The 229,216-nt window shown below is 42.2% G+C and overlaps 1 protein-coding gene across 9 annotated transcripts; it reads left to right on the top strand.

Moving 5' to 3' along the window:
• The first annotated feature begins 1,426 nt into the window (after positions 1–1,426).
• Positions 1,427–174,014, top strand: HIVEP2 (HIVEP zinc finger 2). Of its 9 annotated transcripts, none has more exons than XM_048489480.1 (12): positions 1,427–2,011; positions 69,869–70,089; positions 112,421–112,517; positions 139,319–139,380; positions 142,990–143,034; positions 144,489–144,620; positions 145,102–150,666; positions 152,563–152,717; positions 156,355–156,530; positions 158,502–158,603; positions 159,316–160,217; positions 171,466–174,014. In XM_048489480.1, the coding sequence occupies exons 7-12, from the start codon at positions 145,498–145,500 to the stop codon at positions 172,276–172,278; spliced, it is 7,317 nt and encodes a 2,438-aa protein (XP_048345437.1). In that variant the 5' UTR covers positions 1,427–2,011; positions 69,869–70,089; positions 112,421–112,517; positions 139,319–139,380; positions 142,990–143,034; positions 144,489–144,620; positions 145,102–145,497; the 3' UTR covers positions 172,279–174,014. The 9 variants fall into 9 exon arrangements, with proteins under 9 accessions (XP_048345437.1, XP_048345480.1, XP_048345497.1 ...); XM_048489471.1 differs by lacking the exon at positions 1,427–2,011 and adding an exon at positions 2,709–2,938; XM_048489507.1 differs by lacking the exon at positions 1,427–2,011 and adding an exon at positions 2,709–2,938 and having other exon boundaries at positions 69,869–70,050.
• The last annotated feature ends 55,202 nt before the right edge of the window (positions 174,015–229,216 follow it).

Consider the following 229,216-nt stretch of genomic DNA (forward strand, 5'->3'; position numbering starts at 1 on the left):
TTTGAGCTGCTATAATGGCAGTTACCTAAAAGATGGGTGTCAGATGTTGAGGGGAGGGGGAGGGAAGCACAATTCCAGTGCTTGTTCTAGCACCATTTTCTGTAGCTACACCCCTGAGAATTCCTTCTCAAAACCACGCAGCCTTTCATTCATGGTTTTACATCCCAGGGGCACCACAAAGCAATGGGTTCTGGACTTTTATGGTGCAGCATGTAAACATGGGTGGGATGTTGCGTTTGGTGAGCCATGTGAAAACCATGATAATGTATACCTTGGATACATGTTTCATGCCTTGACTATGCCCTGAACTGGTACGGTTGGATCTGTCAGTTTGACAAGGCAGCTTGAAGGCAAGGATGTGGAGCTATAATGATACTTCTCTGTGGTCTGCATATTAAGGCAGGCGAATTCAAGAGGATTCGCTTTTTTCAGAGTCCGCTAGATTGGATTTTTCTGTCTTGCGTCTCTAGCTGTTTCTGCTTGGGAACAGAGTAAACGTAGAGGTAAAACGCTGCAGATTCTGATTGGTTGAGAGGACTCCCGTGGTAGCTGATAACAAATTCATCAGGTCGGATCGGATAACTACCCTTTTACTGACTGGCGGAACAGCCCTTGAAAAAAGCTGCTGGTAGTGAGTTGCGGCAGCATGAAATCTTATACGTCATTCGAACGTCATTTGATTACATTTCTAGCAAAAAGCCAATCGGCTGATTCCTCTAGATTTTGTCCCGTCCCCCCTCCCCCCCCCCGTGTTGATTACTGAGACGTGAGTGAAAAAGTTAATAAGGAGGCAGAACATCCCCCAAGTCTCTTGAGATGTCCATAGGGTTTGGACCCAGAACTGCTCCAAGGAACGATATGAAAACGATTCAAAATCAGGTTGCAACGTTAAAAAACAAAACAAAAACGGCAAAAAAATTGCGAACACCAGATGAACTTCCCCATGGGGCGTGGGAGAGAAAACAGAGTCTGTTGCGTTTAGGAACGTTATATCCGCTTGGAGCGAGGTGGGAAATCGCAACAGACGAGATTGTAAAATGCCGCAGGAATGCAGTCACCTAGAGGGACGCGGTTCCTATTTTATTCTTCCCGACAGATAATGTGACCTTGGCCGTGCGAGGGAGGTGGAGAACACAGAAGGAAAGGAAAGAAGAAAAAAAATTGAAGGAGGAGGGAGAACAGGGCGGGTGGGTGTTTGTTGGGTGGGCGGGAAGGCGGTCAAGAGGATCCCACCCACATCCTTAGAGGAAATTCTCAAGCTGGGAAGACGCACAACTTTTGCATGGCAAGTTGAGACCGGCTCTCCTGGGAGTTCCCTTTGCAGGGGGAGGGAAAAGGAAGCGAGATCTCCTCGGGACGACGAGAGAGGCTCGGAGCCCCGCCCCCTTCCTTCCCCCTCCCCCCGGTGGACTTCGCAGACACGCTCCCTCTGTCAAACACGCACATGAGCCCGAGAGCCCGTCGCTCCCCCGAACTGGATCTTCTGGTTTCACCTCCGTCCCTCCCTCCCCGGGACGCGCTGGGGGATCCGATGACATCACTGGCTGAGCTCTCCCCTCGCGCTCGCTCCCCTTGTAACTTCTGTTCTGGGAAGTGGTGCCAGGAATAACCCGGGCTGTCTGCAGATCAGAGGCTCTTATCAGCCAGAAAGGGCAGGAGGGGGAAAAAAAAGACACCCAACTGCGGCTTCTCGGGCCTGTCCTTCCTATTAGATATCCTGTGTATAGATTTTTTTTTAATCGAGGCGAGAGAAGGAGAGCGAGGAGGGAGGAAAAAGGATCAGAGCCGAGCAAGAGGAAAGATCGATCTGCGAAGAAACCCACGGCTCGGACGTCCTTTGGCTGCTGGAATCCCTCTATCTGTCTCTATATAAAGCAGTGCCGCAAGACACCTCACTACAAAGCCAGGCTTAGACGGGGAGCCGCAGGGACACGCACACGGTCCCGGTCACAGCAACAGCAGCAGCAGCCAGGGCGCCAGGTAGAGGGCTTTCCTTCGCGGTGACTCCCAGGTGAGCTCCTGCTGCAGAGACGCCTCCCCCCCTTGTCGTCTGTTTTCCCTTCCCTGCTGTGGGGAAGCGGTTGACAGCCCTCCGAGGTGGCCTGGATCCTTGTTGCGGGCACTGCTGTGCTTGTTGCCGGGTGGCAGGAAGAGGCTGGTTGAGTAGCAGAGTGCTGTTTCAGTGGGGGCTGCGCGTTCATGTGCACCAACATGGTGCATTGGGCGGGGGGGGGGCGACCCTTGGGATTTGGCGGCGGGCTGAAAAGGGAGTGGTTAGAGGTGAGTGACTGATGGATGGGCTCCGAAGAATTAGCCCCTGTCCCACTAAACCGCTCAACCCCTCCTCCCCCGGAGGGACGGTGGTTGCTGACTGGGAGGTTGTGGGGTGACAGACATACGCGCTGGACTCTTCAGCTTGCTTTTTCTCGAACGGTGCTGAAAACAGGCTTTGCCGCAAGGCCACCCTTTGCAGGAACTCTCCCAAACCCTCTGATTCAGCATACGTGAGCCACGGCTGTCCATTGCAGAGCACCCCCCGCCCCCCCGAACCTGCTGTGGAAGAGCCGCCACCTCAACGCCAGGGTCGCGTCGGCTTTGTGTATATCTGCAAGTTCAGATCTGGCAACCGTCTGTTAGGAACCGCCTCCTTCTCCCTCCCCCCGCGGCAGAAAAGCTTCCCCCTTTTTTGAGCAAAGGGGAAGGTCTTTGTTAGTGGCCCAGTGCTGGGGAATGCGGGGAATACCCAGCATGTAAGTGTATGCAGATGAGGAGCGGGCTGCCTTGCGTAATCTCCTCCTGTGGGGAAGAAGTATGTGCATGGTTACTAATGAGCAGATGAGGAGGCGGAGGAAGAGGAGAGCGCTCGGAGGAGGGGACGCGGCCGGGCTGCTGCTGCTGCTCCTCGTCAGCTCAGCGCACAGCTCTGCCTATTTCCAAGGTAGCCAGCGGGGAGGTGACGGGGAGGACACGCAAGCGGAGGCGCTCCCGCTTCGGCGGAGGGGCTGTGTCGGAGGTGGGGGGTTGGGGTCGGAAGGCACTCCAGTCAGCGGCTCCGAGGGCTCAGGGTGACTTGGCAGCCGCCGGAACTGGCCGTGTGCCTGCTTTGCGGCTGTGGGGCGGAGGTGGCATGTGGGAGCCCCTGGCGGGGCTGGGAAGGAAGCTCGTGGTGGCGGCGGCGGCAGCAGCTGTGGGGAGGGGGCGGGAAGCCGGGCGGGCTCCGAAGGAGGAGAAGACGAGTTTGTGTGTTGCGCCTTTATGTCTGTTCCCTGAAGTGGGTGGAACGTTGGCCCGTTCCGGGAATGTTCCATGACGTGTAAAAGCCACAGGAAGGGGGTTAACAAGGGGCTCTGCCGCTGCGAGAGCAGATGTGCTCTTCTCTTTCCCTCCCCTGCCCTTTTGCGGGATTTAGGACCGAGTCCTTTTCCCCCTTTCCTTCACCAGCTGCCGTTTCATGGCAGAGAAAATACGTTTATTATATAATAGGTGTGCATATGGATGTTTGCATATGATTATGTAACGCGCACATCAATGCTTGCTCGGAGTGAGATCCTTGCTCTTCAAACTATCTACAGTGAAATGGAAAGTGGTGGGTGGGAAAGAAGGAGCCGTAAAGTGTAGCCTGTCGTTTAGGAGACTGAAGGAAGGAAGGAATACAGTCGGGGCTTGTAGTTTTCCCTTAGAATGCATTACCCTCTGTAATGATAGGAAATTAACATCTGAAAGGGAAATCCCTGGTTTAGTCTCCACCACTGTGCTCCACTTTTATTCTTATTCTCAGATTCCTAAAGAGGCTCTGTTTTTCTTTTCTTTTTTTTGCTGCTTATAATGTTTTTGAGCCATAATAAATATTATTGGGCCTTGCCTGGGTAAACTAATGTGGACTATAGAGAGTGCTGGGGAAGGGGGTGACATCTTCTGTTTACTGTAGTTCTTAAGAGAAAAAAATTACACAATGTTTGATACAGATCCAGTAACAGGCCTACTTTAAGAACATGCAGTTGCCGGATATCACTTAAAAAACTTTCCCACATGTCATTGGGAAGTCTTGTTTTTTCTTCTAAATTGTGTATATTCTCTTGAATAAAAACACAGGCTTGTATGTCATAATTTATTTAAAAATTGTAAGCATTTAAACAGTGTTCCTTTTTAGTGTAATTGAATAAACAGCTAGATGTTTTCCCCAGTGTCTTTATTACAACTTCATTATCAGAGCCAGCATGGTCTAATGGTTAAGAGTGTTAGATTAGTATCTGAGACAGCCAGGCTCAAACCTCCATTCCTGCTGTGGAAGCTGGCTGACTGACTCTGAGCTAGTCATACTATCTCAGCCTAACCTACCTTAAAGATTGTTGGGAGGGTATATGGAGGAGAGGAGAATGATGTAAACTGCTTTGGGTCTCCATTGGGGAGAAAGTCATGGTATAAATGAAGTGAACAAATAAATGCAGAAATTAAATTCACACCTCCTTTTGAAGAAAGATATCTTCTTAACATGCTGTTAGAGCTTCCAGTAGACGCATTTGAGGTAGTTGATAGTAGTAAAAGAAGATGACAAGAGTTTGGATTTTACCCCACTGTTCTCTCTTGTAAGGATTGTCAAAGCAGCTTACAAACTTCTTTCCCTTCTTCTACCCACAACAGACACCTTGTGAGGTAGGCGAGGCTGAGAGAATTCAGAGAGAACTGTGACTAGCCCAAGGTCACTCAGCAGGCTTCATGTGGCTGAAGGGGGAAACAAATCCAGTTCACTAGATAAGAGTTGACTGCTCATATGGAAGAGTGGAGAATCCAACCTGCTTCTCCAGATTAAGGTCTACCACTCTTAACCATCACACTGTCTCTCTAGTATGTTTATAGCAAGTTATGGTGTTCACACAATTCAGTAATCCTATGTTCTGGCTTACAATGGGTTTCTATAGAACTGGGGCCTCAAAATGCTGGAACTATATAGCTTGCAAAGGAAAACCCAATTGATAGTGCTGGCTGTGTTTCTGCTTTCAGTTAAGCAAATTAATGTCTATGCAAAGATTTGCATGATCTGATACCTTTACCTGGAAAGGTCTTTGTCCAAAGATCATCTAAAGGGGGAGGGGAATGTACTTTTAAAGCTCTTGGGAATTTTGTCTTCGATGTTGCTAGCATTTTCACTCTATAATTTTGATGATGGCAGTTAAGAGATATTTTTTAAAAAAATTGTGGAGCATTCAGAAATTTGCTTGGGCTGACTCAGATTCATTTGTCTAAAAACAATGTTGATATGACCCAAAACAAGACAGCAGTTGATCTTGACGTAACTCATAATCTAAAAAAAGGGGAGTTATGGATCACATTTGTACTTCAGCCAAATGTGTGTGACAGATTTTGCTGCGGTGTAAATGTTTATACTTTGCTATAACAGCCTTCCCAAAGTTGCCTTCATGTACAGAGGCACCCATAATTATTAACAGTCTCCCTGGAGCAGGTCCTTCCTAGGTTTTCCCTCATGCCCATTTGTGCAACTTGTATCGCAGTTCTGTGAGCCTCTGGCATTGAGGCAGAATCTCAGTGGATTTGACATCTAACCTAGCATTGACATAAGGCCTGGATCCTGAACCAGCCAATTTGCTTGTGGACCAGCTGCTCCCTTTTTGTGCAAGACTCTTGTGTGGCACCCTATAGGCCTTTTGGAAATATAGCAACTGCTGTGGCAAATGCAGTTATATTCCAGCTATAACTTATGAGCAGGAGGGGTGTTTCTAAAAAGGGGAAGCCAGTCATCTTATTTTGCTTTCTGAAAAATAATAAAGTGTTTTTATTTTATATTTGCACTCCACTCCACATTTCAGTAGTTCAGTAGTATGGTAGTGTTTGGCTTTCTTGCTGAAATGATACCTGGCTTAAAAAACTCCCTTGTCTCCACAATCCCTTTGATGGCTGTGGTGATTTCATAGAGTGTTTACTAACATTCTAACTTGTGTAGAGGAAGGCACAATTGTTGACTGGTACAAAACAAGGCAGCTCCAGTGAGGGAAACAAACAGCCAATTCAGTTAACAAAAACCTCACAGTGGTCTTGGATCAGGAGGGACTGTGTGTGCTGTTGATACCATATGGAAACGAGCTGTGTTGTGGGCAGGAAGGCAGGGTGAAAGTTGCAGAGCTGAAGCATGCATTGAAGATGTGATACTGAAGGATAAGATGTGTGTGTGGGGGTAGGGCAGGGCATCTGAAGAGAGAGAGACATAATTGATTGTGGCCTAAGCAATAGGGAACTGAGAATGCAGAAAGTAAGGTTACCAAGTCAGATTGAGAATAAACCTCTTGAGCCGCTAAAATGCTCCTGATCGACTATGGGACTAATTTTTAATAAAGCATTGATTATAAACTGCAGGAGGCAGGCACCATCTTGGAGAAAGTATTTTCCCTAATGGGACACATACATTTATTATTTAAAAAACAAAATACACTTTTAAAGTTCAAAACTACAAGACTATATTTATCTATGCAGATAAATCAATCAATTGATTGGTTAAAATTCAAAAAGTTTAACTGTAATGTGGATGACTGCTGTTGATGAATTGAGGAAGGCAATGAGGACCTGTGAGAAAGGACTTCTGATTGTGAAGTGGAGGGCAGTGTTTGATCATGGGGAACCAGAATTGAGTGGAATGAGTATTGATTGGCAGTGATAATTTGCTACTGGTCTGACTTACGAAAGTGACTAAAGTGCCACAAACATTTTCTTTTCCACTATTCGTGTAAATGGTAAAGTAGCCTACTATTTTTGTAATTAATCCCAACTGTAAAACAGTGCCAAAAAAGTCTCCTTAAAGATTACCGTATTTTTTCATATGTGTGTGATCTGTTTACCACCCTTGTTGCTATGAATGCAAAATAGAAACATATGTATTCATGTGGGCCTTGCTGAGTAATGAAGCATGTGCCTAAATGTTTGACACTGGATCACTTAGTAGACGATATGCTGGTATACTAATGAAGCCTTCTTTACTTAACAGTGTGTGGTAGGGGCAGGATTTTGGTAGCTTTAAATCATTATTAAGGTTGTCCATAGATCAGGATAAACTCTGACCTCAAACCTTGAATGTTATAATGTAAGAACTGTTATTGCTCCGTGTAGGACCATGTGTATCTATTTAATTTTTAGTGAGAGAGAATGCAAATTGAAGTGGAATCTCTACAAGAGTGAATGGGCAGGCACTTTACTGCCGTTTTTCCAGTCATTAACAGCAATTGTCTAGAAAATAAATTCAGTGATGCAAACATTAGAGAAAAATCAACCAGGTATTACCTTTTCTGTTTTTTCCAAGTGAAGTCTTTTAGTAAAATCTTATAATATCGTGTAGAATAAATCCCCCCCAACTGCTTCTTTAGAAAAGACAAAATAGACTTTAAAATTGATTTCTACATCTTTAAACTATATTTATTTTAATGAATTATGTTTTCTCCATTAATATATCTTGGTGTAGAATTATAATAATTTAAGTGCTGCCAAGTTGCAGCCAACCTATGGCAAACACCTCATGGGGTTTTCAAGGCAAGAGATTAGCCCTGCTTGGCCATTGCTCTCCTCTGCATACCAGCCCTGGGTTGCCTTGGTGGTCTCCCATCCAAGTATTAACTATAGTTGATGCTGCTTAGCCTCTGAGCTCTGAGGAGATCAGGCTAGTCTGGACTATTCTGGTTACTTGGTTTCAAGTAGATGAATTTAACATAAAGTCTACACCTATGTCCCACCCTGTGTCTAACATAGACCTTCTTTAAAGGAATGAACCTGGGGCAGAATAATGATGTGGTCAAGCATTATGCATATGATACTACAAGTCACATGCTGTTGTGCATATAGAAATGTCGATATGGTTATTCAGCTTTCTAGCTTATGAACATGTGGTAGAATACTTGCTTTGCATGTAGAGAGTCCTACGTTCAACCCTAGCATCTCCAGTTGAACACATCAGGCAGTAACTGATGTGAAAGGCCACCATCTGAGATGCTGGAGAATCACTCCCAGTCAGAGTAGGCCGTATTGACCTTAATAGAGCAAACAGTTGGGTTCTGTATAAGGCAGCTTCATATGTACTTAAGGCCATGCCACACAAGACAAGGGTAATTGATCCCTGATCAGAATCTCTTTCAGGTAAAAGGAGTAGCTTGGTAGTCCAACTTGGATCAGGGTTGCAGTAGGATTTGGGAAGGGGTGTTAATACTCTTTCCCCACTTGTTTTTTCCTGATGCAAATTACCTTCTTCCTGAGCTGCTGTTTGCCCTTGGGAAAGAAACAGAGATGCTCAGATGGTAACTGGCAGATTGCAGCTCTGGGAGGTAAGTTTCTTGGGGAAAGAAACACTGTGTGTGTGGGTGAGGGGGTTTAATATCCATTCTCCTGCTGTCTTCCAAATTACCCCCCATTGGTCCCCTTTAAAAAGGAAGAAACCCTTGGAGATCCTTGTCCATAGTTTGAGCCTTTCTCTGAAAGTAAGTGATCTTGCTAAACTTTGTTGCACATTAATAGGGAAAACCAAGAGAAATCTTTAACTTCACAACTGCTCCCTTAGACAGGTATATGTTCTGCATTGCAGTACAAAAGGTATGAGGGCTGCATGCCCAAAGGTTTGGGATTTTGCTCCTGGGTAGTATAAAGACTCAATTGAGTAGCAAACAGATATGTTTTATTCATTATACCAACCTATTCGTATGCATGCTTTCTCAGCAATTATATGAATTTAAAAAAACCCTTGATTTTAAATCTGGTGATTAAAATCTGTATTTTAAAATTAATTTGCCATACTGTAAGAGCCCTGTTGATAAAACCAGTTATACTACATTGAAATGACTAAGAATTAGGTGCCCATTATATTGAAACTTACAAAACTATTAGTGTTGTATTCCAGAGGGACTGAACAATATTGACATAATATGCACTACTGCTGGCTTTCAGTTTTGGAGAACAAAAAGTAGCTCCTTGATTAGTATTTTCTATTGAATTTTATCGATCTTAAGTACTATCTGGCTTTGGCCATTACTTAATTCCACAGTTTTTAAGGGAATTTTTACAAGTGTATGCCTGGTTACATGTTGTAGAATCCACTTTAAATTGCTCAACATGGTGGCTCCACATAGGTAGGGTGTTTTTCTCTGTGCCACTAAAATGCAAAATTTGAGAGTGCTATATCAATGCCTACATCTACCACAGCCATCAATGGCTGGCTAGCATATCATATGTGTGTGTTGGCAAGTGGTCAACAAAGCTAAATGTAGATATTAAGAAGGCTGGATACCATGCTGAAGTAACTGTGTGGACCTATGCATGGCAGCCCCATCCTTCTTCTTTTGACTCACGCAAACCCCTTATTTTAACAACACAGTAATAAGTGATTCTGCAGAATGAGAATCCTTACGATGTTGCACCCACTCCCATGGGTTCAGAAATAACAGGCTGTTGTTCCTCCTGGTTAGAGAGATGAAGTGATTTTATCTGGAAAATGTGCATGAAACATTGGAATTTCTGACATTTTCAGCACTGCCTTCACCATGCTGATGAGGATGCAGGAAGTATGGGCATATCTTGTTCCTCATTTTCTAATCCCCTCTCACACATATCCCTCCACCAGAGAATCCATGGCTTAGCATTGGTTAGTACCTCTAGGAATTTATATATACTCCAGAGGATCAGGGGTTGGCAGCACACCTGAGACGCAGAACTGGAAGCCATCTGTCACAATAAGGGCATGTGTAAAAGTATTTAATGGTGCAATGCTAAACGGAATTACACCATTCCAAGTGCGTAGAAGAAGTCAGTGGGCTTTAAAAGGTTTGGTTCTGCTTAGGAAGGCCATAGTGGTGAGCTGCTGCAGATGTAGCTCACCATAGAATGACAGCTGCTACATGGAGTGATTTAAAGTAGCTTCCCTCTGCTAATTGTATGATTAAAAATAACTGTTCCTTTACCTAGAATGTGTGTGTTATGTTATGCTTGTCAGTGAATCTTTTTGAACTGATCAGTGCAGCTAGTGTAGTTGTCTTGAATTTTCAGTTTCTTGAGGAAATGAAGACAGTTTGCAGTCCAGCTTCAGGGAAGGGAATCCCCCCCCCCCCCGTTTGAATGGATTAAATGGTCATACAGGTGCAGGAAATGAGGACTTGGGCAAGTGAATGGGGACCTTAAGCTGAGGGACAGAGAACGTAGAGGAAAGGAGACTAAAAATAGGATATAGAGTAGGAAGGAGAAACCAGTCTGAAGACAGCTGGAATATGCATCTTGGGGAAGGACAAAGAGAAACCAGGATATGATACAAGAAGTGGCTAATTGGAGAGAAGACTTGAGGAAACCTTTCAGAACTTAAGGAGAATTTGAAGGTTGGGTGCTATAGAGGAAGGATAGGGGTGCTGAGGCACTGGTCAATAGAGAGGATTTGGGAGAGTGACTGTGAAAAGCCAGAGCATGGTGAGACAATGCATGATGAAGTCAGAGATGAAAAGCAAAGGAGCCAATGGGAAAGTTGGGCTGTGGCAAAACTACTGGAAGAGACTAGAGTTGGGAAGAGATGTGGTCAGGAGGAAATCAGGCAGGCAGATACAGTTGGTCAGCCTGGGAGGTGGGAAGAGCATAAGGTAACAAGCATAAAGTTTGGGGGCTAGCACCTCACAGGGGAATGTGTTCTTTAAAAAATTGTGTATCCAATGCCTTATTTATTATGCTTAACAGGCACACTTCCTTTGGCTTATGTTCTACCAGTGGTGATGTGTGTGAAATTATGTTCATGACAGTGGTGGGATTCAAATATTTTAACAACCAGTTCTGCCTTGCCCCCCAGTTTTCTGCCCCCTGAGTTTTTTGCCCCCCTGGGCGGCTGCCCTCCCCACTTCTCATGTTGCCCCCCCTCACCTCCACCTCAGGGAGGACAGCCGGCAGTGCTGGGAAGGAAAGAGCAGAGGGCTCCAACTCGGCTCTCCTCTCCGCCTGGGACCCAGGGGGAGAGAGGAGAGCTGAGCCAGGCAACACTGGGGTGGGGGTGGAGCAAATGGCTCTAGCTCGGGAGGACAGCCAAGCCTTCTCGGCTCGGCAAGTCTCTTCCCTGTCCCAAGAGCCCAGGGCTGGGAGAAGAGCTGAGTCTAGCCGGAGCCCTCTGCTCCACCCCCCCACCCCCCACACAAACAGACACAGCGCTGCCCGCCTTGGCTCCCTTCCCTGGGCTCTGAGCCCCATTGCTCCCTCTCTCAGGGGAGGGGAAGCAAGGGGACTTTTAAACAACTGGTTCACCTGAACTGGGTCCAACCGGCTGAATCCTGCCACTGCTCATGCACCTTCTGGTGTAGAAGGCTGCTGATGCAGAAGTTGTCTGAATACATGAAATCATGTGATGGATTAGAAACTGGCTGTGGAGGAGAAAATGCCCAGTTCAAATTGAACCTCTATCATGAAGTCGTTAGGAAAATGACTTTTCTTGCAGTGTCAAGACTAAACCACTCTACAGGTTTGTTGTTCCTGGACCCAATCCTGGGATCCTGAGAAACTTTCCCAAAACCTAGCAAAACAGCCGAACTACTTCTCTGTGTCTTCTAAGGCAATTCCTGCTCATACAATATCCAAATCAGATTGAATATAAACATGTTTTATTTCTAAAGTTTTTTAAAAACCAATTAAAATTCCAGTACATTTTCTATTAGGTCCAACAAAGACAAAAATAATACATTTATTTCACTACATTACACATATGAGATCTGTAGTAAAGATGATAAATCTTCTGTAAATTATCTGGCACAATTATGGTCCATCACAGCATTCCAGTTTAAACATCCAGTACAGATGTCAGATGGATAGGCAAAGGGAAAACAGAAGAAAGAGATAGCCCTCCCTCAACTTCTATGCTTAATTACAGGGTTTGGGCTGCATCTTCAGATGATACATTTCAACCAATGTAATCCTTCCCTTTTAGAAATTTTCCAGAAAGCACTCTCACCTGCTCCCCCACCCCTTCCATCCCTTTATCACAGTCAGACCTGGTTTTCAAATATGACTCCTAATTGACATGTCCCCTTGCCCTGCCTTGGGAGAGATGACCTTGAATCCCCCAGACTTGACTGGGCCTTCTAATATTCATTAACCTCTAGTCTAGAAGAAATGAAGATGCAATTGTGTCGTACCCTGTACCCTCTGTGCCACAGGGATTTTTAAAAGGTTGTTGGATTGTCAAAATAAAGCATGCATATATGCTCAGTTCAATTTGTGCAGATTGTGTCCAATCAGTGTCTGGGATTAGTCAGCAAGAACTTCTTCTGTCAGTGTTGAAACAGCTGCTGATTCTGAGTTCAATATAAAATGTTGGTTCTTGTCTTTAAAGCTCCAAGTTTCCTGACTCTTGTTTCTGAGGAAATCCCTCTCCCAATCTGTATGAACCCAATTACCCATTAAGTTCCTCTAAGCCAGGGGTCCCCAAACTTTTTAAACAGGGGGCCAGTTCACTGTCCCTCAGACTGTTGGAGGGCCGGACGAAAAAAAAGTATGAACAAATTCCTATGCACAAATGATTGTAAAATGTTTGATTTCACCTTTCAGTCTTTCTGTCATGGTCTATTTTTAGAACAGTGACCAAAGTATGTCAAGTACAGGGTGGGCTCCAAATATTGTTGGGGAGGCTGTGGAATACCTTCCCCTGTAAAAAAAAGCAGAACTTTCCCAATGAAGCATTCCATCTAACCCAGGATTAGGTATCTTCCTGGGTTCTTTCCTGCCTAGCAGCCAGCGAGCGATTCACCAGCCTGGCTGATGCCAATGGGAGTGAGGCGGAACAGAAAGCCTGAGAGCAACACATGGAGTAGCCAAGAGGGAAGGGCGGAGCAGGCATTGCCATGTATAAGGTTTCCAACTCTGGGTCAGAAAATTCATGGAGATTTGGGGGTGCAATCTGAGAAAGGCAGGGTTTGGGGTGGGGAGCCCACCGTCCAAAGTAGTCATTTTCTCTAGGAATTGATCTCTGTCACCTGGAGGTCCGCTGTAATTCTGGGACATCTCCAGGCCTCCCCTAGAGGTTGGCTACATACAGGTAATATCCACAAATATCAGCAATGTTTAGAAAGCAGCAACTCCAGTCACAGAAAAAGAGCAGACCTGTGGGCATTGCCTTGTTGCATAGGCTGGTTGGAAAGAAAGGAGCCCAGGAGCCCAAGGGAGCTGATCTGGCAGACCCTGAAGGCCGCGGGTATCTCCAGGGCTCTGTTTTCTCTCCAGCAGACCCAACAGTCAAAGCCACGGAGACCCGTTCACCACCTACCAGCCGTTCCCACAGGGTGGAGGGTGGGGATCACCCTGCTTGCTTTCCGCTGGCCTTGTTGGCAGGGGCACTGAGGAGAGGTGTGTGGCCCCATTCTCGGGTTGTGGGGGGCCTGAAGGCAGACGAGCGACTGCAAGCACAACAACCCAGTGGGAAACTCTCTCATGCGAGCCCTGCAGAAGACCCTGCCAGTTCTCGGGAAGTGCCGTGGGGCTGGGGAATCCAGGTGTATTCAGTGCCCTGTTCGCTCAAGCAGTCGTGGGTGACTGTGTGTTTTGGGGAGCGCGACATCTGTTGCCCCAGCCTCGAGATAGAAAGCCTGCCCCGACTGGGGCTCAACAATCACCTGTCGTCTCAAAAGCACGTTTGTTCTCATTCCCCCACCCCGAGCCTCAGGGCCGTCCTGGGCATCCAGGGACAGGAAATCCACACCCACTTTGCTTCCCTCCCCGCCGACTGAAGAGGAGTCGCCCTCTTCGCTCCCCCAATCCTTCGTGCTGGTGGTGGGGTGGGCGAGCCCCTTGTGCCAGAGGGGCCGATTCCTCCTCTCCCTTGAGCCCCCACTGCACGTGAATGGAGCCATCGCCGCCATGCCTGGCGGGCCGGATAAATGCCTTCAGGGGGCCACATTTGGCCCCCGGGCCGTAGTTTGGGGACCCCTTCTCTAAGCAGTTGTTGATTTCATCTCTCCTTCCCCCCCTTCCCTGCCTTTTCTGTTCTCCTGTCTCTGCTCAGGTCCGTGGTATTGGAATGGATCTGTTGGAGGAGGGTGTGCCCATTTCCTTTATTACTGACTTTTAAAGAGGCTGGTTTGTTTGTTTGGGTTGTTGTGATGGTTTGAAGTATGTGACCACTGCGTAGGATCTTTTAGTTTTTATATAAATATTGGGATTTTTGTTATTTATATGTGGTTGTTAATTCTTGTCATTGTATATTGTTTTGTGATCTGCCTTTGGGAGAAAGGTGAGCGCTGTGTATTTTTAAAAATTTGCCTTAGCAAAACAGGAATTTTAAAAATTGTCAATGAATTAACCCTTTGGGTATGGGCTACTATTAATAGGTTAAGGGAAGAAGAATGTCTGGTTGTATATGTGTAGGTGTGACTACGAGCTTCAGCGTTGCTAGACATGTACACTCAAAATCTTAAACCACAGAATCTGTGTACATTATATAGTCTTGTTTTTCATTGTTTGTATCGTTCTGCAGCAGAGTTTTTGTTGCGCTAATTTTTCCCTGTACCCCCAAACTTGCTGTGCCAGCAACAAATCAGGGTGGGGATCTTTTTACAACTGATATGGCTGTCACCTGGAAGACTTGTACATCTGTACGGTAGTGGCTCCATCCTAAAGTTTTGAGAGAGTTGCATTATATATTTGACTTCTATGAATTCTTGCAGAGCCAGCATAGTATAGGACTTAAGAGTGGTGGACTCTAATCTGGAGAACCGGATTTGATTTTCCACTCCTCCACATGAGCGGCCAATTCTCATCTAGTGAACTAGGTTTGTTTCCCTGCTCCTGCACACAAAGCTTGCTGTTAAAGTTTTAAAGCTCCTCATGACCTGACTCTCATATCTGGGCTAGTCATAGTTCTTCAGAACTCTCTCAGCCCAACCTACCTCACAAGGTGTCTTTTGTGGAAAGAAGAAGGGAAGGAATTTGTAGACCACTTTGAGCAGTGGTGGGATTCTAATAATTTAACAACTGGTTTGCTCCCCCCTCCCCCGCTGTGTGCCTCCCCCTGCTCCCCATTTACCTGCTGCAGAGGAACTTCTTGTGGGGTGGAGGGAGGGCAATGGGGCCTTGCTGCCGCCACTCCCTGGGAGAGGGAACGACGAGGCTTTTAGCACCTCAGAGCAGCCTGGTGGAGAGGTGCCCAGTTGCTCCAGGGCTCTGAAAGTCGCTTTTAACAACCGGTTCGCCAAACTCAACAAAAAATTAGTTACCAGTTCTATTGCACCAGTGTGAACCGGCTGAATCCCACCACTGACTTTGAAACTCCTTAAGAAGAGAAAGGCGGGGTACAAATCTAAACTCATCTTCCTCTGGATTCTAGACCAGCACTAAACCAGTGATACCAAGAGCCATTGGTCTAAAAAATTGCTGCACAATTGAACTGTTCCACTCAGTGAGTAAATCTTGTATTTTGTGGCCCTTTGAGAAACATTTGTCACATAGAAGAGTTACCAGTGGCTTCTGTATGGCAACTGTAGCTTAAGAAAATGGTCCCTGAGTCTTAAGAGCTCCATCTTCATCACTATGAACACAGTGATCACAATGGGCGTAGACACCTTTGTAGGGAACTAAGAGAATGTTTTGCTAGGAACTCTACTAAATAGCACAGGAAATTACCAAGTTTGCTGACCTGTAGTTCTCCCCTGGCGACAAACCCTGTATCCTGCATAAAGGCCCCTTCTGCACATACAGAATAATGTACTTTCAATCCACTTTCAATGCACTTTGCAGCTGTGCGGAATGGCAAAATCCACTTGCAAACAATTGTGAAAGTGGATTGAAAGTGCATTATTCTGCATGTACGGAAGGGGCCAAAGGCTGCATCCACCATAGATAATATTCTAAAGACACTTAGAAGCTAATAAGCTATTATTGTCCGGCTTGAATTGTTTGATGCTTGTTTTTGTTGCGCTAATTTTTAAAATATGTAGTTTAAATGTTATTTTGCTACTTGTATAGACAGTTTTATACTGGTTGAATAGAAACCTACCATTTTTACTGAAGAACATCAAGCCATAACTCCATAGGTCATACTGACTGTTTCAAAGAAGAATTTCTGTTTACATTTGCTTCAGCACTGTTTTGCTTTAATGCATCTGCAGTATGTCACTTGATACTGGTCAACAGTTCGAGTCTTTAAGATGGGCTATAATAGCAGAGGACAATTTGGATCACGTGACACTTTGTCAACTGAGCAGATTGTGGTTGGCAATCCAAAGGAGCAATAAATAGACACTGATTATTTACAGGCATGTGTGCTGAAGTACAGAAGGTCCCCATATGTTTCAGGTTGCCGATATGAAAAAACCATTTAATGTCATGATCTGAGAGGATGGATTGTAAACAGTCATCTCCCTCCCATGAGAATGTGCTTTAGAGGATTAAACATTGTCATGTACTAGAACTGTTTAGTTTGGAAATACTATATAGTCAAACCACCTCTTCTGGACCGCTAATTGCTTTCAGCTTTCTATGCCCATATCCACTGCCCACAAAATACTTCATAAAATGTTGTGGGACACGTTTGTCGGCAAGCAACTTGCATATTGCCCATTGTTCCAGGTTTCAGGGCAAGGATGATAAGTGTGTGACAGTAGGCTGAGAACTATCTCTCATGCATATAGCAATATTTTGTATGTTGCTTTTCCCCAGTACTTCTTGTCTATCACTTCAGGTATCCTTAAGACAATCTTGTAAGAAAGGCTCCTGTTATAGCTATACTGTACATGGTGGGTGGGCGGGTTGAAAGAACAACTTGCCTAAGGCTACATAGTTGGTCTTGGACTGAGGCTTCTAGCTAGGGCTACTAGGAATCCTGCTGCCCTGTTTGCATACTATAAAGACTTGGGGAAAAAGAGTTGTAATATATATATACATTATCTAAAAAAATTAAAAAGGCTTTTTTCTTCAGAGTGACTTGGTTTATTCATATTCATGTTTATACAGTTTCAAATAGCTGAAAACTCATTTGATCAATGGCCTTAGTGCAGGCCTGTGATTTGGGGGGGGGGGGGGGAAAACTGAAAACACATTTTGTATACTTGGTTACAGGACTATCTACCTGATCAGGGCCTCTTCAGTTTATGATACATTTATAAAGAGCTATCTACAACGATGCATACAGTTGGGGAATGTTAGGGAAGGAGGAAAGCAGTATTCAATAACTAGAAGGTGTATAACCAGTTAATGAAGAAATAGTAAAGATTATTTTTAAGACGTCACTAAGCCAAATTGCAGTGTTAGCTTTAGTGGTCTGCATGAAGAAATTTCCCAGGGAGCAGCAAAATGTAAAAGAAATTTCTCTTTGAGAGAAAACATTTCACTTAATACTTATAAATAGCATAAACTGTTTTGTGCTTTTGTGTGAAATGTGTACATGCTCATGAACATGCATGTGTTATAGATGCTGCTGTTCACACTTCATCAGAATGGTGATAATTTTAACTACAGTTCTGCTACTTGGGCGGAATCAAGTTGAACAGAATTTAAAAGGTGTTAAGCTATGCCTCTTTGGATGACAACGAGGGCATCTAATCTAGTTCACTGAAAAAGAAAGGCAGTTTTTTTCTGGGCAAATGATATAGTAGGCACAGATATCTTTGGAATAGAATCTAAAGGTTTCTTCACCATACTTTTGTTTTTGCTGCTGTGTTCTGTGTGTTAATGTAAAAAATCTCTCAAAATCTTTCTTTTGGCATTCTGCTGTGTGTTAGCATCTACATCTTATTAGGACAAAGAGTTAAAGAATATTCTGTCAACAAATTATTGGAATTATTAGCTATGCTGGGTATTTGTATTTTGTGTCAGTGCAGCCCTTTAGATACCACGGGTAGAGATTTTCCTGTGTTAAGTGGTATGTGATAAATAGCACAAAACAGCTGTGCTGTCTAGTAAAATGTAAGAGTCATTATGGCATAACACTCATGGCTGTAGTTTTTGCGGTTTTGTAAAGAGTTCTTTAAATTTATGATTATTGTAAGCACAGCACTTATTATGGTTGTAGCTAACAATGTCAAACTGCACTAGAACTGTGCACTAGAACTAGTTAAAAAGTTCAAATATTTGGTGCAGTACAGAGCTTAGAGCACTCTGTGAGATGGAAAGCCTCCAATTATTTAAATCTTACTTCAGCTGCAAACTCACTGGCAAACCTGGAATAAGCTACTGTTTCCTCTGCTGCTCAGTCTCTAACAGGGAGATGAAGGGATAATATTTATTTTATTTTATTTGGAAGGGATTTTTTATGCTGCCTCTCCAGGAACCTCCATGAGGTAGCTTCACAAAGTAAATAGAATAAAAACAAAACTTTAACAGATATTAATTAAAATCTAGCATTTTAACAAGCCCCAGTCTAGTATAAAAACATACATGAGAAAAACAGACAACTTAAAATAACAAATTTCAGACTAAAATAGTGATATAAATCAGTCCCTTAATTAAACACCTGGATGAACAGAATTTTTTTGGCCTGGGGCCTAAAAGAAAGTAATGTAGGTCCCAGATCAGCGCGCGGGGGGGGGGGGGGGGCCTTCCACAAGGGGGCTGCACTGCTGAAAAAAGTGTGTCTCCCTTGCCTTACCTCTGAAGGTGAATATTAGTCTCTTGTGCTGTGTTGCAACTGTTTCTGAGGTAACTGTGAAACTGAGCATATGAAATGTGCCACAGTATTTAAATATTTTTGAAGAAATAGTTCTGCTTTTACTTTGATTTGGATTGTTGTCTATTATTATACAGTAGAAAACAGGGAGTTTCAAATGGCATTTTGTAGCTCTAATTATGACAGTGCATTAAGATGGTTTAATGAATAGATAAGGAAGTTATGCATATTATTTTTTATATCTGCTGTCGTTTTTTCATGAAATTTAAGGTGGTATGCATCGGTTCTCCATGAGTTTTCCTATTTAGTCAGGCATGGGACCCATTTTTGCTTAGTTTCAGCAGTGCAGCTGAATCCAGTGCCTTCCAATCCATACTGTTGTACTCTTTGATGGATGACTGTTAATTAATGTTTTCAAAAATAATGACTGTTTGAAATCTACACTGGCTAAATGATCTACCAAAAAGCCATAATGCTGTTAATAGGCATTTATAAAGGAAAGCAATTTGTGTAGCAGAAAGTGTATGGTTCTGACCTAATGTTGAATTGTAATGGATCCTTATGTACCCAATTAAACATAATAAATAATCAAAGCATAATGGAGAAAATGCAGTAATAACTGGGCTTAAAAATTGGGCTGTATTTCCACATTTTTGAGTGAATGGCTTGGGCATGGTGGGAAGATGGAATAGATCAGACATCTGTTGTAATTAAACAATGGAAAGAAATCTTGGAATAAAATATTATAACCCTGGGCAAAAAAGGTCAAAAGTACAAGTTATGGAGTTATCTGATTATCTGATCAAGATCCTAACGTGTAGAACTTGTTACTAGGAGCGGGATGTACTCTCTGGATATACAGAAATATGATATATCTTTGGTAACTGTACACTGTGGAGTGCACATGTTTCACCCCCAGACTGAACCCCATCGAGTCAGCCATTGGGACTACGCTCTGTTTATGGACTGGAACCTGCAAATTCATAGTGGCAGAAAGGAGGAGACTGGGGAGGGGGATGAGCCATCCTTCCTCCTTCACCAGCATGCAGCAGTCATTTTGCGTGGGATCTCCAGCAGCCTTCAGCAAGTGACCACCAAAGCCTCCATGTAAGGCTGCCTGTGTATTAGCACTTTTCCATTTTAGGAAAATAAATTCTTAGGAGACAGCCTGGATGATATCCTTGTAGAAACCAAAGAATAATAAGAAGGCCATACTTGGAGAGTATAGGAAAGATAGTAGAAGACAGAACCCTAAATATTCCTTTTGAAGCCAGCATACTCTACTGCACTTTGAGGGTGCCCAAAGACGCCCCAACTGGAACACAAACAGACATTAGAACAGACAAGGATATTTCTGGTCAGAACACAATCAACCCCAATCCCTTAATTCCAATAAAGGAAAAACGCCCCAACAAAAGAGAACATGATGCCAGATCCCCACAGGTTCAAGGGTGTTTCACCCACTTCCTGTCCCAGTGAAGTTGATCCAACATGGTTCAATTGGTAGTGGACTTAAAAAAATAGGATACACAATAAAATTGAAATGTTTTTCACCACCAGATTTCCGAGCCACATACAAGCACACATGGACATTCTTTCCAACCCTCAATGCCTAGCTTACTGTGCATTATTTAAACAGTAACAGTCTGATTCCATCCCAGTGGATATAACACCTGGGAGGTCACAATGAACACTCCTGTAAACAGGCTGTACCTGCCAGAGGGAAAGATCCAGAAAATCTCAGGAATGGTAAGGCAACTGATAAATCCTAGGCTATTATCACTGGTAAGACTTCAAGACCTAATGATTGCTTGTCTGCATTTGGTTCTTTGGGCATGGTTTCACTCCCATCCTCTGCAATGGTTCCTGAGACCTTTCTGACTTTAGATCCTTCAGAAGGCAGGCATTCCCTCAATTCCTACCTACCTTTGTCAACAGGGCCTCATGTGGTACACCCAATGATCACGTCTGGCCAAGGGCAATCAATGCATTAAACCCAACATAATCCAAGGTTGGATGGGCGAGGGGGGCAATCTGTTAGCGAAGACATGCACAACGAGCCTGGAACTGGGCAGAGAGGAAGATGAGCATCAACCTTCCAGAGATCTGGGTGATCAGACTGAATCTAGTCTGATTCCAGGATGTGATTAGGAGTAATCATATCATAATGAGAACAGCCAGTATTTGGGTGAAAGCTTACATTAACAAACAGGGGAAATCCAAGCCTTTGACCCTGTGCACAGAGAAGGCACAGATAATTTGTTAGTCAGAACTGAACTTCAAATCAGATCAGTGGAGCATATCAAGTGCCAGCAAAGGTGTTAGCAAATTGACTAAGAAGACAGAATCTGGAAAACAACGAGCCCTGTTACAGGTCCCCCATAATGTTACCAATGCATGGATAAGGTTAGAAATGGAGATATTAAAGGCAGAATCCCCAATTTGCCTTCTTCCCATCAATAAGTGGCTGAATTGCCACTTCAATCCACAAGGACTCCTCCTGCTAATTTTTCAGGACAATTTTCAGTCTAGCTGGCACAGGGCAGTTTTGGATTTCCTGCAATGAATGGGATTCTCTACTCAAATCCTCCTAACAGTAAGGCTTGAAAGAGCAAAAGAACTATTCAAACAGAGAATTTTCGATCTAGGGAAACAAGCTGATCTCACAAGGTCTCCTGAATTCTTGGCACCAGACTATGCTAGATACCAGGTAAATGTACCACCTTACCTTTACTTTCTAGTCATAAGTAAACTAAGAAGAACGTTCACTTTAGCTGCAATTCCCAACCCTCTTCTGTAACACAGGGCAGATTCAAGAAAATCCCATTTGAAAAGAAGTTATGGCTCCTGCTTTTTGGAAGAAATTGATACTTTACAGCACATGTTTTTTAGATTCCCTTTTTACAAAAAGCCCCGAGAGGAACTTCTTGAATCAGTGTTGGCTGATTTAGCTGATATGAATGAAAAAGGCAAACTGGAATACATTCTAATGGGTAGGGATCGCAGAGTTACAAGCATGATAGCGCAGTTCTTTTAATAATTTGCAAACGTAGAAGGAAACAGTAAGTAGACGGATATTAACAGGTGGTGTGTCATCCAAACATATTATAATTTTACACAGTGGTTTTAATCTTTGTACATATTGTATTTTTGCTGTTACAGATAAATGACTGTAACATAGATTATTGTTTATTCGAACTGGTAGTTGACTGTAATAAATTGATTGATTTGAAAACAGCAAATGGTCTCTCAAGATGAAGATCTTCCTCAGATTCTGAAATCCATTGGAAACTCAGTGGTGGGCCTGTTTGTCTCAGACCTTAATCTTTGTGTTCCCAGATTCTTTTCCAGTTTCCAGACAGCAGGAGCAAAGCAAACAGATGCCTTAATGTCTCCCTGACCACTGGGCCTATTTTATGCCTTTCCACTTGTTCTGTTAATGCCAAAGATGTGGAGGAAACTGAAACAAGAAAAAAGCAATCCTGGTCTGCACAGACCCCAACTGATCATGCAGACCCTGGTTTTTAGCATTAGTGCAGTTACTGATAGAAGATCTTTGGCAGATTCCAGTCTGTTTGGACGTGCTTCAACCAGGGCATCTGTGGCACCAGATCCAGCATGACTACACCTTACTACTGCATGGAAATTGAAATAGCTTAAGGCTGTACTATTCTACAAGGGTCACAAGCACCATGCTAGCGTCTATAAGTTTTTATCATTCTTCATAGAAGCCATATACCTATTCATCCCCATGTTGCATCAAATGTTGGAGTTCTGCCATGCAGACAAGTGGTTGTTCTGGCCACAGTGGTTCCACATGTCGCTAGATACTCGATATCCATAGATCCTCATATAGTCAGGTTTTTCAAAGGAGTAGCCCATGTCAGCCCTCCAGCTGTCCCTAGATTTCCTTTTTGGGAAATGGTTGAAAATTAAAATGGTTGAAAATTAAGATCCTCTTTCTGTTAGCTGTGACCTCCATGATGGACAGATGGGAATCACCCATGTCAGTATGCCCTCCTTTCCTCAGAGCAGAAGGAACTATCTAGTGCCAATGTCTTCTTTTCTTGAATAAACATTCTTATATTTAGAATGTTCTAAGCTTGATCTGTGTAAAAAAAACCACACCTGTTTGCTGTTGCTATCTAAAGAACAGTAAAGGGGAGTGGCAGTGGTTGAGGTCACCATCCGTTGGATGCAATTGATTGTCCCCATGCTAGCTTGAAGGAATGAAGTGGGAGCTGCAGCAGCTAGGGAGATCCTATAAATGGCAACACAGGTACAGAGTGCTGGATGTGAAAATCTGTCCACCAGAAAATATTCCCAGATTGACTGGATGAAGTGGTTATTTCCCAGTTAGATTTTGATACCCTCTTGGGAGTAAGGGTTCGTATTCATTGTTGAGCAGAGGCCTGGACTGGCTGTAGGGTTTCTAACTTTCCAGGATCAATGGAATAGGGCTTTCAAGTCTCTTCCTTACGTTTATATGGCACAGTCTGAAGGTGGTAAGTTTGCTAGTGGAAGACTCTGTTATGCAATGCAGCAGATTCATCTGGCTGAGAAAAATATCTTTAAATGTTTTTAAAGCCTATGTGGCAGCAGTAGCTATATGAGACACTAGTTTCAGCAACCCTAATATGGCCTTTCTTGTGTAAAGCAACCGGGATTTTACAACTAAAGTCAAACTTGATTAACAAAAATCTAGAAATGGCATCAGTGGGAAGGGTGTATGGGAGAGGTTAGGCTGAGTTCACTTTAGTTTTTTTTCCAAAAAAACTTGAGATCCCACAATAAGAAGCAAAGACACTTTGAGTGAACTTTGCACAAAGTCTACAAGCAAAGTATAGCCAGGGACAAACAAATAATAATCACAAGATATTGAGCTCCAGAAAACAATATTGTGGCTTGCATTCTGGCGGTTCTTTCCTAATGTGTCAGATCATTTGGAAGGATATGCTTATAATGAATCAGGTCAGTGGATTTTGTTTCATTGTGCCAAAAAAGTTGTAAATTCTTGACAGTGCGTATGGTCAACTGGGTTTTGTGCTACAGTTACACATGTATAATAGTGCTAGCTTTCAGGATGACTGCTTAATTCTGATTTATTTATTTTTTAAATCTTTCATAGCTGTTTCATCAGTAGTGCATTTGTTTGTGGAACAAATGAATGAGCCTGCTTGAAGTGATTTATTTGGGTTCTTGGATTTGTTTTGGGAAAAAATGGGAAATTTTTTTTCCCACTTTGGGAAAAAATGGACAGCGCTGCACGTAAATGCAAACGATTAAATAGTTTTCTCAGTGGTTTCAGTTGCAGGTTATTTCCACTCCCCTGCCCCAAGAAAAAGTAAATCAGATAGAATGGGATACACAGAAGGTTTTGGATAGTTATCTATAGCAACAGAACAAGTATATTCATGCTGAAAATCACATGGACACATGAAGCTGCTTTATGCTGAATCAGACCATTGATCCATCAAAGAAGAAGGAGTGTTTGGATTTATACTCTGCTTTTCTCAATAGTGAGGAGTCCCACAGCATCTTACAAACTCCTTCCCTTCCTCTCCCACATCAGACACTTTGTGAGTTAGGTAGGGCTGAGATAGTTCTGAGAGAACTGTGACTAACCCAGGGTCACCCAGCAGGCTCACAGCCCACTGATCTTAACCACTACATCACACTGGCTCTATTCAGTCCTGTCTACTCGGATTGGCAGTGGCTCTCCAGAGTTTCTGATAGACATTACTCCTACCTTCATCCCTTAAACTGGAGATGCCTGAATTTGAACTTGAGATCTTCTGCCGGCCAAGCAGTGGTCTACCACTGATCCCAGCCCCTGCCCATCAATCAAGTCCTGTGGATCTACTGTGGTGTCCTTAATGAAAATCTAAATATTTTTTTTCTCAACAAATCAGTGAGTTTTGCAGACTTTCAACATAATGTGCAGTAGCAACTAACACCTGAATATAACCAGTATGGTAAACATAAATATCGTACTACTCTGGTCTTTTATTATTCTGTTCCTCTAAATTTTCTTAATCTGCAGTTATCTAATTAAAAAACCCCAACATGTACATTACGAGTCATTAGTTGAGTCTCTTATAACCATTCTGTGACTTTTAATTGATATCATCTGGTCATTTTGAATGAAAATTTTGCTCCCTTGTAAAATATTTTATTGTAAAAATGTATTGTTGTCTAGGGTATAGTTGAATTTATGAGACAGCAGTTGAGAACTTCTTTCTTTATTTTTCGAGAGCATTTTCTCATTATTTCCATGAATGAAATGTTCAATAAATGTTGTAGTACCCTGACAACTGCTGGGCCTAGCTACTAAAGTTAAATTTGTGTTGGTATACTTAACTATGTAATGTAGAAATCTTTTACTTGGACAATGGAGGTGGGCTAGTGGCTAGTCTGCAGTGCTTTGCTTTACCTTTTATCCTTTTATTCCTTTTTTCTTGCTTTAAATCGTTTTTGTGGCTTATGTCCACAAAATTGTGGACTTCACAATGTCCACAAAATTGTGGACTTCACAATGTCCACAAAATTGTGTCTTCATTTGAATAATCTTTTTAAGAACATAAGAAAGAGCCTGCTTGATCAGACCAGAGTCCATCTAGTCCAGCACTCTGCTTCTCGCAGTGGCCCACCAGGTGCCTTTGGGAGCTCACATGCAGGATGTGAAAGCAATGGCCTGCTGCTGCTCCCGAGCACCTGGTCTGCTAAGGCATTTGCAATCTGAGATCAAGGAGGATCAAGATTGGTAGCCATAGATCGACTTCTCCTTCATAAATCTGTCCAAGCCCTTTTTAAAGCTATCCAGGTTAGTGGCCATCACCACCTCCTGTGGCAGCATATTCCAAACACCAATCACACGTTGCGTGAAAAAATGTTTCCTTTTATTAGTCCTAATTCTTCCACCCCAGCTTTTTCAATGTATGTCCCTTGGTTTTAGTATTGGGAGAAAGAGAGAAAAATTTCTCTGTCAACATTTTCTACCCCATGCATAATTTTGTAGACTTCAATCATATTACCCTTCAGACGTCTCCTCTTCAAACTAAAGAGTCCCAAACACTGCAGCCTCTTCTCATAAGGAAGGTGGTCCAATCCCACAATCATCCTCGTTGCCCTACTCTGCACTTTTTCTATCTCTTTGATATCCTTTTTGAGATGTGACGACCAGAACTGAACGCAGTACTCCTAGTGCGGTCACACCACTTCTTCATATAAGGGCATGACAATGTTTGCAGTTTTATTATCAGTTCCTTTCCTAATTATCCCCAGCATAGAGTTTGCCTTTTTCACAGTGGCCATGTATTGAGTTGACATTTCCAAGGAACAATCAACTAAGACTCCCAAATCCCTTTCCTGGTCTGTGACTGATAGCACTGGCCCCTGTAGCGTTTATGTGACATTTGGATTTTTTGCCCCTATGTGCATCACTTTACATTTTGCTACACTGAAGTGCATTTGCCATTTCTTAGCCCACTCACCTAATTTATCAAGGTCTGCTTGGAGCTCTTCGCAATCCTTTGCGGTTCTCACCATCCTACATAATTTGGTATCATCCGCAAACTTGGTCATCACGCTACCCACCCCTGCTTCCAGCTCATTTATGAATAGGTTAAAGAGCACTGGTCCCAAAACGGATCCTTGGGGGACACCACTCCCGACATCTCTCCATTGGGAGAACTTCCCATTTACACCCACTCTTTGTTTCCTGTTTCTCAACCAGTTTTGAATCCATAGAAGGACTTCCCCTCTTATTCCTTGATTGCTGAGTTTTCTCAATAGTTTCTGGTGAGGAACTTTGTCAAAAGCCTTTTGGAAATCCAAGTAGACAATGTCCACTGGTTCTCCCCTATCCACATGCCTGTTTACACCCTCAAAGAACTTTAGTAAGTTTGTAAGACAGGACTTGCCTCTGCAAAAGCCATGCTGACTCTTCCTCAGCAGGTCTTGCTTTTCTACATGTTTTATAATTTTATCATGAATAATTCTACTAATGAATGATTTGACTAATTTACTAGGAACATGTGTCAAACTGACTGGCCTGTAATTTCCTGGATCCCCCCTAGATCTTTTCTTAAAAATTGGTGTGACATTGGCCATCTTCCAGTCTTCAGGGATGGAGGCTGATTTCAGGGATAAATTGCACATTGAAGTGAGAAGATCAGCAATTTCATGCTTCAGCTCTTTCAGAACTCTTGGGTAATGCAATCTGGGCCAGGGGAATTGGTAGCATTTAGTTTATCAATGGCTGCTAGAACTTCTTCCTCGTCTACCACTATCATCGCTAGTTCCTCAGATTCGCCTCCTAAGAATCTTGGTTCAGGTGCAGGAATTTTCCTCACCTCCTTTTGGGTGAAGATAGATGCAAAGAATTCATTCAGCTTCTCTGCAATCTCCCTGTCATCCTTTAGCACACCTTTTGTTCCTTCGTCATCTAACAGATCTACCTCTTCTTTAGCTGGCTTCCTACTTTTGAAGAACTGTTTGTTGCTGGTCTTGATGTTCACATCCATGTGTTCCTCATAATCCTTGTTTGCCCCCCATACAGCTAACTTGCTTCTCTTTTGCCACCATTTGTGTTCCTTCTCGTATTCTTCATCAGTCGAGCTGGACTTCCATTTTCTAAAAGACATCTTTTTTCTGATAATTTCCTCAACCTCCCTTGTCAACCATGGTGGCTTTCTTTTGGACTGGGTGCTGCCTTTCCTAACCTGCGGAACATATTCCAGCTGAGCTTTTATTACTGTGTTTTTAAATAACCTCCAAGCATCTTGAACAGTTTTGACTCTCTTGATTTTCCCTTTCAGCTTCCTGCTTCCAGCTTTCTTCCTCATCTTTGAGAAATTTTCCCATCTGAATGCGAATGTAACTACGTTAGTATTTGTCACTTGCTTGCACGCAGAGATACTGAATCTGACAGTGTTGTGGTCGCTGTTCCCTATCGACTCCCCATACCAGGTCCTGGGTCCCACATAGAATTAGATCTAGGATCCCCTGGTTGGTTCCACAACCATCTGCTCTAAGCCACAGTCATTTAGCATATCCAAGAATGTTCTCTCCTTACTATGACCCGAACATGCATTTTTCCAGTTTATGTGGTGATAGTTGAAATCACTCATTACCATTACGTTTTTGTTTTGTTGGTCTCTCTAACTTCTTAGAATCCTCCTGTGCGCTTTGGTCAGGGGGACGATAATATATTCCTAATGTTAGACTATCCTTCACACCTGGTATTGATATCCACAGTGCTTCTGTAGGGGAATCAGCTCCCCTTGCATTGTCTATTTTATGTGACACTATGCTCTCTTTGACATAGAGGACAACACTACCACTGATACGCCCTGTCCTATCCTTCCTGTGGAACCTATAACCTGGGATAACAGCATCCCACTGGTTCTCCTCATTCCACCATGTCTCTGTGATGCCCACTATATCAATGGCCTCCTTCAAAACTCTGTACTTCAGCTCCCCCATTTTAGATCGAAGGCTTCTACTATTAGCATAGAGATACCTGCATACCCTATCTCTGTCCATAACCTGGGATTTATGTTCTTTGCCCTCTAGCCTTTTGTAGACGCTATCACTTATCACATGCACATTGCTATGTTCCATGCTTGTATCTGGTTGATTTAGAAAAACCTCCCTCCTTGTCTGCATCTTCATAGATACTGTATTCTGAACTGAAGTCACCTCAGCTCCTGTCTTCTGTCCCCCAGGGATCAGCTTAAAAGCTGTTCTGCCACCTTTTTAATGTTGAGCGCCCGCAGCCTGGTTCCTTTTTGGTTAAGATGAACCAAGCTTTCCTTTTTGGTTAAGATGAACCAAACTTTTGACTTTCTGTGTTTAAATGCTGCAAAGTTTTATTTTGTGGTAATCGCTTCTTTGAGCAAAAGTTGGGCTTTGTTCATTCTCAAAGAGGCAGAGTAATGGGAGGAGCCACCACAGCCTGCCTGCTTGCTTGCCTGCCTGCTGGCAGAAGACATCCTTGCCCAGGGCAGCTGGGTGTGGTGGGAGAAGGAGTTTGTGGTGAACCACATTTTGCTAGTCCCTGAAGGCCCCGTTCAAAAGCTATTGAAGTTTACAGAAGAGATTTGCTTTAACTTCTATGGAGTTTGATTGTATCTTCTAAAAGCAACAGCATGCACTCCCTTCACCTGAAGCATTTTTGTAACTAATGCACTTAGAAGCTAATGTTCTAAACCCCACAGCAAGTGAAGTGTTTAGCCCAGTTTTCACTTCTTTTCTCTTATGTGATAAATTGAACTGTGGGGTGGTATATATTTGTGATTAAAATACTTCCCAGATTTTGTTTTGGTTCTGCTTTTGTCTTGCATATACGTTTCATATTCTGCCTCCCCTGTTGCAACCAGCCACTCTTTCTCGAGTCATTCATAACTTCTGTATGTATTCCATTTGATTATGATCAGACAGGTCCTAATCTTTAATGAGGTAGAGTATGTATAATGTAGATTACCTGTTCTCTCTGTCAGCCTCTTGTTCCTAGTTCAAAATGATCAACTTGAAAAAACTGAACCCAGAGTAGTTATGTACTGTTCCTGTATGGGAAACAAGCTACTCACTAGGCTTGTTGTGTATCATTTTCTAAGAAGTGAGAGTTTTGGTGAACATATTAAGGTTGCTAAACGGATGCCAGGCAACAATGGTTAATCTATTTGTGATAATTAATTGGCATACCCAAAATATTGTGAATGTGTTCTTGACTGTTAAGATCCATTTCACAATGGACTATAAAAAATTGTGGCATCTCCTTCCAGCTCTAAAAGGGAATGGCAGAAGAGAGTTCATAAGAAAGTTTTTGGAATAGAATCTATCTCTTCAGGCAAGCAGGTTAGATTAGAGGAACATGGTTCCCTTCCAACCCTAGAGCTCTGGGGTAACCTTGGATAAAGCAAGGTAATTATTTTCTTACAGATGGATTTGTATGAGCTGGAATGCTAGTGGATCATAAACAATAATAGTATTAGCTCCAGGTTGTTTGAATAATTTTTTTAATAAGCTACAAGACTTGTATTTTACTACAAAGAGCAGATAGTGTATTCCTGTGCCAGATCTTTTGGAGAGATGGATAATGCAGTTCTAGTGACATAGATCAACAAGAGATAATTACCAAAAGATTAACTTCAGCACATGGATACTTGTATTACGGACACTTAGCAAGTTTTGTTGTTAACAAGCAGCATTTTGCAGTAATAGGTTTTCAGATCATACTTCCTTCGTTATTCTGTTTGTACTAAGCTCTACTGTGAATATGTTATTCTTTGCTGCTCTTTCCCCTTTGGAACAGAATTTCACAGTGATTTCTGAGTCTTTTTGCCCTGGTATAAAATATATGTGGTGCTGGGCTTCTGAATGTTCCTCTGTTGGTTGGTTTTAACCCTAAGTGAACTGCTGTACTTTCTACTATATAAGTGAATGACTGCCACATACTCCTGTGACAGCAAGCAAAACACTTCATTGAGTATTTCATTTAGTTGGTAGCATTATAACAGGTTCTTTTACAGTACCTTTTGATCAAGGTTCCATTTTGATCAAGGTTCCATTCACCAATTTTTCATGAAGGTGAATTTACAGATAGCAAGCAGCTGTCTGTGCACTTCTTCAGGGCCAGAACACTTGGCAATGCTTCATTAAACACATTTTACATTTAAATATGGTGTTATGATCTTTAGCCTCTTTTTGCTGTTACATTCGACCATGTGAATGGGGAGTGTGCATGGGGAGAACATGCTGGCTGGATGCTGTCCTCCAGCAATATTTGATTGCCATTATGTTTGCCATTTCCTGCAGACACTTTTGAGTGTCTCTGCATGCAAGCATACACACACACACAGAGCATATAGAAATGAAGCTGGGGGGTGGGGCGGGGCGGATTGTCTTTCAGTGCATTGGAAATGACTGAACTTTGGCCCTTAATTTGCTGACAACCTAAGGGAATGTAAAGGCAATGACGTCTTCACTTGTTTAATCTGCACAACAGGAAACACTCATGGCCTCCCTTTTTTCCTGCTGTGAGAAAGTAATGTTAGTATGGTTCTGCCCCCACCCCACAGTAGAAATATCTTAGACCTACTTTCAGGTTTGTGCTGTGCAACATGTGAGCTGGTGCTAATGTACTGTTTTGATTGATGTTTCCATCTGATATAGCTAGCCAATCAGCTCAAGGCTATTATGCTTTAGCAGTACTGTGGTGGCAAGTACAATTTTCTTCTTTGCTTCCCTGCTTTCTTCTGCAGTTTTCTGCTCTGAGAAGAATCAGTTTACATTGCATGTTCAATAGATGTACAGGATCTGAAAAGACTGATACATTTGGGAACGATTTGCTGTCTAAGATGCTGTATTCCTTGCGCATTACAGAGGGTACACTGTTTATGCCTCTTAGTTTGGTGCAAACTATTCAAGGGACTCAAATAATGCTGAATAAGTACCTCAGCAGTTTTATTTTATGAGAAGGAGGGTGGATGAATGTGAAACTCTTCATTTGCAAATCACCTGTTGGAATTCTTATGATTAACCCTTTGTTGGTGATGCTTTTGACAAATGGTGGTCAAAAATGCTAACTGCAAACAGTCCATTTTTAAAGGCTTCTTTCTCAGCTGTTCAGCACAGACCTTTAATAACACTAAAGTAAAGCAGAATGTTCTTATATGAGACTCAGTTCAATCTCCTTTCCCCCAGGCTGTTTTAAAGACCATGAGCTTTAAAACAGACTGGATCCTTCTCACCCCATGTCTTCTGCACCCCCTCTTCATCTCTGCAAAGTTGCTCCTGAAAGTTAAAATACTATCAAGAATAGTGGGGGGCTGCAACAGCCCAGAGTGTTGTAGCTCAAGGTAGAAAATCCATGGAAACTAACTTCTGTTCAGGGAGGCACATGGTTGGATCCAATTACACATTGTTTGACAAAGTTTAAACATTAATATTCCATACAGCTGATACTTGGTATTTTCACAATGTTTGAAGGTGGCTAGCTTTTAGTAGTTAAAAATGGAAACTTGTTACATTTTGCTGAGTTGTCTTTAGTACTGTCATGTGCACACATGTTGTTGCACGTGTACCACACTATTACTTAGTACTGCAAGCAGTGTGGAGTCCTTAGCAGTATGTCTGCTCTTGGGGAAGCTCCTTGAAGCTCAGTCACACTTCCATACTATACAAGCTGGGTTTGAGGCTACTGTGGGTAAGTTCCAGTTTGGGGCAGGTATTCTTCAACATGGGGCTGTAGTTGTCCCCATATATATTTTTCTTAGAAACTTTCATGATCTGAGATTTTTTGAAAGCTGTGGTGGTCTGCATTGAGGTTCTGTAAGTCCTTGTGTGTAATTCTAACAAGTCTGTTAATAGCAGTTAGGTACTGATGGTTCCTGGGACAAATTTAGTTTCTCTGGAAATCCATAATCCAGAATGTTGACTCAGAAATAATATTTTAATAGCATTTTTGTATAGCAAGTTGCTTATCATTAAATGTTTATTTCAGCAGAGCTGTAGCATTTCACAGGGGATAATGCTACATTCCCCACAGCAATTACATATTTTTATACAGTTAAAGTTTATTACACTGTTTATCAGGAGGGCTAAAGGAAAATGGCCTGAGTGTTGTTTCATAGAAAGATGTTGCTGAGAATTATGTATGATTAATATTTTGCATACCATCTCTTGTATGTAAGATTAAGAGTAGGAATGTTGTAAAGTGATAGGAATTCAATCCATAATGTTGCAATTTTAGACATGAATTCATGTTGTTCCTCTTTCTTTCCTGGCAAACACATTGCATGGTACTGTATCTGAAGACTAAAGATGGGGAAGAAAATGAAGTCATTTGTTGCTTTTAACATTTGGTCTATCTTTTTTTAAAAAATCCCTATAGAGTTATTTGGCACGAGCGTATTATGACAGACGTATCCTTTGGGAGATTTTATGGCTGGTTTTATATAAGCGGGGAGGGGAAGGTTATGCAAGTACATTCCAAATAAGAACAATTGATTTTAAATTAAGCTTTTCTTCAATATGCTGTTTTTGCTTTCCTCTGGGACAAAATTATGCTGCTATTTTTTTTAGATAGTGGCAGAGTAAACAATTTTTTGTTGTTATACAGAAAATGATTTACAGGTGTTAACATAAAATGAAGACTGCCAAGTTCATACTAAAGGTTAACTTTTGCCTATACAGCATATTGGTAGCCATGGTGAATAGTGACTATGGCACATGACGTTGGTGCATCCCTCTTATACTTGGGGCTCTGTCCTTCTGCGTCCTGGCTGGCTGCCTTGTTGCCCTCGGGGGTATACCAGCAGCTCTTCATCACTCTGCTCTCATTACCAGGCTTGCACGAGTCCCCTCTTATGCTAAGGAGCAGACGTGAGAGTGGGAATGTGGAAACATGACACTGGCCTGAGTGGGTGTGCAAATGTCTTGCAAGGGTATCCAGAGTGGGGTGGATTCTTCCAGAGCTCAGGCTGCATCCTGAATGCAAGTCTCTCACTTTTGCATAGGTTCTTAGTTTGCTTCTTGAGTATGGCCTTCTCTGAGGAAATGCTCCTCTAGCATGTCCTTAAAAGCATGTTTCCCCAGACTGTGGTGGGCAGGCTGGTAGGATGGAATGGCACCCCTTCAAGTGGCACCCAGGGCACATTCCATGCCTGCCATACCTTAGATATGCCACTGATGGGTAGATCAGAGTTCAGGTACATATTTATAGTCTATGTTGTCCAGTGGAATTGGGATAGAAGTATTTTTAATTTGACCAATTTGATATTTATTTGGGCCTTGGCATTGTATACTGTGGCTGGCAGTAGCTCTCTGGGGTCTCATGTGGATGACCTTGTCCTTTTAGCTGTAGATGCTGGGAATTGAACCTAGTATCTTATGCATGCAGGCATGAGCTGTGGTCCCACCATCTCTTTCCTGGGTTGTTTTCTAGCCAGTGACGACTGGTAATAAAGAGTGGGGATACTCATGCAATTTATGATCCGCCTGAGCATTATGGAGGGAGAGCTCAACATGGAGCTGCAATTTGTGTAGCAGCTCTATATAAAGCATCATATATGCTAAAATGTTCTGCTTAGGACAACTCTAATAATGGTAGTTACCTAGTTGCATAAGAGCTAATGGGGAAATAGTGTTTATGGGGCAATGAGATTAGTGTCATATTCTAGTGAAAATCCAGATATGGCATCAGTGGACTTTCTGGAAACTCTATGATCTTACCATAAAGTTTCCAGAGCATCTGTTAAAATGCTGGCATCACATGTGCCACTTGCCCCTACCCCAAAAGCTCCTGGGGGTATCAGGTAGTAACATTGCATACAAATGCACTCTTATTATGATGTGGAAGCAAGCCACTGCATTCAAACAGGTGTGCTCTGTGGAAGCAATTGTTGAATGTTCCTTTCCAGCAAGAGCTGCAGATGATTTCAACATGTAGTGGAATAAGCATTACAGTGAAACTAACCTCTGATGACCTTAGCTGTATTCACATTAATGAGGCAGTTATTGTTGCACATTTCCCCCCAAATTCTTGGCTTTTCTGGTGTGTTGCATCAGAGTTTAAGTGGAACTATCATAGGTCGATTCCCCACGGTCAATTTATCGCATGATACTCACGCAAAAAAACATGGTTTAAGCAAGAACTCCCCACCACTTAAGTGCCGAATATGGATTCATCCCGGTTCTGGTGTGCACTCCCTCCCTTATCCTGTGTTTTTTTCAGAACCTGCATTGAAGTGCACCTTTTTTCCCCCCAATCACCCTCCAAAGCCGGATCGGTGGGGAGAAACAGGGGACAGACGCAGCTTATTCTTCCCACCCTTTGAACCTTCCAGCCAATCAGAGAGCAGTGGGCTGTGCGCAGAGTGCACACAGCCTTTTTTTGGTGCCACTCTCGGCGTGGCTACAAAGGAACGTAAATAGGAAGCTACGGTGTAATGATTTTGATAACTTGTTTATGCTTGGCTCCATTCAAATGTAAAAATAAGGAGAAGAATAACATGAATTTTCAATCAGGGGTGGAGTAGTGTTTCCGCTCCAGCACAATAGCCAATCAGAAGGCAGGAAAATTCTGCCTACGCATCTATGTAATGACGTAGCTGCATGAAAAAAAAGTTTAAAAAAAGTTCCCAACACAACACAACAGCCAATCAGGACAAGGAAGAACAGATCCGCTGTCAGATTGTGTGTTTTGTGGGGAGTGTTGCATTGCTTAAATCCGCAATAGACATCAAGGTCTTCACTAGGCACACCCTGCAGTGGGGAGGGAGAAACCATGATGAAAAGGTGCTGTTGCTTTTGAAACCTGGTTGTATCTGGCTTTAATTTCTCAGTGGGGAAATGGCTATAGTGTGTAGCATTCCATCTAATGTAGCCACTCCAGCCAGTGTAGTTGTTTCCTCTTACCATGTCCTGTACAAATACTGTAAGAACTGTATGCTAGAGTAATTGTTGGTGGAAACCTCTTTTTAAAAGTTTACTACAGTGAGAAGTTCAAAAGACTTTTCTATTCCACAAGGTGGCAACTGTGTGGTTTGACTGCTCTGATCTTCTATACCAGCATTTCAAACATTCTTTCCCCTCTGCTCCTGGTATCTTATAAAATAGGGTTCACCAACTTTTTTTTAGTGATATGTATTTCTGTGTAATGAAACATATCTCCCTCTCTGGAATGTTACCGAGTTTTATACTGCCCTAGAAAGAGTTTCCTTTATTTCTTTATTGTGTTCCTAGTCCATATTATATCATCTAAGCTGCACACATAAAAATCCTATGAAATAACAGCAGGCTGTCTAGTGATCTTTACAGGGGTCTGTGCATAGATGCATCTTTGCTGAAGCTAGTGAATCACTTGTTGGAGTCCTTGGGAAACTCTTCACATGTTGGAAGCCACAGGGGACAAACTCTAATGTTATGCTCTCCACTAAGTCACTGCCATGTGAAAGAGACAATCACAAAATAATAAACTGCTCCTTGAATTTATGAAACCTTTAGTGTTGAGGCAACAATACAAATATACACGGATTGAAATACTGATTTTCACACTTAACCTTCAGCCCCTGTTGGACTTGAAGATAATCTTTATGGCATCATAGGGTGTTCTGCAGTCTCCCAAGGACTGTTGCTGTTTAACACTGGCACCCAAATGGAAATGAATGGAAGCAGCACAACAGTAGCTCTTTGTGGATGGCACATTAGGTGCAAAGTCCCTTATGCTGTTGCTTTGTTCAGTTCAGATCTTTGGTTGGGCTGTTTGTGTGTTTGACATTTCCTTTTCACAATTTACATGAATAGTTAAAAATAGATGGGCAGACTTCCTCTCACACTTTATATAATTTACTAAGACTTTCTGAATGGTGGATATAACTTTGCTTTTTGTAGTTTTAGTTTGTCAGCTTGCGCAGTAGATAAAATGTTCGTTTAAACTTCTGTTTAGCAATGAAGCTTGTGGTGTGATAGTACTATATCCAAGAAAGTTTTCTTTTTATGTGTTCTAACTGGATAACTGTGATACCAGTTCTATAACTATAAAATCAATTATCCTATTTGTAGCATTAATAACCATTATGTACATGTTTGGTCCTTTTTTTTACATTGGATCAGCAAGAATCTCTTGATATAACTTCAGTTGGATCACATAAGTAATTTACATGGATCAGGGGTCTGCAACCTGTGGCTCTCCAGATGTTCATGGACTAGTGGGATCCAATAGCTATATTCCTTCTCTGTTATCAGATCACTTTATTTCAGAATGGTATACTTTGATCTTTAGAAAGGTTGAAGCCATTGGTTTCCCCTTGGAATCACTCCTTATGCTCACAAAGGTGGAAGCCTTCAGACTAGTTAAGAATAGGCTCTTGGATCTTGATTTTCATAATTTGACTCGTGCTGCCAAGACAACCTGTTCTCCGACTACATTATTAATCCCATGCGAGCGTGGAATTATGGCAGCATATCTTCGTCTGCTGATAAATCCCACCCAGAGGAGAGCCTTGGCTACTGCAAGATGTAATGTGCTGCCATCAGCTCTGCTGGAGGGAAGATTTAAGAATATGGAACGTTCTAAAAGAGTTTGTTCATGTGATAGGACTACGGTTGAAACACTTGACCATTCTTTGTTTCTATGCCCTAAATACAATAAGATACGCATGAAATACATGAATTCCATTTTCTTGAAATGTTCTCAGTGGCATGAGTGTTATAAGATACCCAATCTCCTGAACAGCTCTGATGTGCTCTTTTGTGAAACTGTTGCAAATTTTATGCTGGAAATTAGTAATTTTAGCAATTTTAACTGTATTTCTTAACCTTGTTTTGTTTTAAAACTTTGTCCCGTTTTATATGCCAATAAAGGGGGGCTGATGGGAATTGTAGTTCATGAACATCTGGAGAGCCACAGGTTGCAGACCCCTGACATAGATCATCCATGCAAGTCTTGGTGAATACTTCCCTGTGTGCTAAATAACATCAGCATCACACATTAGCACCTTTCAGTCATTATGTTCATACGTAGTGAAGCTTGGGAAGTGTACATATAGAAAGAGTGTGGTAAAACATAACTACCGTGTAGTAAAACCTAACTACTGCAAAGGATTGTTGGATTTGTATTTGAAAAAAGCACCCCCACCCCCTTTTGCAGCAGGGAAGCAGAAGTCCTTTGTCTTGCTGTCCTTTCGGAGAATATTATTGTGCTTGGTGGGAGCCTTGACCAAGGGGCTGTGGGAAGGAAACAGTGTAGTGGTGGAACCCCCTTAATCTGGTTCCAGTGCCCGAAAGATCATGAGGGCAGCTCTGTCTTAGTGTTGAAACAAAAATGATGGCACATTTATAGCAGGGCTAAAAATATGTTTCTTCATGCTGAATGCTGCTTTAGCTGTCACAGCGCAGGCTTGGGTAGCAACGGTTGAATAAGATCAAGCTGGGCTATCTGGCTGACACAGGGCTACAGACTGAAAACGAATTCCCCCCCGCCCCCCCAATCTAAATGCTTGGAAATTTCCAAAATGGAAGTTAAAATAATTCCTCTCAATTAAATGTTACCATTTGCTAACTTAACAACTGTAAAAAATATAATTTTCACTAACTACTTAGTTGCACAGGATGCACTGCAAGGAAATTAGCAGGTGCAAATGGAATTCAGTTGAAAAGGGAAGGCAGGAGGAGAAGAGAGTAATATTTTGCATGGCAGAATCATAGGTTCATTGCTAAGTTTTCTCGGTGGCTAAGGCAGGTGTTCACTTTTCTGTACAAAATTAAAGCAGTTTTACAAGGGGCAAAAGCTAAATGGTTTGGGTTGTACAGATGTCCAGAACAAGATTTCATTTTATATGTATTGTGATATTGCAAGTGAGGAATGACAGTGAATTTGCACTTTGGGGATTGAGGGTGAGGAGGCTAAGCCAAGAAGGGGAGATACTGTTTTTTTACTCTTCCTTTCCCTGCCGTGAGTAGTTCTACATAGCAGAAGTAACTTGTAAGGGCTAACCTAGAATTCCCTAATCCAGAGGTGCATGGAATCTGGTGGCTATAGTGGAGGAAACAGATCTATATCAGGGAAGTTCTAAGGATGTGGTGCCTTCTGTGAATCTCTTGCTTGATTTCTGTGGGCCCATAGGAGGGTGCTCTTGCTCATTCCTCTTTGTAGCAATGTCATTGAAGCAGTTTGTTTGAGCTAAGGGATGAAGGCAACTTGAGTAAAAAGCATTGCAAACTTGTGTCTGAAGTACAGGAGATGGGATAAGCTTGTTTTGATACCAAACCTGCCATGGGCACTTCAGAGGCCTTCAAGATATTTGAACATTGTATGCTGTTTCGTACTTCCAGGGCTTTTCCTCCAGGCAATGGGTGATCATAGCATTCTTTCTTTCTTTTTTTCTTTTGACAAGGATCAAGGGTCTATAGTGTCAAGGAGCAGCAGTGGTGTAGTGGTTAAGAGCAGGTGCATTCTAATCTGGAGGAACCGGGTTTGATTCCCTGCTCTGCCGCTTGAGCTGTGGAGGCTTATCTGGGGAATTCAGATTTGCCTGTACACTCCCACACATGCCAGCTGAATGACCTTGGGCTAGTCACAGCTTTTCGGAGTTTTCTCAGTCCCCCCCTCACCTCACAGGGTGTTTGTTGTGGGGGGGGGGGAGGGAAAGGAGATTGTAAGCCCCTTAAAGTCTCCTACAGGAGAGAAAAGGGGATATAAATCCAAACTCCTCCTCCTCCTCCTCTTCTACTTCTTCTTCTATTGTAATTATAGACCATGGTAGACCTTCCCACTATCCCTACTTCCTTCCACACCTTCAGTTTCTTTGCCTCCAGCATCTATGTGTTAGAAAGGAAAGTGATCAAGAGGCCATTAAAATTTTCCCTAAGTATGTAATATGAACAAAACAGGTATGGTTGCTTTATAATAGAAATAAAGTATGATTCTGTTACCATCATGAGGCTGATGACAAAACAGCGGAAGGTGGCAATAAAAAGCCTTTTTGCATGGTAAATTAAAATAATGCCCCAAAGCATCCTTGAGAGAGGTAGATGGAAGGACTGGTTAATAAATAGCTGTACATCCCAAGATATTTTTTCAATTAATTTGCTCAGATGGCTGTTTTGCTAAGGCCTGTGTTTTCTCCTTCTCTGGGTCAAGAGAGCAAGACAAAACTGTCCAGACTGACCCCATAAACTCTGGAGCTTTGGGCTGTAGGAACATGCTCCTTTGGAGCATTCTATACATGTTCTTTGCAAAGGAACTTTCTATTGGCAAATGAGGGTTTGAGCAATTGAGTTATATGACACTTGTAGCTGGGAAAAATGGAAAGGTAGCCAATTCACAGATATATGGAGCAATAAGAATCTCTGGATATAATTGTAATTGGATTATATAAACAGTATCCACAGATCCATGCGTATGCTGAGTTTTGTCAAGTAATACACAATAGACTTCATCATGTCAGCCCCACACACTGTTTTAATAAATGATGCCAAAATGGGCCTCATTTTGGTCAAATCCCCACTATCTTCTTACCCAGGTTTCAGAACGCAATCTAACCAGGTTTCTTGGACGACCTCCCCATTGCTTCTATGTCAGATTCTGTTTCTGGCGCTCGTTCTCCCTGTTAACACGTGTCCCGCCAGAGCCTGGTTGCAAGTGGAGTAGACAGCATTGGCACAGTTCTGAACTGATCCGAGGGGAGGGACAAGGGTTGAAACCCTTTGACTTTTTTCCTGCCACAAAGCATGACGCAGCATTCGGGGGACCAATCATCGCTCCCTGCGCTGATGCAATGCGCACGCAGGATGTTTCCGGGTTTACCGTTTGGTTGTGTTTTTCTGCATGCGCAACCGCAAGGGACCGTCCACCCATCTACCGATCAAATGTTTAAACGATAAAACGTGAAAAATCACTGGTAACACATTGAGCGGCATAAGCATTCCTAAAGATAAATGTGTGACGTTTACACGGTTGTTTTTTGTTCACACCAAAACTGGCAAATTTTTTTTTGGGGGGGGGGGGAGGAAGATCCCGCCCCATCAAGGGATGCCAGCCAATCAGGGTAGACCGGAGAAGCGAGATCCCCTGGTGCTGGGGATTGCTAAGAATTCTGAAACCGGATGTGTCTGCTGTGGGCTCACTGCGGTGGGGAGGGAGAAACTCCAATGAAGAGGACCCGGTTTCACAACAAACAGGTTTGGATCTGCGTGCAATTTTCAAGTGGGGATTCGACCATTGAGAAAATATGCAGTAGGGAAGGACAGTCATTTGTACTGCTGCACTTGTGAGAGAGTACTTCCTGTGGTTTGTAGGGGCTCTGTGCAAGGGGCAGTGAAGGAAAAGTAGAGGGGTATAAAGCCATCAAATATATTCTGATTGGCAAATACTTTTAATTGTGTCCATAACTCATTTCATTATGACTTGAAATCAGGGAAAAGGTGTTCCTGAACCTCATCCTCTCAGTGTGGTGACCTGATATAAACTGGGGTGTTGCCAGGTAAGAAGAACTTACTTGTGTACATGCTCCCCACACCTCATTCAAACTGTGCTGTTATGTGTGTAGTACTAACACACATGCAGATTCAATATGCTGATGCAATGCCAGCTCAGACTATAGATCTCTGGCTTCCTGATGCCAGGCAACAAAGCAGGTAACAGCCTACTTTAAACTTCATGCTCTCTTGAGAAAGATCACATGGGAAATATCTTCCTATCTGCCAGCATCATGTTCAAATCAGGCCTGAGGCTGAGGCAAAAACCTTTAGCCGCTCACTCCAGCATGAGGACGAGACACCGGTGAACATAAATAACTACCTGAGGATGAAAACAGCTATACATTCCAAAGGACAGTGGAAGCAGCTTGAACATTCACCTCCCTGAGAAATGAGTGCTTTGGAAGTCAGCAATTGGCTGTTCAAATCACATCTGCGGTGCTTACGGAAAATGTATGGTCACCCTGAGATTCCTATGAAGAGAACTCTGTGGAATTTCTGTTGCCCTTTATACTGAGTCAGGAATAGGACTTAAAGGAGGCCTTTAGCTTGGAATCCGAGTGTTTGCAGAGAGCATCTAACATGTGCAGTATTGGTGGTGATGGGGTGGGCAGTGCGGGGTGAAAGCCCAATAGAAACTATTGAGGGTCATATTAGTCACCTGAGCTGTTAGTTTCAGATACTAAGCCACAAAACCTGGGTAGTTTGTTTCTTAGTTAGTTAGTTAGTTAGTTAATTATTGGGTTTTATATACCGCCCTACCCCCGGAGGGCTCTGACTTCCAAAGCACTCATCTCTCAGGGAGGGGAATGTTCAAGCTGCTTCCACTGTCCTTGGAATGATGTATAGCTGTTTTTATCTTCAGGTAGTTCTGGGTAGTCCATGCCTCTTGCCTTGGAGAAAATACCACTCATGAAGCATCATGGATTTGCTCTGTTCCATATGTAAGGAAAAAACTCCAGACAGTTTGAAGCAAGAGGGATGCTTCTCAATGTGAAGCTGCCCCTAGCCTGGGAAAACAGACTTACTAATGTTCCCAAGAGTTTGTAGCCTCTTGGTGAGGAGATCTGAACTGGTGGGAATTTCCTGCTTGGTTTTTCATTGGTGACTCCTTGATCTCTTGCCCCCCCTCCCCAACAGATACTCAATTATGAAATTTATTATCACAGAGGGGGGAAAGATGCTCATTTGATGGTAAAGGTCAGGGTTTCTTTGTATCAATACCTTGGCTATTGGGAAAAAATTGTTTGTAAATTAAAGACCACCTCCTCCCAAAAACTAATGTGAACTGAGCATGGTCTGCTTCCATACCCCTCAGAATTTATGCAAAGGAGAAACTTCAGTTGGTGGAAAATTACCCAATAGTTATTTGTCATGAGCTTCTAGCTAATTTCCTTAGTTGATTTACACTAGAAGTTTTATTTTCATATTGGGGTGACAAATCAGTGTGAAATAAATTCTTGTCTTGCAGCTGGTATTTATTTCAGTGGCGCTTTATGTGGCTTTCTGAGGCACGGAGTATGGACACAGATTAAATTATCTGGCTAAGCTTAGAGAAAATGTCATTAGGCATTTGCTTAGTTCTTATGAACTAAGAGGAAATAGTGCAGCTGGAAACAGTGAAGATGGTTAAAAATAAGGAGTAAAGATATATGATGCTAGCAGCCAAGAAAAAAAGTTTAAAGAAGGGCAAAAAAAGTTGCTGAAGGGCAAAATTTATCACATGTCATGGAAGTCTTTATAATATGTATAGAAACCTTCCTGTCATCTGCTCTATCAGCTGTTTTTTGGTATATTCCTAAAATTTTAAATTTCACTTGATTTTAGAGTTTAATTCCAACCCCACTTTTGTTGGCAATAGTTATGCTAAACCAAGAATAAAATGCTAGTGATGTCATTGGGAATTAACTTTTAAACAGTGGTGCACCAGGGCTAAATTGCACCCGGGGGCATGACCGCCTCCCCGTGCCCCCTGGCTCTCCATGCTTCCCACCCATTCCCCACTTACAGGAGGGAGCCAGCAGGGGGAGGGTGGGGTTCAGGGGCAGGGCTTGGGGGCTGCTGCCTGGGCTGCCCCTGAGCCCTGTCCTACCTGCAGGCTGGCTTCTGTCCCCCAAGGCCTTGGGGAGGGCTGGAGCTGGCTTGCAGGGAAGCCAGGGGAGGGCGAGGCTAGGGGGCAGGGCTTGGATGGTCACCGTGGTGGCAGGACAGCTCCTGGGCTCACTTGCTGCTGCCACCCTTGAGCCCCAGCCTCCTGGCCTCCCTGTAGGCCGGTTCCTGCCCTCCCTAGGGCCTGGTGAGGGCAAAAGCCAGCCTGCAGGGAGGCCAGGAGTGTTGGTGGCTCAGACAGGCACTGCGGCAGTAGGCTGGCTCCTGCCCTCTCCAGCCTCCCTGGGGAGGGCAGGAGCTGGCCTGTGGCTGTGGTAAACAGCAAAGCTGGTGAGTGGCACCTTGGCATGGGGGGAACTGCTGGGTTCTGGTTGGGTTGCCGCACCATGGGAGAGGATGAGCGCGGGGACCCATCTGGCGCCCAGCACCCTCCCATGTGACAGAACAGTGTGCACCCAGGGACATGGGACACTTCATGTCCCCATTAGCAGTATGCCACTGCTTCTAAACTAATGTATTTTATAGCTAATATTTCTTCGTCAATATGTTAATGGTTACAACTTTTACTAATATGCATAAGATTGAGTACCTCTTAATGAGAGTGATTCCTGCGTGGTCTGCTTCTACATAAACAGGCACAGAACTGGATTTCTTGAGTTCTGTGTTTGTATTCTGTGCAATAATAACCCCAGCAAAGTTTTTAAAATATATATTTGAAAATTAAACACCTCCCCCCCCATTCCTGGCCCCTTCTGCACATGCAGAATTGAAAGTGGATTGAAAGTGCATTATTCTGCATGTGCGGAAGGGGGTCGTGAAGACTTTGGGTGGCTTAAGTAAAAAAATCAACAATGGTCATTTCCACACTGCAAAATTATAGCTGTGCACCACTGGTTTTTTAAAAACCTGGGTCTATTTTATCCCAGGATGTCCATCTGCATGGCTGCCCACTTTTTGAAGGAATCCATTGAAAACCGGGAGGAAATACTCCAATTTCTTTTCACACGAGCCCAGGACTTTTGTATTTACTTCAGAAGCATATCTGAGCATACCCAGTGTCCTGTGTTCCGATTGGCTGTTGTTTTTTGAGTGGCAGCTGCAAGCATCTCTGAGTGTGCCCGGTGTCCCGCATTCTGATTGGCTGCTGTTTTTGAATGGCAGCTTGAATGAAAGTCAGGGGGGAGATCAAGTGCCTGGGCAGAAAAAATAAAGTGTACCTGATCCCAATTGGTTTTCACATGGTAACAGGCACAAGCAGGGTCACACCGGGATTTTTTAAAACAATCTCCAAACTGGCAATTTTTGAAAATCCCAGGGTAAGGAAAATATTGTGAGGCAACACCAGGGCAGGCCTGCTTTAGCACCGGAAACTGTGCAGAATTCTCTACTTGCTCAACCCAGGATATTTTGACCGTGTGGAAACGACCAATGGCAATTTTTTTTGCCTCAGATGATAGATTGGAAACCTCAACATTTCCATCCTGTGGTGAAATTGCTTAGTTGAACTTTGCTACTAGATTTTTAAGTACTTCTGGGATAGTATGTATGCACTGTGGTTTAGTAAGAGCTATGTTAATGCTGCCCCTTTTTAAAGTGCTAAGTTTGTGAAGAACAGCAGGATACAAGCACAGCAGGGCAATCGTGACAGTCAACAGTTCAGTGTTCTGAATCTGTGAAAAATTCCATGTGATCTTGCAGTTCAAATTCTGCACCCATTTGACAGCAAAATGGTGAATTGAGATGAGATGAAAAAGCTTTTTGAAGTGTCATCCTGTGGCAGAGTTAAGTCCTTCTTAGCCCACTGACTTCAGTGGCCTTAGAAGGTCATAACTCTTGTTAGGGTTGTGCTGTTCCAGTCTGTTTTGCAACTGATATTTTTAATAATTTGGGAAGAGAAATGCAATTCATACTTCTGTCAATTTTAGGATAAAGTCCAAATATGTGGGTAAAAGGGCCAGTGGTAGAAAGAACTACTGAGGTATTGTATTTGAAGCCATTGGAGCACACATATGCTATATAAATGCTGATTTATTGTAATTAATTTTGAAAAAATTCTGGTAAGGCTTCACAGTATACCAGAAAAACTAGTCCAGTAGTACCTTAAATTCAGTATGGCTGTGAGTCAGAGCTCACTTTTTCAGATGCGATTATGATGAAATTGTTTTCCACATTTTAGTAAGAAAAATTCCAAAACAGGAGGGAGGAAAGAAAAGTTGGTGTGAATCGCCTCATTAATCTTTTAGGTGTGATTCTCTGTGCAAGGGGGTAGATTTGGTTGTTACACATAATGCATGATGAGAGAAAGCTCAGAGGTTCCGGCTTCTTTCTCTTGCAGATAAACAAAAGGATCATTGTAAAATGTAGATTTTCTATTCAAAGCATCTGAACAAATAAGCTCTGACCAAGGCTACATTGTGCACTATCCTACTGCATTGTGTACCACTGCAGAGTAAGGGTCAAAACCTGAGACTGTGGATATTCTAAAAGGTAAATTGCTCAGATGTGCAGGCAGAATTCAGGTCAAGGCTAAAAATGACATACCTTTTTTCTGTCTTTAAAACATCAACAATAATTTGAGCACATAGTTTCGTTGGCAGAACTGATCAGGGTATAAAGGTTTTTTTTTTCAGGTGGATGGGAATCTACTGATTATTATTCTGCCCTTTTCCCAAGGGACTTGTGTGGATAGCATACATGATTCTCTCCTTCCCATTTTTATGTCCTGTGAGGTTTTGCAGAAAGTCACTGGGCCCAGATAATCAAGTGAACTTCATAACATGTTAATGTATGAACCCAAGTCTCCCAACCTTAGTTGGCTACTCTAACTATTATGCCACACTGCACCCTAACTAATTAATTAATAACGTAAATTACTCAGAAATATCTAAGCCTCATTCAGTTCAAGCCATAATTTTATCCATTTTAGTTTTTGACAGGATTATAAAAAATTGCACAGTGAAATATTATGTGTCTATATGCACATACAAAGTGGAATGCTATAATAGTGCTTTAACTCATCAATGTTAAACAATTCCCTCCCACACACAGTATAGTGTATTTAACATTATTAACAAGCTTTTAGTGAGAGAGGATTTTTTTAAAAAAACTAAAGGCACATGATTCAAAAAGCAAAATGCAAGGGTATGGAGTGAAATTTAGGATTTTAGAACCTAGATTTCTATGGATGTGTTGTTGTCAGGTGGAATATAACTTTAATTATCTTTTATTACTCATCTGGCTTCTGGTTCGCTCACTATCACTGGGCAGAAAGAGAGGAACTTTGCAAGTGCTTAACAACATGTTGTGGAGGACTTCTTAATAAGAATGTGTCCTGATTCGAGCAGTTGCCTCACCCCACGGTAGCTTCTTCACTTATTCCACTGAATGGATGCAAGGAAATAAACTTGGGATCACTGTGTTATAGGTTTAAGGCTGCTGTGACCAGAATTCATTTATGGAAGCCTGTTATTCCTTCCTTCTCCTTTCCCCAGAAGCTTCCAGTGTACCATGAAAAGACACTTCTGAAAATCAGGCATTTTGGGGGGTGGGGGGGGGAGAGAGAATGGCACCTGGGGCATAATGGTGCCTGGGCCCCACCATTTTTCTTCAACAATAGCTGGAACAGCTGACTCCATCCCCAGCCAAGCATGCACAAATTGGCCCAACCATCCTACTGACTGGCTCCACTCTTCTGCTCCTTCACAGTCCCATTCCCCTCTGCTCACTACCTAGGCATCTAGACCATTGCCCCTGGGTCCTTCTTATCTCTACCTTGCTTCCTTTCCTGCCCCTCCTAGGTGCCCTTGCCACTATCTCTCTGTGATACAAATTGAAGTCTTGTGTTACCAGGGAAGACTGTTCATCAAGCTGTGGAATGCTAGTCAAAATCTTTCCATTTCAACATAGAAATTTACCCTCCGTGTGTCTGTAGAGGCATATGGTGGGTAAAAATAGCATGAATGGATCCTGCATTGCATCAGCTAATTGTATTTGTTTTTGAATAACAGTCCTAACCTAATTTGATTTTTGCCTTTGTAGGCCCTGTTGTATCCATGTATACATTTGGCTTATATTAATGAGCCCATCACTTCTTTATGCTTCAGACTGTTTCCTTTTTTTCTTCCCTCTCTGTCTCACACCCACTCTTGTGATCTTATGAGCTATTTTTCCTGCAATCTCATAGCCTCAGTGTATGTAGTTAACATTTGACAATATGCTGTTCTTAAAGCTGTATGGCTTCTTGTTGCTGATAAATTCTGAACTGGGAACTAGGGGTGTACAACCTTTCCCCCCCAGTATATTTTGAGTTCAGCTTTAAAAGACCTGGATTTTTTTTAAAAAAGAAAGAAAAGCCAAACTTCTATGTTTTTTTAAGCTTCTTTGAATTTTTAATTTTTTAAAAAAATCCAAACCTGAAAAGTTCTCATCTGGGAGAGCTGTTTACAGGAATCGGGTCACCCAACCCCTGCAAACAGTTGCCACCTCTGAAACTTGTCCTTTCATCAGAGTTAGAGGGTAGAGCTGTTTGCAGGGATTGGTTGCCCAGTCCTTGCAGACAGCTCTTCCAGCTGACTCTCAGCTTCTGAAGCCGGCTCTGACTTCAGAGTCTGCAGGGAAAAGCTGTTTGCAGGGATAGGGTTGCCTGATCACTGCAAACAGCTCTCCTAGCCAGCTCCCCACCTCTGAGGATTGGTCTGACTGAAGAGGCAGTGGGGGAAGAGTTATTCGTAGGGATTGGACTGCCTGTTCCCACAAACAGCTCGCCTGGTTGGCTTCCCACCTTTGAAGCTGGCTCCAACTAAAGAGGCTGTGGGAAAGAGCTGGGTGCAGGGTTTGGCTGAACCAACCCCTGCACAGTCTTCTGCCAGCTTTTCTCCCCAGAGCTGGAGAACAACTTGTGGTTGTTTTCCACCAATTAATTGGGGAGGCAGGAAATATTTGTTCTTTTCTTCCTGTTGGAGTGGGAACGCCTCTTTCTCTAGGCTTATTCCTGCCTTGAGAGGAATAGCACATGACTAAGTTGCCTATGCTAGTTTTTTCTTAACTTTCTTTCTGACAGCTTTTACTTTATTTTTCTTTGCCTTCCTTGTCCTCTTTTGCCCTCTTTCCTCTGTCTCTCCTTTCTCTTTTGAGGGAAGCCTTTGCTGGCCTCTTCAGTCTCCTCTAGTCAAGGTATGCAAGGGGACTTAGAATCAGTGTTTCTCTCTGAAAAGGACATGGATTGCCCATTAGAGACTGGGTCACAACAGATCTTCTCAGGCACACCATCCGCAGTTGTCCTACAGGTGCTGTCTGGTGCGGTGGCTTTTTCGACACCTGAAGCCAAAAGGCACACGAAAGCAAAATTGTGGGAGAAGATGGCCACCACTATCTCTAGCCACTTCCAAGGCTTACGAGGGCTCTTGAAGGTGAGAAGTGAATTCCAATATGTCTGCGGAGACTTGAAGCTCTCAATGTTATGACTCTCAGGATGACCTTCCAGCCAGTATTGCGCCTGCTCTGGGATACATCCTCCCCATGGATTTCTATTCCTTCGTCTGGGAAACCCTAAAGGAACAGATCACTTCCTTAACTATGCAGGACTTCCCCAGCTTGGACTACAGATGTGCTGGCAGGGCAGGGCAGGTGAGAAGACTTCTGAGGCAGAGAGTCATGCCGACACAGAGTCAGTTAGTTCACTGTCAGTTCTAAGCACAACACAGCAAGCCAGTGGAAGACTTCAGAAAACAGAGTCAAACAGTCTAGAGAGTCAAGTGACACAAAGCAGGAGGGAGTAGCCAAGAAGCACAGTCATGGGAAGCCGGTCCAAGGTCAAAGCAAGATCCAAACACTCAGAATAGTGGCATGCAGGAGTTGCTGAGAAACTCACACGCTGCATCCACAACTGTAGCTCTTACTGCAGGTCATTATATGCTTCTGGGCTGCTTGCTTGGAAAGGCTTCTGCCAAGACTCCAAACCACACCGGGCTTGCAAGCAAGCAGAATGACGCCTCTCCTTCAAGGCCACCCTCACCTTCTGCCGGCAAGGCTTTGGTACATCTTAGGAATCATTACAGCTATCATTCTGCTTGGTATTCCTGAAAAGCCCTGAACTGGGAAGCTGGCTTTCCGTGGAGGTTGCCCATCTAAAAACCTGACAGGACTGACCCCACTTAGCTCGTGAGATATGATGACCTCAAGGTAGAAAACAAATTCGTAGTAAACAGAAGAAAGTATATGATTTGTACAGGAACTCTCTCATAGAGTCACAATAGGTAAAACTACTGGGATGTTTGGATGTTAAGCTGAACTTTATAACATTGTAAACCAAACTCTAATAATGTGTTACCATTAAACACAGTAGACCATATTTATTTTCCCCAAAATTTGCATTTTAAGTGCAAACCTGAGTAAGGGCCAAAATCCCTCATAAGGTGGTGTGACCCTGGCACCCTCATAAATGCCACTTGCTCCAGCATTAGGAACATTTGCACTGCTGCAGAGGCACTTTTGTCAGGACTAGGAAGCCAGTACTCCCTTCAGTGTTAGAGCCTGCACCGACTGTGAAGGGTGTGTTCCTTGGGGCACAGCCAGCTTCAACTGGCATCCTGAGCCCGATGCACCCATTTGCTGGTGTAGACTTACACTGGCAAAAAGGTAAGGGCAACCCATGCAGCTGCATAAACCAGTTCCACCGGAGTCCCTGTTGGCTTGCCAGCTGTAATGCAGCAAGCATCTTTGAAGGCAGTGTGGTGGCTGCACCATTCCTGGTCATGGTGCAACTACCCTTCCCCCCCCCGCCCCCACTTAGTATTGTAATACCAACAAAATCTTGAAAATACTGTGTATGTTTATGGTATAAGAGGTTTTATCCTCAGTGCTCTCCAAAATTTCCCTATTTTTCCATTGGCAAAACTGAGAAAGACACCAGCCTTTTTCATGTTGTACATTTGGAATCAGTGGAATTCTTTGTAAGACAAGATTTTTTTTCTTTTAACAACAGAAATCATTTTTTAGTAGAGTTTTTTTTCAGATCATCTCCAAATTTCCAAGTTTTGCAAATTTAATAAGTCCGCCAACTTTTTCATTCTATGCATCCTATACATTTTGAGTTTGAAAAACCTTGTCTTTCTAAAAGAGAAAATATTTTTATTGGAGGATTTTTTAAAGTGTTCCTCCAATTTTTCCAGCTTTTTTTTTGAAAAAAAATGGGGGAAAGGAATGGGGTGCACATCAAAGTTTTCTCCAAAAAAAGCCAGCTTGAGCAGAAATAAGGCTCCCTGAGGACTTCCTGAGGTCTCCCCAGGACACCTTTTTAGCATTCCCAGGACATCTTATTTGTGCTTTGTGGAATGAACCAAAACTTCTTGACAAGAGAATTCAGGCTTACTATGTCTGTTGGCTAGTTTTCAGGAACAAGTTCTGTATTTCCCTAGTGTAGTTATGGTTTCGAAGAATACATTCCCAAATATATATTCCCAAATAATTTAGAGAGGCATCCATGGTATTTTCAAGGAAATGTTTGTTATTAAAAACTCTTCTTTCTGTTGTGTTTAACACTGTGCTATTAAACAAAAGATGCAAATATTATGGACCTGAACTGGCAACTTTTATGGCCATTGCATTTTAGTTTCACAGGAAAAAATTGTTAGAAGGCTAATTAGCATGTTATGTATGTGTAATATGATAGGATTATGTAATGCAAAGTGTACGCTGTCACCAAATGTGTAATAGGTTCATTAGCATTTGTGGTAATTAAGTTACATGTCTTCCTTCCTCTGTTTGAATATCATTAAGGGCCTAACGGATTTACTAAGTCTCTTGCCAAACAGAAAAAAGAAATAGTTAAGGTTGACACTCCATTTCCATTACGGAGCATAATTAATTTATTGAAAGGTATTCCTTTATACTTGCAGACCAATTGGTCATAAGCAGAGAGGAAAAAACAAGGTAAATATGTATGAAATTATGGAGTTACATATTGATACCTAATTGTTGTTACTGAATGCCACAGAGAGGAATTTTGCCACTGCAAGAGTCACATGAGGTTCAATCAGAGGCGTAGCTAGGGAAAATAGAGCCCGGTGCAAAATCTGAGTTTTGCCCCCCCCCATGTTCGTTTGTGTTTTTTGAATTTTTAGTGGTTTTTCAGTTTTAGGTCTGCAGGGGGCGCAGTTTTTAAGCTAGCAGCATCACAATTTCAGGGTGTCTTTATGAGACATCCTGATGATACCAGCCAGGTTTGGTGAAGTTTGGTTCAGGGGGTCCAAAGTTATGGACTCTCAAAGGTGTAGCCCCGATCTCCTATTAGCTCCCATTGGAAACAATGGGGGATGGGGCACCCCCTTCGGGAGTCCATATCTTTGGACCCCTGAACCATATCTCGCCTAACTTGGGTGGTATCATCAGGAGAGTCCCCTGAAAGCTCCCTGAAGTTTTGGTACTGCTAGCCTAAAAACTGTGCCCCCTGCAGCCCAAAAACTGAACACACTAAAAATACAAAAAACAAACCTGAAATTTTTGCTGCCCCCAAGGTGCGCCCCTGGTGCAATGCGCACCCCCTTGTAGCTTCGCCTCTGGGTTCAATGTCAGCTAACAATTTAGCTACAATCTCCATCTCTGGAGATGGGGTCTATTTGTGAATGGACATTGTGATTTACATCTTGAGCAGCAGCATATTTGTTACAGTCAATAAAGAAAGGTCAAATTGTGTCTTATTTTTCAGATTTACAATAACAAAATCTCTCAGAGAAAGGGGCCCCTGCAAACCTGCCTAATATTTTCTGTAGTAGCAAATTTAATCTTTCTTTAGGAAAAAAGTTTTGGTATTTAGCCTGTTAGGCATTTACAATATGCTAGTAAGGTTTTTGGGATTGAAAGGCACAAATAATACAAGGAGGAAACCCTCCAGGCTAGCAGCTTGTGCTTCATTTATCAAAACGCAGCTCACTAGATTTAATCAGTTTACACACAGAGGTATATTGTATTTGCTTAAAAAATGCTAGAGGAAAACCCCGTTCCTGTTACTTACTATCACCCAGTTTTGCCATGTGCTTTGAAAACAATCATTAACAAGATGATAGAAATGGTGCCCTTCAGGAGAATAGAAAATGTTTACTCTTAAGAAGGAATGCTGTTACCCACACTTTAGCCTTCAAGGATGGTTCAGCAAATTCTAGTAGTGTGGCATGGCATTGGCAGCTTTGATATTAAGTGCAAGAAAGAAACTAAGGGGGTATGCCATATAGTCATGATTGAACAACCTTTGCCTGACTGGCAGCTGGTAAATTGCCTCCTGAAGTCCAAAATATCGTTAAAGGGCTAAGGAGTGTGCTGAGGCTAATTTCTTAGTACTGTCAATGTGATTTGTCCATAAGAGGTTGTTAAAAAAAAGAGAGAAAAGCCTAGATAATGAAATCTATTCACCTATTCAATCAGGTGACCATTTGTAGACCAGTTTAAATGTCATGAGGGAGGACCTTTAAAAACACTAAAACTGTGATCTTTTAATAGTTTATGTCTAGAGATTCCCAGGTACAATAACGTACAAAGGACTTTAATAAATGACTTAAAACCAAAGTGAGTTTGAGATATCAACACAGCATCATGAATATAAAACAAGTTTGAGACAGGTGAGGAGGGTGGGACAGTTCATCAGAGAGATGGATGTCATCATTATATACAATTTGATTGAAAAGGAAGGGATCCAAGAAACAACCTTGTCAAACCTTGTCTCTGTTCATCCAGATCACTTGGTCAATTGTCCGTTATTTGCACATCTCATTTGTGCAGTATTATTTTGATGGAGTTTTCAAAGGAGCTGCTGATGCATCTACGTTGCTAATTTCCCCCACAATCTGGCATGGGGAATCAGCAGCCCTTCTTTGGTTGATTTTACTTTTAGGTGGTTTAGGATATTTTTTTGACCAAACAGGTTTCTTGGAAGAAAACCTACCTTTTTGTATGGGTTGTGTAGAGCATACTGCAGTGCACTAAGTAAATTCCAACTTTCTATTCAGCAAAAAGATAGGAATAGTGTGTGTAGGAGGGAACTTTATTTCTGATACATTGCAAACGAATCCCTTTCTCAAAGAAACATTTTAAAATAAAACACATGGATCTGCTCCGCGTCTCAATATTGATGTTTCAATGTTTTCTCTAATTGATGTCTATGAAACTGAGGCTGTAGGTTTATTCAGCCTTCAAAAATGTTGACTAGCAAAAATATACTGTTTGAGTCTAAGAAGAAGAAGAAGAGTTTGGATTTATATCCCCCCTTTCTCTCCTGTAGGAAACTCAAAGGAGCTTACAATCTCCTTGCCCTTCCCCCCTCACAACTAACACCGTGTGAGGTAGGTGGGGCTGAGAGAGCTCCGGAAAGCTGTGACTAGCTCAAGGTCACCCAGCTGGCATGTGTGGGAGTGCACAGGCTAATCTGAATTCCCCAGATAAGCCTCCACAGCTCAGGCTGCAGAGCGGGGAATCAAACCTGGTTCCTCCAGATTAGAATGCACCTGCTTTTAACCACTACGCCACTGCTGCTCTTAAGGAGAAACTTTGAGCCGATGAGTAGATTCAGCTGCTTTCCTTAGGTTTGTTTACACCAAAATGCATTGAGAGTGCATCTTGCTAATTCGGCCAATATATCTGTGTTGGTATTCTGGCATCCACACACATACTTAAAATGCTAAATTATATCCTTGTATAGTATCTTAATTACTGGTAATATTTTGCTACATTTTTATATAATCTAGAGTTGTACATTTAATTTTTGTAATGTCACTATATTTAGTTCCAAGCTAGGCAAAATTTCTTACCTATATTTTCCAAAACACCCATCATCATTATAGCACTGATATGGCATGAGTTGTAACTAACATATAAAGTACAAACAGAATAATGGAACTTTTGATAAGTATTCCTCTTTGAGTAACAGTTGCTAGAAAATATATCTTCATCATTTGCCAGTAAACAAATTTTATGTATCTGAATGAGTTTCTCACTACCCTAACTGGCTGCTATTAGGTAATTCAAGTTAATTAAAAAATTATGGGGCATAGCACATGATAAAAGTGTAACTAGCTGTTTCCTTGTAAAACTCAGTAATGCTATTGCATGGATTCCTTGTATACATTCCTTTAGGAGACACTTGGGAGGATCCAAACCTTGTTCTACTACTATACTGACCTAAGTTTGAAGTCTTTCTCCAATTTATGGAGTCTTTATTCAACTTGTTGCGTTTTGTGTGATGGAAGATTCACTTAAATTGGAGGAAACAATATAATATGGCAATAAGACAGCAGGTTGAAGAAAGGGAATAATAGTAATTTTTTTAAACCTATATTAAAATTTCCCCAGTATTCTAATAGATAGGTAAAAAGTTTGGGGCTTTGTGAACTATGATAGTCATTTTTAAAAAATGTTGCCTGTAAATATAGAAATTTAACATTAAGGCAGTTCTATCAGTGGAACTCGAAATTCACCGTTATGAGAAATTGTGCATTTTTAATATATATGTTTTTTCACTCTATATCTACAAGTTGTGCTTTCTACACATCCTCATCTGTGACTCATTGTTCTAGAGCAGATTAGCGGAAATAGAAAAAATATATGTTAGTTAATTTGTAAAGTATACTTCTAATTAATTTGAGAGAAGTTCTGGGCAATACTACCATATGTCATAGCTCCATATGTTTCCTGTGACAAACTTAATGGTTTTGATATTTTAACAAATTAAAGGTAAAATGTTTTTGGATATGGACGACAGCACTGTTTAAGACTAGAACACCCACTATTTTTAAGGCACATCACCAATCATGGTGAGTTTTGAACCACAGTTTTGGAGTTAATAGAAACTGGAACTTGCATATGTGAATTGCATTTCATCTATGGGACTATCTTTTATTGTCAGTTTGCCACTACTGATGCTACCTTAACTCGTTTCAGGTGAGTAGCTATATTGGTCTGTAGTAGAAGAGCAAGATTTGAGTCTAGTAATCAACAAGTACTACTACCCTAGTAATCAACAAGTTTTCAGGGTAGAAATTTTTGAGAATCAAACCTCCCTTCATTGAATACCAAAACTGGGAGTCAGATCAGTTGTCTTGTTTGTTCTCTGTGGGAAGTGTTCCAATTTTACCCTGATTGTGTTAAAACTCAACAAATTTGGCATTGTCACAGGTAATGGCTCAATTAAAGATCATCCTAAAATGAAATCATAGTATTTGCACAGTAACCTTGAGGAAACCAATAGTATTTTTTCCTCACAATACATAAACATGAATTTGTAATTCTAGTGGTGCAGAATTTTAAATTGGCATTATCAAAATCTCAAAGAGGCAGAAATTAGGAACCAGCAAAAGAACAACTTGGGAGTTGCATCTGATTGTGGGGACCAAAGAATCAAAATAAAACTTAAAGTCAACAAATAATAACTTGGTGGAAAGTGCTGTCAAGTTGCAGCTGACTTGGGATGACCTGGTCAGGTTTTCAAGGCAAGTAACTAACAAGAGTTGTTTTGTCATTGCCTTCCTTGGCCTTGTAACCCTAATATTCCTTGGTGGTCTCCCATCCAAATACTAACTAATCCAATTTAGCTTTCAGTAGTTGATGAGATTCGGCTAGTCTGGGCATCCATGTCAGATTAAATAATAATTTATGGGAAGGCAATACTAGAATATTTTCCCCAGGCTAAAAATATCTACTGTTAATGTAACCTCAGCTTGTGGGTTCTGTGGGGCAGAACTTGGAAGGAGTTTGCAACAACTAAATTTTAAACAAAATGATTTACTTTCATTAACATATGACAATTATCAAACTAACATTTAACCTAACACTCCAAGGTCCTGTTCAAGTTTAATTCCAAGTCCTTCTAATTACAGTCTGATAATGCCAAGTCCATTCTTCCTGCTGGTGGTTGGCTCACGAAGACTGCAGAGGCTTGGTGAACTGGATTCAAGATTATGAAGGTCCCCAAAAGAACTATTTACATACACAAAAACCCTGAAACAATAAATTCTAGCATTTACAATATAGCAAAAATAAACAACTCCCTTCCCACTAGTTCTCAACAACATTGCAATTACCTTAAACAAGGTGTACAGTTAAGGGCTTATAAAAATCAATCAAGGTCCCAGCCTGGTAGCCTTGCTTCCTCCAACTTCACCAGTTTTTGCAGCTTTCTGCTGCTTTCAGTCTCCACCCCTTTCTGGGTCATCCCATTCTGAACATAGGGGTTACATTAACATGTCATATCACAATTCTAGCTTTGAAGATTTCAAATATAACAGTGTTGTGAATTTTGAGAGATTTTTCTGCAGAGGGATAAACTTAAAGCTGCATTTATGCAGAGCTTCTAATTTAAACTGGACTGTTATCTGTGAAAAGCAGCATAATTAGTATACCAGAAGTCCACAGATCAAGCAGGTACTGCAGATGTTCTAATTTGCTTTGCATGGATAGCAGCTTCCAACCCTCTACATGCAGTTTTCTCTATGTTGAATAGATTTGTGAACTGGAAGTTGTTTTGTTTCTTTTGTTTTTGTTACTGTTTCCCAAAGGGATTGTTTTGTAATTGGGTTGTTTCATATGGTTTTATGTAGTTATTGTTTCATTTTCATAATTCTGTTTTGTTATTTCCCATTGGTTTCTGTGGAAGACATCTCCCACACTGCTTTTCTCATGTGTGTGTTTCCTGATTTTGCATCCAAATTGGGCAACCCAGGGAAACTGTAGTACTCTGCTAGGATACCCACATTGCCAAATTTCAGACAAAGTATATGGGAGAATTGATAGGAAAGATTCCAGACAGGAGCACAGAAAGCACTGTAGCCATTTGGTGTGCATAAGGAAGAGTAGAAGAACAGTAGCATAAGGAAGAGGCAGACTGACAAGGCATGAAAGAGAACCATGTTTGGGGTTCTGCTATTGTTGTTTGTTACTGGCTGTTTAGATGGGGAATTTGTTTTGTTTTTGTATTAGTTATGAGAATTACACAGCATCCTATTTTCATTGTAATTAATAATTACAGAAACTCACAAGCCTATTGTTGGATTAATGTGTATAAAAGGGGAGTGAAGACAAGGGCACTCCCTCCCCCGGCTAGTGCAGTCGCCAGTCTGTGGTCATACGCTTTCCAACACATGTAGACACCATGCTCAGCATCCAGTGATCAAAGGGGCGGAGCCACTTCGCTTGTGGCTGCTCCTCTTCTACATGTGGTTATTCAGTGCATATATGAATCTTGTGTCAAAGGCTTACAAAGTTGCAAGGGTAGGTTATTTTACCTTGCCAGCTTCATGTTTAAATCTAATCTTACAAATTCAATCCATTCACGGCTAATTTCAGTAAATGGGTAACCGGATGGATGGGGGAAAGAGAATTAGTTAAGAGGGTTTTTTTTCTTTACCTTTACATGTGGGGTATGGCAAAATATATAGTGGAATCAATACTATTTTATATTTATTTGAAAAGATGTGGTGTTCTTGCCTTCCATTGTTTGAGTATGGTGGTCAGTTGCAGAGTCTCTCTAGTCAACCATGACCCATAGTATCTTCTCTGATGGGCTATGTTTTGATTATCCTGATATCCTGGGTTCTCATGCATCAAGGGAAAAAAAATTGGATGTCATGGTGCGCCAGCTGCAGAAAGGATAATTCTGTGCTATTTGCCTTCAACCATCTGTTTTGTTAAGCAGATGGTATTTGGAATATCATACCTGCTGCAGTTTTCTTTATACTTGGGGTTCATTTCAGGTCTTAGTGATAAGTTATATAAAAAACAAAAGCGTTGTATTCTCACATTTGGCACACTCCATGAAGTTCACACTCCTGAATTTTTCTGTGCCTGCTAAAGCTTGCAGAAAGGCAAGGACAGCATTTTTTTTGGCAGTCTGTCTATATTGCATTGCACAAAATTACAGGAAGCCAATCTGCACAAGTGCAGTGTAAAAAGAGTCATGCCCAGAGATGAACTTGTCTTCTCCTGTTACCAAAAAGTATCTGGAATAGTTTCTCTTTGAAAGATTGTAATCCTCTTTAGTAAATTATAGATTATATCCTGCATGAAAGATCATTTCTTCCCTTGTTACCCCTTCACAAAGCCAGAAAAGCAGAAATTGGAGATCATATTAGGCCTCTGAAAAAGTGGTTAACAGACATTTTTGCAGCCTGACTTCGAAAAGACAAAGCTAAATTCTGATATACGTTTTGATTGTTGTGCTAAATTCCAAAACTGGTCTTTGTCAAGTAGAGCTATTACTCTTGGTTGCTGCTAGATAAATGTATTTATTACTAAAAGTAATGCAACAAATACAAAATGAATTGGAATAATTATAAAACAGAAATATGGAATATAAATGATGGATTGAAAGTGGTAACCCAAGACTTGAGCCGTATTCTCCTCTTTATAATTTGCCATTTATTTGAATAAAAATTAAGGTTTTGTCCTAGAAGCAGCAAGCAAAACATGCTACCCTAAGAATAACTGTAAAGTTTTCTCCATCTGAAGCAGAAGTAAGATCCGCACATGCAAATAATGCATTTCAATCCACTTTCACAATTGTTTGCAAGTGGATTCTGCTTTTCCGCATGGTAAAATCCAGCTGCAAAGTGCGTTGAAAGTAGATTGAAAGTGCATTATTCTGCATGTGTGGAAAAGGCCTAAATTTAAATCTTGAAGGACTGCTATACAGGTCTAAAACAAATCCTTTGATAAGTGCGAATGTACTTGCAAATTGGGCCCTCAAAGAGATAGAAGAGAAATGCCCTTAAATACAACCCTTTGACAAATACAAAGTCTTCTGCTCAAGGAATTTTCTTGTGTTTTCCTTAAATTATCTCTTTCTGCACAGTTTCAATATTGATTTCCTCTGAAAATTAGGTATATCTGTAGGGTAGACCCCACTGCTGTTTCCTGTTGATGTAGGTACCGTTCTCCATGTTAGACTTCATTTCTGGCTGTTGGAACACTTTCACTAAGTCAGACCATTGGTCTTTCAAGATCACTAAGTCAGACCATTGCTCTTTCAGTGCTGTCTTCCCTGACTGGCAGTAACTCTCAACATGGTTTAGGTAGTAGCCTTTCACATCACCTACAAGTGACTGAATCTGCTGTGTTCTTCTGCATGGAAAGTAGGTGTTTTGACTGAGCCACAGCCCCTAAGCTCAGGTTACTCAAGCAGCTGAAACTGATTTTGTCTTGTTTTGTTTTCTGGGTCTAATTTATGTTTGTGGAGAAGACAGACAATAGGGGACAGCACAGCAGACCTCAAGCAAGTGTGTGTTACTCATATTCATGTTTATCTTTTAAAGTATATAAATAATCCCAAACCATCTTCATTGGAAAAATAATTATGGGCCTTGAGTAGGCTGTTGTCCAATTAAGACGTTTTAGTTGATTAATTGCATACATTTGCATATGAATAGAAATGTGTCCCTGAGGAACAAAAGCACACCTTCTTTTAGATGACTACAGACAGTACCACTTTAGTGAGAGATGTTCCCTTGTATGTGATAGGGGAGAAGGAATGCCATTTCTAAGATACTGCCTTTCACCCACAATTTTTTTTGTTAATTCTTACATTAAAATTATCTATAAATTCTTCTTTAAGGGCACATTTTTGTAGCTCAAAAGGGTTTGGTTGATCACTGCAGCCCTAGTTCTGAACATTTCAATGCATTGTTACTGTTTCTTGCACTGACACCAGTAACATTCCCAGGTTGAGTTCAGTTCTGTTCCATTGGAAACCATCTGATTTGCTTCAATTTCTCCATTTAAAATATATCTCACCTTTCTTATGTATATTCTAATTAGAACATGCTTTCACAACGAATAAGAAGTACCTCCAAAGTGGTAATATCATTCTCTCTAATGTTGATGTGGTATATATTTTACAGATTAGTAGTCTGGATTTTAATACATTTATTTTGAAGTCTATTGCGGGAGTAGATTCCTTTTTCAATAAGTTGGCACTGATAGGACTGAAGTGTAGAAAGTTTAGTATGCTTGGCAGTCATAAACTGTCATGAGCTTTTAGAATGCTAACATGTCTCAGCCTTTCTGAGAAACAAGGCAGCTGATGTTGAAGATACAGAGACGGATCCTATCTCTGCTAAATGAGGAATCTTCTTACAGCAGAATATACCTCAGCTAGCAGAAGGGGTGGATATTCTACTCCATATAGCAAAAGCGTTGAATGCCAGTGTGGTATAGTGATTATTTTAATTTTATTTCATTAATTTTTAAAATTTATACCCCACTTATATACCAGATCTCTAGGCTGCACATTAAAACATCCCCATTAAAACACTGCAACATACAAAAGTTAAAATCCCAACCCTCCCCCTCTCCCAACCAGTGACATCATAGAGGGGGCATACAGGGAGACTAATCAAATACCTGAATGAAGAGAAAAGTCTTCACTAGGCACCTAAACCTATAAAGGCAGGGCCCAAGCCATTTAGGGCTTTACATGTTAACGTCAACACCTTGAATTGGGCTCGGAAGCAAATTGAGAGTCAATGCAGTTCCTTGAGGACCGGCATGATGTGTATTTGACCAGATGTACCATCTGGTAGCCTAACTGCAGCATGCTGCACCAACTCTAGCTTCCGGATTGTCTTCAAGGGCAACCCCATGTAAAGCACATTACAGTAATCCAATTGGGAGATTACCAGGGCATGTAACACTGTGGCCAAATCCCCATTGCGCAAAACCAGGCAGAGCTGGCATACCAGCCAGAGGTGCTGGAAGACCCTCCTGGCCACTGCCACCACCTAATCTTTCTGGGGCAATACAACCCCATTCAAGACTGTGTACCCCTGGATCTCATGGGCTCAGAAACCTGGAACATAGAAAATCACCATAGCACAGTACCCTCAAGCCCGTTAGAACAGGGTAGTGATGCAATAGTCAATTGGTGATTGAAAACAGACAAACAAACTCAAAGCACCCTGGTGACACAGGGAGGTAAGAAGACTGGGATGGGGAATATGAGAAGACACTTGCCCAGTTGCCACTGCACTGAATTGGCAGCCAAAGCAACAAGAAACCACATAAGCCCATCATGTGGAAAACACCTTAATTGTAGCAGTGCCATTAAGAAGCATATTAAGAAGCACATTATCATGAAGTGTTCTTTTTTAAATTGTGTGATCCTATTGTACCATGATTGGTGCCACAAAAGCTGCATGCGGACAAGCTCAATTTGCTGTGCTGAACATACAGCTTAATTTCTAGAGATATACTGGCTAAGCGTGATACCTGCTGTTTATTGAGGTGTAATGGAAAGAAAGGAAGCAGGTGTAAAGACGCATGTGACACTAAGCAGTTAATGTGATGTAGTGATTTTACATCTGAGATAGGAAGTGTAGGAACAGTGTGCTCTCTGGAATACTTTGCCATCTGAGCTTTAAAGGTTTCAGTTCCATGGCAACACAGAAGGACCAATTGTATTCAAGGTGGAGGTATTAATACATTCAGAAAGAGCGGTTAGGAATGAATGTGTGTGTGTGGAGGAAGTACAGCACTATACATCTTGCTGACTTTCCTTTTCATCGTGATTGAAACTGATGGGTTGTGGAAGATCTCAACTGACCTGTACATTCTCCTTTGCTTTTCTGAATGCTCTCTACATATTTTCACCAGACTTAGAATGATATGAAAGTATTCGCATGATAAAAGGATGTATATTTAAACTGTGGTGGCCATTCAGCTGTGGCACTAAAATATCACATCAAGATGATAAAAATGCTCCCTGGGACTATGGGGTGTTGCTTAAGATGTAGGTTTAGAAAAAGATACACAGAAGGAGAGGAATTTATTTTCCACGATGACATAATGCTTTCCTGCTGATCGTATCCTCCTGCTGGTTTGTCTCTGCCTCCTCCTGCTGGCTTCCACTTACTACCCCTAACTGAGAAGCGGAGATCTTCTCAGTGGTCTGTTCCCTTTCTTTCTTTTTTAAATAGAAACTATAGAAACTGAAGGGCAAGTAAATTGTGCCCTGATGGTCCATTTCTATTCTGTTCCTGACAGTGGCCTATTGTATGCAGTGACTGCAGAATCCCACGATTCATGGAGAATGTCAGAGTTTCAAAGCTGGCAGATGGAGAATCCCTGCTTCTGCAGTAGCAGCATCTGGAGTGCCAGTACTTGTAGGTTAACTAAGCAGCCATAAATCTGGCTTTGGTGAATGAATGAAGAAATATTTGCTGCTGGATGTGCAGCTGTTTCACACCGGAATCTAAAATAAGAGAATATAATATTTTTTTTCCAGTAGGGTTGCACAAATGTAATCTAGAGGAGAATATGAATCCTGGTGCCTCTATCCTGCTTTTAAAGTCTACTTATTTAAGTGTCACAAAAAGAAAAATTAGTCACTCCTTTAGTTTTGCTGGTTATTCCATTGAAAGAATACCATTGGAAGTTACAGTGTACTGATTCTGACAAGTTTTGTGCTCAGACTTGGTTTTTTTAATGAAAGCCCCTACAGTAAAAAAATTACATAGAATGGGAAAACGTCAGATAGAAACCTGAGATTTGACCTTCCAATCCCATCCATGAAGTGTTTTGATTCCTTCATAACATCTCAGTGTGGAGGCTTGAAAACAAGCCACTTTCCTGGTCACCTCGGGCGAGAGTTGCCTCCAGGCAAACCAGTCATAGAACAAATGACTAACATAAACATGTGTTAGCAAGCGGGTAAGAGTGTGTGTGTGTGTGTGTGTGTAGTTCTGGTTCCTTCTATTACGTTGTTGCAAGTCTGCCATGACTGTGCAACGACGAATTTGTGAAGTTGGACTGGACCCAATGACTCTTGAGTAATTAGGGGTGGAAAAATCGATCCTTATGTGTAGAAGACCAACACAGAGGCTGTGTGCCAAAATATAATTGTGTTGTGGAGTAACCGTACGAAAGGCTGCAATCCCAGATGCACTTAGTTGGATTAAATGCCATTGAAGCAGCTTGATTTTAAGTAGCCTATGTTGGCTTGAGGCCAGCACATGCAAATTCCAGGGGAAATATAGTGTGATCAAATCTATTAAAAAAAATAGATGGGTACACCATGTTGTCTAGTATCTTCTATCTTGTAAATGTACATTAATATGAAAGACTTCCAAGGCCATGTATTGCTGGAACTTTTAAAATCTTCTTCCTTTGAAAAAACTTGTTTTGTAATCTGATGGCAAAACGTGTGTGTGTGTGCGTTTGTGTGTATGAATCAGCTAATTTAAGTGTCATGCTTGCCTACTCTTTATGGAAAGATGAAAATGAAATGAAAGCAAAGGAAGAGGAAAGAACTGGACAAGATAAGAGAAGGTGTAAAACTTCAAGCAAAACTGATTACTGGGAACTAGTTGTGTGTGGCTGCTGTCAGACACTGTGATAGGCATGAAAACAGTTCATTGCTCAGCTTGTATGCTCACCTTGCTACTCCCCCCTCTTTCTCATTGCACAGGGAGCAGTCAGAGACTTCTTAGATTGGGAAGCATTGAGTCAGGCATAAGTTTTATATGATGTCTCAATTATAGCACCTGGACAAATTGGTGTATATTTCCCCTACCCAAGCAGGATGAAACCAAACTTCCCCACTCTATGGGGAAGGAACAAACTTGCAATCTGCCCAGCTGCCCGAATTAGGACATCACTGCATACTGGGCTGTGATTCAAGTCTTGTCAAAATTGGACACCTTTCATTAAACCTTATATGCCAGGTAAGGTTTTAAAGGGAAACAGTGAATATAAGTGTTTGTGCCTGTCACTGTCAGAAACGAATCTCGGTAGTCAGGGTGGATGGGGGGAAAGGTTGTGACACAGAATTATCAGTATTCTCATCAAACTGCTACTCCCAGAATTCTTTTAGGAAGCCATGGTTTCTAAACAGGTATAAAAACATGTATTAATTTATTTGTAATTCATGATGTATTTGTAATGTATGATCTTTTATTCCTGGTTGTAGTGTAGATATCTGTAGATAAGGCAATTGTGATAAAATATCAAGAAACAGAGAATGCAAATGGGAGGTGGATGCTGCTGACGGTTGTGAGCTACATCACTGCTGTCTACCTACCTACAAGGAACCTGGAGAAAGACAATTTTTAAAAGGGTATGAAGAAAGGGTGGTACAAGTAAGAACAAATATGTATCAAGCAGAATGTAGAAATATATCATTTCTAAATCTAAGCATTATGGCTGTAGGAATGCAGGACCTACAAATACAAGTTGAGTTTATGTACGAACAAGAAGGTAATGAGCTTATGTTATTGGGGTTGGGCATTTCCAAGAAGAATCTGAATTTCCTTGACATGAATAATTGGAGTTCAGAGAGCAGGTGTATCCAGAGTTGAAAGCAGCAGTGTTTTATGTTAGCTGAATTCCAGGAGGAAATCCCCATACACAGTTTTATTCTGTTACGTTATCAGATGGCGAGTTTATTCTTTCTGTCCTAGGAAAATAACAGCAAATCCATGTACCTCAATGAGCAGAAATAAAAGTAGGGTTGTTACATTGGATCAGCTCAAGGAGCAAAAGAAGTTTGTAGTTTTAGTTGAGTGTTCAAGTGATGTTTATAATATTGTGTGCTTGAAGAACCTCTTCATCAAACATAATAATTATCCACACAACTGATTAGACTATAAGTGGATTAGGATGTCATGTGTTCTGTGTTTTGAAATTTTTATTGTTGATAGATAGAGCAGTAACTTACACTGAACAGAGCAATTTTCATGTTTGTTTTTAAAGTGCTCACTGGCTCTGTTTTGGTAATGTGATTTATAGGCTTATTATAAGTGCTTCAGTTAGTTGCATTCTATTTGTTCTTAGTCTGTATGTAGATGGTGTATTTTGCGCTCTCACCATCTGAAATATACAAAGGTGGGCACATGTGCAGAATTTCTCCCATACCATAGTTATATCAAAGTACATACTAAGTTGCAAATGAGAAGGTGTGATCATCGTTACTTCACAAAAAATCATTATTTTATGTTTTCCTTTACCTCTGAGTCAAAGTAGACAAAAACACCAATGCATGTAACTCTTCTGATGGACAGTTCTTCCCAAGAAATGAGGCTTCATGAGAGGGTTATGTGAAGTGGAGAAGTAAGAGGGCGGAAAGAAGGTGCTTAACTTTTCCTGAAAACTTCTCCCCCCCACCCCAAATTAACTCGATCCCTCATGGATATTTATTATTTTGGATATGCATTTGGAGCCCTGTTAGTGACAGTGTCTTGACATCTGGAGTGGGGAAACAGCATGCTGGAAAAACATTTAGTATTCCACTGTCTCTCTGCAAGATATAAATCACCTCTCCCAATGATATAAATATTTATTTATTCCAAATGAGGAACTAGGACCCCGAAACTGCTGTTCTGAAGGAAAGGGGAAGGGGAGCATTCGGGGATTGTTTATGCACATTTGCATTGAAAGTCTAATTCAGTTTTGAATACTTTACATATTTAGTCTTCATAGCATACCTTGGGATTTTGACCAGTAAACCAGGCTTGCACAATTTGTGACTCACCAAGGGCTTGATGAGCAGTGTGTATTCATCCTGTCTATGAAAGTCTCTGGGAAGAGAGCAGGTGAGTTAACAGTTGTCTTGGTATATCATAAGTTGGACAGGCCTCCTTCGTATGTTCTGTGTCTAAGAAGTGTCACAGGTCTGAGAACGATGCTTCCACGTCACACCTATTGAACACTTCTTTCTTTTAGGTTAAAAGTGTAGGTGGCTGTTTTATTATTCTCTAAAATTATGGATCAGATTGCTGTATAGTGCCCCTTCCCTACCCCAGCACACAGTAATTTATATTAGTCATGCACTTCCCCAAGTTTCAATTTACTTATGATCAGCGTTTCAAGAGGTTCCTGTAATGTGGTGGTGAAGTCAGTTCTCACTCCAAGTGCTCTCTGCGTGTGTCATTACATCAAGTGTTTTCACTTTAGGGCATTTGGGTTTTTAAGAAAAATGTCAAGCATCTCCTGGTATCGGAAACATGAAATGTGTGATTGGCTGGGGTGCAGCAGATGGCCAAGTCCCAACCTGTGGGGACTGAGTGATGTCTGATGAGTATTGCTCAGCATGAGCCTTCGTGGTAGCTGGAAGATGATGGGATAAAGTTGCTGCCAGGGCTACTCCGCATGTCTTTTTCCTTGCACCTTACAGAGTTTGATGGCCCAGGCTTCTTTGTTGTATTGTGGAGAGACAATATGGTATCAAAAGCTGGTAACGCTTTTCTGCTTCTGGTGTTCTGCTTGGAAGCATTCTTTTGAAGAGCACTTTTGCTTCTACTGCTGCGGTATCAAATCTATGACTTGTAGTTCCTGATTGTACTTAGAAAATGTAGAACTCATAGTTTGAGTAGAAGAGAACTTTCTAGGTTCATTCTCTGGCTCTTCGAGTATGTAGGGGAAAACTAAAGAACTTTCCACTGTGCAATGCAAGTCAGTATACATACCCTCCCATTTTATGCTTCTGACAACTCTGTGAGGTAGGTTAGGCTGAGAAATAATGATTGACGTAGGCTCCCCAAGCTGTGGGGAGGAAGGTTTAAAGTTGGGTTTCTTGGCCAAACTCCAGCACTCTTCCCATCACAGTACAGTGCCTAAAATTCAGAGAGATGTAGCTACTCTGGCTGTACTAAGTCCTCAAGCATGCTTTCAGTCCTCAGGGTATTTCATTTACATTTTCTCATTCTTTCAATAATCCTGTAAATTAAGTAAGTGTTATTATTTCTACATGACAGGTGGAATATTCAAGGAGAGAGATAGTGACTTGTTTTAAGGGCCATCCAGCGAGTTCTTGACTAAGCTGTCATGTTTTTATTGGGGATGTTGCAGCTTATGTTTTGCTCATACTGACTTACCTGAAACTGTTCCGCCATATGGCTCAAATCTATTGTACCATTCTGTGGAAACTGTATCCTTGTGCACTATAGATGGGCTTGCTATTAAGTGTGGATATTTCAAAGAGTTGCAATACAGTTGTTAATAATGTTCAAAGAGAATGAGGCCTTGCTCTTTGTATGTGACCTGCCCCTTTCATCATCTGGGGCATCATTTCAGTGGCTATTATTGTTATGTGGGAGTGCTCATATAAAATCTCTCCTATTCCAATATGATATTGCCAGCACCGTTTGAGGAAAAACCTCATGAAGATTTGCCTCTTTAGAGAACCTATGTGGAAAGGCAAAGTTGAAATATGGGGAAGAAAGGGAGGAAATTTGGCTCTAGAGCTCCAGGATATCTTAGTTTATTTTAAATTTAATTTTATTTCATTACTGGTTGTAAAGCCATTTTATGTACAAATAAAAAGGGGTTCTACACAGGGGGGAGGATAGGCTCCATCTCCTGCCTGTTCTACCTCAGCCCCGCCCCCTCTGTGATCTCCCCTTGGCCTCTCCCAAATGCTGTGGTTTGGTACACCAGCCCTCCGGCTAGTTTATCTCCCATTAAGATGCCATGACCTCTGCAAAGGTTCCATAGGAATTCAATTTACTGTAGGCTGGTTGGCTTGTAGCTCAAGTGGTTGTTGTGGAAATCAAGGTCAAACCAGTGACATGTGAGGGGGTTCTGCTGGGGTTCAAAATTACTTGCTGATGTGTAATTCATGCTATTTTTTGAAAATGAACTGCAGGAGTTTGCTTTCTTTCCAGAACAAATTTCAAGTTAAGACCAGCAGAGAGTGTTAGAATTCTCCCACTGCCGACCTCAGACACTCGTTGTATGCTGCTATTCCTAGGGATGAGTCTTCCCAATGTACTATGGCTTAATCAATTATGCAGGTCTTTGTAAATAGTCCATTTAACTTCCTGATAACAACTCCTCTCTTGATTAATCAGGAAACAGATTTTTTTTAAAAAAACAACTTGTTAGAAATGTAGGTAATTAATTAGAATTGTAGGTGATTAATCAGGAAACAATTTTTTTAAAAAAAATAACTTGTTAGAAATGTAGGTAATTATTACTAGGTAAGTGTTTCCAAAACCTGAGATGATGGGTGACATTTTAGAATGGCAATTCCTTTCCCTCTTGCACAGAGGAGAATGCCTTTTCTGAGATGGTTGTAAGATGATCTTTAGGTACCACTGGACAGTGTGACATAGTGGTTAAGAGCAGTGGACTCTTAATCATTTCCCACTCCTCACTCTAATCAGATGAACTGGATTTGTTTCTCCACTCCTACACATAAAGCCTGCTGGGTGACCATGAGCTAGTCATGGTTCTCTCTGAACTGTCTCAGCCCCACTTACGTCACATGGTGTTTGTTGTGAGGAGAGGATGGAAAGAAGTTTGTAAGCTGCTTTGATACTTCTTGCGGTAGAGAAAGGCGGGATATAAATCTCACCTTCTTCAAAGCAGCACATTCATTACAATAGTTTACAAAAATTCAAGTCAATGTAGCTGGTGAGATTTCCTGATATCAAGTGAGAGGTGGTTTTCATGGCTCTAAAGATGTACCAAGTTCCATTGACTTAAAATGATAGTTCTTGGTTTGGTGTAATTCTGTTTAGGATGACATTGTTAATCAGTTATGGCATATCTGATTAATTGATGAGATTTCCTTGAATTGATCGTGACCTGGTTCTAAGCCTGGTTGTTGGAAAGCTGCAGCCACACCTTTCCGGAGGGATTTGAATTGATCTTAGGGGCAGGTCACTGAAATGATAGCCTGTGTCAGATTTATACTGATCAAACTAGGTGATTCTCTGGGAATCCCCTGCTGGCATCTAAGCCAGCTTCCCATCTATTTTGTGCTTGTTGCTTAGTGAAAAAAAGGACAAACATAGGCCAGTATTGTGAGTTCTAAAATCTCTGCCCTGCAGGTGTTTGCATTTTACAAAACAGTCAAGAACAGGACAAGCAAGGTGTTCTTTAAAGGAAGCCCTGCTCCACTTTGTGCTCTTTGAACTGAAATGCCTGTTCTACTAGCAGGGATGCATGGGAATTTTAGGTAGAGAAGGCAACTGCTATTTCCATGCCTTCCTTTGGTGAATTAGAAATCTTTAGATAAAAAAACCAGAACAAGTATAGGTGTTTGAGCTAGGTGACCCAAACTGACACTGGTTGGGAAGAAAAAAGTGCATGGCAAGTGGTGGTGGATTTGCCCCTTAACTGTTAGGTAGCAGGATGTCTAAAAAGGCTTGAGTAAAAAAAAAGCTGGTTGGCAAATGCAGCTTGGGGCCACAGGTTATCTTCATTTGACAGACTTAAAGTCAGTTGGGATGAAAAAGTATTTCAGGTTCCTAAATGCTAACATCCCAGGTTTAAGTAATTTGGAAATTTCCCAGCCTTGGAAAGCTTCATCAGGCAATCTACAGGTTGAGGCATAAGCTATAGAATGAAACTAGGAAAGAGATAAAATTGATGGATGAGTGTTAGAAGCCAAGAAACCAATTCATATCTCTTTAGTATTATAAATTCATTTCAGAATTCAGGTGGCCTATCACATCTCTCCCTCCTTTTAAAGATTCAATTAGCGTTCAGTATGTCTTGTGATACTTTTCCTCATAGGTGGGATTGGGATGAGAATGCTGCTACATCTCTTTATTGATGAGAGACCATTTTTGAGTCTATGGGGATCTAGGGGGTCCACAATCGCTTGGTCCTTCTTGTCTGACTCCATGGTTCTCTCCCTGTCCTCAGGTGCAGAGAGAGTAGGGTGTTAACCACATTTTGTTCAGTGTCCTCAGTGCTGTCCTCCACAGCCTGGAGAGGACCCAGAGTGTCCTCCTTGGCTTTCCATTTGTTTCTTTAAATGGATAGGGCTTAATTGTGCATATGCCCAACAACCTTCCTCCCTATTCCCTGATTCCTGGATGGTCTGGTCCAGTTGCTGCTGGTAACTTCTTAAAGGAGCTACTCAGTGTATTATAAGAGCGATGCATTGCCTGGCTTGGCAATACTAGCCCTCTTGCCATTAGGTTGACCATAAGAGCAGCTGGTTGAGGACTGGGGTCATGGCCATCTGCTATGTCTCAGGTTAGTCCGGAAGAAGGTCTGGCTTTGAACAGTGCCTTAATACGGCATGGCTGACTTTTCTTTTTATTAAAGTAAAATTGTTCAGCATCCTAGTGATGTAGTAGCTTCTACATTTAGGTCCCTTATAATTTTGTTATGTCTTGAATTTTGTTTTGATGGATGCTTTCCCCTCCCAGTTGTATAAGCTAATTGTTTTTTTTAAAATTTTCTTTCATTCTGTAGAAATGAACTGTGGCTTTCCTAGTCCCTGCTGAAAATCAGAGTGGACAACAGGGAGAGAGGGGCAAGATGGTGATAGGAGACGGAAGGAGAGAATAAGCACCAGACTTATCCCAGAGACTTGTTTGGGATAAATCCACTTGAAGCTACCACTGAATATTTCTACAGAGATATGTTAAACTAGGGTAAGCAGAACAGCGAGCATATACGCACAGGAGAGAAATGTAAGTGCTTAGCAAAATTGTTATGCCAAAAATAATTTGAACTTTTATTCATAACATTGCTATAATTGTTGATCAAGGATTCATCAAGTAATTACAGCTGCTGGTCTGGGGAGTAGGTGGGGTTATTTTTATGTGATTTTTATTGCTTTTAAATTGTTATATTTTATTCATGCTGCTTTTATTGTGGTTTTTATTATTGTTTTGTAACCTTTGTAAGCCGCCTAGAGATGCTGGTATAAATATCATAAATAAATAAATTTGAACTTTATTAAGTTTAGGGGACAGTAATAATGTTAACGAGCAGCTAATGAGCAATTTTCCATGACACCAAAGATCTCCATATTCAACTAACAATGTAACAAAACTTCAACACTTCATATGAAATGATGGAGTTCTTATCTTTGGGTAAAATCTTAACGAGTAAGTCACTAGGCTGACAGGAATAACTAAATTATTCCAAAGACCTAGTCAACAAGGGCAAGATCAAATGGTTTCTGGTAAAAGTCACAATATAGTAGAATATGGGTAATAGTCTCAATCACGTTTGCATTACAAGTACATACATGATCTTCATGGGTCATTGCTGGAATCTCCCACAAAACAGGGACAATAGAAAAGTATTAAAATGAGCTCTTGAGAAAGTCCATTGAAATTTAGTAACAGTAATAGCTGTTAAATATGGTGCAGCAGCAATTCTGGGCCATGACTTTAATGGAACCTATATGGAATTGGGAGGGTAGCTGTCTTATTCTTCAGCTTGATTTCAATAAGATGTTGACAAACAAGGATCTTTGCCCTCCTGAGATCTGACCCCAATAATTGGTCTGCACCTAGGCTTAGCGTAAGTAACTTTTTCAGTTATTCTCATGTTCCAGACAGGTTGTGAGTCAGTTGAAGGAAGAAGGACTGTTAGAAAGTTAGAGTTATGCAGTCCGGACAAAAGGAGAGGAAATAATTTCTACCATTGCCGGAAAGGGCTTTGTACTACTGGGACTTTCATTTTACTAAAAGCAGTAACTGTGCTAAAAGGCTGTTCATAGTTTTTGTGGGTCAGTTAATAATATTCCAACTGGTTTTCACTACACAGAAGAGTTAAGACAGAGGAAATTGACTGTATTTCTGTGATTTTGTGTGGAGTAAGCCCTCAAATTACTTGAAGGTTTGAAAACTGTCATTGTTTCAAATCCAGGGGCAACATAAAGAAGTCAGTCATTTTAACACCATAGCTTGCGAAATGGTTCAGTGTTGCAAAATGTACATTTTAACATCTTACTTTCAGGGAAGTAATTAATTTAGCTTTTGCAAACAAAATTCCATGAATTATGGGGTGTTCTACTTACGGTATGAAAAAATGGACTCATGGATAGATCTTGCCTGATTCTGCCACTCCCGCTTTGAAAGATTATATCTTGGATCAGAATGGTCACTATCCACAAAACTTTAATGTATATATTTGTTTGTTTAGATATTTAAAGTCCACTATTCTCATCAATGAGAATAACCCTAACCCAACATCAGAGGTGGGATCCAACCAGTTGTCACCACTTCTCTAGAAGTGGTTACTAATTTTTTCTGAGTGCCGAGAAGGGGTTACTAAAGCAACCTCCCTGCCCAATAGGGACTGGAGGTGCGTGTGTGCAGCTGTTTGAATCCCACCACCATTGGAACCATCAGAACCTGTGTGTGCGGCTGTTTGAATCCCACCACCATCGGAACCTGTTATTAAAATTTTTGGATCCCACCACTGCCCAACATCATTCTTCTTTGCTTCCTTTTATTGGTGTAGCAGTTGGACTAGGTACAGGGGTAGGGAACCTGCGGCTCTCCAGATGTTCAGGAACTACAATTCCCATCAGCCTCTGTCAGCATGGCCAATTGGCCATGCTGGTAGGGGCTGATGGGAATTGTAGTTCCTGAACATCTGGAGAGCCGCAGGTTCCCTACCCCGGGACTAGGATCTGGGAGACCCAGGTTTTCTCAGTGGCTCAAGCAGTTCATGCTCCAGAACTTTGCAAGGTGCTACATTCATCATTTGAATTGGCTACCACAGAAATAGAAACAGAGTTGAACCTGCAACTCATATGTGATCATTGCATCAGACACAGGGTGGGGATCCCGGTATAACCTGTGTGGTGTTTTTTTTCCTTGTGAGTTTTTTTCTTGTGGTTTTTTTCCCTTGCAAGTCGTCCTAAAAATTATTTTCTTCTGTGTAAGTGAACGAGTCGTTGTGTACCACTTCTATTGTAGAATATATGGTGCCCAAACATGCCTGTTCTTCCTTGATCCTGAAGGAGTGCATTTGTGTGCATGCAGAAGTCCTGTGTAATCCCTTTACTCTATGTAAAATACATCTGTCCACTCTCCACACACATTATAGCTGATGGAATGCCAGCAGTCCTGGTAGTTCCAGATCTTTTAAGATGAGAAAAGAAAATATACCGTAGCACGAAACGTGTGGTTTTTTTCCTTGTGAGTTGTCCTAAAAATATGTTAATGAGGAAAGAAAGAAAAAATGTTTTTATGATGCTGTTTGATACAAGTGCAAACTAGTGCCAGGTTTAGAGGTGGAGAACAGAAAGATAATTTAAAAGGTACAGTAAATTGTTAATCTGATTAAGATTTACATGGAGAATAAAATAAAGAATGAAATAACTGATAACTAAAGTTCTAAATGTAAACCTTGAATGTACCATTTTACAGGTGGCATCTCTTTCCACTTAATCTTTGTGATACAGTGTCAAAAATATACAGACAGCTTGTAATTGCACTAGCTTATTAAAACAATCTATTTATGGTTTTATCTATTGAGGAAGCTTAAACTCCTGCATTTCCCAGCTACCTGAGAGCAGCAAATTGACTTGGTTCTCTTGTAAAAAATATCTAAATGTGGGCTGTTGAATAATCCCTTTGGGGGCCCTGTAACTATTTTTATGTCTGGATATGCGTCATCAGTGGGTATTTTCTCTGGTGACTAGCTTACATCAGTAGGTCTCCTACCATACATTCTATAACTGAGTGACTTATGATTGATGGGAGTCACGGCTGCTGTTTAGCTTTTATCTGTGACCTCGAAGAATGGATAACCGGAGTTTCCAGGCTGTCAGATTCTTTGGAATGACTGGAGAGCTGGGATTGCTTCACTGAAAAAATGCAAGTAGTACCGGAGAGGGCATTTATTGGGAAATGGGAAAGGGGGATTAGGAGGGTGTTCCCTGTGTGAAGGACAGTAATTCTAGCTTGGTCGTTCAGTTTTTGTTGGGTATGTTTCCCTGAGCCAAAATGGGTAGCTGCAATTGGAATTCAGGACATGCAGCTCCGGCTGTGTTGTTTTCTGGCGATATATGTGCAAGAGCAATCTGAATGGCTGAATTAGCTGGTCTTTTATCTTAGGAATGCTTGCTGTTTTGCAGCTCTGTTGAGAGGGATGCTGTGGAATGTAATGCAGAGCAGAGTGTTTGAATATTCCTACATTAGTATAAAAACAATGAAAGGAGATTTTCATGTACGGTGCCTAATCCAGATGTTATTGAGGTGAATCAGGATCACTAGATAAGGTAGCTTTTCAACTGATGGGATACCCCTGGTTACGTGATCCACTGAGTTTTTGTTTTGCTATCAGTGACTTTTCAGTACTTTTCATATTACAAAGGCATATTTCTGGACTGCCCTCTCCATTTCTTTTCCTCAGGTCCTTTCCACCCTTCCTCTGCACTTGTCTCTGTGGCATGTGTAAATGAGGCTGCGGCTTGTGAGATTTTTTAAAATCAAGCACACGCTCTGGGAGGACAGAGCTTGAGCCAGCTTCAGGCACTTTCTCTTCCTTTCTGCTTCATGTTGACTCCTTTTGACACAAACGTGATGGCAGCGGATGCCGCCACGTTCAACTCTGTGTGACCTCTGACTTCAGGACTGTCAAGTTCTTTTGGTGGCAGCAGGCTGTCAAGGGAATGACAATAAGGTGTGTAAATACTGGCAGGATGCGGTGCTGCGTGTGAAGCTGAAAAGAAGTGTGCTACTGCTGGAGAAGAATATTATTCTTTCCTTATGAAACTATAGAATCAAAGAGGCACAGTTAACTGGCAGTTTTCAAATTCCTTGGAGGGAGCAATTCCCCCTGTTGTGCGTTCATTCTGAAGGGATGGTTGCAAACATGAAAAGGATAGCAAAATCCCAGATTTTTTTGTTTTTGTTTTGATACATTCTTGTTTTGTTTTTATTATTATTCCGGTGATATTGTTACTTGAAATACTGTTTGATACTGCTGTTATATGCTATGTTACTGATATATACTTTGTTGTGAACTGCCCTGAGCCCTTCAGGGGAGGGCGGTATATAAATTAAAGTTCTATTCTATTCTATTCTATTCTATTCTATTCTATTCTATTCTATTAATGTCTCAGTTGTGAGATAGTAAGCCTAGATCTCAGTGGGACAGTATATGTAGGACCAACCAGGCTATAGTATGAAAACTTTTAAATGTATGGAGATATATACTCACATAAATGAGTGTGTCTATACCTGTTAAAGTACTATAGGCTAAACCTCTGCTATGAGCTAGTCGCATGTTCTCCTTGCCCCCCCTTCCCCCCATTGTACAAAGGCAGCATTCTAAAACCAGGTATGCTGTTGGCATTTCAGTTGTTTCACTCTGAGAATAACAGGGAAAAAATCCAGACCATATTTGAGAACTCCAGATGGTATCCCAAAAACATAGTGGTGCTAGTATCGTTTTGAATTCACCCTCACCTAATTGATCATAGTGAATTTGGTACAGCAATTAAGACAGTTTTGGACAATGTCTTACATAGACAACTCTTAACATATCACAGTTTTGTATGGTGCGCAGATTTACATATGGCTCTTTAAAAAAAATTTCCCAAGCATCTTTGATGATTCATGCCCAAGTGGTTATATAATTCACAGTCTGTAAAAGGTTAAACTGTAAATCTTGAGTCATTTGCTTTGGAAATCCTTCCCTGAACTCCTCTGGGTTTATGTATTTAGAAGATGGTATGTTTGCGTTTGATTTTGTATATTCTTGGAAGGTGGGTATTGGCAAAGGCTCATCTAAAAACAGAGTTGGTCATTGCTATTGTTGGCTTGATCCAGACCAGGGGTCCCCAAACTTTTTAAACAGGGGGCCAGTTCACTGTCCCTCAGACTGTTGGAGGGCCGGACTAAAAAAAACTATGAACAAATTCCTATGCACAAATGATTGTAAAATGTTTGATTTCACCTTTCAGCCTTTCTGTCATGGTCTATTTTTAGAACAGTGACCAAAGTATGTCAAGTATAGGGTGGGCTCCAAATATTGTTGGGGAGGCTGTGGAATACCTTCCCCTGTAAAAAAAAGCAGAACTTTCCCAATGAAACATTCCATCTAATCCAGGATCAGGTATCTTCCTGGGTTCTTTCCTGCCTAGCAGCCAGCAAGCGATTCGCCAGCCTGGCTGATGCCAATGGGAGTGAGGCGGAACACAAAGCCTGAGAGCAACACATGGAGTAGCCGAGAGGGAAGGGCGGAGCAGGCATTGCCACATGTAAGGTTTCCAACTCTGGGTCAGAAAATTCATGGAGATTTGGGGGTGCCATCATGTAACTGCAATCAACAGCCGTTGGGGCCTGTTCCTCCTCTCCCTCGAGCCCCCACTGCACATGAATGGAGCCATCGCCGCCATGCCTGGCGGGCCGGATAAATGCCTTCAGGGGGCCACATTTGGCCCCCGGGCCGTAGTTTGGGGACCCCTGATCCAGACTAATGTTACCCTGAGTACAATGGTTTCTGCCAGTGTGAACCTCCCTGCATTGTGGCTTACAATGCCAACTGACATCTTGTTTCTTGAGGTTCTAAGTTCCCCCGGAATAGGATTTGGGGGGGCTTTTTGGGTTGACAGAGGAGGAAAAGCTGGGAACATTGCACCTCATAGACAGAAACAGGGGATTGCTACACTGGATCTAAGCCATTGTCTCCCTCATAAAGTTTACTTGCAAAGATCGTATGGATGTGTTTAGTTTACATTGTAGCCCACATTTAGAACACCATAGACCACATTTCTCAGGCCCAAGTTAACTAACAGTCCTGGGCTAGTTTTGTCTTCACTTGTACTATGTGGTTTGGTTCAATTCTTTAAGTCATCTGGAATGCTTGTCTGTCCATCATTCCAGATGTATGTGCGGGGTATGCTGTGAAACACTTTGAAGACTGGACCTGTACAACTTGTGAGCTATCAAAGCAAGTACAGTTAAGAGAATTTATCAGATACTTAATAACCAGCACAGTATGTGTAGATCTATTCAGGCAGTAAAAGCAGGAAGTTTTTCCAGCCTCTGGGGGGGCTCACTTAGGTAGCAGGTAGGCTGAGTTTGACTTGGGAGGGTCATAAACTGTGCTGACCTATTACAGACTGATCTGTTAAGGATGTCATTCTGATACATTGAATTAGCTGTCTTTTAGTTCCTACCAAGTTCATTATATTATTTGATTCCATGTTCCATAAATCCCTAGACTAGTTTCTTAATTAATACACCTGGGGTAAAGCAGGTATTAGGGAATGCTTTTAAATCCTGATACTTTTTTTCCATTTCTGACTATCTGCTTTGGATTGAAATGGAACGTCTTCATAAGCATAAGCATAAGCATTTTATTGTCATTGTGCACGCACAACGAAATTTTCAGAAGCTTTTATAAGCCCTAACTTATGTAGATGGACCCATAATGGTTAAATACCTAAGTGCCATTAGGTCTTGAAATAGCAGTGGTAAACTTTGTTGGAAATGCAGTAGAAATCTGTGTGGTGTGACAATAACATCATTTGTATTTGGATCTAAATTCAAGACCCTTGCCTTCCATATACATGGTGCTTATGTTATATAGTTCATGATCACTGGGAACTGTGAGTAGCTTGTCCCTCCTCATGGAAGTGAGAGTCCACCTGGGTTGAGTGCCTCAAATAAATAGAAGCCCCATGCCTCTTCTACTTTTGCTTAAAGTCAGGGGTGTAGCTAGGGAAAATGGAGCCCAGGGCAAACTCTTAAGTTTTCCACCCCGCCCATGCCCCCCGCACCCCACTTACCTTAGCTGGCTGTGGGGCCTAGCAGGGCCAGGGTGGGCTGGGGTGTGTGCTGCCCAGCAGTGGCTTCTGCCAGCTGGGCGGGCCCTCTGCCGGGCCTGGCAGGGGCACGAGCAGCCTGGCAGCAGTCTCTGCTGGACCTGGCAGGGCAGGGCGAGGGAGGAAGGAGGAGTGGTGTGGGGGCAATTTTCTGCCACTCACATGACCCCCAACTGCGCCCTCCCGGGGCGCCTGTCCCCACCCCACCCTATGGTAGGTATGCCACTTCTTAAAGTTGCTACTTCTCTGTATAGTGTTTGACTGATCAGAAGGACCTCAGTCCCAATCCTAGTCACATTTCAATCAGAAAAGCAATCACCATTTGCTTTAATAATTGAGCCTTTAATAACTGCCAACATCTCAGGAAGAAAAAGAATGCTTCCTTGGGAAGGGCATACTGCTGAGAGAACTATCATATTCCCTGCTTTGGCTAAGCTAGTCTGCTGGTGTCTTCCTATTAGTACTGTGGAAGAATGGCCAGGTGCATATTTGATTCAAGGCTTATGGTTTAAAGCTCAAAAGGTTTAAGGGATGCTGACTGATTTCTTTTGGTTCTCTTAAGAAAATAGAAAGAGCCCTGCTGGATAGACCAGAGGTCCATCTAGTCCAAGATTCTGTCTCACACAGTGGCCAACAGGACATGCAGGCCAAGACCATCCCTGATCTTGCTTCCCTTGCACTTGGATTCAGGAGTTTAATGTATTTAAATAGGGAGGTTGTATTAGAGTGCAATCTGTGGTGGTGGGGGGGTGAAACTGCATTGGAATTGGCGAGAGTTCTATGCCAATTTCCGTGCCCATTGAGCTACACAAAATGGAGTGGATGCTGGCACTTACCTTGGTGTTGGGCTACCACGTGGATGCACGAGGTTAAACCTGAAAACTGGTCACAATTGCTTATTCCAGCATTGTGGGGGGCATTGTGGGGGCATTCCCAGAAGCGGAGCTGACATTAGTCAGATCCTAGTGTAAACACCCCATCCCAGCATGCAGACTTACGCTACCAAAAAGCGTGGCGTAAGTCACTTTGAGCAACGGGCTTTTCTGGGTGGCTGGTGCTGCCAGTTGTCTTGTTGGAGGCAGTAGGATGCCGCCATCCCTAGCCACCCCTGTTCTGCTATCCCTTTGGATTGGGCTGCCTGTCATCCTGGCTAGTAGCTGCTGGTGGACCTATCCTGGATATTCCCCTTTTAAAGCCATCTATGCCTAACTTCGTCATCTGGCAGTGAATTTCACATTTTAATCACTTGTTGAATAAATAAATATTTCATTTTGTCCCCTCTTAATTTACTGATCACTAAGTTATTTGGATGTCCTCAAATTCAAGTATTTGGATGTCCTCAAATTCAAACCATACTCTGTACCTCATGAATACTTTTATAATAAGCCTTCTTTCATGTCCCTGCTTTAGTCAACTCTTTTCTAAACTGAAAATTTCCAGATTCTTCAGACTTTCCTATTAGGAATGGTGCTCCAACTTCTTTATTATCTTGGTTAGAGGCTGAGCCATGACCCATAAGGCTTCTAGGTAGAGGGAGACCACTAGGCCTCCCTCAAAAGGCTTGAGGGAGAAGGACAAGAAGGAAGGACAAGCTCAGACTTCCAACTCAGCTGGGTGTAAAACCGCAGGCGAGGAGGTGGATTAGGATGGTACTCAACCCCTGTCTCTTATCTTTCTGAGACCAAGGAAAAGCATTTTACCCACATTAAGCCCTGCTTCATGACAGCCAGGTCTGGGATTCCTACACATTTGAAGCTCCCCTAAATTTATAAAATTCAGTGAAACATAAATGTTTAAACTGCAGTAATCCACAATGTAGGTGTGATATTCCTGTTTTAGGCTGAATCTTAAGCATACCTATTTGAATTCAGTTCGGCTTCTGAGTGTGCTTACATAATGCATTTAATCTTAATATTAAATTGTTTCAGAGCAAAATGTAGCCAGCTTCTCAATGTAGAAGTTATCGTTGACTTATCAGTGCTTTGCAGTATTAACAGAACAGCTTTCATTGTTTTACCTGACTATTTTATCATATACATGAACCAAACTGCAATTTTACCCACTATGTCATAATATGATAATAGTTGAGTGGCATGGTAATGCATTCTTGATTTAAGCATAACCCCCTGTTGTGAAGTGTGAAATTTGGCATGCTTTCACACTCTTGAATTCTATGTACCACCAGTTGGAAACATGCCATTCATTGTAAAACTAGCAGAATCTGGCCAAAATCAGAGGATCAAAAAAGCACATTTGCCACTCCCAGTGTGAATGCAAATCAGTCAATATCAAATTGAGAACAGAAATATTTAAAGAGTGCAAGGAAATATTAAGTGTAAGTGAAGAAGTATTCAAAATAGTATTTGCTAATAGTTCCTACTTTTTGTTAAAACAGTTTTCAATACATTTAGAGTTTAGTGGATAATATATGAAAATTATAGGCATAATCTTGTCAAAATTAGCTACATTAAATCTCATTGATTTCAGAGGAAAAGTTTTAAGTATACGATTAGTATATTTGCTGATCAAAAAAATAATTGCTTGAAATAACTGGAATCACTAACTGCATCCAGTTGTTACTATAAATCTCTCTGATGAGCTCCCTTCCTCCTTCCCTCATGTATAGAATGCAGCTGAAGTCTTCCTGTTTCCATAAGCCTTGAATAAATTTTCAGGTTCCTGTGGTGAGCAAATGCAGGTACTTGAACAAATTGTTTTGTTGTGGCCCCACAAAACAAGGGTCTAAACTTGGAGCAAACCACATTTTGGAATCCTGGATTGCGCAAAGTAAGCTCTAAAATGTTGGGTACTTAAACAAGGCTTCACTTCTGGAAGAAGGTAGACCATTTTGCCAGGGGAGGAGCGGGGGGGGGGGGACTGCGCTTGGAGCACGTGCGTAGACTGCTGTGGCACCTCCAGCCCCTGCTCCAGAATGCCCCCACCATGCCCCTGCTGCGTTCTCCCCCTGCCGCATTGGCGCTATGCCACTTCATTTTGCCCAGTTCTTTTTCCTTATTTCAGCCCTCATGTATGGTGCCTTTTTGTTCACAATAGTTTTCTGATCTATTACATGTTTCTTGGGCAAGAGAACTGTTGTTGGAAGGACAAGGTGGGAAGATACCCACTTTGTGTTTCTGGTTTATTGGACAGTAGTTATTAAATGGATGTTTGCAGTATGTGCTACACAGTATTTCTTAGGAAGGAAAGGAAAAGTCTACATTTTTGATGATGGCTTTTGTGTTTTGTTTTTTTTTCTTCTTTTTTGCAGGAGAGAGCTGCAGGGTTAATGTGGGAGTGTCTGTTTTGAGCACCAGTTTGCTACAGTTTTGATGCCCCTTTCTTTTTGATACTTAGCCCATATTCTGTTTAGTATGTCATGATGCCTGTTGGATTTGTCTATGTGATGTATTGTATTGGGAAGAAACCGCATTTCATTGTAACTGGAAAGAAAAACAGCTAATTTTCAAACATTTAAAATGTGATACCAAAATTGCAGTGATTTAGGCTACAAAAATGTGGCACAAAGGGTGGGAGGAGGTTTAAGCAACCATGTTTTTACTCATTGAATCCAATTGTTGTCCCTGGAAAGTTAGCATACAGACAGACAGACAGACAGACAGACAGACAGACAGACAGACAGACACACACACACACACACACACACACACACACACACACACACACCCATTTGAATCAAGGCTATGTGGGACCATTCTGGAAATATGTTGAAATACAAAGATAGAAGTTGAAATACTGAGATAGGATCTAGGTCACCTGAGTTCCAATCCCCACTCTCTGTAAAATACTCATTGGGTGATCCTGATCTTGGTGTCTTTTCAAGGTTGTTTTGAAAATATAATGGAAAAGGAAGAACCGGAATGCTATCCTAATATCTGCGAAGAGGGTGGGATAAAAGATGGATGGATGGATCTGCCTAGTTTATGCCATGGGACACTTGCCACATACCCATTTCTACCAAACTGTTCTCCTGCTTGTCCATCTTACTCTGTGATGGTCACACTTCATATTATTTCTTCTTTCACAGTTCAAATTGGCTATACGTGCCAGGTCAAGGCCAAAACTAAGTGGTGCCCACAGCTGTCACTCGAGTAATCTCTTCCTCTTTTATATTAAGCACAATAATCTTGTCAAAACCTACTGTTTGTCACAAACTTTGGACTATGAAAACTTGGCTTAGTTAGACAATTAAGCACATGTTGTTTGAAAGCAGTGTCACGTGGATGCTTGATTTTTGTATCCCAGGATAGAATGTCTCATGAAGGTGTTATGATACCGTAATAAGTGAGTGGAACACTTTGATTACCCTATCAACCACTCACAGACCTTTACATTTAGGGTTGGGTTTTTTTTTTTGAGAACCTTTTCCTTGGACACTAGGAACCTTCTTCCTTGCCAACTTAGAGATGTCACTCGTGCACTTCATGAATTCCTTGCTGAAGTATGATCATAGAAGTAAGTGTTCAGCAAGCAGATGCACCAGTAACAAGAAGAATATGTGTAGGCCTACCTTTTACTTGGAATGTGCTGCCTTACAGATACAGTTTTTCATTAATTCCTTAAGGTCTGCACCACTTAACACACAGCCCCCCCCCCCCCACACACACATTGGTGCATTTTGCAGAAAAATACTTTTTTTAGAGAAATGTTTTAGTTTTGAGTGTAATAGCTAGAACAAAACTGCCCATGAACAATTCAGTGTAATGTAGCTTCAAAAGTATAATTTGCAGCAGATGATTGGGCATGGAGAGATCTTAGGAAGACAATGTGTTTAATGAAATTTTTATTTATTCAAAAGACTACATGTTTAAAAGACTAATTTTTTTGAAGAAATATATAATTTTGAAATCTGGAGATATGTTGGGAAGTGGAGATAAATAAGCAATCCGCCTCCCCTCTCCCCACCTTGACCAAATTTCCCTCTCCATGGTAATATAAGTTTTTAGGAGCTTGAGCACACTAATTTTCCCATTCTCCTTTTTTTTAAAGTTCATTTTTTATGGCATACTAGGGCATGCTCAATCTACTAAAGTTGCTTTCTGTGAGTTTATTTTTATTTCTGAGAAAAATTACAACGTAATATCCATCCACAAATCTGGAGAATCACTGAATATACAGAAGTTTCTTTATTTTATGTGGGTGGGCCCATTTGGCTTTTTCTGCTGATAAGCATTTATAGCATATGCTGCAGTGGTGGCGAACCCAATTGGCCATTCTGGCAGGGGCTGATGGGAATTGTAGTCCATGAACATCTGGAGTGCCATAGGTTCGCCACCATGGTGCTAGAGGGATATGAAGGTATCTGAAAAGAGTGGAGGGGAACAATTCTGGAGTATATCTTGGGAACAGTTTTGTTCCTCTGGCTAAGAGGTTAGTATGAAAGAGACTGGATGAAAGCCAGAGTGGTGTAATGGGAGTGGTGAATTAAGTCTGGGGAAGTCTAAATTAAAATCTCCATATCAGTCGTTGATATCCCACCAGTGGGTTCAAGTTGCAAGGTCTTCTAGTGATGTATGATCTGACAGAAGAAGAAACAGGTCTACTGTGATATTGTGGAAGGCATCTTCTGGTTCCAGAGCCTCAGAATATGGAAGCACATCTGTCCAAACTAGCACTGCAATTCAAATTGTGAATCTTCACGCAGCAGCCGAGGCTGCTGTTCATTTCTGGTACCAATACATTAGTTTCTGCTTTCCATTTGTGAATGGGCTGATCCCATAGGTCTACAGCACTCTTGTTCCAGCAACAAATTGCCTAATCATCTAGACCAGGGGTCTGCAACTTGTGGCTCTCCAGAAGTTCATGGACTACAATTCCCATCAGCCCCTGCCAATTGGCCATGGCCGGCGGGGGCTGGTGGGAAGTGTAATCCTGGAGAGCCACGATTACGAACCCCCCCTGGTCTAGGCTGTAGTATACATATTGGAGATGCTATGATGGTTAGAAGGAGGCTCTGTTCTCATAGTCTAGGAAAAATGGGGAAAAAGAAATGTGGGCAGTCCTTTAACTAGAGCAGGGGTAGGGAACCTGCGGCTCTCCAGATGTTCAGGAACTACAATTCCCATCAGCCCCTACCAGCATGGCCAATTGGGGCTGATGGGAATTGTAGTTCCTGAACATCTGGAGAGCCGCAGGTTCCCTACCCCTGAACTAGAGGAATAAGTACTAATTTTAACGCAAGTCTTTGGTGTGAGCAAACAACAGTGGAGTCTATCAGTAAATATTAACTCTTCCAATTCCAGTGCCTGAGGAAAGCTTACCGGTACTTCTCCCCCCACCCCCAACCCCTCTTCAGTTGTCTGTGCTATCCTGGGATCTGGCAGCAGAGTTGGTGAAGGATTCCCAGTAACGTAGACCAGACTGTGCTCAGCAGGTCATCTGAGAATGACTGAGTAAAGGTGCTAAGGTCCAGACTGAATCTATTGATAGCTTTAGAATGTACTGTCAGGCCACTGGGATAGATAGATATTAGATGCAAAATATAAGTCATATGGTTTGCATACCACACATGAGCATTGGTGTGATATTTACAACATTTGAATGGACTGTAGGAAGGTTAGACATTCATTTTATTTAAAGTACAAAAATTACTTTAGTTATTGCCATATGTACACATTATTATGCAAAATTCCTGATTATTTATTGTGTTGTGTAAATGAAATAGTTCAGCATTCACAGGTGACTTTATCAGAAAATTGTTTTTACATAATAAGTAGTTGGTTTAAACTTGGGGTTTTACTTGGTTTTCCAGTGCCGGTGTCAGTTCAGTGGGAAACATACATATCCTTCAAGGTCTAGGAGCAAAGTGCTGAGCTACCTGTTTTGCTGTCTGTAGATCATATGTGGTTTGTTAATCCTCATGTGCTCTGAACTGCAAGTCATGAATTGCAGCTGTGGATTTAGCCAATTTAGAGGAAGGAATTTGTCTGCTGTACAGTAAAAGGAAGTATTTGCAGTGTTATTGTAGTACATGGCTCTTTGCCATTTTTGATAAAGCAGTTAAGCGTCTGTGCACCCAAAGTCTACTGCCCTCTTGACCCATCATCAATCATCAGCTGTGCAGTGAGGTTACATGAAACAGTAGCCCAGTAGGAGAGCCATTATTTAAGCATTGCACAACTTTTTTGGAAGCGGAAACTACAGACAAAGCACCCTGAATCACTCAGCTGTATACTGTAGTATCCTGGAATTGATCTAGTCTGTTGCAGGCTGGCACACACAGTAGCAGTCTGGGGGCAGCACTTTTATTCTATTAGCTGAATAATGTGTGAAACAAAATATATTTCCTTGAATGTTTAAAATCATAACAATTAAAATAAGATTCTGCCAAATAGTATTCCCATACCAGTTTGATGCAAAAATATGGTAAATTAGTTTGCCCACCAGCTTGTCTCCATGCTTAAAAGGATGATTTTTAAGAGGTTTATTTTAAGAAAAGGTTTGGGATAGGTTTAAAAACTTACGATACATATTGCCGCTATTCTCCCACCCCACCCATGACTAAAAAGCAGACTCTAGTTATCTAGATAAAGTGAAGTGTTATCACAGCTCTGTGGCCCACTTTATCATACATGCCAAAGAATTTCCATCTAAAATGTGGGAGCGATGCTCAGTTTTTGTAGTGCATCCACCACAAGGGCCCAAGGTTGGTCACATTTTCCAACGACATGGGCATGTGGGCATAGCATTCTCACAGAGGATATTGTGAACAAAAGGATATACTGACTTGAATCTGCTTTTTCTGAATATGTAAAGGACCTCTGACTAATAGAACCAAAGAAGCACAGAGAGTACATGTTTCTTCACACTGAATATTATACTGGAAGTGCAATCCTAGGCAAATATACACTTTCCTAAGATCATTGAAGTCAGTGCCTTAGAAGGATTCAGCTCTTCTTAGGATTGCACTGTAGATTGCTTGACATCTGTAAACACTTAAGAACAACGGTGCATTTACTCAATGGCAATTCCACTCAAACTCTGGAGAGGTAGTAAAGCAATAAATTTTTTACCCAGTATTTCAGTTCTCCCTAAGTTTTAAAATTAAAATAAGCTGTAATGCGAGGTACCATATATTTTGCAAAAGGTCATCACTGCCTTGAGAAATTCTTGTAAGTGATCTTTTGCTGTTCCCCCCATATGTTAATCTCTTCTGTGGTTATTTAACAGGAGGCAAATATGGGTTAGATCTTCATAGATTTGTATGTGTTTTATCATGTAGTGTTAAAACAATTGATATTGGGGGGCTCTAAAGGTCAACAGTGTAGCATATGAGAATACAGTGCAAAGTGGACAGAAGGTCTGGAAGAGAAGACACACTGGGATCCCAGTGGTATCTCCTTCAAATACCAGCATCCTACAAACTAGGGTTGCAACAGGTCTTGCAAAAAGTACCCAGTCACTTTAATAAAGGCTTAATGTGTGGAAATTTTATTAAACCTCTATTAAAGAAACAGGTCGTTTTCCCCAGGCCTATAAAAACTCTATAAAGGACCCACCAACCCTGCCAAGGCACTCCTACCAGCTTGGCAGATCAGGAGGCAAGATCTAGGAATGCTCAGAAGGTGGAAACCTGAGGAAATGTTATTTGTCTAGGTCAATTAGTTGTTATCTACAGGTCTCCTTCACCTTAGTAATTTACAAATATATCCCAGAGACTACCACAGTTGATTAAAATGGGAGATACTCGCTCTTGTAGCATATATTTCTTAAGACTAAATCAAAATAGGGGTCACTGTCTTAAAAATGTTAAGCTGGTAGAACATATCCTTACTTTAAATAAACAAATTCATCTCTTATAGAAAATGGGGGACACAGACCTCAGTCTTGGAGAAGGTCCCATACAAAGAGTGCAAACCAGACTCCTGGGTTCAAACACAATATATGTAAGAAAATCTCTTTTTAACTTGGATGTGAAGACAAACCAGGAGATGGTTTGTCAGCTCAGCAGCATTTGGCTTGTCACATGAGGAACAGGGGTGTCAGTGAGAAAGAGATCTAAGACCTCAAACTGAATGTAAAACAGACGTAACCCCAAAATGTCAAACCACTCATCTGACCTTACTTTTGCTGTTGAAAATCAACACCCATGTCATAGAAAGGTAGCTATTTAGTTTCTCATCTCAAATCTGGCACAAATCAATTCTCTTTCAACAAATTCATTACCTACTCAGAGCTCTCTCCCCAAATCAATTTATTTTCATTTAATGTTCAATTAACTGTCAGTCCTAAAGGAGAGAGAAAAATCCTCATGATTTGTTGTGTGGTTTCCAGGCTATATGGCCGTGTTCTAGTAGCATTTTCTCCTGAAGTTTCGCTCAACACATGCAAATCAAGCTTGTTAATTGCACCCTTTGCACTTGTTAACAGGCAAATGGTTCTTTCTCCTACCCTGGACATTCCACAAGTATACATACTCCACTTGCTTTACTATCATCAGATCCTCTGAAGATGCCAGCCATATATGCAGGCAAAATGTCAGGAGAAAATGCTGCTAGAACACGGCCATACAGCCCGGAAACCACACAGCACCCCAGTGATTCCGGCTGTGAAAGCCTTTGACAATACAAAAATCCTCTTGTTTGTCTTAATTTTCCTTGCCCTGCCAGTGAACCTACTATCTTCTTCCTGTGCCTTGTTTAAAGGGAAGAGATTCCAAGAAGTGCTGGGAAAGGGAAGCTGCTTTTCCATCAGAGTCCTGACTGCCAGTTGGCCACACACACTCCCTTCAGGTACAGAGCATATGCCTGTTTGGTAACCTGCACTAATTTATAAGGGCAAGCAGGGGAGAAATCTGCAGATCCCTTGCCATTTCATACAATTAAGTGGTTTCCAAGAAGGAGAGTGGCACCCATCTGGTATCTTTTCTAGACTGCCACTATCCACCTGTATTGCTGTCCTCTCCTTACTATGGAATAAGAGAACGACAGTCCTGATTTTCCCCGCCCCCCTTTAATTATGGGAGATGTGTTCTCAAACAATGTAAAGCCTGAACTTCACAGTACCAGGGAAGAGCAAACAGAAAAAATTAAGAGCTGCCAGTTTCAAGGAAGAGGGACATCAGGTTTAGGTTTTCTGCATCTGTTAACAAAGGATCTGAAAAACTGCACTGCATATTGCCTTCTAACTGTGCCACAAATTTTTGCATATGTTGCTGTTGTGTTTTTTAGCACCATTACGTGCTTCCACCAAAAACTGAAATTGGAAAAAGAGGGTGAGAATTGTTTGTGGAGCTGTAAGCCCTCATGCTATTATACTTTTTAAAGCAAAATCTGAATGAAGGTATTCCTGTGTAAGTGTTTTTTGAAAGACACAAGCTAGAGCTTTGCTTGTATGGCTCCACAGGTGTTCCCTACGAAACATGCATTAAGGATTATATTCATAAACGTAGGCCTTTTCCGCACGGGCGGTAAAAAGTGCCCCAGCTAAAAACAGCGTCCCTGGGGAGGAGTTCACACGGCTGGTGCTGCTACATCACAGTAGCGCCGGCCTCGCAACTCCCAAGTGGTGCGAAGACGCTGCTTCCGAACCTTGCTCCCTGAGCGAGGTTTTTTGAAAGCAGCATCTTCCAACCGCTGCCGTGTGAACGGCAGTGGCTGGAAGGTGCCATTTCCCCCGCACCGTCCCTGAATGCCCACCTCGTCTCCTGGCTTTTTACCCCCCCCCCTTTTTGCTTTGATTGGTAAAAATGGGCCCCAAAGAAGTATACAGTGTTATCTTCATTTTAAATGTCAAAAAGTATTTGCGGCTCCAAGTGTTTTCTTTTCCATGGAAAACGGGTCCAAATGGCTCTTTGGTTGTTAAAGGTTGCTGACCCCTGGTCTAGTTACTACCTTCCTCATCTCTGAATGTTGGATCACAGATAACAGGGCTTAGGAAGCAGCTCTTAACTGGTAACCTGGGCACTATGGGTAGAAGTGGCCCTTCAAGTACCCTGGCCTCAAGTTGTTAAGGATTTTAAAGGTAAGAACCTGAATTTGGAACTGTATCTGGAGACTAATGGAGAACCAGTACAGATCTTTCACACAAGGCTGATACAATTCTTGTTTTGTTTCAGCCGGGTATTGATCTGCACTGTAGATATTACAGAAGAATGCAACTGATAATACAGCCTATGTCTACTAATATAAAATCAAAATTTCCCTGCAATTAATCTTGAAAATAAGATTTCTTTTTTTGGCAAGATAGAATTCCAACCCCATCTCCTGGTAAACATGTGTATAGAACAACTATCAAACCCACAGCACATTAAATAGTCATCTACTTATCTGAATTGTTTTCATTTGAGCCTGAACTAGCTTAAAGTAGGCAAAAACAATGAGATTGTAAAGCACTTTGCACTTAGTATCATAAAACTGCTACCACTGCTAGAAAAAGAACGGGTTTCGTGAAAGCTATTCAAACCTTTGTTACAATTTTGTAGCTTTGATGTGGTAGCAACGCCATATGCTAAACTGTGGGACTAGGTTATACACTAGGACACAAGTGTCAAACTCGTGGCCCTCCAGAGGTTATGGACTACAGTTCCCATCATCCCTTGCCAGCATCATGCTGGCAAGAGATGATGGGAACTGTAGTCCATATCCTCTGGAGGGCCACGAGTTTTACACCAATGCACTAGGAGTTCCTCTTAAAATAAGCAAGGACAGTACGTATTAATTACATGAAATCTTTCTGTTGAAATGCGTGTGGGGCTGACTTCTATTTTCAGTGGAGTTGTGTGTAGCATATATCTTATCGCAAGCTGTTGATCCCCATTATTTTTGGTCTTTCTCCCTAACATATTTTTGCTCATATAAAATCATTTTCTTTGGAGGCATACCTTCCATGATGTGTAAGGAACATAACTTTCCAGTTGACATGACATAGGAAAGGATGGGGAGAAAAGATGAGTAAAGGCCAGGTAAAGTTATTTTATGTCGCTATTCTAGGTTGAGTTACATAATTTATTTTATGATTATGTCAGTCACTTGAGCTGACATTGGCAGCTTAATGCTTGTCTGTTTTTTGTATCAGACTCTGCATTTCTTTTCTTTACAAATAAATTGCTCATGTCATGACATTGTTAAGCATTTTGTTTTTTAGTTTCTTGAAGTAGTACAGCAGAAACACAGCAGCTCTCTGCTCAGGATAATTCAACATACACCTCTAAGTGAATGGGAAGTGGGGAGTGGAATTCCCAGTTCTGTACATTGATTCTGAATACAGCTGGTAGTAATAGATATTTATTTGTGAAAACCATCAGCTTAGGTTTGCTCTCTATTTTATCTTCTAAACCAAAACTGCCATTATTTACCTCTTTTATTTTGTTCTCCATTTGATTATTTCAATTTTATACAAAGAAGTCTTGTCAAATTGCTCCCAGAAAACAAGAAAGAGAAAAGCCATCATTTAATCTAAGTTATTGAATGATCTTCTGGTAGTTATGGAGCACAGCATTTTTATTTAACAGTGGCTACAGAAAGGTCAAAGAGAAGCCATCTATCCTGGTCTCCTCCTCTTGAGCAAGACGTGTGTAAAGTGGGGCCATGACTGTCTTCAAAGAGAACCTTTAAAAAGGAGGAACAGGGTGATAACTAAACATTTTATAATTGGTGTGATTAAGAGTTGGGATTAAACAGATAAACACATCATATTTAAACCAGCAAAGGGTCAACAAAGCTGAGATCTCTGCTCAGTCCTGTATTCCCTTTGTTTCAGAATTATTTAGTAGTAATAAAACCTGCTGAGTGATCAAATACAGCAGGCTCTAGAAAACAGTTGTGTGTAAAGCTGGACTCGGTTTTACAAAGGGGGAGACAGGGTTGCATTGAAGATGGGAAGAGTTCTCCCCATCTCCACAGGCCAACTACCCCATTTCCAAAGCTGGATCCTGGCTTTGCAAAAGGGTGGGAGCCAGCACATGCCTGTCACGTTTGTGCAGCCATAGCATCCCTCCCCTTTGGAAAGCATATGTGCAAAGGAAGCACATCCTTACTGTAGCAGCCTTTGCAAGGGCTACTGGGAAGTGTAGTCCTTGCCTCTTCTGGGAGTAGCTGGAATCTTGGTCTCCTGGATGGCAGAGGACTACACTTCCCAGCAGCACTGCCTTTTTCTTGCTTATCATCAGGAACACGCTGCTTAATTATATAGTAATATTTAATTATTTACAAAAGTCATATGCTGCCTTTCTGCCCGTTACAAGAATCACTAACACAACTAATGATTTAAAACATACATGATAATATCACATTTTTAAACAATTAAAACCAACTCCCAACACGCATTATTGAAACAATAAAGTTAAAAATACAAGCCTTAAAAACATCAATGAAAACATTGATTATTTTTAAATTGGTTAATTTAAAGCTTTTTCTACAAGTTTCTTCATGAAATTAAGCCTAGGTTCCTCATCTACAAGTGACAAAACACTTCCCTACAAGAGACAAAAGATGAGTCCAGACAGTCTTATCTGCTTTGAGGTCTTTGTAGAGTTTCTTTGTGACTCCCAAGTCAAAGTTGAAGGAACTGATCAAAATAAATGTGAAGTATTCAAAATACATAGTTATTGGGTGAGGTGATGTATTTTCCTTAACACTTGGTTCATGGCAAGAAAGACATTTTCACTATAAAAACACAAATCTTCAGTCATAATGATGTAGGTTATGTTTGTTTTTTCAGTTGCATGTGTTTGCTTCATGGGTTTGGTTCTACATGAATGCTCTTTGGATTTACTTGCCCCCTCCTTTTCCTTTTTATACTCAGTGCCCCCTATACTCCTTAGTTTACCTGCGAACCAGAATGAAAAAATACTATCAAATGACTGATTCCTATGGTTTGCCAGAAACTGTAGTTTGAGTAAACCATTGTTGCTAAATCCAAATTACTAGGCGTGGGGGATGACAAATATGGTGTGCCAGGAAGGAATCAGAGAGTGTAGGGCAGGGGTCTGCAACCTGCGGCTCTCCAGATGTTCATGGACTACAATTCCTATCGGCCCCTGCCACCATAGCAATTGCAAAAGGGTGGGAGAGAAGGGAGAGAAAGGTAGAGAAAGGAGTACTTGATACCTATTGGCTTGGAAGTCCATCTGAGCTAAGTCTCAAAAGAAAACCTAGCTTGCTGCCCAAGGAGATTACAATTTACAGTTGAATGCATACTGAGACAGTTGGGGGTGGGGGGGTGGGGTGCAGTTTGAGAATGAAAAGTTTACTTGAAAAGATTATGTGCTAGTGCACAATCTATACTTAACTCCTGTAGGGAATACCGACACCAAAGATTTGAGATCTTGAATGAATCAAAACTGAAAAATGATTCTGTACTTGATGAACTATAAGTGAGAAAACACAAGTTAATAGGGTCAAGCACGTGGGATGTGCCGGAAGTCCATTTGTAAAAGATTGCATCGTTGATCACTTCACTTTCCAAGATGTAAGCAGAAGATGGGATCTCTTCTTTGAGATCATCCCTAGGTGACAAATTATTTTTGTAGGTTTCACAGCCTGAAGCATTCTTAATGATGATTGCATGAGACATGCCAGCTGTTTATTTCCAAGTTTTCAGCTTTCTTCTGAGCCTCCTGCTGTTTAATTCAAAGTTTCTGGGTTTTCTTCCCATGCAAACCCGATAACAGCCCAGGATTTTTTTTCCTAAAACACCTGTACATATAAATAAATTGTGTTGGAAGTGAGGAGGCAACAATTGTTGTGCCCGGTAGACCTATGTAAACTCTGTGAATCAGCCTCCCCATAAGATTAAGTTATAATATCAAAACAAACTGGGCTTCCACAGTCAAGTCAATACTAGAGATAATTCTTGCTTTCCTTTTAAAATATTCCAGAGATTATGATACATTTATTAAAAACCAAACAATTTAGGGATCAAAGAATGAATCACATGTAGTGCAAAGGAAAGATACGACGGTGACTGTACGACAGAACCCATTGTTTTGCCTGAAAAGATAGATAGTTAAATAACAGTAGAATTTACCTTTTATGGGTTCCCTTGCCTTTCCCCTTTGACAGAAGTATGAATATAATTCCATTTTGGGCATAAAACATGTCAACTTTTCTAAAAGACCTTCAAGACTTTCGGAGAAATTCTTGATTTCTTTTTTAAAAATATGTACTTATTTATTTTATAGCCCTCCTTTCTCATTGAGGCTCATTGTGGATTTCACAATGTAAAGCAACACAGTCAAAGAACCTGAATAATTCATTAAACAATGGAATTGGACTAGATGAGCAAGGTTAAAAACAATATATCAAACATGATGTATCAATTTTTTTTTCCAGAAAATAGCATTAAAAGTAGAAGGCAATACAGTAAGAGAAAAAGTGAAATAGTTTACATATCTCTTTCCTTTACGAATGCATCTTCTGGAATCATTCCATTATACCTCAGATCTGCTATTTCTGCAAAAAAATGTCTTCCTGAACAATTCTGTTCTATTCAGTTTGTGGAATGACACAAGTGTGAGATCCTTCCTGATCTCCACAGGCAGGCCATTCCTGGAGGTGGGAGACACAGGAGAGGGGAGTTGTGGACCAGCTAACATCATCTTCAGAAAAGTTTGCTCAGATAGGCAGTTCTATCATGGCAGTACATAGCAGGAAAGGCAGTCCTATAAATATGTGGATCCAAGGCCATGAAGATCTTTATATGGGATCAACAGTGCCTTGAACTGATCATGGTAGCTGATAGGTATCCAATGAAGTGACTGAAGAACTGGTGAAACATGCATGCTCCTCCTGACTGGGCTGCAGCAATCTGTGCCAACTGGAGTTTCCAAGTTGACTTCAAGTGTAAACCCATGTAGAATGTATTATAGTAGTCTAGTCCTGAGGTAACTGTGGCATGGATCCATGTGGCCAGATTGGATTAGTTGAAGTTGGGAGAAATCTCATGAAGAAATGAGAAGGGAATAGTAGATATATGGAAAGGCTATGTATAGGGGCTGCAGTCTAGGGCAAATTCTGCATGGGCCAAAAAAAAAAAGTGTTGTAAAAACAGTGAACACCATTTTCACACCGTTGTTTTTGGCCCATGAGGAATCCACCTTAAGTTTACCTAAGGTGAAATAATTGATTCATTAAAGCAGATAATCTGATATTGGCACCATCACATTCTTGCTTCCTTTATGATAGGAGGCGGATCTGGCCAGGTTTGCTTCACATATGAATATTTATTTGTTAATCTGTTAGTCATCTCTCCAGAGTTCCATGTTAATTAAATGCTGATAGGAATCTAATACACCAATCCTAAATTCTGCTCATAACTTTGTACTGTTTAATTATCTGTATCAAGAAGCATGTCAAGTAGATTGCCAGTAAAAAAACTATTAGAACAATGAATAAACGATTGGCTGCCAATTCAATTTTTTTGCGGTATAAAAATGTAGTTTATATTAATGCAATTATATTCCATATGTAGTTTTTCCCAGTTACAAGATTTGTCGTTTGAATAGTTTTCTCATAGAATTTAATGTGTAATCTTTATGGATTATTCATGAACTGATCTGGTTGCAGAAAAATGCTGTAGATTCCTTCTGCTATGGTGTAAATTCAGTCACTATTGTATTCTAAAGCTTTGCTATATTATACTTCATGCATTGGATTGTATCAATGGAGGTCATATGTGGGTAGAATCAATATGGGATAATGATTTTTAAAATCTAACATATACATTCATTTATTACTTGCAGGCTACTTTAAACAGCCTTCCCTCACTGCTGTCTTACCAAGTAGTGCTGCATTCTGTGTAATTCTTCCAGCTTTAGCAGAGAACCTCTCTGAAGCTCCTGAAGGCAATAGCTGCTTATGTGACAACCTGGCAGGCAGAAGATATGTGTGGAAGAAAGAACCATTATGATATGCAATACGTAGAACTAAGTCAAGTATGGGTTATACAAAGGCAAGTCCCTTGATGGATGGGAAATCGGTTCATAATTGGGGTTCTCACCCATGATTTATCACCCTGATGCAGTTTATATTTCCACTGTTGAAATCCTTCTACACATTGGTTTAGAATCCAATTGTGAATGCACATAGCACTTTATAAAGCACTGAAATCTTATCAATAAACATTTAGATTTGAGTCCAGTAGCACCTCTGAGACCAACACAAGTTTCAGGGTATAAACTTTCGAGAGTTAAAACTCCCTTCATCGGGCAGGACATTGATAAAATTTCAATGCTTGATAAAGTGCTGTGGGCACTGCTTGATTCCCAACCAATGTGTACAGCAATCAAAGCAATCCATGCTCGATTTATTTTCTATCATGACCCTGCTGCCCCATTCAAGCTTGTTGCTGCCACACAGGCAATTATAATGCTATACTCCCCTACTTCATTAATTTTTCCTGTGCAGTAATTTATAAGATAGATCTGTATTACAACTCAGCCTTCTTTGCCTCAACACAGAAAAAGTTGGGCACACCTGGATGTGTAAGGAAAGTCAGTTGCTTACTCAAAGGCTTCCCAAGAGGGATGACTTTATACCATTAAGCACTCAGAGGAAACATGTAAAGGGTCATGATGTCAGTTGCTGATCTAATGTTCCTTCTGTGATACTCTTCAATTTAATTCATTTGGCTCTATCATTAAATTTATGATTCTGTGGAAGATTTTCTTCCCATTAGATGATTTTGTGGCTGCCACTACTTGTGAGCAGATTGGCACATCACTTTGATCATGGTAGTTCCAGCTGAAACCCACCTAATTATCATTCATAAATTCTTGGATGTATAAGATCTGAATGCTAAGAATCCAGGCATGTATTTCAGTTGACATCCTAGTAGCCAAAAACTATTTTGATTGTTTTCCAGTTCTCCAAATGTTAGTACCTTTCTGAGATAGCCATGTTTCTCTAAAAAGCTATTTATGTACTAAAGACTAAAAGCAGAATATTAAAAGGAAAACAGAAAATATCCATCTGTGCTCTACATGGTTGGTGATAAAAACTTGTGAAATTATTGCTTTTTAAAACTGTTACAGACATTAGGGTTTTCCCCCAAAGGGAAAATACTATGTAAAATTAACCTTAGTCTAAATCCCATTAACTAAATGCAAGTATAGGCTTTGTAATGATGCCACCTTTCCCTCCTCCTTCCAGATGGCGGTGGTAGATTAATGTAACCAGTTGCTTGAGAGATACTAGTTCCATTTGAACTTGACTGGAGGGGGGGGGGTGAGAGTGGTGAGAGAGTGAGGGGGGAATGAGCAAGCAGATTTTGAAATATTGACCATGCATTTCACAGTATAGCTTACCAGATATATCTAGGCAGCGCACAGGGCCAGATATGCTTAGCTTTTGAAGCAGACTATCTCACATGTCAGCAATTCATTCTCCTGACCCACTTCAGTTTCCCGGTGAAAGAAATAGAGAAAGGAAGAGACCGTCCAAGTCTACCAAAACAACTTGCTTGGTTCTGGGGTTTTGGACTGCAAATGTAATTTAGAAAAGCCAGTTCAGCTCTTCCTAAAGCTATCTATTTGCCATACCTTGGGTGCTGATGATGACAAAAGTCCCAAGGGCCATCATGTATTATGGGCAAAGATTTTGTTTCAGGGAAAATGATCTTATGTTTCTAAAAGAGGATGTAAATTGACTTCTGCTGTGCTACCTTTTCAGATCTGTATGTTAGAACCTTATCTCGATATCTTAAACTAAAGAGTGCCCTTCCCAGTGGTGAAACTCCCACAGGGACATCCGGGGACAGATGCGCCGAGCGGTCCCCTTGGGAGTCATGTGGGGGGGCACAAAATCACCCGATCACACCCTGCCCCCAATCACGCCCCCTTGTGGTCTTTGTCCTCCTCATCCTTGCCTGCTCATCGTCCTCCCTCGTCATCGACCTCCTTCTCCTTGCCTGCTCTCTTTCTCTCTCTGTTTCTCTCTCTATATAAAAAAAACCTCACTCAGCTTGGTATTTATGTCTCCACTATCAGCAAACCTTTCAAGTTATGGTGAGTCCCAATTTCATTTTACATACAAGTTAACATTAATATTAATTTTATAAGCTGCATTTTAATGGATAGGGTTTATTTTTATTAGAGCCACCTTAATTCATATTTATTGTATTTTATTTATTTATTTATTTATTTATTGTTTGGACTTTTAATTTGATTGTGCTCCATCTATATACTGTACACCGCCCTGAGCCCTTCGGGGGAGGGCGGTCTATAAACCCAATAATAATAATAATAATAATATAATATAATAATAATAATAATAATAATAATAATAATAATAATAATAATAATAATAATAATAATAATAATAATAATAGTTTCCCAGCATCCTCAGGGCATCTGCAAATCACTATTTTGTAATTTGCCCTCATCCCTTTCTCCACCTCCAAAAAGTTATTTTCCCCAAACTGTTCCCCAGCACCCTTAGAGCCTGCATGCAAATGAGCCTTCTTCTCATTTGCTGTCATTCACTTTCAGTTTTGATTTTGCCTCACGAGGGAAGGAGGGAGACAAAAGGCTAGGATAGAGCTGGGAGAGTGGAGAAGAGATCAAACATGCTCTTTTGAAAATTGCGTTCATAAGTTTTAAAAGAAAAGATGATCTTTCAGAGAGGCTTCTGCAAAAGGGGGCTAATTAGAGCAAAATACATTTTACCTGTTATCTTCCAGCATAAGCACAGTATAATATCTGTGAATTGTATTTGCATGAGACCTTTAATGCATTGAATATGAAAATAATCCCTTTATAGGTAATGGTTTAGCAGTATAAAACTGCATTATGCAAACAGCACACAGGCAGGATAAACTTTGGAGATTCCGAATCTGAAAAGTTTGTAAATTAATCTCATAAATGCTAGAATGCATCCGGCCATGAAACTTTAACAACTGAACCTGCAAAGTTTTAATTAGTAGTTTTTTTATATTATGCATAAGCCATATAGTTAAAAAAATTATACATATGCAAGTATGTGATGTAAGTGTTGCATATTTAATTCCACTTGAAAAAGATCTATCTTTAAACCTTTCAGTCTTCCTCCTTGCTATTTTAGTTGCCTGTGGCTATTTGGTTTTTGGCATAGCTTTTGGCATATAATTTTATAATACCATATCTCTCAAAGTAAGTGCATAATGTGGTTTTCCCTATAGATAGTAGAATGAATTTCAGATACATAATAGTTAGCTAAGGAGTGCAAGTCATATTGTTCCAACCTCCAGCTGGTGGCTGGAGAGCTCCTGGAATTACAAATGATTTCCAGGTACAGAGATCAGTTCACCAGGAGAAAATGGCAACTTTGTATGGTAGATTCTGCATTGCACTTCACTGAAGTCTGTCTTCTCTCTGAGGCCCCCCCCCCCCCTCCTCAGGTTTCACATTGAAAATCTCCAGGTATTTCCCAGTCTGGAGCAGGCAACCCTAGTTCTGGACAATGGAAGATGTTTGAATAATAGCTATATGTTCAACGTTTGTGATATCTAAATTGTAAACAAGGGAGCCTAGAAGAAAGAGCAGGGGACACAAACACATAGCTGTTCATAATTTCTCTGGTGGTAAATACCATGTTTTAATCAACAAGTTCCAGATTCCCCCACCTTTGCAATTAATTTCATTTTCTTAGCCACCATAAAGAATTAACTAGTTTTTAACAACGCTAAGTCCATACATGTTTTATCAAGCCTGCAAATTGATCTCCTGTGAAATATAATGTGCTGGGTGCATTTCCAAATTGTTAAGAAAGTCCAGGCTAGTAAAACAGGATTACCATAAACATTGATAGGTTGAGCCTGAAGTCCATTTTGGTTGTCCCCTATGTTTCTTCAGGCTCTACATAGAAGGTGATATTTGAAAAATATACCCAAATTGTTCTGAGATGCTCTGAAGAAGCTGTATCATTCTGTTAGATAGCAATAGAACATAAAGGATGGGCAATGATTGCAGTGATAGCCTCCATGTTGTTTTCAGAGAATATATTCTCTGTGTAGCAATATGTATGTCTATCTGCATATGTAGGGGGTGGGGGAGGGAGTCTGGTTCTGAAGGAGTTACTGATTTTCCATAATGGCAGATTTCTTTTGTTGCAGGGCATCTCTCTCTTCCTGGCTGACTGTTAGCTTTTCAGAGCAGGCTATCATTTGTTTCTAACTTGAATGCCCAGTACACCTGACGGTTGCTGTGAGGTAGGCTGAGGCTCATATGGAAAGCCTTCAAGGATGGCCTTTCCTGTAAGAAACTTTAATTTTTTGTCTTTCTGTGTGATTGCTGAAGATTTATAAGCTACCTCCAGTTTTTTGCTGCTGATAGTGGCAAAAGGCTACAAGGCTGCCATTTTTTCCTCCATAGAAAGAACTTTTTTTCTGTACTGTTAGCCAGAAGAAAACCGGAGTTTTTTTAAAAAAAGATAACAGCTCCCAACTCAAGGTTCTGGTGTTGACTTTTAAAGGAATTAAATAATTGTGTGTATTATTATTTAACTATCTGTATACTTTAGAACATAGTCTTTTTTGTCTCAAATGATCACTACCCCACCCTTATCAGCAGACTTTAAAAAACACCTCTTCGTAAGATATTAAGGTTTTTAGTGGTTGCCTCTCCCACCTCTCTGAAGTTGTGCTTCTCATATTTTTTTATTCTCTGATACTGTTCCTCCTTCCTTTTCTATATGTGGGCATAGCATCTGCTACCCTGTTGTCTGTGCGCACCAAGCCTGGTTAGCTACGGCATGAATGCCAGCTGGTGGTGTCTAAATTGCTATTTGCGCTCAAGTTTGTGGTTTGGAGGATGTGCACTTTGTAATTTCACCCCTGGCTGGAATAAAAGAACTGGTTTTATTTGCAGCATGATGATAGTGTTCCTCTGGACATACAGAAAAGGGTTTATTTATAGTGTGTTTTGTAGGAGATTTGCATTCGACACACTTCAAACCATCTGATCAAAAGTTTTGCTTTCAGTTAAATATTTTATTTCACTGTGATGCAGCAATGAAGATAATGGATGAATTTGTACACAAATCAGTGTGAATGGAATTTTTTATTTTGAGTTGGACTCTATGAAAGGCTCACAGCCAGATCCCAGGAACTGTGTTACACAAGCAAAACAGCAAACAGGATTAAGTAGTAGGTTCTGAACACTGACCCACGAGCTTACTTGGTACCACATCTTCCACTGGCACTGTTTTGTCAGTGCATTTTCCTTATGTTTCCTGTTGTACTCTTTGGCAACTGTTTCCACTTCTGAAGCTACTGTGGATTGGTATGATTCAGGTGCCCAGGTGTAGTCTATAGCTCATTAATGTCAATAAATCCTTGTTGTTCTCATAATAATGTGATAATTGTTCATTAAACCTACTTCTCTTGAGAGATACAGAAGGTGATGAGATGATGTGGTCTGTATGATTCACTCATGTCGAGGAAAGAATAGGCAGTCATGAGTTGTACCAGATGTTGTGAAATGGAATGCAGAGAAAGATTGCCAACTCTTAGTCTACAGCCAGGTGAATTACAAATGGAATTCTAAATTCTTTGTTGGTTGAAGTTGGCAGTGTCCTTGTAGTAAAGCTAGACTACTGGAATGACCCAGTGAATATTTTTACTGAGAAGATTAAGGCTTTTCCTTAAACCCACTTTTTCCCTTCTGAATCTGCCCTCCTGGGCTGCAGGATTGTTGAGTTCAAGCCAGTGGAGGATGCAGAATGCAAAAAGAGGTATCTCCAGGAGGAATTATGATGGAAAATAGCAATCTTATGTGGAGTTCTCCCTCTGAATTAGCTTTTAATATGTTAACGGGGGGGGGGGGGTATTACTGCAAAAGCACTGCATTTCTCTTCTCCCATCCACATCATTGTTTGCCACTCAAGAGAATAGGGAAATCTGCATGCTATGACACTGCTCAATTTTTATTAGAAGTGCTCAAGTCAAAGACTTAATGGAAACTTGATCACCTCTTCCTCACCAACCTTACGTGCTTTGTCCAGCTTTGTGTCTTGTTTTAATACCCGCTCTGTCCTGTATTTTGTTTTATTTTTACTGATATGCCTAATAAAGGTCTGTTGAAGTTGACACAGGTTTATCCAAGGGGGGAATCTGTCTGGGGACATGGAGTAATCCATGTCCCTGGATGCAACTAATCTGGTCACGTGGAGGGCCCAAAATTGGCCCCACACGTGACCAGATGCCTTCCCCTTCATCTGACTTGGGCCTCTCTTGGCCCTGCCCACATCACGACTTCGTGGGCGAGGCCGAGGGAGGTCCAAGTCAGACTAGGCAGGAGGATGTCCTGCTGCCTTGTCTGACTTGGACCTTCCTCATCCCCGCCCATGTTTTCGTGGAGTGGGCGGGGCTGAGGGAGGCCCAAGTCAGATGAGGCTTCCTGCAGGCAAGCTTCTGCCCCATAGGCGTTCAAGGCAAGAGACGTTTAGAGATGGTTTGCCATTGCCTGTTTCCACATCACGACCTTGGTATTCCTTTGAGATCTCCCATCCAAATACTTGCCAGGGTCAAGGCTGAGAGTGTGAGTCTGATCCAAGGTCAGCCAGCAAGTGCCATTTTCTTATGTCTTAGTCATCTCTTTCAGTTATACTCTGTTGTATATTGAATGCAAAAGGGTGACATGGCTGGCACATATTACACTAGGAAGAGCGTTCTACTCAGCCAGGAGAATGAGAAATGATACATCAGTGGGCACTAAGGCCTATGAAGTTTGAAACCTCTGTAGAAAGCAGCAGGGACCAGAAGAGAAACATTCCTGAGAAAAACAACATTTGCTCAGGACAACAAGAGAGAAGGATAGCTTTAGCAAAGGTGCTTTACAGACTGCTGCAACTTCCTTTTAAATAATGAAAGCCCGGACAAAGTTAACATGGGAAAGCACATGTCTTGGAAGCTGCTGAAGATTTTCCAAACTGGTGTGACTCTGTACTTGAGTAGCTATAGTCATCCTGTTGTGTTACTATCCTTGTTCTACTGAGTGTTCTAAGAGGACAAGCTCAATATTTTACTTTAAAATCCATCTCACTACTTGATAAAAATTCTGGTTGCTTTTGTTTTGCCACAAAACCAAAGTTTTCACACCTTTTTAAATATCTCAAGTAATAAACTTTGGTTTGGGGAATTAGCTGGAGACAGAGAAAGCAAGAGAAGGTAACTAGGATCGATAGCCTATATATGCTAGGATAGTCCTGGGTGAAAACTGAGTCATTAGTTGTACCTTTAAAATGGGTGTTATTAAAGAATTAAAATAGTAAGGAAATTATTTTTCAAGCAATAAGCATCTGCACACAAAACGTACAAGAGCTGACTAAGAGGAAAGGGGGGAAAGTCTGAAAGGGGTGTCCAGGGAATGCAGCACTGAAGAGGAAAGTGACCAGTCTTTTCAGGAGCAAAGAAAAGACCGTACACTCAAGGGGTGTGTGTGTGTGTGCACGCATACATGTATCCAGAACACAGACATGCTATGAGTGGCTAAAGGACCAAAATTTATTACCCAAAATGGGTCCTGACATGGTATTAGGTAAGCTGGCAGGAATGCCAGAGACAAAGAACTGATTGCTTTTCTGAGGTTCCAACAAAAAGATAGGAGAGGCTCGATGAGTCATAAGGACCCAAGAGAATGCCTGGACTATTCTCTTGAATACTCATTGATTGTTGGGATGGGTACAGATAAGGTAAGCAATGATCTGCTCAGAGTGCTGATTAAGTCACCTTAGGTACCTAACTAAGCTCCATTGTCCAGCTAGGCTCATCTTAGGGCCAGGGGAAAAGTTCAGTGGTCAACTGCCTTCCTGCTCAGGCTTAACACACAAGATGGATCTCAAACTCTCTGAGAGGCATCCATTTTGTGAGGAGCAGTATTGTCCAGGGATGGGCAGGAGGCCCCTTCCCAGAGTCCCTAGCGGCCCTGAGCCACCCCCTTGTGCCTCACCAGAGATACCTCTGGGGGGGGTGTGCACACCAGCTGCAACCAGGACAGTGGAGACCCGGCTGGCTCCCAGGCCCCAGGGAGTCCCATGGAAGCAAACGACAACAGCGGAGCCCAGGGACGAAGCAACACAGCCGCCAGGATGGCAGAGGATGCGACGGCCAAGCCTTTGACTTTGGGAGGCACAGCCGCCACACCGAGATCCTAGGGGATGTCCCAAGAAGGGCCCAGCCAATTGGGGCAGTCCCGATCAGTGACTCAGGCCCCGGCGGCATCGAGGAACCAGTGGAGCCTGGCACTGAGCCCCCGCCCTGGAGGAGGGGTCAAAGGCCAGAGAGCCAATGGAGAAGCCGGCAGGACCCAACCGGGATGGAGGGCATCGTATGCAGACTGGCTGGAGGGGGTGAGATTGATGGAGAGGAGGAAGGGATAAAAGGCGGCAGGAAGGGAAACACGGGGAGGTTAAGGAGAAAGTTCCTCACCAGAGACTGTTGAGAAAACTCAGCAATGAAGGAATAAGAGGGGAAGTCCTCCTATGGATTAAAAACTGGTTGAGAAACAGGAAACAAAGAGTGGGTGTAAATGGGAAGTTCTCACAATGGAGAGATGTCGGGAGTGGTGTCCCCCAAGGATCCGTTTTGGGACCAGTGCTCTTTAACCTATTCATAAATGACCTGGAAGTAGGGGTGGGTAGCGTGGTGGCCAAGTTTGCAGATGATACCAAATTATGTAGGGTGGTGAGAACCACAAAAGGATTTACAAGAGCTTAGCGGACCTTGATAAATTAGGTGAGTGGGCTCCAGGAAATGGCAAATGCAGTTCAATGTAGCAAAATGTAAAAGTGATGCACATAGGGGCAAAAAAATCCAAACTTCACATACACGCTACAGGGGTCAGTGCTATCAGTCACAGACCCAGGGAAAGGGATTTAAAAGCGTCTTAAGTTGATAGTTCCATGGGAATGTCAACTCAATACGCATGGCAGCTGTGAAAAAGGCAAACTCTATGCTGGGGATCATTAGAAAAGGAATGGATAATAAAACTGCAAAGATTGTCATGCCCTTTTATAAAAGCAGTGAAGATGCGACCACTTTTCCAAGGAGGTACTGTGTCCAGTTCTGGTCGCCGCATCTCAAAAAGGATATTGAGGAGATAGAAAAAAAGAAGTGCAGAGAGAAGGAGACAACAAGGATGATTGAGGGACTGGAGCACCTTCCCTATGAGAAGAGGCTGCAGCGTTTGCGACTCTTTAGTTTGGAGAGGAGGCGGCTGAGGGGGGATATGATTGAAGTCTACAAAATTATGCATGGGGTAGAAAATGTTGACAGAGAGAAATTTTTCTCTCTTTCTCACAATACTAGAACCAGGGGGCATTCATTGAAAATGCTGGGGGGAAGAATTAAAACTAATAAAAGGAAACACTTCTTCACGCAACGTGAGATTGGTGTTTGGAATATTCTGCCATTGGAGGTGGTGATGGCCATTAACCTGGATAGCTTTAAAAGGGGCTTGGACAGATTTATGGAGGAGAAGTCGATTTATGGCTACCAATCTTGATCCTCCTTGATCTGAGATTGCAAATGCCTTAACAGACCAGGTGATCGGGAGCAACAGCCGCAGAAGGCCATTGCATTCACATCCTACATGTGAGCTCCCAAAGGCACCTGGTGGGCCACTGCGAGTAGCAGAGAGCTGGACTAGATGGACTTTGGTCTGATCCAGCTGGCTTGTTCTTATGTTCTTATGTTCTTAAAGGGAGAGTGTGTTGGAGGATGGATGGTGAACTGCAAATGGAGGAAGAAAGAGGAGTGGAGGAGGACAGTGTTTGGAGGGTGGAAGGAGTGGGGAACAAATTGGGATTAGAACCATGAGGAGGGAAAAAGCAAGCTGAGAAGAGGTGAAGGGAGTGGGGCTTGGTGTGGAAGAGCTGGTGAGGAGGAAATAAGGCAGAGGTTAGCTCAGGGGTAGGGAACCTGCGGCTCTCCAGATGTTCAGGATCTACAATTCCCATCAGCCCCTGTCAGCATGGCCAATTGGCCATGCTGGCAGGGGCTGATGGGAATTGTAGTTCCTGAACATCTGGAGAGCCGCAGGTTCCCTACTCCAGGGTTAGCTGTTGTACTCAGCAACCCTGTGGGTCCAAAGACTTCACGAAAAATCACAGCCCGTAGAGCCAGGGACACTGTCCGGGTCTAACACCACCTGGGAAGGGATAGGAGGAACGGTCCAGACCCTGGCGGGTGGGGTTGGATCACAAGTATCATATTCTGATACCAACCTTTGATCCCTGTGCTCCCCTTAGTGGGAGGAAGGGTACAAGTTCTCACATTGTTGCTTACTTTGCCATGGTTGGTGGTTAATTTGACACTGAAATATTGTTTGGTGGCAAATGCTCTTTGTGGCTGTAGTCTGGCTTTAGAGACTGTGTACTGTGCATAATGTGTAAACACTGGTAAAGTCTCTACCAATTGCAGCTAGTCATAGTTTCTTTTAAGGATGTAGCATGCAGATCTGAGCAAAAATATTACATGAACATTGCCAGCATTTAAAATAACAGAAAATTGTAGAACATGTTCAAACACTTGGTACATAGTTACCTGTGTATTAAACAGAGAGAAACATTCTTAACATGTTGTGTGTGCAGTTCAGGTGATTCCTAATGCTGAAGTCATGGAACTGGTCAAAGAGGACGGAATTTTACTTTAGGCTTATTGTGTGAAACATTAGGAATTCTCTGGCTTTGGCTACCCTCCCAGGCCAAGAGAATAGGCCTCAACTGGATGGAAGAAATTATTTTACGATCGCAAAGTCTCTCTCTTTCTCTGCCCCCCCCTCCCAGTTTCATTAAAGTTGGACCTGCAGGAGATTCCATCTTGGCCTGCTTTCATCAGCGCTTATTTTCGGCTTTCTTCTCACACCCCAAATAGCTCTTATTGTCATGTGTGGCCTGATGCTCTTCTTTGTCAACACTATGGTGATGGCTTCGTTAGTCTCTTTGGAAACACCTGGCTTGTCCTCAGTCACATCATCAGGGTGGACCCCCCCCCCTCCAGCCCCCATCCTGGGAATACAGTACAATATAGAAAATGTTAGGTGTGTTTAAGTGGAGCTATTAGTACACTGTTGTGCCCTTGTTCTATTACAATATGTTTCAAGTATGCCACATTTCTCTAGATTGGACCCATGGCCTTAGGAATCAATAGACGTTGCTTCCAGAAAAAAATAAGTGTATAATGAACTTGAGACTTTTGATCTTAAAAAAATAACATATTGAAACTATGTCAATGCATGAGGCATATGTAAGTTTCCATGTTCTATCCCTATCATATGCAGTTAAAAGTTCTCTGCTTGACTAGCTGCAACTTTCCTATTTAGGAACCGCGTTCACAGTCAACAGGATGTTCTTTGTGGGCCATCTTTGTTTCCTGTGAAATGTTCAAGGTCTCAGGCCCAATATCTAACAGTGACAACTTGTTTTGAACATCTTTGATCGTGGAATTGCTTCCTTTTTGTTTGGTTTCTTCATTCTTGGGCAGTCATCTAAGCCTATGGGCTCTTTGCCTTTCTTGATGTGATTAAGCTGATATGTATTGATGTCACAGTAGGGCTTAGCAGGTCAAGATGTTGTGACTTGACCGATGCCTCTTTGATGTCACATGTGAAATCTGCAGCAGGAGACTAAGCAGTTGAGGCATTTTTAGAAGATCTTGGAACTTCAGTTGCCAGGTTCATATGCAACCATAGGTTTTCAAATGTTACATTACTAATATGGATCAGAGCTTTCCAGTTATACCCAAATATCTCCAACACTTGTTGGTTTGGTTGTGGTGGGTCTTCCAGGCTGTGTGGCTGTGGTCTGGTAGATCTTGTTCCTAACGTTTCGGCTGCATCTGTGGCTGGCATCTTCAGAGGTGTATCACAGAGAAAAGTCTGTTTCACACTGTGTCTAGTGAAAAGCCTTCAACAATACTTGTTGGTTTACTTTGTTTATACCTCCAGCTTTCTCTTCAGTTGAGATTCAAAGTGACTTACATTGTTCTCTTCTCTTCCTTAGTATTCTCACAACACTCTATGATGTAGATTAGGCTCAGCATGTGCAGTGGGCCCAATGCCATCCACAATGCATCCATGGCAGAGTGGAGATTTGAACCTGAGTCTCCCAGATCCTAGATTGAATCTCTGACCACCATATTAAATGATTTAATAGATCCACCAAGGGTAATTCAACATTTAGAAAATTAATTGAAAAAATGAATCCAGACTAGTATTGGTGAATGTATTTTTTCTAGGATAGCTTAGTGGCTAAACAGAACAAGGTACTCCATGGTTTGAGTCTTTAGTGTTTGTTTAACCTATTCATCTGTTAATAATTGCAGTTATGAGAAGCATGCTATGACGATGACTTCCTCTGTTTTCCCTTGGCAAGGTGCTCTTGGGGAACTTTTCCGCCAAAACTTTTAGCCATCACTGTGAGGGCTTGCTGAGCAGTTTCCCATTGTTATTAACACTGTGGTAGCATAGTTTGATTTTCCCATCTTCGTTTAAAATAAAAATCAATAGTGTTAACTAAAAGAATAAGAAACTGCTCTATGATGACAGAGGAAAGTGTTCTGTATATCAAAGACACATATCCCTTTTCTTTTCCTGTCACTTCTAAAATTAAGGCACAAGAATACTTAAAAAAACATAAACAAGCAAAAGTTTTATTTGCAGGAACTAAGCAAGTGGATGGCAAGGTTATATATATAAGTTATCTTAATCAGGTAAATTCAGATTATATTTTCAGCTTCTGTACAGGCTGCTGCTTAAGGCTGTGGAAGATACAAATTAGTTTCTTTGCTGCAGTTTACCAATGTTTCAAAATAGTATAAGCACTTGTGCTTCTTTTTCTTAGAAGCCTTTTATTAGACTTTCCAATTTGCTTTTCTTCCACATTCTCATAAGGACAATCTTGCCCTGACCTCAGGTTGACTCTATTGCAATGAATTTGCTTCCAAGTTCTGTCTGCTGTTGTCTTCTATTTGGATCGCCACTGTCATAAGAATTTTTAACTTATGTCTCCAGAGTGGGTCTTTCCCTGAGAACCTCAACCTCTCAACCCTGTGTCAGCTTTTAAGTGTGTTGATGTTAAACCAGGGACAGAGTACAGAAGGCTTTATCGGCCTCTTCCAGTCCCTCCTTCCCAGAGCTTCATGGACTTAGCCAGAGAATGGAGTAGTTCATTTTTACAACTGTTCAACCTGTTTGGCTCTCAATATTCTAACTTGCCTGAATGTGGTTAAAGGTCTGTATTCATCGCACATACTGCCTAAAATACATTTATTTATTAAATACAAGGGGTTGAGTAAATCCTATACCTTTTGTTTGTGTTTTTTTAATTTGTACCACCACATCCTGACATAGTACAATCCTGCTCTACATAACCTCTGAGCTTCAGTTATATGCTGTACTTGTTTTCTACATCTGTACAAAATGGAGTTCTAGAAAAATTACTTAATGAAGTGATAAAATGCAAGGGTCTGTTGTAGCCAGAACATATGGCTTCCTGCCTACCCAATGCCTGTATAGATCTCTGTTTATATTTTTTGTTAATAATATATTTGTCTGCTTGCTTTTCTTGTGGAGAGCAAACTTTAAGGGGAGGGAGAAGAGAGAAAAGGTTGCATGAGCCTTTAGTTACAACTGGAATATAGGTCTGTTCTGTTCTTTAGATTTTGACACTGTATTCCTATAAAAACACATCTGCATTCTTCAGGATTCTGGAAATCCTCTGTTTAATCAGTTTCACTATGTCTGCATAATTCTCAGAACTTATTGCTGTAGATGAAATAATAGGAAAATGACCACCTAAACCCCCTTTATAATAGTCCCCTATGAAATTCTTGATAACTTCTTCTGTTGATTTCAAGAGGCCAGGAAAAAGAGTAAAAGGGGTGTGTCTTGTAGGAAATTGAAATATTAATATCTAAATAATTGAATTACAAGAGAGAGAGAGAGTAGAATACATGTGTGAAGCAAATAAAACCAGTGATATTCTAGGTCACTCTCCTGCAGTTGATGTGTCTCAATCTTTGTACCCCAAATTCTTTTATGGTAGTCTAAACTCGTTATTTGTGGTTAAAATACATCTTATAAAGGCCAAGTATATACAACTACTTTCTAAAAAGTACATAATCTAAACTTGCTCACAGTGACCTGTGGGGAAGCTATGTAGATGTTATGTAGAAAAGAGGAGCTGGTGTTTATAATCTGCTTTTCTCTACTATAAGAAGCCTCAAAGTGGCTTACAATTGCCTTCCCTTACCCTCCCCACAACAGACATTTTGTGAGGTAGGTGGAGCCTAGAGAGTTCTGAGAGAACTGTGAGTAGTCCGTCATCCAATAGACTTCCTGAGGATGACTAGGAAATCAAACCTGGTTGTTCACCATTTTTAATCACTGCAAGCTGGTTATCTGTTTGTAACAACAAACACATTTTTTCATTACAGGAATGAGGTTGTGAGATTCGCAGGCTCATACAATCATTTCCATCTTTCCCGCCATGCTAGCTCAGAATGTAATCTTGATGTTGTGCCTGAATGGTTTTGTCTGTTTGCTGTAAATGAGGATTCCAAACCACAGCTTAATCCCGGTCTGGAAGGAAAAGGGTGGGGGGAATAAACATAGTTTGTGGTTCAGACACAACAGTAAGCAGTGGTTCACCCAAAAATTGGAAATGATTTCTTTTTAAGCAGTGCAAGGCATAAAGTAGAATTCTAAAGGATCTTCCAGGTTTGTTCCTGTAATGCCATTTGTGGTTTCTCATATGTAAATCATGCTACCCTGTGCCAGTCTCTGCACCTGAATGCCATCTGATTTACACTGGATGGTTATTCAGAACCAAGAGGTATAGGATAACCTGAATAGACAAGCAACCTTTACAAAGGCTAAAAGCGTGATATATTTAATTACATATCATAAATTTCATATGGGTGTGTAAATCATCAAACGTAGTTCTCTTAGTACATATAGGCAAAGCTTATTTCTAGACCTTTTTTTCCTGTCTCCCTTCATTCATTCATTCATTCATTCATTCATTCATTCATTCATTCATTCATTTGTTAGATTTATAGGCCGCCTCACCCCCGAAGGGCTCGTGGCGGCTCACAATATAGCTGTTCTCAGTGACAGCAAATAAGTACAAAATATAACTTAACCCCATTAAAACCTGATAGCAGCAATTACTTTAAATGTATACAAGTTAAAAACAACAAAAGTTAATGGTTATCATTTGGACAGTATGCCTAAAAGTCATTGACAGTGTACATTTAGTAGAATTGACTTAATTTTTCCAGGTGAAATCGATGCAAATGAACAGTGTGTTGTCCTCTTCTCCATACTTCTCTCCTAAAACAGGTTGCAGTAAGATTATGTTCTTGAAAATTAAGAAGTAATCTTATCATTCTGCAGGGCCCAACATGAACTAAAATTCTTCAGCCAAGACATTTGAGGTTACAGTTCTGTGCAAATTTAACATTAAACAAAGTAGAACTTTCTTCTGTGTAGATATGCATGGGATTACACTGTAATTCTCTTGGCCATTTCTTTCTACAGAGAGAAACCATTCTGTAAGAAATGAAGGACATGCTAATTGGGTCTACAGTGTGCAAGTTATTTTATTTATTTATTAATTATTCGGTTTTGTATACCGCCCTACTCCCAAAGGGCTCTGGGCGGTGAACAACATAAATCACATATTCTGGGCAGAAACTATTCAAATGCACATAGAAGTCCACTGTGTGTATATATTACTGGTGATGATTAACAAGCAGTAATCTGCACATCAATGTACTTAAAGATGTGCATTATGAATGTGCATTATGAATAACAGTTGAAAACATTATCCCTCCCCCACCCAATCACTAAAATCATCTAGAGTAGGCCACACATGGCTTCTGGTTGACATGAACAGAGATTGATTTATTTTATTTATATTTGTATTTATACCCTGCCCTCCCCCAAGGGGCTCAGGGTGATGAGAGGTATCTGACTGCACTGGATGAATACAAATCTCCCAAGCCAGATGATGTGCACCCAAAAGTGCTCAAAGAATTTTCTAGAGATCTTGTGGAGCCTTTGTCCATCATCTTCAAGATCTCTTGGAGAAAGTGAGATGTACCGCAAGATTGGAGAAGGACAAATATTATCCCAGTGTTCAGAAAAGGAAGAGGGATGTCTCAAGAAACTATAGGCCAGTAGTCTGACCACTGTCCTATTGAAGATACTGAAACAGATTTTATAGGGGTCCATCTTTGAGTATCTGAAGGACAAGTTGGTGATCTGGGAAAGTCAGCATGGATTTGTCCCCAAGAGATCCAGCCAGATCAAACTTGTTTCCTTCTTTACTCAACTGATGAGCTTACTGGACCATTGATGTTGTTTGCCAGAATTTCAGTAAAGCTTTTGACATTGTTCCCTATGGTGTTCTGATGGGTAAACGAAAGGTCTGCAGACTACTCTAGGATCATTGGGTAGATAGGTAACTGGTTGAAGAACCACACTCAAAGAGCAGCTGTCAGTGGCATTTCATGTTAACTGAGGGAGGTGTTCAGTGAGTGCCAAAGGGCTTAGTTCTGGGCCTGGTACTTTTCAGTATTTTTGGATGAGGGCGTGGAGGGACTACTCATGAAATCTGCATGAAACTGGGAGAAGTAGCAAAGTTGCTGGAAAATCGATAGAATTTTATAAGACATGAGCACACTGAAAAGCAAAAGCCAACAATACAAAAAACTGGAAAAGTGGGCAATGTGAACAAAATGCAATTCAGCAAGGACAAAGCAGAATTCTATATTTGGAGAGCAAGCCCTATAAGGACAGGCTAAGGGACTTCAGTCTGGAGAAGAGGAGATTGAGGGGGGACATGATTGTTCTCTTTAAGTATTTGAAAGACTGTCCAAGGAGGGCAGGAAGCTGTTCTAGTGGCAGCAGAATATAAGACCTGCAATAAGGGGTTTAAATTATGGCTATAAAGTTGCAGTTGGATATTAGGGATTTTTTTTTAAAGTAAGAGTAGTTCAGTCTTAAAATTGGCTGACTAGAGAGATGGTGAACTCCCCCTTACTGATAGTCTTCAAGCAGTGGCTGGACAAACATTTGTCAGGGATGATCCTGCATTCAGCAGGAATTGAATTAGATGGCCTGTATGGCCCCTTCCAACTCAATGATTCTATCATCTCAATACACCATGGAGTATGAAAGTTGTAATAGCTATTCTGAAAACAAATTAATGTGATGCAAAAATGTAAATTTTCCTCCAAAAAACCTATTCAAGAACAAACAATATCAAAATAAGCATACAAAATGAGGAACTCAAATTTTCTTCAGAATATATGTCTCTTGACAATGGCTAAATAGTGTTATTTTCCCCAATTGTTAATAAAACCAACTTCTTATCATTGCAGAACTGTGCAGTCTGTGGCTTATATTGTTCTTTGAAATATGTGCTTATATGTGCTTATACATTGTCTAACAGCTTAGACTGTCCTTCCCTTGTGGATGAAATTCTTTTCCCCTGGAAGACACAAACTCCTAGCAGGTGCTTATGAATGAGTATAAATTGTTGCTTGTCTTGCTGTTTCTTATCAGGGTCCCAGTGTAGACTCTGTGTTTTACTTTCCCTCCATGTGCTTGGGAATGTGAATTCGTTTGTGACTTCCAATTTAACACAAACAGAAATATCGGGGTTGCATGTAACCTAGATAACTATAGTATGCACTTGCCCTCCAAACCGGGATTACAAAGCAGACTGACTATAATTTTGTTTAGGTATGGTATGGTGTAATTTTATACTGTTCTCCACCCAAAGACCTTTAAGATCTGTAGTCTTGGAATGGAACCATAGTTTTCCACTTTGGGTGATAGGCTAAACTATTATTTCTGCTCATTTTGAAGCATACCTTATTCTTTTTTAAATTGGGTTTTTAAAATGTATTTGTTTGTAGTTTTTGCTGTGTACAAAAGCTGAAATTCAAAATGTATACTGTAAGTACAAAATGCAGTGCATATGTTTTGAATGTGTATGTAGAAACTGATATTTTTCTTAATAAAATATTCATAAACAAGGAAATGTATTAATCTTATTTTAAAAGAAATAGGAAGTGTGTCTAATTGTCTGCATCTTTCACAATGGACCTGCTCTGTGTGTACAGTATGTCTGCCTAAGTATAATCAAAGAAGTGGAATCTGCAGAAGAATTTTTTGTTGTTGCTGTTGAATATTGCCTCATGAATTATTTTGCTATCCAAAGAATGGGAAGTTGTTGCTTTACCTGCTGAAATATTTTCTTCTTCTTTGTTTCCTAATATAGGAGCAGAAGATTCTGAAGAGCCATTTTAACTGGATTAATGAACCAAATAGTCTTGCTTAGGACCATTTCACTTGCATCTCTGACCATCAGTACAAAGGTAAAAGCTTAAAAGACAGACTATATTTTATTTATTTATTTCCTGTGTATTTCCTGCCCATCACCAAACACCATGGTTTCAAGTATTTGCAAAATATTTGAGCAGGACTCTTTAGAAGTGGCCTAAATGATTCTTAAATACTATTTTAAAACAGATATGGTGAGAGGTTTCAATTTTACATATGATGTCTTTAATAGATGGTAGGTTGACGTTTCCATCAGAGCTGTGTTCATTACTGCTGCTGAATGTATTCAGAAAATAATCTGGGTCAGCCCACTGTAAGACTTTAGAGAAAGAACTGGCAAAGCAACCCTTTCCCTACCTTCCCTTTCCTCAAGCAGCCTGCTGTTAGTTCCAAAACTCCTCTCTGGGGATTGGGAAAACCTCACAAGCAAAATGTGATGTATGATTGTGGGTGAGGGCAGGGAACCAAGGAAAGTTGCCTGGCTCTCTTGTTGCTCATGACTTGCATCAGTAGATGAGACCCAGAGGTTTTACTTTATTCCTCCTCTTTGCTAAAGTCCCCCCTCATGTGGTGCATCAGATAAGAGTTTGGGACAAATGAAGGGCTGTTTGAGGTTTAGCCTGTGATCACTTTAGATTAGTCAATCCTATACAACAACGGGAAGGGTAATGTGCCTTAACAAGTTTGTTTCTGTTTCAACACTGACTACTGATTATATACAAGGGAGTGTGGTTCTGTGGTTAGGAGTGGTTGACTTTAGTCTGGCCTACCAGGTTCAATTATCTTCCTCCACATGAAGCCTGCTGGGTGACCTTAGGCCAGTCACAGTTCTGTCAGAACTATCTCAGCCCACACAGAGGCAGGCAATGCAAAGCCATGTGTGTACATTTTTTGCCTTGAAAACCCTACCAGGTCACCATGAATCAGCTCTTACTTGATGGCATGCATGTGCACACACTAATTTTAATAGATTCTTATTCTGATAATCAAGCATTCTAGTGATGATTTTGAGAATGCTGAAGCATTTTGTGCTTTTCAACAACCAAGGAATATGGTGCTATGTTGTGCAATTAGAGCCTGTTAATGCCAACTACAGGGGCCAACAACCAGAGACATATCTAGGCAAACTGGACCCTGGGGACAAAACCTCAGTTTGGTGTTCCCCTCACTCCCGGTAAAAGTGGCCACCCTCCTCCACCACGACCAAACAATGATTTTTTGCACCAGCTCACAAAACACCTCTCACTCCCAGCAAAACATACATGGCTCTCTCCCCCACCAACTCTCTTTCCTAATTTTGTCCTCACACCAACCCTATGAGGTAGGTTGTTAGCCTGAGAAACAGCTCCAAGCCAGTGCAAGTGGGTATTAAGCATGTAAATCTCTCACAAATCAACCCCCGCAAAACATTTACCAAACAAATGTCAGTATCATCTCTCACAAAACACTTCCAGTGGAATCCATCCACAAACAGCATCACTTTCAGTGGAGTTTAAACTAGGGAGGCTAGATTCTTCTTTTAAATCCACCTTAAAGGGAGAATCTAGGGTCCCCAGTAAAACAACATTGAAGTGATGCTGTTTTGAGGTGGATTCTTCCCCACCCTGAAACAGCATCACTTTCAATGTTTAAACTGGGGACCTCACATTCTCCCTTTAAGTCCATGCTGAAGGGGGAGAATCTGGGGAAATTTGGAGGGTGCCTGCTGTCAGGGGTGCAATTGTTAAGCTAGCAGCACCAAACTTTCAGGGTATCTTTAGGAGACTCTCCTGATGATACCACCCAGGTTTGGTGAAGTATGGTTCAGGGGTCCAAAGTTATGGACCCTCAAAGGTATAGCCCCATCTCCTATTAGCTCCCATTGGAAACAATAGGGATGGGGGCACCCCATCTTTGGACCCCCTGAACCAAACCTTACCTAACTTTGGCGGTATCATCAGGAGGGGCTCCTTAAAAATCCTTGAAATTTTGGTCCTGCTAGCCTGAAAACTGCACCCCCTTGCAGGCCGAAAACTGAAAAAACACTAAAAAGTACAAAACACACACAAACGAACCTGAAAATCTTGCGCCCTCCACCCCAGGTCCCTAGGCAAATACGCCACTGCCAACAACATTAGGGCTGCTGGCCAGTTTCTGAAAAAGGATGATTGCACCTTTTATCATAGCAGTTCTTAGGTAAAGTCCCATCATGGAGACAAAATCTTGGTATGCCTTTTGCATTTAATCAATCAATTAAGTGCTTTCTCTCTCTCTCTCTCTCTCTCTGTGTGTGTGTGTGTGAACACATATGAATACACACACACACACACACACACATATCTCACACATATACACTGGTTTTTATTAAATTGTAAGCTGTCTCATACTTGTTTCAGTAAACAAAATTTGCTACTCCATGATGGGACTTTAACATCTTTAACATTTGCAAAGTCTACCCTCAAGAGCAACATTGGGGGGCATTTTGAATCACAGCAGGAGGATGGAGGGGATGAAGTATAGTCTGGTGACTGAGATGAACTATTTTTCCTTCCTAGTAATGGTGTAAACAGCCCCTAAGGCAATAAACAGTCCCTAAGGCGTAAGACAAGGAAAAGTCTACAATGTACCTATCCTGACACTGGTAGTAAGATCTGATTTACTTTGTTCTGTCTGAGAAAAAAATTGGAAGATTCACTAATGAGGCACTGAAAATGGAAGAGACTGTTCAGATCATCTAATTTATTTATTAATGTGCACCCCACTTTCCCTCTTGGTTCAATGTGGTTACAGTCAATATGAAAAAAAATATGAATTCTGTTATGAGAAATTATTTGAAATGTAATAAGTAATACTAAGCATGTGGAGATTTTTTGTATGTTGTTTTGTGCCTCCAGATTTCCCAAGACACATTCAGTACCTGATTTTAACACCCTGTTGTGGTTTAGGAAACATAAAATTGTATCTCTCTCACTGTACTTCAGAAAAGTGTCAAAGGAACTAATTTCCCTCAGTGAAAGTAACTTACATAAATGTCAAAATATTGGTTCCAGAGTTCAAGCTCTTACCTTACAAGACCCCAGAGAATAAACATTTTGTAGACTGTAGACTGAATCAAAATAGTTTTCTTTCCTAAACAAGAACATCTGGTGAAATTCTCTGTAAAGCTCCAAAGCTTGCTCTCACCACTCAATTATGGTCTAATATAATATAGTGCAGTGTCATTCCCCTTATTAACTAGTTCCAGAGCCTAGCCAAACAATTTTTATTCAGGAGGAAAGAGGAAGCAACTGAGCATGCTGAGGGGAAAGAATGGAGAGCCTGGAGGGGAAGTAAAATAACATCCTATCCAGGGATAACATCCTGCCATTGCTTTTGCAGTGATTGAAAAAGATAACAGCAGCAATATCTCTTTTGTACTATTAACATTTCTGAAAGTGCCCAGTGTTCAAAAGAATGCACATACATGTTCACACAGTACCACCGAACATAAAAAATGTAAACAAAACAGATGAGGTACTTTTTTCCAGTTTAACTTGAATAATTTAAACTAATCCTAGTCATGCTGTAGGTCTTTTCTGTGTGATTCCTTCCTTCCTGCCCACTCCCACCCCCATCAATTCTGGTCCCATACTGCTTTGGTTTATCTCCTGATTTCCACATACATTTTTGTGCCTTCATTTTCACTTCCCCCATCTCCCATCCAGCTCTTTTGAAACCACTTTTTTTCCATTGTTATTCTGGAAGCCAAGTTTGAGTCTGCTTCTTCCTAGTATGTAATGTTTCTATAGGTTTTCTTTGTCCCACTCACCTCCAGCCAACTTTTTAATTATTGTACTGTCATCATCAAGCCACTCCCTCTTCTCCCCATATAGTAATATCCATTTTTTGTTTAGAAAATATCAATATAATGCTGTTGTACTATAATTGTAATATAAGCAGATTCTCTGAATTCCGCAGGGGAGGGCTGAAGGGGCTGCTGGTTGCTGGCTCCCTGGAAGCCAGGAGCAAGGGGTGAATCAGGGGGGCACCATTGACCCTGCCCATGTCGATGAGGACATGGGCGGGGTTGAGGGCTCCAGAAGACGACGAGGCAGCAGGACTTCCTGCTGCCTTGCTGTCTTCTTCCTGGTCACATGGGAGGGGCGATTTTGTGTCCCCATGTGACCAGGTAAGTGGCACCTGGGGCCAGAGGGTACCCCTTGTTCCCAGGTAAATACGCCACTGGTGAGGGAAGAAGCTAATGACTTACATTTTAAAATAAAAGCTGATAATTCAAAGAATTTGATTGGTACAGTACAGTATTATATCAATATTTTAGAGCTTTTAAAAAAACTGATAACTCCATCGTTGACAACATCACCCCCCCTTGAAAATCCTCATTATTTAAGCCATTTGCAGAAGAAAATTAACAGATTCTACAACTGTAAAAAAAACCTCAAGGAGGGCAGTTGTGTGAAAGAACCCCATCTGGACTGATTCCAAAGCTTGTGGATTGACTCCCTAGAAAATCAGGAATAACACAAGTGTTCAAAAAAGATACTAGTTTGTTAAAATAGCTACAGGGAGAGGGGTCCCGTCAAGGACTCAAATGAGTTAATGTTAATTCACAGGTAAGGGTGTTACCAAACTTGTGACAGCTCTGGTCCGATTTGGAAATTCAAGAAATTTTTAAATGGTGTCCCCATTCTCATTACTGATCTTTCCCCTTTTTCCTGATCATATTAACAAAATTAAATAGAAATATTTCTGTTAAATTTGCTACATGCTTTATGCCATGGAAAAATAGCCAAGAAAAGGTGTAGAAAATCCAAATTAAAGCAGGAAATTTTCTGAAGTAAATATGATACAAAAATGGTCTTTCTGACCAGGGATGAAAATCCTTCCTTCTGGGTAGGAAGGAAAGGCTTATGCCTTGCTGTGATAAAATACATTATAGAGTTTTGTCTCTTTTTTTAAAAAAGGGTCCTAAAATAGGTCTTTCAATTTTCATTAGCACCTGAGTTTATGATCCTTCTGCAAATTGAGGCTCACGTTGGCAAAGCTTTGGTTTCTCTTATAGTTATCAGTAATGAGTGAGTTGGTCATGGTATATATTTATTTAAGAAATGGGGGAGGCTATACAGTCAAATTTTTATGATGCAAAGTGTTGACTGTCCTAATTTAGGTTATATGGTTGATGCTGCCACCTATGAAAACAAATGCTTAATATCTGCTGGACAATTGATACATCATACAACCATGAAACCAATTCTTAGTGAGTGTGTGTGTGTTGAGTGAGAGAATTTGTCTGTTTGAAAGGGTTGGGATAGGGTATGATTTCAGCGCTGCATGAGAAACCAGATTTCCTTTAGGCAAGTGGGAAAAGTCAAACCACCTGCTGCCCTAAGCCTGTAAACAGTAGATGTCCTTCAAATTAGTTATTTGAAACACTAATATGTTGATTTGTTTTTCCATTCAAGCTGATGGAGTCATCACAACTTTCTGAGACTCTAGCAGTGCAATTGTAAGGAAAGTTACACTGTTCTGAGCCAACTGACTTCAATAGACTTAGGAGACTATTTGTTTAGGATGACAATGTGAGGTTATGTCCACACATAACTGGACATTGTACTCTTGTTCCACTATAGCATTAATTCACAACTGGATTTTGCTATGTGGACAAGACCTTCCAGTTGTAGTTGGCTGCTACATTGTAATATTCCGTGATGTGTGAGTGAAGCCTAAAAGGCACCTTATCCATTTAGCAGATGTAAGTAGTGTTAAGTTTCTAAGGCCGTTTCCGCACGGCCCATTAATGCCCTGGGGACGGGATACACGCCATCCCCAGGGAGCCATTCGCACAGGCGGTGCTGCTGCAACACAGCAGCGCCGACCTGACTCCGCTCCCTCTCCCCCAGGGCGGCGTCAAGCCGCCCTGAAAAACAACCCTTTAAAGGGTTGTTTTTCCTTCCACAGCGATGTTTGTTCCCGGTCGCGAAGTCGCGAACAGCACCGCCGGGGTATACGCTGTTTCCTCCGTTCCACTCACCGTGTCCCGTCATCCGGCCTGCTGGCCGTCGCCAGCCCCGCCCACGCTGTCCTCTCGACGGCCCTGGAGGTCCGGAGGGCGAAATGAACAATCGACAACTCAACTGAAGCGATGGGCTGGTGCAGAACTGAGCGTGATAGTCAACGAAGCGGCTCCATCGCGGAGCAGCCTGCGAATCTACCCGGCACCTCTCCTGGAGGCCACCCGCATGCTTGCATGCGAATGCCCTCCGTCTCCACGCCGGCGGAATTCTTGCCGGCGTGGAGGCGCCCTTACGGCCGTGCAGAAACGGCCTAAGATTTTAAATTCTGGTGAATTCTTTTTCATTGGCATGTTAGGTCTGTATGTGCAGTATTATATTTCTCTAAGATATGAATGGTCAGACAAGCATGTGATATACAACTGTTGATCATTTAGTCCGCCTATGCAATTAATCACAACCAATCCCACATTGTCAAGAAAGCCATAGAATATCAGGTTGTAATAGACCCTGATTCTCCTTTCCCACCATAGTGCATAACTTGCAAAGTCAGGTCAGCCTATTTTGGCAGTGACGTAACTTTCCTTACAATAAACTTCAAATTTTGGAACAGCTCAATAGTCCTTCCTTATCTTTTTAACATATCTAAATTCATTTGGCCTGCAATTTGTCCCCATTTTACTGGTTATAGAATCTTCTTGCTTCATTTTTTTAAAAAGAGACCAAGGATAGTTCACTTGGTAGGTTTATGGCATTCCTTAACCCACTTTGCTACTTCACCTTTGGGCAAGTGGTAGATCAGTGCATCTTCTGTTTGATGCACTTCACTTTTCCGCCTCTGTCTTGAAGCTAGAGGAGTTATCCTTCCTTGCCTTCTCTCCCCTAGCCCTCTATTTAAAAATGGTGTTCTTTTGGTTGTCCTGGCAACCCTTCTGGTTACATTAATGCTTATAAAATCAGAATGATGGCTGAACTCTTGTGAGAAGGCATCTACAAGAATTTGGGAATCTCTGTGGGATGTACATACCTTTCCTTAAAAACAACTGAAGAAGAAAAGTCAAAGAGGATTAGATGCTAGTTTTTTTGTGCAGGGACATTGGTGGAAGAAGGCTGCAATGGAATGGCAGGATACTGCCTCACAGTCTTATGTAACAGCCTTATTCTTTTAATAGCAGAGCCGTCCTAGTGCCTGGCAAATGCCATCCTTTTATTAAGATCCTTAATGTCTAGGGAGAGGCCTGCTGTCACAACCTGTGGTGTGTTTGGTTTATGCCTTTATTCAGCTAGAGCTTTCATTGTGATACCTTTCACAATTCACCCAAGCTCATTGCATAGGAGGTAATAAAACAATTTATTTTGCACAGTTATAACCTATTTGTAAGAATTCCCAAACATCTGGTAGCTTGCATTATTCGCCTTATGACAAACACAGGCAATTGCATATTCATTTTCTTGTACATCACTCCCCCCTATCCCTGGCTGTGACTTAGAATGGGACAGTGATAAAAATGTCTGAACAAATTTACTGAAACTGAATGAGTTTACATATGGCTTTTCTATTGCATATATTTTAGCTTTCAGTGAGAAAAAGTAATGTGAGTGCTGGCAGTGCATCAACATTCTGCGTATCCATTTGGAGACAGTACTTGAAATTTTTTTGGCACTGTGATCTCTGGTTTTCAAGTTAAAATGCAGTCAGACAAGGATGGTCTGAAAGGAGAAATTATATTACGACATTGAGCTCTTCAGAGTACCGCATTTGTCAGGGTTTTTGCCTTTCTATAATAGAAAATCCATCAAAATCCAAAATGTACTGGCAGTCCCATTTACTTGAAAATATGTCTTGTTGATGTCATTTGATTTAAGTCCATGTTAGCATGCTTAGTATCCTTTACTTGTCATATAAAGAGTGATACAGACCTCTAAACACACGTTCTTACAAGTAAATCCACCTGATCCTAGGGGCACTAGATGTATTTGAAAAAAGTCTAACACTGCATGTTTATACAGATAACAGATAACTGTTAATGGCATAGTACAAAAATTTAAAATAAAATACAAAAAAATTAACATACAAAATACAAAAAAAATTATGACCGTGCATAAAAACCTGCCCATTTTATCTAAAGCATCACTGGATTCGTTGTTTAACAGATAAACTGTCTTCTGCTGGTCTGTCCAGAACTCTAAGCCCATCAATAAGGTTGAGAGGAACTTTGTTCTGGCCCAGTTGTGAAGGGGGCAATAATACAAAATGTGGTGTAAAGTTTCTGCAGTTTTCAGCATGCAGATGCAAAAACGCACACTATGGGGTGTTTTGGAGCCTCTTGCATCCCTCAAAGCAGAAGGAAGTATATTGCATCTGGCCAAAGAGATGGCACGTCGGTGCTCTGGATCGGAAAGAGCGAACAAATATCTGGCCATGCTTAGGCGGCTGTATGGAATGCCAAGGGAGAGGGGACAGCAGAATATTTTTTGCATGAGCCATCAATTCCTGATGTTCTAATTCAAAAAGTCTAGATTTTATAATGGAGAACATCTCATTGGGAGGGAACATAGCTATAACATTGGGAGGCAGGCCCAAGGCATAGAACTTTGCTTCTGTGTGGGTCCACAATTCAGTAGCATGCCGAAAAGTTAAAGCCTGGGCTCATATCCTCATGCCTGAAGCAAAGATGAATCCAGTGCTTGAATCTTATACGCCAAGTCCTGGTCTTATTATTTAGAGCCATTCTCATTTGAGACCAGTGTCCACAGGAGAATGTATTGAAGACATAGTATGGTATATATGTGTGTTTGATTGTTTGTCCAGAAGCATTTGTGATGAAAAAGACATTTCTATTATACTGAGACATAACTGAATGGGAAGGATTGATTGCAGCATAGAAGAACAGCTGTGCATGCAAGGCAATGTGAACTCTAAAAATAAGGAGATACAGTTGTGTCTACACAGTAACTGCTAACATTTAGTTATTATGAAATTTCTCTCCTGCAAGAAACAATATCTTGGGATGTATCAACAGAGATGTAACATCCAAATCACAAGATGTCATAGTCTCACTGTATACCATATTGATTAAGCTGCATCTTTAGTTCTGGAGTTTCTTTAGTTCTGGAGGCCTCATTTTTAACAGGATGTGGACAAAATGAAGTGGGTGCAGAAGAGAGCAACAAGGATGATCAGGATCCTTGCAAGGAGAGGGTGAGGGACTTGGGAATGTTCAGTCTGGAGAAAAGGAGGTTGAGGGGGAACATGATTGCACTCTTTGAGTATTTGAAAGGCTGTCACTTAGAGGAGAGCAGGTAGTTCTTTGACTGTTCCTGCAAGCAGCAGAGGATTGGGCTCACAGTAATGGCTTTAATTATGAGTGAAAAGGAACCTACTGGATATTAGCAAAAAGAATAGTTCAGCAGTGGAATGAGCTGCCTAAGGTGATGGTGAGCTCTCCCTCACTGGCAGTGTTCAAGCAGGAGTTGTGAGTCCCATATCCCCATAAGATGATCAAATGTCATCCCCTTCTAGCCTTGGCAAAAAGAGGACCAATTGACTGCTCAAAGGGAAAACCCCCTCCTTGTGAAGATTGGAGAAGATGTGGAGGATTGTACTGGTCTCAGAAGGACTAAGAACTGCTGTGCCCTGCTAGGAAACAATGTAAAGGAGGCATGCAAGAGTTTGCTTAAATTACTTTCATACATTTACAATACAGCGGACTGTGGAAAATGTCATTCAGTAGTACTCCTGCCATTGGTCCGCTGGTATTTTGCCAACTGATTCAGAAGCTGAATATGTTTTCTTCTGGCAAAGCATCTCAGCTCCATGTGAGCAGCTTTCACCAGATGGTTGTATGCTGTTTTGAACTGCCTGTCAGTGGAACAAACATACATAGGCTGATGTGGTATAGTATTACATTTGTTTTTGCCAGAAAGCATACAGTGCATTGTTTTGCTGTCTGAGCTACTCAGCATAGGTGAACGAAAGCGAGGATATTCTTGGAGGGAGGGACTGATAAAGTAAGCAGTAGAATACCTTTCCCCCCACCCCCACCCGTGTGCATTCAGTTTTAGTTCTTTGACTGGTAAATGTAACTTGACTGAAAGTTCATGAACTTCATTTAATTTGATCCAAGAAAGACAAAACTGAGCAATCGACAGGAAGCAATCTTTTCCTAGAAATATGCAGCTCCAAACTGTACAAGTTCTTCCACAGCTCATAAAAGTGTCTCTGTACAGCTAAACCTGCACAGTTGAGTTCTGTTCAAGGAAAGGGTTTGTGAGCTTTCGGTTAAGCAGACTTTGTGTGGGCAGCACCCACAAGTCGGACTGGCCTTCTAATCTGAAAAAATGTACCTGTTGTGCCGTAAGGCAACAGTGACAGGACACTCAGCTATCTCTGATTGCATCTGTTTACTCAAGTTTTTGTAAAATATGGAAAAATGTGAGGATGTTAGTTCAGCAGAGGTTACAAAATTGACTGATGGAAAATATGACAGTGTTTCCATCGCAGTTAAGAACAAGTTAGGTCTTTTATTTCTGCAGGGGAGGTGGCATACAGTTTGCCCTGCACAGGAAATTGCATGTAGGAGGAAAAACCTCAAAGTTTTCTTGGCCTGATACAGTTTGGTGGCTTTAACTTCTTCTTTGGGGTTATATCTAATGTTCACAGCTTTACACAGAAGGAAAACCTGAAAATGCTGGCAATGTTAATTAGTCCAAATAGTGTTTCCCACATATCAAATGAATTCACTATAGATTATTTTTGAATGTTCACTATCTACCTCATCCTAGCAAAGAAAAGTATTAACTATTTGACACTATAAAAGGTTGCTTATACCATCCTACATGTATCTCAGTCAGAAGGAATTTATACCACTGTGGTTATATTCCTTCTGTTTCTATCATTATAAACTCAGCTCCAATATTTTCTATAAACTTTTCATCTGATGTGGGTTGTACAAATTGTTTGCAAAAATCCCATCTTTGTTTAAACAATTGAAAAACTTTGAGCACCTAGACATTCTTGCCCCCCTGCTGCCACAAACCAAAAGGTCAATACTAGAAAGTATATGTGGAAGAACACATTTTATTATTAATTTTGGAACTGTTATTATTTGTTACTAGAATTATTGTAGATCATTTTCATATGACTGAAAAGCATTTCTTGCACAACTGGAACAATGCACCCTGGACTTATTAGTGAGGTACAGTGCGAACCACCCTAAATGCAGGTTTGGACATGGTTGAAGTACAATCACTTGTGGAAACATGGGCACTGTTAATGATGAAACCTGAGCTTTGTTAATAATGCAGTTGACTTATTGCCTCATCAGCCGAATGTCTCCTTTTTTCTGCTATTTTGTCCTGAAAATCTCACTTCAACTGACTTTTTCCCAGTGTAGCTTTTCTTTAATTCTTCATTACCAAATAAATAAATTAATGTGCTTTTGCACAAGCTTGGTGCCAGAGAAGGTGCCTGAATATTCTCTACATAATGAACAGATGAGGGAATACGGTTTTAATAATACAAGACATCTGATTGGACCTTCCCTTTGTCATTCTGCAGGACAAACAGTGCAGGCAGTGGTGTGCTTCTCACATCCTGACAGTGCGTCTCTATCCAATGAAAAATATCTGTAATGTCAAAGTACATACAGCGCTTAAGGGGACAGTGACTATTTAATCACCATCTGTACAAAGACAGACCTGGATTTCTGTCAACGAATGAAACCTGGGAGAGCCATGCTTCTTTCTACAAAACCTTGGGTTCTTTTTCCAGATACTCTGAAACCAGCTGAGTTCTCAACGCTTTTATTGAAAATAAAAACAGAAAATAATAAAACGTTCAATACAGATATTTCTCAGCTGAATGGCACCATCCCTTCAGGCCTTTTCTCTGCCTCCCTGAGCTCAGAAATGCTCACCCCAGCTCAGACTGGATCAGAATCTTCAACCCTTTGTTCCTAACTTCCCAGGAAAACTTCCTTTCTCCCATGTGCTTCCAAACGATCCTAAACCATTTGGCTTTTCACTTTGGTTTCTCTGAGGATCAAAGGTTTTCAACAGGGTGGTGTGAGTTCTTAGGCTTCTTCCTGAAGCGTAAACCCCTACATCACAATTTCCATCCAGTAAAAGACAGACTTTTTCATTTAGAAAATTTATATTCTGCTGATTGAACAGAGAGAGGTGGTGATTTCACTTTTTTAGTCTCCTCCGTGCAGCCCCCAACTAAAGATGTGGCTCTTAAGCTAAATTGGGGGATGCTTTGGAAACTGTCTCTCATTCTCTCAGACAGTTGATGTTTCAGGTCAACATTCTGACAATATTCTAAATATAACAAATTTTAGTAATAACCGCTTCTCGCCTGACTAATTCTACTTGTTCCAAACTACATAAATTATTACTTGATGATAGCATTTAATATATATCACTTGATGGTAACACTTTCCTTTGATCTACAAGTCCTCAAAGTTACTGTTTTGGGACAGCTAAATAGGCAAAGGATGAGAGTCCAAGTAATAAATCATAATATTCTGAAAGGAAATTACAAGTAAAGGACATAATTGTATATAATTTCCTGATCTCAAGCACTTTTAGTAGTTCCTCTTTTAGTGATGACTTTTGCATTTTACTTCTATTTTGAGTAATCTGCCAGCCACCTGCACTTTTCCTGTATCAGCTAAGCAGCTTTTTTTATATGCCAAACTGGTATAACTTAATCCTTAGAGACCTTAGAGACTAATTATGGTGGCTACCAGTGATATAGGTATAGATTTTTTATGGGGATGGTTCGGGGGTGGGGGCGATACCTCCCCAAGTCCTGCCCCTGGCCTCAGTGCTTATAAAAGCAGCTCTCTGAGGCCAGGGATGGCAGACTCTCCAGCCCCGCCACCAGCTGGGCTCCCAGCCAGCAGCCGGCAGTCCCTTCTGCCCTCCCCTCCAGGCAGAGGCATAGCTAGGAAAAATGGAGCCCAAAATCTGAGTTTTGCACACACACCCCCCTCAATGGGCGGCCACTGTGATGCTGGAATCCACCCCCAAATAGCATCACTTTCAATGGTGTTTAAACTAGGGAGCCCAGATTCTCCTTTGAAATCCACCTTAAAGGGAGAATCTGGGGTCCCCAGTTAAAACAACATTGAAAGTGATGCTGTTTTGGGGTGGATTTTCTTTCACCCTGAAACAGCATCATTTTCAATGTTTAAACTGGGGAACTTACATTCTCCCTTTAAGTCCATGCCAAAGAGGGTGGATTTAAAAGGAGAATCTGGGGAAATTTTTTTGGGGGGTGCCTGCTGTCAGGGGTGCAATTGTTAAGCTAGCAGCACCAAACTTTCAGGGTAACTTCAGGAGACTCTCCTTCTGATACCACCTAGGTTTGATGAAGTTTGGTTCAGGGGGTCCAAAGTTATGGACACTCCAAAGGGTAGCCCCATCTACTATTAGCTTCCATTAGAAACAATGCAGATGGGGCACCCCTTTTGGGAGTCCATAACTTTGGACCCCCTGAACCAAACCTCACCAAACCTGGGTGGTATCATCAGGAGAGTCTCCCAACAAATCTCTCAAATGTTGGTGCTGCTAGCATAAAAACAGCGCACCCTGCAGGCCAAAAAACAAAAATATTAAAAATACAAAAAACCCACAAACGGGTGGGTGGAGCTTCAGATATGTAATGGGAGGGGTTGAACCTGAGAACCCCCCCCCCCTTACCTACATCTTTGGTGGCAACACAGGTTGTGACAGTCACTCTTTTCCTCTTTGCATTCAGACTTTCCACCATTTAAGTAGTCTGAGAATCATGCCATTATATTCATTGCTGATATGTAAGACATATTAAGTGTGAGTGTGTACAGATCGAAAGCCAACTGAAAACTAGAGTACAAACAACTTTCACCCACTTGTTTATTCTAGGAAAGATGAAAACAGGAGCTAGAAGAGGGAAATCCCTCCCTCCCTTTTTACAACACAAGGTAGGCCAATTATGTTCTGTCTCCCACTTGAGGAAGAAGGGAGGATAAGTAAGTGGAAGCAGGATGGACACAAACTGGATTCTTGCACATTTACTTTCTCTTGGCCCCTTCTTGATATTGGCTGCACATGGAATGCAGGAGTGATATCTGGACCTATTACAGCTCTCTTAACTTTCGATTTAGAGAGAGAGAGAGAGAGAGAGAGAGAGAGAGAGAGAGAGAGAGAGAGAGTTTGACTTACTTATGCCCATTCTGAGGAAGAATTTATCAAAAGTTAGCTAGCATTCTGTTACATAATGTAATTCTTTTTGCCTTATTGGTTGTGAACATTCAACCATTATGTGAGCTGCATTTTTGAAGTAATTCAGTATTATCAGTGATTATAAATTGTATAGCTTTGTAATGAACTGTGTTTATTAGGTTATGAGTATCTTTTGCTAGTGGCATTTTGATGTTATGGCCTTTAGCATGAATTGTATTTTAGAATACTTTTCATTTTATATATTTATTTATTTATTTATTTATTTATTTATTTATTTGATATAATATACTGCCCTATCCCCAAAGGGCTCAGGGCGGTGAACAATATAAAAGCATATATAAACATAAACATATAAAAGTTTAAAATTTTCATTCTAAAACAGTATCCCACGAACCCATATGCAACCCTCCCAAGAAGAATGATGGGTCCCGATGATGTTAGGGACCCTATACAGCAGGGGGGGAGGATGAAAGCAGGGCACCCTCAGCGGCTGGTCTCTCCGAAGGCCCGGTGGAACAATTCGGTCTTGCAGGCCCTACAGAACTCTCCAAGGTCCCACAGGGCCCGGACAGCTGGTGGTAGAGTGTTCCACCAGGCAGGGGCCAGAGCCGTAAAGGCCCTGGCCCGAGTGGAGGCCAGCCGCATCATTGAGGGGCCAGGGATCTCCAGTAAATTGGCCTCTGCTGAGCGCAGAGGTCGACTCGGGACATATGGGGTAATGCGGTCCCGAAGGTACGAGGGTCCCAGGCCGCGTAAGGCCTTAAAGGTCAACACCAACACCTTGAAGATGATTCGGAACTCCACTGGGAGCCAATGCAGCTGGTGCAACACAGGCTGGATATGATCCCAGATGGCACTGCCTGTGAGCAGACGTGCAGCTGCATTTTGGACCAGTTTTAGCTTCCGAATCAGACGCAAGGGATTTTGTCATCAATTGCAGGTAGTATGGCCAGCATGGTGCTTTTTATTTCATGGTTGACATATAGGTTTAATGTTCAGATGTGATATATTTTATTTTTACAGGTGTATATATTTGAACATGTATTTATTGTATGGGTTAAGATGTATAATACATAATGCCACCATCCTAGTTTTCATATTTGAGACTTCCAGTACTTGCTGAGCATGAATGTCTTTAGGGGTTCATGTCAGAAATCTCTTGTACTTCTTGTCCATATTGCAATCTGAACTTTCAAAGACTTATGTAATTTTTTGTAACTAAATACAAGACCGCTGTACAGGAGGTAGAGAGGATGTATTGGGTAGGCTCAAGTAAAGAGAAATCAGACATCTTCAGACCACTCTGGTAGAATATACTTTACTTGCTGCTTCTCTCTCTGGGTGTAGCATGATATAATCAGGAAAAAACTTGTCTAATTTGTTGAGGGCGGGAAATTCATCTTTGGTACAAACAGTAGAATTAGTCAGGCGAGAAGCAGTTGTTACTTCAATTAACCTCTTTATCTGGCTGTTTTAATAAAGAGCTTCAGAGGTGCCCACTATTAATATTGCAATTTGTTTTTTTCTGGAACACATTTCAACAATTTGTAAAGCCTGCTTTATAATGAAAAATAATAAGTGTTGAACCTATTCCTAGTATGGAATGCAGAGTAGTGTGTATAGATGTCATTGAGCTCAGATGCCCCCAAAAGATATTTCCTTGTATAGAAATGGAAAAGAGATAACCCTAAAGTTTAAAACCGGTGTTGCATTAAGCTGAGTTTTTTTTAATAGGAAACACACACATATGCATACACATCAAAAAACAAAACCCAAGTGTTATGCTAGCTAAATATATGCGTAAAGTCATAACCAGTGGGTAGTCCTGGCTATATATAGGCTTTATACTTCTTTCATTTTAATGACACCTCCACTCTACCGTCAGTTTTCAGCAAGCTGCTGCTTCCTGAGTTTGTAGGAAACTTGCAGTTAAAAGAGTAGTTCATGCCAGGTGTCATTTATCAATGCATTGCAAATGGCTGGTTTTGGGGGCAGGAAGAAGAAAGCTTAATCAAACAAACAGCCAGGATGGCAATAAAAAAAAAAGACAACTGTTCTCCTTAACAGTTTGCTCTTTGCAACTATACAACCTTATCTGATCGCCCACGCTCATCTGGCTGCTGACGTCCTAACTTCATTTACATGATCTATTTTTATAACTATTGTGTGTCCTTTGAGGAACTGAGCTGGAAGATTGTCTTGTGGTGATTCACCCTCAGTGTACAGGGTGTCCTGTGTTGGGTGTGTGTGTGTGTGTGTGGGGGGGGGTGTTATAATTATGCATGCTAATGAATCATTTTTTGCTGATTCCGCATGGGCCAAAAACAGCAGTGTGAAAACGGTGTGAAAACCGTGTAAAAGGGTTTAAAACGGTGTAAAAGGGTTTATACTGTTTTCACACCATTTTCACACTGCTGTTTTTGACCCATGCGGAATCAGTGTGAGTTCCTAAAGACAGCAGGAACAGAGCACAAAGAGCCAGCAATGTGTAGTAAGAGCAGTGGACTCTAAACTGGAGAACCAGGTTCAATTCATCACTCCTCACTTGAAGCCTGCTTGGTGACTTTGGGCCCATCACAGTTCTATCAGAACTCTCTCAGTCCACATGGAGGCAAGGAATGGCAAACCTTGCTCTGAATGTCTCTTGCCTTGAAAACCCTACAGGCCACTTACCCAATAGGGAACTCTCAAAGACTTTTAGGGTGGCACCTGACTTCCCCCTGTATCTTCCTCCCCATACTATGCCCTCTCTACCTCCTCCTGGCAACCCCCTTATCCTCCTTACTTTTCACTGCCCCATTCTCTCCTTCTCAGCCATTTGCCAACCTACCTTTTATCAGCCTCCTATATTCAGCTATAGTTATGATTAATTTACACCTCACCTTTCTCCACAATGGGGATCAAAGCAGCTGACGTTATTCTCTGTTCCTCCTTTTTTCTCCTTACAACAACCCCACGAGGTAGCTTAGGCAAAAAGTATATGGCTGACCCCAAAATATCTAGTGAGCTTCCAAAGCAAGATGGAGGATTTGAACTTGGATCTCACAGACTCTACTCTGAAGCTGTAATTGCTATACCACACTGGATTTCATCAGGTGGGTCCTGTTGACCAGCAGCAAGCAACTGGACCTAATTGTTATCATGTCACCCAGAGATTGGTGCCAGGTTTAGTGTCGCCAACCTCCAGATAGAATCTGAATATCTCTCAGAATTATTACTGAGCTCCAGATGACAGAAATCTTCCCTTTGGAGAAAATGGCTGCTTTGGAAGGTAGACTCTATATAGAATTATATCTGGCCCCTTCCATCCCTTTCTCTGCCCAAACCCTGAACTCAGACTCCACCCCAAAATCTTCAGGGTTTCCCAATGTGTTGCTGGCAACCCTCATCAGGCATGGCCCCAATGAGTCCTCCTTAAAAGGCCAAAACAATCCTGGAAAGGACCCTGCCCCTCCTCCCCTTCCCTTTTATTCACTGAAATTCAGCCTGGAATGCTGTGGTTGCCTAGTAACAGCCACCGAGATAATCCATTCATTAAAGCTACAAGTACTTCTTTTATCATGTTGGTGGTTTTAAACCCCCAGTGGGTTTTTTTTTAAGATTTCAGATTTTTCAGAAAACCTGGGGTGTTTTTCCAGTTTTGTGGAAAGATCTATTTTGCCCATTCACTGATCCACTAACCTGATCTGATTTGACCAACTTCAGTTTTGGAATATAATGAGATGTTTTGATACCTCCCACCTCAGAGATTCTGTTGGAGCAGGTGCCTTGTAAGAGATGTAAGGCAGGCTTCAAAAGGCATCTCTTCCTAGTTCAGCAGGACTGTCACTGCCTTTGGAAGAGCAGACATATAGGACCAACTGCTATGTGACAGACCTCCAGGAAATGGAGGAGGTGGGAGAAACAAGTGAGGACACTATGGCCATAAATGTATGACCATATAGAAGGAGAGTGGCATGGGCTCCCCCTTCATTTGAGATCAAGAATTTTAGCCCTGCTATGGTGTGTGCCTGTGGGCCTAGTGCCTACAGAATTTGTTGCAGCCATAGGAAGTGATGCTTTTTAAACATTCTCAGCCATGGGGATAAAGGCTACACTTGTTCACTGTGCCCATACTCTGATTAAAGTGCCAAGGCAGAAAGCACTGTAGCTAGTGTGCTCAAGCAGTCATGAAAGAGGGAACAAAAATAGCATATTTGTTCAGACCCCTCCACATGTGTTTTGCCCTGTATTCAACTCACAATTGCTTCTGAATCATGTCTTTTGTATTTCTGGGAGGAAGGTATATTTGTTTTGATTTTGATAGTTTTGATAAATAAAACTTTTTTATTTTGTTTTTTATTGGATTTTATATTCATTAATAAAGCTGCATTTCACCATTCTGCATCTGAACAGAGATACGATGAATGAACTTGAGGCACTGTAAAGACATTCAGAGAGAACATGAGATACAGAATAAGCTAAACATTTTCTGGCATGCAGTACTTTATTTTAAAAATTTACAATTCTGCTTAAATTTTAATAGTCATTTTCTTGCTTCTTAGTAATTATTTCTAAATTAATTGCGCAAGTCAAAATTATATTCTAAAAACAAATATGGAATTATGATAGAAATTTCAGTTGTTGTGGTCCAAAGATCTGGAGACGTTATTTTGAAGAATTGGTCCTACTTCTTTGAGGAAAGAGCCCATGTCCTTCTTGGGAGTCAGCGTGATATAGTGGTTAAGAACAGGTGAACTTTAATCTGGAGAATTAGGTTTGATTCCCCACTCCTCCACATGAAGCCTGCTGGGTGACCTTGGGATAGTCAGAGTTCTTTAGAACTGTCAGCGCCACCTACCTTCCAAGTGTGTTTGTTGTGGGAAGAGGAAGAGAAGGAGTTTGAGATGCCTTACTGGAGATAAAGGCAGAGTATAAATCCAATCTCTTCTGCTTCTGCTGCTGCTTCTTATAGCAGCTAGGCAAAGGGATTGTTTGGGTGGGTATCTGGAATGTTGTTTTTGTTGCTGTTTTTTTAATGGACAGAAAAATGATTCTGGCAGTTTTTCAGTAGATGGTTGTGTTAGCTTTGGTTTACTGCTTTAGTATATCAGCTCAACATGATCCCTGAAATACTGTTCCTGGTTGTCCCCTGGACATTTGTGGTTATAGTGGGGGTGGTGAGAAAGTCATGTTCAATTTAAACATTTAAAAATTCTATTAAATAATCTATCAATAGTAAAGGAGTTTAAGCTGATTCTGGATTTTCTCAGAACTAGTGGGTCTAAAAGCCTGACCCTCTCAGTCCACCTGTCAAATTCAAAATCCCCAATATCTGGAGAGGCGAGAATTAGGAAAAACTCTCTCTACAGCTAACAAAGTAGCCTTTATCAGCAATGTGTAGTTTGGGAGCTCTCAGAGGTTCAACCAGCTTGAAACACCATTCCACCGGAAGTTTACAATCACATTGTTTCTGATAAGAGAATTAGATATGTGATTATAATGTTGTTCTAAGTCAGGGGTAGGGAACCTGCGGCTCGAGAGCCGCATGTGGCTCTTCTGCCCTTGCACTGCGGCTCCACGAGCCGAGCCGCCAGCCCCATCCTTGCCCGCCCTGCAGGCAGCAGGGCAAGCGCACCAATTAAGAACATAAGAACATAAGAACAAGCCAGCTGGATCAGACCAAAGTCCATCTAGTCCAGCTCTCTGCTACTCGCAGTGGCACACCAGGTGCCTTTGGGAGCTCACATGTAGGATGTGAACGCAATGGCCTTCTGCGGCTGTAGCTCCCGATCACCTGGTCTGTTAAGGCATTTGCAATCTCAGATCAAGGTGGATCAAGATTGGTTGCCATAAATCGACTTCTCCTCCATAAATCTGTCCAAGCCCCTTTTAAAGCTATCCAGGTTAGTGGCCATCACCACCTCCTGTGGCAGCATATTCCAAACACCAATCACACGTTGCGTGAAGAAGTGTTTCCTTTTATTAGTCCTAATTCTTCCCCCCAGCATTTTCAGTGAATGCCCCCTGGTTCTAGTATTGTGAGAAAGAGAGAAAAATTTCTCTCTGTCAACATTTTCTACCCCATGCATAATTTTGTAGACTTCAATCATATCCCCCCTCAGCCGCCTCCTCTCCAAACTAAAGAGTCCCAAACGCTGCAGCCTCTCCTCATAGGGAAGGTGCTCCAGTCCCTCAATCATCCTTGTTGCCCTTCTCTGCACTTTTTCTATCTCCTCAATATCCTTTTTTGAGATCACGGCGACCAGAACTGGACACAGTACTCCAAGTCTTGAGATTTTTCCCACCACTGCTTTATATAAGGGCATGACAATCTTTGCAGTTTTATTCTCAATTCCTTTCCTAATTATCCCCAGCATAGAGTTTGCCTTCTTTACAGCTGCCATGCATTCAGTTGACATTCCCATGGAACTATCAACTAAGGCAGCCTAAATCCCTTTCCTGGTCTGTGACTGATAGCACTGACCCCTGTAAGCGTGTATGTGAAGTTTGGATTTTTGCCCCTATGTGCATCACTTTACATTTTGCTACATTGAACTGCATTTGCCATTTCTGAGCCCACTTACCTAATTTATCAAGGTCCGCTTGGAGCTCTTAAGCAATCGCGTTCGCGGTTCTCACCACCCTACATAATTTGGTATCATCTGCAAACTTGGCCACCACGCTACCACCTACTTCCAGGTCATTTTATGAATAGGTTAAAGAGCACTGGTCCCAAAACGGATCCTTGGGGGACACCACTCTCGACATCTCTCCATTGTGCGAACTGGCCATTTCTAACCACTCTTTGTTTCCTGTTTCTCAACCAGTTTTTAATCCATAGGAGGACTTCCCCTCTTATTCCTTCATTGCTGAGTTTTCTCAACAGTCTCTGGTGAGGAACTTTGTCAAAAGCCTTTTGGAAATCCAAGTAGACAATGTCCACTGGTTCACCCCTGTCCACATGCCTGTTTACACCCTCAAAGAACTCTAGTAAGTTTGTAAGCCAGGATTTGCCTCTGCAAAAGCCATGCTGACTCTTTCTCAGCAGGTCTTGCTTTTCTACATGTTTTATAATTTTATCTTTAATGATAGATTCTACTAATTTACCAGGAACAGATGTCAAACTGACTGGCCTGTAATTTCCCGGGTCCCCCCTAGATCCTTTCTTAAAGATTGGTGTGACATTGGCCATCTTCCAGTCTTCAGGGATGGAGCCTTATTTCAGGGATAAGTTGCATATTAAAGTGAAAAGATCAGCAATTTCATGCTTGAGCTCTTTAAGAACTCTTGGGTGAATGCAATCTGGGCCAGGGGATTTGGTAACATTTAGTTTATCAATGGCTGCCAGAACTTCTTCCTTGTCTACCACTATCTTTGCTAGTTCCTCGGATTCGCCTCCTAAGAAGCTTGGTTCAGGTGCAGGAATGTTCCTCACCACCTCTTGGGTGAAGACAGATGCAAAGAATTCATTCAGCTTCTCTGCAATCTCCCTGCCATCTTTTAGCACACCCTTTGTTCCTTTGTCATCTAACGGACCTACCGCTTCCCTTGCTGGCTTCCTGCTTTTGATGTACTTGAAGAACTGTTTGTTGCTGGTCTTGATGTTCGCAGCCATGCGTTCCTCATAATCCTTTTTTTGCCTCCCTTACAGCTAACTTGCTTCTCTTTTGCCACCATTTGTGTTCCCTCTCATATTCTTCATCAGTCAAACTGGACTTCCATTTTCTAAAAGACATTTTCTTTTTTCTGATAATTTCCTCAACCTCTCTTGTTAACCATGGTGGCTTTCTTTTGGACTGGGTGCTGCCTTTTCTAACCTGTGGAACACATTCCAGCTGAGCTTTTATTACTGTGTTTTTAAATAACCTCCAAGCATCCTGGACAGTTTTGACTCTCTTGATTTTCCCTTTCAGCTTCCTGCGCACTATCCCCCTCATCTTTGAGAAATTTCCCTTTCTGAAGGCGAATGTAACTACATTAGTAGTTGCCACTTGTTCGCATGCTGAGATACTGAATCTGACAGCATTGTGGTCGCTGTTCCATATCGGCTCAACAACACTAACTTCCTGCACCAGGTCCTGGGTCCCACATAGAATTAGATCTAGGATCACCTCTCCCCTGGTTGGTTCCACAACCATCTGCTCTAAGCCACAGTCATTTAGCATATCCAGGAATGCTCTCTCCTTACTATGACCAGAACATGCATTTTTCCAGTTTAGATTGGGATAGTTAAAATCACGCATTGCCACTACATTTTGTTTTGTTGGCCTCTCTAATTTCTTTTTCCATCTCAGAATCCTCTTGTGCACTTTGGTCTGGGGGACGATAATATATTCCTAATATTAAACTGTCCTTCACACCTGGTATTGATATCCACAGTGATTCTGTAGGGGAACCAGCTCCCCTTGCATTGTCTATTTTATGTGATACTATGCTCTCTTTGATGTAAAGGGCAACTCCACCCCCAATGCGCCCTGTCCTATCCTTTCTATAGAGCCTGTAGCCTGGTATAACAGCATCCCACTGGTTCTCCTCATTCCACCATGTCTCTGTAATGCCCACTATATCAAAGTCCTCCTTTAAAACTCTGTACTCTAGTTCCCCCATTTTAGGTCGAATGCTTCTACTATTAGCATAGAGACACCTGTATACCCTGTCTCTGTCCTTAACCTGGGATTTATGTGCTTTACCCTCAAGTCTTTTGCAGACACTATCCCTTGTCACATGCACATTGCTATGTTCCTCGCTCGTATGTGGTTGATTTAGAAAAACCTCCCTCTCTGTCTGCATCCCCATAGATACTGTATTCCGAACCGAAGTCACCTCAGCTCCTGTCGGCTTTCCCCCAGTGATCAGTTTAAAAGCTGTTCTGCCACCTTTTTAATGTTAAGCGCCAGCAGCCTGGTTCCTCTTTGGTTAAGATGAAGCCCGTCCCGTTTGTACAGGCCTGCCTTGTCCCAAAAGGTTCCCCAGTTCCTGACAAATCTGAAACCCTCTGTCTTACACCACCTTCTCATCCACGCATTGAGACCCTGTATCTCCGCTTGCCTAGCTTTCGCCCTCTGGCGTGGAACGGGTAGCATTTCTGAGAATGCCACCTTGGAGGTCCTGGACTTCAACCTGTTTCCTAGCAGCCTAAATTTAGCTTCCAGAACCTCCCGGCTACATTTCCCAATGTCATTGGTGCCAATATGGACCACAACTGCTGACTCCACCCCAGCACTGTCTAAAAGCCTATCTAGACGAAGCGTGACATCCGCAACCTTCGCACCAGGCAGGCAAGTCACCATGCGGTCATCACGCCTCTCACAAACCCAACTCTCTACATTCCTAATGATCGAATCACCCACTACAAGGAGCCCCCCACCTCCCCGAGGGGGATTCCTCAGTGCGAGAGGATAGCTGATCACCAGTTAAGGAAGGGATCCCATCTAAGAGAGCATCTTCCCCCACCTCAGACTGGCACCCTCCGTCCCCAAGACCTTCATTCTCCATGACATCTGAAGAGATGTCACCTTGGGAGTGGGACCCGGCTGTTAAGTCCCTGAAAGCCTCGTCTGTCACCCTCTCTGCCTCTTTCAGCTTCTCCAGGTCTGCCACGCACACGTTCCTTGAGTGCCAGGAGCTCATTGCAGCGAGGGCACACCCACGACTTCTGTCCTAGTGGCAGATAGTCATACATGTGACACTCAGTGCAAAACACTGGAAAGCCCCCCTCCCCCTGCTGGCTTTCTGCCTTCATATCTAATTTGTTTAGATATTTAAATATTAAGCTTTTAGTCAGTGCCCCCCTGGAGCTATCTGCGCGTACTATCTGTCAAATATGTCCTTATTAATTTAAAAAACAAAAAAAATAAATTAAAATTGCGCGCTCCGCTAGGCGCGCGCCGCTGGTTCCAGAGACTGAACTAAAGCCCCACCTCTCAGGACAAAAGCCCCACCTCTTAGGACAAAGAGGAACAAGAGATGAACTCTGTTAACCCCTGTTAAGCCCCACCTTCCAGATTCAGCAGCCTTAGCTCACAGGAGGCTTACAAGGAGAAAAAGAGATAACCCCTGTTAAAATACACTGTTTTAAAAGCTGTGGCTTTGAGAAAAGCCCTCCAAAATGAACACCAGCAGGTCACTCTGCTCTTCCTGGCCAAGTCTTCTTCCCACTGCTGCTACTCCACAGCCAGCTGGGCCACGCTGCAGGCTTCCCCTCTCGCCCGCCCTGTTGGAGCGGCAAGGCCGAGCCGCTGGCCGCATCCTTACCCACCCTGCAGACAGCAGGGCGGATGCATCCATGCGCTTCTCAGAATGAGCGAAGTAAAAGGTAAAAAAACCCAATATATACAGTGTTATCTTTATTTTAAATGTCAAAAATTATTTGCGGCTCCAAGTGTTTTCTTTTCCCGTGGAAAACGAGTCCAAATGGCTCTTTGAGTGTTAAAGGTTCCCTACCCCTGTTCTAAGTGGAGCTACACCCTTATAACTCCATTGAATTTAATTAAAATCTTACATATTGCAAATGCATGGCTTTCCATAAGCAAAGATAAGCCAATTGTTCGAATGTATAGGATTTGATACCTAAAAAAACTTTTATGCAAAAGAAAAATGTTATTGATAAGGAAGTATTTTCTCAGTCTCTTACAGATAATTATCAATTAATAATCACCAAGGCAAGCATATTTCCCTAGATCAGGGGTAGGGAACCTGCAGCTCTCCAGATGTTCAGGAACTACAATTCCCATCAGCCCCTACCAGCATGGCCAATTGGCCATGCTGACAGAGGCTGATGGGAATTGTAGTTCCTGAACATCTGGAGAGCCGCAGGTTCCCTACCCCTGCCCTAGATCAACAAATCAGGTCAGAAGTCAGCTGGGTGGCTGAGTAATTTACGTGTTATCTTGAAACTCCAGAGGTTTGGTTGCAAATACATGTTCCTTCAACTTTCTCAGAAAAGGCTACTAGGCAATTTTTTAAAAATCTGGTTACCGTAATGGTTTTCTTTAGAAGGGAATGAGTAACATCTCTTCATCTTCTAATGCAGCCCCACATGAAATGCGTTCGTGCAGGCCTGCTAATGGGAAGAAAGGTCTTCTTAGCTGTAGCAACAGAGGAGGACACCCCTCCTAGCCAACAGAGGCATAATGGCTCCTACTCACTGAAACAGTCATGTGACTGGGAGGGTGTGCCCCCTCTATCCTCAGTTCTCTACTTGCTGCTGTCTGGTGAAGAAGGATCTGCTAATATGGGGAGACCTTCTCCATCATGAAGTGTCATGGCTTCATCTCACAGTGTGACATATTCTACCTTGCACCAGTAATTTTTTCCTGCAGTGAGGGAAATTCTTATTCACACTTGAAAACCCTCTACCAGATATTCATACTGTAGAAAGTGGGAAGCTTTCAAGTGCTGGGCTGCACAGGATTCTGTAGAATCTTTCTCCTGCTCTTTAAGGCTTTAGAATACCTTTTGTCACTGGCCCAGAGATGTTTAGCTGTTACTTCTATTAAAATTCATATGGCAGTCATTTTGACCATTCATGACCCAATTCAGGGTTCCTCTGTTTTCTTCCATCCTGTGTCTAGGAGATTTTTGAAGGGGCTGTTGAATGCTTTCCCTTTGCTTCTTAAATTGGTCCCTGTCTCTAGCATTAGCAAAGTTGATGCATGCTCCTTTTGAACCGTTGGCCTCTTGTGAGTTCAAATAGCTCTATCAAAAGGTAACCCTGTTAGTTGCTGTCACATCAACTAGAAGAGTGCATGAATTAGCTTCTCAGGATGGATCCATCCACCTTTCCTCAAGATATTTAATCAAAGGGTGGTCCTACACCCAAGCTTATGATTTTTACCTAAGGTGTCTTCAGCCTTTCATCCAGGTTGTGCCAGTCTTTTCCCCTAACTCTTCCTCCAACAAGGAGAAAACTTTGCATTCTTTGGATGGTGGGCATGGACTGTTATATTTCATAAACAGGACTTTTAGACAGGATAGGGTTATTTGTTATTCAGAACCAAAGGAGGGTATGGCTGCTTCCCCCTAGTCTGTTTTTAGATGTGTTGTTTCAGTGGTTAAGATGAACTATACTCAGGCTGGCATCAAGTATCCCCTTACATTCCATGCTCTTTCAGTACGGGCTCAAGGCTCTTGAGCCAAGGAAGGTCCCCCTTAGGGTCATCTGCAAAGCTGCTACTTGGTCTACTAAGGATACATTCATCCGTCATTATGCTCACGAACTGCAATCAAGAAGAGAAGCAGAAGTTGGTAGAGAGGTCCTCCAGTCATTGTTCAGTAGAGAGGTGAGCCACACTGCCTTTGGGTAAGCTCAGTAGAATTCCCATGTGGGGCTGCACTAAAGAACCAAAGATGAAAACAGGCTTTCACTTACCTGTAACTGTTCATTGAGGTCTTCTGTGCAGATACACATACTCTATCTCCTGCACTGCTGTGAGCTCTCCTCTTGTATTAAAAGGCTTGTCGCCCAATTTTCTTGAAAATATGAGTTTATGGTAGTAATCAGAAAATGAGGGTAGATGAGGCATGCCCTTCCAGTCACATGATGATTTGAATGGGAAGGGGCCGTCACATCCCTCTTTGCCTGAGGGGGGTGCCCCCCTTGATTGCTAAAACTAAAAAGAAATTTCTTTGATTGACAGGCCTGAGCAAATGCAGTCCCATGTGTGTCTGCACAGAAGACCTCAATGAACAACAATTAGAAGTAAGTGAAACCCTATTTTTCACCATGTGACAATTTTATCAACTCTGTCATGAATATTCCTAAATTGCCACTGTGAACTTTAATGAGTCTTTGAAATATTTGGTTACTGGTAATTTTCCTAGAAACATTAGAGGATGTACTTGATTAAAACTAATCCAAGCAAAAAAGATTAGTGGGTGATCCTTCTGTCTGAACTCTTCTTGCAATGTACTTGAATAGCTTCATAAGAGCTAAGAAGTTCTGAGCTTCACCCAGGAAAGAAGCCAAATCTCAATTATACCTAACAAGCAGGTATCATAATCAGCAATTAAAATATATTATGGTTGCTTTCCTGGACACTAACCAGCCAGTAATAAGTGGCAGTTGTATTTCAAGTAAACTCTTATACCATATTAAGAAAAATATGTAAAGTATTGCAAAATATTAGGAGAAATAATTTTTGTAATTTGTAAAATGATCCACTTCCTAATCACTCTAACAATATTTTATTAAATAATTTTCAGTGATCATTTGGATAAGCTGATTTGTATCTAGTAATACATTTCCTTACTTAGATAAGAATTTGCTTAGTGAAAATGGAAACAAATCAGAATTTCAGAATGTTTTCAGAAATATGGACAATTGGTGGGTCAGCTAACTGAAATGTAATGATTGGAGTATATAGTGGAACGTGACAAACAAATTAGTTGAATAAAAGTTATAGTTTGTACTGTTCTGAAATAATACGTTTCTGGGAATGCCATTGGTTTTTTCTATTTTTCTAATAATAAATATTTTAAAAACCTGATCTAAATGGCCCTATACATCAATTTCTGTGGGGCAGTTAATCAAACAGGCTTGGGAGGGTCAATGGGGCAGAAGGAGCAAGGGCACAGGGAAGAGTGGGAAAGAGCAATGACAGCAGCAGTGGCAAGGTCGGAGCCAGGAAGATCCGGGCATCCCTGGCAGGCCTCACATCGGAGAACTAGTGGCAGTAGCCTCTGAGTGTGGGCTGCCAAGGGGGTTTCACGAAATGGCATGGCCCTGCCAGACAACAACAGCACCCCGCCAGTGGTGTGAGGGCTGGAGAGGGGCGTGCCCACCGAGCTGCCCACCAAGTTCACCAAGTCTATGGCTTCTCCTGGTGGTGGTCCCACCAGAGTCAACAACAGCATCCCACCAGCGGTGTGAGGGGTGCAGAGGGGATCCATCAAATCAACAGTGTCTCCCAGCGGTAGCAGAGCCGGTGGCACTGTGTTGAGGTCGCAGGGACCATATTTCAGCTGCTGAGCTGTGGAGAGTCAATGAGAGAGGCCTCTCTGCAGCTGACTTACCGAGCGTTGCCTTTAAGAGTAATCAAGGACTGGTGGCAGCAGTCCCTACCGTTTACATTCAGGCACTCTCTGACTGGGAAGTTGCAAGGAGGGCGAGGCAACAACGACAACGTTATTGACACTCTGGGCGGGTATCTGCTGGCAGTGAGAGAGCCTTACCTCCTCTGCCTTTCCCGTTCCCTTTCTTTTTCCTCTGTTATTGAACTGTTTTGTTTTAGTTCTGATGGGTTAGGATTTTTTATTTATTTGTTTTGGTTGGCTAGTTAAGTCTAGGGATTGGTTGGGTAGATAAGGTTTTTGTTGTAATTCTAACATAGATCTTTTATTAGGCTTAGCTTTAGATTATATTAGGTGTTTGATGTATAGAAATGTTTAATAGCTAGGCTAGGACTTTTTAGTTGTTAGTATTACTGTCTGTTAGTTCGGTGGGTTAGGTTTTGTTTTTGGATAAGGGGGTGGTTTTCAGGGATGGCATCATTGGGGTAAGGGATCCCAGTCCTGTTGGGGTGGGGAAAATATGATGGTAGGAGGAGGCCATATGAGAGAGGTGGCTTGAGAAGTTATTTTGCTCGATCCACCTCTGACCTCCATCCTAACCTGAGAGATGAGAACTGTGGACCTAGGGATTACTCTGCTTTGTCCTTGGTGTTGATTAATGCCAGGTCCATTAATAATAAGATCATGACACTCTGAGATTTTCTCGGAGTTCATGCTATGGACCTGGCATGCATCACTGAGACCTGGGTGAGTGATGGCGAGATAGTCGCCTTGTGCGAAGCCTCATCCCCAGGTTTTGCGTGTGTCCACCAATCACGAACACAGGGCTGGGGGGAGTGGTGGCTATGTTAATCTGTGATTCGATCCCTTTCAGGGCACTCCCTGTCCCGAGGATCACCGGGATGGAGTGTGCCGCCCTAGTGTGAGAGGGCACAGAGAAGTTGGCTGTCGTGCTGGTGTACTGGTTGCCTAGCGCACCTGCAGACTGTCTGCCACAGCTTCTTGAGGTGGTGGCGGACTGGGCATTGCGGTTCCCCAATTTGATTGTTCTGGGGGACTTCAATGTCCATGTGGACTGTCCCTCTGATTCAGCGGCTGTGGACCTGGTGTCATCCATGGTGACACTAGACTTCTCCTTAATTTGCTCTGGCCCCACGCATGAGACTGGTCACACTCTGGATTTGGTCTTTGGTTCAGGTGTTGATATGGCCATATCCTCTATAGATAGAATGCCATGGTCTTATCATTGTGCCTTGAAGGTTTGGATGAACTTGCCGCGCTAACCCTGTCTAGGCGATGGGCCAATTTTTGCTCGCCCATGGAGACTTATGGATCCAACTGGCTTCCTGTACACTCTGTGGGATCCTGAGCCCACTGGTACCCTTGATGATCAGGTGAGGGACTGGAACACCAGGCTCTCCAAGGCCATTGAGGAAGTTGCTCCCTGGTGCCCTCTGTGCCCCCACTCTCGGCTGGCTCCCTGGTACACTGGGGAGCTATGCCAGATGAAAAGGGAGCTCAGATGTCTAGAGCAAGTGTGGAGTAAGTCTCGTGATGAAGCTGCGCGAACATCTTATAAGACGTTTATGAAAGTCTATGAGATGGCTCTCGAATCCACTAGCTCTCTCCCGGCACAGTTATTTCAGATAATTTGGTCCTTGTCCTCATTGCAGGAGGTCTCTAAAAATCTCCAATTGACCCATAGCTGTGAGGCTTTTATGAGCTTTTTTGCGGATAAGATGATGTTGCTTCGCCATGACCTTCCTGCCGCCCTTGAGACAATGAGCAAAACTGGAGGCTCTGTTGCTATCTTCAGGTCCATTGTTGGACCAATTTTCCACGCTAGCCGAGGCTGATGTCAACAGGGTCCTAGCTGCTGTTAGACCTACTAACTGCCCTCTGGACCCATGGCCTTCCTGGTTGATTAGAGATGTTTCTAACACATCTTACTGTGACATGCCTCTAAAGATGCCAGTCATAGACACGGGCGAAATGTTAGGAGCAAAATCTGCCAGACTACAGCCACACAGCTCAGAAAATCTACAACAGTCATTTTATTTTATTTTTCTGTTTGCTGCTTTTTCCTTTTTATTATATTTACTGTTTTCAGACTTCTTAATAGTGTATTCTTCTTCACAGGTACTTATATGGGATGGCATATTAGATACTTTAGAATGATAAACTTGTTCATATTTCTCTTTAGTCATTGTAAGTAATATAAAGATATTTCTGTGTGCAAAAATATCCATAGATAGAAAACTATTTCCTAATTTTTTGTGTGTTCCTCTTCTCCTCCTAGGAAGCTTCAAGATAATCATGCATAATAAAGGCCAAGAAGATGCAGGTAATTTCCACTGTTCTGAAAGCAAAGATTTTGAAACTGAATGAAATTATATTCTTGCTTGTGTAGATCATGTCCCTGATGACTTATTTGTAAGTAAAATAATCAGTAGACATATACTACTGGTAATAGGAATTTTCAAGTATGTTTTATGAATGTGATTTTATGAATTTTAATGAGTTTTATACATTTTTATAGGTTTTAATGGGTTATATAATTTTAAAATGAGTTTTATTGGTATATTGTTATATATTGCTTTTGTTTTTAGGTTGTCTGTATTTTATTATTTTTATCTTGTGGTGTAACTTGCCCTGAAACCTTTAGGTATATGATGAGCTAAAAGTTCAAATAAATAAATAATACTAATATAACAGCAGTTGCATTATGCATGCAGTAGGAATTTTGCATGTGTGGAGAAGTTGTTCTGTTCACACATATTTTCAAAAGACTTTGGTCAATGCTGGAAAAAATAGAGGAACTAGAAGACACTTTATTCTGTTGCATATGTCTACAGGGCAAACAGCATGTGACACTGAAAATCATGATCAGATCTTCCAACCTTTTGCCTAATTATGCTACTTAAAAGGAGTCATGGGAAGACTCTGAATAGATCCAAATAGCAATGCTAAGGGGGATGGTTGTATGATTGCAATACAGTACTTTGGTATGGAGGACAGATTTCAGTTCAAGGCGTTTATTAAGTGAGAAAGTATTAAAATCCCTTCTCTCAAATACTCTTGTTCTCAGCCAGGTGGCTTCCTATTTGTTCTGTTTAAGTTCTGGTAAGGGTGACCCCTCATATCATCTAATTTGGCCTTAAAACAACCGAAGCATGTAGATATAAATGCAGGTCCACAGGAGGTCATGCTCCTATATATTAGTATCCTATATGCCAATATACAGCAAGTCCTGCAAAAGGGTAAATCTGTAATATGTGCCATCCTAAGGACTATTTAAATTGCCAGTGAATCCATTCCCTGGCATTGGCCTGCATGTATTCTGTTGTAAGCAACATTGCAAGGAGAGCAAGTATAGTGAACAGCATAGACTTCTGGACTTTGCTTGGAGACACAGGTTCAAATCCCCTCTGAATAACTGTGATTTTCCTGTGTACCCAATCTGAGAAGAAACATGATGTAAAAATGCTATTGTTGATTCAATTAAAGCAGCGTTGAATAGTGTACACATAAATAAATTCCACTGGCCCAGCAGCAGACACTGCTATAGTTGCTGTGCCACTTCCCATAGTAGCAGCAGTGGTGTATAGGATTAGGTTGGTGATTGTATCTAGCTCATTGATCTCAATAGGACTCATAAAATTACTTGTGTTTAGGACTGTAGCTAAATGAGGGTTGGTAATGTAACAATATTATTTCCTAAAAAATAAATACCATTGAGTGCTGTGTTAACAGAAACATTAATTTTCAAGATAAGGGGAGTTATTGTTCTATCCACAGTGCTGCACTGTTCAGCCCAAACTGAGGGTTTAAGATGGATGCTGGCAAACTACGAAAAGATGGAAGGAACCCTCTATATTTAGCACAGAAAAGGAACTGGTTATATTTAGCTTGAAGAAGGAAGAGCACAGAGTAGGTATAGTACATGTGATCAGTTTTCAAAAGTGTAAAAAGGTTGGCTAGTCAAGATAGTAATCAAAAGAAATAATTTACTCTGATTCTTAAAAGCCCATGACCCATGTCATATATTTATTATATGCAATGCAAATCTTTTGTCTGATAAATGTGTTATGTTTTGCATGTGAAATCATAGAATTAAACATAGAATTAAACTAAACATAGAATTAGCAGAAAGGGTAATAAGTCAGTTGAGGCTTAATATAATTTCTTTCGTTCATAGTGTCGTGAAAGCAGAAGTTAAAGTAGAAAATTTATGGATATTATGGATTCTGTAGATGGTAGTTAAGAAAGGTAGAAACATGAGTGGTGGTTTTCAGTGTCAGGCTAGGTTCTGATAACTTTGCAAGTTCGTTCATCATTGTTACTACAAAATGTTTGTCTCAATCTAAATTTAGTTGTATTGATCTTTGTATTGTTGTGGTTTTTTTTAAAGGTAGCTGCATCTTTTTGGAAGGAAGGTCTGGAACCCTGCTTTAGTTGATGAACAAATACATCCCTCTGGATCATTCTCCATCTGAAGTCTTAATAGCCATGGATAATGTTGAAATGTCATAGCAAGTCTTGACGGATACACAAGAATATCTTCAGCAAGAATTTCTGCCATGAACAGAACTGCGTGACAGTTAATTTTTAGCACAGAGCTAGATAAAGATCTAATGCCTGTAAGACTACTATGTGAAAAGTTCCACCGAGAAAGTGAAGCCTGTGAACTTGGGACAGCTCTGGAGAAATGGGCGCAAGCAAACTTTAAAAAAGCACAGCACTGGATACACTTCATGTGCCTGCACAGCTTTCAAGTGAACTAGCACTTAAGACCTTGCGTGACAAAATGGACTCTGGAGATACAGCTGTAGGGCAAACTGCTACCTCAAGGTCTGGAGAAATAGCTAAAGTACCAAGTAGATGGCTGCAGGAACATTCAGCTAATGTTAAGATGAGTGCAATTGGAAGCCTGGAGGGACAGGCACAAATTGATCCTGAACACTTGGGAAACCCTGTGTCTGCACAACTTTTTAGTTCTGGGAAAGTGGTGTCATCTAGCGATACTAACCAGCAAGCCACAGAGAAGCAATACCCACAGCACCTTCCAAGTCCGTACTCATGTCAACATTCGCTTTCTTTCCCTCAGCATTCATTGCCACAAGGATTCTTGCACAACCTAAAACCGCATCAGAGCCTGGAAAGCCACAAGTGGCAGTTTCCTGGCCACTTGCAACCAGTTGCCTCTGAAGATTTATTTCCATTTCACATGCATGGCCATAGTGGAAGTTTTTCCAGAAAGAAAATTTCCAATTTGAACCCTGTTTACAGCCAGTATTCTCAGAAATGTATAGAACCGCAGTTGGAAGATAGTCATAAGAAAGAACATAAGCCCAAAAAGCCTGGCAAGTACATTTGTCCTTACTGTAGCAGGGCCTGTGCCAAACCTAGTGTACTCAAGAAGCATATTAGGTCCCATACTGGGGAACGTCCGTACCCTTGTGTCCCTTGTGGTTTCTCTTTTAAGACAAAGAGCAATTTGTACAAGCATAGGAAATCTCATGCCCATGCAATTAAAGCAGGATTAGTACCATTCACAGAATCAGCTGTATCTAAATTGGAGCTCGATGCCAGTTTCATTGATGTTGAAGCAGAGATACATTCAGATGGGGAGCAGAGTACAGATACTGATGAAGAGGCTTCATTGCTTGTTGAAGGCTCTGACAAACTGAGCCCAGTTCCGCAGATTCCATTGGACATTACTAGCAGAAGTGGTTTTCATACTTCAATAGAAGAATCTTTGGGGGGCCCAATGAAAGTTCCTATTTTGATTATTCCTAAAAGTGGGGTGCAGTTACCATGTGAAAGCTCCCAGCATGTTGGATCCGACAATCTCCAAAATCCTTCATTAAATACAAAGTCTGATGATTCTCATACAGTAAAGCAGCGACTTGCACTACGACTGTCTGAGAAGAAAGGGCAAGATTCTGAGCAGTCATTAAATCTTTTGAGCCCACATAGCAAAGGAAGCACTGATTCCGGTTATTTTTCACGCTCAGAGAGCGCAGAGCAACAAATAAGCCCCCCAAATACCAATGCAAAGTCTTATGAAGAAATAATCTTTGGGAAATTCTATAGAATTAATCAAAGGACTGCACAACCATTAGCGACAGCCAATCAGGATCATAGTTCAGTGGGTAGAAAAGGCAAGGCAGAGCCACTACCTCTTGTAAACCCTAGATTAGACTTCAAGATGCTTGAAGAACGAATGTCTCCAAACAAAGAAGCACTAATTGATCCTAGTAAAATTAGCACTATAAAAAGCACCCAAGTCTTTAATGATAGTAATATAGAATCCAAACAGTCCCAGACTATAACATCCTCCATCAAAAGTGAATCAAGCTTTTATCCAAGAAGTCACCCAGGTGACACCTCTCTGCTTTTAGAACCTCCCACAGATACAAACCCCCTGATTAGAAGCAACTCCATGCCAACCTCATCTGCAACCAATTTGAATGTCCCAACAGCTTTGCGAGGAAGCCATTCATTTGATGAGAGGATGACCGGTTCAGATGATGTATTTTATCCTGGGACGATAGGCATACCCCATCAACGAATGTTAATAAGACAAGCAGCCTTTGAGCTTCCCTCCTTGCTGGAAGGACATTCAGATTCAGAGTACCATGGCAGAATAGGGAAGAACATTATGATTTCTTCTGCCAGATCAACAACAGGAGAAAAAGGGCTGGGCATGAGAGAGAAGAAGCTGTTGGTAGGGGAGAGATATTTTTATGAGGGGGACTCCTCAGGAAAGCACTACAGAAAATGGGAAGAATATGGAAATCTGAAACAAAGCTACAGAGACGCATCAACTTTGAGTGGGTTAAGACAAGGAGAATTTTATACTGACTCACCTACACACTTTCAAACAGTGTCTTCTACGTATGGTGTTACATTTGAAAACAGAAAGCGAAGAATACAGAAGAGCGTCGGAGATGAGGAGGACTCGCCCTCATTGTGCAGTGGTGGTACTGGCAGCCCAATGGCCGGTGATTTTGATCCCAAATTGGCAATCCAGGAAGGACCAAGGAGTGGATATGGAGCTCAAAGTCATGATAGTTCTCTTCATTCTCATTCAGAGCGTTTTGAAGTCTGTAGACCCAACCTGCAGTCAGGAAGCCCAGGCTCCGTTTCAGAAGAATGTACCCTAACTATTGATCAAGAGAAGGCTGTAGAGGCTCTGAGTAGAAAGGGAAATGTAATCTCCGTCATTCAGCACACAAATTCTTTGAGTCGGCCAAACTCATTTGAAAGGTCTGAGTCTACAGAGCTTATTGGTTGCCAGCAAGATAAAATGTACTCATCGTCTGAAACTTGTGAAAGCGAGATTGTGGAGTCCCCAATGAGCCCAGACAGGGTTCAGCAGCCAGAAAATGCCGACAGTGTTAGCAAACAGCCTTCTTCATCCCAACATTCTCAGCCATATCATATGCAGCCCAGACTTGTTCGCCAGCATAACATACAGGTACCTGAGATTCGTGTTACAGAGGAGCCAGATAAGCCTGAGCGAGAAAGAGAAGTTCCCATAAAAGAACAGGAGAAGCCTACAGAAGAATTTCAGTGGCCCCAGAGAAGTGAAACCCTTTCCCAGCTCCCAGCTGAAAAGCTCCCACCGAAGAAGAAGCGCTTGCGGCTTGCTGACTTGGAGCACTCCTCTGGAGAGTCCAGCTTTGAGTCTACAGGGACAAGCCTTTCCCGCAGTCCCAGTCAAGAGAGTAATTTGTCCCACAGTTCAAGTTTTTCAATGTCCTTTGAGAGGGAGGATAGTATTAAGTTCATAACATCAAGCAAACAGGATGAGTTTGGGAAACAGTCTGAGTTTTTAACCGTCCCAGCTGGTGCTTATTCGCTTTCCGTCCCTGGCCATCACCAACAGAAAGAAATGAGACGGTGCTCATCTGAACAGATGCCATGCCCTCCCCCTGCCGAAATCCCTGAGATACGAAGTAAATCCTTTGACTATGGAAATCTTTCTCATGCTTCTGCTGCAGGCGCGCCTCCTACTGCTTTGTCTCCAGCAAGAGAAAGGAAGAAATGTTTTTTAGTACGTCAGGCTTCTTTCAGTGGTTCCCCAGAGATTCCCCAGGCTGATTCCAGCATGGAGCAAAATATAAAGCAAGAGCAAATAGAGCATGTCCATGTGAGTCTTCGGGCTTCCCAAGTTGCTTGGCCTCACTCCCCATCCTCGGTTCAGTCAGATGACTCTGGGAAGCAGTCTGCTGGTTCTTGTGTATCGCAAAGCACTAGCTTAACCCCACTTTCCCATCTCTCGGTCCCACAAGCACCTTATATCCCAAGCAAATATTCAGCAGAACAACAGCATCTATTTGCACTGCAAGAAAAAGTTCCTTTTCTCCCCGTCCATAATACTTTGTTGCCATTTCAATACCCATCTGTCTGCATGGCTCACTTGCCACCACCGCCCAGCACTTTGTGGCCCTCTGAACTTTCACAGACACATTTCTCCCACCATTTTGTGCAGCAGCTTCAAAAGTCCTATACCAAGCAACCTTTCCCAACAGACGGTCATCCACGTTACCACCTGGAATATGCTCAGGAGCATGTTCGAAAGAAAACTGCTGACTATGTACATAGTAAAGAGCAAACCTACCAGCGTTACTCAGGAACATCTGGGCAGTATTCTAACAATGCACTTGCAACATACCAGCCAGATTGTAGCATTAAATCAACGGATACCTCTTCTGAGCAGCACCTGCAGGTAGATTTTGAAACCCAGAATATTGGACCGGTTCAATCGTTACCAGGTACAGTTGTTCCTGTTCGGATTCAGACCCATGTGCCATCCTATGGTAGTGTCATGTACACAAGCATTTCCCAGATCATTGCTCAGAGCAGCAGTCCTGCTATTGTTATTTGCAAAGTAAATGAGACTCTTTCTCAAAGGACATTAGCAACAAGTGCAACCATGCATGGAATAGGATTTAACATTGCACAGATGTTAGGCCAACATGGGGGCTTAGAAAAATATCCTTTATGGAAAGTACCACAGACCCTTTCACTTAACCTGGAATCTTCCATCCCATTGTGCTTGGCCTCCAGCACAGATTCGGCTTCCACCCTAGGTGGAAACAAGCGAATGCTGTCACCTGCAAGCAGCTTAGAGCTCTTTATGGAGACCAAACAACAAAAGAGGGTAAAGGATGAAAAAATGTACGGGCAGATTGTTGAGGAACTAAGTGCTGTGGAACTCACCAACTCAGACATAAAGAGAACCTTCCCCAGGCCACAGAAACCTCAGCTGGTTAGGCAGAGCTGTACTACTGAGCCAAAAGAGAGTCTGCCGTCCACTGTGTCCACTTCTCCACTATCATCCTCATCTCAAGATTTGCCAGTTACCACGGTACCCTCCACTGAGCCTTCATCATCAAGCAGGGAAAGGCTTCTCAGTTTTGACTCCGCTTCACCAGGTCAAAAGTCCAGTAGCATGTCTGAAGGCAGAGAATCCCCAGAAGAACTGGATGTAGATGAAACAGCATCAGATATGAGTTTGAGTCCACAGAGGTCACTTTTGTCCTCAGGGGACAGTCAGATAGAAGACAAAGCCAAGCAACAGAATTTGCCCTTTGGCATGTTGGTTCAAATGGCATCCCAACCAAGTGGGAAATCAGTGACCTCAACTATTCTTCTTACAGATCTTGCTGACTTCCCACAAATTCTACAGTTTCCTACTTTGCGCACCACTACAACTGTAAGCTGGTGTTTCTTGAACTACACAAAACCAAATTTTATTCAACAAGCAACCATAAAATCTTCTGTTTATGCCTCATGGTGTATTAGCTCATGTAATCCAAACCCATCAGGACTGAGTACGAAGATTACCCTTGCACTCTTAAGGTCCAAGCAGAAAAACAGTACAGAGATTTATACACTGGCACCAATGCATCGGCCTGGATCTGGGAAACTAACATCATCAAGTGCATGGAAACCATTTACTCAGGTAATAATAAATTCTTAAATTCTCATACGTTTTAATGTGAACTTTGCAATAGCCAGAAAAGTTAAATGCATGCTCAGAGTAATATTATTTATATATTTTTTCCTGTGGACCAGTGCATGCTGCATTACGTTACCTCTGGATGGTAAATCCCAGGGGGAAATATCTGTGAGGAGGAGGTTTCCAGAACTTAGCATCCTGCTCATAGATCATTTCTAAAAATCCTTGTCAATATCTTCTCAGACTTTTCATAGAAAACTCTCCCTTGGAGAAAGATGTTACATTAAAATTGATTGCAAAGAGGTAGTTGTGGTAGACTATTGGATTAAAATAAAACAAAAGTCCAGCAGCACCTTAAAGACATAATGCTCATTTCATTATGAGCTTTTGTGAATCACAACTCACCTGTTGAGGTGTATGAAGGGAAACCAAATTAGATAAGATGGCTTGAGACATACATATTGGGTATAAATTTCATCAAGAATTTTTCAAGAGTAAGTTCTCTGTGTAAGTCACTAGAACAGGATTCTCAATCACCTATATGGTTGTACTGCTAATCACATTCCAGTTGTTTGCACAGAGAATTCACACATAGCCTTTCTGTCCCAATCTGTCGTCCTCTTTGATTTTTCCACATACTTCATAACGTGAGCCATGAGTCACAAAAGGTCATATTGAAAATTGTTAATTTTTCAGGTGCCACTTGAGTTTTGTTTTACATTAGTACTGCCCGAATATAAACACAAGGAAAATAAAAATATGGTGTTTTAGAATGTATTTAATGTTGTACTTAGTACAAATCTTAATACTTCTAACATAAGAAAAAGTAGTAATCTTGGTAAACGGCATATAATTTCTCCAAAATTCAAAACACACCAAGCTCTTGAATTAGCTAAAAAAAACCCCCGAAATCTGCACAAGTTTGTCATTCTCTCAGCAATAGCTGTGGCCCCAATGCTCTTTTCCTTTTTTTTAAAGTCCCATACTTGTTTTTGTGCCATATATAAGTAATGGTCTTGAAAAACTGACAAGACTAGTCTGCAACACTCAGGATTTTAGTTTCACATATCTGAATGTAATTATTTTGGACTTTTTAAACATAGCTCTAGATAATATTTAGGCATAAACATATGAAGTGAGCAAAGACTTCCAGGTATTCCCCAAGTTAATAATATATGATGTTTTTTCCAGTCATGAGTTTGAGAAGGTTTTAACCTATTTGCAGACCACTGTGAAAAAAATGCGTTGGAAGTCCTAAGCCCCCCCTCCCCCCCCTTAGCTTTTAAAAAATATTATAGGTGTGTCAATCCTGTGTAGACCCATGTGTCAGATGAGGCACTAACATCAAATGTGGTAGTTGCTTGGCATTTTTCCAAACCAGGTGCATACATCTTATTTCTCCTGGTATTTGGTTCATCCCAAAATTTCTGTCTGCTATGAATGAGACATTGGGTTGGGAGATCAAAGGCAGGTGGACATTGCTGTTGCCAGATCACTGCCTTTTAAACTGTAGGCAGAAAAACTAATATGTCATAACCACACCAACCCTGATGGGCCAGTTCACTTTGAAATTCCAGTGTTAGGAGTTGACAGATTTTGATCACCCAGTATGTCTTTTTCATCCTTATTTTTTGTGTTGTATATGAAAATATGATGCTGTGGTATGATTATAGCATCCTTACAACAGGGCATTTGAAGAACTATCCTTGGTCACCACACATGTAGCTTGGTCAAACCAAAATGGCCAATTTAATTGGCTTCCTGAGTCTGAGAATCTATAAAATCAAAGTTTGTCTTAAAACATTTACATTAATATTTTAAAAATACTGTTAATTCTGTTTACATTTTTTCTGATTCACAGGCAGTTAAAGCAATTAGTAATTGTTTTTCTGTTCACAGATGAAACAAGAGCCATTCTTCATATTTGGCAGCAAGTTTGAAAAGAAGGGAGTAGGGTCTGTTGTCAAAGAAAGAATTAAAGGAGACAGCCATGGTGACAAAGATATTGTATCCAAACAAACTGAGCCAATGAGAATTAAAATCTTTGAAGGAGGGTAAGTTCATAAAAATGAAAAAAGAAATCATGCATGTTCTCATATTTTAGTAAAATGCCAGGATCTAAACTGCTGTTTGGGGCTTATGTCAGCCCAGTAGTGATATTATTTCAAACAACTGATACCCATCCATATATATACAAACACACTGCAAGGCCTTCTGAGAGGTGTCTCATTTTCCCTCCCCCGCTATTTCCTCTTTCACTTCTCTAAAAGTCCCAGTAGCCTCTCCCCTTTATCTGCTTTCTCCTCTCCTTCCCACCCACCAACCAACCTACCTTTATCTGCCTCCCTGTCTTCAGCTTTCCCTCCTTCCCTCTCCTGACAGCCTCTGTCCAGAGAAATTGTGGTCCAGTTGTGCCAAGATGGGCCCAGTTATGCAATCCTGACTGCTGAGTTGGGCTCAGTTGCACAGTAGAGAACGTGCAAGGATTTCCAGGGAGCACCTTACTTTCCCTTGTATCTCCTTCCCCGCACTATTTCCTCTTCTCTCCTTTCTGGCAACCCCCATATCCTCATTTTTCCCTGCAACTTGCTCTCCTTCCCACCCACCTACCTTTTATCTGTCCCACATCTTCAGCTTTACATGTATACCTGTCTTCCTCCACTATGGGGATCCAAAGCAACTTACACCATTCTCATCTCCTTCCTCCATAAATCTGTCCAAGCCCTTTTTAAAGCTATCCAGGTTAGTGGCCATCACCACCTCCTGTGGCAGCATATTCCAAACACCAATCACACGTTGTGTGAAGAAGTGTTTCCTTTTATTAGTCCTAATTCTTCCCCCCAGCATTTTCAATGAATACCCCCTGGTTCTAGTATTGTGAGAAAGACAGAAAAATTTCTCTCTGTCAACATTTTCTACCCCATGAATAATTTTATAGACTTCAATCATATTCCCCCTCAGACGTCCCCTCTCCAAAGTAAAAAGTCCCAAATGCTGCAGCCTCTCCTCATAAGGAAGGTGCTCCAATCCCTCAATCATCCTCGTTGCCCTTCTCTGCACTTTTTCTATCTCTTCGATATCCTTTTTGAGATGTGGCGACCAGAACTGAACACATTGCTCCAAGTGCAGTCGCACCACAGCTTTATATAAGGGCGTGATAATCTTTGCAGTTTTATTATCAACTCCTTTCCTAATGATCCCCAGCATGGAGTTTGCCTTTTTCACAGCTGCCATGCATTGAGTTGACATTCCCATGGAACTATCAACTAAGACGCCCAAAAGCTTCTCTCCAGTCCCTCCAATTACCTGTTATCCTTTATAAGAAGAACTTAAAATGTGAGTATGGGGGTTGTTCCACAAGGAAGGATTGGTAATTATATTAGGACACACATATATAAAATGTAGACTTGGGCAGCCTAATCTAAAATTGGAACAACAGAGGTATAGTCTTTTACTTTCTTTCTGAGGCCTTCTGCAAGTCTGTCTCAACTTTCCTGCATTTTGGCTGCCTCTCTGTGGTGGTGGTTGTGGTGCTCTTTGAGGTTCTTAGTGCAGCTACAGATAGAGGCTTCAGCTCCTCACAAAACAGCAAAGTAAAAGTAGACTCAAGTAAACTGAATTTCTCTGTTCTGAATGTCCAGAAGCTTTTTAAAAAAGAAAACTGGTCTCACTGGGCTGCGTTGTCCCTTACTTCAGCATAATAATTCCCAAAGGTTACCTTTGTCTGTTGCAGCAAAAGTAACAGAGTGGCACCTTAAAGATAAGTACATTTTGTTTAAAAAATGTACATAATTGGGGGTGGCCCTCAATCACATAGAGCTGATAGATTGCTCTATTGATTGGGTCATGTTTTAAACTACATTCTTTTTCTAACATCTCATATTTCTAACATCTCATATATATATCTGTCTAGAAAATGTTGGTCAGGCATCTTGTGAGACTTACTTACTGACTCTGACTTGCAAAATCTCATGGAGGAATACATTTTGTGTTTAAAATCCTACTTCACTTTTTATTCCAGCAAACCTTTCCAACCTCCCATTCCATCTGAAAAGCTTCTTCCAAAATTTGACACAGCTGCTAAATATATGAGTTTATGTGTGCATGCAAGAGAAAGAGAGAGCACAGTGCAAGAAACACTGGAAGGCAAAATATTGACTATGGTTTGTCCAAATTCTCCAGTAAAACCTTAGTGAAAAATGGCAATTCCAGATAAAATGGCAGTATGGAAATTATCTTGTGTTTTTATATGACTGAGCAGCTTGGTTCATGGACATCTCATTTCACATTTACATCATTCTATTGCTTACTAAAAATCTATAAGCACTGTATTCTGTATCTTTTGTCAAAGAAAGACTGTGAATAACAACACATTACCCTTGTTATACACAAAAAGAAAAAGTGAATACGATACTACTTCATAACGTTGATGTAGTTAAGCAACAATCTGTCACATGCTGTTGAATCTTTGAAGGTCTGGTGCTTCCCCAACTATGAGAAAGAAATACTGAAAGTCAAGTCTGAGGCATACTATCAATTCTCTCTCTCTCTCTCTCTCTCTCTCTCTCTCTCTCTCTCTCTCTCTCTCTCTGTGCGTGCGTGCGTGCGTGCGTGCGTGCGTGCGTGCGTGCGTGCGTTAAAACCTGTAAATGAGGGGGAAAACCCTGAAAGGATAACATATCAGTTGACAAGATTTGCCTAAGTAAAGACAGTATGTGTTTACTTTAGCTAGTCTTCTTTCTATTATTCTTTCTCACAATGGTGAATGAAGTGCAAATTTGGTAAGTTGTGTTTTAAGCAGAAACTATCAAGTGTTCTATCAGATATATTCCAAGGAGTTTTACACAGTTCAGTATAACTGGGGGGAAGATGTTTGCCTCTGAACTACTTTAGTCAGAGACTGTGCTTATTGCTATAGTATCTTAGGCCGTTTCCGCATGGCCAAGTGACAGCACCCTACGGACGGAAAAAATGCTGTCCATAACATGCTGTTTGCACAGGAGGCGCTGCTGCATCACAGCAGTGCAGTCCTGGCCATCCCTGAGTGGTGCGAAGGTGCTGCTTTCAAACCTCGCTCAACAAGCAAGGTTTTTGAAAATGGCGTCTTTCCACTGGCACGGTGCGAACAGCACCGGCGGGAACATGCCGTTTTCCCTTCCCCTCCACTCACCTTCCCATCCAGCGCTGCTCTGGAAGGCTGGAGGGGTATGCCCACATTGCCCTCCGACCCCTGGAGGTCGGAGGGCAGCATGGGCATGTCCCTCCAGCCCTCCAGAGCAGCGCTGGACAGGAAGGTGAGTGGAGGGGCCCAAACCAGAGGCGGCTCCGTGCAGAGCCACCTCTCCAGCTGGGGAGAAAGTTGGGGCTGCTCACACGATAGCGTGCGAACAGTCCCCGAGCCTCCACTGGCATAATTTATGCCGGTGGAGCTGCGTTTCTGCCACCGTGAAGAAACGGCCTTAAATCCTGGATTTAAAACACTTTATAATATCTGATATATGCAAGATGAAAACCAGAGTAGCAAGCATAATAGTGTCCTGTCCTGCAAATGTCCACCCTTGCTCTTGACTTTATTGATGTCACAGCCAGAGAATGTGATCCAAGCCCTAAAATGTGCACATATAGTTGTCCTCATGTATGTATGGTCTGTATTTTATGACTGCTCTATTTTAATAGACTTTCTTCCAACAGGTATAAATCTAATGAGGATTATGTGTATGTCAGAGGACGAGGACGGGGAAAATATATTTGTGAAGAATGTGGGATTCGGTGCAAGAAGCCAAGCATGCTCAAAAAACATATCCGCACTCATACTGACGTACGGCCTTATATATGCAAGCTGTGTAATTTTGCCTTCAAAACTAAAGGTATATAGGAACTAAACAAAATTAAAAGGGGGGCGGGTTCTGTTCTTGGCTTTGTGTCATAAATCTTTCCAATGTAAAGAAGGCTAACTTGAAGCAAGGTGGTTTTATTTATGAAAATGAGCCTTTATGAAATATAACCTTTCCCTTTTATCTAAGTGATTCAAGGATTTATGTGAGATAGAGAGACTCTTTGTGTAACTTAATTAAGAAATATGGGCTTCTACCCAGCCCATCTGTCTGTAAAGGAAATGTAGTGGCATAAAAACTGTCTTGGCAAATATTACTTTCATGCTAAAAATGTTACAGTGCTAGTATTAATTACACCAATATACAAAATGCTTCAGGGATTGTACATTTGCAGTAGCACATTGAGAAGCAGAACATTAGCTGCAGGGCAGAGAATTCCAGATCTGCTGTACAGTGGGTTAGTTTCACATTTATAAATAATGCAAAAATCCACAGGCTTCAGGTGGGCCACTCTGTCCACAGTTACATTAATTATGTATTCAGATATGATGGCTCGCATTCATATGTACTTACTAACCTGGGGTGGGGGACTTGTATTTGTTAGCTTGTGGACATACAAATAATGATGTCCCTAGGAATTAGGATTGAACTATTTGTAAGGGAGAGATTGATTTCTTTAGCAATGTCATATAACTTCACTTATTCGTCATACCAAAAAATATTTATGGCTAGTTCTTGATCCCAGTGGCTATTATATCTGTTGGCGTGTGTACGTGTGCGATAAATAACAGCTATTAGGCCTCGCAGGTTTTGCAACACTGAGGTGACAGCAGTTGGTTCTTTGGGGCAGTTTTCATGTAGAGTTTGAAAGGAGAAACATGACTGTTAGAGTTTCTGGTCTTTTGATATCATAGAGCAAGTAATAACAAGTGGGAATTTGGGACCATATGTTAGAGTAGTCATGTTCCTGACATCAGAGGATAATTGTTGATGTAACCATTACAATTTATCCTGTGGGTTACCACAAGTTGTCAGTGCTTTTTAGCATCTAGAGGTGGTCACAATATGACTGTTCTTCAATGTGACGTATCAGCACTACTATTCAGAATCAGTTGGAATCTCCTCACAAGTTGTCAGCCAAATGATTGCTGACAACTCTAAACTGAATCCTGATAAGACATAGTAAGTTTTAATATTTAGCCATTCCAGGGTTCACTAATATTAATAATATTTCATTGTGGTCAGTATCTGTAAAGGACAGCAGTAATTATAGGCACTTCAGTCATTGAACATTTACCATTTCCAATTAACAGAGCTAAACATGAAAATATATTTGCACAATTATGTGAAAATGCTATTTATTTATAAATTAATTTGTAAAAATGTATGCCCTGCCTCGTACCCAGTCTCTAGGTGGCTTACGCAGGTTAAAATAAAAACCACAACAAAACATCATAAATAAAATATAACAATTAAAACAATAAAAATAACATTAAAACAACCCCACTCCTCCCATCTCTCCCAGGCCAGCATCTGTAGAGGGGGTTTCCATGGAGGCTAACCAAACGCCTGGGCAAAGGGGAAGGTCTTCACTATAAGCTTAAACCCTTGAAGGATAGGCACATGGCAGATATTCGAGGGGAGATTATTGCAAAGCCTGGGGGCAATCACACAGAAAGCCCTCCTGCGTGCCTTTGCCCCTCAGTGGGGAGTGCCTTCCTCTGTGACCTTGGTGCCTGGGGAGGTACATACAGCCACTCCTTCAGGTAAGCAGGACCCAAGCCACTTAGGGTTTTGTACATCAACGTCAGCACCTTGAATTGGGCTTGGGAGAGAAGCTAGTAGTAGTTTCATTGAATGAGATCATTACATCCATCTGTCCAGTTTCCTTGCTAACTATCTAGATTAGGGAGAAGGGAGAAATTATCTAGAGCTAGCAAGACATTTATTTAGATTCAACCTAATCCAAATAACCATATCTCTCCCCCCTCCCCTTTTCCTTAGGAAATCTGACAAAACATATGAAATCCAAAGCACACATGAAAAAATGCCTGGAGCTGGGTGTATCAATGACATCAGTTGATGATGCTGAAACAGAAGAAGCAGGTATGTCATAATGAGCTTCATGAGCTGCAGTGGTTTTTGCAGTATGAAAATAACTTGACAGTCTTCACCACTTCATGACAACAGCAGATATAAAGAATGTTTTTTGCAAAGAAGTTTTTCTTCTGTCACCACTAAGCAGTGAACATATTCTTGACAGGCTTGCTGAATGCTTTGATTTTTTTCTCTTGGAAAAATGCTGTCCCCCGCCTGCTAATCCTTCAGGGAGCTCATATTTGTTAGGTTTGGATGCTCTGAATGTATCTCACCTCTCCCAATATACCCCCCCCCCTTGGCCCCTTCTGTCTAATTTTAATTTGAATCGGGGGAGGGGGGTGTATTTGTTTGTATTTATCCGTTTTATTATTTATTTTAGTTTTAATGCTTTATTGTGTATGTTGTGAACCACCCTGAGTCCTCTGTAGAGGAGAGGGGTACAGGTTATAAATTGGACAAATAAAATATTTGATTGGGAGCTATACTGACCAGTGTTCTGTTGGCAGTTCAGTATGTGTAATGTTACCAGTTTCAACAGGTTACAAGCTATTTTATTCATGGTTGATTTCCTGCCGAGATAACATTAAAGGGTCCTGATTTTGCAGTTGCTCCAGTGAGAACTGTAGGCAAAACGAGCAGCTTTAAGTGTAAAAGGCTATGATCAAGCCCCGAAAAATGTCCCCACATATGCGCTATTGATTTCTCACATTTGTTGCAGAAAACATGGAAGACACACACCAAGAAGCTGAGAAGAATAATATGACTGGCACCTCAACTGAACACCAGTTCTCTGATGCTGAAGAATCAGATGGAGAAGATGGAGAGGATAATGATGATGATGATGAAGATGAGGATGATTTTGATGACATGCTTGGAGATTCAACGCCCAAAACAAGATCACGAAGCACTAGCCCTCAGCCCCCTAGATTCTCTTCTCTTTCTGTGAATACTGCTACTGCATCTTATGGAGGTTCTCCTGACAGTTCAGTAGGACATTCCTCCTTGATAAGTTATTTGGTCACTTTACCTAGCATTCAGGTTACTCAGCTCCTAACATCAAGTGACTCTTGCGATGATTCACAGATGACAGAATATCAGAGGTTTTTCCAGAACAAAAGTACAGATTCAGAACCCGACAAAGACAGGCTAGACATACCTAGTTGCATGGATGAAGACTACATGGTTTCTTTGGAGTCCAACTCATCTCCTAGGGACTTCTCATCTTCCAGCAGACAGTCTTCACCAGGTTATGATTCTTCACCACACAGAGATAATTCACCAAAGAGGTATTTGATGCCTAAAGGGGACTTGTCACCTCGAAGACATTTATCACCAAGGAGAGAGATTTCACCCATCAGACACATTTCACCAAGGAAAGAAGCTATATTGAGGAGAGAGTTATCACCACGGAGAGATGTTTCACCAAGACGTCATCTGTCTCCAAGGAGAGCTATGTCACCTGGAAAAGATGCATCCTCCCGAAGAGACCTGTCTCCACGAAGAGAAAAAAGGTATATGGCCTCAATTAGAGCAACATCACCCCGAAGAGGCTTATACCATAACCCAGCATTGCCTATGGGCCAGTATTTGCAGTCCGAGTCAATTCCATTGGGACAATCAGTAAGTTAAAATAATTATCTAATTTATTATATACTACTAATATAATTTGATGTTTAAATTTCTCTGTAGAAGGCAGATGATATAAGTCTGGAAACATGAATGATTTCATGAGCAAACAAAAGTGGCAAGCGATAGATGTTACTATTTTAAATAATATGTAATGATTTGTATAATTTACCTCAAAGGGTTTTGAACCAGAGCACTTCTTAATCTCAGCTTCTAATTCAATGCTGTCTGTAAAATGCAGTTAAAGAGCTCATATTTCATATATCTTTTGTAGATCTTTGAATGTTCATTGAAGGAAACAATACACTGATTTTCATAGTTACATCAGAAATGCGTTATTTGTTTCAGGCCTTGATCCAGGGTATATTAGCCTGTCTTCAAGGAAGCACAAGAGGAATTTACAGATGAAATGGGAACTTTTCTGTCTTTCCACTGAAGTTCTGTTTATGCCCCTCCCAAAATGCTGAGTAGGATATATAGGTCTGCAATGGAAATGGAGAATTGATTAAAATTGCTCCATTTCTCCAGCTTGCAGCAGCGTCCTTCCATCAGTAGAAAACAAAATTCAGTTCCAAGCTAGAGATTTTAGCTATGAGATATTCTTATGGGTTCATTATTTCATTGTTTATCACTCCTGCATCAACATATCAGGTAGAAACATGCACCTTTTTCAGTTTGCTCAAGGGAGGAAATCATATACAAGAGACATTCAAGAGAAGTCTTTTCACTTGAGGGTTGGAAAAAAATCCCACTAGCTGTGGTCAGAATACTCTGATTGCTAAATTAGGGTCAGCATATCCTCCCCTTTGTCTGTTAAAAATGGCTATTTGTTTCCTCACTTTTTCTTTTTCCTGAGATAACTGAAGGCAATTATGTTTATGCCTGTGAGAGTGCTCAAATGCACCAGGAAGCCAATTCAGAAGTTTTGAAATTGCTACTCTTGTGCATCCAAATTCAATTCTTTCCATCCACAGGGAGCAATCCTGACTGTAGTGAAGGAGATGGAGAAATGAGAGAAAAATGGCTGCCCTTGTCAGTAATAGTAGGGACTGTAGTGTTTATATCATGATATGATCTTGGTAAAGCTAGTTCTCATAAATAGAGGATGCAAAGGTAAACCTGTCTCTGAGCTGTACTACTTAAACATGTGCAGGGGGGCTCACATGACTGAATGCTCTTTACAATGAAGTAATTTTCTATGCATATTAAAATCAGAATATGAGCAAAAAGACTGACATATCATATTAGAACCCTTCTGCCTGACACACTATTATACAGATTTATTAAAGTTCTGGAATATTTAGTTAGTGAGACAGCGACACCACATGCAGTCTGTGCAATTCCAGATCTTAGCTCCAGCTTCGAAGAAGAAAATATGCTGATGTGGGCAGTGCTTCCAGGAAAAAATAGACAATACAGGTCGTTTAATTTCATGTTGTACAGGAATCTTCCATTGCCTTATAATCGTTGAAAATATTGATTGTCAGCACTGCAAGAAGGGGTACCACGGCACTACGGAGCATTTTATATTTATGGCACCTTTACACAATGGCAAAATACCTGAGATCCTTAATTTCATGCTTGCTATCCTGAAGAATCATACCAGGTTCACCTAGATGGCAGAATACCAGGGAGTACCCTGGTAATTCCAGGCCTTTGTTCTTTTCTGGTAGAGGCATAGGACATTCTAAATGCTGTCTGCCTTGACACAATGCAGGGAAAACAGCTGGACTTTTGTTTTTATAATAAGAAAGAAGGCTATACTAGCAGTAGTGAGCAAAAGAATCAAGTTGTTAAATAAATTCTTTATTGTTACTTCCTGATCCTGACACTTTGCCTGTGGCTTTGTCAGGGGATCTATTGTAGCGTAAGTCTCCAGTTCTACCTTGAGCAATCACTTTTTTGTGTGAAATATAGGAGTCACTTGGGAAGTGATTGAGGCATATTTTAAAGACTGAGAACATAAGGGGCAAATTTGTAGTAGTTCCTTTTCATTCCTGAAGATCTTGAGGATTGCTTAAAGTATGCTTTATATTGTCCAGAAGCTAATTACAATATTACCTTATCAGTGGTGGGATTCAGCAGGTTCGCACCACGTCGGCAGAACCGGTTGTTAAAATGGTGCTTGTAAACAACCAGTTGTTAAATTATTTTAATCCCTCCACTGTACCTTATGGTTTTATCTGTGAAGGTTTGTGCATCTTAATCATACAGCAGCAGACAGCCATTGTGGTAGCCTCCAACAGCTGTTTTCATGCACTTTCCTCACTTATTAAAGATGATTCTTTCTTCCTGAGTATGTCACATCTCAGATCTGAAGCTAGTGATCTCAGGTCAATACAGAACTGCTTTGGCATTGATTTGTACTATCCTTGGAGTGCCTTGCTTGAGACAGCTATCAAGTAGCAATGATCTTGTGGTTTATTTATTTGTTGCTCTAAACCAATTCATCTGTAAATGCTCAAGAACTTGGCCAATACCTCAGTAGCTAGAATTCTTTGTTTTAGAATGCTGAAGCTGATCACCGTGTTGGCATTTGGGGGTGGGGGGGAGATAACAGTCCTTCAACCTCCTACACATTTTGATGGTCTTAGAACAGTGCAACTCTGCTTAAGGTGGTTTTGTTAGACACTGGTATTTTCCCCACAGACCATGTATCCTGGGATAAGGAAGTGAAACATCCCGGTTCAGCCATGACTTCCACATGGCTTCCAGGCCTAACTTGGGCCTGCCTCGCAAGATTTCCCTTATCCCACAGCTTTCAAAAAACGATAAAATTGGAGGTTCTTTTTAAAAAGCCCAGGCCAATCCAGCTCCCATGCAAACACCACAGGAGACAGACCGATTTATTTTTCTCGCCTCGCTGCCTGCTCTCCGCGCCCCACAGCTACAGCCAATCAGAACGTCAGAAAAACTTTTACATCTATGTAACTATGTAAACTACATCTATGTAAACTACATAAACTACGTAAACGTTAATGTGGAAAAAGAAAATAAACCAGGGGCTCGTGCATAATTCACTGGAGTTCTCCCTCCCGGCCTGAACACACTGACTAGGCAGCCGTGAGAAGGGAGAAACCGAGATACAAACAACCCGGTATGTTTGATCCCGGTTTTCCCTCAGGATATTATGTCCATGGGGAAAACACCACTAATGTCTTACATACTATATTTTAAAATTAAGTGTTATAGAAAATTGACTGCAGTTAATACCTGGACTAAATGCTTCAAAAGTATATACATGGGGCAAGTAAATAAAAAATACTATTGGAAAATATGTCTACAACTCAGTGGAAGAGCCTTTGCTTCACAAAACAGAAGGTCCCAAGTTCAATTCTAGTTAAAAAGACAAGGCAGTAGGTAATGTGAAAGATCCTGGAGAGTCCCTACCAGTCTATTATTGACCTTAATGGGGACCAGTGTTCTGACTCAGTATATGGCAGCTTTAGGTATGTTCATATATGTTCACTTTTCTTTTTTTCCTGTGAAATGTTTCCAACATAGTTTATGTTTCTGACTCCCCAATATTCTTTTTCCTGCTTTGCTTTTTAAGAATATACACCTAAAAAAAATCCATGTATCATTTTCTGGCAAACCAATACCGTGTTCCTGCTGCAGTTAAAAATGTAGTGTAGGGTTATAATTTATTTTAACTAGAGAGGTCCTTTCCAGTTAAGAACATTTAAGATTTATCACCTTTTCCCTTCTGATGTTATTAATGATTGTGCTTGTATGATTTGCCTCAGAAATATTCCTAAACGATTTTCTTTTTCACTTTCTCTTATCATAAATGGACTTGTTATTTCCTGCTTATCATCCATATCACCCCCACTAACTATGATTTATTCATCTGATTTTATTTTCAGTATTTTCCTATATAATACTTACACCAGTAGACAGTTGGTCATTCTTCCACCCATTTGTAGACTGATCATTTCTAATATATGTGGGTAAGAATCCTAAGTGGGTCTGCTCAGATTCCTACTCATGTCTGTTTAGTGATGCTTAGTCACAAGGAAGTGTTTTTAGGAGTCTGCTATAGAGGTTCTACTGTTACAGTGAACAACAGAAATCCTGCCTACCTTTCTGTGTAGACAAAATTCCTTTGATCAGTTCCTGTTAAGTATAATATTGTCTCAAAATAAATTACATTTACATATAGCTACACCAGTCCAAATTTTCTTGTTACTTATATCTGAAATGTACTCTCAATTCTATCAAATGCGTTTCATTTCTCAGCAAAGTACAATGCTGCAGTTATATTGTTTAAGTTGCTATTGTTTGACATCTGTTGCCTGTCATATTTATTGGACAATGTTTCCATTTTAGTACATTCTGTTTGAACCATACTACAAGATTTAGATAGCTAGTCGTTCAGTCTACTGACTGGAATGTTTGCTAGAATTTTATAAATCTAATTTTAATATTGCTGTAGATGGTGAGACTCCCTCGCTCAATAAGTACACCACAACGACAGGCTGGAAAGGAATGGGCCGCAGCCCGTTTATTAAACAACAAACATATAAACAAGAACTATATACATCAGAGCTGGGCGGCAAACGGGTCGCACATCACATCCCAATGAATGGGAAACTGGCGGGAAGGGAAGCCCAGAGATCATACTCCTGAATGCTTCCACACTTCCCGCCCCTGCTGAGGAGACGGGCACCGGCTGAGCCCCAAGGCCGCCCCCAGCCCGTCTTCCTCCCATGCTTGCTAGGGTGTTGGGCACCAGCTAAGCCCATGGTCGCCCTAACGGCCCAACCCAGCCCTTCCCTGGGGTGTGGACGTGACCCAGAGCCTGCCCGACCCCATCAGCCTGCCCTTACTCCCGGCCCTCATGGGAAGCAAGCCTGGGAGCCCAGCCCCAGCCCGAGGCTTCGTTCTCTCTGGAGATGCGACACCCGTTGCAAACCATGGAGGACCTGCGACAGTAGGACCCAAAAATCCATCAACCCTAAATTACAAGGAGGGGTGGGTGGAGCCCATGCTACTGGTTCTCGCCCGGGGAGAAGCATGTGGACCGGAAGCGTCCTAAATATACCCGGGCTCCTCCCGCCCTTTGGGGGGGGGAGCCAGTCAGTTCACCGGTTCTGCAGCTTGCCACCCAGGCCATGCATGCCCCTTATCTTGCTGCGTTGCTCACCACGGCAGCAATGGCTGCCCTGGTTATTCCAGGTGCATCTTATTTGCTGTAGATGGTGAGACTCCCTACGCTTCAATAAGTACACCACAACAACAGGCTGGAAGGGAATGGGCGCAGCCACGTTTATTAAACAACAAACATATAAACAAAGAACTATATACATCAGAGCTGGAAACCAAGCAGATTAGCACATCACATCCCAATGAATGGGAGACTGGCGGGAAGAGAAGCACAGAGAACATACTCCTGAATGCATCAACAATTCCCGCCCCTGCTGAAGGCCAGGACGGCTGAGCCCCAAGAGCCGCCCCAGCCCGTCTTCCTCCCATGCTTGCTGGGGTGGCCGGGCACCCGGCTAAGCCCATGGCGCCCTAACGGCCCAACCCACCCCCCCTCCCTGGGGTGCCAGGCAGCGGCCCGGCCTGCCTGCCCGCCAGCCTGCCCGCCCCACCCCCCGGCCCCCCTAGGGCGCAAGCCTGGGAGCCCCAGCCGGAAGGCTCGTTCTCTCCCCAGATGTGCGACACTGTTGCAAACCCGCCACGAGCTGCCCACCCTTGCAGCTCACCGCCCAAGCTCCTCAAGCCTGAGCCTGTCTCAAATCTAACCACCGACGAAGGGTAAACTGAACTGACTGAAGCCACAAGTCCATGCCCCATTGGGACAGGCGGACGCCATCCGGCTGAAAAAGGTCCATGACGTCCCGGGTGATTTCGGAGTGTTCTGCCACCGCTCCCCCGAGGGAAAGCACCACCTTGGCGGCCGCCTTATTAACTTTTATGCAGGCCCTGTCCACGGCCGAGGGATCCACCGCTCCGCTCCAATGAGCCCGCTGCACCATCTCGGACCAAACCAAGGTCATATTAGGCCGGTGCCTGGCAAAGCTCCTGAGCGTGGCGGCCACCGCAAAACGCAGGTCAAGGCCCGACCTGGCGGGGAGATCTTCCTCCCCAAAGTGGATGACCAGGAGGTCCGGTGTAGCCAGCTGAAAAATGTATTCAATGACCTTGGGCTCCAGCTCATGCCAAAGCATGTGCCCCTGCCCCAACCAGGAAATTCTTACGTGCGCCCCGAGTCCGAGATGCCGGCCCCATTCGGACTTGCAGGTGTAGTCCCCGACTCTGTCGACGAGGCTGTGCCCCACGACCCACACCTGCCGATAGACAGTCTGCGGCGTCCCTGGAGGCACTGAGGAGGGAAATCAACAAGTCAGGTGTGGGCGAATGTACGCCCGAAAGGCCCCCGACCGCCACCTGCCCAAACTGCGGATATCCTCCGGGGCCCTGCCTTCTGCTGCCGCGGCCGTGGCGGCCCCTATTCTGAATGAGTGCAGGCCGAACTCCGCGGCCGGTAGCCCGGCTTGAGCCAAGCATGCCCTGAACACCGCCAGCATTTGGAACCTGGTGAGGGGGGACCCATCCTTGTGCACCAAGAGCATGCCACCCACCCGAGGCCTGTGCCGTAGCCACTCAATAAGGGAGGGGGCAGGTGGCATCGCGCCGGTAGGGCGGCATGGTGACCCAAGCCCCACGGCCCTCTTGGTCGGTTTTGAATGGGCCAGCTGCGTGGACCATGTCCCCCGACAGGACGAGGTGTTCCCATTGCAGCGCGGTGCTGGAAGGTCGAACCCTGGTAGGGGCGACCAGTTCCCCAGGCCTGAAAGCCCCGTGGTGAGCCAGGTGGAAGGCAGCGGCGAAAAGCAAGCGCTCATAGCGCGAAGCGCACACCTGCCCTAGAACCCCAGTGACCGCCCTCAACACTTCCTTGGTGACCGGGCGCCTGAGGTCCCTCTGTCTGGTGCCCACCCGCCGCCACCCAGCCACTAGGCGGCGAACGACAAATGCCTTGGTGACGTCAGGAAAACCGGAAACCTTGCAGTAGAAAGCGATGCCCGCCAGGTGCACCCCCATGGTGCGCGGGTGCATCCCCTGCCCATGGAGCCGGACCAAATACTCGAGGAGGAGGCCAGTGTCCACCCCACCGCAAACCGGGCGCCCGGAGGACGCAGCGAAGCTCAGGAAATCGCGCACGGCTCCGTCGTATTGCCTGCACGTGGCCGGTGCCAACGAGTTCAAAACACCTGTGATGACGTCTCGTTGCCAAGGCTCCAGAGGAACGCCGGCACTGTCGCCGGGAACGGCTCCGCCCCGGGGGCCAGGCGCCGGAAACGATCCACCTGCTGGCGAGATAAAGCATCAGCAATCTCATTCTGCAAACCTGGAACGAAAGCAGCTTTGAAAGAGATGTTATGAGTGAGGCAGGTAAGAACCAAATTGCGAACCAGGTGCATGACCCGAGCCGATTTGCTCGACTGTCTGTTTACCACACGCTCCACTGCCTGGTTGTCGCACCAGAAAAGCACCCGTTTGTTTTGCCAGAGGTCGTGCCAAATGTGCACCGCCACCAGGATGGGGAACAGCTCCAGAAAAGTGAGATCCCTGGTGATGCCCTGCGCGTGCCACTCTGGGGGCCAAAGGCCCTGCGCCCACTGACCCCGGAAGAACACACTGAAACCAAAAGCCCCAGAGGCATCAGAGTGCACCTGCAGCTCCAGGCCAGGTTCCAAACTGATTGCCACAGAGAGATGCCGTTGAAGTTTCGGATGAAGGACAACCAGACCAGTAGGTCTTCTTTCATGCCCCGGGAGACCCTGATGTGATGGTCAGGGGACTTGCAGCCCGACAAGGACCTCGCCAGCTGGGAGCAGAAAGCCCTGCCCGGGGCCACCACCCTGCAAGCAAAATTAAGGTGGCCGAGTAAGGACTGGACCAGGCGCACCCTGCATTTTCGGAGGAGAAGAACGGACTGGAGCAGGGCTGAAAGGGCTGTAAGCTTGTCAGCCGGGAGTGAGGACGTGCCTAGAACCGTGTCCAGGTGAATGCCCAGGTAGCTGAGGGCAGTGGCGGGCCCCTCCGTCTTGTTGGGAGCCAAGGGGACCCCCAGCTCGGCGGCCAGGACCTGAAAAGCCTGAAGGGCCAGCTCACACTCCCGGGTGCCCTGCCTGCCGATAAACAAGAAATCATCAAGGTAATGGGTCACCAAACCGGAGGGCACCCGCTGCCTGAAAGCCCATTCAAGGAAAGTGCTAAAAGTCTCAAAGGCGGCGCAGGCAAAGGAGCAGCCCATGGGCATGGCCTTGTCCACATACCAATTGCCTTGGAAGTGGATGCCCAGCAGCTCGAAGTCCAAGGGGGAAATGGGCAGGAGCCGGAAGGCGGACTGAATGTCACACTTTGCTAGGGATGCCCCCGGACCCGCCTGCCTGATGCAGAGGATGGCTTCGTCCAAGGTGGCGTAACGGACCGAACAAACCTCTGGGTCAATGAAAAAATTCACGGAGTCGCCCCGGGGGTAGGAGAGGTGTTGAATTAAGCGAAACTCCCCCGGGGCTTTCTTAGGCACGACGCCAATTGGGGAGACCCTGAGGTTGGGGAGGGGAGGGTGACAGAAAGGGCCAGCAATGCGGCCGGCCTGGATTTCCTTGTTGAGCTTATCAGCCACCGCTCCAGGTAGATCGCGGACAGATTTGAGATTGCTGGCATGGTAAGCCCTCCGTGGGCCTTGGTATGGAATGCGGAAGCCAGAAGAGAAACCCTCCCCCAGCAGGCGCGCAGCCCCCCTGTCTGGGTAGAGCTGCAGCCACTCCAACAGCACCCCCACTTGAACGGGGGAAGGGGCCAGAGACTGCAGCTGAGCGAGCATCTCAGTGTTTTGCGGGGGCGGGAGCACTGCCCTGGCCACCGGCATCTTTGTGGGAGGGCCCGGCGCCGGGCGACCGGGCCTGCCGAAAGGGAGGGCGTCCCGCCGGCTTGGGACAGCTGATCCTGCTGTGGCTGCCGGAACAAAGGGAGCAAGAGTGCTCATATCTACATTTTTGCCGCTGGCAAGCACCTTTGTTGAATTCCCAACACAACCCCTTGGCCCCCACCCGCCCCGGGTAGGCTCTGCCGGGTTTTGTGGGAACAGGAGGATCCGCCGCCCCTCCCATGGCGGGCTGGACCACGACCATCCAGGTTTGGTCGTGGATGAGGTCCCAACGAAAAAGGCACTTGTGCGAAGCGTTCTTGCGGATGGCCTCGTCGTAAGCGATGGCCGCAGTTTCCCCAGCCAGCGCCCGAGCCCGCAGCACATGGGCCATGTGAGCTGCCAGATGCCAGGCTCGCAAGGGATACGCTGCCCCGATGAGGGCCAGGAATTCGGTGAAGCCCTGCAGCCAGTTGTTGAAATTCCGCTCGGCCGCTGCCTGGTCCTTCCGTTTTTTGTCGGCCTTCCCGCCCGACAAACCCAACTCCCCCTCCCGCCACAGGAACTTAAAGATATCCACGTAATACCCATCCAGCGCCCGCTCCCGGAGCTTCCTGGGGAAGTGGGACCCGGGTGGGTTGCCGCGGTCGTCCTGAGCCGGGCCGGGGGATGGCGCTTCGCCGCCCCCAAAACGCCTGCGCTTTGCAAGCCACGGTGGGAGAGCAGGCACCCTCTCCCCCCGCACCCAAAATTCCCCAGTAGCCTGCACGTCATCATCCTCAGTAGACTCACCCGACGACGAAGAGCTGGGGGATCGCCTGGAGGAACGGGAACGCCCTGACGACCGCTTCCTCCTCCTGCCCTCGCGCCCTGAGGGGCCAACGGACGCATCCACCGATGTGGACGCGCTAACCGGTGGCGAAAGGTGCAGCACATCTGTTGCTCCACTCAAGGCCCCCTCCGGCACCGCACCGGCCTCCGCCGGCGCGGTGGGCTCAAGGCCCCCGACCCCCGAGGTGGGGCCCGACTCGCCGGCCGCTCCGCCGAGGACTTGAGAAAGATGCAACAGGGTGTCCGCCAGGTTGCGGACCAAGGCAGGATCGGAGCCCATATGGCCGACGTGTTCGGGGCGGGAAGATGCCGGGCCGGCACCCCCCGGGACCGCGGGGAGGGCCCCTCCTAATGGAGACTGTCCCGCCATGCCGACCGGCCGCCCCCTGCCGATGGGAGACAAGCCCGAGCCCGCGGCCGCCCTCGCCGCTGCTCCGATACGCCCAACAACCGGGCCGTCGTCCGACGTCCCCGGGCCAGTCTGGGCCCGGACCCTGTTCAGCAGAGCACGCGCCCTGCCCGATGGCACCGCCGCCTCTGCAGCAGGCGGCCTGCTCTTGTCCCTTTTCGGCCCCATGGCGGCTGCGAGACCGGCCCAGAAGAGTGAAAAGGAAGAAAAGGTTGAAACGAGAGAAGCAAGGAGGGCCAGAGGAAGAAGGAAAATCAGCTAAAAAAGGAAAGGAAAGAAAAGGCCAGTCTCCTTCCAGGCCTTACGCGAGACGCCAACACGCGACCACGCCTTGCTGGTTCTCGCCGCCGGGAAGGGCGCGGACCGGGGAAGGCGTCTAAATATACCCGGGCTCCTCCCGCCTTTTTCGGGGGGAGCCAATCATTGCACCCGGTTCTGCAGCTTGCCACCAGGCCATGCATGCCCCTTATCTTGCTGCGTTGCTCACCACGGCAGCAATGGCTGCCCCTGGTTATTCAGGTGCATCTTATTTCTGATAGGTTTGTGTAACTTGATTTTATAATTTTTCTGAGCTACAGTTATTTTAGCAACTGTCCAATAACATTATTTTTTTAACTACACAACTATATAGTAGATGCAGTACTGGTAGCTTGATGTCTTCCTTTTATTATATCCAAATTTCATATGATTTCTGTGTACTTGTAAGGAATGTTATAGTCCCCAGGTTTTGGTGAAAAAGCTAATTTACTCAACCCGCTTGGGGTCTTCCCTTTTGCAGAGTTCTTTACAAATCTTTCCAATTATGTTGTGATAATTGTGCATTCATACAAGCTATTATGCCATCCTTTAGCTTAACAAATGGAATTTATATTTCTAACAGTAGAGATAATAGGGTTTTTTTAATGTTTCTTTCTGACTAAAGCTTATTGTTTGAGAAAGCTGTGCGTAGATACATGAGCCATGTGTCTATCTTGGAAATCTGTTTGTTTTGTTAATTAATACAAATTGCAAAGTATTACTAAAGCAAAGTAGGTACAGTTGTGCTAATGACTTTAATACTGTGATGCTACTGTTTGTTTGTTTATTTCTTTGTTTATTGCTTTCTCTATTTGCAGAATTCAAGGCCAGGATTGTTCCAGACCCCTTATCTCAACATATCTGGAGAAAACGTTCTGGAGCATCAGGGGCCTAATATGTTTCTTGAGGGTCCCAATGATTATGTCTTCAGCCATCTTCCACTACACTCCCAACAGCAGCTTCGTGCACCCATCCCCATGATGCCTATTGGGGGCATTCAAATGGTCCATTCAATACCAGCAGCCTTATCAGGTTTCCATCCTCCATCTGTGTTTCCTCTCCAAAAAGAGGGCTCTGTTGAGAAGAAAAGGGCAGCTTCACAAACCATAACAAAAGAATCATGTATCGTTCCTAAGCACCTTGAGAAACGTACCTATCCTCATACACTGCATACAATGGTTCAATCCAGTGCATCGTCGTCTCCGTTGCTGTTGATGAAAAAGAGCACTTCAGAAGAAGGTGGTGTTGAGAGGGAGCAGGAGGAAAACATACAGACTTGTACAAAAGCCATAGCCTCTCTCCGAATTGCCACAGAGGATGTTCTCCTTGGAACAGAGCAGTCACAAAGGGATTCTGAGCCTTCTCAGAAACTCTTGGAAAGTGCACATTTTAGCATTAAACACTTTAGTGGCTCTGAGCCAGGCCAGATCTGTGCCTCAGCCACCAACCCGGACTTGCACAGTGTGGAAAAGGAACTTTTTGGTACATCACAGACTGCATTATCTCATTCCACCTTTTACAGCAAAAGCAGTGTGGATGTCAGACAGATAGGCTACCCTAGTAGGAAAGATTCCCCGTCAGACACCCAGGAAAGAAAAGACCTTCCCTCTGAAAGAAGCAAGCCACAGTGATCTGAAGTGTGAGGAGACTTTAAGACATGCATTTACCTCCCCTCCACACATACACTTTTCCCCCCTACTGGTAGAAGGAAGTACTCAACTTTATAGCATGCCGGTTCTAAGTTACAGTAGTTTGCTATTATATATACTTTTGTTATATCAAAAGAATTGGGTAAAACTACGAGTCATCATGAGCCTGACCAAAATGATATTTCAAAATTCTTATTGGGTCTGGTACTTTTAACTTGTACAGATGTTTGTGCCTTTTTCTTTACTTTTGCTTATATTCTTATAAGCAGTTTTTTTAGCAGTAAATTTGTACATATTTTAGAATTTGTGTATCTGCTTTGTAATAAATGTAATTTCTTTTCTTTTTTGGGGGACATTTTGACCTAAATGATGTAAAGCAAAAAAAGAAAAAAAATAGAAAAAAGCATCAATATATATGTGAGGTTGCACTAAAATATTTTTATATGATTAAAACTGAACAGCTTTTATGTACAGCTCTGATTCTGTAATACTAATATTTATTTACTTTGTTTCATAATTTGTACATTTTTTCTTAATGTTGTGGATTGCTTTTCTATGTGAAGCATGGGATTTATTGTTGCATTATTAGAACAAAAATGTATATTGTAAACAAGATATTTAAACTAGAGTATCTTATCTTATTATGCACTTATGCATTAGTTAAAAATAAGATAAAAGGATGTATCGGTCCGTTCTTAATTCTTGTAATTTTTTGTCTCTTGTTTGCTGGATCAACTATAACTTAAAGTGCTGATTGTGATTTTAAAAAGATAGTATCGTAAAGCATTAAAGTAAAACCATGTGCTATTGTGAGTTTTTTCAAAGCTTTATAAAACAGTTATAAATATATTAAAAGTATTTGGTCTTATGTGAACATGTTGCGCTATATGCTCCTTTAAAAAAAAAGGGAAAACATTCCACCCCATGTAAATATATGCAAATGGAAAAACTGGTGCAATTTCTTGTAGATCGTTTGGACTCTTTCGGGCTTTATCCTGTTTCAAGTAAACTCAGTAGAGATTGTGAATTTGACTTGAAAAGAAGCAGGAACAGGTGAGGGTTCACCACATATCTATATTTTAAAAGAAGGGATGGAACTCTGGCTCCCTTGGCCTTGACTGCAGTGGAATCAGAATTTCACTTCAGGTGAGAAAGTGTTCTTGACTTTATCTTTGTTATCGGCTGGTCCGGTGGCATGGCTATCAGTGCTGGGCACTGTGTGCAGGAGACAGCTGAAGAGCTAATCCAGGGGTCTGCATACTGGTTGACGACAAGAAGCTTAGTCATATTGTCAGTATCTCGCTTAGGGGGCCTTTAGGGTGGTTTGAGGGAAGGGGATTTTAAGAGGGATACTTTCTACCAGCTACACCTATACACCAAGACAACAAGCAGGCATTCTGGGAAACTTTCTGAATCATATCTGCATTTGTATTTAAGGGCAAAGGTCAGTGGACAAATAGTTGCATCAGTCAAGATTTTAGGGCATTTATAGCATTTAATTGTCACGGGACAAGACTGGGAGGAACCATTGCTTATATATTTGAAGGTGTGATGGAATGCCACCAAAAATACACACACACACACACAACCATAAATCTGGGTTATTTTTTGTGCTATTTAGTGGATTATAATTCTGTGAAAACACGTTTGTATATTGAATTGCAATACATTTAAGGAGTGTTCTTTTAAAAAAGAAATAAATATACAGTTACATTACATATCTAGTGTCTAGTTTTCATGTGGTTTTTAATTTTTTTCCCCAAGCTAGCAATGAAGCTTTCTTTGGCTACAATCCTATCAGTGTATGCTTTACTTGTGAGTAAGTCCTATTAAACTTTGTGGTATTTACTTTTGAGTAAAGATTTATAGGATTGGGCTGCACATTGCAGAATAATGTATTAAATAATGTATTACCTTGGAAGTGTGGCATAAACATGCATGCAACATGCTTTATTTTACATGAAATAAAAGAAAAGAGCACTTTGTGCTTCGGATGCTGGTCATTTGCCAAGCAATCAATTGAATTTCATTTACCAAAATATTTTATATCCATTGCACTTTATTTCATGTGGGAAAACTATACAGTCGTCTGGGACTGCATCACTTAGAATCAAAGTTATATTTCTTAACTGAAGAGCCTCTTAATATCCATAGTAGAACTTTGTGTAGTCATATTATTTATTGTCTACCTTTCCCAGTAGAACTAAAGGCAGATTACACAGAGTAAGCTAATACAGTCAGTAGGATGGGATTCCAGTGAACAATGCAATACGATATGGATTGTAGAAAAGTGAAACCAACTAGAAATCTGAAAATAAATTTGAAGCAAAGCATAAGTATTTAGATTACATGTTAAACAATGCAAAAATTACAAAGGATCCTACTCACAGCAATGGGTAGTTCAAACTATACACAGTCCCAAATCCTTTACTCAAGAATCTATCTGAACCGTTTGTTTGTTTTTTTGTTTGTTTGTTTATCGGTTTTCCATGCCTCTCTTCCCCTCATGGGCTCAGGGCGGCTTAAAGTACAGCCCTATTACCTGTACAGAAAAGCTCTCTTGAATAATCCATTTTTGTACATATTTGAGAGAAACAAAACATAAAAAAGAGGGGGAAAACCAAACATGACGAACAAGTATTGGCTATATCAAAGTAGAAGGCCATCTTCCTGGCTAGACAGAATTAAAATAAAGCATTTTTACAGATGCATTAATTTGCTTCTCAAGCAGTAAATGTTGGATTCTGTACAACTCCAAGTGAGGGCAGTTGAACTGTATCAAAAGTGGGAGTACAAAATCCTTCAAGATCTCCATCATCTCAACCAACATTATCTCTGTTTTTTGCAGTATTTAGTTTCAATTTGTTCACTTTTAGCAATTCAACAGCATTAGAAGATTTGGATAAGAATATATAGAGCTGTGTGTTATTAGTATATTGATTACAGCCAACCCCAAAACTATGGCCGTTTTTGCACGGCCAGATTTGCAGGGCTGCATCGGCCTGATTAATGCTGATGCCAGCCTTGGGGCCATTCGTACGAACAAACCCACGGGCTGCGTAGCTGGCGGAGCAGGCTCCGCATAGTCGTGCAGCCCCTCAAACGCCTTCCTACCTTGTCAGGGCGTCCAGCGCTCTGAGGAGGCCAGGGGACACGCCCCCATGGCCAGTGCGACGGCTGCAGCAACGGAAGCCAGGAGGCGTGTCCCCTGGCCTCCTCAGAGCGCCGGAAGCCCACACAAGGTACTAAGGCGTTTGGGGGCAGCGCAGGGAATACGCTGGCTTCCACCCGCTGCCGTTCGCTTGGCAACGGGTGAAAGCCGGCGTATTCTGAAAACCTTGTTTGGGGAGGGAAAGAGTGGTGCTGCATTGTAATTGCAGCGCTGCCTGTGCGAAGTGTCCTGCCCAAAACAATGTTTTACCGGGCCAGAATCGGTGATTCTGGCCCGTGCAGAAAGGGCCAATGATTTCTCTTAAGGGCTGTAATATAGAAATTAGAAAGCATGAGGTTTAAGACTGAATTCTGTGGAATACCATAGAATAATCCCTGTGAATTGCAGATCCCTGAAATTTATTATCAATTAGTAGCCCCATAGAAACCCTATGTCAAAAGGTTAAATTTTGCTTAATATTCATTTGAGTAACCACTCTGTGATCTTAATTTCATTTCATTTTTTTCATAGGGTCTCTTCGCTTAAGGACTTTGTCTTTTAATTTGCTAGTAAACTTTATTTGAAATAAAGGCGCATTGATGCTATATTCTTTCTAATAATGGTTTGAATCTCTTTAGAAAGGATTATTCCAACATAGCTTTTCATGGCTACATAATAAGTTTAAAAAGTCTTAGCTAATATGCATCTAAACAAACCTAAGAGTTGCATACCAAACACTTATCTCACTACAAGACCCGCACCCTATGCTGATTTCTCTTCAACCTAACTCTGCTGCCCATTTCTTTTCCCCTTTCTGTCACTACTTTACTGTAGCTGTGCAGGAAAGAATGAGTAGTTATCTTTCTCAATGCTAAGTTTTTGCCTTGCAGGGAATTTTATGGGTTAGCAAACAACAGAGGGAACCCCCATTCTACCACCTTATTCAGTTGTACATGTTGACCCACTCTCACACACAGAACCAGTGGTGGGATTCATCAGGTTTGCACCACTTTGGCAGAACCGGTTGTTAAAATGGTGCTTGTAAGCAACCAGTTGTTAAATTATTTGAATCCCACCACCAGAACCAGTTGTTAAATTATTTGAATTCCACCACTGCACAGAACCCCTTCATCTACTAGTGTTGTGTTTTTAAATAAGAGCTAATTTTATCTTGGGCTCATAGTAACAATAAAATTATCCCAGTTAACCACATTCCTGGAACATGGGGCAGGCAACATTGGGAAAAGTGCTCAGAAGAGTCATAAGTGGCATGTCAAAGAGTCATATGCAACTTCTGAGCCACTGAGCAAGTATCACTACCCCAAAGAAATCTACTAAGAGAGACCTATGGGATAAGACATTACAAATTAATTTAAAATATGTGTGTTTGTGTGTGTGTGCACATATGTTTATATATGTGTGTTTACACACATAAACAGCAATTAAAAGATAAACCTAAATTAAAACAATAAAACAAACTAAAAAGGTCATTAACAGAATGCCAAACACAACAAAAGTAATCAATTACATGCAGAAAACAACGATAGAGTGTGGCAAGTGAATTTCCCTGGGGAAAAAATTCCACAGTTTTGGTACCAATAGCCAAAAAGCTCCTTTCTCGGGTTTCTACCTATCTCACCTCAGATAGTGAGATGAAGCTGCCTGAGGTTCTTCATATCATCTGTTACCTAATTCTTCTAACTGGAGATGCTGGGGATTGAACCTGGGACCTTCTGCATCTGAGCTGAGGGGTCTGAACTCAACATTTCATTTCCACCAAAGGCCGAGCCCTCTTCTGTCATAGACCCTTCCATCAGCACAAAGGACCTTGGTCTAGTGGAAAAGGTGTGTTCCTCCAGCAGAAGATTGTTTGCATATGAGAAATGTTCCACAGCTAATGGAAGAGAAAAATCTGGATGCATAGGTTTATAAATGCATAGGTTTATAAATACCATTTCCAGTAATTGATCACATTACATGATATTTTGATCAATATGAAAAGAAATTAATAGGTTTTCTGTTTCATTCACAATATTCCACAACAGTTGTTCAAATCAGGGGTTGTGCATGTGCCATCAAGCCACAGCCAACTCATGGAGATCCCAGCAAAGGACTTTTAAGGCAAGTATGATGCAGAGATAGTTTGCCATTGCTTTCCATTGTAGAGTCTTCCTTGGAGAACTCCCAGGTATGACCCTGCTTAGCTTCAAATATCAGGCTAAACCAAAATATTTCACACTTTAAAATGGATTAGGTGTGGATAAAGTGACATTTGAGTCAATTAGCCACTTCCTGGGGAAAGGAAAACTCTCTCATGCATACATCCCATTTGCTTCCTTTTAAATCAACATACCCCAAATAATACCAAAGTCTGTTTTGTAGTTCATTCTGCTGGTAGAAATGCCTTCTGCGGTACCAAATTAGATATTGCTAAAATACAGAGTGCTATAGTGTTATACTGAAAATACAGTTCTTTGGAATGAAATGAGTTTTCCAGCACACAGACCAAATTTTTTTTTTGCCATTTATGACTCTGAAACTTCAGTAGTGAGGATGGTTTTAGTCACTGGGTGTTTTTAATGTCTTTCCAACTCCTTTACACACAGGCTTCTTGACAGGCTGCCTCCTTCAGCAAAATCGCTGTTGTCAGCTCCATATTGAAAGTGTTGAAATTCATCAGTGTAACCGAACTCTGAACAGGTGATGCAAAAATGTGACATCCACAAAGCACAGTGTGATTGTCCAGCATTTATTGTAATCCTAATGCTATGGCATTTGCAGCAAACAGAAAGCAAACCTTTTCCATATTATAACTAACAAAAGGGACAGTGCGAATCAAGCCACAACACGAGGGTGTGGGCAATTTTCAGTGCTTAGATGACTTACAGACTGCTAATTAAATCTCACTGCAAATGGGATTTCATTTTTACTTTTGATGGGGAGGAAAGTGGTTTTATTATATTTATATGGCTGACAGCCAAGGCTACAGCTCACTATGAATCAAGAAAAGCTAATGACCTTCTGCAGTGACATATGGATGTTTGGGAAGTATGAGTCATAAATGGAACCAGATGCAAGAAAAAATACAAAACAAAAGGAGAGAGAAGTTATAAGGTAGCAACTGTCCTGAAATAGCTGCCAACATTGTTAAATCTGATGCTATTCCCACTTCATTTTGAAACAGAAAATTACATCTGTGCGTTAATAAATGTTTCCCTCCTCCAGGTTGTCAGTTGTGGAACGCTGGCATAGCAGAGATCCACTCTGCTCTTCTTTTCATAGACCTAATTAAATCCTTCTGCAGACATCTGTTCTTGAGACCTTTTAGAACCTGATTCCGATGACTGTTTTAACACACTTCTCAATTACCTGGTCCTTTTTGTCATGCAACAGTGCTTATTTCTTTCTCTTCCTCTAAAATATTGATATCCACTCTCTCCCCTTAATAATCCTTAGAAGAAGCTCACAGAAAGAAAAAATAAACATTAAATTCATAAAAAAATCATTTTTATTCTTCCTTTCTCAACCACGGAGATCCAAAGCAGCTGACATCATCATCCTATCCTCAATTTTATCCTTACAGCAATGCTATGAGGTAAATTAGGCTTAGAATGCGTAACTGGCCTAAGGTCACCTGCCATGCTTCCACAGTAGATTACTGATTGGATTCTGGATCCCCCGGAACCTAGTCTGATATTTCAACCACTACACCACATTGACTTTTGTGGTGGGGCTGCTGTTGAACAGTTGCAAACTGCTAGGCTTGGGTGACTTCATGCAAATTGGGTGGAGCAAGTTGCTTGATGGTTCTTGTGGGGGTTGGCCCCAATGATTCCTTGCTCAAAGGGCAGAATAGCCCTGCCCCACCCACTGCCTTTACTGACAGAAACCAAGGCTTAAACATTGGCACCACTAGTATGGTTACCTTGCAACAGATACAGAGGGAATTCATTTTTAAAGCCCCAGACATTGCTTTTATTATTTGGGAGGTTAATCCCCCAATGCATTTTTTATTTCAGATTTTTCTGAAAACCTGGGTAGTTTTTAAAATTTTTATTTATTTCTTCGACTTTTATACCACCCACCCCCGGAGGGCTCTACAATTTAGTATTGTAGAAAGATTTATCTTTTCTGCTCGTGCCTTAAATTTTCAGATTTCAGTGTCCACAGATGGGACCATGATGAGAATTAGATATATTGATATATGAACATGCATGAATGAAAACATATCAATTCAGTGTAAAGACTGACAAAATCAAGTTTGTGTTAACTGTTTTATGTGTTCTTTCCTTGAGCACATCACCCTTTTTATACATGGACAGGAAGACATAGTGACCTATCTGAGGCAAATGCAAAACAGAGGTGCACAGAAGGCATTACATTAATTCTATATGCCCATTACATTAATACGACATCCAGAATCCAGACAGTGAACAAATAATGATATCATGCAATGGAATGTGATGACATATTCTATGCTTCAGCCTGAATCCAAAGTTTTCTTAGAGGTGTCTGCCATCTGGGGAGGGAAAAGGAAGGGTTTTGCATTTGAAAGACTGCCATCAACCCACAGTGAATGGTGTTTCCTTTTTCCTGTATTACAGTATGTTGTAGCCACACTGCTAAAGAGAAGATATATTCCCTTTATTCCTATGTATGTTTTCTTTCCCACTGCAACAAAATGAAAAAGCATAAAAATACTTCTGATGGATGTCCCAATGGTTGATGAAGAAAAATAGTCCAAATGTTACCATACTGCCCTGGAATAGTGTGGGGGAGTGCGTGTTTCCAAGTGTCCCTACCTGCTTGCCAGCCTAAAAGTTGAGACTGGCATTGCAGGACGGTCAGGACCCATTCTCCGGTAATGGCCTGGTCTACCTACAAGAACTTCCAGAAACTCCTTTGTTCTCTCATGCTCTCAGCCTGCTTGCCATAGCAGTGCATTCTCAGCTCTACACCCAAGGAAGGGTGTACCCTCAGCACAATACAATAGCCCAGCAGGATGTGTGCTCATTTCCATGTCTATTCCCGCCACAAAAGGACCCCTGATTGCATTACCTCCCCTGTTTGTCTTAACCCAGATACTCCCTTCTATGACTAACTTCTAAGGAGCAGCAGTGGCGTAGTGGTTAAAAGAAGGTGTACTCTAATCTGGAGGAAGCAGGTTTGATTCCCTGCTCTGCTGCTTGAGCTGCAGAGGTTTATTTGGGGAATTCAGATTAGCCTGTACACTCCAACACACCCAGCTGGGTGACCTTGGGCTAATCACTGTTCTTCTGAGCTCTCTCAGCCACACCTACCTCACAGGGTGTTTGTTGTGAGGGGGGAAGGGCAAGGAGTTTGTAAGCCCCTTTGAGTCTCCTTGCAAGAGAGATATAAATATATAAATTTAAATCCAATTCTTCTTCTTCTTCTTCTTCTTCTTCTTCTTCTTCTTCTTCTTCTTCTTCTTCTTCTTCTTCTTCTTCTTCTTCTTCTTCTTCTTCTTCCTCTTCCTCTTCCTCTTCCTCTTCCTCTTCCTCTTCCTCTTCCTCCTCCTCCTCCTCCTCCTCCTCCTGACCACCTTGGTTTGCATTCTATTGTCTCTCTACTGTAATTTCATCAACTACCTGCCCACTGGGACAACTCCTTGCTACACCCATCTACTTAATGCCTCTCCCATTACTCCTAATCATTCTTCTCTTAATTTCCATCTTGCTTGTCCCAAATCTAGTCCCCAAAGATCAACGACCTCTTGACACCTCCCGGGGGTCATCCAGATGCCTTCCAGAGGTGGTCCTTCACCCTATAAATGCCCCACCATTCAAAGGTCCAATTGCTCAGTGCCATTTATACCTTTCCATCTTTGTCTCTGTGTCCAACACATTGTCCCCTGGAACCAGATGCTGGCCATTTGTCTCTGAACCCCAGATCTTCACGTCGTGATCAGGTCATATTACCCATATACCCCTACACTATTCCAAAACCATTTTCTCAACCTATTTATATCTTAGGAAGTGTGTGTGTGTGTGTGTGTGCTGCATTGAACTGAGTGCTTGTGAACCCCCTACCCCTACAATAAAGTTTGTCAAATTTGCATTATATTCCTCTCTGTGGATATCTTCCAAGAGCTAATCGTGGCATACATTGGTATTGAAGATTTCCTACCCAGCCTCTCATAATATCAATAAGCAGTCTGATTCCCCACTTTATTGAGAGATCATGTCTCCATCCTGGGTAACACAACAAAGACACTTGTGTTCCAGCAGTGGAAACAATGCTTTGTCTCTTCTCCATTAAAATGACATGCTGTGGATAGCATGTGTTGCTGCCTGTACTAAGTTATTCACTCTCCACCAATAGAGCAGTGGGGGATCTAGTATCACTTGAATATCTGTCATGATCCATCACAACTATAGACCCTCTCCTGGCTGATCATGAATATACCAGTACATTGACAAGCTTATTGGAGGCATTGACAATCTCAGTGTTCAGTAAAGAAACAACTTTGCAGTTGAGGATAACTCCAGTCAGTTCTTGAGATTCTGACTTGATTCCATAGGAATTCCTCTTAGGAACTGCCAGGAATGCCACTTTCATAAGATGCATGTGTAACCTCTAACTGTGGGTTCTGTGGGGCAGTACTTGGAATGAGTTGCAACAACAATTTTTAAACAACAAAATGGTTTACTTTTCTTTACAATTAACACTTTTAAAACATCAACATTTAACGTTACAATTCAAGGTCCTGTTCACGTTGCATTTCAAGTCCTTCTATTTACAGTCTACTGATATTGCCAAGTCCAAATTCCTCTTTGCAAGTTGGCTGGCTCCTGAAGACTCCAAGGGCTTGATGAACAGGTTGCAACATGATGAAGGTCTCCAGGAGAACTCTCACCCATTACAACCACAAAAGAAACCCTGAAACAATAAACTCCAACATTTACAACATAGCAAAAACAACAACTACCTTCCCAGTAGTTCCCAACAATATTGCAATTACCTTAACAAGGTGTTAAGGGCTTATAGAAATCAAGGTCCGAGTCTGGTAGCCTTGTCTTCTGCAAAGAGCTCTTGCAGCCTTTCTGCTGCTCTGAGTCTCCACCCCCTTACTGGGTCAACCCATTCTGGGCCAACCCATTCTGGGCATGCGGGTTACACATGCCCATGACATTTTATCTTTTCAGAGCCATAAAGAAGGTAGATGGGTCACACAAAAGAAGTGATTAATCCCCCCCTTTTCCCTTTGCAGGCCACTCCTTTTTTGTTCATCTGTCCTCCATGCTTTTGGTTTTAGCCTAGCACTCCATCAAATTTCCTGCCATTCATCCTTCCAAACCCCTGATGTACTGGTAAGAAATACAGAGGTACAGAGGACAGCAATTATTTAATACTTTACAAAGGTTGTTGAAACTCTGGCCATATATTATACCTGACATATATAAAAGTTGGTATTGCAGAATTTGTTAGGCAAAAGCATTGGATATTTTAGTTTTGGTAATGATTTTCAGTATGTGTTTTGATATCCAACTGTCTGGAGGTCAGTACACAAATATAATGCCACGAAGATCTCAAATATCTTGTCTTCTGCTGTAAACTGGGGCAGACTCATGCATTTTAATGGACTGAATCCAGTGTATACGTCAACAGAGAATCTGGCATCAGTACTGAGAAAGAGTCATTTTTGAAGAGTTGTATTTCGGGCAAAATAGCTAGTGACATACATAGTTTTCCATTTTTGTAAGCTTTGCGTGCTTTCATGTTTTTTCTAGCTTTATTATGTCAAGAAATGGTTGGATAAAAGAGCTGTAGAAATACCCATTCTTTCTTCATTGTTAATCCAAATTGCAGCCAAAGGATTTTTCTTTCTAGGTACAGTAAATTCTCTTATGTAGGTCAGACCTGAAGTACATGAGAGAATGTATTGTTGAAGGTTTTCACAGCTAGACTCAACTGGGTGTTGTGGGTTTTTGGGGCTATGTGGCCATGCTCTGGTGTTTTTTGCTCTTAATGTTTCAGCTGAATCTGTGGCTAGCATCTTCAGAGGTATGTCACCATGAGATGTGTTTCTTTCCATGCAGTGGCGTACCTAGGCAAACCTGAGCCCTGGGCAAAACCTGAGTCTGGTGCCCCCCCCTCCCCGAACAGATAAGACCTTCAGCCTGGAAGGGCAAAAAGCCTTCAGCCTGCTGCCGGTGCTCCTGCTGTTTTTCTTGGACTTTGAACAAATGGGGGGGGAGGGGTGCCGGTGGAACAGGTTTCCATTCCCTCCGAGCCGCTTGGGGATTACGTCAAGTAAGTTGGAGAGGAGGATCCTCCTGGAAATGAAAACTTACCAACCCCCCCCCCACCCCTGCTTTGAAGCTCGTCTCTCCGCGCTCGCTCCTCCCCTCCTCCCCCTCCTCCCTACTCTGTTTTGAAACGGGATCCAGGTTCCAGCTGCTGCCTTTCGCCAGGGCTTTATCGCCTTCTGCCCAGCTCCGATGTGCACCAGCCGCAGCAAGAGCGCCTCAGTCCTCCGCCTCCGCACTCGGCTGAGCGCTCACCTCGGCGGCCGGGCGGCTGGAACGGACAGCCTCGGTGGGGACAAGCTCACCGGCTGGGGCTCCCAGCCCGAGGCAGCAGCCCTCTTGCTGCGGCTGGTGAGCATCGGAGCTGGGCAGAAGGCGATAAAGCCCTGGTGAAAGGCAGCGGCTGGAGCCTGTATCCCGTTTCAAAACAGAGCAGGGAGGAGGGGGGAGGGGAGGGAGGAGGGGGAGGAGCGAGTGCAGAGAGATGAGCTTCGAAGCAGGGGTTTACGGGGGGTTTTTTGGTAAGTTTTCATTTCCAGGAGGATCCTCCTCTCCAACTTACTTGACGCAATCCCGAAGCGGCTCAGAGGGGGTGGAAACCTGTTCCACCGGCAGCCCTCCCCCCCCCGCATTTGTTCAAAGTCCAAGGAAAACAGCAGGAGCACCGGCAGCAGCCTGAAGGCTTTTTGCCCTTCCAGAACTGTGTGTGGACTCGGGTGGAGACCTCTGCCTCCTCCCCAGTCTCCGAACTCAGCTGCGCACTTCCTCAATGGCCGGTCTGCTGGCTGCCGGCACAGACAGCCCGGGGACAAGCTCACCAGCCGGGGCCCCCAGCGGAGTGCAGCAGAGTACCCTCACCGCTCACTTGGAGGGGAGAGTGGTAGTCTGGTTCCCGGCGTTCCTTCAGCTTGTGGGCGGCGCTAGCAGGCAGAGCCTGGCAGGGGAAGTGTAACTCAGCCTGCAGGCTGCTCGGCTGGCCAGAGTGGGTGGGGCCGCTCAGACATTTTGTCGCCCATCACGTGACGCACAATTTCTACGCCCAAGGCAGCTGCCCCTTCTGCCCAATGGGTGGTCCGCCTCTGTTTCCATGACACAGTGTGGAGTGATTATGTGGTGGGGTACATGTTTTTCCCACTCCACAGGAGTGAGTACAAGCATGGAACAATGAATTGTCACATTCCTTAGGAGTCAGAACTATGGCCCAATATGTGCACAATCCCTGCAGGGCAGTAAAAATGAGATCCTGTATATTCCCCCCAGAGACAAAAGATGGATTAATAAGAAAGATTCAGACTCCATAGTATTAATTGAAATGAATTAACTAGTTTACTGAAAGTGTAGAAGATTACAAGAAAGCATAAGACGATATTAGCAAAGGAACAGACACATGCAGTTACCTCAAAACATACCTGAATCAGAGCAACAATTGTGTTTTTGCTTCCACAAACTTCCTCCTGCCCATTCTAAATTAAGTTAATGTACCACCAAATCATTTTAGGCCGATAAATCATATAGTTAGCTACTCAGAGACCTCAGTAAAGAACTAGGACTTCAGGGTGGCTTCAGTACATTTTAACTTGGGCATTTTAGCTGTTTGATTAGATGTATCCATCCCCCGTTTCCCTCAACCAGAGTGGGAACCTTTTCCTCAGGAGGACAAAAATGCACAACCTGAATGGTATCTGAAACATTGCATTGTACTTGTTCTGCTCTGAAATCACTTGACTAGGGCTGTTTCCGCACATGCAGGGAAAAACAGCTCCACCGGCATGAATTGTGCTGGTGGAGGCTCGGGGACTGTTCGCATGCTATCGTGTGAGCAGCCCTGACTTTCCCCCCAGCTGGAGAGTGGCTCCGCATGGAGCTGCCTCTCGGTCAGCCCCCTCCACTGACCTTCCTGTCCAGCGTCGCTCTGAAGGGCTGCAGAGACCCGCCCACACTGTCCTCCGGGGTCGGAGGGCAGTGTGGGTGGGTCTCTGCAGCCCTCCAGAGTGACACTGGACAGGAAAGTCAGTGGAGGCAACGGGAAAAGCAACTGTCACAGGTGTTGCATGTACACAATAACGGGCACAGTTGTGACATGTACACAACAGGAGGTGTGGAAACAGTATGGAAACCTGGCCGCATGCAAATGCGACGTTGTGTGAAAATTTCAAAGCAATTGGTCCAGTAGTTTGGGAGCAGAAAAATGCACTGATAGATTTTTATATAGATAGACTAGCAGGCCCAGCCACGCGTTGCTGTGGCAATTGTCCTTCTCATCACAGTCTGCAACCCACACAGATGTCCATGCAGGTCCAATGATCCCCAGTATAGCCTTTTGGGGTGATCAAATGGAATCCCTCTTTCCCTTTTCAATGCACATCGTTATATGGTGCTGTCTTGTTTTTTTAGTATAAGGTAACCCTTCCCATTCCACAACAGAACTGTCCAGAGTGCGAATCCCACTGTCCATAAGGCTGGTTGACACGCACAGTCCTGGCTTGGGTAAGGCAGGCTATCCCAGTCAGGCAGAAGAGGCAGGGTGGTGAGGCGCTCAGATCGAGGCCAGCTCCCTGGGTTCTTAAAGGGCCATGTGCAAAAGAAGCAGAGCTGGTAGTGTTGGTTCACCCCACACCCCGTGGATTTTCTTAGAAGAAAAAGGCAAACTGCAGCTCGCTTTTAGTAAAAGAGAGCTGTGGCGAATATGGGTGAGGAAGTGGGTAAGTGGTGGTTGGATGTGAGGGAGGGCAGAGTGAGGTGTGTGAGGATGAGCTGGATGTGTGTTGTGTGGTAGCAGTGGGTGAGGCACAGAGAGGGAAAGTTACCTGACGTCTCACACGGCAAAGTGTGTATGTGTTTCATTTCCACTCGTATTACCTAACAGTATTACCTATTTACTGTTTTCACTGCTCATCTCTGCCCATCTGAGCGAACATTCTAAACCCTCATCCCAAGCCCTCAGGCCACAGACAGACAGGCTGCACAAACATTCTAAGGGTGACAGTTGAACACAAACAGCTTCATAGCCTAATGGGCCAGGAAAAAGACGTTTTACCTGGCTCAGGTATGGAATTTCAGTGACTTGAAGGTTCGAGTACCTACCCGCAACAGGGAGGGACGTCCTGTGAAAATTTGGGGGCGATCCGTCCAGCAGCTTCTGAGGGAGACCATCAGGGACAAACACACTGTTAGATTTTTATATATATATAGATTGTAGTGTTGAAAATTCCAGTTTGTTTACAGAAGCAGTTTGGTAGCATAGCATAAACGCTGACATAGAGATAATATTTTGGCAGTTAGTTCAGTTATGACATAGGGAGAATTATGATTAAAAGAATATTACAATGTAAACTAGGTTCTAGTTTTACATATCCCATAGGGGTTCCTATACTGGTCAGCATATTTACTGAGAGGAGTTTTAACCTTCCCTGCAGTCTGTCCACCATAGTATGAGAGGCTTAAAAAGTAGTGACTAATAACACAGAAATTTTATTTTTTAAATAAAATTTAGAAAGTATGACAATAGAGTCCCAAGATCCATACTTTGAGAAAAGCAAGAGTACCAAAGATAGAAATAAGCAATACACGTTTGATTCATATATTATATTTGTTTAAAAACTGTTTAGAAATTAAATTAAATTCAGATTGTAATTCAATAACCTTCATTACACATATTTATGTCAAATATTATTGTAACAAGGAGACAGTATTACCTGTGGTGTTCATTTCTCTTAATGTCATGGCCTGCAACAAATAGTGGGCTGTTTTCTCTAGGATTACAGGATCATTCCCATTCAGTAATTTAACTATGCAGGCTTTCGGAGGGGCTTTATTCATAATCAATGTTAATAGGGCTTCCCTCAGTAGTTTATATTTAGGACAGTGGCATATAATATGTTCCAACGTTTCAACCAAAGTAGGGCAATATGGGCATACTCTATCCGATAGAGGGAGCTTTTGAATATGGTCTTGTATAGGGGCAGGGGAAAAGACATTACACCTGGCTCTAGCCAAGACCTAGCGTTGTTTAGGATCTGGAATTTGTAGTAAATAATTGGCCATCTTACCCACCTCAGGGTTGATACCTAGGTGCAGTAGGAAGCATGATGCTGTCATATGGCTGATTAGATATTGTTGTTCCTGATCAAATAGTCTAGTTTTAATTAGACTGTATATTTCTTGAGAGTCATTGTAAGTCATAAGTCCTAAAAAATTTTGGGGAAAAAAGTACAGCAAAATAATGAACTTTAAAATAAGCTTACCCAAGAAAAGGGGATGGGGAAGTATCATACAAAGAGAATCTGAATGACAGCAGAAATAACAGAAGAATGATCTAGAAGAGTTAACAGTATTTAATAATATCCTTGTTGCTAGACAATTTGTTTGATAGTGTGTGGGCTGCTGGCTTTCACAGCTTTTAATCCACTACACTCCATGTTTTCCAGTATATACCATTATACAAGACATTCTAAATTTCAATGCAGTAACTTTACCTGAATTGGTCTCATGAATGGTTAGTATTTCCTGTAAGTAAACAGGAATAGTATCATATGTGGCCAGTTTTAATAAGAGGGGAAAGACAGAAAGTTAGTTGTCAGGACTGTTGTCAATAAGCACAAGAATGATCCAGCCAAAAATAATTTCACAATATATTGTGTTATTAATTTGTGATTTTGTAATCCACTTCAAAGGGTGGGATATGTGGATGTGACAGAAAAGGAAAACAGCATATAAAAACTCCACTCTGTACAATGCTATTTCAAAGCTAGGAGCATGCAGAGGCAAGAAAAAAACTGACTGAGTTTAGTTCGTCACAGAGTCTTTGTGTGTCAGTGACACACACTGGGAGTAGGCAGAGTTCAGAACTCAGAGTTGTTGATGGAATTATTGAGGGAGGAATTCTTGGAGCTGGAGGGTTCAGATGTTTAGTGTCTGTGTTCAGACCTGTGGTGCTGGCAGAGAAAGAGTCTTTGGGGAAAGGACCCCACTCTAGCCAAAGTAGGCAATAAACTTCTAGGGAAACAAGAATTCCTAGTCCAAATTCTAAAAACAGAGCTAGTTCATTTCCTGAAGTGTATGTGCAGAACAGAGACAGCTGACAGAGTAAGTGTCAGAGAGGGACCAATCTGTAGCCAGAGGGGAATTGAAACTTTATATGGCAAATGAATTCCCATTCCTAGTTCTGAGGTGGATTTACCTCAAAAGCTCTGAAGTGATCCTACAGTTTGGGGAAGTCTGAAGGGACAAGGGGGTTGGGTGGATCCTCCATTCCCTGTAGATTTGGGGCCCCAGCGTTTACATGTGAATCTCTGAGTGCAAGTTTGAGTCAAAGCTGTAAACATGAAAGTCTGTCTCCACACTGGACCATGGGGAGAAATGCATCTTATCATGACATGCCTCTGAAGATGCCAGCCATAAATGTGGGTGAAACATTAGAATCTAAAACTACCAGATCATGAGCACACAGCCTAGAAAACCCACAACAGCCAAAGTCTATCTTATGCAGAGGCGTATCAGGGGAAAATGGTGCCTGGGGGCAACACCTGCTCCGGGCAACCCCCTGCACCACTTACCTTAGCGGGTGGCTGTTCCAGTGGCAGCGATCCTGGGCAGCCTGGCAGGGTTGGGGCTGGGCTGAGGGGTGTACAGTGGCGCCACCTCCAGGCTTCTTCTTCTGCTGGTGGAGGCTCCGCTGGCTGAAAGAGCAACCTGGCAGGGCCGAGCAACCAAGGAGCGCATGGTGGTGGGCGGCTCAGTCGGGCACCACAACCACAGCCGGCCTCCCTGTCAGCAGGGAGACTGGGAAATGCAAGAGCTGTGGTCGCAATGCCTGCCTGACGAGCAGGCTGGGTCTGACCTCGGGCACCAGCGTAATCCCCCAGTGGGGGAGAAGCCTCCCGGCCGCATGACAGGGCCTGGCCTTGGGCACTGGCAAGCGCACCCCAGCATGGGAAAGCCACCAGACACTGGCCAGGCCAAGCACGGGGACCCGGCTGGCGTCCCCCCGATGTGAGCAAAAGGCGTGCATCCAGGGACATGGTGACCCCATGTCCCTATGGGCAGTATGCCACTGATCTTATGTCAAAGAATTTAAAAATCTGAACCAAGCTGATATCTTACCAAACAGCCAAATACCATCTCAGCTGTACTATTAAGAACATTTTGATATTTGTATAAGAGACTGCTGCCTTCCTTCTCACTAGATTTCTGCTTGCCCTTATCCTATTTCCCTCAGGAGTTTAATACATTTCTAATGTTTTATGGTTGAAATTTGAAAAGCCTCTAGTATGACAAGTTTTGAGATCAGAGTTATATATAGTAAAGCTGACCAGAATGATGATCAGAAGTGAATTACAGAAGAATTAGAGAACTTTCCTGCCCATGGGTATAGGGGAGCTGGGAGATATCCCAGTTTAACAGTGGGCTTAAAATGTTTCACACAAACACAGTCTACATTCAACTGATAAATCTTTTCAACTTAAATCAATAGAATTTTAAAATGCTTAACGTTGGTTTAATCTGCCAGTTTTTCATTTACATAGCCAGTAAAAAACCTATATCACCCGCCTGTGCTGCAGCTGATTCAAATCGTCTTTCCTCGCTAGCAAAAAAAAAATGTTTTGAAGATCTTAAATGTCACCTTCCTGTAAAAAGCCTGGAACCACTAGTTGGTCCAAAAAACAATGCACAATTAACTCATACTATTTTCTCAGACAAAAGTAGTAACTTCAGATATGCCCTAAATTATTCTGATCTTCAGAACGATGACAAAGTGTATAACTAAAGAGATAGGGTGGGTTTTTTCCTAATCCATCAGCTGGAATCTCCCAACAACTTTTCAGGAAGTTAGATGCAGTCCCCCAACACCCAATCAGAGAAACTATTAGCTTTTAGGAATAGTCTTCACTTCCACAGTTCTAGCAGCTGTTCACATACTCCTTTGGATTGGGCCGTGCATATATAAATCACTAATTATATGGGATAGGAAGAGATTGTAGATGACACTCTATTCAATACAGAGCTCCTTTTGATTCCTGCTGGAAAAGGATGATCTCTTGGTTACCCCTTTCAACCAAACATGTGGAAAATTCATGTCAATTTGTTCGGGACTGGAGACTTCCCCTGACCCAACCCAGCTCAGGGAGGAGGAGGAGGATCAAGGTGGTTAACTTCTCCCCTTCCAAATTCTGAGACCATTGGAAACTGTACTCTCCTCTGGTAAGGTAGCCAAAGGCAGGATTCCCACTACAGGGTATAGAGATGCTTTAACCTCATACCATGATTAAAGTAGGGAACAATGCATAGGGCCCCTTGCGCACAGCAAATGTATAACAGGTTGCAGGTGGGATAAAGTAACCCATTTTCCTGTTTTTGTGTTCACATACATCCGTGCAGGCAGCAATTGGAGCCCACAGAAACAATCTGGTTTGCTGCCGCTCCTTCACAAGGAGGCACACCTATTTTTTTTATTTACTTCCCACTGATGCGTAGCTATGCAGACATGCACAAATGAACCCCCACAGCCATGCTGATGTCTCACGATACGACCATCTGCACCTGCGCAGCTATGCAGATGTAAGCCACAAAATTTTTAAAAAGGAAAACAGAGGCAAATGAAGCTCCTCCCACCCAGCTGTTTGCTCATGAGCAGCTGCATCTCGGGATTTTTGAAAAGACTTGCTAATAGCCCAGTTCTCAAAAAACCCAGTTTGGGGAAAAGGAAACAGGGCAGACTCATTTTAGGGATCTGTGTGAAGTTTCCCTCCAAAATGGTTTTTTTAACCATCCTACACCCGTGTTTATTGACCCGTGCAGAAGGGGCCTCTGGCAGAGTCAAGCAGAATGATGCCCTGCCATCCAGAACTATCCTACATCCATCCAGAACAATGTTGCCTCATTAATGTCAGAGCCAAAGCTTTCCAACCTTTATGAAAATAATTGTGTTAAGTAGATCCCCCTTTTAATAAAATCATCTTTTACCCCAGCATGTGGGAAAAACTAGCAATGAAGGGTGTTAAACCCAGAGTGTTATCAAAGTCAAATCAAAGAGCTGCCTTAAAAATGCTAGCCTTGGGGCAGCTTGAAATGGTGGGCCTTAGTGAAAAGAGCTGCAGTTTGATGACATAGCTGCTGTCAGCTGGCTTGCAGCAGACTTTACCAGGGCTCTAGATCTGACATTTTGTGACAAGATTCCCATTCTCATTCCTGGAGACTATGATCAGGTTTGTTTCCAGGGACTGGCTGTGTAGAGCTGTAATAGCACCAAGAGGCCTCTCTTACTAGAGGCAATGATGTCCCTTGGTAACACTAATCTAATGTGAAACCTCTGAGACTACAGAGAGAGAGAGAGAGAGAGAGAGAGAGAGAGAGAGAGAGAGAGAGAGAGAGAGAGAGAGAAGCCAGGCTCTCTTTTGCTGCCTTTCAGACATTTCTTATACTCAATGCATACAGAACAAATATTCACACAGTGCTTGTGAGTTCATTCTAGACATACAAGTATGAAGGACACTGTCAGGAGCTAGGAATGACTGCCATACTTCTTTTATTTTATGTGAAAAAATGGAGAATTCTGTAACATAAAAGATAAAATACTGTAACATAAAAGTGTGAAAGCACTGGGTCATTATTGAGCCATAAGGTTACATCACAACATAGAAAGTGCATATTTTGGAATATGGTATCCTTTAATTATTGGTATGCTGATTTCCCCCATATTCAAAAGTGCAGTTCTGACTACATTCCTGATTATTCAGAGTTAGGTTGCGTCTTCAGAGAAAAACCTGAAGTTTTGAGATGCTCCTCATTACCACCTTTTCCCACTTTATAGTGCTAGACTATATGCTTTGAGCAAAGTAGCGTATTAATAGACCAAGAGCTGTTACAGTGAGAAAAAGAAGCTAAAGCTTTCAGTCTGCGTGATATACGAAAGCAGTGACTATTCTCACAACTATGCATCTTATTTTACACAACTGTGGTTTTCAAGCCAGCGTGTCAGAGAATGATGTAATGTTCCCATTTAAGTGAGTGTGTGTGTGTGTGTGTGTGTGTGTGTGTGTGTGTGTGTGTGTGTGTGTGTCGGGGGGACTTGGTTTCGTCTGTATATGCTGTAGATGTCAGCAGCATGGACTGAGCAATTCTTTCTATGTGTCATGCCTGCTGCATGGGAGATGTTCTTCACTAAGTCCAACTGCACTGGAGGAAAATAGTGTTCAACAATAGGGAAAAACTATGCTGGTGTAGGTGAAGCCCTTTCTTGGTGGATATGCAGATGAAACTATGGTACATGTGGATAATGGAGAAACTTGGGAGCGGGGGCAGGGAGAACATTTGACCCAGGTGCCATTCACCTGGGTCCAATGGGGGCACATTTTAGAAACCTATCTTGCCCCATCCCTTTCCCCCACAGATCAGTAAGGCCTTCATGTTGGGTGGGTAAGCAGGGGACTTAGCAGCTAGGTGAAGGATAGAGGCATGTATACACTCATCTTGCACACTGCTGGTTTCCTCCTGGGGCTACATGCCTGGCGGCCACCCACCTATAGTGCTGCCATTCCTGGCTGCCAGCGCTCCACCTTAAATGCCTTCCATCTGATCAGCTGCAGGCCCAGGTGGCAGGCTGAGGTGGGCATACGCATGCTCCCTGATAGAGTGTGCATGGGACAGCTCTAAGAACCTGGTGCCAGGGCAGGAGGGACTCTCAAGGGGAGTTGGGGGTAGCTATGTACACAGTACATTGCAAAGAGGGTGCTGGGATAGGCTAGAGAGCATAAGAGGAGGCACAGCCTGGGGCACATGTGTGAAGAGAGGGTACCCATAGGGAGCAAGAAAGAATGACTTGATCACAGCTCTGGAGAGACTGGGAGCCACTGGCTGGGCTTCAGCAGCAGGGACTCTGCCCACACCCACAGGTTCCCAGTGTTGTGCAGATGGACTTTGAAGTGTGTGGAGGGAGACAAAGATGCCAGCATGGGAATGTGCCTGGACCACTGCGGAGCTGCTGGCTTTTCTGAACAGGCTCTGTGGAATGTGGATCGGGCTTTTTAGGCAGGGGAGTGAGGCAGGTTTCTCTGTGAGGCGAAGGGAATGAAGTGGCCTTGCCCTGCACCTTCTTGGCCACTGCGCCCTCATCCAGCTAAGTCAGCAGCACCAGCAGTGGCGCCAGTGGATAGAGCAGACTCTCCAGCACCTCCAAGACCCTGTACTATGCTTGCCTTCCCACCCAGGAGCAGGCAGTGGATGGGACAGCCCAGCTGCAGCTACCCTGCGGCCCCCCACCTCCTGCCCACTCATGTCCCCTTTGGTTCAATCTGGAGGGCAGTAGCCATCATGCCACACTCAGTTTGACTCTCATGCCTGTACATGATCTCCCACCCTCCCTCAAGTGGGAGTCTCCCCCCCCCCAGCATGTCAGTGGATGATAACAGTGTGTGTGTGGGGGGGGCAATTTCATGGATTGCTTCAGGCATTATTTACTGTAGATATGCCCCTGCATGTAGAGCATGTCCACAGAAGCTGCAAACAGTGGGCAGCGCAAGAATGTGAGAAGAAACAGCTCAAGAGGAATCCTATGCTTGCTCAGGGGTTATTCTCAGTTCCTATATGACAAACATTTGCAGTATTCCTAGCATTATCACAGTGTGTGAGACAGAGTTCCAATACAACTGCATTCATGGACATACGTAATGATTAGATTATGTTCCTCAACAGCTGACTCTCCAGATGCAGACATTAGGCAGGCAATTTCAGGGAAAGTGCGAATCTGAGCTGGGTTCTGTGGAATGGAAATGTACACAGGGAGTAGCCTCTTTTCGCAATCATCTGCACAGTATGCACCCAAGACTATAGTTTGTTCTAGCTGTCCAATATGTGCTTCTTATTTCTCTGTAAGCAGCCCTTCATACATATCATATGACTTCTGATACCTGACCATGCAGATCAACAATGGCACCAGCAGTACCCTCTCATGGGAAGCCCTATGTGGTCTTGCCATCTTTATCCCACAACTTCTCCTGTTCCTTTCCAGAATGTGTGACAGACAGCTAGACAGCAGGATCAGCACTACGCAAAACACTTGCCTATATCCCCCCAAAGCTCCCCACCCCCCTGTAGCCAAATGGTTCACTCTACCCCTAGAACAAAGCATAGGAGAGCTGGGAACATTTCACACTTGGTAAGCGGCTGCGTTTTCTGGCTCCAAGGCCGCAGACAGTGAGACAGTGAGAACTGGACACCTGCAGAGAAGAAAGCCTCACAGTTCCCTTGCAAATGCCCACCACCTCCAACTGTCAGGCTCAGGCCTGACAACCGGTCAGTGAGAGCACAACCTGTTCTACCATTGATTTTGCTCAATGAATGACAGCCTATGAAAGCCGGTGTGGTGTAGTGTTTATATGGTGGCATTCATTGAAGCAGATGGGAAAATAATGGGAAACCTACAGGCCCACCCAAAGACAGAAAGCGAAGCAAAAAACACAAGTAAAGCAACAATAAAGAGGGAAGGGGAGAATAAATTGTGAAACTTTAAGATTTTTCCACAGACCCAGTAAGTACTAGCCAAAAACCAAAACTCTGCCAACAATAACACCACCAACAGACCCACCTAAAAACAGAAAGGCAAGCAAAAAACAAGAGGTGGGGGAGAATCAACTGGGAAACTTCAAGATTTTCCTATAAACCTAGTAACAACTGCAAGTCTAAAAGAAAACTGCAAACGCACACACAGCAAATTATTTAACTTTTAAAGAACCAGAACAGGGGATGAGTAAACAAACAGTACAATGTGGATTTTTTTTAACTTTAAAAAACCAAGTCAAACTGTGTCTAGCCTGGCCCCACTCTCCACCAACCCACCACCAAGCCCAAGCAAGCAAACCAAACAGCAATTAAAAAATTAAAACAAGGTAATTATTTTTAAAATTTCAATCTGGTTGAGTCAAACCCTTTGACATCTCCACACAGGTAGATAGGAAGGAATCCAATTTGCAAGTTCTCCAGAGACCAGACAGAAGGAGGACAAGCTCAAGAGCCAAAGGCAAATTTTAAACTATATCTCAACCTCAGTCTGGGACAGACGGGCTGCAACCTCAGTCTGGAACCCAGGACTGCAATTTGTACTCTCTGGTCAGGCACCCCCCCAAAATTTGAAAGTATTCCATGGGAATAAAAACCTTCTTTGGCCAAAACGTAGTGTTGCCTCTACACTGAAATCTCACTGGCCACTAGCAGCTTTCTTCTACCTTCCCACTCCTCTCTGCAAAGGTTCAAACTCACAGGAGCTCAGCTGTCTGCAGAAATCCATGTCTCACTGTACCCATAGAAACCACATGAGGGCAGGAAGAGGACCAGAACAATCCAGCTATGCCCTTCTGCATCATTCAGCAATGTTTGAGGAGTGCATAGCCTTTTTACAGCCCTCCAGAGAATCCAGAGCTGCTCAGGAAGTCCACTAAACACACATCCAAGGTAAGTAGAGACTAACCCCCCCTCCCCAGTTGAGACTGAGGGTTTCTTGGGCATACAGCAGGAGCTAGGCCTTCAAATAGCCCAAACCCCATAAACCCAATATCTGTTCAGTTTTTTTAAGGTTCAGTATTTGGCTCAGTTTTTCCCCTCACAGGTTTGCTATTCAACCAAAAGAGTCTGAAAAAAAGTCAACCTGGTTTTTTTCAGAGTTTTTAAGTGATCTGGCTTTACTGAATTACTAAGCCTAATACTAATAGATTCCAATTCCTCTGTCCTATTCCCCTTTTCCCCACATTTACACTCACTCCAACTTGCAGTAGCTCAGGTTAATTTTTACATTGTTGTTATATTGTTAGGTGTCGATAAGGAATGTACTATTTTTTGTGCTTTGATCTAATATTTGCTAGTATTTGCTTAAGGATAAGTCCCCCCACTCTTGTACCAAATTCCTCAATAAATTCCATCTTTTGTTTTAAACATTTAAATATGTTTCTGTCATCTTTTCCCACTGAAACTCACTACTCACAGTCACCTCTTTAGGTAAAGGATCCAATTTTCCCATTCCCTGAACAAACACACAAACTAATTCCCCATGTCAGTCTAAACACATTTTCATGGGTGTGGTAACAGTTTCACAGCATAGCTGTTTGTAAAAATATGTAGAAATGCTGGTCAAACTTTTTTTTTGGCCAAGAAAGCGGAGCTTACATAGCTCAAAATGCTAATGTTCAATGTGAAGTTAACAGTTACAGTCCCTGAATTCTAATCTTGTTCAGATTGTATATTTAAGGCTGAGAAGAACTTTCCCATCCCCCAAACACCCTTACTTTGGCTGCTACTGACAGATAGGTAGGTAAGCAGATGTTATTTTTGCAGGCAGTGATGTGCCTTGGGGCAAGCCTTTTACATGATTGTATCTTAATGGCAGAAATCTTTAGAAATGCATGTCCAAGGATATACCAAGGCATGATGACTCAGTCAAAGCAATGATGACTCAGAAATAGTGTCCATGATTTGAGGGAAGGTGGATAAATAGGCAGAGATGGATGCTTTGCTTGGCCAGCCACAATAAGTATGGTTGGAGGAGAAAGAGAAGGATTGAAGGAAAAGCATGTTAGTCGTTTCAGAACACCACTGACTACTGATAATAGAACTTGGAATAAATCAAGCTATTTTCTGCTTCCTCTTCTATAAACAGCTCAGTTTTCTTTAACTTAGTTTTAAGTGACTTTAGGGAGAGTGAAACTACCCCAAGTTTAAAAGCAAGCATTTGAATGGATGTTTGCTTAATTCATATCATTTATACTGGTCACCAAATACAGGGAGTTCTTGGATTTTTAATACCTGTTTATGAACTCTCTGAGAATTGTATGGGATTTGTTTTTTCTTATTGTTTTATTTCTTGCTTTCTGCTAACAATAAATGCTTCTGAAAAAGATTCTGTAAAACAATAGCATGACATTATTTCAGATGCATAGTTTCATGCCAAATTTCAGATTGTCAGTCACATGCTGTTGGTGAAAACAGTAATCTTGTGGGTTATTCAAAAAGTCCCACTTTAACTGCACTCTTATATTTTAAGGTGGTGGCTCTTGCTGACATATTACATATTACATTACATTTATCTTACTCTCTTGATCTTATTAGAAAATTATGAAACCCTCAGTGTGATCTCCGCATTGCCTTTAATATAATTTAAGATGGTGCCTGCATTTCACGTTTTTGCCATACATTTAATTTTTCTGTAACTGCAGATAGCCAATAGGAGAGGGAGAAATATTAGGAAGAATATATCATGGCATGGGGAGCAACAAGAATGTTTATGGCTCCAAAAACAGAGTGACTACATTGATCAAAACTCACAAGTGGTTGAGTTATGAATGAACAATATAGATCTGATCAAATCAGCTGCTGTCAAAAATTTATAGTGCCACACTGTGTCAAACAGCATGCTTATGCTAGAAGGGATTTATTTAGCCCATTAATAACCATCATTGCAGAAGACCAAGTGTTCTCCATGCCTTCAGTGCAATTACCAGAGCTGGATCTACATTTTTTAAAGGGGGGGCAAAAGTACAAAATGATACCTCCCATATATTATATACATATTTTTCTTTATTCATCCATGTATAAGCAGTGTATATAATCAACAACAATTTAAAATGGTAGAATAATGTTGACCTCTATGAACTGTTAATAACCACACTTTTGTATTATATTTATCCATTTATAATGCTTGAATATTCCCTCTACCCTTCAGCACACATAAAAACCCAGCCCATGGAGAAAGTTTTTCAATCAAACCTTTCCCTAGTGTCAGGCCCGATTGCCACAGTCTTACTCCCTGGGGCTAAAACCGACCCTCCTTCCCCTACATGGGTGCTGGCCTGCCTGTCCTCACTCTTGGTGTTACGAGAGTGGTGTAGCCCAGGTATCCTATTCAGCCACAGGGCGAAAGCCTACACAGCTGTCCTTATGTCCAGACCTCCTCACCCCTCTTCTGCACTGGCCCTATCTGGGCCAGCCTCCTTCATCACGGCCATTTGGGACTCTTGTTGGAATTACGCTGAGTCCTGAATCAATTTTCCCTGGTGCTCTTCTATCTATTGCCTGAACTGTGTCAGGTCAATGGTGGTCTCCAGGTCTGTGTCCTCACTCTGGGGCAGGGTGGGGGGCCGAGTGCAGCCCTCCCCCTCGGTTGGACAGGCCTTGAGTATGGGCCTAAGGTTTGGCTCCATCCACACAGGAGGCTTGTGCAGGCAAGGGGGTGGGTTGGCTGCCACTCACAGCACTGCCCACATTCTCTACCATGTTGTCAGGCCTTGCCCCTTGGGGCTAAAACTGACCTTCCTTCCACTGCAGGGGCGCTGGCCTGCCCTCACTCATGGTGTTATGAGAGTGGCGTACCCAGGTATCCTATTCAGCCACAGAGCGAGAGCCTATACAGCTTTCCCTATGTCCGGCCCTCCTTGTCCCTCTTCCACATGTCTCCCTCCTATTTGACTTGGCTCCATTGCAGCCAGTGGGGAATTTCTGGGGGTGTTTGTAGGGAGTTCATTTTTGAGGTAAAGGCACAAAACTTGCAAGGTGGCTATGAGAAATGCTCCTGATGAGAGCAGCTAATTTTGGTGATGTTTGGTTCAGGGGGTAATAGGAATGGGGGCTACCCCATTGAGGACCTGTAGCACTGGAAACAATGGGAGATGGGGATACCCAGTTTTGGGGTCCGTAAAATTGACCTCCTAAACTAAACTTCACCAAACTTGGTTGGTCTCATCAGGGAAATCTTCAGAATCTACTTGGCAAGTCTGGTGTGGGCTTCCTGAATCAGATATTTGGATTTTTCAGGTTTTTTGATAATTTTAAAGCCAGAAAAACTCAAATACGAATTTCAGAAAAAAATTTTTTTATATTTTTTGCCCAAGTCTACAAGGCTGCTGTAAGGGGGATACAAGATTCAGGAGGCCTGAGTCAATTTGACAGCTGTGAAGCTATAGTCATTCTGCATTCAGCACTTGTATTTTAATGTATTTTGTTTTGCAAAAACCAGGGGGCATATATTGAAAATGCTGGGGAGAAGAACTAGGACTAATAAAAGGAAACATTTCTTCACGCAACGCTTGATTGGTGTTTGGAATATGCTGCCACAGGAGGTGGTGATGGCCACTAACCTGGATAGCTTTAAAAGGGGCTTGTACAGATTTATGGAGAAGTCAATCTATGACTACCAATCTTGATCCTCCTTGATCTCAGATTGCAAATGCCTTAGCAGACCAGGTACTCAGGAGCAGCAGCAGCAGAAGGCCATTGTTTTCACATCCTGCATTGAGCTCCAGAGGCGTAGCTCGGCCAGAGTGTGCCCGGTGTGCACTCTGGCTTCCCCACCCCCCGCGGCGCCCCACCCACCACTTACTTTAGGAAACCGATCAGGCTGGAAGCCTGTTCTGGTGGGAACTACATTTCCCAGGGTATTCTGGGAAATGTAGTTCCCACACAGGCAGGCCTGTTCTCCAGCCTGCTTGGTTTCCTAAAGTAAGGGGGGGTGCCGCAGGGGGGTTCTGTGGGGGGAATCATGCCCGCCCCCCTGCAGTGCCCCCTCCCTCTTATTTTAGGAAACTGAGCAGGCTGCAGAACAGGCCTGCCTGTGTGGGAAGCTACACATTGCAAAAAAGCACAGCAAAAAAGGAAGAAAAGAGAGAGTTCCAGGCATAAAATGGGAAGGTTTCTTTCTGTAATAAAATATTGTCAGTTGTCTTTGATGCCAGTAGTTCCTTTGTATCTTCACAACCCCAGGCAAGACATGATTTCCAACCTAAGTTGAGCTGCAGTGTTGATGAGGATTAAAATGGAGACATCAGAGATACCATTCTGAGCTCCTCAGAAGAAGGGTGGGATACAAACTGGAGCAACATAGATGAAACACGCTCTGCCTTTGAAAACAGGCTGAGTGCATGGTAGAGGAGGGCTAGCCAAGCAAGGATACTAAAGGCTATTATACAACTCACACAGGTGGCTGCGCCAGTGAATCATCACAATGTTGAAACCATATTTTACAGTTTTCAGTATTCATTTCCTTTCATTATTATTTTATAATAAGCGATTATTTTATAGTGTAAATAATTAAAGTGGGCAACATGAGAAGCACAGCAAATGAGCTGCACCAGGCAAGGCTATGAAGAGAACCTGGGGCCTTTGGAGGACCTGAACAAGATATATAAACTTGCTTTCCACGTACTTTTGGCATGAGGCTTTGCAAGCCCAAAGAAAGCAGTAGCGTTGCTGTTTTTCTTAACCATTTCAGTAACGAAAGCATGCGGACAGCAAGAGATGGGTGAGATCCAACCCAGGCTACAGGAAGTCAGCCTGTAATTGAAAGCAGAGAGAGGGAAGACATCAAATGCTAAAACAGGAGGGGAATCCTTTTAGGACATGTTTCAGACTTTCTCCTGATGAATGGTAGGGGATTAAAAGTGGGGGGAAAAAAAGTTCCCAGCACAAGAGGAGAAACAACTAGGAAGAGAAAATGTTAGCCCTTCAATGCCATCTACTGTAGGAATCACAATATTGACATGCTTCTAATATTGAGAATCAAACTAAATCTAGGAATGTGCTCACATTATCTCTTGAACGAGGATCAAATTGGTAAGAAAAAGTGAACTGGAAAAGGGATGTCACACTTATTTAAGAAACCACATTACTTATTTATTTCAGCAATCAGTGTCAATAGGCAACATCTTTCTTTCTGGCTGGTATTTGCATTTTGATAGGAAATAGACTTTAACACCATTAAACACTGACTTGTTCTAAATACTGATTTACACTGAGAGATAAAAAAACTGTAGAATTCAGAGGAACACCCATTGTATGTTGTTGCTTTCTATTTTGCATAGTGAAGGAAAAAGTGAAATCCAATTGTTACGTTTTCAATTTGAACCCACTTACAATATAATATTTCCATCCATTGAACACAATATTTTGTACTAACTTGTAGCTTTGCAAAATGGTAACAGCTGGTACTTCTGAGTGGTGTGCAAAACATTTGGCTTTCAGCTTTCCATTTCTATCCATTGCTTGGAAATCCCACATAGGTACCATCTACTATTGCTGGAGTCAACAGGGGGAGAAATGGAGTGGCAGATCTTTCCCTGTTGTGAAATAATGATATTTCTTTTCTCACTGCAAACTTCATACAGCCGTAAAAGGAAGAATGAAAACTTTATTAATTTATGTTTTATTTGAGAAATTGAGAATTATTTGAGAAAGCATGTGATAAGCTCACAATGTGATAAGAAGGTATGTGATAAGCTCAATGTGATAAGAAGGTATGTGATAAGCTCACAATGTAACAAACTAGTAAACTCCAGGCAAAAGGAACTGTTCTCAGTTCTTTATTGTACTGGCAGTCATAGTCGAATACAGTTGATGTGAGTTCTGAGAGAGGATTAAATAGCAAACCTCCTTCCCGCCACAAAAAAATCAAACAACTTAAACGAAGCATAGTTTCACACAGGCAAGCTGAGATAACGTGGAACCGAAATTCCCCAACCCAGGTAGACAGCCAGGGCTGACAGGCGGGAAAGACTCAAGGACAGTGCACACACTAACAGCATCCTGACACACACTAAGGCACCTACTCTGCCCCCCAAGTGAATCTGTTTTTGGTGCCCTGTACTTGGCTAGGATAGAGTTGGGGAGACACAAGCCAGGTTCAACAATTTAAACAATTTAAACAATAGGTTTATTACTTAGGAAAATTAAGACCCTAACTGCTCCATTGGGTCTGTCTAAATCAAAGTACTTGCTTGTCTTGAGCAGATTTGAAGCTGTAGAGTGTGTCTTCTCTTGGTTGCTTTCAAGAAAGTTCACTGTGTCTTGCTTCCTTTTAGTTCCTTCAGTCTTTGTCTGGTTCTAATTGATGTTAACCTTAACTTGTGCTCTGTATATCACCATAGACACAATGGACCACTATTTATGTCACGAATATTACAGTCTCCAGCTACCCTTGGCACCACACTCTGACTGACTGGCTAGAGCTAAAACAGGGGATTGCTGGGTAAAGAAGGAAGACTGCCTCTTGGGAAATGTCTTAAAGGGACAGGGGCTGAAGACTTTACAATGAACTAAACCCATGCTAACTATGGGGAAAGTGAAGCTTAATGGGGAAATTACAAAAGCCTCTGTGGGGGCATGACAGCACCAAAGAACAATTTGTCCACTGTTTATCACATACACTCCCTCTCTTAAATGAATAGCACATCAGTGAGCAACAAGGAGATTGGGGAGGGATTTCTGCACATTACAGGCACAACAAGAAAATGTCTTGCAAGCACTGTGTTGGACAGGGTGACAGAAATGTATGGATTGCTGTTGTCTAATATTTGTTGCCCCTGCTATGATAATGACACTGAAAGAGTACAAGCTATTGTTCTAGAAAAAACATCCTGATACATTCCTTATGTTGGTGTATCCTCCAGGCAGTTCTAGCTGGATAAAGGAATTTTTTGGCATATTACACAACAAATATTCACTTTTTTTGCTAGAACAATACTATCTTGAGAAGTGGGCTTGACAGCATTTGCCTCAATTGATCCTGAAAACTTTGTCTCAGACACACCAACATGCTCAGCTAGATGTTGTCAAATCGATATTGCTGCAGTGCCACAACTAGTCAATGCATTAGATGTCAAACTTGCAGCCCTCTAGATGTTATGGACTACAGTTTCCATCACCCCCTGCCAGCATCATCCTGGCAGGGGATGACGGGAAGTGTAGTCCATAACATCTGGAGGGCCGCGAGTTTGACACCTATGCATTAGAAGAACTTCATGGTACATGTCTTGATTGGTAACTGTAAGCACAAAATATACTTAGCTAACTTTGTATCTAATTAGCACCCTTAAGGTAGGGGTGGAGAACACTTCAAAAGATAATAAAAGGCATGCATATGAAATCAATAATTGAGGACTTAGGTTATGAAATTTGTTGGAGGACTAAATTCATCTTGGTTTTAAAAATTACATGATGACTTTTTGAAAATTAAAAATAAGTAATTTTCTCTACTTATATTAGCTAAGTTATGGCTCTTTTGATCCAGTGTTGGAGCCATCAGTATGTTAGGATTGTATATTTACTTAATTATTTTGGACCTTGTTGAGAGTGCAGAAACTTTTATACAATCCTTGAGACCGAGGCTCCTCTAGAACATTTGTATTGCTTTTTCATAAAGGTCACCAATTTTATTGACTAGCACTTCAAATAAAACAATGGAAGGCATATTTTCTTCTCTCTGGTTTTATATAAAGTAATAAAAGCTAACTAATAAAGCAGTGTTTTGTATAATTTCTCTATGTAAGCAAATTGAAATAGAAAAGAGTTATAAAAAAAGAAACAGGAGAGGCCAATTGGAAGGAATGTAAAGGAGAAAGGAGCTGTACCCTTATATTTTGTCACCCAAGCCCCACAAAAGTCCAGAATTAGCCCAACAGGCAAATGATGTCTAGTGAATCAGTAATTGTAAATTTTCTCACATTTTCTTCCATCCTAACCTAACTTATTAATTTCACAAGTTCACAAGAATGAGTAAAAAAGAATGACATTTAAGTTTCAATTAAATTGAAGAATGAACAATACAATGTCATGTTCTCTTTAGTAAAACAGATTAAAGCACACGCTCTATTCTCCCATTGAAATTAAAGGGTGTGAAAAATGGTTAGCTTGCCTGGATTGCGCTTTTGAATTTGTGTTGTTAATGGACTGAGCGTTAGGGGTGGATATTTGGAACAGAGCATTCCAATCCATTATTCAGACTGAAGCAAGAGAGCTGTATACAGTAGAAGAGTATGCTTTATCTTCACCCTATTGAAACCAGGATTATATTGGATATTTTGGATTTGTGTCTCATATAAAGCAAGTACCCCTGCCCCATCCAATTTGTACATTTGTTCTGCATTTGTTCTGCAGTCCTACATTTGTTCCTGATGAATCCACAGTCAAATTGGGCTGCTCTGATTGATGCAGATTCTTTGGGCTATAAATCTGCATGGTGCTTTGATTGTTCGTGGCAGTGAGGCCTCCTTTATGAATGGCTCATTGAACAGTTTGTACAAATCATTTAGGTTGCAGGAACAGCAATAAAATACTGTTATATGTAAACCCTTGAGACTTTCCAACAACCCCAACTACAAGTCACATGAATAATCCCTTAGAAGAGAATGTTGGTCTATCCAATGTGTGTGGAAAAACTCTGGACTGAATTTAGACCCTTTGTAACAAGTGAAAAAAAAACTGAATAAAGGAAGGATGTGAATGTTTGAAAAGGTATGTGAGTTAGATTTGCTCCAGGGAGTATTCCATAATACTTCCTGTACCAGAAATGAGGATAGGATAGATTTTTGAAACACCTTAATATGCAGAATATTTTCCAGACTGCCAGTCAATTAAAAATAATTTTGATATGACTTGGGATCTTGCAGGGATACTAAAGAACAAGTATATGCATCTTAAAGAATCATTTCCAGAGTTATTACTCAGAGAGTGTGTGGAACTAGGGCTGTTTCCGCACAGGCGGAATACAGCGTCCCAGGGACGCTAAAAACAGCGTACCTGGGGAGGGGTTCGCACAGCCGCTGCCGCATCGCAGCAGCAGCGGCCTCACAACCCCTGAGCGGCGTGAAGCCATGCGAACGGCAGCAGCTGGAAGGCGCCATTTCCCCCCTTGTCTCCTGGCTTCCAGCTTGTCGCAGAGGCCAGGGAACATGCCCCCCTGGCCTGCGACTCCAGAGCCGTCGCTCCAGGCGGTGGGGGCGTGTCCCCTGGCTTCTGCGACAATCTGGAAGCCAGGAGACAAGGTAGGCGTTCGGCGACGGCGCAGCCTGTGCAAAGGCTGCGCTGCCGCCCTCCCGGGACTGTCCATACAAACAGTCCGGGGGGGGGGGGGTGTCAGCATTGTTTATGCCGACGCACTCCCGCACCGTTGCGGTGTGGAAAGGGATCTTGGGCGTTTTCTGCATTGTGCCATCATTCACTTCTGTCTAATGGCCCTCTTCATTTTCACACATAAAGCAAAGATATTTACCGGTAATTGGCTGGTTACTCAAATTTAGATAAATGGAACAAACAGTTCTTAAGCATCTTCTTCTTCTCACTTTGAATATAAGATATCACTTGTTTTGGATGGGGTTGCACTTCTTTAGAAGAAATGTGTCAGTAGTCTGGGGTGTCCTCGGACAGAAGCCTAATGCTAGATAAACAGAGGGCAGCTGTGGCGAGGAAGAGTGCCTTTTACCAGATTCAGCTGGTTAGCTAGCTGCTGCCTTCCTGGGCAGAAAAGGTCTGGTCACTATGGTATATGCCTGGTTACATCTAGATTAGATTACTGCATAGGACAGCCTTTCAAAAGTGCAGAATGCTGAGCTCGAATGTTCTCTAGCGGCTAAGACTCCTGTAAAGGAGATATTCTCCTCTGTTTCTGAGGGAGATATCATTAACATAATATTCAAGTGACTGTATTTGCATGTTTACTCCTTCTCTTGAGTAAACTTCTTAGAAGCACATTAAAGAAAGGTTTCTTCTTGCCACTTTAGTACCTTGGGCAGGAGATGTATATGTCATATATTGTTTATTTTCTCCCAGTATCAATGACATGAATACTAGAAATGCCCTGGTACAAGGAGGAAAACCAGAGAAAAGTCTTTTCTAAGGCTGAAATATTGCAGGGTGGCTGCATATGGGGCAAAATTCCTTGCTAATGTGTTTGACTACAGATTATATAGTCCCTTATTCAAGTCCTATAAATCTTTGCTTCAGCAAACCTCTTTCAAAATTACTGAAGTCATCTGTACTTTCTTCCTGCCAGTATGTGTCAGGCTAAGAATTTGCATGCAGCTTATAAAACTAGTTCTCCTCTCAAGTATTCCTGGCAGAATTACTTCTAATTTTAGAAATGTGGCACATTAGGCCAAGGAGTGTATTCAGTGGCCTCGCTCTGGTAGATGGTTGTACTCTTTTTCTCAGAAAGAGACATCTGTGGTGGATCTATATGAGGCATAGCTCAGTGATGGAGCCCCTTGGCTGCATATTAAGTGGTCTAATGTTGAAGCCTGTGTCCCCTATGGGTTTTTAGTTTACAAAACCATTAAGCCCTTTTTCAGCCAGCAAACCTGAAGTGGAGAGACTGCACAAAGATTATAAAAGGCACTTTCTTCCAGCATTGCTGTCAAATGACTTCAGTTTCTTTGAACTCACAGCACTGTTCCAAAGGGCAGCAGCAGAGACTGTTGCTTTCAAAATATTTCTGCTGTTTTTCATGAGGGTCAAACTAGATGTATGAATTTTTAAATAGTAGGGTACAGGTTACCCATGTCCGAATTCTACACATGGTATGTTGATGGAACAGGAAAAATGGGAAAATAATTTTCCTTCAGTACTATTTTGGTATGGAAAAGTAGCTTGGGGAGGAAAGGGTCTCCTTCAATTTTTTAACAGTTGTTCACTGCAGTTGCTTTGTAACTGGAGGAACCCAAATTGAGTCCAGAAATCCAAATCCAGCTCTTTAAAACCCTACATGTCTATTTTGGCCTTCAGACAGAGCCATAAAGAGTTGTCTTTAAGACACTCTTTTAAGATAGAGTACTTGACTGCAGATTATATTGTCCCCAGTTTAAGTCTGAGTGTCCCTTCATGATTAATTCTTTGGTATACCTTTAATAAAGCAGTGTAGACTGCCAATCCTTTCTTCTTGCCAGAACTTTTTGAAGGCAACCCATCTAGAAGAATGAAATAAAATTTGCTATCTTTTGGTCTACGCAAGAGTATTTATGGTCCATGAATTACATATAATTGGGTAAAAAAAGCTACAAATGAAAGGATTATGCACAAGTTTTGCCCTTTTCTCACTAAGTATTACTGAAAGGTAGAACTGTAGTACCACTGAGTAGGTACTCAGTGGTAGAACTGCTTGACTGCCCTGTTCAAATTTGGGCATTCTTGGATGGCTTCCTGAACAGAAAGCCACCTTTTCCTCTTGCTGATATATGTTGAGTGGAGAGAGTTATGTGTGTACCTTGTAAAAGTAGCTGCCAATATTCCTGTCACGATTAGGGTTGGTCAATACTAAGACAATTCGGTAAAATTCAGATTTGGGTATTTTGGGGCATAAAATGATTTGTATACCCAAATCCAAATCATAGCCGATTCAGATATGCCCGAAAATTCGGGTAAATCCAAAAAATTTGGGTCCGTTTTATTATTTTTTTGAATTTTTGGTGTTTTTACACGTTTTGGCCTGCAGGGGACGCAATTTTAAAGCTAGCGGCACTAAACTTTCAGGATATCATCTGGAGACTGTCCTGATGATTTCTCCCCTAAGTTTGCGTGCAGTTTGGATTCAGGGGGGCAAAGTTATTGACTCCCTACCCAAAAGGGCAGTGCCCCATCCCCCATTGTTTCCAATGGAAGCTAACAGGAGATGGGGGCTACACTTTTGAAGGTCCATAACTTTGGACCCCCTGAACCAAACTTCACCAAACTTGGGGAGTATCATAGGGACAGTAATTTGCATGATACCCTGAAATTTTGGTGAAAGTAGCTCCTAAAGTGCACCCCTCACAAAGTCACCCAAAGAAATTTCCCCAGATTCTGTGCTCTGTAGTGGCTGGCTGGTTGGCTTCCATTGCAGCCAATGGAAAAATTTCTGTGGGAGGGCTGTGGAGCAGTACATTTCTCATGGTAAACCCACAAAACTTTCAAGGTGTCTTCAGGAGAGTCTCTTCATGACACCATCCAGGTTTGGTGATCAAGGTTTAGCTTCAAGGGGTTCAATGTTATGTGGGTAGGGTCCATCTCCCACTGCCCCCCATAAGCAAAGAGTTCCCTCAAACCTGGATGGTGTCATTCTGTGAGACTTTCTTCTGAAAGATACCCTGAACATTTTGGTGATTGTACTCTTGATAAATGTGCACCCCACAGCCCTCCACCAGAAAATTCCCCATTGAGACACAGCAATGCAGAAGTCCACTGCAGCAGAAAAAAAGAATATTGGGCAGAATTTTGGGGGTGCCTGTAGGAGTGCATTTTTAGACTTATTATCAGCACCAAAATATCAGGGTATCATCAGGAAGACTGTCCTGATGACACCCTCAAGCTTGGTGCAGTTTGGTTTAGAGGGGCCAGAGGTTATGGACCCTCAAAATTGATAGCCCCCATTCTCCTTAGCTCCCATTGGAAACAATGGGGATAGGGGCCTTCCCTTTGAGGGTCCATAACCTTTGGCCCCTGAACCAAAACTGCACCAAACTTGGGGGGGTGTCATCAGGACAGTCTCCTGATGATACCCCTGAAATTCGGTGCCACTAGCTTTAAAAAAAATTCTGTTTCTTTTCATGTTTCAACCGCTTCCTGCACATGAAGCCTGCTGGAGTGAGTGAGCGGTGAAACACGCTATAATCAGCATTTTAAAAGCTAGTGACCACTTGAAACTTTCCAGGGGTATCATCGGACTGTGGGAGACTGTCCTTGATTGATACCCCCCACAGTTTGGTGCAGTTTTGGTTCTCAGGGGGGGGGAAGCCAAAGTTATGGACCTCTCAAAGGTGGTGCAGCATTCCCATCCTCCTATCAGCTCCCATTACTGGAAACAATGCCGGGGATAGTTGCACCGGTTCTTTTTTGAGGGGTCCACATACCTGAACCAAACTGCACCAAACTTGGTGGGCAAACATCAGGACAGTCACCTGATGATACTCCTGATAATTTGGTGCCAATAACATCTCAAAATGCGTCCTCTACAGAATCACCCCTCAGAAATCTGTTTGGCCTTGATTGTTTCCATATCTGGCAGTGACTTAGCCTGTATTGCTGTCAATGAGGAATTACAGGTAGAGGGGGGGGCTGTAGAGGTGCACATTTCTGAAGGTATAGGGGTCACAAAGAAACTTTCAGGGTATGTAGGAGAGTCTCTGATGATGACACCATCCAGGTTTGGGGAATTTTGCTTCAGGGTTCCAATTCTATGGAACCTCCAAAAAAGTGCTTAGGGCCCATCTCCCACTGCCCCCCCCTGGAAGTAAAGTTCCCCAAGAGCCTAGATGGTGTCATCCAGAGACTCTCCTGAAGATACCCTGAAAGTTCTTTGTGGCTTACCTATGAAAAATGTGCACTCCACAGCCCTCTCATCAGAAATTCCCTATGCTGACAAAGCAATGCAGCTAAGTCCACTGCAGAACAAAAGAATCTTGTGCAAATTTCTGGGAAGTGCCTAGAGGGGGTACATTTGTAGATGTATCGGAGTGCCAATAATATTTTCAGTGTATCATCAGGAGACTGGTCCCTGATGATCTCCCCTCCAAGTTTGGTGCAGTTTGGTTCAGGGGGGCCAAAGTTATGGACCCTCAAAAGGGTAGCCTCATCTCCTTAGTTCCCATTGGAAAGAATGGGGGATAGGGACACCCCTTTTGGGGGTCCATAATTTTGGCCCCCCCTAGACCAAACTGCACCAAACTTGGAGGGTATCATCAGGACAGTCTCCTGATGATACCCTGAAATTTTGGTGCCGATATGTTTAAAAATGCGCCCCCTGCAGGCCGAAACATGAAAAAACACCAAAAAATAAAAACGCAATTCGGCATGCGATTCGGATCTGTTAGGATTCGGACAGCTCAGATTCGGACCCTGCTCGTCCGAATCTGTCCGAATCAGTGCATATTCGGTAAAAATCAAGATTCGGACTGTCCGAATCTCCAACCCTAGTCACGATTAATTATTCTTCAAAGCTGAAGAAGAAGAGAAGCAGCAGAGATCACCATGTAGAATAGGTCTAAGCCTCTTTTTCCCACAAAAAATCTTTATGCCAAATTCTATCAAGTGGCCTTGCAATATTGAAATGAATAATGTGCATTCTGTGACCCAAGGATTAGCTCCAGAGAAATATTTGATGCTTGCTTCCATGGATGGTGCAAAGACATTTGGGTGTAAGGTATTCTCTTTTACTAAATCTCTACCCAAAGCAGTATAAACAATGTTCTTTTTCTCTTGTCTCCCTGTCTTGAGGAAAGGGGACATTCTTGGGAGGGCTTGGAAAAAGAACACGAATGAAGTACTTTTGCTGAGGTAATATTTTATTCCCTTCCAAGATTGGTAATACATTGCCATAAATTCATTTGCACTTCTTTTCCTGCCACCGTAAGTGGGAATTCTCTTTATTTAATATAGTGTCTTGTGATGCTTATACACAGAGCGGGAGGGGCAAGGAGATTGTAAGCCCCTCTGAGCCTCTTTACAAGAGAGAAAGGGGGGATATAAATCCAAACTCTTCTTCTAAAATTTGATGTTGCAGAAAAGTTCTGAATTACCTGTTCATATTTCGTTTTAGTTAGCATTTGTATTGATGAAACACACAGCAAACTCTCACTCATTTTACTAATGTTTCTATATTCTATACCTGTTCTTTTGCTATGAAGGAATCCTAAAAATAGCATTAAAATATTTGCCTGCCATATATTAGTACCTGATGTTTTCCACTCATTCATTATTATGCACTCCATATCCTTTATGGCTGCAAACTACAATCCATTCTCAATGGAATGTCTCAGATGTGGACAGTGTTAAAATTCTATCTGACAGTGATAGAAGAATTAGCAAAAAATTACATAAGCAATGCATCTGAACATGTATTTAGGTGTTAGCTATCAAACTGACCTGTTTGGTTATCTTTTGATTGTTATGGTCCTTGTAAATACAGGTCTGTGGCTTTCCGTTATGGTCACTGATTTCTACTAGGATCAATACACATCAAATCCCTTCTTCAATCTTCATTTCTGCATTATGACACTGAATGAATAAAATATTTCTGTTTCAGTGAAGTCTTCCAAGCTGCAGCACTGGCCCGTGCTCTTGTTGATGAAATGGCTCCCAATATACTGCTCTGGAAAATAGGGGATGCACACAGGGCATGTACCTCTACTCTTTCCCTGTGACAGTTTGCTGTTTTCCTGACTCGACACTTGTGTGTATCTGGTGTGTGAGTACATGTGATGTATTGCCATATCACTAGAAAGAAGATTCTTTTAAGAATAGCTTGTGGACTTGTGCAAAATACTTTCCCCTTCCCACTGTGGGTAATGATGAGTCTGACCAGCACTAGTCTTTAGAGAAAGATAAAAAAGACAGAAAAAGATACTTAGATCAACGGGGGGCGGGGGGGGGGGCGAGGCCTTGGAAGAGGATGGTAAAGGATGTGGGTAGCTCTGGATCTCTGAAGGAAGCAGAAATCTCTTTCAAACCCCACACAGACCTAAATGAATTTTCATTAGGAGCAGCAGTGGCGTTGTGGTTAAGAGTAGGTGCATTCTAATCTGGAGGAACCGGGTTTGATTCCCCGCTCTGCCGCTTGAACTGTGGAGGCTTATCTGGGGAATTCAGATTAGCCTGTGCACTCCCACACACACCAGCTTGGGCTAGTCACAGCTTTTCGGAGCTCTCTCAGCCCCACCCACCTCACAGGGTGTTTATTGTGAGGGAGGAAGGGCAAGGAGATTGTTAGCCCCTTTGAGTCTCCTCCAGGAGAGAAAGGGGGGATACAAATCCAAACTCTTCTTTTTATAGAGTACTGTAATAATGAAAATCTGGTAATAAAGTATACCAAGTAAAAAGTTATGGGTTTTGGTACATGTCCAAAAAGGAGAATCTGGAGGATGAGAGGAAAATGTGATTGAACATTGACAAAGTTGACAAATGTAAGTACCTTGGTGTAGGGGAACAGGCCTCCGGGTCATCTGCAGGGCATTTTAATTTACTAACTGAATGTGCTGAAAGGATGCTACACTCCATTTAAAAAAAATTGCACTAAGGGAGGCTGTTATGTGCCTGCTTCCTTAAAACTTTACCAAGTGAAAATTCTGACCCAACTTACTTATGGTATATACTCTAATTTCCATCTCAGCCATGTAAGGAAACTGGAGAAAATTCAAACAAGATTCCTCAGAGCTATTTTCTAGGTCCCTACAGGTGTATCTAACGCCTTTTTTTGGCTTGAAGCTGGGCTCATGAGAGTTGAAGACAGAATTTTTTTTAATCAGCTTACCAGTGGTTTAATGTACATTCAAATCATCAAGGATTTGGGCCCTTATTAGCTCAAGACTCATTCCTGCCTACTTGGCTACATGCAGTAAATGAAAAGCTAAACAAGATAGATTTTTCACATGGTGCCTTTTTGTCTCAAAATGTTATCTCAGCTAAGCTAGTTCTTAAACAAAGGGTGCAAAATTTGGCAAGACGATAAGATCTTGTAAAAGTTCCAGGTTTTATCCTTTCTCTATCTCAAAAATATGTTTTGTTCCCAACTCCTTATTTATTGAATTTAGATAGCCAGCTGCTTAGAAGAGCTTTCAGTTAAACCAGGGCGGCCACTTTGCCATCAGCAGCATTGGAAGGCAGACCTAAGAGAATAGCCCTCTCAGACAGAAGTTGCTCTTGCGAGTTGGCGGAAATAGACACCACTCGACATTCTTTTATGCTGTCCTAATCTAAAAGATGTGAGGACAAAACTGTTAGTTCCCTTCCTTAATAAATGTCAATATTATCCAGAAGTAAAATGTTTGGAAAAGTTGCTGGAGGATGAAAATCCTAATATATCAAGGTCTGTGGCTAAATTTAGTGCTTACATTGTCAAAAGTCACAGGCAAGTCACTTAGGCCCCTTCCGCATACGCAAAATAATGCGTTTTCAAACCACTTTTACAACTGTTTGCAAGTGGATTTTGCTATTCCACACAGCTTTAAAGAGCACTGAAAGCAATTTGAAAGTGCATTATTCTGCATATGCGGAACGAGCCTTATCTTTTTATACAGTATATTGGGAAATATGGTTATTAAAGGTAAAAGCTTATCTGGTATCTATTTAGTTTTATATTATTACTATAATTGAAATTGCCTTTTTTATATGTATTGGCAAATTTAGTTTTAGTTGGAATTTTAAAGGATGGTTTTGTATTTGCTGATCTTTGACTGTTAATAATAATTTTAAAAACACACTCAAAATGTGGCAACAGGGCTGTCAGGAAGACAGAGATGGCAAAAAGGAAAGAAGAATATGCCATGTTATCATGAACGAACATTTTCCTGTGTACATCAGATCAACCTAAAGTTTGCTTGTGAAGTTCCTTGTTGAATTACCAGTCTTCTGTGTATCTACAGAATGTGATAATCCCAGATGTCTACTGTTTCCAGTAAGACTCTAAATCACCCAGATTCGAGACAATATGAAGAAGCCAGGACTCCACTTGGAATTCCCATTTTGCTGTTCATTTTCCACTCAAATGTCTCTATTTTGTTGCTGGTTGCCAAAACCTGGGTATTTGAGTGATAAACAAAAGAACTTGCTAGACAGCAAATGCAAAGTGTTCCCTTCCCAGAAAGAGGCGAGGCTCCTAATGATTGGGAAATAATGAGAGATATATTAGCATCCAACAAAAGGAAGTGCTAAACATCTGTTGTGCTTCAAACTCCCTGGACTCCTGTCAAATCATTAAACTGCATCCCAAGAAACAACAGAAGATTTTTCTGGCAGAATTCTGAGGATTTAGTATTCAAGCAGCATAATGTTTTCATTAATTTTGAGAGAAACTCCACCCCTGTTTTTTATGTAGCTTAAGTGGTAGAATTGTGCGCAGAGCATAGTTAAACACTGAACTAACTCCTAGTAGAAAAATGATTGAAACTGGTACCGGACCTTAAAATTTGGAAGAAAAATGTGTTCTAGGAGAAATCTAGGGGAGAGCCCTTTGGGTTGAGAAGTCTGGCACTGGACCTCAGTGGTTTTTGGTAGCTCAAGAAATGGAAGCAGATACAAAAATAGTCAATTTACCTATAGTTCAATTTACCTATAGCTCAAGAAATGGAAGCAGATACAAAAATAGTCCATTTACCTAGGTTTTACAGGTAACAGCCCACCCATCTGGCAGGGGACACTTTGCCTTTTTGTAGTCATTAGCCCCAGGACATATACGCACAAGCCCAAAGCACCAGGGTATGTCTAGTTGGTCAGCAATCTGAGTTGAAATGCACTATAACTAGCAGAATGTCTATCATAAAGAAAAGTTAAGGATGAATAGAAGGTTGATTTTTCTTGCAGATCTATAGTAGCCTTCTTGTGGATTTGCCTTGTTTCCATGTATATGTGAACAAATCCTCCTGTTAAGTCACTTTTGGATTTTTTAAAAATTGCACAATTATTGCATAGTTTCATTTTGCTACAAAGCGTTTCATTCAGATCAACTGTGACCTAAGAGGCCATCTGGAGTTAAGACATGTAAATAGTAACACAGCAATGGCTGCCTGTGTCACTTGGAAAGGAGCATAATGTGATCATTCAGTTTACATCGCTCTTATACAACAATTTCTCTTAGCACTGTATGCTGGGCCTGTCTTCGGTTAGCACAAACTGGCATTGCTTCTATGGATGTCAATGTAGCAACCACTGGCTCAGCATCTGGCCTCACATATATCTATATCGGGACCATGTATACTGCCTCTTCAACGCCCTCCCCTTTTTATGGGAAAGGTGGGAAATATTGGGCTGCCCAGAATGAATGCCTGTTATGAACCAGACAGGATGCCAGCATACCTTTACAGTTAAATGACTTTCTCTAAAGCCATGTTAATCTTGGCATTCTGAAAGCCTAGCAGAACAAGATTAATGATGAAATTCTACAACGAAGTTACTTTTTTTTATTAGAAGGTATATTTATTGGTGGTGAGAAATGCCAAATGGACAACACGGGAAACAAACCCCCCATTTATCCATAAAACAGGTGTAGCCCGGACAGTGGTAGAGCAAGCCTCCCAGCTCTAGCCCTATAAATATAACTTGTAATGAAAACTGTGATTTAACCTGAGCCAAAATAGATGTGTTTTAGCGTGGAGAAGTGTTTGAGTTGGCTTTGTGTGTGCAAATAAGTAACATGAATATTTTGATAATTTTTGTATGGACTGGAAACTTGGAAACTTCAGGGCTCATGAAGAGCAAGCTAACAGGATGGCAGGTAGGCATTCATCTGAGAACATAATTTCTTCAACAGTAGATGTTATAGTTTTAATTAGGCTTAAGCAAAAATATATATTAAAAATAGGTAAAATTTGGATTTGGCTTTTTCAGGCTTCCAAATTATCGGGGAAACCCAAATATGTGATTCGGGAAACCTGAAAAAAAAAGGGTTTGCAGAGAAAACTCCCAAAACATTCTTGTTTATGGGGATTTTTTTGGCAATTCTTTCAGTTTTATTCCTGAAAGGGGTGCATATTTTAAGGTAGCAGTACCAAACTTTCAGCATGGCTTCAGGAGACCCTCTTGGTAAGAGAATCCAGGTTTGCTGAAGTTTGTTTGGGGGGGGGGGCAGTCCTATGGGTACTCAAAAGGGTAGACCCCATCTCCTATTTCTCCCTGAACCAAACTTCACCCAAACTGGGTGCTCTTATCAGGGGAATTTCCCAAAGCCACCCTGCAAGTTTGGTTATCAGCTGCAAAAGTAGAAATGTTGTTCCTTTGGTTCTTAGACTCATACCAGATGTTACTACTTTTAACATCGGACCTTGTTTCCTTTCACATGCAGCTCTAAAATAGGAGAAATTGGCTCCTCCAGGGCCATTTCAGCTTGAAAAAATGGTTCGGGTAATGAGGTTTAAACGGTGAGAGATGTCTGCTGTTCCAAGCAGAATTAGACCTCTGTTTGTCTTTAAAAGGCAAACCCTCATAGCTCCTGTGTACATGGGCATGGGGCGGGGGGGGCAAACACCCCAGGTGCAGGCATGGGGGCAGATAATTGCTCCCCCCCTCAGGCCACCCCTGTGGTCAGGAGCAGCCTCCATGGCCTGGAGCAGCCCCCGCAGACCGGAGCAGGCTGCTCTTTTAACTTTTAAATGTCCTGCCAGTTCACAAAACAATATTACAGAAGTGGGGGTTCCTGAATGTAGGATTTATAATTGTCACTGGTAGCAAAGTGGGATCAGTACCATATCCCTTCTAAATCATTGTACGCTATATTAGAATGATGAAATTATTATTTGAGATTTTCTTTTGCCATCAAGTCACAGCTGACTTATGACAACCTCATAGGGTTTTCAAGGCAAGTGATTATTCACAGGTGGTTTGCCACTGCCTGCCTCCACATCACAACCCTGGTTTTGTTTGGAAGTCACTCAAATACTTGCCAGGGTTAAGGATGAGAGTGTGTGACAGGCCCAAAGTTAGTCAGCAAGTTTCCGTGGCAGAGTGGGGACTGGAACCTGGGTTTCCCATCACTGGCTCATCTAAGGATGTAACTATACATTATTTTAATTTTAAAGAACAGGCTGCAATGAAAGGATCGAAGATTCTTTTTGTAAAAGGCTCATTATACTGTAAAGTTTAAACTGATTTCTCTAAGAATATCTAGAAAAAAATTACCAGGCAAAACTGTTAGTTATTTGAAGATAGAGTTTGGATTTATACCCACTTTTCTCAACCATAAGGAGTCTCAAAGCAGCTTAAGGAGTCTCTTTCCTTCCCTCTCCACACAACAGGTGTCTTGGGAAATCGATGGGGCTGAGAGAGTTCAGAGAGAACAATGACTAGCCCAGGGGTAGGGAACCTGCGGCTCTCCAGATGTTCAGGAACTACAATTCCCATCAGCCTCTGTCAGCATGGCCAATTGTTCCTGAACATCTGGAGAGCCGCAGGTTCCCTACCCCTGGACTAGCCCAAGGTCACTCAGTAGGTTCCATGCATAGGAGTGGGGAAACAAATCCAGTTCACCAGATAAGAGACCTTTGCTCATGTGGAGAACTGTGGAATCAAACGCAGTTCTCCAGATCAGAATCCACTGCTCTTGACCACTACACCATACTGACTCATGAACACAAAAGGTGGGATAGGTACAATGCATAATTGTCTTATTTTTATAAGCTTCAGCACATGAAAATGGTCAGCATTAAAATGTTCTTTGTTCTTTTTTCACCCAGTTTCTTTTCTTTAACATAAACAAGAAAGTTTCTCCTAGTATGGAAATCTGGCACAACAACAGTGGGATTTGGGCCCTAAGCAAAAAAATAGACTCGGTGAAGAAACTGGGATTATGCTTTTAAATCCTTTATCTTTTTTTAATGAAAAAAATGTATATCTAAGCACTATTTTTAATAGAATGCTGCACTGAATCAGTATAATGGAAAAAATATGGGAAAAATAATCAGTAGTAGATACCTAGAGACAAATCAATCCCTTTTTGGTGTCTTCACTAATGCTTCACAGATATTTTCCAGAATCAGTTCACCCACATTCATGTGGATATTGATTTTTTTCTATTCTTTAACAAATTCAAATATGTGAACTGAATTCTCTGGGTGTGAAGAAATAAGGAAGTTTTATTTGTGGGGCTTTGTCTGTGGGACATTGTGAAAACATGATGGGGTTGATGGCAACTTGAAAGCCTTTTTCACAACCATTTGTGAGTCTTTATGACCGTATGCAAGGCATCAGTTGATATTACAATAATCAGATTACAAACATGTACAATAGGATTCCTCCTTTAGTCATACTTCAGGTTCAGACTTTACCTTTTTGTAGATATGAGAATGACTTTTGCCCTTATATATGTGAGGGAATGTTAATTTATGGATTGGTAATACATGGGTATGAATTACCAATCTCATTTGTGCATTTTGAATTTTGAGGCCCATGAATCAATTTGGAACAAGAAAAACATAAACTAGACTGATCAGCTATGGAGAACGGTTACATAATTCAATAATTTAAATTACTGGATTTTTAGTCCCAGCTGATTTTATCAGCGTAGTCTTCTAGGGTGCCTTCAACTTTTCCTAATACATTATTCCTGTATCCCTTCACCTGAAGAGAGCTCAGAATTTGTTAAGGGGAATAGGGAAGAAGGAGAATGGTTGTACCAGAGATCATGGTCATACTACAGATTACCACTTGGCTGCACTTCAGGCCATTTCTGCATGGAGGCAGAAGCGGCCGGGTCGGCGTACTCGACGCCGACCCGACGACGCTGGGACTGTTCGCATGAACTGTCCCAGAAAGAGCCAGGATGACAGCTCCGCAGAGCACTGTTGCCAGACCGACCCGGCATGTCCCCGGGCCTCCGGCACGTCGCAGAAGCCTGAGGACACGCACCCCGGCTTTGCGCGCCTACTCCAGCGTCACAGGGCAGGGGGGGCTTGTTTCCAGGCCTCGGCGACGCGCCGGAGGCCCGGGAACAAGGTAAGTGCAGGGAGAGAGGGGGGGGGAAGCGCAGGGAAGCCGCTGGCATTCGCACGGCAGTGGCTTCCAGCCAGCGTTTCCAGAAAAGTGCGCTTCCCAGCGCACTCTGGAAACGCCAGCTCGGCGCCAGGCGGGCGGCACAAGGGCGGCACGGCTACGAAGCAGCTGTGCCCCCTGTGCGAATGGCGGCCTGGGGACGGCGTTTTTGCCATCCCCAGGCCGCCATATTCCGCCCGTGCGGAAACGGCCTCAGTCACTATGAAAAAATACTGTAAAATTCATTTATCCCATGTTTTGCTAATAATTTATTTATTTTATTGTTATCAAAGTTTGGCATTTGTACAGGAACACAGAACTATAGTACAAACCTAAAATGTGCAGTAGGATTTACAATTGTGTTGGAAAAGGTGTTGGAAAAGGTGGAAAAGGATTTATAATTGTGTTGGAAAATAGTTCACTCCTTTTCAGAGTGCATTATTTTATGAGCATTTTCGTATAAGAAGAGAAGGGAAACAAAGCATACAGTTCTTTACCTAACAATAAGTACAGGGCCAAGTACAATATATTTAGAACATCTGTAGCTCCCAAGCTGCAGGTAATCAAGATGATTGATAAGAATTTATGAGTCACACATTCAGAAGAAGCCAATCAACCTATTTAAAATCAAAATTCCACCCACATAAACATATCTACTGTATTTTAAATGTCACACAATGAACCCATTTACTATCAAGTAACACAGAAAAAATCATAAAAAGACTCTTTCCTCAAGTCATTATTGAATTCGGGGTACAATTGTTTTTGTTTTTGGTCTGTTCAGAAAAATGGCATAGCCAATACAGGGCTACTTCTTGAAACATGTAAAAAGGGAATGTGAGCATATTCCCTGTGGGATTAGGGACATATGCATGTGTGTGGGTAGGTAATGTTTGTATATTTCAAGTAGCAGCCCTTGGCACTTCCACCTGTAATGCACAATGCCTTTTATGAATAGCTATGCTGTTGGGGATGATGTAAAACAAAGCATTTTATAACAGAAAAAAAAATCTGCAATGACGTGGCAGAAGTTAATTTTCTCCACTTCTGTTCTTGGCCATTGACTGTTCTAAACATCAGCAGCACAAACTGGCCCTACTGACTGGATACTGTCCAATATTCATGGGAGACCATGAGATACCTATGAATCTTTTACAAACCCATCATGGTGGATATGGGCATTTTGTATGTTGTCTCTTCCACCTATGATTTTGAAAGCACAGAATGTGGTTGCACATTCACTTTCAGCCCCATCCAAAGCCAGGCACTTAGCTGTGACTCTGTGGTCACGCCCAGCCGCTATCCCCAAAGAGGCTTCCTGTTAGTGTGGGGAGGCTCAAAAAGTGAAAAAGCCTCCACATTGCCAAGAAACCTCTATGGGCCTCAATAGAGTAACAGCACCTCTGCATTCCTGGCCAACGGCATAATGCCACAAATGATCGGAAGGGAGCTGACTAGCATAGCGCAGTGGTTAAGAGCAGGTGGATTCTAATCTAGAAAACCAGGTTTGATTCTCCACTCCTCCACATGAGCAGTGGACTCTTCTCTGGTGAATCAAATTTGCTTCCACACTCCTACATTCCTTCTGGGTGAACTTGGGCTAATCACAGTTCTTTGGAACTCCCTCAGCCCACCTCCCTCACAAGGTTTCTGTTGTGTGGAAAGGAAGGGAAAGGTGTTTGTAAACCTCTTTAAGTCTTCTTACAGGAGAGAAGGGGGGGTACAAATCCAAACTCTACTTCCTGGCCATGGTACAGCCTGCCCCTGCTACACTGGTGGGAGCAAGGGTTCTGGGATGCTGACATCACATCCAGCACCACATCCCAGTGCCAGGGGGGCACTGGTGCTGTATGACAGCATAATCACCCCTCCACCAGAAGTGCCCCAGATACAGCAAATCCATTGGCACAGCCACATGCCATTTCCACCAGCAGAATCCCCCTCCCCCATGGATGGGGCTCTCAGTGTGAGAACCAAAAAGCCTCCTTAGTCAACAATCTAACTCAAGTCAGTTGTAATGTCTGAACCAGGTGCCTTTGTTTCCTCTCGTTTAGCATTTGGTTGCCCTTCTGCATCAATGGGTTCATAAATGAAAAGCTGATGCTGTTTTTCAAATGAGACAATTGTGTTTCATCAGCTACAGAGACCTTGCCAGTAGACATGGATAATCAGAATGGGTTTTTATTGTTAGTTCATATATCACCCACTGATTCAGCTGCCTCAAAACATGGAAGTCTGAATAAAAATAACTGATAGGATTTGAGTTTCTGTCTGAGAAAAAATCACTGTATTTTCCAGAGTCATTATTGTTAAGCTTTTATACTGGATGCATTCATTGGTATGATGGTCAGGTCTAGTCCAATGCTGCTTAGTTTGCTAGCATTTATCCTAAGAGGAAAAGATGGTAAGACACAGATAAGTATTTCATGAGAACTTCAGGGAGACAATTAATGGTTCCAAGTCTGAGTTATTTTTATGCTGTGAAAAAAACAGAAGACTAAGGGGATCTGTAAAACTTATTGGACTCACCATGTTTAGGGACAACACATGAACAACTGTTACCAAACATATATTTTCCTGATATCTTTGTTTCCTGCTGACATATATATATTTTAAAAATTCTATGTTGGGAACACAGTTAAGATCAGCTAGAATTACCCTAACTTGACATTTAAGATTCTAATCAAATTGTCCCAACATGTTATGATCATGATCAGATTACCTGACATTTATTTTTAATCAAAAAGCAGCCATGTGCCATTTTTTAGATACGTTGGCATGTTTCATGTTTCTACTAGTGATGAGAAGTTAAAGGAATAGAGTTTACCATTGTTGATACATTTGTATGAGAAAAAGAATTGTAGATTTATGGTATTTATAGTATTTGCCTTATCTGCAGATGTATACATAGGTTCCCAACACTGTCTTGGCAAATGTGGGAGATTTGCGGATATCACTTCCAGGTTACCCTGTAGGCTGCTCCCCGAGTTTTGGTGGTCTTCTATGGTAGACTGGGAAATTGGGATCACTAAATTGAGACCATTATTACCTCCCACTCCTTAGTTCCTTGGGTGCTGTAAATTGGGGATGGCTGTGAATTCTCCATCCTGGATAAGTAAACAGGTGGCCTAACAGATAATAGGTGAAGGAAAAGGGGGCATTATTTTAGGGCAGTAGATCCTCCAGCATACATCAGATACTGGGAAAAATTCTGAACCCTGAGATACTTTAGTCAGTTCACAGTGGACTGTATGTTTCTCCCTTTGTCTGGTCTACAATCTAAATTGCAGATTATTCAAACACAGAACCATGTCCCCTCTACCTTCAGCTGGGAATAGGGCTGCTAAGTAACCTGCTTTGTCAGGCAACCTTCACTCCTGGGCTGCCACCACTGTTCTAATGAACGGCAAGAGCGAACAGGGATGGAAAAACAGCATCATGTGCCACTGCAATGTAATTTTACAAGCAAAAACTGGAAATTGCATTATCACTTCAAACAATGCTTAGCCCTGTGATGTTCTTTTTCATTTAGAGTTCTTACCACCCTCCCCAACTGGTAAGTCAGGGTTACAGATAGATCAATCATGTGGTCACAGTTCACCACCATTACCTCTTTTGAAATATATAGCTAGCCATGAGCATTTCATATGTCAGGTCCACTCACTCACAGAGACACCATCAGACAGGCAAGCCCAGTCCTCTTTAATAATCACCACTAAGTCAAATACTTCACAGTTATTGGGATGGGGAACTCAAACACTGTTCCATTCATACCCTGCCACCATTGATTTGTATCCTAATTTATCTTTATATATAGGTCAACACTTGTGTGTGTGTGTGCTTCTTTCTCTGAGATCATATACTTGTGTGTGTGTGCTTCTTTCTCTGAGATCATATACATCCAGCTGTTGAGGTTAAACAAACAAGCAGTTAGCTTTTATTTATGGTTTGAATATAACATTAGAGAAAATCAGGTAGAGGCTACAAAGTTTCTTTTCAATTTAACTGTGGACTTCCTTATTGGAAGTTGTTTTTTCTGGAAGTTGCTGTTCTCCACAACTTCATTTAGATGTCTCACTCCCAACAGAATTAGCAGCTGTTTTTCAGTTGTCCTTCTCACCAACATTCCCTCAAGTCCATTGGTTGCTAGGGTTGCCAGGTGTCCATTGGTTGCTAGGTTTGCCAGTTTTAAATTGCTCTGTCCAGAATTTTCCCTTCCTATCAACTGGAAAAAACTGGGAAAAAATACAAAAAAAAATGCCCAGTATTTTCTCATTCAGTAAGTTTCCAACCATTACAGCCAAGGTCCACACACACACCCTTTCTTTCTCCTGAAGCTTAAGAACATAAGAACATAAGAAGTAGCCTGCTGGATCAGACCAGAGTCCATCTAGTCCAGCACTCTGCTACTCACAGTGGCCCACCAGGTGCCTTTGGGAGCTCCCATGCAGGATGTGAAAGCAATGGCCTTCTGCTGCTGCTGCTCCTGAGCACCTGGTCTGCTAAGGCATTTGCAATCTCAGATCAAGGAGGATCAAGATTGGTAGCCATAGATTGACTTCTCCTCCATAAATCTGTGCAAGCCCTTTTTAAAGCTATCCAGGTTAGTGGCCATCACCACCTCCTGTGGCAGCATATTCCAAACACCAATCACACGTTGTGTGAAGAAGTGTTTCCTTTTATTAGTCCTAATTCTACCCCCAGCATTTTCAATGAATGCCCCCTGGTTCTAGTATTGTGAGAAAGACAGAAAAATTTCTCTCTGTCAACATTTTCTACCCCATGCATAATTTTATAGACTTCGATCATATCCCCCCTCAGACATCTCCTCTCCAAACGAAAGAGTCCCAAACGCTGCAGCCTCTTCTCATAAGGAAGGTGCTCCAATCCTTCAATCATCCTCGTTGCCCTTCTCTGCACTTTTTCTATCTCTTCGATATCCTTTTTGAGATGTGGTGACCAGAACTGAACACAGTACTCCAAGTGCGGTCGCACCACAGCTTTATATAAGGGCATGACAATCCTTGCAGTTTTATTATGAACTCCTTTCCTAATTATCCCCAGCATAGAGTTTGCCTTTTTCACAGCTGCCATGCATTGAGTTGACATTCCCATGGAATTATCAACTAAGACGCCCAAATCCCTTTCCTGGTCTGTGACTGATAGCACTGACCCTTGTAGCGTGTATGTGAAGTTTGGATTTTTTGCCCCTATGTGCATCACTTTGCATTTAGCTACATTGAACTGCATTTGCCATTTCTTAGCCCACTCACCTAATTTATCAAGGTCTGCTTGGAGCTCTTCGCAATCCTTTGTGGTTCTCACCACTCTACATAATTTGGTATCATCTGCAAACTTGGCCACCACGCTACCCACCCCTACTTCCAGGTCATTTATGAATAGGTTAAAGAGCACTGGTCCCAAAATGGATCCTTTGGGGACACCACTCCCTACATCTCTCCATTGTGAGAACTTCCCATTCATACCCACCCTTTGTTTCCTGTTCCTCAACCAGTTTTTAATCCATAGGAGGACTTCCCCTCTTATTCCTTCATTGGTGAGTTTTCTCAACAGTCTCCGGTGAGGAACTTTGTCAAAAGCCTTTTGGAAATCCAAGTAGACAATGTCCACTGGTTCCCCCTTATCCACATGCCTGTTTACACCCTCAAAGAACTCTAGTAAGTTTGTAAGACAGGACTTGCCTCTGCAAAAGCCATGCTGACTCTTCCTCATGTTTATACATGTTTAATAATTTTATCTTTAATGATAGATTCTACTAATTTACCAGGAACAGATGTCAAACTGACTGGCCTGTAATTTCCTGGGTCCCCCCTAGACCCTTTCTTAAAGATTGGTGTGACATTGGCCATATTCCAGGCTTCAGGGATGGAGGCAGATTTCAGGGATAAGTTGCACATTAAAGTGAGAACATCAGCAATTTCATGCTTTAAGAACTCTTGGTTGAATGCAATCTGAGCCAGGGGATTTGGTAGCATTTAGTTTATAAATGGCTGCCAGAACTTCTTCCTTGTCTACCACTATCTTCGCTAGTTCCTCGGATTCACCTCCTAAGTTCCTCGGATTCCCCTCATAAGAAGCTTGGTTCAGGTGCAGGAATTTTTCTCACCTCCTCTTGGGTGAAGACAGATGCAAACACTTAATAAAATGGTGACATCCCTGTCTGCTTGTTCTCTATTGAAGCCACTCATCAGTCAAGCAGGATGGTCCTGGGGAAATATTATAGTATAGTATCATATTATTAACTTAAGAAAGCTGATAAGAGAGAGACCTTTGAGCCAACCAATCAGCTTCCTATGCTAGTTTCAGCTGTCTATAGGGGTAGCTGGTGGTTAAAAGGTCAAAAAAGGGTCAAAGAAATCTTGACAGGTCATGGCAAGAAAAAAATATTGGAGAGCTTGGAGGCAGAGAGTCCCTTGGAGGGTAGTATGTGGATAGGATACCTGCCTTGAATTTTTTTTAATCATTCGAGCAGACCTGGTAGCTACAGGTGCTTTATTGCTATTAAGTATTGTAGGAATGCAAGACAATGCACATTAGGCTAGCATGGTCTCATAAGATTTCAGAAGCTAAGCAGAGTTGACCCTGGCAAGTCTAATCAAATCTCAGAAACTAAGCAAGGTTGAGCCTGGGAGACCTCCAAGGTTGGCCAGGGTCGTGATTCAGAGGTAGGCAATGGCAAATCAATTCTGATGTTTATTGCCTTGAAAAGCCTAAGTCAGCTGAGACTGGATCACATAAAAGCACCATTAAGCTTACTGAGGGTTACTTCTGTGTAAACGTAGTTCGGATTCTGTGGCAATTTTCCTAGTGATTTCTTTCCCTTTCAGGACAATTGAAATTTTAAAATGCTTACCTAGGAATGGATTGTCCCTCTTATGCTGTATAAAATATAATTTTCTAGACTACCCTATAAAGATTTACTCCTTCCTAATAATTTCGTTGATTTCATTGGGTTTAGACTGCAAGTATCTTCACAGGATTGAACTTTATATTGTACCAAATATAATCATGATGGTAGAAATATTAGATCTTTAAAAAATTAAATATGTAATTACAAAGCTTTGTTAAAGTTGCATACAGTGTTTACGCCACAACTGTCAGCTTTGCAGTGGTTTTTTCCCACTTTTTTTGCTTAAATGGGATTTTCCCACTGCAAAGAGTCCCAAGCTGAGCCAATCTGCCATTTTATCCATCCATTCGCTCTGTGCAGCCTCCACCAGGGGTGGTTGCTTTCTGCTGTCCCCCCGCCCCCCTCTTTTGCTGTCTTGTAGATTTCATGTATATTTCACTTGTCTATTGTCCCATAGATAGACCGACAGTGTTAAAATAATTAAAACAGAAAACTCTTCTGATTGCTCTTAATTGGAAGAGTGGAAACTTAAAGTGCATCACTATTATACGATGGATAGATTGGCACATCAAATTCGTAATCTTCCTTATGAAATGTACAAACAGAATTGGCAGTGTTGGAAAAGGTATATTAACTTGGAAGATAAAAGATGTATCTGTAGTATATTAAGAAAACAATATCTTTTAAGTTATAATAGACTGGAGTATTAGATGAATAGAGGTATAGAGCTGTGAGGAGGATATAAGATGTTTAACTGGAATGCTTGTTTTATATTAGCTCAGTAAGTTTGTTGTATAAGTAGTATTGTGTTAAATGTATTGTCGAAGGCTTTCACGGCCGGAATCACTTGGGTGCTGTGTGGTTTCCGGGCTGTATGGCCGTGTTCTAGCAGCATTCTCTCCTGATGTTTCGCCTGTGTCTGTGGCTGGCATCATCAGAGGATCTGATGTTGGGAAAGCAAGTGGAGTATATATCTGTTGGAGTGTCCAGGGTGGGTGGGGAAACCTTGTCTGTGCGTGAATAAAGGCAAATCCAGGGTCAATAGGTTGAGGGCATCTGGAATAGAAGTAAGGAGTAACAATGAAGACTATAGCCCGGGAGCAACCTCTGTAGACAGTAAAGGCTCACTGGTGGGAGCATCTGAATAGAAGTATCCTGGCCCCTTGTTTCTTTTGTTCATGGTCATTGTCATCCTGTGTTTGTGTGGAGCTGATTTGACACAGTCTTGACCCTAGTATTTTTCAACACTGGCAGCCAAGTTCTGTTCATTTTCATAGTTTCTTCCTTCCTGTTAAAATTGTCCATGTGCTTATGGATTTTCAATTCGTTTCTCTGTGTAGTCTGGACGTAGTGGCTTTCAGAGTGGTCCAGAATTTCTGTTTTTTCACAACAATATTCTATGTCCAGGTTGGTTTATCATGTGTTCTGCTTGGCTGCTGATTTTTTTCTGGCTGGAAATTGAAGGCCCGCAGTGTCCTTTCGTGTTCTTTTGACAATGCGTCCGTGCGCTGCGTTTGGTGGTTCCTATGTAGACTTGTCCATTTCAGCCACATGGCGCTTATAGACTCCTGCAGTAGCCAAAGCCGATCCCTCTTATCCTTGGTTTCGAACGTAGCATCTGCTGAATTTTCTTAGTGGGTCTGTAGATTGTTTGTAGGTTGTGCTTCTTCATCAGTTTTCCTATGCGATCAGTGGTTCCCCTGATGTATGGTAAGAACACCTTCCCTCTAGATGGCTCTTTATCTTTGTTCATGTACTTTATCTTCTTAATTCTGCAGTCCTTCTGATTTCTGCATTAGAGCAAATCGACAAAGCCATTTTGTTGTATAAGTAGTATTGTGTTATATTGTTATGATTTTATAATGTGTATTATCTGTTAGAGATCAATTATATCTTAAAAAATCTTAATAAAAATGAATATGGAAAAAAAAGAATTGCTGCCCCGAAAAGTGGGAGGAACTGCTGTTGGGTGGGCCAGGGAAGGTGGGGTGAAAAAACTCAATGCAATCCAAACGCATGCTGCCTCCTTGCTGTCCCTGCAAAGCAATAAGAAGTTGTGTTTTCAGAGGTTTCAGAAATGATACAGATTCTTTGATCTAAAGAGTGGTGAGCCCAGGAAATGGGAAAATGTGGAGGGTGTAAATAGTCAGGATTTAAGGTGCCACAGGACTCTACTGTCTAGTTCTCATAGATATAATACCCTAAATTGTTTGCTTAAACATGTTCGCCATAGTCCTCCTATTTCATAAACTGCAGCAACATTATCTTTAGTGTTACTTAGAAAAAACAGAAAAAAAAATTCCATGCAGAAAAATTCAGTTTAGAAAGTGTTGCCCTCACTTCATAAAAAATGACACAGAAAAATCCACCACGAAAGGAAATATTTTAAAAGGTCCATTTCAGGATTATTTTGGGAAATATTTTACTTCCCTGAAATTATTTCCACTAACTTGAGACATCAAAATGTTTTTGACTTTCCTCTCAATATTTTATTTCTTTAATGCATTTTTAAAAAAGGTATTAGGCTTAGAGAATGTAACTAACAACATTTTAAAAGACATTTGTAATGTCAGACTTATCTCCTCCATATCCATCGAGGTCAGTGTATATTGGAAGGAAGGTATCCTATTTCATGTACACAACAGGTAGAGAGACTGAAAAAGTGACTTTCTCATGGTGATCCAAAAATCTTCATGATTAAATGGAAAGCTGAATCCTGCATTCAATAATCATAACATAATATAACATTTATGTTAATCATATTGATGATGGACTGCTATAATCTACTGAGTAAAAATTGTCTGTTCATTTTAAAACATGTACACATTTCCTGATATGTAAGGTATAGATCATTTGACAGTGGACTGATATCCACAATCCAGAATTCTGTGCACACAAGGATTCTATTCTATTGAAGTTGTGTGAATACACAGACATTTCTGAGCCATGCTGAGAATTTCTATCACACACAAGAACGTAAAAAGAGTCCTATGTGTGTCTGCATTGAAGTAACTATTTCAGTCATATTTTTACTAAAATGGTCAACATTTTCAGTTATCTATATCTATAAACGCAAAATTCTACTCACTGACTTATCAACAGAACTCAAAAACTACCAAAGCCACACACATGAAATTTGGCACACCTGTTCCTTACATACTCCAGGTGCTTACTAAGAAAGGATTTCCCAAAATATTCACTTCCACTCAATTTATTACCTATTTCTGTTTTCACTGCTCATCTCTGGCCATCTGCGCAAACATTCTAAGGGCAAACCAACGGCTCAGTCCACAGACATGCTGTATGAACATTCTAAGAGTGACTGTTAAACATCACCATCTTCATGTCCTTCACTATGGTGCGCCAAGTGCACTCTAGCAATGCCCTCCACAACGCATGTGA

This window comes from Sphaerodactylus townsendi, linkage group LG01 (genome assembly GCF_021028975.2).
Source record: "Sphaerodactylus townsendi isolate TG3544 linkage group LG01, MPM_Stown_v2.3, whole genome shotgun sequence".
NCBI lineage: Eukaryota > Metazoa > Chordata > Lepidosauria > Squamata > Sphaerodactylidae > Sphaerodactylus > Sphaerodactylus townsendi.

What these genes read in the sequence shown, in the direction of transcription:
- HIVEP2 (XM_048489480.1), top strand. Translation starts at nt 145,498, where the DNA reads ATGGACTCTGGAGATACAGCTGTAGGGCAAACTGCTACCTCAAGGTCT. An exon ending in CATGGAAACCATTTACTCAG is followed by an intron (nt 150,667 to 152,562) that starts GTAATAATAAAT and finishes TTCTGTTCACAG; the next exon opens with ATGAAACAAGAGCCATTCTT. An exon ending in ATTAAAATCTTTGAAGGAGG is followed by an intron (nt 152,718 to 156,354) that starts GTAAGTTCATAA and finishes TTCTTCCAACAG; the next exon opens with GTATAAATCTAATGAGGATT.